The sequence below is a fragment of the Pongo abelii genome, chromosome 16 (genome assembly GCF_028885655.2).
Source record: "Pongo abelii isolate AG06213 chromosome 16, NHGRI_mPonAbe1-v2.0_pri, whole genome shotgun sequence".
Taxonomy (NCBI): domain Eukaryota; kingdom Metazoa; phylum Chordata; class Mammalia; order Primates; family Hominidae; genus Pongo; species Pongo abelii.
The window spans coordinates 26392111-26680468 of NC_072001.2; the positions used below are offsets into that span (position 1 = coordinate 26392111).

At 41.1% G+C, this 288358-nt stretch overlaps 1 protein-coding gene and 2 long non-coding RNA genes across 5 annotated transcripts; 2 read left to right on the top strand and 1 right to left on the bottom strand.

The window, feature by feature from the left end:
* The first annotated feature begins 3171 nt into the window (after nucleotides 1-3171).
* On the top strand, nucleotides 3172-228949 carry GABRB3 (gamma-aminobutyric acid type A receptor subunit beta3). 3 transcript variants are annotated; one of them, NM_001131305.1, is given in 9 exon segments: nucleotides 3172-3283; nucleotides 4150-4241; nucleotides 4453-4520; nucleotides 154860-155080; nucleotides 190247-190329; nucleotides 193216-193353; nucleotides 205943-206095; nucleotides 212509-212753; nucleotides 225589-228949. In NM_001131305.1, coding segments are annotated over 9 exon segments (1422 nt in total). In that variant the 5' UTR covers nucleotides 3172-3203; the 3' UTR covers nucleotides 225931-228949.
* Nucleotides 39367-40107, bottom strand: LOC134760202 (uncharacterized). Its single transcript, XR_010137121.1, has 2 exons — nucleotides 39938-40107; nucleotides 39367-39840 (listed from the first exon to the last, which is right to left on the bottom strand). It is a non-coding gene; the product is annotated as an uncharacterized LOC134760202 (long non-coding RNA).
* Nucleotides 117037-120751, top strand: LOC129050070 (uncharacterized). The gene is made up of 3 exons (XR_008513500.2): nucleotides 117037-118073; nucleotides 119159-119474; nucleotides 120298-120751. It is a non-coding gene; the product is annotated as an uncharacterized LOC129050070 (long non-coding RNA).
* Nucleotides 228950-288358: the final 59409 nt, after the last annotated feature.

The following is a 288358-nucleotide window of genomic DNA, read 5'->3' on the forward strand; positions in this document are numbered from 1 at the left end:
GAAATATGCTTACTTATATATCACCAGGGAAATGCAAATTAAGACCACAATGGGTTGCCACTATACACCCAACAAGATGAACCCAGAGGATGTGGAGCAGCTGTATTTCTCTTGCATTGTGGGTGAGATGCAAAATCCTCCAAGTGCTTTGGAATATTTTGGCAGTTCCTTATAAAACTAAACATACACTCACCACATGATTTAGCCATTTTACTCCTAGGTATTTGTCCAAGAGAAATGAAACCTCATGTCCCTATAAAAACCTGTATATGAATCTTTATTCATAATCACTAAAATTAGAAAGACCCATCAACAGGTGAATGGAATACTACTTGGCAATACAAAGGAACAAACTATGGATCTGCAACAACATGAATAGATCTCAGAAACATTACACCCAGTGAAAGAGGCCAGACATGAAACAACATATAGTACATCATTCTACTTATATAGAATGCCTAGAACAGGCAAGAAAAAAAGTAACAAGTGTAATGACAGAATGTATGTCGGTCAGAGCTTGTCTGGAACCCTCAGTGGCAGATGGGTCAAAGGGTCACAAGAGAACTTTGGGAATGATGAAAATGTACACTAGTTTATACATTTGTTGAGACTCAGCTAACTATACATGCAACATTTTATTTCATGTGCTATGAGTTGTTTTTTTGAAGAGCATTAAAATGTAGTGCCAGAAAATTTTGATACTGTTTAAAAAAACAAGTTTTCTATAAGAAAGAAGAGTGACTGCACAAAACAGTTTGGGTAAAAGGCATTTGGGGCAATGAAAATGCACAAACACGGATGAGGTAACGTGATCACCTGATGCCTCCCAGCTATCTGCTTCCCTTCCTTCTTTTTATCTTGAGAGTCTCCAAATATTCTTCTAGACCATTTAAAACCACCTTCTCATGAACAAAACACCATTCACCTCCTTTTCCTTCTGCCATGAAAAATTACCCTCTGTGGGACTCCTGGAGCCTTTTTTTCTTCCATTCTAAAATGAATGCAAGTAAGAACTGAATTAATAATTTTCTGCTGATTTGGCTAATACGTAATTACTATCTAAGCAAGAGAGCACAAGGATGTGGGTGCTGGTGTTAAGTGCTTATCCACCCCTCCCAGATGGCTGCCTATGTTGGAGGGAGCTGAGAAAGGAGGAAGGGCGGCAGGCTGCATGTCCACCCTTTGTTGCGGATGTAGGTGCAAGTTGGGCAGCAACTGTGATCTGCAGTAGTGTGTGGGTGTGTAAGGACCTTATAGACCATGCATCCTGATCACACCTTTGCAGTCTTTCTCTTTGATTTTGCCTTTTGAAAGAGACTGTGTTTTAGGTGACACTTCTAGTGACTTGCCAACTAATTCACAACTCAGCCTAGGTTCCCCAGAAAACATATCCTGAGGCAAAATTTAGGTGGTGATATGTTACTAGGATGTTTGATTCCAATGAAAACAGGAGCAAAGGAAAAGGGAATTGTGGCGTGGAAAGAGAGGGAGCAGATAGGAGGGTTCATTACCAGGCAGACCACCCACTGTTGAGTATGAAGTACAAAAGATGGATCCATCTCACAAGATCATCTTTGAGAGGCCAACAGCGACTGCATCTCAGGACATTTCTTAGGAGGCAATAAAGGGAGACTCTTTGATCCATGGATATGTGTCCGTTAGACAAAAGTCTGCCCCACAGACTTTTAACTTGCCTGAAATTTCAGATTGCATATATGTGAGTAATGAGCAAATCCCGTGGCATCTTAGACCTTGTGGATATGAGGTGAGCATATCCCATGTGGGCTTGTTCCCATGTAAAGCTGATGAGACCTCTTGCAGAACTGGGTGCTGAGGCAGCAGCTGGGGTGATAAAGCCAAAAGCTCCAGAGAAGGTGAAGCCAAGAAAGTCTGATGTGATGCACGGTTGTATAATGTTTGTAATGTGGTTTTGCAAGTCTTAGAACATATAAACTGGTAGTAAGGGGGCTAATTCTTGCTATGTTGTTGGTTTTATTCAAACAACTTCTTTTCATTGTTTACTTTTTATAGCCACGATCCCCAGCAGGGCATTTCTCCAAAAGAATTGCATGCAAATAGGAGAAATAAACTGAAATATGAATGTGTGTGTGACAGAACAGATATAATTTTCCAGATAATTCCATTGTGCATTAACAGAACACTGAATGCAAAGCAGTGGTGAATAGACTTTTCCAGAAAATAATTAGGGTGCTATATTTATCTCTGAATCTTTCAGGTACTGCGGTCACATTTTCTGTTCCAAAAATAAAATAGCTGATTTTTAGAAAAGGCAGTTATATTTAAAATTAATGCACAGAAACATGCCAGCGTGAGATTTAGGATCTAGATTTACATATTTACTAATATAAAGTCTCAACGATGTTAAAGAAAAGCTGAAGCTTCATGGAAAAAAAAATGAGTCAATACAGGAAAGTAGTTATCTATTATTAACCATTCATTAAGTCCTGGAATAATCTGAAGAAGTCTACAGAACACAAAAACGAGCTTGATGTGTAGGTTTTGTTAGTTGGCTACAAGTAGGATTGTGTAACCATCTTCTTCAATATTAGAAGTCCGAGGTACAGATAAATTTTACTGGGGCTCATTCACTAAAATATAAAACCTGTGGCCGTAGGTGAGTGGCCCCTTAGGTGTGCGGTGGTGGTCCAGAGGGCGGGGTGCATCCGGTGTGCACTGGTACACCAGGGTCCTTGCGCCAGTGCGCCAGTAGCCTTCTAATGACAGCCGAAGGAGGCCTGTTGCAGGGAAGCAAGGACCCTTGCCTTATATTAAGGACCACGGATAGCTCTGGGCGGCACCAAAAAAGGCACGTATTTTACCTGGAATGACAATCCAGTCTCCAAGTCTGGCTGGGATTCCAGTTTGCTGATAAAACACATATTCAGGCCTCACTTAACCATCCATTATATCTGTATATATGTGAGAAGAAAGGGCTCAGTGCTTCCAAGAAATGTTCAGGAGTGAGGGTAAGAGGTGCAGTTTAAGGAGCAGCTGTTAAAAAAATGGTCCAATTTTATAAATGAAAAATCGGGCCGCCACGCCAGGGGCTGGAAGACGGGTCAGGCGGGAAAGCCTGGGGGTGGGGGTGGGGGTAGGGGCGGGGATCCCCGCGTCGCCGTTTGAATGCTCGGAGACTAGTGGGGAGAGCGGATCCCAGCAGGTTAGGCCGGAGGAACAGCGCCATGTGCTCCGGGCTCCTGGAGCTCCTGCTGCCCATCTGGCTCTCCTGGACCCTGGGGACCCGAGGCTCTGAGCCCCGCAGGTGAGGCGGGGGCTTCCCGGCGTTCTGCAGGCACCGTCGGGAGGCGGCGGCACGCAGTCCGGCGGGCAGAGGCGCGGCACCCGGGGGCTCTCGGGCTGCGCTGCAGCGGGCGGTGGTCGTCGTGCGGGGCCAACTTCTGGGGCCGGGGTAGGCGGGCAGCGTTTCCGCCGCCGCTTATGCCAGCGCCGAGGCTGGCGACATTCCCCGCACTCGCCCGGCCGCCGAGAGCCCAGAGAAGCCGGCTCAGTGGCCGACCCCCCGCCCCTCCCGACTCCGCGCAGCCGCGGCTCTGCTCGCAGCGTCCGGCCCGGGTCGCCCCCGCACTCCGCGGTCCCAGAGGTCCGAGTCCCGTGCGGCGGCCGCCGAGGCGGGAGGGGAGCGCCCAGGGCCTCGGACTCGGGCCGCGGCGAGCGTGGGGGAGGGCAGGGTGCGCGGAGCGGCGGCTCCGCCTCCGACTCTCCGGCCTCCTCCCCCGCCCCGCGCCCGCGCGCGCTCCTCCCTCCCCGCTCCTCCCTCCTCTCCCAGCGCCCGCTCCTCCCCCTCCTCCCCTCCCCCTCCGCCCTCCTCCGCTCCGGGCCAGCGCGGCGGCGGCGGCGGCAGCAGCAGGAGCAGCCCCGGCTGCGGGTCGCGACGGCGGCGGGGCGCCCCCTCCCCCGTGCCGGGGCGCGGCGGAGGGATGTGGGGCCTTGCGGGAGGAAGGCTTTTCGGCATCTTCTCGGCCCCGGTGCTGGTGGCTGTGGTGTGCTGCGCCCAGAGGTAGGGTCGCGGGTGGGCCGGCGGGCGGCGGGCAGGGCGCGGAGTGCGCGGGGCGCTGGCGGCTGAGCCGCCCCTGACCCTGCTCTCTGTGCTCCGCGTTCCTCCCCCAGTGTAAACGATCCCGGGAACATGTCCTTTGTGAAGGAGACGGTGGACAAGCTGTTGAAAGGCTACGACATTCGCCTGAGACCCGACTTCGGGGGTAAGTGGGCTGCGCGTGGCCGCTGCGGGAAGCGCGACCCACGGCGGCGGCGGCCTGGGCGGAGGGAGGCGGGGGCCGCATCAGCGGAGCCGCGGCGGGTGGGGGTGGGGGCCCGTCGCCCGCGCCCCTCCCGGGATAGCCCCCAGTCCTCAGAGCCGCCCGCGCCCCGCCTCGGAGCTGGGCTGATCGCCGTGTCCTGCGCTTCCCGCAGGTCCCCCGGTCTGCGTGGGGATGAACATCGACATCGCCAGCATCGACATGGTTTCCGAAGTCAACATGGTGAGTGCCCGCCCTCCCAGGGCGGTCCCTGAGCCCCCGGCCCGCTGTCTGGGATCACAGGCGTCCACAGTGCTGGGCCGGAGGCCTCTTCGGCCGGGGCCGAGTTTTCCCGGCCCGCAGAGGGAGCCGCGCTCCCGGGCGCCGGCCCCTCGCTTGCCCGGCTCCCTGCACCCGCCCCGGGCGCTCGGGGGCCGGGCTGGCGTCGGAGACGCGAGGGCGCACCCTTCCTGCGGAGGGGTCCTGGCCGGCCTAGTGCACCCGTCTGCCGCTGCCAGTGGGCTCTCAGCTCCTCCAGCGCTCTGTCGTCTGGTCCCGAGGTTTCCCGAGCGCTGTCTCGCCTCCTTAGCAACAGGCGCTGGGGAACCGGGAGAGGCGAGATGTGGGGGTGGCTCCTATAGTCTAGGTAAGAGGTACTTAAGGTTTCCTTTGCTGTCGTTTGGAAAGAGATGCTGGCTGCAGGAAAGGGGAACGAAGACGGTGGTCTGTGCGTTCCAGGGGTGTCTCTGCGGTTTTTCCAAGGCTGTCTCCTGGACTGGGAGACCCGGGCCCGGCACAGCCAGTCTCTGTCCGAGGTGCTGACAGGCTTCCGCTGCTTCAGAGAGCGGGAGGCCGCGCCTAGGCGGGCTCTCAGAGGAGCCGCTCTGCCGGGAGAGTCGGAGGCTGGTGACCCAGTGTCACTTGGGTCTTCTGTGAATGCAGACTGGATTCAATATTCTGACCTGTGGGAAGCGGAGGTCAGTACCCCGAGGTGCGAAGCGGGCTTTTGCCAGGAGCGCTTTAGGACGCCAGGGAATCAGGAGAAGGATGGCTCTTTCATTTGTTAATTGAGCTGAAACGCCGTGGGATTTGAAAACTAGTTTAGTTTTCTGCTGAGGGACACTGTAGGAGGAGCATTTGTAAACAATATATTTTTTTTTGGAAGAAATCTTTTGGCAACTTTTCTTTCGGACATACAACATTGAGAATACAGTGAGACATGGTTTTAGATCCACTCGGTAGGCTTCTTAACTCTCGTGTACGTCGGAATCACGTGGGCAAACTTGCTTTAAATGCACGCCTGCTAGTTCCTCACTCCAAGGGATTCTGATCAAGATAGGCGGAGTCTTGGGGTCTCTGCATTTAAAACTACTTCTTCAAATATTTTGAAGCGGGTATTTTGTGGACAATATTTTAAGGAACTTTGCAGTAAGTCACAGATATATGAATATATACAAATAAAGTAAAACTATTTTTAAAAATAGACGTTAGTGAGATACTTTTAAAATACCTACCACTAAGGATGTTGTAGGAAGAAACTTTTGACCACGCCAAGCTGTTCTCATTAATTTTTCACTGTTAATCTAAAGCTTTTAAATTTACAATCCCATGTATTTAAAAATGTACTTTTTTCCAAAGTATATCACTTAGGACATTTGTAAGTCAAATATTGTATCAGTAAAAGTGTTAGCAAGAAACACAGAAGGAATGTAACTGCATAAATTATCTTACAATAAAAATTAACATTATGTCTATTTTACTTTTTATGTAATACTATAAAAATAATTTTACTCAAAATGTTTGTTTTATGTTTTTAAGGAAACAAGTTAATACATTTAAGATCCACACTCTGTGATCTGTGATTTTCTCAACTGGGGACTGCACATTCTCTAGAGAAGACAATTTAGTACAGAAGTTAATTGATTACTTAGTGGATTATTATGTCAAAAATAATTATGTCGGAGGATGGCAGGTGGAAGAGAAAATGTATTGATTTGGCCCTTTAAGAACTCTACACAATAGTAGAATAATTCGGGGAGTGAGGAGAGTGTGCTGTTACACATCATCACATATTTGTTTGAGTTATTTTTTAAACTTAGTTTTCCAGTTGTTCTGGCATCATGCTGACAGTTGGTACGTTTAAAAACTTCATCAATGTTTGCGTAATTTGTAGTCTATGATTTGAAGTGTCTCAATTTTCTCTGAACCCAGTAACAGAAAGACAAATGGAAGATACAAGCCATTGTATTGAACAATCTTTAAGTGTATATTCCATAACCACTAGGTATGCATAGCATGCCAAAATATACTTGTATGCATTTTTTTTGCATTCTTATGACAATAATATTTCTGGCTCTGTAAACACACACCTATTATAAACAAATATTGAGGATCCCAGTAGGATTGGAGACTGAAGGCTATTGGGCAGATGTGAATGTCAGCCATTTAAAATATCTTCCTCCCACAAGCAGATTGGTCACATCATGTTTTAGAAAAATCTGATTTTCCTTAAAATATTTGTGCATGATAATAGCTGTGGTATTTCACCTGTTCCTAAAGGAACCTCAAATAGAGCAATGGTTAAATATCATTTAGGGACTCACGTTTTACAGGGAAAGAATAGAAAATATATGAGCATAGGATTAGAGCTGCCACTCAGTCAATGTTGTTTGAAAACAGTAAAATCTATTCATGAGCTTTATTAATCACCTTACTGGTCACACAAAACTAAGTGTGGTAAGTTATGAAACTCAATAAGAAATGGTCTCACTTTAAGTGTGTTGTGACTCTTAGAGCAGATATGACAAACGCTTGTTCACAGGTAGGATGTGGCAAGTCCCATTAGAGGAACAAGTGACAGAGGCACACAGAAGAGAGAGGGAGGGAGGAGAAGGGATGAGAGAAGCTGGCTGGGAGGAAGGAGGTATTTGATGTGGAAACTTTCATGAAATAAATTATGTTTAAATTGTGTGAGGGGTATGAATAGAATTCTGACTGGCTTACTTGAAGGAGGATATTCTGGGTTAGGAAAGAAAATGGCAGAGTTACGAAGGGGTGGATGAGCAAGATCAGAGATTTAGAAGGGGAGATTCCAGAGACGAAGTTGGGAAAGCAAGACAAACCCATGTGCACCTAGGCCGTTCTGCAGGAGGCCAAGGACTTCACATGATAATTTCAGGAAATAAGGAGCCTATAAATGGTAAAGGTTTTAAAGCAGGTAATTGACATGATTTGAGATATGGCATAAGATGACTATTTTGGCCAAAATGTTAATTTAGAGAGAGGATTAGTGATGGTGAGGTAGAATGAATGAGGGATAAATGATCTTGGAAGATTCTTTCTTGAAATTTTCCCCTCAGGTTTTGATAGATGCATTTTTGAAAACGTGTATTTAGTGAAATAAATACAAATTCACCAAAGTTCAAAACAAGGACTTTGAAAACCACGTGTATCTCAAAATGGGGAGAGATGTGTATGCATTTGTTCATGAGTTTTTTGAGGGTGATTGCAGAGAACAGTAACGGTACTACACAAGAATGATGCTGTTGTTGCTTTTTGCTTTAAACAATTGTAGACTCCAGTCGTTATCTACTGGTAGCGTGTGTAGATGATGCCTCCAAAAAATGTCTCCGATCTCAAATAAACACATATATAGATCAGTTATGCATGTAAATGCATATCTCATCATTCATTTTGGTGTTTTGTGGAAACAATCTAGGAAGGGATTTGAATGTTTTAATATTTAGTATTGGTTTTGCCATAGCTTGCTTCATGGATAGTGGAGTTATAAATTTCCATTTTTTTCTGAATCTTTTAATGTTTCTTTTCATACATTCTTTTTTTTAAATTAGCTGACCAGATACTTGTCAAAGAACATTTTGTTTTGTGTAACTTCCCTCTTGTTTCTCTTAGAGCCTATTTAAAATTTTAGATAATCTATAAAAATTATACATGGCTAGATAATTATTGAGATTTAGTTTGTATATTTCTTTAAGTGAGGTTGCATGTGTCCAAGAACACTGTCTGCTGAAAATTACTGTGTGTTATAATTTTGGTGCTTACCAGTGGTTCTAGTGAACAATAAATGTGTTGAGTAGATAGATGAAGAGATCAACAAATGGAAAAACTATTGCAAGTATAGGAAACATAAAATATTGAAAAATAAAACAATTAGGGATTTTTAACTTAAAAACAGTATTTTAAAATATGAGTTTTAAAAAATTTATTAAAATGAGCCATTGTTTGATCTGTTAATTTGGAGAAGTTACATGTACTTACTTTTTACTTCATTAACTATCTGGCATTAGGGACATAAAACTAGATTCAGACTCTAGTGATAGTAATGATAATTCCTGTGATTTAACTTGCACTTTGCTATTACTTCATACTTAATTAATCCATTAAAATTAACTCAATCCTAATGAAAGTGTAACTACAGGACTTTTTTTCCTCATTTCATGTGTATAAATAATAAATTATTGTTTTTTGTTTTTAAAAATTAGGGTTCCTTTTGGGTAACATACAATGTGTATTTTTAGTTATCATGAAACATACTCATCCATTATGCTTGCTGTTTTGTGTTCACTTCTCACTTGTTGCATTTTCTTCTCATAAAATCCATTTTTTAATGTCTAAGTGTGAAATAAGTGTGCATATGAACATAATTTTAGCACATTTCAAGAAGCAGCTTTGGAGCTGTATCACTACTAAATGGATACAGTCATACCCATGTACAAAAATCACACACACACACACACATTTGCACTATTATTTTATGTTTTTCTTTCTTTTTGGAAGAGGGGCAAAGAGGAGAGGCAGATTCAGGCTAGAGTGAGCTAGGATTAGAGGTTTGGAAAATGCAGCTTTTAGACATCTTTTGACGAAATTTGTGTTAATTAGTCCTCCTTCCCCCTACTTCAGGGTCTAGAAGCTGCTTTGCCATCGGTGAGTGCTGAATGAACACAGGACATCCAGTCCCTGGCTAGGTTCTCAGGCAGGAGGAGCTGAATCCCAGGGGTCCATGTAGTGTGTTTAAAAAAAGCCTTATAGTATTGGGAGCTATGGGTTCTGTTTCCAAGTCCGTGGGAACATCTAGCCTCAGGCAAGTCACTTAATCCTCAGGAATTCAGTCGGAGGTTTCCAGATGCTCATTGTGTGGGGACACAATTGATACCAAAGTGATATCATAAGAGGCTGAGCTCTACAGAGAAAATCTCAGTGAGGACACCCACACTATCACATGTTAGCAGGCTGTCCTTTACTGATTGCTTCTGGAGAGGCCTGGGCCATATTCAGAGTTTGCATATGAATTGCTATTAGCAGTTTAAAGGTAGGAAATGCGCTAATGTTCTTATTACAAAGCACGCTGGGGGGATGACTCAGCAGAAAGGAAGTTTCCCTGACCCAGTTGGGGTTGGAAAACTGCTTACATGGAAGGCACTTCAGGGGTAAGGTCCAGGGTGTGTGTCTGTGCTTGGCTCTAGGTTGCTCCATTTGGGAGGTAAGGGTGTTTATTGAGCACATTACTTTTCACTGACAGTATGTTTCATGCATAAGTTATGATCATAACATCAATGCTGGGGCACTGATAAGAAAGCATATAATGAACTTCAGAGATGGATGACAATAATACCTTATATAATATGCTCTTTAGTAAGAGAGGCTTGTGTTTAATGTTAGAACATATGGTATAGAGAGCAAAAAGAGAATGCTTTTTGCCTTTCCCCTCAGGGAGGTTGTAAAGCTTATGTTACATCTCTTAAAAAAATGGATCTTACATGCATGGTCCTGTTGTGGATGGCCTCTTGCTTGAGCCTGTGCTGGGCTCTAGGATCTTATGGCATGTTGTCTTTAGTTTGAAGTGATGGGGCAAATCTGCTTATTTACATGTAGTTAAAGAATTAACTACATGTAAATAAGTTAAATAAGTCTGGTAAATTGCAGTTGGAATTGCAGTTGCCAAATTATGACTGGTGTCTGTCTTTGACTCCAACATTTGTTTTTTCCAAAGATAAAATATTCTGCTTATATTTCCATGGATAGTGGTAAATAAAATGAGTTCAAAAAGATAGCTGTTGCTTCTTGGGCTACTTGCCAAATGAAGGTATCTTGTAGATTTGATCTTCATTTAAATGAAGAATGGAGTAGATGTTAATGAGGAGGGCAGTGTTCTTTTAATGAAATGCATGAAGGAACAAAAGAAATGGAGAAGTGTCAATAGCAGGTGTAGAGTTCTCCTAGGGTGTCACATCTCTTGGAAAGAAAGGCTCATGTTTGGGACTGCAGACTTCTTGATTTTCACAAGGAAAACCATCTGAATTCATCAACTGACTTTTCAGAATCTAATATGAGTGCAGCTCTTCTTTTTCTTCTATGGGTAACTGAACCTTTCTTACTCATAGCAGTCTGTGTCTTATGCATGCTGATCATTGCATTTTGATGACTACCAAACATTTGGAATAAATAAATGAAGCCCATCAAACATTTGAAATCTTTTGTCATTCGTATTGAGGTGTGACCTAGGGAGTTGGTAACTGACAGTTTTACACCATTCTGCGGTTTATAAAATGCTTCAGGTATTATGTCACATTTGATTATCAAACTTGATCCATCAGCTGGTGATGTAGGTAACAGAGGTGTTAACCTCATCTCCATTTTTTAGATGAGGAAATAGGCTCGGAAATAGCACCGACTTTCTCACTCTTACTGCACGACAAAGCTGGGACCTGGTTCTGCTTCTTTGATCTTTCTACCTTGTCATGCTACAGGACAACAAAAGATGCTCCATTAAGGGCTCACGGGAGTTTATCTTCTTCCATGACCTTCGTTGCTGTCTAAATTAGACATTTCCCTTTCTGCGTTTCTGTGAAAACTTATTCTTTCCTGCAAAACTTATTATAGTGTTAAATGTTCTTTGGGTGTGGTTGTTTGTTTAGCCTTTCTTCTCCATCTCTCTCCATTAGAGCATACACTCCGTGAGGCAGGGCTGTTTCTATGAGCGGTTCTTTGCATAGGATCCAATATTTGATAGGTACCTTTTCAATATTTGTGGAAAGGAACGTATGAATGAAGAATAAACAAATGAATAAATATATAAGTGCATGAAGAAAGTGATATGTAAATTTTCAATGAAATACTTTTATATCTCGGAATTTGGGCTCAGGACAGAGAAGAATCTTACAGGCTAAATGTGATGTATACAGTGTTTACTTTAGAGGACATAATTCAACCATAATTTGTGTGATTGCACCCAATTATAATACCACCAACCAAAGATCACAAAGTCTGTAAAGTATTCTGTAGCTGGTACCTCTTTCACTGGGGAACTTTTATGCTAATTTCAAAGCAGAAAGAAGAGTAAAGGATTGCAGTGTTCTCTCAAAATTTAGCCTATGTAAGTGCTGGTGAGGATATTCTAAGCACCAATCGCTGGTTCCTTTGTACACTGAAAGTTTTGTATCTCCTTAGAAAATATATGAGGGTGGAGCTTTCGTATATTATAGGCAAGTTTTGACTTTTTTTTTTTTTGAGACGGAGTCTTGCTCTGTCACCCCGGCTGGAGTGCAGTGGTGCGATCTTGGCTCACTGCAAGCTCCGCCTCCCGGGTTCACGCCATTCTCCTGCCTCAGCCTCCCGAGTAGCTGGGACTACAGGTGCCCGCCACCATGCCCAGCTAACTTTTTGTGGTTTTAGTAGAGACGGGGTTTCACCGTGTCAGCCAGGATGGTCTCGATTTCCTGACCTCGTGATCCACCCGCCTCGGCCTCCCAAAGTGCTGGGATTACAGGTGTGAGCCACCGTGCCTGGCCTTGACGTTCTTTTTATACAGGGATTCTTTGGGCTTTGTCTTCCCTTCCCCCTGCCCACTCAGCAGTGCAGTGGAGCAGAGGTGGTTTTCATTTGTTTGCAAGTTTCTGGTGCAACTTACTTCTGGGCCATTTATGCTAGCCTTTAAGAGGATTGTCTAGCTGCAAAATTTGGAAGAAGAGGACTAAGATAGGTCTCTTGGCGATTTGCTCAGTGCCATTCAATCAAGATAGAGTGAGTCTCTTGATCTCTGTAGCTGGAAATGTAGATTGCCCCTCATTCCTTTGTAGTCAGGAGACCACATCCAGAATTAGAAGCCATATGTAAACGTTAACTAATGTATCTCTTTTTGCATTTTTCTGCTGAACTTAAACATCACACAGAAGCATTTACTACAGATATCAAAAACTTTGGCATGTGCGGTACTAACATTTCACATGAATAAGAATAAGATTAAAATCTGAGAACATCGCAGTTCTTTAAGTGTCCTAATTTGTTTTTAAAAGCGGATATGAATTCTATTGATTACATCATCATCATGTTTTACCCCAGTTCTACAATAAAAGATTCCTTTTATGTAACTGCTGAATCCACATGCCATGATTCATGACACTATATATATTATATTTTTATATATATATATATATTTTTTTTTTTTTTTTGAGACCGAGTCTCTCACTGTCGCCCAGGCTGGAGTGCAATGGTGCAATCTCAGCTCACTGCAACCACCGCCTCCTGGGTTCAAGCAATTCTCTTGCCTCAGCCTCTCCAGTAGCTGGGATTACAGGCGCATGCCACCATGCCCGGCTAATTTTTTAATTTTTATTTTTAGTAGAGACGGGGTTTCACCATGTTGGCCAGGCTGGTCTTGAACTCCTAACCTCAGGTGATCCACCTGCCTCAGCCTCCCAAAGTGCTGGGATGACAGGTGTGAGCCACCGTGCCCGGCCCATTTGTTTTGTTTTATTTTGTATTAACTTTAAAAATTACAAAATCTGCTAGCTTAAAATGATATAACCCTGACTGTGTTTGCCATATATGTATAAAATATTTGTCAGTTAGCTCAACATCACATCACTGTTCTTTTCAATTTTATTTGTTTGAATAAGACTTTACAATAATTAGTTTTAATGAGCAGCAGGAACAAGTTTTCTGGGTCATCCATTATTCCATGGTGTGTGTGTGTGTGTGTGTGTGTGTGTATCTATGCAGACCAAAAATGTTTGTGAAAGAACAAAACCAATTTGGATAATTTATTGTAATATTGTTAATTTTTGCCGATTATGCTGACTGTAATTCTCTATGTGAGAGACAAATCCATATGTCAGGTCAAAAGTATACTAGAATGGCCACAGAGCACAGTTCTTGCCATGTAGGTTATACTTGGTAAATATTTGTTGAGTGAATTCTTGGAGTCAATGGCCCTTGCAGTAAAGGTGTATCTTTGGAACTGTTTTTTTGCAGAGATTCTCTTTTTTGGGTGTTTAGCCCATAAAATTAACCGTAACTTTAAACATGAAGATCCCTGTGAACTTGTCCCAGAAAAAATATCTGAGTTGTGGAAAACAGTGCCATCCCTATGGCCCAGACCAGTGGTTCCAAAGCTATGGGCCAAGAACCCTTGGGAGGCGTTGGAGTTACTGCCAGGTGCCCTCCAAGTATAATTTCTCACCACTGATACACGCTGAAGGCGCAGAGTCCACAATTAGGGCAGGGCCTGCAAAATGCCTTGCCTTTCCAAGGCAGTATGCATGCTAGAAAGGGGGCGGGGATACCTGTCTGAAGACCTGGATTGATTGTGCGATATTCTTTGTTGAGGCTGTTAAACATTCTGCAGTTAACTCATTGGTATGAGGGTATATTGGACTGTGCCATTGAATGAGTTTTCATTTCTGAATCTTTCTTTTGATTTGGCCCTGGGCAGTAAAATTCCCTGTGAGGTGTCATTCCTTGTGGCATGGACTAAAACAATGGTTGCTTGGAGAACACCGTCCTATAGAATGTTAATGTGTGTCCTGTAATCATTCCCTGTGAGATGTCATTCCTTGTGGCATGGACTAAAACAATGTTGCTTAGAGAACACCGTCCTATAGAACGTTAATGTGTGTCCTGTAATCTAAGTGTTTCTGCTCAAATAATATTGGAAATTATGGCCAACACATAAAATAGGTTTCTTTGCTGCAGGAATTGTCAGGTTCTTTAATACATTAATGATTTTGTAAATCTTCATGAGTGGGTGAAGAATTCAACGTTTTCCAGATGTATTTGACTGGAAATTTTTTTTCTTTGTGAAGGGGTGAGGGGCCCTTAATTAGCACTTCTTCACGAAGGTTTTGGTAGAATACAGTTTAAGAAATATGGGCCTAAAGGACTGTACAGAATGGTCTTCCATATTAATGACAATAGCAGAGAAGAGTACTGTATTAGCAAAGCCACTTTGACTGACAGTGCCCACATCGTTGAAGGCAAAATTTTGACAAATAATCTACCCGTTTACAAGGAGATGAATGATATTTTCCAGAAATGAAGATTAAAGCACTTGTTATAATTAATTGATTTTAAAAAATAAGATATTTTTTGTTTTACAGTAACAGTCTCTGTGACATTGAGGGGAGGTTTGTATGTATTAAGCCTTCTGATGTTCTTGTACCTATTATAAGAGTAAATGATAAAGAGGGCTGGGTGTGGGGTTTTATGCCCGTAATCCCAGCACTTTGGGAGGCCAAGGTGGATGGATTACCTGAACTCAGAAGTTCAAGACCAGCCTGGTCAACATGGCAAAACCCCATTTCTGCTAAAAATACAAAAATTAGCTGGGCATGATTGCGCTCTCCTGTAATCCCAGCTGCTCAGGAGGCTGAGTCACAAGAATCTTGAACCCGGGAGGCAGAGGCTGCAGTGAACTGAGATCGCACCACTGCACTCCAGCCTGGGCGACAGAGAGAAACTCTGTCTCTAACTAACTAACTAACTAACTAACTAACTAACTAACTAACTAAATAAGAGGGATAGAGGTGTGTGTTGAAGAGGAGAAAGTGCAAGAGGCGTCAATAATAGTAGCTTAATTTGGAGAACAAAATACGGCTCCCTGAAGCTACTGGGTGTGGCCGTGGTTGGTAGCCTTGGATACCTGGAGATTCCTCCTGGGGGCTGTAGCAGCAGGGGAAACAGGCAGTGCTCAGACACTGCCTCCCACTAGGGAGAGTCCCCTTCCATCTTTGAATATATTCTATTATATACACAGGTATGGTGACATGTAATTTATATTATATACAGTGAGAATATATAGTATAGTATATAATTTTTATATCAGTTATATTTACATATAAAATGAAATTCTGTTTGGATGAAAGATTCTAGTGATGAAAGTATTTGGCCTCCTCTGGAGGAAGTCATCTCTAAAATTTCTCTTATGACTAATATTGTATTTTTTTTTCTTTTTTTGAGATGGAGTCTTGCTGTGTCACCCAGGCTGGAGTGCAATGGCATGGTCTTGACTCACTGCAACTTCAGACTCCCGGGTTCAAGTGACTCCCCTGCCTCAGTCTCTCAAGTAGCTGGGTCTACGGGCATGTGCCACCACACCTGGCTAATTTTTTTGTATTTTTAGTAGAGACGAGCTTTCACTGTGTTGGCCAGGCTGGTCTCTAACTTCTGACCTGGTGATCCGCCCCACCTTGGCCTCCCAAAATGCTGGGATTATAGGCGTGAGCCACCGCGCCTGGCCTAATTTTGTATAATTCTATGAAGAGTGTATACCTGTTCAGGAATAGTCACTAACAGTAGCTCGGGGGCAGATGCATTTTCTGGACTGTTCTGTAAAGCACAGTACTCTCATAAGAGGACAATATTGATTAACCACCACTGCAGAGGCCTCTCTGGGACCTGGCCTGTACTTGGCTTAGGGATTGTAAAAGGCTGGTGATCATGGGTGAGTAAATGAAAGCAGATCCAGAAATTCAAAGAGATTAAAAAATGTTAATTAATTGTGGTGGGTTTTTGTTTGTTTGCTTGTGTGTGTGTGTGCGTGTGTGTGTGTTGGCATTTAGAAGCAGAGAAAACCAGTTTTTAAAAGAAGCATTCTTATTTTGGAAATACAGTGCTTATCTATGTATATCTATATCTATATCAATCAATCAATCAATCAATTATCCATTCATCTTTCTTTTTCTCCTTATGCCTGGAGAACCACTTTTCAATCATAAAATAAAGATAAAGTTTGAAGCAATACTAAATATGCTAAATAAAACATGGTTCTCCAGGCTTAAGATTTTACTTTATTATCATAAACTGTTTGGAATGTTAATTATCTAGGCAATTTCCTCCATACTTTAGGGTATTTTGCCTTTAGAGAACATAGAGGGTTTAGCTTTCAAGCTCGCCCTCTGCAGTGGAAAATCTGAGGTGTAAGAACGTTTAGATCCCAAGGAAGGGTTTGTGTGAACTCTGGCAAGTCATTCAGACTCAGTTTGATCATCTTTCTAACGAGGGTGCTGGAATGGATGCTCTCTGAGTTGCCTTGCAGCTCTGATTTCCATGTTTCTTAGAGTCCGTGAGCTGTTTGAAACATAAGGAGACCTTCTATTTGCTTTACACAGACCGCAGCTTCTTGTCATTTGATACTGCATGTGGTTTAATTGGTTGTCCACGTGGTGGTCAGTGGCACTGAGCCCATCTCCTCTGGCAGCTTGCAGTTGTGTTGTCAAAGCATGGTGGGTGTAGAACCCGGGAACTCTTATTTCAGGTTCCCTTTGCTGTGTGCTATGAGCCTCAGCTACTTTGTACATAAACAACTGGGATTTAACATCCGGATCCATGCTCAGTAATTTTCAGGTCTCAAACATAGTTGCATTAGTTTTTTTTGGTCTGAATTTAGAATTATTAGTTTGTGAATAAAACCTCCAGTGAGCTATTAAAATGTTTCTCTTGTATCCAAAGCATAACATTTCCCTTATTACCTAAGAAGAACCATCCAGTAGAGAAGTACCTTAGTTTTTGTTGTTGGGTTCCAAATTGTCCATATTCAGGTTTTTTAGAACATTTTACATACATTTAATTCATGCACCATTTTTTAATCTTTTTTGGTATTTTAGTAACAATCTTAACATTCTTTGACTTCGTAATCCAGACCAAAAGGAAGAGGACAGGGGTGTGGTCAGTATCGTCTGCAGTGCTGCACTCGGCCAGTGTGGGGCGAGGAGCCAGCATTTAATGCAGATAATTTTAAGCTTGGACCTCAATTATGGCATCTCTACAAAAAATAATGTTTTGGCTGGGCATGGTGGCTCACGCCTGTAATCCCAGCACTTTGGGAGGCCGAGGCGGGTGGATCACGAGGTCAAGAGTTCAAGACCAGTCTGGCCAACATGGTGAAACCCCGTCTCTACTAAAAATACAAAAATTAGCTGCGCCTGGTGGTGCTTGCCTGTAATCCCAGCTACTCAGGGGGCTGAGGCAGGAGAATTGCTTGAACTGGCACCCGGGAGGCGGAGGTTGCAGTGAGCCAAGATTGCGCCACTGTACTCCAGCCCGGGCTACAGAGCGAGACTCCATCTCAAAAAAAAAAAATAAATAAATAAAATAAAATTTGCTATATTCTATTTTTTTTGATTCCTAGTCTTATTAATAAAAACATTTTATATACATAAAGTCCGAGCAAGTAAACCGCTGCAGGTGTAGAGATGAAGACTTTGGTCTGCCTGTACCAGAGATGTGCAAAAAGACCAGGAAAATTGCTTGATTTTATTCTGTCAAAGGAAAAAGGTGGATGTGCCAATTATTAAGTTTTAGGAAACTACCCAGTCAGGATTAGGATTATATAGATCCAAATGTGGAGCGTGTACCAAACTTGGAAGTAGCCAGTGACCCCCACAAGCAATTTCCAGGTGTTTAACTTAGGTTTTTCCACTGTAGATGAAATCCTGTTGGTAATGGATTTAGTGTTTGTGTGGAGGAAATTACAATGTAAAGAGAGTAAATAAGTGATTTGCGCTAATTTACCACCTTGACATAATTTGTCTACAATGGTGGTGTCACATATGTTACTTAAGATTTTTTTTTTCTTTTTTCTTTTTTTCTTTTTCTCTTTCAGAAGTATGGCTGCTTCTTGCAAAGTTCAGATGCTTACAAGGGGGATGCACTTTGTTCCAAATGTAACTGCATTAGCACACCTGGGGTAGAATCAGCTCTTGAGAATTGGTGGGTGGGTACAGATTGTGGGCATTGGTTGGTTTGTTGAGATTAAGAAGAAAAGGTCAATTAATGGGGCAGATTGTCCCGCACTGGTTCTCAGCTGCCTGCCTGAATGACATTTACCTCTCCTTAGGAGATAAGCAGTGATGGCTTTACCTGCTGGTTTCTCTCTCCAAGTTTGGATACCTCATGAGTCTGTTTGGCTCAGTATTTTTTCTCTTTTTATCGCATCTCTGAGTTTCTAAAATAATTAAGGAAAATTCTCTTCTCCAACATCCTTCAGAGGAAAGCAGATGGAATTTGTTAAACAAAGGCTGACAGGAAAGCAAGCCTCTGTTAATTGACATCTAATTTCCTGATATGGCAACCTTTGCCCAAGACTATATTTGATTATGCAATAATGTGCAAACAGAAAAATCAGAACCTGCTTATGCTGCCATATTAATAGGAACCGTCAGTCAGCCAGAGAGGGACTCACACATCAGACTTACATATTACTAAACTATTTTCTGTGTATTATCACAAAAGCGTGAATGTTTCTAGATTGCAGCTCTATGGTTTTTTTTTTTTTCTGTATGGCTACTTGCATTATAAAGGAAACTGTGAAAACAACAACAATCAGAACAAAACCCTGAAATGTAAAACAAAACATGTTAGAATTCCATTATACTGATAGTGGAGCCTGTTGAGATGGTAGAGAAGAGGGCTTGTAAGGGACTGGTTTTGTGAATATGTATGGCAAAACACTAGTTTTGATGCTTCACAGTGAAGTGCTGTTAACTAATTTACACTTACTCTAACAGGTTAGTGCAAAGTGAGCTATATAGAGATTTTTAAAATTCTAGGCTTATCAAAGCACTTTGCATTTTGTAGGTTGACAGTGGGAACTAGCTGGAAGGAGGCAAAACAGTGAACTTTGCCATTTTTAATTTTCAAAATACATAATGTCACTGAATAATTACCTCTTGTATTCTCTGCTATGACTTGACTTTTTAGTTCAATTGCTCCGTGTTGATTAGTGTATTCTTGTACTGTCTCTTTCCTTCTAAATACTTAAGCTTTAAGAGGCACTCTATTATAACCGCTCTTGTAACTAAATGAAATGTCCAGCGACATAAATCTAAATGATGATAGTTTGGGATTTTCCACTTTTTTAGTGCCCCCGTTCAAGCTTTGCAAGTTTTTGTGACACTCATAAGTCCTCAAGGCCACATTAAAGTTACTGAAGAAACTCATGAAGAGAATGTTTGGTTTGAGCCCAGGAGTGAGTGAGCGAGCAATTGAGCGTGCCAGGCAAGGAATGTGTGAAGAATGAATAATTACAGCCCCTAGGGACACTGTTGGGCCGTGGTTGCAGGGCAGGAGTGAAGAAAGGGATGAGTTTCTGGGCACTTGGCCTGGGGAGCTGACACTTAGTCCACAGCAGACTAGAAGGCATGGAAAGACCCAAGGGAACCATGGTGGGATACGAATAGCAAAAAATGGTAAAATTGGTATAAGAAACAGGAGTTTTCTTTCTTTAAATACTTGGGACACTGGGATATCTTGCTATGTTTCATCAGAAGGTAGATATATACCAGTTGCTACTGTGCCCAAAATTAAATTCTATTTAGCTCTTAGTATGTTTATCCCTGACACAAGTGAAACCGCTGAGGGTTTTGACTACCTGAAATGTTTCTACCATCATCCTTCTGGTGGCAACCACGTTGGGTACATAGTTTCTAAGAGGGTTACAACCTGCAAGGAGCTGGTGCAGAAGAATCTCCAGGGGTTTTCAGAGCTGCAAACTTATGGGATGCTTAGACACCTGCTCTGTTCAGATGTGATGAAAGGGAGGAAAGCAGGTAGGAGAATGGTTAAGTAGAAAGAAGTGAGGCAGACATTCTCCTTTACTTAGCTGTGAACTCTATACATGATCTGTACACCCATGGGTTTTTATACATAGCACATATGTGACTTTATATATAACACATATGTGAGATTACATTTTTATATTTTTTTAACATTGTGTCAGGTGCGGGAACTTTTTACCTGTGTGGAGTGTTCTATACTTTAAAAATATTTTTTTTTGTGACAGGATCTCGCTCTGTCGCCCAGACTGTAGTGCAGTGGTGTGATCTTGGCTCACTGCAACCTCTGCCTCCTGTGCGCAAGTGACCCTCCCACCTCAGGCTCCCGAGTAGCTGGGACTACAGGTGTGCACCACTACACCTGGCTAATTTTTCTTTTTTCTTTTTTTTTTTTTAGTAGAGAGGGGGTTTCACCATGTTGCCTGGGGTGGTCTCGAACTCCTGGGCTCGTGATCCACCCACCTCGGTTTCCCCAAGTGCTGGGATTGCAGGTGTGAGCCACCATGCCCAGCCTGTTCTGTATATTTAAATTGTGAAATGAAGACCCATCTGGAGTCCATAAGATCATTATTTAGGAAATTTGATACTCATTACACTTTGACTGCTTCTACAAAGTAATGTCTATTCTTTTCCAAAATTAAAAAAAGTCCTCATGAAGAAAATTTTATAATATGTGAATACATTTGGATGTATTTCTTTTAGTTTTTCATGCACATTTAATATGTATGCACTATTATTTACACACTGTACATACAAGTTACTATCATACTTTTATATGTAACTTTATATTATAGATACTCTTGTGCTATTAAATATGTTTTACATTTATTTTAAGGGCTGTATAGTATTCCCTTGACTGGCCAAATAATGTATTTTACTTAGTAGTTTTCTATCATTGGACATTTAGATTACTTGCTCTGATTTGGTTGACTAAATAATGTTTTGATGAATATCTTTATGCCTAAGTTACTGTATGTGTTATGGATTATTTCTTTGAGATATATTTCATTAAATAAGATTACTGAGTCAAATGGTATGAATATTGTTTTAAGGTTTTTAATCCATGTAACCAAGTAGCCTTCAAGAAAAGATCTTTCACTTTGGGCTCCCATTGGAATGTCCAAGAATGTTCTATATCTATACTTCTAGAATCAATTTCTATTAGTAAATGGGAAGACAACTGTAGCCCACAAAATATTAGAATGCAAAGTAAAATTGAGTTAAATCCCCAGATATTCTGAATATTGCCATTATTCCAACATGATCTCATATAACAGTAAAAAATAACACATACTTTGGTTTTACATTAAAATTGACTTTAATTTAATTATATATTTGATATTCTGATAGGTGAGCAATAGAATACACATGTTCAAGTCATTGTTTTGTTTTAGTCATTAAGATTAATTCTAATTTCCACAGTATATCTTACACAAGAAAAGAAAAAGTTTCTCAGAAGTCAGCCCTAAGAAGTTGGGAAAAAAATTGTTAGGGGTGGCCGGGTGTGGTGGCTCACACTTGTAATCCCAGCACTTTGGGAGGCTGAGGCAGGCGGATCACGAGGTCAGGTGATGGAGACCATCCTGGCCAACATGGTGAAACCCCATCTCTACTAAAAATACAAAAAAAATTAGCCAGGCATAGTGACCTGCACCTGTAATCCCAGCTACTTGGGAGGCTGAGGCAGGCGAATCGCTTGAACCAGGGAGTTGGAGGTTGCAGTGAGCTGAGATTGCAGCACTGCACTCCAGCCTGGTGACAAAGCGAGACTCTGTCTCCAAAAAAAAAAAAAAAATTGTTAGAGGCTCTAACCGTTTTTATCTGGAGTTCCATATGGTCAGATTCCACCAAGGGATTTAAATCTGTGTTTAATCCTGTGTTTTATCTCCACGACTGAGCCGAGCCTCGACCCCTTGGGTGTTTGAGTGCATGACACAGTGGTGAAATAAAGTGTGGGTAAACTGAGGTCTCAGGCCTGGCACTGGGAGGAGCCCATCATCACTGCACACACCTCTGGGGTAAGGGGTCCACCTCCGTGTCGTTGCCTTGATCTTTGTTGGAGTGCAGTGAGGGTGTGCCAAGTGAGCACCGATTCATTGGAGGTGCTGTTTAGTGAACCATTAGTTTACTTCGCCTACATGGGTAATATTTTCGGGGACTGTTTTCCATGTAGTTAATAAGAAAAAAAAAGTCAGACGTCGTTTAATATGATTCAAAGTTTGGTCTACTGATGCAGAGACAAAATGTTAAGTGGCTATTAACATGTAATTGGGAAGGGCATTTGGACTAATTTGGATTTTTCCACATTGATTGTGAAATGAGTCAGTAACTGTTTTTCCTCCCTACCCTAATTCTTACTCCTTCCAGCATTGCCCAGAAAAGCAGCACCTTGGTGAAATCTACTCAGAAGGGACTTCACATTTCTCCAAGTCTCTCAACTACTTCTGATCTCTCTCTGTCTCTCTCTTTTCTTGTTTTACATTGTTAAGCATTTGGGCAAAGGTGCTCTTCTGCTTTTGAGAAGACCCTTGTTGCTGGTCATCTTGTCTCCCTCTCTCCCATTCTTACTCTTCCTTCTGCTCTGTCAGAAATTTTAGTTTGACTCGTCCTTAGTTGCCTGGTTCCGCCTCCCATCTTAGGCAGCAAAGAAATCTGTTTCAAGTCTCTCTATCCCCTTTAAATCATGGGTTTATATTGCTTTTTTCCAGCCTTCAAAAAGATGCTGGGGAAAATGTCCGAAGCAAGCCCACCTACTGGAGAAAATGGTCTCTGATGACAAAGTGTCTCCTAGTAAATACATTTATTATTTTATCTTCATTGTCTTCACCACCCAGAACATTCTCTGTCCTCAAGGCCTTCATCCTAACATCCCATCTTTGCTGATAGTTATGGAACTCAAGTTTTGTTTCCATCAGAAGACCAACAGCATTGGTTGCCTATAGCCTGCCCTCGCCCCAGACCAGTGTATTTCTCGCAGAGATGCTGCTCCCCGCGGAATTCACCTCTCTACCCATGCTCTATATTTGGCTTTTCCTGTACCCACATTCACTGTCTCCTTTCTAAAATGATAGCTTCCTCTCCATCAGGTTCTTTCCATTAATCTTCATATAAGAAATAGAAAGTATCTGTATTTAAAAGAGACTGGCCAATCCCTTTGCTTGGCTGCACTGCCTCTAACAGTTGAGTTCTTTTTTACAACCACCTCCCACCATGTATTTCTGGACAGTTTCTGGGACCAAAGTCAACCTATATCCTTGCCCATGCCCTAGTTATTGGCCAGGTCTCCTGAATTGTGCTTCACTTGTCACTCAGTCCCAAAGATCATCTTCATCTCTTTTTTCTTTCTCCAATATGTAATTATTCACCCAGTCTTGCCCAGTAATTTTGGTAATATAGTGAAGACCGCTCCTTTTTTCCCAGTGCCTTAGTGTGGAGCCCTCAACTGCAGTGGTCTCTGATCTGTCTTTCATCTGTGAATCTCCTGTGGTCCGGTTCCTCTTACACAGTATTATTAGTCGGTTCTTCCTGCCACTCCCAGCATAGGTAGCCCTCACGGCTCTAGAATGCCCGCTTGATGTGTGTAGTGAAGGGGTAACTGGAGCCAGTGTCTGCAGTGACGGGACACTAAGAATAAGGACCAGCTCCACCATCTGGGGAAAGTGCCTGTGGACATCCAGGCAGCCCTCAGTGCCTGGGGCAGCTCAGAAGTTAGGGAGTTCTGAGGCTCTCAAGAGGTATCAGAGCCTGCAGCGCCATTTGGTCAGTACAAGAAGCAAGATTTAGCTTTCTTTCTGAGAAAATGCTAAAACAATAGAAGAACAATAGACACCTCAAGCACGTATACTGGTAGTGATGCTATTTTGATTGAGGTGACCAGAGGCAGAAGAGGACCTAATCTTCAAGGAAAGCATTGCCCAGAGAAAGAGTGCAGCGGGGCAGACAGAGCCAGATGTTGTCCTGGCGTGCAGTGTCTCTTGGAAGGAGGATGCTCTGGGGAGCTACTATACAGCGTGCCGACTGTAGTTAATAATAACGGACATGTGAAAATTGCCAAGAGGGGATTTTAAATATTCTCACCACAAAAAATGCTAAGGATGTGAGGTGATGGATATATTCATTCGCTTGGTTGAACCATTCCACAGCATGTACACACATCAGGGCCTAATGTGGTACATCATAAATATGTACAGTTTTTATTCATAAATTAAGAATACACATGAAAAAACGCTTATTAAAGAGAGGGGTCGGGCGCGGTGGCTCACACCTGTAATCCCAGCACTTTGGGAGGCTAAGGCGAGCAGATCACGAGGTCAGGAGATCAAGACCATCCTGGCTAACATGGTGAAACCCCATCTCTACTAAATATACAAAAAATTAGCTGGGCGTGGTGGGGAGCACCTGTAGTCCCAGCTACTCGGGAGGCTGAGGCAGGAGAATCTCTTGAATCCGGGAGGTGGAGGTTGCAGTCAGCTGAAATTGCATCATTGCACTCCAGCCTGGGCGACACAGTGAGACTCCATCTCAAAATAAATAAATAAATAAATAAAATAAAGAGAGCAAGCGATCAATTCTGAAATTTTGAGAGTCTGCAGGAAGTCTGTCCATGGCTGCTAATTGCTAATCACCCTTCCCTTAGGTACTATGCTTACAAGGAGAACCAGAAAGGAAAGACAGAAAGAAGGTGTGCATGAGGAGGCTCTTGGTGTGCTAGTTAAATAACAATAGGTTGTTGATTTTTAAAAAATGTTTTAAAGCATGCTGTTTTTTATATAGAACAATTCATTTCTTGGAAGAGGCAGACATGCCACCTCAGATACATTTATATTTTTCGTTTATTAGCCTATGTTTCCTCCTTGCCAAGCACCCATTGAAAGCCATGTTACATAGTTTGTCTGAAAATCAGCAATGCATGTAAGGTTTCTAGTTTACTAGTGTGGTGCAAGAACGTGGCTTTTATTCCCAAAAAATAAAAATCTGAAATTAGCTAGGAAAGGAACAAATTTGACTGTATGAAATCTAGAGAAATGAAGGCATGATTTATGCTTGGACCAAAATTTATTTACTGGAATGCTGAATCAACAATAACATAAAGGAACCCCTTATGAGGGGTCCCCCAACATAAGGGACCCCTCATTACCAAAAATACTAATGAGTTAGATATACTATTGATTTTTTTAAGGGTGCTTTGGAAATAATAGGCTATAATGAAAATTAGGAGTCTAACGTCAAATTCTGAATCAGGAGAAGGCAGTGGAGGTGGTTACTTTCAGATTCTTTATCTCATGATCTTCTGTGTCTAGAGAGCCCTTTTTTAACGGAAGGAAATCTGATCACTGCTCTGTTATTACTGTTGGGCTGTGTTCCAGGAGTCGGAAATCGTAGCCTTTGGAACAATGCAGCTTTCCCTCTGCAATTGTTCTGGACACATTCCTGAGCATCTCTGGTTTGAATTTCCACAATGTAATTGTTGCCAGTTGATGTTTAAAAGGTTATTATTTTAAATATTTGATTAACATGAATAGTAAAACGTGCTTTGTTAAAGAAAGGAAGGAATCCTGTGAATTCTAGATAGCCTTATCATCAGAAACCATTTTTTTCCCCAAGTTGACTAAAATGGAAAATATCAGATTTTGAAGAACTTTTGTAAAAACGCATCACATATGTTTCAACATTAGCAGTTCTTCAATCTTTTGTTATCTGGAAAGATTATAAAAATCTAGAGATTTCACTATTCCTAAATGTGAATTGTATTTTATAATACAGAATTTTAGAGAAAAAAAAGGGCCAAATACTGACTTATTACTTGAGGGACTTAAGAATAAACACATCTGATTATATCATAATGAAATCTGAAAATAAATAAGTTAGGCAAAATGTCTGTAATTCATGATATTTCTGAGTTTCATTAAGTAATTAGCAAAAAAAATGTACTTTTCTTATTCATTCAATATAAGAGCTTTGCCTTGACTTCCTCACTTTCTAGCCTGCCTCACAGGTTTTTACAGGCTTTCAGATCTCTGGCAGTTTTCTACTATTTATGAGTTGAGCATTTTATGAAATTCTATTTTTTTCAATTTAATAATAAAGCCATTTTACTCTAAAGCAGCTTCTTGCATTAACTTTTCTCTTCATAATCAGCTTAAATTTAATGTAAACACACATTTTAGTTAATATTAATTCACTTGTCTCTGTGTATTGTGCCTGATTCTTATTATTTAACTGAGCATGCCTCAAAGCTAGGTACCATGTCAGCTGGTCCCTTTGCTTGACACACAGCAAAGAAAATTTTTAAAGCATAATTTATGCTTTCCTAACAAAAAAGTTGACATGTCCATTATATCATACAGTTTCTCAGTTTGAGTGGGGAATACTTTATCCTCTGAGCAGTTCATCTAGAAAGCAGCGGAAGGGCAGTATCTTGGTAGTGAATGGGGTCTAAGCCCTAGTATTCCACTACTGCTAATTGAGGGCTTGGGTTGAATGGATAATTAACACTCACAGTTTATTGGAAACCTCATTTTAGTAAGTAGTTTTAACTTCTTCCTTCACTGAACCTCTCCTAGAGTTGTTAATTAGTAGCAACATGGACTGATTTGAATTCCAACTCCTTTAATTTCCCAGCCTTCTTTCTGTTGGAGGTGCTTAGAAGCAGGGATACAATCAAAAGGCGTGAAGACACAGGAGAAGAAGAAATGGAAGAGAGAATAGAAACAGTTAAAAATTTTTTCTAAACCGATTTCCAATTCTGGTCAAGATGGAATAGTGTCATTCCTCCCAGGTCCTTCCTCCTGGAGCACAAAACTCTGGCCATAACACAACAAATAAACGCAGGAAGAATCTGAAGGTTGAAAGAGGAAGGCAGCTTGCCTGAGAACCTCAGGACTTGAGGAATGATGCTGCGTTGAGTTCCTTAGGTTTTCTTTTTGCCTTTCATATATCCCAGATACTGCTCTGGGAAGTCTGCAACCTGACACTGCTGACAAGCAGACAGACACACAAACAAACACCAACAAAAAAGCCCCTGCCAAAGGACCAGGAAAAAGATGGTCTAAGAGCACAAAAAACTTTTTGATAATGCCTACCCTACTCCAGCCAAACACCAACCAAAAGCTGCATGCACTTCCTCCTCGTGGTTTCAGCAGTCAAGCTGGGAGCTAATCTTTCACCCACCGCTGAGTAGAAACAGGAGGATGTGCTCCCAACATACAGAAGAACCAAAGGACACCATCAGTCAACAGGATTTGATTGACACTTATAGAACATTTTACACAACAAAAGCAGAATAAACATTCTTTTCATCTGCCCAGAGAGCATTTCAGAAGATAAACCATACCACGAGTCTTAAACAAACTCTAGTACATTTAAAATATTAGTATTATACAGTTTGTTTTCTAAGCATAGTGAAATCAAAGTAGAAATCAGTGACAGAAAGATAACACTAAATCACTAAGCACTTGGAAGTTAAATAGTAAACTTTTAAGTAATCCATAAGTCAAAGAGAAAGTCTCAAAGAAAATAAAATGATACATAGTACTGAACGAAAATGAAAATGCAGCATATCAAAATTTGGAGTGCACAGTTAAGCCAGTGCTGATGGTGAAATTGTAGCACTGAACGATTAAAAAAAAAAGAAAGAAAAAACCTCTCAAATTTAAGTCCTCAAAAACTAGTAAAGGAAGATCAAAACAAACCCAAACCAAGCAGATGATTTTGTCTTATTTTTATTTGTTTATTTATGTATTTTGAGATGGAGTCTCACTCTGTTGCTCAGGCTGGAGTGCAGTATTGCTATCTCTGCTCATTCACCCTCCACCACCTTGGTTCAAGTGATTCTCCTGCCTCAGCCTCCCAAGTAGCTGGGACTCCAGGTGCACACCACCACGCCTGGCTAAATTTTGTATTTTTAGCAGAGACCAGGTTTCACCATGTTGGCAAGGCTGGTCTCAAACTCCTGGTCTCAAGTGATCTGCCCACCTTGGCCTCCCAAAGTACTGGGATTACAGGCATGAGCCACTCTACCTAGCCCAAACCAGGCAGATGTAAGAACATTATAAAGATAAAAGAAGAAATAAATGAAATTGAAAACAAAAACCAACAGAGAAAGTTAATCAAATAAAAATTTTTATCTTGCTCCCCCAAATCAATTAATTTGATAAACCTTGGACAAAAATAAAAAGAGAAAGACATCAATGTCAGGAATGAAACAGAAGCTATCACCACATATCCCACATACACTTAAAAGAAAATAAGGGAATACCATGAACAATTTTATACATATAAATTCGACACTTCAGAAAAAATAGACCAATTCCTTAAAAAACACAAGTTACTAAAATGTACCCAAGATGAAGTAGAGAATCTGAGTAGTCCATTAATGACTAAAGAAATTGAATTTGTAATTAGAAGTTCCCAAAAAAGAAATCTCTGGGCCCAGATAATTTCACTGGAGAATTCTATGGTATGTTTAAAGAAGAATTATTACTAGCTGTATGCAGTCTCCTCTAGAAAATAGAAGAGGAGGGAACCATTCCCAACTAATTTTATGAAACCAGTATGACACTGATACACGGAAGAAAGACAGTGTACTAAAGGAAATCAGGGAACAAAATCTCTCAAGAACAATGGCATAAAAATTCTGAACAAAATATGGGCAAATCAAAGCCAGCAATATCTTAAAGGAATTATATGCCATGACCAAGTGTGATTTATTCCAGGTGTGCAAGGCTGGTTGAAGAGTTGAAAATCAACCAGTGTATCTACAGTATTCATAGGCTAAAGAAAAAAAATTGTAGACAAAAAAAAGCATTTGAAAAATGCAGTACCCATTCATGATAAAAATTTTTAGCAAATTAAGAATAGAGGACAATTTGCTTAATTTATAAAGAGCATCTACAAAAATCCTACAGCTGTCATTATAGTTAAAGGTGAATGACTGAATGCTTTCCCCCGATTGTGAACAAGCCAAAGATGTCCACTTCCACCTATCTTATTTTAGCTACTTCAGTAAAGCACAGACAATAAATAGAAAACATACAGATCGGGAAGGAAGAAATACAACAGTCTCTGACTGACATGGTTATCTACATAAAAAATCCCAAAGAATTTATATAGAAACTTCTGCAACTGATAAGTGAATTAAACAAGATTACAGGATACAGGATCAACACAAAAATCAATCACATCTATATGCTAACAACAAATATGTGGGAACTGAGATTAAAATAAAGACATAACATTCAGAATCACTCTAAGAAAATGAAGTACTTAGGTATAAACTTAATAAAACAAGTGTAGAAACTGTGTGCTGAAAAAATGCTGTTAAAAGAAATGAAAGAAGACCTAACTAAATGGAGAAACTTCCCGTTTTCATGAATTGGAAGAGTTACCATAGCAAAATGTCAATTCTCCTCAAATCAATCTATAGCTTTTATGCAATCCCTATCAAAGTCCCAGCAAGGATTTTTGTACACACAGACAAACATACTCTAAAATTTAGATTGAAGTCTGGGAGAAGGGGATTTATACTGAAGTCTGAAGACAGGGATTGCATAAAAGCTATAGGCTGATGTGAGGAGAATCCCAGTCTGGGAGGACACTGTGGGGGAACATTCTGCACAATGGTTACGCTTGCTATGTTACCACAGTAGTCAATGGAATAGAATAGTCAACTCAGAAATAGACCCACACAAATATGCCCAACTGATTCTTTATTTGTTTATTTATTTATTTTGAGACGGAGTCTCGCTCTGTCGCCCAGGCTGGAGTGCAGTAGTGTGGTCTCTGCTCCCTGCAAGTTCCACCTCCCGGGTTCACGCCATTCTCCTGCCTCAGCCTCCTGAGTTGAGTTAGCTGGACTACAGGTGCCCGCCACCATGCCCGGCTAATTTTTTGCATTTTTAGTAGAGACAGGGTTTCACTGTGTTAGCCAGGATGGTCTCGATCTCCTGACCTTGTGATCTGCCCGTCTCGGCCTCCCAAAGTGCTGGGAATACAGGTGTGAGCCACCACGCCTGGCCATCCAACTGATTTTTAACAAAGGTTCCAAAGCAATTCAGCAGAGTGCCTTTATAACAGTGGTGATGGGCAAATGACTTTGACCTAAACCTCAGACTTACACAAAATCCACACAAAAAACGGACTTAAATGTAAAATGTAAAACTTTGGAAAAAAACATAAAAACATCTTTAGGACATAGGGCTAGAAAAAGAATTCTTAAATTTAACACCAAAAGCATGATTCATAAAAGGAAAAGTTGGTAGACTGGACCTCATCAAATTAAAACATTTGTTCTGCAAAAGACTCTGAAGACTCTGTACACTTAGAAAAATATCTCCAAACCATGCATTTGACAAAGAACTTGGAGTATATAAAGAATTCTCAAAATTCAGCAGTAACAAACAATCCAGTCAGAAAATGGGCAAAATATATGTGCTGACATTTCAGGAAAGAGTATATATAGATGGCCAATAAGCACATGCAAAAATGCCCAACATCATTAGCCATTAGCAAAATGCAAAAAAAAGCCACAGTGAGATATTCCTAAACACCTATCAGAATGGCTGTAAGAATAATAAAAAAAAGTGACACTGTTTAATACTGGCTAGAACGCAGAGAAACTGGATCGATCACTCCTACATTGCTGGTGGAAATTAGAAAATCGTACAGCCACTCTGGAAAATAAGTTGGCAGTTTCTTATAAAATTAAATATGCAGTTACCTTACAACCCAGCAATTGCACTCTGTGGCATTTATCCCAGAGGAATGAAAACCAATAGTCACACAAAAGCCTATAAACAAATGTTCACAGCATCTTTATTTTTAATAGCCCGAAACTGGAAACAAACTAAGATTGTGAATCATTAAACAAACTATGGTGCATTCACACCATGGAATTCTATTCAGCAACAAAAAGAAACTATTAATACAGGCACCAACTTGGATGGCGCTCATGGAACTATGCTTATTAAGCATAAAGGTTACACTATATTTTATTTACATAATTATTATGAAATAATAAAATTACAGAGAAAGAGGACACATTAGTGGTTGCCAGTGATTAGAGATGGCGGAGGCCAGTGGAGGAGGGGTGTAGGTAAAGAAGGTGGCACCCGGAGCCTTGTGGTGTGAGAAAAAAACTGAGCCCAGGAGGTTGAGGCTGCAGGGAGTCTATGCCTATGATAAAATTGCATAGACCTATAGCTATTCCTGCCCACATATGAATACACACACACACGAGTGCATGAAATACTGGTGAAATCTGAATGAGGTCGTGGATTGTACCATATCACTTTCCTGGTTTTGGTATTGTACTATAGTTACACAAGATGTAAACACTGAGAAAACTGGGTATGGAACCTCCCAGTACAATTTTTTTTTTACAACTTCTTATGAATTTATTTTTCTTTCAAAATTAAAAAAAAAATGTTAAACTTTTTGAAAACCTATTGATATAGTTTGAATATATGTTTCTGCCAAATCTCATGTTGAACTCTAATCCCCAGTGTTGAGGTGGGGCCTGGTGGGAGGCCTTTGGGTCTTGGGGACGAATTCCCTCATGGCTTGGTGCTGTCCTCATGGTTGTTAGTGAGTGAGTTCTCACGAGATCTGGTTGCTTACATGAAGCATGTGGCACCTCCCCCTGCCACTCACTGTCTTGCTCCTGTTCTCGCTAAGCGATGTGCTGCTCCCACTTCACCATCCACCATGAGTAAAAGTTCCCCGAGGCCTCTCTAGCACCACGCTTCCTGCATAGACTGTGGAACTGTGAGCCTAATGCTTCTTTTCCTTATAAATTAGCCAGTTTTAGGTATTTCTTTATAGCAATGCAAGAATGGTCTAATAAATAAACACACACGTATACACTTACATAAATAAATGTCAATAAATAAAAATTTTCTTGAGGATATAACTTGAAAATTGAAAATATGATTTTTGATGTCATGAATTTGATACTGATTATTCAAGTTTTAATGAAAGTTTCTGTTATTGGCCGGGCACAGTGGCTCATGCCTGTAGTCCCAGCACTTTGGGAGGCCGAGGTGGGCAGATCACCTGAGGTCAGGAGTTCGAGACCAGCCTGGCCAGCATGGTGAAACCTCGTCTGTACTAAAAATACAAAAATTAGCCAGGCATGGTGGCAGGCACCTGTAATCCCAGCTACTTGGGAAGCTGAAGCAGGAGAATTTCTTGAACCCAGGAGGCAGAGGTTGCAGTGAGCTGAGATGGCACCATTGCCTGGGCAACAGAGCAAGACTGTCTCAAAAAAAGAAAAAGTTTCTGTTATTGTTGATGAGTTAAGTTGAAAACGATTTCCACTGTAGTTATTAACTCTTTATTTCAATAAAGAAGCATAGTTTAAATTTTAAAAAATTACGAAACCAAAAGGCATGGGAGTTACAAAATTAGCTAAATGTTTATACAGCCTATCTAATTTTTTAAGTGAAATATCTGAGAATTTTCATGCTTGATTTTAATATCAAATGCAATTACTCAACTGCTGTGTCCTGAACCATGCCGAATTGCATGGATAAGAGCACGTAGATTGTGCTATTTTTATATGCCTCACTCAGAAAACCTTGCCCTGTGTAAAATTCCTGCTCTTTAGTTTGTGTGAAGCTTGGCTGGTGTTTTAGTGGGAGACACGATGTTGGTCACACTGGGAGGGGAATTAAGTACATAAGACTTTGTTTTGGGGTGGCTGGTCTCATTCTTTTTCCCTAGTTTCCTTCCCCATCAGTAAATGCATTCTCTTTCCTACTTAGCGGGGAGAGTTGAGAAAGAAATTTGTTTTAAAGAAATCTGAAATGAGCTTCTTAGAGACGAGTGCTCAAAGCATACAAATTGCTGTTGATATTTGTGTGCATCTGCATTCATCTCTGGTGACCAATCTATTCACAGCTTGGAGTCAGTTGCTTGGTAGGAATGCAACTGGTGCAAGGTAAGTGTTCATAAAGAGAGGTGATCAGCAGATGGGGAAGACAGTCACTGTAATGACAGAAAATGGCCTTTTCCTATTAAGGCTGTCGTATTACATTTTGCTGAGTAACAAAACATACAGAAAAACTAATGATGTTCATCTTTCCCACAATGTTGGATTTTCTTCACTCTGGCATAGACTGTCCATTGATCTAATGAAACCTTTATGTGATGAACACTTAGCTATACTCTGGCATCATTCTGACTTGAAAAATATTTACAGTAATACATACCAGTAGCCAAACGCCTACAATTTAGGGCAAGTAAGAGATTATATGGTTAAATAACAACAGCCATCTGTCACAGTAGAACACTCAAAGAGACTAAGTAAATTGCTCCAAAGCATGTAGCCTTTGTGGAACTGGGATTCAACTCCTACCTGAAATCTTTCTCCTGCAGAGCTGAGGGGTGTGTTAGGGGCTGTGGGAAGAGTAGAGATGGGAGGCAGAAGAAAAGAATATTGTCTATTTCATGTGTGCCATTTTCAAGGAGAAAATAAACTGCAGCTGGGCTTGGCTCACGCCTGTAATCCCAGCACTTTGGGAGGCCGAGGTGGGCAGATCATGAGGTCAGGAGTTTGAGACCAGCCTGACCAACATGGTGAAACACCATCTCTACTAAAAATACAAAAATTAGCCCGGCGTGTTGGTACGCACCTGTAATCCCAGCTACTCAGGAGGCTGAGGCAAGAGAATTGCTTGAACCTGGGAGATGGAGGTTGCAGTGTGCTGAGATCCTACCACTGCATTCCCGCCTGGGCGCCATAGCGAGACTCTGTCTCAAAAAAAAAAAAAACAGAATCTCTAATGGCTAATGATGAGGTGAGGAGGCTTGTTGTGTAGATACTAATCATTCCCAAATTAACATGTAAGATAAAATTCTAATTGGAATTATAACTGTTGGCAAGAACTTGATAAATTGATAAAGTTCATGTGACAGAATACGTGGGTGAGAATAACAAAGTTTGGGAGAAAAAGATGAATTACAGGACTTTCCTTAAGCATTTAAAAAGCAGTTGGAAACGAGGGCAGGTCAGTCACAGCAGGATGATGTAGTGAATCAGTGGAAGAGAAAAGACAGCTCTGTAGCAGACACATTCATACATGGGAATTTAGACAGGTAATAAAGATGGTGCTTCAAGCCTTGGCAAAGGGATAGTCTACTTAAAGTGTTGGGTGAAAACATTAGACACAGTTTTCTATCTCATGCCATGTATGAAATATCTGATGGAGCAAAAGCTTGCACATTTTAAAAGGACTTGGGAGAAAACATAAAGGAGTATTCGGACTACATCTTGAATATAAGTTATAATCCTAGAGTAGGAGAGGCTTTTTTTTTTTTTTCAATACATCATAGACCAGAAACTAAGGAAGAACAGAGTTTAAACTAAAAATTGGGTAAAGAATGGATGGGACAATATTCACGCCAAAGGATAAAGATCCAATGCAGTAAAAGGACTCCCAGGCTTCAAAGACATCAGAGAGCCAGTCCTGGGAAGGACCCAAGAGGCAAACTCTAAGAGATACATGGATAGTGGTAATGGGGAGGCAGTCAGTATCGATGATATGCTTAGAGAGACATAAGGATAAGTCACTTTTCACCCAGCATTACTAAGGATATGGGAAAATGTGCTTCTGAAAAATGTCATGTAGGATTGCATAAGGGGCCAGAATAAAAAAACCGCATACTTTTAACCCAGAAATTGCATTGTGAGGATTTTCCTCCGAAAATATTTACATGATTGTTACAGAGATTCTAATTGCATCCTTTAGAACTGCAAATACTCATAGTAGGAAAGGCTGGTTAAATTAGCATACATACTGTCAGACAATTGGGTAAAACTCTCCAAAGAGTGAGGAGGGCCAAGGCAGGAGCATCTCTTGAGACCAGGAGTTTGAGACCAGCCAGGGCAACATAGCGAGACCCACATCTCTACAAAAAATTAAAAAGATTAGCAGACATAGTGGTGCATGCCTGTAGGCTCACCTACTTGGGAGGCTGAGGCAGGAGGATCGTGTGAGCCCAGGAGTTTGAGACTGCAGTGAGCTAGGATCCTGCCAGGGCACTCCAGCCTGGGGGACAGAGTGAGACCCTATCTCCAAAAAACAGACAAACAAAAATGAGGTGTATACACTCACATGATGCTGCAGTCATAAATATTTGCAAAACCAGCATACGTAGGATGGACATGAATTTATAAATAAATGTATATAAACCGGAAATGGCCAAGAAGGATTATGTATTTAGCTCTTTTAGGAGGTGTCGGGGAGATGAAGTTATAGGTTGCTTACATGTATATATGTGTAAGATTCTCTTTTTAATGGAGATGGAGATACTGGACAGCAGACTGTGATGACTGATGGTCTCGTGTGTCAGTGTCTGGTAATGGCACTGTGTGCAATGGAAAGGCTACTATGTTTATTTTCCTTTTCTTCTTCTCTGTGAAGAATATGTAGAAATCGCTGAAAGCAACTATTCATCATATGATGGGGAACTCAATTCATATAAGGCTTCTGCATTTTCCACTCTAACCCTAAGCTTGGTACTTCAAGGGATGAAAGATTAAAAAGAAAAGGAAATAACATGAGATAAAGTCCATATAGGAATTTTTTTGCTATGTGCTTGTATAAAGTACTGGTGTACACACACACACACACACACACACACACACACACACACTCACACACTCTCATTCCTCCCTCGCCCACCCTGCCATTCTGCAGGTGAGGAAATCGAGGCATTCTGTGAGTTCTCCTGGCCCGTCTGAAATTCTGACTCAGAGTCGGCTCTGTAACTTGGCTGTGTGCCGCTCCCACCATCTCCCCCTCCAAGTACTTCCAGGAGTGCTTGTGTGTATTGGGGAACCTGGGAGGAGTCTTATGGATATTGTGCACACCAGCAGACTCTGAGAGTGAAAGAGTACTTTCTTAGTACTCTGCTGGGACAAGCAGGAGTGGCCAAGGCTGTCCTGGACAACGTGGGGCCACCAAAACTGACCGTCACGTTAGATGTGGCTCCTATTGCCTGATACTGTGAATGTGCTTCACAGCACAGATTAGGAAAAGTCCTGTGAGGATTCCAAGGAGGGAGAGCCAAGCCCCAGCTGTGGAGACAGAGAGGCTTCCTGGGGTGCCCACGGGATGGAGGGTGGTTGTCCTGGTCGCTTGGGTGCTCCAGAGGAGGAGGAGGAGAAGACAGACCCAGTGAGTGGACCAGGTGCTTTCGGGCCGCCGTGGATGTCAGATGCAGGTGCTCCTTCAGCCATTTCTCCTGCGAGGAACACAACCCAGTCCCCAGGTCCTCACTGCAGCGTCCTTGTCATCTGCTTGGCGGTATCCTTTGATCCTTGAAGAGCCAGCCTGTCTTCCCCCTCATAGTGAACCCCCTCTCCCCTTCAGCCAGGGTGAATTGATCACTACTTCTACCCCGTTGGGCCCCTGAGCCCTGCATTCACTTCAGCTGCACTTTTCACATTATCCTGAGTGTTGGTTCATTGGAGTGTGTCCCCTGTGGGCTTCCCATTCCTGCAGAACAGAGGCCCCAGCCTAGCTCCCCTGCCTGCTTGCCAAGCCTAGCACCTGGCACACCGTGAGGATGGGGATGGTGGGGGGATCTCGAGTCACTTGGTCAGCGCTGGGAAGCTGCCGATTGTTGTTTCAGCAAGATAGTGATGATACCCACACTGGCTTGGAGGAAGATTATTTTGTTGACAAGTTGTTTAAAAGCAAGGGAGTCTTGGAGGCAGAGACAAATGAGCGGCTCGTGCAGGTGTCACAGCAGGCAGTGGAAAGGTCTCTGTTAAGAGGCTGGCTCCAGCAAATCGCTTGTGTGCAGCCCCTTTCGTTTTCTGAAGATAAGAATGGATTTTGTCTTAACCCCATTATCCTGTTTTCTATTTTATAAATTCTTTTCCTAGCATAAAGGAAAGATAAACGATGGATAGTCCAATTAAGAAAAGTGATGGATATTCCAATTATGCTGATTTGATCTGTACACATTATGTGAACATAACAAAATATCACATATACCCCCCAAATATACACATCTATTATGTACCAATAAAAATCTTTTTCTAATAAATTTTCAAACTTCATTTTTCCAGATTTATAGTCTAGACACACCTTGTATTTGTTATTTAGAAATACCTGGTCAATGAGGAAAGGAACGCTCATCCTGCCTGCCACATCGGCCCCTCCTTGCATCGTGAATATTTGGTACAGAAAGGTGGGTTAATTAATGCATTAATTCACTCAGCAAATATTTACTGAACACCTGCTGATCCCTTCATAGATTTCTATTTCCCAGCAACCATATCGGACCAACCATAGGCTATAAACAAGTAATTTTTGTCAATAAGGATAAAGCTGTCTGGATTTTTAGGGAAGTTAACTATCCCTTCTACTCGGCACTTCTGACACAAGCAGAGACGAGAATAAGCTGCACAGAGTGGTATCTACTTGGCCAAGCGTCGCTGTTGTTTGAGAACAAGCTGGTGTGGGTTTCTGTAGACACTGACCTTACTGAGTGTGATGTAGGACGGCCAAGTGGAGCAGACAGGGCTGGGCTGGGCGAGGCTGGACAGAGGTGCCCTATCCGCCTCCCAGCGTCAACTATGCTAGGACTCCATGGAGCATCAGCACCAGGCAGTGAAGAGCTGGGTCGCTGTGGGCCACGGTGTCCCTTCTCTAAGCCCATATTTGAGCTCCTATCTTTGCAATTTATCTATCAAGGTTGTTGTTGGAATTAAATTAGACATATTGTTAGGAAAGAAAACTGCACGTGCTGAATACATCCTAGGTCCTTCTTCCCCTTTTTTTCTGTTTACCTCATCAAATGTGAAAAACCCACTTTCTCTTCCTCTGTTACGTAATTGTTTCTGTTTTATTAAGCTATATGGCTAATTTCTCATGGATAAATGCATCTAACCCTCAGGCTGAGATAGCTCAGGGAGCCAGGAAGTGTGGACGGAGAGTAAGCCTTGGTCCTCCTGGAAAGTGAGACTGAGCCTCTCTCCTGATTGCAGCAAAGTTACACATTATCTGGGAGGGAATTCCAAGGTAGGATGGGAGGTGGTAACAACAGGTGCAGTTACAGAGGGAAGATAAATACAAAGAAGGGGGTGAATAGTCAAGGGCGCCGTGAGAGTCAGTCCTTGCGGTTTGCAGTCTCAGTGTGTGAGAGTATTCACCACAAGCTTAGCTTTCCCTGCCAATGTTTTGTATTGTTTATTGAGGTCCCTTTAAATAGTTTCAGCCAAAAAAGGAATTATAATTCTCATTGAAGACAAGGAGACAGGGACAAAGGTTCTCTCAGGTGCGGCTGGTAGAAAGAGAAATCCGTCCTTTTTGTCAATAAGCCCAAGACTGGACGGGTGTTGTGGCTCATGCCTGTAATCCCAGCATTTTGGGAGGCCGAGGCGGGTGGATCAACTGAGGTCAGGAGTTCTAGACCAGCCTGGCCAACATTGTGAAACCCTGTCTCTACTAAAAATACAAAAATTAGCCAGGCATGGTGGCGGGTGCCTGTAATCCCAGCTACTCGGGAGGCTGAGGCAGGAGAATTGCTGGAACCCAGGAGGTGGAGGTTGCAGTGAGCCAAGATCATACCATTGCACTCCAGCCCAGGCGACAACTCCATCTCAAAAAACAAAACAAGAAGAAGAAGAAGAACTACAACAAAAAAAACAAAACATAAGCCGAAGACTCTTCAAAAAGTCGATAACTTTTGCCTAGTAATTTCTCTTCCAGCAATCAACCACACAGAAACATTCAGGAACTTAGACAAAGACTCGTGCCGTATTGTAGTTTTAGTAGCAAGAAAGGAGAAACAAACTCAGTGTCCGGTGAGTAATTGTATATTGAAACGATAGAATATTACACAGCAATAAAAATTCATGTCTTCAGAACTATTTCCTTATGGGAGAATGTTTATATAACATTAAGCAAAAAAGTATGATATGAAAGTGTATGAACAGAATGATCCCCTAGTGTGTGTTTATATAAGAACTGGGCTGGACAGTGGTACCCTGTCCACATCCCAGGGTCAGCTCTTGTATATATAAAAGAGTTGATTTTATTTTAACCCCATTATCTCCTTTTGTACACACACACACACTCACACACACACACACACACACACATTGTAGTAAATTAAAATATTGACTTTCCACCTGGATAGATTACAGGAAGTTCTTTTGGTTTATTCTGTGTACTTCTTTATTATTTTTCAAATGTTCTATCTTCTACCCTCTGTTTTTCCCACCCCTGTCCTAAAGACATTCATTGAGCACACACACATAGCAGGGGCCTGAGGACTGACCGGAAGAGTCTCTTTCCATTGTCCTGCAACATTCATCTTTAGTTTCAGTTTTTATCTTGGTGAAAATGTTTTCATTTATATAGTCAAAGAAACAAAACGCACCTGATTTCAAATCACTTTGGTGGTTGACTGTGCAGTCCCCTTGTTTTCCATGCTCAGTCTTGTTTTGCACAGTGAATTCTTCCTTCCCTGGGCTATCGAGTCATTGCTGCTTTTGAGATCTCAGCCTTTTGAAGCATGCACCGGAATCACACAGACAGGGACCGCTTTTCCAGTCAGATATCTCACTAACAAATCACAGAGGGGGCAAGCTCCAGTGGCCTCAGCCGTGTTCTCTGGAACAGACCTAGAGAGTTTCTCTCATTGCCACAGCACTTTAGAGAGCGGTGGTGTCCCTGGAGGCCTGGTGGTGCCACAGGAGGCTAAGAGGGAAAATCAAGGACGTTAAACCCAAAGGGACGAGGCTGTGCTTTGCCAGCCGCCCTCCTTATTGGAAAATGCACTCTTTGCAGACCTAACCTGGGAAGTGCCGGTGACTTTTGCATCAAAGTCAAAGGATGTTCTCATTCACCCAGCAACTTTGGACCCCTTTGGCCCTCTCCCTGTCCAGGCCTGTGGCCATTGAGTTATGGATTCATTCAGTCAGTGTTCCTTGAGGACTTGCTACCTGCTCATCCTCACAAGAACCCCCATTATGTGATGTGGAAATGGAACACATTCTAGTAAATTCCTTTCTTAGGTCACAAAGCTACCCTATGCTCCAGATCCACAGCCCTGCAGCGCCCCACACCATGGAAGTTGGAATGCCGGCCTCTCCTGCGGGAGCTGGGCCTCCTCCCCGCTGCCTCGGCTTACTGTGCCGAGGGGCGGCTCACAGAGTGACATTGCAATATGCTTTCCTCAAACTCTGGATTGAAGTTGCTCGATACAAACATTTAGCTAACAATTTCAGAAGGAGTACTCCTCAAGACAGCAATTTCTGTCATGTTTTATTATTTCCTTCTCTGTAAACTGTTAACCATTTACCTCAGGTTAAAATGAAGCACAAGTTATGCCTTATAATTTTATCATGTTATTGAATAGTGTATTTCTTGTCTGCTTTATACTAATGGGAAAGTAACTTTATGTGATTCTGCCAATGATAGTGCCTTATGTAAGTAGCTTATTTAAAAAATTATTATCTATTTTTATTGAGGTAAAATACATAAAATTTACCATCTTGACCATTTTAAAGTGCACAGTTTAGTTGCATTAAATGCATTTGCACTTTTGTGCAATAATTGCCACTATCCTTCTCCATAATGCTTTTCACTTGTAAAACTGAAACTGTATACATTAAATAGTAACTCCGCACACCTCTCCCCTCAGTCCCTAGCAGCCATCACCTTACTTTCTGTCTTTGTGATTTTTACTGTCTAGGATCTCATATAAATGGAATTATATAGGATATGTCTTTTTAGAACTGGCTTTTTTTTTGAAGACAAGGTCTCTCTCTGTTGCCCAGGCTGGAGTGCTGTGGTATGGTCATAGCTCACTGCAGCCTCAACCTCCTGGGCTCAAGTGATCCTCTTGCTTCAGCCTCCGAAGTAGCTGGGACCACAGTCATGAGCCACCATCCCCCACTAATTTTTTATTTTTATTTTTTTGTGGAAATGAGTCTTCCTATATTGCCCAGGCTGGTCTCAAACTTTTGGGCTCAAGCGATCCTTTTGCCTTGACCTCCCAAAGTGCTGAGGTTACAGACTTGAGCCACTGGGCCTAGCATGACTGGTTTCTTTCACTTAGAATAATGGCCTCAAGGTTTATACACATTGTAGCTTGTGCCAGAATTTCCTTCCAGCTTAAGGCTGACTAATATTCCCTTCCATAGATATACCACAATTTGTTTATCCATTCGTCTGTGGATGGATTCCTGGGTCACTTCTACATTTTAGCTATTGTAAATAATGCTGCTATGAACATGGGTGTACAACTATCTTTTTGCAACTTTGCTTCCAATTCTTTTGGGTGAGATTCCCAGAAGTGGAGTTGCTGGAATTTTATCCAGAAGTGGAACTGCTACCTCATATGGTAATTCTATTTTTAATTTCTTTATAAAGGCCACACTGTTTTCCATATTGGCTGTACCATTTTACATTCCCATCAACAGTGCATAAGCATTCCAATTTCTTCACATCCTGATCAACACTTTTTATTTTCTCTTTGTTTGTTAGTAGTCCATTCTGTTGGGTGTGAGGTAGTATTTCATTGTGGTTTTGATTTGTAGTCCCCTAATGATGAATGACGTTGGCATCTTTTCATGTGTTTTTTGGCCATTTGTGTATCTTCTTTGGGAAAATGCTTGTTTATGTCTGTTGTTCATTTTTGAAATGGGTTGTTTGTTTTTTGTCGTTGAATTTTAAGAGTTTTCTCTATATTCTGGATATCAATCCTTTATCAGGCATATGACTTGCAAACATTTTCTCCCATTTTGTGGGTTGCCTGTTTACTCTACTGATAGGTTTTTTTTTGTTTGTTTGTTTTTTAAGACAGGTTCTTGCTGTGTTGTACAGGCTGAAGTGCAGTGGCACAATCACAGCTCACTGCAGCCTCAACCTCCCAGGCTCAAGCCATCCTCCCATGTAGCTGGGACCACAGGTACACACCACCACTCCTAGACAAATTTTTGTAGAGATGGGGTCTTGCTGTGTTGCCCAGGCTGGTTTTGAATTCCTGGATTCAAGAAATCCTCCTCCCTTGACTTCCCAAAGTGTTGGGATTACTGGTATGAGCCACTACACCAGGGTTTTTTTTTTTTTTTTTTTTTTTTTTGAGACTCACTCTGTTGCCCAGGCTGGAGTGCAGTGGTGTGGCCATTGTTCATTGTATCCTTAAACTCCTAGGCTCAGGTGGTCCTCCAGCCCCAGCCTCCCAAAATCCTGAGATTGCAGGCATGAGCCACCTCACCCAGCCAGATAGGGTTTTCTGACGTGCAATGTTTTAAAATTTTGATTACATTCAGTTCATCTGTTTTTTTCTTTTGTTGCCTGTGCCTTTGATGTCATATCCAGGAAGTCACTGCTAAATACAATGTTGTGAAGATTTTGCCCTGTGTTTTCTTCTAAGAGTCCTATAGTTTTGTCCAGGCATGGTGGCTCATGCCTGTAATCCCAGCACTTTGGGAGGCTGAGGCAGGCAGATCACCTGAGGACAGGAGTTTGAGACCAGCCTGACCAACGTGGAGAAACCCCATCTGTACTAAAAACAAAAACTTAGCTGGGTGTGGTGGTGCATGCCTGTAAACCCAGCTACTTGAGATGCTGAGATAGGAGAATTGCTTGAACCCGGGAGGCGGAGGTTGTGTTGAGCTGAGATCACGCCATTGCACTCCAGCCTGGGCAACAAGAGCGAAACTCTGTCTCAAAAAAAAAAAAAAAAAAAAAAGAGTACTATAATTTTAGGGCTTACATTCAGGTTTTTTCTATTTTGAGTTAATTTTTGTATATGGTGTTAGATAAAGGTCCACCTTCATTCTTTTGCATGTGGGTATCCGGCTTATCCAGTACCATTTGTTCAAAAGACTGTCGTTTCCCTATTGAACAGTCTTGACTCCCTTGTCAAAAGTCATTTGTTCATATATTCCAGCATTTATTTCTGAGGTCACTGTTCTATTCCACTGGTCTGTGTGTCTGTGTTTACATCAATGCCATATTGTTTTGATTACTGTTGCTTTGTAGTAAGTTTTGAAATCAGGAAGTGTGAGTGCTCCAGCTTTGTTCTTTTTCAAGATTGTTTTGGCTATTAGGGGTTCCATATGAATTTTATGATGGGCCTTTCTTTTTCTGCATAAAACATCATTGGGATTTAGAATTGTATTTAATCTGTAGATCACTTTGTAGTATTGTCATCTTAACAATGTTAAGTCTTCAAATTCATGGACTTTGTTTTTATTTATTTATGTCTTTATAGTCTTTCAGCAGTAGTTCATAGTTTTTATTGTACATGTCTTTCACCTTCTTGGTTAATGCCTAAGTATTCTTTTTTTATTGTATCATAAATAAAATTATTTTTGTAATTTTCTTTTCAGGTTGCTCATTGTTACAATATAGAAATGAAGGTAATTTTTGTGTGTTAACTTTGTATCCTGCTACTTGGCTTATTTATATGTATTAGCTGTAACAATTTGTGTGTGTGTGTGTGTGTGTGTGTGTATGTGTGTATAGTAAGTGTTTTCTACATAAAATATCGTATCATCCATAAAGGGAGAGAATTTTACTTCTTTCTTTCCAATTTGAATGCCCTTTATTTATTTTTCTTGCCTAATTGCTGTGGCTAGAACTTCCAGTACTATGTTGAATAGAAGTGGCAACAGCAGGCCTTCTTGCCTCGTTCCTGATCTTAGAAGAAAAATTCAATTTTTCAGCATTGAGTGTGATGTTCACTGTGAGTTTTTCATATATGGCTTTTTTTTTTTCTATCAGAGACAGGGTCTTACTCTGTCACTCAGGCTGGAGTGCAGTGGCACAATCATAGCTCACTGAAGCCTCAAACTCCTGGGCTCAGGGAATCCTCCTATCTTAGCCTCCAGAGTAGCTGGGATGACAGGCACATACCATCACTCCCAGCTAATTAAAAAAAAGAATTGTATTTTAGTAGAGACAGGGTTTCATCATTTTGGCCAGGATGGTCTTGATCTTCTGACCTTGTGATCCACCTGCCTCGGCCTCCCAAAGTGCCGGGATTACAGCTGGCCATGGTAGCGCGTGCCTGTTGTCCCAGCTACTCAGGGGGCTGAGGCAGGGGAATTGCTTGAACCCGGGAGGTGGAGGTTGCAGTGAGCCAAGATTGTGCCACTGCACCCCAGCCTGGCAACAGAGTCCCCTTTTTTTGGTAGAAAGGGGTCTCACTATGTTGTTCAGGCTGGTCTTGAAATCCTGTTCTCAAACAATTTTCCCATCTCTGCCTCCCAAAATGTTGTTCCATGCCCATATATGGTGTTTATTATTAGGTAGCTTCTGTTTTTTAAGAATCTTTAAACATGATGGAAGTCTTTGTGTTAATGGATAATCATACTGGAAATTGGACTATAAGAAGAAGTGTGATTCATAAATGTGCTGTTTATTTATCTCTTTATCTACTCATCCATCCATCCATCCACCCATCCATCCATCCATCCATCCATCCATCCATACATACATACATACATTTATCCACCCATCCATTGATCCATCCATCCATCCATCCATCCGTCTGTCTGTCCGTACCCATCCATTCATCCGTCATCTATCCATCCATCCACCCATCCACCCATCTGTCCACCTGTCCATCCATTCATCCACCCGTCCATCCATCCATCCACCCATCTGTCCATCTGTCCACCCGTCCATCTGTCTATCCATCTGTCTATCATCAGTTGACCTATCTGTGAGAAGCTGGTCTTATCTAACCAAATTTTATACTGAATTTGTTACCAGGAAATAAACATAATCGGTACCCAAATATCATTAAATCTTCATTTTAGCCACATTTACCTTGTTGCAGAGGTAAAGGTTGTTTTGTTATCTTTTTAAAAACACCACTAAATGGTATGCAGGATCTACTTTTTCGTGTTCACAACTCTGCTGTGCATCTCTGCTATGTTTGTTTGTTTACTGAATTTTGGCATAAACCATTTGCAGTTAGTATCAGTGTGTGCAACATTACATGCAGAAATAAAAATGCAGAGTGTGAGAATATGAATATGGCGGGGAGGGAAGGCCATTATCTTATAAACTCTAATCTCCTGGTTGAGCTGAATTTCAAAGGAGGGAGCAAAAATAGGTCTCCTGCTGGCCTGCATCCCCCACTGGCATATCTGTTTGGGTGTATGTCTACTCTGCTTTCCATGTGGGTACCAGAAAGAACCACTGAGGTGCAACCTCCTCTGTATCGACTCCAAAGTGAGGTCCATGGAGATGGCAAAGCCTCAAAAAGATTTTATTCAACTCAAGAATTCAACAAGGATATGATTCTGGCAAGAATTGTATACAATGAAAAGTAACTGCCTCCCTGGTGGGAAGCAGTCTTTTGAAAACTTCAGTTAAAATGCTCATTGTAGTATGTATGTATGTCTGCTGGTTTTCTTCATGATGTTTATTTTTGTCATACTGTTGTTTGGTGATTTCCTTCATTATTTTATTTAATAGGTCACATGTGTTCTATAAAATGATCTCGTTTTTAAAACAGAACTGTGAGATCAATGTCAATTATAATCTTTGTATGAAAATAGTCATTGATTTGTTGAAAAGATTAATAGAGAGAGAGAGAGAGAGAGCGAGTGAGAGAGCCTGCATCATTAATACTGGTGTTGCTGAAAATAAGACTTCGCAGCAGTGGCTGAAAAGATCACACCTGTAAGGTTAAATGTTGAACCCAAATTGTATTCATTATTGCTTGATAAAAGTAATCTGTTAGCTTCTATTATAAGTGCTGCATATGTGTGAGTTCATTTGCTGCTTACAATGCTCCTATGAGAAAAGTATTTCACTCTTAACCCTGTTTTACATATGAGGAAACTGAAGTGTATTTGGATTGAGCAATTCGTGTGATATGGCATAACCAGCAAAAAACAGATGGAGGATTTAAGCTTGGACATCTGGTACTGACTTGCATTCTTATCTTCTCTATTATACTACTTTTCATTAGGTCATTCATTAATATATATACCAAACCTAGAAAAAAATCCAAAATGACTTTAAGATGTAAAGGAAGAATAATGGTCCTAAGGACCCAGCCCCACCCTGGCCATTCGCTCCGTGGCCCTGGGCTGAGGGCTCTGGCCTCTTCAGCTCCTCTTCTTTCTCTCCACAGTGGGATGTGGCCGCATTCATCTGCACGGGGTGTGGTGAGGTGCCTGTGCACTGGGAAACTGTTGTTTCATCCTGTAAGTCTTATTGCCCTGGTCTTATTCAATTAATCCAGGGGCAACAGGGCTTCAGGAAATGGGATACAACCAACAGAAGAATGATACATTTTCTCCACTTGGACTGTAAAAACAAATATTTGCTAGATGTCTCAGGAATTTAGAATATTGGAAAGCCAGGTTTCTTCTAAATTTCTTTTGTGTATATTGGTGTTCTTCCTATAAGTATAGAGACGATACTGCTTCTGCCTGACATGGCCAGGCCATTTATGAGTTCAGCATTCATTTGACAATATTTAATGCATATCTCTTATGCACCTAACTTGGTTCTAGGTACTGAGGTTACATCAGGGAATAGAATGAAGCCTCTGCCATGCTGGGGCAGATGTTCTGTAGAGAGAGACAGACTACAAACAAACATGCAAGTAAACATCTATTGTGTTGGATGGTAGAGTATGCAGGTAGGGAGTGCAGGGAAGGCCCTGCTGCTTGGGTGGAATCTGAGCGTGCACCTGGAGGAAGTGAAGGAGCCTGCTGGGGGCATAGGGAACAGATGGTGTGAACCTTTCTGCCCTGAAAAAGTAAAGCATGAACTGATCTATTTTTGGCTCAAGAGGTTATAGGCAGAAGTGAGATTTTGTTCCCCACCCTCCACATCCGCAGAGAATTTGGGGGCCTGATCCATGGAGGCTTTAGAAACACCCAGATTAACTTAAAGGCTTCTTCTGCAGGGGTTGTGTGCAAAGTCTTCAGGCCTACTAAAAGGCTAGCCATTAGCTTGGCACTTTTGTCCAGTGTGCTGTGCAGAGGATGATGGAGAGGTGGCAATCAGTGGCTGGATCAATAAAGGCACCACAGTCCTCCCCAGCCTTCTTGGGTTCATGAGCCTCTGAGGAGGGGGAAGGTGGAGGGGACAGCTTCTGGGGAGGGATGGTGGGTTAGTCTGCCAGACTAAAGCTGTAGGTTTGTTACCTACATGTCAGTCACTCCTGAGGGCCAGTCGGAGGCAGTGTTGCTCAGTGGTCTCCAGGGCGGGGAGCTGAGCAGTCTGAATACACTGTGCAGCCAGGACCACTGAGAACACAGAGGCCCCCGGCCCCTTGCCCAGACCTCTTTCCTGCTGCAAGATCAGCAGATGCCAACTTTCAGAGGCGTGGGGGAAAGCAGGTGAGATCCGAATGATAAATATATTTTTAAAACAGTTTAAGTGTCTTTCTTATAAGTTACTAAGTCAGACTGGACTCACGTATACTTAGTATAGGGGTGTTTCTGTTATACCACCAAAACCTGGACCTTCTTGAGGAAAATTGCATCAGGAAGCTACATTTTCATTGCACATTTTAGTGTTGTGTGAGCGAATTTATGTAACCATATGCATTTAAATTGCTTAGCACAAAGCCTTGCCTATATAAGGGATGAAATGAAAGCCAGCTGTTGGTATATGAGCTGATAAATCTAGACAGGACCAGAGATCTTTTGGAAAATAACATACAGGTAACAACATGAGAGTCCTTTGAGTTTGAAAGTCTGAGGAAAGTCCTAGAGCAAATATGTCATGAAAGATGAAATATGTTAATGATGACTGCGTAGAATACCACTACCAGAGCTTTTTGAAAAGGCACTTTAAGTGTATCTCTCCATTATGAATATTCTGTGTTGGCAGCGTGTGCCGTGTGGCCTGCTCACCGTATCTATGGTATCTTCTCCCTTGGGCCTGGAGCCAGCCCACCCTTCCCAGTCTCTATTGTAGTTAGATGAGACCTCGGGCTTGAATTTCAGCAGAAGTTATATGCATTCTTACAGTCACTGCCTCCACTCCAGCACGCAGTGCATGCTGGAGTGGAGGCAGTCCCTGGGCCAACCATGGAGGGCAGGTGCTGAAGATGACAGAGTCTCCATATGTGTGGGAACCAGAATACATGGAGGGGACACTTTGCTCATTTGTTTCCTCTATCTAGTGCTGTTACAGAGGGAAGATTTAAACTTTGATGGTGTTTGGGGTTTTGGTCTCATTGATACAGTTGTGAACCTCACCTAGTAGAGTGAGGTATCATAAGCCATTTGACAGAGAATCCCTCAGTTGTTCCCCTGGAGGAATGTCTCGCTTCCTATTTAAATGTTACCTTTAGATGCAGTGTATCTGGACGGGCTGGGATGGGCAGAATCAAGAATCAATGTAGGTGACTTTGAAAAACAGTCTTTTGACCATTGACTAGAAGGGAATAACAACTCCTCTCAAGTATTGTATTCTAGTTAGTAAGGATTTTAGTTTCTCTCAGGGGTACATGATAGAATTTCTGAAATTATCTGTATTCTAGATGTGAGCAAATAAGTGAGTATATTTAATAATAAAAGCAAGTTTCTCATTGTCTAAGAAAAGAGTGATAAACAAGGAAACAAGTAAGGCTCGTATGAACCTTGTGATGTTGAATTGGAATCAGTGGTATTGGTATGAACACATGAGGTCATGATATATATGCAGAGAGAGATAGAGAAATGGATGTGGCTGTGTGTAAATGGACTCAGAGGTCCCAGCTCTGGCTACAGCGATGGCTGAGAAGCAGTGTCATTTGAGCACACCTGGCTTCTGATCTTGGTTTCTAATATCCTCCAATAAAATGAATCAGGGCTTCTAGGAGCAATCCCTGATTTCAAGGCTGGGGTAGGGAAAGTGCTAGGTAAGCTTAGACGAGCCTTTAGTATCAGAAAGTAAGAAAATGCTTACAAATGTTGGGAGTCTATTGAAACAGCATAGAACAGAATTGAAGGGTCTCCTGATGGCCAAATCTGGGGCAATTTGAGCAACAAAATAATGACATCGTTTTGTACTAAAACCTATAGAATAAAAGTATCCCATAGAATAAACTATCCATGAGTCCACACTGATACAATACATAATTAAATAGATATATATATAAGTAAATACCTAAGGAAGGAGGGACATCTCTTCCTTACTGTAGAGGATGATGGAATTAGAAAGTCATCATTTGACAGGAATCATAATAACCAAAATTTCAGGTGAGAGTCATTAGTATATGCTAAAACTGGTGAGTGATTTTTTTTTTTTCCTGAGACGGAGTCTTGTTCTGTTGCCCAGGCTGGAGTGCAGTGGCATGATCTCAACTCACTGCAACCTCCACCTCCTAGGTTCAAACAATTCTCCTGCCTCAGCCTCCCTAGTAGCTGGAATTACAGGCGCATGTGACCACACCCAGCTAATATTTGTATTTTTAGTAAAGATGAGGTTTCACCATGTTGGTCAGGCTGGTCTCGAACTCCTGACCTCATGATCCGCCTGCCTCGGTCTCCCAAAGTGCTGGGACTACAGGTGTGAGCCACTGCTCCCGGGTGTGAAATTTTAATGAGAAATAAAATATTTGCACATTCTCAAGGTGTCTCCCCACATGATGCCTCTTAATTGCGAAAGGAAAAGCAAAATAGTGACTTTGCAGTGTAGAAACCCAGCAGATGCCAGCTTGACCAAGTGGTAAAAGTTAACCTTGCTGACAGTGGCACAAAGAGACATCGTGTCCCTCCTTGTATGATCACCAAGAAGGGCACAGCATCACCTCTATGACATATTTGCCAAAAATATGTAACTTGAATTTGGTCACCAGGAAACATCAGGCTATCCTAAATTGCAGACATTTTGTAGGATACCTTGTCAGAACTCCTCAATGGTGTCAAGATCATGAAAGACAAAGACAGATTGAGGAAGTGTCCAAACTTTGAGAAGACTGCTAAATGCAATGTCCGTCCTTGTTTGGAACCTGGTTCAGAAAGGAACTAATATGGAACTATCAGTGACATTCAAATAAGACTTGTGAATTAGTTAATATGAGACCATTGTTGATGTCCTAGTTTTGATCATTTTACTGCAGTTATGTAAGATGTTAACATTTGAAGAAGCTAGACTAATGGTATATGGGATATCTTTACACAGGTTGAGCATCCCTAATCCAAAAATCCAAAATTTAAAATGTTCCAAAATCTCAAACATTTTTAGTGCTGACATGATACCAACAAGTGGAAAATTTCACATCTGACCTCATGTGATGGGCTGCAGTCAAAATGCAGGCACACAACATACAGTTCATTCAGTATCCCCAAGGGAAAAAATGACCCTCCCAGCTCCCTCCAGCTGTGATATGTCTTTTCTGCACATGCCCAGCACACCCAGATTTCCCCCATACTAGCACACCCACAATGAGGAGTAAAATGACACATGTGCAGGCTGGACATGCCAAAGCAGGTTCCCACATGGGACCAAGACTCATGAGCATTACTCACTGTGTTTTTTGGTGGTGATGCCGAACAACCACAGATTGTCTACATGGGTGGCTGAGATAGTGACACCTTTGATTTTTGATGGTTCAGCATATGCAAACTTTGTTTCATGCACAAAATTATTAAAAATGTTATACACAATTGCGTTCAGGCGATGTGTAAAAGTTGTATATGAAACATAAATGAATTTCATGCTTAGACTTGGGTCCCATCCCCACGATATCTCATTATATACTTGCAGATATCCTCAAATATGAAAAAACTCCAAATCTGAAACTCTTATGGTCTCAAGCATTTTGAATAAGGGATAGTCAACTTGTTCTAGATTTGCAACATTTTCAAAAGTTTGAAATCATTTCAAAGTGCAGAATTAAAAATTAAACAATTTAGAAGTAATTTGCATGTAAGCATCATTACCAGCTACTTACTATGAGGTCAAGGTTCATAGCAAGTAACATTGGCGCTTTTGTCCAATGTGGTGTGTGGAGGATGATGCAGAGGTGGCAGTCAGTGGGTGGATCAATAAGGGCACCACAGTCCTCCCCAGCCTTCTTCGATCATGTGCCTCTGAGGAGGGGAAGGTGGAGGGGACAGCTTCTGGGGAGGGATGGTGGAATTATAAACTTATTTTAAGACTGTGCATCAGCCTGAAAAGACAGCTGAAGTTACAGCTACTTAGTACCTTCCCAGAAAAATATTCAGTCAGTTGAAACTCCTCACAAGGCTATGAAAATCCAGACCGTTGTGTGTATGTTTGAGGGAATAGGGCACCTTTTCCTAAGAAACAATTCATTCTACAGATACCTGTAGCATGCACTATGTACAAGGAGGGGCACTGTGATGGAGGGACAGCAGTTAATTAGAAATGGCATTGTCTTCAAGAAAGTGACACTATACCAATTGACTTTGACAAGTCATGGCCAACATTCACATAGTGCATTGTGAGCTCCATGGGCTGTGTCAACTGAAGAATGTCAAGGGTCATACATTTGGAAAGGGGAGCTTTATTTCTCATAAACGGTTGCAGCCTGCATGGCCATTCTGATAGGCTGGGAAGTGTAGCCTCCCATTAGAAGCTGGAAACAGACACTTTGAGGGAGGGGCAAAGGGAACAAGAATTTATGCAGACTGGGGTGGCTAAATATGCATATTTAATACACTGTAGGAGGAGTCATGAATATTTATGAAAGAAGAAAGGAGAACTGTGCACATGTGCAGTTAGCCTCATGCCTCTCCATGGGACCTATGTTTAACAATCTGTGGTGTTATCATCATCTGAGGGTGGAGTTTTCAGCCCTCTGACATCAAAAGGTGAAGCAGAGGATGCAATACCCCTCACTGTACATCTGCTGTAGACTGGCGCCAACCACTCCATGGTTGGTGGTCTCTTATCAGGAAAGAATGCCGGTTGGTTGTTTTGCTGAAATTGTACAAGCAAGAGGCAGCCTCAGACAGTTGGTTGCTATCGGTGGAGTCTTTCGAAAGGGCTGGTTTCTGTTTAGACCCTGGGAAGAAAGGTGGTTAGCAAGGGAAAGGATATATAATGAGGCATTTCTGACCTTGCATCCCATAATGGCCAAGAACTCAGCTTCCAAAATTTCCCTAGGGAATTCTTGGCCAAGAGGGGGTTCATTCAACTGGTTGGGGGTTTTAGGGTTTCATTTTTATTTCTCAGCTGTGATGGCCCACGAGGAGAGAGGATCCACTGATACTGTTAGATTTATGTGACATGGAGGAGAAAAGAAGAGTTTCAGAACAAGTGACATTTCTAGAAGATGGGCAGAATGTTCCCTGGCAGAAGAGTGTTGTGGGTGAAGAGCTCTGCATAAGGAACAAAAAATGAATATGAAAAGCTTAGCTTGTGAACCAGGAGAGCAGAGTGATGTACACGTGGACTGTAGCAGCCAATGAAATGTAGGAAACAACACCAAAAAGGAATCTGTCCACATTGTGAGGTTCCCTGCTCAGGAATGTGCCCATTCCTTGGGGCTAACCATTTATCATTCTTGTTTATGACATTTTTTTTTCTCACAGAAAAGGAATTCAGGGAACACTGGTACAATTGGTTTACATCACGTGTCTGATAAGTTTTTCTTTGTGAAAAAACAGTGGAGCATAGGAATCGTGGCCTTGGTTTGCCTCATGGATAATCAGAGAGAGATGTGGTAGGCAGTGATATCCTCATTCACAAAACAAGCATTTCTGTTTACCTGTGTGTTCCTCACGTTCCTGGTGACCTGTATTATTTTCTGAGTTAAAACATACAGGTTTCCAGCTGACAGAGTCAGTGAACTAGAACTTCTAGGAGAATTCATCGGGACAACAACCATGGCTGGGAGGTCAGATGTGTCCCCTCCAGAGGCTGCACTTCCCACCCATGGGTGCTCAACTCGGTGTCTGCAGGCAAAGGCACATTCTATCTTCATATCTGTGAAGATAATTATTTGCTTAAATTAAATGTGGGTGGTTCATTCTTTGCAAAATTATGGCTGATGAATGCCAAAATGTAGGATTTCTTAGCGTGAAAATAACTACCCTAGGTAGGGAGGGGTTATATTCCAAGATAGTTCCACACTTATCAGGATGTGGAATAGAAAGAATGCCTTCAGCAAAGCAGAATACAACATTCAAAAGACTCAAATTATTTTCACATAGGAAAAGTTAAAAGATGTGTGTAACTTGTTCAAAGCACGCATAATTTTATATTGTGACCTTGTAAAGACTCTAATGATAAAATTAGTTTGACAGATATCTTCTGCAAATTGAGTGGAATTTTTCTATGATTTTTTTCCTCTGATTTGTGTAAACTTCAGGACCTCTACCCTTACCCCTTTATTAATATGCTTACCATGATTGCAGAACTTGGAATCTTCTCAATGGAAGAAAAGAGGCCCTTTTGAGTGACATTTTGGAAGCTACTCTAAATGTCTGAAGGTTGAGAGCTTTCGTATTATTATTAAAATGAAGTCACTCTCCTGGGAAATGAATGATACAATCTAACATAGTGTGAAGCTGATAGGTCCCTGAGGCAAAGCAGTGGGCAGGGCCTAGAGGCAGTCACAGTTGCAGCTGAGCGGAGGCACGCAGGAGGAGAGCAGGGCTTGGCTATGGCACGGGGAACCAGAACAAGGAAGCCCAGCCCTCGGATCCAGTGACTCACATCTGAAGGAACAGAAAGAGTGTTATGGGAGGAGTCAGAAACCCTGATTTCTGTGACTGCTTCCCCGGCCAGCGATGGTATTCCTGAATGAATGCCTTTGCCTTGGGCCTTGGTTTCCCTATCTATAAAGTCAAAAGTGTTGCGAAGAAGATACTTAAAGACGACAGTGCTGCCAAGGTTGAAATTCTGTCAGATTACGAGGACTGAATATTAACGTAAAGTTCAGTGAATAAATTGCCTTAGAATTTCCCCCTTCAACTGCAGCCACAAAGAAGAAATGAAGGTGAGAAGCCAGTTTTGATTTTCACAGCACGTCATGTGGTTTGTTTTCCATCTGAGTGCCTATGTCGCCAAGACCCGAATTGGCCCAGAAGAATAACCAACTGGAGGGCCTCAGTGAGGCCCAGAAGAATAACCAACTGGAGGGCCTTTGTGAGATGGTTTAGTCCTGCATTCTCAAATTCTCTCTCTTATAAACAAGCAACCCAAACAGCCATCCAGAGATCTTGGTGATTTGCTGCTCAGGTCTCCCTTTCGTGAGATAGTTTGGCAATTCCCCAAACCATCTTACAATGAATCCTGATAACCCATGCTCCACCCCAGCCCAACTGAAGCTCTCCAGGTTGTTCTCATGAGCAACCCTGGTTGAGGACCTAGATGGGGCAAACTATAACTGAGCAAAGAGAAAAGAAGGAAATTAGGTGAGGTAAGCCAAGATTTATTGCATGGAACCCGCATATACTGGGGCTCATTAAAAAAAAATGGATTGCATTTCAATTTACAGAATGTAAAAGTTTTTTCTTAGCAATATTGAGTAGGTGGAAAACTGAGCTTGGTGTGGAACTACTGTTAGAAAAGTAGCCTGTGACCACATCAGGAAGCTTTAATTGAACTGTCATGGACAGTGGTCTTTCTCTGATGTTCTCAGATGCCACTACATCCTCTGGGAGCAATGAAGGTGCAGCTGAAATCTGCTAGTCCTGGCTCTTTCTTGGTGTCTCCACTGACTCACCAGGCAGGCTTGTCTCATCAGATTTATGATGCCTGTCGGGGAGCACTGTGGACATTTGAGGTGGGCTCTATATTTTGTGGTGCAGGCTCTTTCCCTTAGGTAGGAGTGCAGGAGTGGACAAATAATTTCCCCTCTACCCTTTACAGTTCTTAGTTGAGACGGAGCTCTGTAATAAAAGACAGATCAACAAGAGAAAAACAAGCAGAAGATTAATGCATGCCCATGTGCAGCTGTGGGATACCCAGAGAAATGAATACATCTCAAAGAGGTGGCTTTGAATTCAGGTTAACTATCATCCTCTGCTGAAAGGAAGAAGGGAGTGGGGAGGCCTGGCTTGGGGAGGTGACCCGGAGGAGCAAGAATAAGGCTTGTTATGCAGATTTCAGCAGGCGCCTCTCAATTGATGAGTGATTTAGAGTCCTCTTCTTCCTGGTACCCAGAGGAAGACACCCTTACAAATGGAGATTTCCTTCTTAGATGCAAGTTTCCCTTCCAAAGGGCCACTTCTGCTCTGTTTCCAGAGCTTCTCCTGCCTGCAGTTTCTCAAAATTACCAGCTTAAAATCATCATTATGCCAAAGAAGCATATTTTGGGGTGGCATATTCTGGACTCCTACAGGAGGTTCAGCTTCTCTGTCCCTACCTACTGCACCTAGCAGCACTCCCTGCATTCCCACAGCTGGAGCATCCACACATTTTCAGTTCCCCTCAGGAGAGCTTGTGGGGACCCCTGGGTGGATGGAGGAGGGTGAAAGCCTTGCAGAATGAAGTGTTTACTGACATTTGAAATGTTGGGGCGGTCTCCCCCCTACACACACCTCTGCAGGATCTTGTTTGTGTCCCCTTTGAGTGCCTTATTTGGGCCAATGATAATATTAACATTTTTTTTTAACACTTTCTGATAAAATAAACAGAATCTTGGGAATATCCGCACAATGCACTTCACTAGAATATAGGTTCCATGTTGCAGAAGTAAGGTGTTCCTGTTGCTTAGCAGTTCGTCCTTCAACCTCGATTTCAGGTTCCCTTGTGAGGAATCTTCCTCCCTTTTGAAGTAGCTAGAAAATCCTCAAGGATTGCATATGTGTAAAGGCCCTGTACATGTATAAAGAAGGTTTAAAGAGAAAGAATGTAACAGTTCATGAATCAGAGTCTCTTGGTATTCCTAAGAGAAGGTATTTGTGGTCTAAATAAAATCTAATTCCTTTTGGTGGGGAGAGGGGAAGAGATTGTACAGTTGCCAATTTTTAAAAACCCGACTGTCTGGGTCCCTGGATACTCTGAAATGATGCGTGTTTGCTCCAGTCTGGTCTTCCTAAGTCACGGCACCTTTGAATCTTCAACACATGGATATTTCAGACACTTAAGTTATACAATGCTGTGTGATTGAGCTAGGGATCAGAGAGCCAGGAGAAAAATAATGACTGACAGCAGCTGATAGAGGTGACAGGTAAGATTCACTCGCGTCCATGTGAAGAGGCCACCAAACAGGCTTTGTGTGAGCAATAAAGGTTTTTATTCATCTGGGTGCAGGCGGGCTGAGTCTGAAAAGAGAGTCAGTGAAGGGAGATAGGGGTGGGGCTGTTTTATAGGATTTGGGTAGGTAAAGGAAAATTACAGTCAAAGGGGGGTTCTCTGGCAGGCAAGCGTGGGGGTCATGAGGTGCTCAGTAGGGGAGCTTTTTGAGCCAGGTCGAGCCAGAAGGAGTTTCACAAGGTAATGTCATCAGTTAAGGCAACGACTGGCCATTTTCACTTCTTTTGTGGTGGAATGTCATCAGTTAAGGCAGGAACAGGCCATTTAAATTTCACTTCTTTTGTGATTCTTCAGTGACTTCAGGCCATCTGAATGTATATGTGCAGGTCACAGGGGATATGATGGCTTAGCTTGGGCTCAGAGGCCTGACAGTAAGACAGGTTTCAATGACCAGTCAGGTTTGGGAATTGCCGGTTTTGGGTTATGATATCAGTTATTGGGTGAATTTTTGGATTTAACTGTTTCTTATCTTTCTCTTATTGTCCTAATTTCTTCAACTGGCTTGTGAAGTTAATATTCAGAGCTGACCATCCTTAGCATAGCTGTGTCCAAACTGATGATCTGACCTATTTCATGACAGAAACAGTGGTCAATATAGGACGATAAGCTACAATGCAGGGATCAATGTGTTCACACCTCGAGGCATTTTAAAACACTGTGCTTGAATGATAATAAATATCTGCTAAGTAGTGTTGTCAGTCATTCAAAGCTGAATATTTAAAACTTAGCTTTTACCTATGGATATTGCAAAATTGAGCCTATTAAAGTGTGAATAAAATTTGAATAATAACAATTTTAGGAACGATTGACAATTGTTTGAATCATTGTGCCATGGATTTTCATATAATGATTTTATGCCTGATTTGAAGTGTGAAATTGAAACCAAGCACATTCCATTTGTAGAGGGTGCCAACCTGAGTTCCTGGAAAGAAAGACATACCTGTCAGTGCGTGTGCGGAGTCCTGCAACAGTCCGTACTGAGCAGGGTCGTTCCTTCACTCTTTAGTTGGTCCCACATCTGTGGAGCAAACACTCATGGGCACCTGCCATGTGCCTAGCGCTATGCCAAATGCTTCGCATGCAGAGCAAAGACCAGGAGCTTGCTGTGCTGTTGTGGACATGGCAGGAATAATTACAATTCAGACCGATGTGCATGTGCCCGCCCAGAGGTCAGTGTGGTGCATGCAGGCAACCTGTAGGAAGCCCCACTTGCCAGGTGGCGGTGGGGACCACGAGGAGATGCACAGAGGGGCCTGGTGAAGGGCAGTGGAGGAAGCATTGCAGCAGAGGAAGAGCTTGTTCAGGCCACCAGAGGGTGAAGTGGCCCCACAGCATGTCAGCAGCAAGTGTGGGGAAAGGCAGGCTGAAGAGGGGGTCGGATCTGATCACATCAGGCTTGCGAGCTGAGCCCAAGAGGGCCACACTTCAGCAGTGTGGGAGCACGGAGGTGTACAGCTTCAGGAGTAACAGGATTAAGTTGGCATTTTTGAAAAATCATCCTGGCCACCTTGTGGAGGATGATGGATGGTGGGTGGTGTTCTGAATATCTGAGATAGCTACAGCCATCCAAAGCCCGCTGCTAAGGAGGAAAGGTGGATTATCTGGATCAGCTGGGGAATAACTACAGATGAGAGTACTAATAAGAAAAAAAACACATTGAGCATCATATTAATCTTGAGATCGTATGCAAAATGTTTTGCAGTGTTAGTATGGATTCTTTATAAGTATTAATAGAAATAAGCTATTAAGGCTGGGTGCGGTGGCTCATGCCTATAATCCCAGCACTTTGGGAGGCTGAGGTGGGCGGATCACCTGAGGTCGGGAGTTCGAGACCAGCCTGACCCACATGGAGAAACCCCATCTCTATTAAAAGTGCAAAATTAGCCGGGCTTGGTGGCGCATGCCTATAATCCCAGCTACTGGGAAGGCTGAGGCAGGAAAATCGCTTGAACCTGGGAGGCGGAGGTTGCGGTGAGCCGAGATCGTGCCATTGCACTCCAGCCTGGGTAACAAGAGCAAAACTCTGCCTCAAAAACAAAAACAAAACAAACAAAAAAAAGAAATAAGAAATAAGCTATTAAATTGCACAGGTTGTCCTTTGCCAATTCTGGCCTTTGACTAGACCTTTGGGGAAGTTTCTTTTTTGTTTTCAGGTGTGTGCAGGACCAACAGCTTCCAGAAAAGAACACTAAACACAGTGCTGCCATAGATAGGTTATTGTATGACATTTTTTTTGGTTGTTTTTCTTTTCCAAAGTGGGCAAAAGAGAAAGAATGAGACAGAATGAGAGATAAACTGATAGTGGAAATACTTGCAGAAGTGAGAACTCTTCTGCCTTTAAAATGTTTATCAGAGGATAATATCATTTACAAGGATCAAGGGATCTCTACCTCTGGCCTAAGAGGCAAATGGCTTTGGAATGCTTGGATTTGTTACAGCTGTTGAGTTCTGTTGGTTAACGCCAAATACCAGACTGACAAGACGAAGATCCAGCTCAGCTTGTAAAGAGGTGTGTGTTCCAATGGGAGAGAAGAAAAATATGGAGCAAGGGAAAACAAAATCACTACCCCTAAGAGAAGCATGAAGCGTTACGTGTGATGGGTGAGGGAGGGAGCCGGGGGAGAGAGAGATTCCATCCAATTATCAGATCTGAAGGGCTGTCTTTAAAAAATGTGGAGTTCTAGTTCTGGATGAGCCTTGTTGGGAAGGCATGATTTGGACAAGGGGAGAATTCAGGGTAGCATCTTCCCTGGAACCCACAGCATGTTACTGTTTTGGTGATGGATAAGTAATCAAAGTGCTAGGATGTGTGGTCTTAGCATTACACGTGGTCCACATTATCCAGTCCCTGGGAGCTTCAGAGCTGGAGAGCAATGTCATTAGAACTGGGCTGTTGTTGGGTGGATATTAGAGCTGGGCTGTCACTGGGTGGAGGTCCCCAGAGCTGGGCTGTCATAGGGTGGAGGTCCCCAGAGCTGGGCTGTCATCAGCTGGAGGTCCCCAGAGCTGGGCTGTCATCGGGTGGAGGTCCCCAGAGCTGGGCTGTCATCGGGTGGATGTCCCCAGAGCTGGGCTGTCATCGGGTGGATGTCCCCAGAGCTGGGCTGTCATCAGGTGGAGGTCCCCAGAACTAGGTTGTCATTGAGTGGAGGTCCTCAGAGCTGGGCTGTCATAGGGTGGAGGTCCCCAGAGCTGGGCTGTCATTGGGTGGAGGTCCTCAGAGCTGGGCTGTCATTGGGTGGATGTCCCCAGAGCTGGGCTGTCATTGAGTGGATGTCCCCAGAGCTGGGCTGTCATCAGGTGGAGGTCCCCAGAGCTGGGCTGTTGTTGGGTGGATGTCCACAGAGCTGGGCTGTCATCAGAGGGAGGTTCCCAGAGCTGGACTGTCATTGGGTGGAGGTCCCAAGAGCTGGGCTGTCTCTCATTGGGTGGATGTCCCCAGAGCTGGGCTGTCGTTGGGTGGAGGTCCTCAGAGCTGGGATGTCATTGGGTGGAGGTCCCCAGAGCTAGGCTGTGGTTGGGTGGAGGTCCCCAGAGCTGGGCTGTGGTTGGGTGGATGTCATCAGAGCTGGGCTGTCATTTGGTGGAGGTCCTCAGAGCTGGGCTGTTACTGGATATATGCCATGTGAGCTGGATGGACTGTGAAAGAGATAGGCAGTTGGTGATAAAAATAATTGGATGATTCTTAAAGAAATAGAAGAGACTTGCTGTTGGCAGTGAGAACCCACAGGAGGCCTCTAAGGAGATGTAAGTGGGATACGCAAGTTGATGTGAGGCAGGCTGTGAGAAGTTGGTAAAGATGGTTTATGGGTTTGACCTGCTTGGGGGACTTGCACACATTGCTCAAACCCCCTGAGCATCATTTCTTCATGGCAATTGTGAAGATGGGTTAGGTACAGAGGGGAGCTCTTAGCTCTGAGGGACTTGAATGTGCTGTGGTATGACACAAAGGGCTGAGATAGGGGTTTTAGGAGCCTGTGGTTCTCTATAAATATGAATGCAGCATCATCAGCTACATCGGGATCATTATCCTACCTCTTTGTTGGATGTGCTTCCACCTCCACTCCCAGCACACACCCGTCACACACACAGCCACGTTCAGTGGGAAGAGGATCAGCATGTAGCATTCAGTTGCTGAGAGCTGTTTTGCAGTTTGTACCCTCTGGGCCTTTAGGAGAAAAAAATCAATACAATCTTACATTTTGAAGATGAGACTTTTCTGTTTCTTTCCCTTGAGTCAGGATATTGATCAGCTCATGTATAGCTTGAGTTGGATGCACTTGCTTTAGAAGGTGTGGGGAATTCCTGCATGGCTCAGCTTTCCATTCTAATTGAAAACCAGCACTGTGTTCACAACAGTGTGTGTTCTTACCATGGCTTGTTCTCTGTGTATTTTGCTTCTGGTGTCTGGAAGATGTAGCAAGTCTGGAAATCTTAGAGCAAACTATGGAGTGTTGAGGTCATATTCTGTACATTATAAATGAGTTGCAATAAAGAAGGCCCATAAATGCCAGACCATGGATGTTTTTAATAGTTTACTAATAAAAGAATGGATTTTGCACACAAGACAACAGATGATTCAGGCACTGGATGCATGAAAGTAATCTACTTATCATTAGTATATTACATATCACAATGCAACGAACCCCATGCACCTTAACAACATTTTCTAGCATTTCATTATCTATATTTTTATCTGAAAACATATTCTATGTGCTCAGGACTAGTAAGAGAATCAGTTTATAAATAGTTATTATTTCATAATTTGCTCAACATAATTACCAAATGCTAAGTCATGTCCTTCTTGTTCCTGCCTCGGCACTTAAGGACTTATTGTCATAATTTGGCATTTTTGTGCAAGTCTTATTACATCGTGTGGGTTTTCTCTCCTCTCTCTTCTGGGATGTAGCACATCCCACACACAGCTGCAGGGAAAAATTCTCTGTCACCATCATATCTGTTGCTCTGTTTCCTGCTCAGTTCTTAGAGAGGCTTCTGAGGACCCTCAAAACCCAAAGTTAACTTTGCTGGCTGGAAATGGCAGCTTCGAATAATTGGTTTTATGCTGTTTCTCAGATTTTTCTGACCTCTTCAATCACCAGCCCAAGTCTCCCATGTGTGTTCCTGCCTTGTTCCAAGGCTGGGATGGTTAGAAAAGCTCGCTGGTCCTGGTGAGAGAGACTCTCTCCTTGCTCACACCTGTCTCCTGCTTCAAGCTCAGACCCCCAGGTCCTCAAGGAGCTGCCCATGAACCCCTCTTGCCCTCTTGTCTGCATGCGCTCAGCATGGATATATTTACCTGGCACCTTGTTTTTTGTGCCTAACTGCTATGTGGCTTTGTAATTTTTTTGCACGTGGCTTTTTTGGGATGTGCTTTATCTGCCCTTGAGGCAGGGGATGGTTGTTTCTCTGTTTTTGGTGTGTCCTCTGAGAACTTAGTGTTCTCCACAGACTTCAGATTTGTCTTTCACTCCTATTTCCTGAACTCCTCCTGCTCACTGAGACAGTCCTGAGTGATTTCCTATGCACCTTTAATAATTACTAACAGTGATAATGAAAATAATAATAGATAGTGTGAAAGGAAAATAAATCTTGGGACCTCTAAATCACTAAGCTAAAGAGAAAAAGTCGAGCTTGGAACTTCTTAGGGCCAACTTGCCTCCCATTCTATTCAAAGTCGCCCCTCTTCTCACTGAGATAAATGCATATCTGTTTGCCTCCTTTGGAAAGGCTAGTCAGAAACTCAAAATAACTTGACCATTTTTCTCTTATCTACCTATGACCTGGAAGCCCCGCCCCACTCCCAGTCTTTCTGCCTTTGCTTTGAGTTGCTCGGCCTTTCCAGACTGAACCAATGCTCATCTTACATATGGTGATTGATGTCTCGTGTCTCCCTAGAATGTATAAAACCAAACTGTGTTCTGACCACCTTCGGCACATGTCATCAGGACCTCCTGAGGCTGTGTCATGGACGTGCAGCCTCAACCTTGGCGAAATAAACTTTCTAAATTAACTGAAACCTGTCTCAGATTTTTGGGGTTCACAGTAGTTATGGGGGCATTGTTATATTTCAGGCACTGTGTGAAGCAGTTTCCATGTATCATCTCACTACATCCTCACACCGACCCCAATGCAGGGACACTTATGAAGCTCTTTTTACAAGGGAAGAAACTGAGGCTTAGGGAAACTAGGTGAATTGTCATAGCTCAGATGTCTAAATATTCTGCACACCTTCCTCGGCTGTTTTCCGTGTGTTTGAATGCAGTGACAAACATATTCTCCTTATTATTGTTCTTGTTGCTGGCATGTGTTAGAGTTTCCTTCTGGGTCAGAGTCTCTGCCGGGGTGGTCACCTCAGCCCTGCCATGGCAAGTGTGCCTGGGGAAGGCACTTTGGACACTCACAACATGTGGCCGTTCAACCTCCACCAGCCGTCTCTGATCCCTGGTTCCTCTGCCAGGTTCGCTTCCTTCTTGGGTCTCCTCCCCTGAGGGTGTGTGGTTTGCTGAGGTACAGCACACCTGCAGTAAGGAGGCAGAAGTGGGCACAGGAGTGTGCTGCCTGATGAATGCTCACTTGCACATAAGCTCATGCAACCAGTGCCCAGATGGAAACGGGGAGCATGCTGTCTCCCACCCACGACATCTTATGGAAACAGCATGTCGCGGCCGCCAGTTCTCACTCCTTCCTGTGCCAGCATTGCCTGTCCACAGCATTCATTCTTCCCACCCTGTTGGGCCCTCTTGGAGAATCTTTTTGATGCATATCTCTGATGTTTTTCCAGCCTCTACCCTGCAGAACTCCAGGCTGGATCATCCTGGTGGCCTCTTCCTCTCTCCTTGCTCCTGAACCCAGCACTGCGTTCCAGGGCACACAGAGATGACTGATGGCACCAGGCGACTGAGCTGCCAGTGTTGCTGATCGGTCCTGGGTCTCCTCTCTCCTGTGCGTCCACTCTCTGCCTGTCCATCCTCTGCCTCTGCTACCATTCCTTCTGCCCACCACATTCTCAGCAGATGGCCTCACGCCGTGAAAAAATAATAAAAAGGTTATCAAGAGGAAATTCCTTTGGCTGTCCTGCCTCTCCCACTGCCCCTTCCCCTACAGTCACGGCCTGCTGTGATACCTTTCCCACTGCTGCACCCTGCCTCAGCCGCTCTCAGGAGCTGAGCGCCGCCTGGTTGCCCAAACCAGAGTCAGGAGGACCCCGACCCTTTCCTCATCCTTCCCCTCATGGGCACCTTGACCAGCAGAGCCTGGTTCTCCCACTTCTTAAAAAGCTGTCCTTTCTTCTACCCCTACCTGACCCTGGAACTCCCCCATGGTGGCATGCTGCTTCTGGCCAGCAACCTCGCCCCTCCGTCTGCCTTCGCTGTGCAGCCAGCATGATGTGGAGTTTCCGAAGCCTGCAGCCCAGTGTGCTGCCTCCTGTGGCTGGCTTTGGGTTTCCCAGCCCGCGGGGTTCCTTGAATCTTCCCTGCACATCTCCTCAGCCTCTGCTCCGGCCACGATATCTGCTCTGTGCCTCCCAGCTGTTTGCTGTGGTCTCCTCGGCGGCATGTCATCCCCACCTTCCCGAGGTGGCCGTGGGCACAGGGCCCTGGCTTCTTCTTTCTCTCCCCCTCCTCGCCTTTCCAGTGCCATCCACACATTGCAGCAGCACTGACATGTAATACAAGCTGTCACTTCTCCCAAGGGCCAGACTCACATCCTAAATGACCACTTGGAGGTTTCAGCACCGCAGATATCAAATGTCCATAATAGGATTCTGGAGTCACGGGCTCTCGGCTTCCCCACACTCTAGTCCTTGTTCGTCAGAGAATCCTGTAGCATGCTGCCTGCAACAGCTGCATAGATTGAACCCCCCTCTCACCACTCCTGCCCACCCCTGCTTTCCCACAGCGTCAGCATCTCCATCTGGACACGTCTCCCTGCCTCCTTGATGCTCTTCTGGTTCCCCTGCTTCTTACATAGTAGCCAGAGTAACCAGAGAAAACCACATTTATTCCCTTAAACAACCCACTGATATGGGCAGGCGTGGTGGCTCATGTCTGTAATCCCAGCATTTTGGAAGACTGAGGTGAGAGAATTGCGTGAGGCCAGGAGTTCAAGACCAGCCTGGGCAACATAATGAGATGTTGTCTGTATAACAAAAAAAAAAAAAAAAAAAAAAAAAAAAGAAAAGTCCACTGATGTGAGCATTCTCCTTCTCCTTCACATCCTCCCCAGTCTTCCCTCTGTCCACCTCCCTGGCCTCCCACTTAGGCCCTGTGCTCCAACCTGCTATCTCACCAGTGCATGACGTCTGTGCCCACCCAGGGTCCTTGCCCTTGCATCTCAGCTGCTCAGCCTGCTCTGCTCGTGATCTGCACCAAGCTCTCTTCTTCTCAGTACTCAGATCGATACTAAAATGCCTCCTCCTCAAAGAGCCCTTCCTGTTTCCAAAGCAGCTTCTCCTCTCCATGCAGTCCCTCTCTCTCTCCTTACTTGTTTTACTTTTCTCGAATTGACAAGTATTAAGATTGCAATGTTAAATCATTAGTTTATTTCATTATGTTCGCTACTTCATTACAATACCAAGACAGGTGGTTTATGCTGCTTGCTGCCGCTGTAAGAAAGGAAAGGCTTCTTCTATGCTAGCTGCAGCCAGAGCCATTCCAGGGAGGAGCTCAGGTTGGTTCCCCACATTTTCGGGCTCACTCTGATGTGTCCTGCTGTGATCATGGGCTTTGTACGCTAAGGCTCAGAAGAATGGGAGATGGGGAGCCTGGGGCGGGGGAGGTAGTGTTGACAAATCTAGACAAGTGCCAGTCAAAATCACTCTCGTGCAAACACAATAGAATACATTCATAAAATGAATATGAAGCAGATGGAAAAGTGAGGCTGAGTGAAGCAGTGGATTTAGAATATGCCACATCCATCACGAAGCTGTAATATGTGAGATCCACAAATTATCATCCAAGGGGGTCAGAGGGCCAGTTTCCCAGAAGGAGAAACTTACTGTTATGTGGTGGTGTCTACAGGGGAATCAAACCTATTGCTTAGGAAAATACAGTCATTTCTGTCTTCAAGACCAGCCAACATCGTCATAGAAAAGGAAGAGTTCTTTGCCATATGAGCAATGTCCTCAAAAAATCTCTAAAATAAACACAGTGATATATTTTGCTGGCCTTTCCTCATTAATATAGGCCAATGATATCATTCCAAAGGGAAGATGGTGGAATCCATTTGCCAGATGAATTGGCTGTAGAATGATCTATCTAGATTTGTTTTGGAATAGATGGTGTTGAACTTGATAGAAAGCACCAAAAAATTATAAGGTATTTTCAGACTATTTCCAGAGCTCATGAGGCATAGTACGTGCTTAGATTAAAGGAGATGTCAAAAACAGTCTCCCAGGAGAAGTCAAAAACAGTCTCCCAGGAGAACTGAGAGATGAAAAAAAAAAAAAAAAGATCAAAGTGTTATTCATTAAGAAAATGAAAAGACAACCCACTAACTAGGAGAAAATATTTTTAAAGTACGTATCTGTCCAGTATATAGAAAAAACATTTATAGCTCAATAGTAAGAAGACACAACCCAGTTGAAAAATGGGCACACTCTTTGTATCAATATTTCCCTTGAAGATTGACAGTACTAAGTATTAGGAAGCATTTGGAGATATTGGAGTCTTTATACATTGCTGGTGGGAATATAAAATGATAGACACTCTGGAAAACTTTGAAGGTTTCTTAAGAACTTAAACACAGAGTTACCATATGACCCAGCAATTCTACTTCTTAAGTATCTGCCCAAGAGAAATGAAAATATAGGCCATCCCAGCACTTTGGGAGGCCAAGGTGGGCGGATCACTTGAGGTTAGGAGTTCGAGACCAGCCTGGCCAACATGGAGAAACCCCATCTCTACTAAAAATACAAAAATTAGCTGGGCATGGTGGCAGGTGCCCGTAATCCCAGCTACTGGAGAGGCTGAGGCAGGAGAATCATTTGAACCTGGGAGGCGGAGGTTGCAGTGAGCTGAGATTGTGCCACTGTACTCCAGCTTGAGCAACAAGAGTGACACTCTGTCTCAAACAAAACAAAACAAAACAAAAAAACAAAGAAATTATATGCCACACAACTTCTGTGCAGGGTATTCAAAACAGCCCTAAACTAAAAACAACCCCAGTGTTCAACTGTTGAATGAATAAACAAAATATGGCCTATCTGTACCATGTAATACTATTTGGCAATAAAGAGAAGGTACATGCAACCACATTGATGAACCTTAAGGAACATTATGCTAAGTGAAATAAGCCAGACACCAAAGACTACATAGCCTATGATTCCATTTATATAAGAAAGGCAAACCTATATTTAGAGAGAGTAGATCAGTACTTGCCTGGGGGTGAAAGTAGAGAATGACTGCAAAAATGCACGAGGAAACTTCTTGGGGTGATGGAAATTTTCTAAAACTGGATTGTGGTTGCCTTAGTCTGTTTGTGTTGCTATAAAGGAATACTGGAGGCTGGGTAATTTATAAAGAAAAGAGGTTTATGACTGGGTGCGGTGGCTCACGCCTGTAATCCCAGCACTTTGGGAAGCCAAGGTGGGCAGATCACAAGGTCAGGAGATTGAGACCATCCTGGCTAACAGGGTGAAACCCTGTCTCTACTAGAAATACAAAAAATTAGCTGGGCGTGGTGGCGGGCACCTGGAGTCCCAGCTACTCGGGAGGCTGAGGCAGGAGAATGGCATGAACCCAAAAGGCAGAGCTTGCAGTGAGCTGAGATGGCGCCACTGCACTCCAGCCTGGGCGATAGAGCAAGACTGTCTCAAAAAAGAAAGAAAGAAAAAAAAGAAAAGAGGTTTACGTGGCTCATGGTTCTGCAGGCTGTGCAAGAAGCATGGCACCATCAGCATCTTGTGAAGGCCTCAGGAAGCTTCCGCTCATGGCAGAAGTAGAAGGAGGGTCAGCATGTCCTATGGAGAGAGAGGGAACAAGAGAGGGGAGGTAGGGGGTACGGGCCTTTTAACAACTCTCCTGTGAACAAATAGAGTGAAAACTCACTCTTTGCCCAGAGGCGAGCACCAAGCCATTCCTGAGGTCTCCACCTGCATGACCCAGACAGCTTCCACCTCCAACATTAAGAATCAAAGTTCAACATAAGAGTTGGAGTGGACACATATCCAAACTGTGTCAGTGGTGATGATTGCTTGACTATAAAACATTTGCTAAAAATTATTGAGCAGTACTCTTAGAACAGATGATTGTTTTATCTATAAACTATACCTCAATAAGTTGCTTTATGAAAGTAAAAAATATATCCATATGATCTTTTAGCAGAAAAGATAATAATCAATATTTAAATTTTCTTAGAAACATAGTACAAAATAAGATATGCAATACTAATAGTAATAGCTAACACATACCAGTTATGTGCTTCTGTATGATAGCTCTCTGGATCCTTCCAAACAGCCTGCATAAAGGTCCTGTACTGATCCTCATTTTACAGACAAGGGAGCTGAGGAAGGGAAAAGCTGGTTATATATACCTTGCCTAAGATCACACAACTTTTAACTGGTGGAACCAGGATTGAAACTCTGATAGCTTTGGAGTTTGGCTAGCAATCACGGACAAGCTGATGCCCATGGATGGGGCGTGCTGTCTTCCATTTCAGGTCTTTTGCACATGCTGATTCCTCTGCAGAAACACTCTTGAACCTTCTCTTCCCTGTGATGACTCCTACTGTTTTTGGAGTTGAGCTTCATCGCCTATTCCCTGGAGATATTTTTTCACCCCCTCCCATATAGCTCCTCTCCTCATGCAGTGCCCTAGTACCGAGGACTCTCCTTGTGGAAGCAGCAGTCACTTTTGCCTATGCCCTCATTCCCTCATTGACTGCCTGTCCCTGGAGTGTACTGCCTAGTACAGTGCCTGCACCTGGTAGCTGCCCATTTCTTGGCACTATCTGATCTGCACCTGTATTGAGCAGGAGTTAGTCAACAAATGAGCTGAATAGTAGTTGGTAAATGCCATCTGTGGATCTGTTCTCACTTTCTGCTTCATCATTTCTTAGGGAGCCAACTGGGACATAGCACACATTTCTTGAGGGCGACTGTCATGTAGAACAATCAATTGTACTAGTCCTTTTAAAGATTCAAACTCTAGAACAACATGAACATTTTTATTTCTCATAGAACATCTCTAGGAAAACTAGTATTTCCAGAATTTTCTTGGAAGTTCTGACCTGGTCATGTATTATAGGCTGAGTATTTTTAATCTGAAAGCCTGAAATCTGAAATGCTCCAAAATCTGAAATTTTTTCTGTGCTGACATGATGCTCAAAGGAAATGCTCACTGGAGCATTTAAGATTTTGAATTTTGGGGTTGGGGATGATCAACTGGTATAATGCAAATATTCTAAAATCCAAAAATTTGGAATCTGAACACTTCTGGTCCCAAGTATTTCTGATAAGAGATCTTCACCTATGTATCATTTTGAGGGACATTCTTTTCCTCCTCTCCTCTGCAGTCTTCCCATTTCATGTAACTTCTGCCCCATCATTATGCTGAAACACCTCATGTTTAAAAGGCCTATGCCCACCTACTTGCCAAGTCTAAGTGACACTGTTCACACTTATAAGATTGGGTCCTCTTGCAGCATTTGACAACTTAGCCTGGGACCGTGAACCCTAATTACCTCTGCAGCTAGGAAACGTGTCTTGCTCCGTGTGGCAATGCCTTCCACATCTCAAATGCACCATTGCCAATAATGAATGCATCCTCTTCTTCCTGGACCATATTCTCTCTTTTTCCATGACCTATGGCGGAAACTCAGGCTCACACGTGACCATTTCTTGCCCTAAGCCTGCACTTCTAATTAGACATTCACTCTGAGTGACTCTATCCTAGATATTTTTCAAGTCTCTGCCGTCTTTTCCATCCTAAACGCCGCAGTTTTCATTCAACATCTTGCCATTTCTTGCCTGGACTTTGTAGTCATTTCCCAACTGGTTCCCCTGCCGCTGGTCTTGCTCTCCATCCCCTGTGCTAACACGATATTCCTTTAATATCGGTCTTACCTCACAACTTCCATACAAAAGAGTTCCTGGGAACATGCCTGTCCTGGTCTTCTCACTGGGAACCTTATCCACAGTGCTCAGTGCAATTCTTCCTTCTCCGTGAAGCCTTTCTAGCCTCCAAAGATACTTTCTCTTTTATGATCCTGTGGCATCTGGTGCATTTTGTTAAAATATTTATCATGTGTTTGCAATCGTGTATTTCCCTGATTCTTTCCCATTGATTGTGTGAGTGCCTCCAAGGTGGAAACCACAGTCTCATTCTTCCTGGCACTCCGACACCTAGCACCTTGGCCAGCACAGAGTTGCAGCTTCAGCACTGCTTCTCAAATACAAACCCTCCTTCCTATCCAAACTTCCATCTCCACCTTTACTCCTCACAGAAGGACTGAGGGTAAAGGAAGATGGCTGGGAGACTGAGACTCCTTTTTATTTTCATGCAGAATATCTGTGTACAGATTTAGGGCATAATGGCTTAAAGAATTTTTGTTGAATGAATGAATACATGAACACATGGAGAAATGAATGAAAAAACACACCCTTCCTCCCAGAAAACCCTTGTTGATGACTCTGCTTCACTCATTCCTCTTTTACTTTGAGGTCCTTTTTACTCTATTCATGCATTTACCCCTATTTTCTCATTTTTTAAACCTAAGTTATTTTAAAACAAATTAATGCAGATTTTATCAGAAAGGGAAACAAACCTTCTTTCTCCTTAACTGCAGTTAGTCCATTTCTTTGTGTTCATTAGGTGCTAAATAAATGTTTCATGAAGCAATGAATATATTAACAAACCATAACATGCCATAAAATGAAAAGGAACAGAAAAGAAAAACAAACCCAATTTGATTCCAAAGCCCTAAGTGACTATTACCTAGGTTTTTGAAAATAACAGCTAAGTGTGAATTTCCAAGGAAGGATTTCTAGGCTCCTGTAACACTTCTGTATGAACTCTTTTGTATGAAGATTTTATGGATAAGTGTATTTGTCATGCCTGGTTGTTTCGATGCATGAGGCGGGTATTGCCTCAGGCACTGTGCCAGGTTCAATTTTTGTGCTGGGACCCCATGAGTTTCCAAGGTGGGTAGAGCCTGAAGCATCTTCTGATTGAAGTGAATGAACATTGAGTGAAGTGGGATAGTCTTTGTTTTGTTTAGTTTTTTGAGGCATAATCAACATCCATGTACTGCACATATTTATTTATCTATTTATTGTTTTTTAATTTTAACTTTGGAGTCAGGGGAAACGTGCAGATTTGTTACAAGGGTATATTGCATGAGGCTGAGGTTGGGGCTTCAGTGGATCCTGGAATCCAGATAGTGAACATGGTACCAATAGGAAGCTTTTCAGCCCTTGCCTGCCTCCTTATCTCCCTCCTTTTGGAGTTTCTGGTACCTATTGTTCCCATCTTTATGTCCATGAACTGCACGTATTTAAATGATACCCTGTGGTGAACTGTGAAAACCCAGGAAACTATCACCATGATCAAGGGAATGAGCATATTCATCTACGCCCAAATGTTTCCTGCTGCTCCTTCATAATTTCTTCCTCTCTCGTGTCCACCCTCATCTTTTGTCTGCACTGATTGGTGTCTCCTAGAATGTTCTATACATATAATTGTATAGAATGTACTCTTGTTTGTCTGGGTTTTTTGTTTGTTTTGTTTTGCTTTTTGCTTAGCATAGGTTTTTGAGATTTATCCATGTTTGAGTTGTGTCAACACTTCATCTTGTTTTATTGGTGAACAGAGTTTCATTATATATATATGCTGGAGTTTGTTATCATTCATCTGTTGATGGACATTTGGGCTGGACTATGTTTATGTCTCCCAAAATTTATATGTTGAAATCCTAACCCCCAATATGATGGTGCTGTGTTTTGAATGTTTCCTTTTCAAAATTCAGATGTGCCAATGTGATAGTATTAAGAGGTGTAGCCTTTAAGAGGTGGTGAGGCTTCTTCCCTGTGAATGAGATCAGATGTCTTTATAAAGGCGCTTGATAAAGGGAGTTGGTTCCCTCTTACCCTTCTGCCTTTTGCAATGTGAGGACACAGCAGGAAAGCCCTTACCAGATGCCGGCACCTTGATCTTGCACTTTCCAGCTTCCAGAAATGTGAAGGAATACATTTCTGTTCTTTATAAATCATCTAGTCTCAGGCATTCTGTTATAGCAGCACAACTGGACTAGGGCAGGACTTGATAGGGTAAGTCAGAGGAGGAGAGTGTTGCTATAACAAATACCAAAAAATGTAGAAGTGGGATTTGAACTGGGCAGTGGTTAGTGCTTGGGACAGTTCTGAAGTGAATGCTGGAAAAAAGCCTATATTGCAGTGAATGAAGCATTAAGAGTGATTCTGGTGAGAGCTCAGAAGAAGAGAGGTGCAGGGAAAGCCTCATTCTCCTTAGAGATTACCTAAGTGGTCTTGGCAGTGATGATTATTTTGATGAAGTCTCAGAGGGAAATGAGGGACAAGGTATTGAAAACTGGAGGAAAGGTCACCCTTGTTATAAGGTGGCTAAGAATTATATACATGCTGTAGGACTTTCTGGAAGGCAGAAATTAAAAGCAATGGCTAGGATATTTAGCAGATGAAATCTCAAAGCAGCAAGGTGTTCAGGATCCTTCGTGGCTTCTCTTACATGCTTACAGTAAAATATGAGAAGAGAGAAATATTTAAAGATGATTTATAATTAAAAGGGAAGGAAAATGTAAAGATTTGCAAAATTCTCAGCCTGGCCATTTAAAGACTAAAAAAATGTGTTTAGGAGAGAAAACCAAGGGTGTGGCCAAATGACTGTTTGGTAAGGAGATTAGTATGGATAAAAGGAAGCCAGGGGCTATATACATCAAGACAATGGGAGAATGAACGCAAAGACACTTCAGAGAGGTTCAAGGCCTTCCCATCGCAGACTCGAAATGCTACAACCTTGAAGGCAGAATGGATGCAGGGCACCTGTGGGACCTCAGGACTTACTTCCCAAGGCTACTTTAAGTCTTTTCCCCACATTCTGGCACAGCACTTCCCAAACACCCTGGCTGTTGCTGAAGCAGGCTGAACTGTGGCTCCGGCAGTGGCTCTAGGCCTTGGCAGTGTACCCTTAGTACTGATTCTGTGGGTGCACAGAATGCAAGAGCTGTGGTGGCATGCCTTCCTCCTCCCAGATGTCAAAGCTTGTCTCAGAGAAGGCCCATGTGGAGAACTGCCACAGGGGTGGAGCATTCACAGACAGCCTCCATAACACATTACCTAGTGGAGTCTTGGGGCCTGGCTGCCCCCAAGACCCCAGAATGTAGAGCCATCAATATGCAACGCCAGCCTGGCAGAGCCACAGCACGTGACTTGAATGTATGAGAGCTAAGGTGTGGGTCCCGCAAAGCCAGCAAAGTGGGGGTTCATCCTCTACCCCAGTATGTCCAGGAGGTGGTACATAGAGTCAAAGATTGTTCTTCAGTCTTAAGATGTAATGCTTGCCCCCTTTGGGTTTTGGACTTACTTGGGACCTGTTACCCTGTTCTTTCCTCTCTCTCTTTCGGCACTATCCTATGCCTGGCCCTCCATTGTCTTTTGAAAGTATATAACTTGTTTGATTTCGCAGACTCACAGCTGGAGGGAAATTTGTCTTGGGATGAATTATACCTTGAATGTCACTCATGCAATGTTTGGATGAGATTTTGGACTTTAGACTTTAAAGTTGATGCTGAGATGAGTTAATACTTTTGGGCTATTGGCATGGAGTGAATGTATTCCGGATGTGAAAAGGACAGAGTTTGGGGGGCCAGAATCAGATTGTTGTGGTTTGAATGCGTCCTCAGGTGCTACCAATGGATAGGATTAAGAGGTGGAGCATTTAAGGGATAATTCGGCCATGAGGGCTCCTCCCTTGCAAATGGGATCAGGTGTCCTTGCAAAGGGCCTTGACTGAGGGATTGGTTTTCTCTTGCCTTTCTGCCTTCCACTGTGTGAAGATGCAGCAAAAAGGCCCCCACCAGGTGCCGGTGCCTGAATCTTGGAATTTCCAGCCTCTAGAACTGTGAGGAAATTAATTTCTGTTCTTTATAAATTCCCCAGTCTTAGGCATTCTGTTATGGCAGTACAAAATGGAGTAAAATGATGCTTATTAGGAGGTGGGGCATTTGGGAGGTGATTAGATCCTGACGTCAGAGCCTTCCTGAATGGGATTAATGTCCTTATGGAACAGACTGGAGAAAGATTTCTTGCCTCTTGCACCACGTGAGATTAAAGCAAAAAGGCCATTTATGAACCAGGAAGAGGGCCCTTAACCAGACACCAGATTTGCTGGAGACTTGATTTTGGACTTTCCAGCCTCCAAAAGGCTGTAAACAACAGAAATGTATTCCTCACATCTATTCGAGAGATGGTATTTATGGTATTTTGTTGCAGCTATTTCGTTATAACTGCCTGAATGGATTAAGACAGGCTGTCTCCAGGTTTGACTATTAAATTAAAAAGGCTGCTATGAACATTCATGTACAAGTCTTTGTGTAGACATATGCTTTCATTTCTCTTGGGTAAATACTCAGGGATGTATTGGCTGGATCATATGTAAGTGTTCATTTAATGTTTTCTGAAATAACCCACAAATTTTCCACTGTGATAGTATCATTTTATGTTCTCATCAGCAGTGGGTGAGTGTTTCAGGTTCTCCTTATTTCTGGCAACACTTGGTATGGTCAGTCTCTTTAAAATTAGCCACTCTAGTAGATGTGCAGTGCTCCTGATTTGTATGTCCCTAAGGACAAGTGATGTTGAACACCTGTTCGTGTGATTAGTTGCTGAATATTTTCTTAGGCAGAGTGGCTGTTCCACTCTTTTACCCATTATCTTATGGAGTTGTTTATTTCCTTATTGTTGAATTTTGACAGTTCCTTACATATTTGGATATAAGCTCTTTATCAGATATATGCTATACAAATATTGTTTCCCAGTCTGTCTTTTCATCCTCTTTTAACAGTGTACTGTATGTTTCAAAAGACAAAAGTTTTTCAGTGTAGTGAAGTGTTTTTTCCAAATTGTGCTTTTGGTATTGAATCAAAGAAATCCTTTCCCAATATAAGATCATAAAGGTTTCCTCCTGTGTTTATTTCCAGAAGTTTATAGTTTTAGGTTTTACATTTAGGTCTCTGATTCTTTTCCACTTGATTTTTATGTATAGTAGAAGGTACGGGTTGAAGTTTTTTTTTGGGTATGGATGTTTTCGCCTATGGATATATAGATGTCAAATTAGTCTAGCAGTATTTATTGATGTTTCTTTTTCATTGAACCAACTACCTTTGTCGAAATCTGTTGTTCAGATATGTTTCAGTCTATTTCTGGACACTATATTCTGTTTCATTGATCTCTCCAGGTATAGTTATACCAATACCACACTATCATAATTACTGTAGCTTTAAAATAACTCATGAAATAAGGTGGTGTTAGTTGTATGACTTTATCCTTTTTGAAAATGTTGTTTTGGCTATGCTATGTTCTTTGCATTTGCATGTGAATTTTGCAATGTTTGTCAATTTCTGCATTAAAAAGCCTGTTAAGTTTCGATTAAAATTGATTTGAATATACGTTAACTTGGGGGAGAATTGACACCTTAGCAATATGAGTTTTCTAACCTGTGAACATGGCATACCTCTCCATTTATTTAGGTCTACTAAAATTTCTCTGAAATATTTGCTGGTTTCCATTGTACAGGTCATTCACGTCTTTTGTCATTTTCATCTCTTTTTCTTATTTTTGTAGGCTATCATATAAGGAGTATTTTTAATGTAAATTTTCAATTGTTTATTGCTAGTATACAGAAATAAAATTGTTTTCGTGCATTGACTTGATATCCCACAGTCTTGTTAAACTTGTTTATTAATTCCAGTAGCTTTTCTGTAGATCCCATTGGATTTTCATGTCATTTGTGAATAAAGACAGTGTTGCCTCATCCTTTCCAATCTAGATGGCTTTTATCTCTATTTTTTTCCCCCCAACTTATCACACTGGCTGGATCTCTCAAGTGTTGAAAAGAAGTGGCAAGAGCAATATCCTTGTCTTGTTCCTGGTTTAGAAGGAAAGCAGTCAGTCTTTTTACTGTTAAGTATGTTTGTAATAGTTGTTTCATAGATGCTTTTTCTCAAGTTGAGAAAGTCCTCTTCTCTTCCTAGTTTGCAGAGTTTTTTTCTCTTTTCTCTTTTTTTTTTTTTTTTGAGATGAGTCCCACTCTGTCACCCAGGCTGGAGTACAGTGGCACCATCTCGGCTCACTGCAAGCTCCGCCTCCCGAGTTCCCGCCATTTTCCTGCCTCAGCCTCCCAAGTAGCTGGGACTACAGGCGCCCGCCACCACGCCTGGCTAATTTTTTGTATTTTTAGTAGAGACGGGGTTTCACCGTGTTAGCCAGGATGGTCTTGATCTCCTGACCTCGTGATCTGCCTGCCTCAGCTTCCCAAAGTGCTGGGATTACAGATGTGAGCCACTGCACCCAGCCCAGAGTTTTGTAAAACAAGGAAAGGATGTTGACTTTCGTCAAATGTTTTTCCCATGTCTATTGGGATAAACCAATTTTTTTCTTAGTATGTTGAATTACGTTGATTGACTTAAAAAAGTTAAACTTTCCTTGAATTGTTGGAAACTTGGTCAAGATATATTATCCTTTTATATGTAGTTAGATTTGATTTACAAAATTCTATTGAAAACTTCTGCCAAAATGTTCATGAGGGATACTGATCTGCAGTTTTCCTCCCTTGAAATTTACTTGTGATTCAGGGGTCATGGTAATTTTAACCTGAGAATAAACTGGGAGGTGTTCTCTACTTGTCAGTATTCTGGAAGAGTTTACATAGAATTGATATTAATTCTTCCTTATATGCTTGGTGGAATTTATCTTTGAAATCATGTTTGTGGGAAAGTTTTTATCTAAAAATTAAATTTCTTTGATAGATATAGGGTTATTCATGTTATCTATTGTTTCTTGAGTTTGCTTCAGTAGTTCGTCTTTGAAGAATTTGTTGCATCTGCATTGTAGAATGTATCAGCATAAAGTTGTTCATAACATTCCCTTAGTTTTCTTTTTGATATCTGTAGGCCCTGAAATGATGTCTCTTCTTTTATTCCCAGTGTTAGTAATTTTGTTTGTTCTCTGTTTTGTTTGTTTTTTTCCTTATCAGTCTGGTAAAGGTTATTGATTTTTTTGAAGAACTTTTTGTTTCATTGATTTTTCTGTATTGTTTTTGTTTTCTGTCTTATTTACTTCTAATCTGATCTTTATTATTTTCTTTCCTCTACTAACTTTGGGTTTAATATTTAATTTTTCCAGTTTTATAAAGTGGAAGCTAAGGATATTGATTTGAAACTTTTTTTAAAAAAAAATAGACTTTCAGTGGTTGTAAATTTTCTTAAATATTTCTTATTTAAGCAGCCCACAATGTTATGTTTCCATTTTTATTCAATTCAAAAATCTCACTTATGCTCTTTTATTTTTTCTTTCCTTTGCTCTCTATATTTTATTTTGAGTTGTTTCTAATGCAATGTCCTCAAATACACTCACCTTTTCTCCTGCAAGTTCTAGTGTATAGCTACTTCCATCTGTGTATTTTCATCTCAAATATTATTGATTTTCTAGAAGCTCAATCTTAGTCTTTTATGTTATCTTTCATGGATCTAGTTAACTTTTTGAGTATTGAGAATAGACTTATAATAACTTTTAAAATGTCTTTGCTAATCCTGACATTTAAAAAAGTTTTGAGTTTTTTTTTTTTAATTCATCTACGTACTTTCATATTATGGGTTATATTTTCATGCTTCCTTACATGTCTGGTAATTTCTGTTTGGATGCCAGACATTGTGAATTTTAACTTGCTGAGTACTGGATATGTTTGCCTTCCTAGAAATATTCTTGTGCTTTGTTTTTTGACACAGTTAAGTTACTTGGAAACATTTTATCCTTTTGGATCTTGCTAATATTGGTTAAGCAATACTGGAGCATTGCCTAGTCTAGATTTAATCATTACTATTACTGAGGCAAGACCTTCTGTGTACTCCATCTCATGCCCTATGAATGCTGTTCTTGTGGGAACAGATACTGTTCCCAGTTCTGGAAACTTCTTCTTAAACTCTGACGAATTTTCCTCTAATATTTATATTCCTGCTTCTCAATGCACTTTTGTGTCTGTTTTTCCTTTTTTCACTGTTCTCATAACATTAACTTAATGTAAAATCAAACATTCATCACACTATATGAAGAATGATGTTTCTTTTTCTCTTAGTTTTATTAAAATTTTAAGTATTTAATCTAAAATGGGCAATTATGTCACTATTGTAGAGGTTCAACATAGCTCACTCAAAAATAAATGTTATGTTTTTGTCATTGTTTTAGTTGATGAATTAGATTTACTATATCGGCTTTCTTTTTCACAGTCTTTGAAGCTAACATTTTAACAGATGAAGTTTCTGACAGCTGAGTGCAGGGAGAATAAACATGCATCTGTGAACACAAGCCAGGCGGGAGCCTTTGGGGAGCGACAGGGGAAAGGCAATAATGAGCCCGAAAGAGGGAAGATTAGCCCCATAAATATCGCTTGTCTCCCATCAGACCCTCTCCTAACATTGCCCCTTCCCTCCCTCTTCATTCTATTTTATCATTTGTTTTCTCTCTTGGATGTATACTTTTTGTCATTAAAATTTTTTCTCTTTTCTATTTTTATCCTTTTGAACATTTAAAGACTCTCTTCCTTTTTTCTTGTTGCAGGTCCCTTGTCACAATGTTGTTTATGTTTGCAGAGCAGTACCCTATAAATGTGTATATAATTGTGATTCCCTGAATGTGGTCACAAGATGATCCATTGAATTCTAATAGATTTCACTTTGGAATTCATAGCCAGTTCACAAAAGAAATGGAAGAATATGTAATAAAGAGTAAATACATCTTTTAGCAAGAAACAAGCCAAAATATTACCCGACCCTAACGTGGAGTCTATGGGTAAACACTTTTGCATTTTCTCCCTGTTTCTAATTCTCAGAGGCAAAGAGGCTAATGACGTTATTCATGTCAATCCATCTGTCCCCTTTCCTCCTGGGGTATAATCAGTTGACATTTCTTTGGCAGTCTGGAAGGCTAACCTGGCAGCTTCCTTTGCATCTGTCTTTTGTGCAGATTGCACGGGGGCTGTTGTGTCTCTTTTGCTGGGCATGATTCACGGAGGCTTGCTTAGTTGATGAGCTGGGACTCCTTTGACCAGCTCTAAGGTGATGAGGGAGGTGGGGTAAGTTGAAATGCCAGATGAGTTCTAAATTATTTCATAGATCTGTAATTCAATGGAAAAATAAAAGTATTTGGTGGCATCTCTTTTGATAAGAGCCCTGAGTTCTGCTGGGAGAAACAGTGAATGTGGAGAAACAAATGAGAGCAGAGCATGGTTGCCTGGTCCTCAAGAAGCTTGTATTTAAGACCAATTTTCTTCAGTGAGGGCTTGCAGGATTTACCAGCTCAGTGACCTCAAAAATGTTTGGATTGGAGGAGGGGGATATAAAGAGATATTGTAGTCCCTTTTTTCAACCCCAGGGGACAGGAGACAGATTGGACTTTTTGCACACCCTCTCTGAAGCCGTGGGCTGAGAATTGAAAAGCAGCATTTAAGGGTGAATGTGGGTATGGATTGGCATATGTGCTCCCTCTTCCTGCATTATCTGAGGTCCTGCTTCCCTGGAGGACTTGAGAAGGACCTGAGAGAGTGTGCCAGGGTGGAGGGAAGGAGAGAGGCCACTCTCAGCAGGGTTAGGAGGCTTACCCTTGGTGGTCAGGGATTGAGACATTGATTCATTGATCATTGAACAGATTGTGCTGATAGACTTTGCTTCTCTCCAGAAAATGTTCTTTCTCAAGCAGAAATCTAGTAATTTACTTTTTTAAAGAAAAGCACATATAGGTTATGTTTATTTCCAAGGCATTCAAAAGAAAATCACATTATTTTAATAATAAGGAAAAGCTTACACTTTGAGAATAAATCATTACTTAGGGAATGTGTTTCTTAAGAAACACTTTTCATAATCTTGTGCTTAAAAATAATTGAAATCTTAGAATTACACTTTCCATACATTTAACACTCTAAGGAATCTGTGGGGATCTGAAATTGCAAGGCCACAAGTAGGTGGAAGTAGCCAGAAGAGACTTGTATATTGCAAGGATTCTTAACAACTGTGTGGGTTTGGATATAAATGTGTTTAAAGCACAAGTTTTGATGTATCATTTCTTTTAAAAAATTCCCTAAATTTGATTTTATCTTTTGTTGACATTCCCTCAAATTCACTGCATGTTGACCATTGTCGGGGTGCAATATTGCAATGTCAGAAGTAGCCCAGTGTTGCAGTGCCAGGGGTCACAGAGCACACATGCTTCATATGCGAGTTTTTTGTGGGAGCATTTTGACATCAAAGTCTCCCACCTGCATTGGTGTTCAGGTACTCTCAATTGTACTGTGGGTCCCTGAGACCCTCTGCAGGTTCCAGCCTAAGTGTGGTGAATGGGTCGACATGGCAAAAGGCAGTGTGGCTGCTGGTTGCTGAGGAGACAAGAGTCAGATTGCCTGGGACCCTGAGAAGAGAAACCCCTGTCTAGATTCAGGTAACTGTTGATCCAGTGTCAAGCTAAGAGTGTATGCAGGTTTGCTGTATTGAAAATCCATTCTGACTGAGTACATGGGGTTATACCAGGCATAGTATATCTCTATCCCCAGGAAAAGGTGATTATCTGTATATGGGAGGTAAGATTGCAGGTCCCAGAGTTTGGAGTGCAATCCTGCACCTTTCTGCTCTACGTCATTGGGCCTCAGTTTATTCATTGTTTGAATGATAATAATAATGACAGTAATTATAATAGTAATAGCAGTAGTACCTATCTTAAAAAGGTGTGTGTGGTTTCGATGGGAAAATGTATATACAAAATGCTAAACACCATGCCTAGTCACAGGAGGCACTAAACACAGGTGACTATTATTATAATAAAAAAAAATAAAGTATGTGACAGAGTGACAGAGACTGCACTGTTTACTTTATCAGTATGTGTGCACCTGTGGAAATAAGCTGGAGGAGGAAGGATGTTTATAACCTAGGTTCCTGTAAGTCCAGTATGGGAAGAGACCTCAAAGAGTGTAAAATGTCCATCTTAGAGAGAAATAATTTCAGCTTCCAAACACTGTTGCTTTTTGTTTCCGGTTTTGCTTTGTATTGTTTCATGGTTCCCCATGTAGAATTTACTTACTAATTTCTTACTTAAACCTACCATGGAAGAAAAGACTTTTGGGAGTTTTCATAGGCAGAAAGAAAAGACAAATTGCCTCTCCATGCCTGAAGATACAGTTTCCTTGGATTTACCATCTCAGTATCAAGGAAAAGCCTCACTGCTCTCTGTTTCGGCTTCTAGGATCTGGGAAGAACTTCCAGGATATTTTGCTTATTTCACCTATCCAGAAACTGTAGTTACCAAACCCATTGTTGCTATTATCATTTTGAACAGTTATTTGTTAGATCAATTAAGAATTAGGAAAATAAAATATTTTATTTTACCATCACTTATTTTTTTCTTTAATGCTTTCCCTTTCTTTATACAGATCTGAGTTCCTGACCTATATAAATTTTTTTCTCTCTGAAGAACTTCTTTTAACAATTTCTTGCAAAGCAGAACTACTGTCAACAAATTTCCTCAATTTCTGTTTGTCTGGGAAACTATTTCTCCTTTGCATTGCAGGGATAATTTTGCTGAATAAAAAATTCCAGGTTGTTAGTTATCGTCTTTCAACAATTGAACTACGTTACTCTACTGTATGTTTTCATGGTTTCTGAAAGAAAATTTGATGTAGTTCTTATCCTTTTTCCTCTGACTTTCTTCCAGCTCTTCACTCTACTGTATGTTCTCATGGTTTCTGGAAGCAAGTCCGGTATAAATCTTATCCTTGTTCTTCTATAGACAAGGTGTTTTTTCCTTCTGACTTTCTTGAAGATCTTCTCTCAGTCCTTGGTTTTCTGCAGTTTGAATATGATATGCCTAAGTGTACGTTTTTTGGGGGTCATTTATTCTATTTAGTCTGTCATTAATTTTGGAAAATTCTTAGCCATTGTTACATTGACTATTTCTTAAGTTCCTGTCTTTCTTCTATTCTTACCATTACATATATGTTTGTTATACCTTTTATAATTGCCCCATGGTTCTTGGATATTCTGTCAATGTCTTTGTTCTCTTTATTTTTCAGTTGGAAAAGTCTCTATTGACATATTTGTTAGCTCGCTGATTCTTTCCCCAGCTATGTCTGATCTACTGATGGGCCCATCAAAGGCATTCTTCTTTGCTGTTACAGTGTTTTTGGTTTCTAGCATTTTCTTTCAATCCTTATTTAGTGTTTTTATCCCTCTGCTTACATAACCCATCTGTTCTTGCATACTGTGCACATTTTTTCTATTAGAGCCCTAAGCATATTAGTCATAGCTATTTTTTATTTTTTGTCTGATAATTACAAAATCTCTGCTGTATCTAAATCTGACTCTGATGCTGGCTCTGTCTCCAGACTGTGTTTTTTGCCTTTTAGTGTCTCTTGTAATTTTTTGTTGAAAACCAGACATGATGCATTGGATAAGGAAAACTAAGTTAAATCAGTCTTTAGAGTGAGGCTTTATATTTATCTGGCTAGGAGTTCGAATGTATTTACTCTTTGCTGTAGCTGTAGATGTTAGAGGTTAAAGTTTCATCTAGTGTTCTTGTTTTCGTCTTCTCTTTTGTCTTTGGGTTTCTCTAGACATTCCTTCTTAAATAGAATCTGAGCCTTTCAGTTCTTCAGTGGTGATTCCTTGTTATTATATGAGAGCCCTGTTGGGGTCATGGTAAGGTATCAGAGAGAAGTATTTTATATTTCTGTGATTAGGTCACAGTTTTTAGTAAGTCTGTGCCCCTGGCCTGTGACCTTCACAAGTGCTTCTCAGCTCTTTTTCTCCCCCACTTAAGTGAGACAAGAAGAATAGATTTGTCTGGAATCAGGTACTTTCCTTCCCCCATATTGGTTAGGCTCTAGTAAAGTAGTTATCCTTGCAGATAGGCCTTTGTTAAGGGAAGAAGGCTCTATGGGTGGATTTTAAGATGATTTCTTTTATAAAAATTTTTTTAAGAGACAAGATCTTACTATGTTGCCCAGGCTGTTCTCAAACTCCTGGCCTCAAGTGATCCTCCTACCTCAGCTTCCTGAGTAGCTGGGAAAACAGGTGTGAGCCACTGAGCCCAGTGGAAGATGATTTCTTTTCCCCTCTTCCTGCTGGAAGGACAAGGGGATTTTTCTGTATTCTTCATCTGAGAACTTGATGGGCCTATTGGTGGGAAAAACTCTCAAAAGTATGGGGGCTCTCCTAAGACTGGGCCCCCAGGAATTTTTAACTCTCAAGGTAGGCTATGCTCCATCTACAATCTCAGCAAGTATGTTTTCCCAACAGTTGCTGGCTACAGCAGCAGTTTCCCCTCTTAGTGAGCTATGATTCTTTGTATCTATCTGTTTCTCTCTCTCTCCAGTTTTCAGGGCTTTGTCCTATGGATTCAGTTTTTGGATGGATCTAATAAGAGTTGTTTTGTTTGTTCAGCTTTTTTTTCTTGTTGTGAGAACAGGAGTGATGAACTTCAGGCTCTTTACATGTTGGAGTGGGAAGCAGAAATCTGCCAGAGGTTTCAATATCACCTCCTCTGGGAGTGTGAAGTGTAGCTCTCATGTGGTGGAAATACCGCTCTGGTGGAACTCCTCATACCAGGCCAACAAGGGCACATGAAGTGCCTGTGTATTTAGCATGATCTCATAGGGGAAATTCCTTTCCATTTCCTCTCTTATGTTTCCTCTTGCTGTTTCATTTTTCTGGAAACATTTGGAGACTGTACTAGGAACACTGAGCCAGCTTGGGGCTCTGCCATTAATCAGCTGAGTGAATTCAGGCAACTCAATAATCTCTCTGTGCTTTGGATTTTCTCACCTGTGAAAACGTTTACTGATACGTGTATTCTTCACCTGATTCTTGTCAGTGTCAAGTAAAACAATGTACAAAGCCTCTTTAGAATGAGAAATCCCTGTTCATAGATTATTGGTGTGGGTTTATTTTGGCCAGCTGGAACTGTTGTGACATTAGATCCTTAACATTTGAAAGACGTCTGAGCCTGGGAGCGGGAGAGATCTTCCTGTGAGGTTCTGGTTTTCGTGGACTCCAGTTTTTGCATATATTCCCCCTCAATCCTTTGTGTAACCAATAGTTTTCTTAAAGTTCGGATCTAAATCCTTTGCTCTTTAGGGAAAATTTTTGTCCAATAGAAAAGAAATGAACTTTACTCAAAATTGGAAACATTAGAACTAGGCTAAGTAAAACGAGATTTCTTGGTCTGATTGTGTGTAGTTCTGATTCACAAAGCATCCTAGTGTACATGCATTTATACTATACCATTATCAAAGCAGTATAAATAATACGAAAAAGATTTTTTTCTCTGCCTTCATTGCAAAAGCTATTGGGATTATCACATGTAGAATTGTGACTAAAGTAAATATGCATGTATCCTTATCAGCTACCTCCAAATAGTAGTCAGCCATGCATGATGCAGAACATAAGCATTTGAGGGCAAAACTTAGGGAATTAATAATCACAATTTAATGCCATCTCTAGCTTCCAAGCTAGAGTCAAAATACTTGCTTTTTTGAGTTGATTACAGTCTTGGAGGGATAGAAAATTACTTTTGGACTATAACTGATTGTTTACCAAATACTATTATCTAAAGATTTCACAGAAATATAAAGGAGATCTTTGTGATGTTCAAACATGGGAACTTTTGTATCTGAAAAGGTTTCTGCTCCACCAAGAAAAGGTAATTTAGCTGTAACTACCTTCCTCCTGCATGCAGTCTGTTTGGCCTCTTATTTCTGTGTGATGTTAAAGTGTATTTCAGTTGGATACCCTCTCTCTTAGACTACCACAAACCAGAAAAGGGATTGTTTCTAAGAAGAGAAAGATCACCTCCATGAGATTAATTCATGTTTGGATGGCAGAAAAGACACTTGGCTTGAAGCCAGTCAGTATTGAGTTGATCAATGCGGGAAGTATTCAAGCAGAGGTTGATATGTTCTTCTGGGTTATTTTCAATTCTAATTTTTTTATAATTATGTTCTCTTTAGTCTAATTTACTATAGACTGATTTGTGGCAAGCTACTGAGAAGAATCAGTAAATTCTAATCACAGCCACTTAAACCAACACATGACCCTGGTGTAAGGCTCCAGTGAGCAGGTTAGTTATAATAGATACAATATAAATAATACATTTTGATTAAGGATGCTAAAACTGGAAGATACACCAATATATTTGTAAGATCCATGAGCTGCACATAAGGAATGGGTTGTGGGGCAGATTATTGAGTCACTAGCAAGGACTTTCTTTCTTTCTTTGTTTTCTCAACTTGTTGAGAATTTTTGAAATGACCTAAAAATTGGGTCTTGATATCAGTAGGTAGGAAATTAATTAAATATAGAAGAACCCCAAGGGAAGGAACAGATAAGTAACCTTATTTCTTGTAATTCCTTTTTCATGAGATTAGGTCATTAAACAAATTGTGATTCAATTTTTTTTCTTCCTTCCCTTCCCCGAAGAACCTGCTTGCAAATTCCCTTCGCCATGGGTCATTTACTTCCTATCTATCCTCCTTACTCTGAGAGGCTGCTAGCTCAGCTGAGGTAGCTGCCTGGAAGCAGAGTGGATGTAATGAATGGAAGAGATGCTAATAGGGCCAGAGGCTCCCTGGGGTGGCCTTTTTGGGATTCACCCATGTGAAGTCCCCTAATCCTTTTTACTTTGTATTGTTCAGGCTTCTTTTTTCTTCCCCTGTCTTTGCATCTTGATGGTTCTTTCCTTCCGTACTAGGAAATTTATAAAGAAATCATTTTTTTGCTTCATGTTACCATAGAAACTCATATACAAAACTCATATATTAAAAAGGGAAAAAGAGGGAAAAAACAAGAGGAACCTAAGGGATGTCTGAGAAGGTAGAAATGAAAACAGAGCAGGGAGAGTAAGACTGGGCCTCAGTGTCTCAGTACCAGCTGAGAAGGTATTTGCTGTCCAACCTGTGCTAAAAGAATCCTGAAGAAAAAAGAAGGGGAGGGAGAGGAGGGAATAAGGACCAGGAATGGGAAGATGCATTGCCAACAGGAGGAGGAGTGAGTGGGGAGGGGAGAAGAGGACTGGATCATGCTGGGGTTTGAGAGAGATCTGTAGAACAAATGCGATTGGCCAGAACTCTTGCATCACCACTGATGTAATCATGCATCTAATGATGACAGGTTTTGCATAATTCCTTGCACCAGAGATCAAACAGAGCAAGAATTTTGATCTCTGGTGCAAGGAATTATGCAAAACCTGTCATTAATTACCATAAACATGGCATGATTTGGAGTCAATGACAAGTATATCCAAAACCTTTTTCTCCCTCCAGGTCCTGGTTACTGGATGGACGACTGTGCTGGGCACAGCACAAACACTAAGTGGGAACATCAGACCCACAATCACTGGGACAGGATGAGCAAATGCCAGCCATGTGCCCTGGAATGACCAGAGTGTGCCCACTACCCATTACCAGCTCTATGACCCCACCTGATCTACGTTTTGTCCTAATGTTCATGCCGACACCAACAGGCCAGGGCTGAGTGATAATTTGACTTGGCTCAGGATTAATCTTATTGATAGTCAAGAAACCATTTCTTTCTTATTTGCCTAGAATGAAACGGTTAGTGCCTTCAGTGTATTTGTCCCCAAGTCTTTGTAACTGCTTTTGTACAAGAATTTCAGGCCTGGCATGGTGGCTTATGTCTGTAATCCCAGCACGTTGGGAGGCCTAGGTGGGAGGATCACTTGAGGCCAGGAGTACAAGACCAGTCTGGGCAACATAGTGAGACCCTGTCACTACAAAAAGTTAAAAAAAAGTAGCTGGGTGTCATGCCATGCACCTGTATTCCCAGTTACTCAGAATGCTGTGGCAGGAGGATCACTGAGCTATGATGGCACCACTACACTCCAGCCTGGGTGACAGAGTGAGACCTTGTCTCAAAAAACATCCATGTACCTTTTCATTCTCCAGATTGGTAAAAAAAAAAAAAAAGAGCTGCATCTAGTGGGGTATGGCTAATACTCTATTTTAGACGTATTTTAGAGCTGTTAGTTTAGGTTAGAGAAATAAAAATGAAATCCTAAGCCCTCCAGCTGACTGAATGGACACCCTCTTGGCCGAGGGCACCCTAGAGCAATCTTGAAAACTTTCCCAGCCATGGCAGGAGGGGAGATCAGGCACGCCTCGTTATCATCCCTCCCTTGCTAACCATGATTAGGCTTCTTTCTTAAGAATTAAACAGACCAGCCCTTTGGAAAGGCTGGCTTCACCACTGATGGCAGACAGCCTCCCCAGGCGGCCTCTCCCTTGTAATTTCAGCACAACAACCGGCCAGCATTCCTTCCTGCTTGGGGACCACCCAGCACAGAGTGGTTCTGGTTGGTTGACACGGATGCACAGTGAGGGGTTTCGTGTCCTCTGCCTCACCTGTTGATGTCAGAGGGCTGAAAACTCCACTCTCGGATCAGGCTAACACCACCATTTTTTGAACATGGGTCCCAAGAAGAGGCATGATGTGTAATGAGGCATGAAGTGTAATGTTTCTCCTTGCATAAATATTCGTGACTCCTCATAGCTTAATAAACATGTTTACTCCACCACCTCACTCTGCATAAATTCCACTTCCCTTTGCCCCTTCCTGGAAGTGTCTGTTTCCAGCCTCTGGTGGGTAGTCAAGCTTCCCAGCCTGTCAGAATGGCCATGCAGGCTGCGACCCTTTATGAGAAATAAAGCTCTCTTTTTCAGGTTTATGAACCTCGTCATTCTCCAGGTGACAGGTGTGATTGAGTGCGCGTTTGTTCTCCCTTTTCCTGTGGTGTGTGTAGAAGCATCTGAGTCACCAGGGCAAGTCTGTGATGGAGGTTGCAGGAAGCCAGGTGCAGGAGACCAAGACTGTCCCAGGCGGGGCACTGGGGGACCTGGGACTAACCCCGGCCATCCTGGGTCAGTCCTGAAATTACAAACCACTGAACTCACTTCATAAAGAGGCCTTGTGATTCCACCAACCTATCTCTATTCTGCAGGAATGTGGTGAGGACAAATATGAGTTGAAATCTCTGTGAACCTTTTAAAAGAGAGGCAATTCCAGGAGTGTTATTCCTGTTTTAGGATCTGCATAAGAAAATGGGGCTTAAAGAAACCAGAGTAAAGAGGAGCTGAAGTTTTATTACAGATTTGTGCTTTACAGTCCTGTCAACAGCTTAGCCACTCCTAAGACAGCTGAAATCATCTATGGAAACCTTTGTAGGATTCTTTGAATATTACAGTGTTCAGCCTGGGTAGCCAGCTGTCAGTGGCTAGCTTTATGTAGCATCAGAATTTCTCAGCCACTCCTCAAAAGTGACTTCTGTGATTCCTGTCCCATAGAACCAATGCAGTGAATGTGGATCACAGTAGCCTTTATCCAGTATGGTTGAACTCTAGATGGACGTAAGCAATAACTTAGGAGATGGATCACAGAAACTCCACAAATAGCATCGGTGACACACCTATGGCTCTCATTTTTATTGATTCCTTCAGAGCATGTTTGAAGAGTCCTCTGCTTCTCTGAATTCCTTATGCCCCACCCCGAAAGAAACACAAAACAAACAACCACAAAACCAGTATTGGCATAGAGTCCTAGAAGCTTACTCCATGGACAGTTAACTGTAAAGTGCTGGTTCAGCCTCAAGTCAGCCATCGCCCTTGCTGAGGTTTAGAGTGGGAAGGGCTGGCTGGGGTCATAGAGCTGGTGATGGGTAGTGGGCACCCTCTGGTCATTCCAGGGCACACAGCTGGCATTTGCTCATCCTGTCCCATTGATCACGGGGCTGATGTTCCCATTTAGTGTTTGTGCTGTGCCCAGCACAGTCGTCCATCCAGTAACCAGGACTTGGAGGGAGAAAAAGGTATTGGATGTACTTGCCATTGACTCCAAACTATGCCATCTTTATGGTAATTAATGACAGATTTTGAGCTTTCCACTCAAATGACCAGTCTTGTGGTCATTATGAAATGGAGAAAACTTTCTAATTTTAGTTTCTTACACTTTTTGGCTGAAGGTGATATGTCATAAAGTCAGAGCGTCTTCCTTAGTAATAGGTTGTCCACTGGACTCAAAAAGCGTGCTCTGGAAAAGATGAAAGTTACTAAGATTCAGTAATTGTAACCTACTAAAAATTAAAATAGTAGGTGTTTATTCTAGGTAATTATTTGGTTTGAAGCTGGGCTTCTTTTTAAATACACATTTTCTAATGATGTGAAAAGAACATTCATCACAGAAGTACTTATTAAAACTTTCAGTCAGCAGGTGTAATTAACAGCGCCAGATATGCTACAGGGCAGCAGAAGCAATCAGTATGGAAAATGCAAGACCTGCCCCATTTTGCTCTTGTCAGTCAAACTTTTCTCAATTAAGTTGTTTTGAAAAACAAAACAAAGGATGTGATGGTTCTAAATATTTTTATTATACTATTTTTCATCATTCTGAGAAATGATTGAGAAGGAAGGAAGGGAGAGAGGGAAAAGGGAAGAGAGGAAGGAATGAAGCAAAGAGAGAAGGGAGGGATGGGAGAGGTAGGCAGGTGGAGGAAAAGAGGAAGAGAAAGAGAAGCATGATGTCAAGATGTGTCAGGTCACGCTGACTTAGGGCATTACATGGAAACGTATCCTGTTAGCGTCGCCTCCTCTTTTGTATCTAGGCAGTTGCGTCTGTATGCAGTTACTTATATGAGTGAACATATGATTTAATAAAGCTCTGTGAAATTTTAAAATCTTCACCAGATTCTAAATCTCACATACACATATATAATTTTGGTCTTTGAAAAGGTGGCATTGATAAATTTCTTGTGAAATATCCTTAAAATAAATTATGAAACTGCATGAGAAAGCTGAATATGTAAGTGTTCAATCTAGCCCCCTGGAGCACAGTGGAGAGTCATCTGACAGTAGGATGAGGAGGAAGACACAAGTCAGAACACCCAGAGACTCCTCCCTGCACCCTCACTTTCCAGAGTGGCAGGGGAAGGCCCTAGGTCCCAGAGCCAGCTCACTGTCCCTGTGCGCCTCTTGGCATGGAGCCCCATGGTGCACCAGAGCTGGCGGGTGGCAGCGTGGTCATCTAGCTTATGCCTGTTTTGCTGAGCTTGTCAGTTTCACCTTGGCACTTTCCCAGATGCGGCTACTATTGATACAAGAACTTCCATTTTGTGGAGAACCATCACACTCTAGGTAGAGCTTCTGTTAAATTTATTCCTTCCAAAGCAGACTTTGTGCAAGTTGGCCATTCACAGCGACTCCTGGATGGCATCCCACGCCGGGTGCCCTGTGGCCTGGTAGCGTCACTGTGCCAGCACGCTGAGGAGGCTGTGCTCATGCTGTCTCAGCACTTCCCTGGGACTCTGTCAGGGCAAGGCAAGGCAACACTGCTGGCCTGTTACCTTAACTTCGTGAAAACCCTTTGATCTGGGGTATATTTCCATGAGCTATGACACTATTATCAAATTAATTGTTAAAGCCACACAGTATGACCATCAAAATGTCTCTGAGTTGTCAACACCTATTCTTGCCTTCTGATAGGAGTTGCATGATTTTTAGAGCTTTGTGTATAGTAATGGATCCCATACTGTTATTTATCAGTATCACTTAGTTATTTATCAGTATCACTTTGTGAGGGTACTGAATATTCTCAACCACAGCAAAGAGGTGAGAATACCCCCTGAAAACTTCAATGACATCTCATCTTCATTTGTTGAAAATCTATTTTTATATCCAGTCCTTTTTCAAAATAGTTGGTGGTCATTTTTATAACAGTCATTCATATTTTAGGAACATAAGAACCACCTTAGAGCTGGGGCAGTGGCTTACGCCTGTAATCCCAGCAAGTTGAGAGGTGGAGGCAGGAAGATCCCTTGAGGCCAGGAGTTTAAGACCAGCCTAGGCAACATAGCAAGACCCCATGTTTCTACAAAAAATAAAAAAATTAGTCAGGTGTGGTGGCACACACTTATAGTCCCAGCTACTCAGGAGGCTGAGGGAAGATAGCCTGAGGCCAGGAATTTGAGACCAGCCTGAGCAACATAGTGAGATCCCACTCTACAAAAAATTATATTAAAAAAATTAACCAGGCATGGTGGTGAACACCTTTTATCCTAGCTACTTGGGAAGCTGAAGTGGGAGGAACGCCTGAACCCTGGAGTCTGAGGCTGCAGTGAGCTATGGTTGCACCACTGTACTCCAGCCTGGGTCACAGAGTGAGACCTCGTCTCTAGGAAAAAAAAAAAAAAAAAAAAAAGACCACCTTACTACTGAGATCAGTCCAATATTCCTGCCATCGGCTGTCCATTTGCGGGTCTTTCCTAGCCATCATTTTGACAAGTTAGAGGCCCACTCCTACTATCACTAGATCCCTTTAATAATTTATTTTGAATAAACCGTTTCATAATTGTATTGAAAGTATTCTTGAATCTAATGATTTCTTTCATCCTGCATTACTTTTTGAGATAATCTCATCTGCTTGTTGCCTAAAACTATATCTGTTTTTTCTACATTATTTTTTTTATACTCTTATATGGGGTAACACATAACACAAATGCTTGGTGAAGTATTTTCAGAAATATAGAAAACAAATCCAAATTCTCTTTTCTCTTGGAAATTGTGCTGTTATAGACTTGGATCCTATCTTTACGTCTTCCCATTCTAATCATCAGCCATTAATGCCTCCATTCCTGTATCATCAGCTCCATCTCATAGGGGGATGCATTAGCCTCTGTGCTGCAAGATTCCTCAGCTCTGCTATAAATTGCCTTAGTTGGCTCCCCTGTAAGCAGACCCTGAGAAGACGAGTTGAGAGGAAGGGGCTTCATCTGAGAGGGTTGTGAATGCTGGCGGAGAAGTAGGGCAGTGACCCAGGTGGGAAGGCAGCCAACAAAGCCCCGTGGTTAATTCACTTGTCACCGCCTGGAGCTTCATCCCATGGGACCTGCAGGAAAAGGCCATGATGCTTCAGTGTCATCTGACCTCTGAGAAAAGGAGGAGGCACAGTGCAGGCACATCTAACTTTATCACACTTTGCTTTAGATACTGTGTTTTTTACAAACTGAGGGTTTGTGGCAACCCTGCATCGAGCAAGTCTATTGGCGCCAGATTTTCAATAGCATGTGCGCATTGAGTGTCTTCAAGTTACGTTTTGGTAATTCTTTCAATATTTGAAACTTTTCTGTTATCATTCTGTCTGTCATGGTGACCTGTGATCAGCGATCCTTGATCTTACCACTGTAATTGTTTTGGGGCACCATGAACAGCACCCATAGAAGACGGCAAGCTGAATCGATCAGTGTTGTGTGTGTTCTGACTGCTCCACCAACTATCTCTCTCTTTCTCTCTCTCTTGTTTTTGGGCTTCCCTTTCCTATCCCCTGAGACCTAGCAGTATTGGAAATAGGCCAGTTAATAACCCTACCATGGCCTGTAAGTGTTCAAGTGCAAGGAGGAGTTGCACGTCCGTCACTGTAAATCAGAAGCTAGAAATGATTAAGCTTAGTGAGAAGGGCACGCCGAAAGCCAAAACAGGCCGAAAGCTAGGCTTCTTGCACCAAACAGCCAAGTTGTGAGTGCAAAGGAAACATTATTGAAAGAAATTGCAAATGCTACACACTGGTGCACTCTGGTGCGTTTTTCTTCCCATATGTGAACATTTCTCTCGTACTCCCCATCATTTGTTCTCCTCACCTAGACTGACCACCTTCAGCTGCATTTCCGTGTCCCTGCCTGTGGCCACCAGACCTCCACCCTGCATCCAGGAATAGGGGGCAATGTGGGGGTGTAACTATTGTCTCTTCATTGTCAATTTCCATCCTCCTGTGTGGATCCAGCCTTGTGTGTAAGTTTCGGACTAAAGAAAACGTTAGGGTCTTCAGGGGACATCCTGAGCGTATTCCTCACCACCCCCTTCCTAGGTTGCAAAATGAGAGTGTGGAGCTGTTCATTTGGTAAGTCAGTCTATTAACCTAACCATGCACACCCTGAAGTGCCACCTGCTGTCACTCTTATGGCTAAATCTCACTCTCAAAACTACTTCTGTGGTTTTTCCCATTCCTTGGATGAAGGGAACCTATTATACTCCTTATAATAACTCAGCAGCATCTGAAAATCTGGAGGTGGATTTGTGCCCTCCTCCTTCTAGGTCAGTTATGGAAATGTCACAGTGATCTCCACACCTCCCTAGAGAGGTCTCCAGTCCTCTGATTGGAGACATTCTTCATGCCATTCTTTCCTTTTCCACAAGCCAGGTCCCCACTCATGAGTGTATAAGAGTGTATAATCCTATATAGTTTTAGAGTGGCTAACAGGTTGTTTGTGTTTTGTTCCCCCACCCCCCACCCCACCATAGCATTTGGTGGAAAAGCCATGAAAGTGTTTTTCGGGTCTAAATTCATGATCTGTATTGGATTTCCTCCTGTCTTCCAGCTCCAGGAGATGAGGGTGGCAGAACATCTCACATAGATCAGGTTCACGTATGTCTTCTTTGCTACGACTATCATATCTGCACCCAGAGGACAATGGAAAGGTGTCAATCTTGTCCATTGATTCATTCATCAACCCTTTAAAGCATTTACCATATATCAGGAACTGGGCTAGGGGCTGGTGATGGAGCAAAGAACAGACCAATTGGGTAGCCCTTATTCCCCACCCCACCCAGCAATGAGCTGTTTCCTACCAGGAAACTCAGTGATGGGGGAGCTCTGAAACTCCAGGTGGGTGCCTAGTCTTGAATTAAAATCGACCCTCAGATACCTACAGGAAGAAATTCCAGCTCCCATATGCTGTTTTTATTATTTTGTAATAATATAATTTATTAATTTTATCAATTCTCTTTAACATTTATTATAAATGTTTTTATGATTTTATAATAGAGGCCTGACAAAAGAGTGTTTAGAATCTGTATCACACCAACATCCAGCATTGGCAGCCAGGAGCCTTGCTGATGGAAGAGTTTTTTGTGAGCAGCTCTCACCTGGCTGGCCCGGGGAGTCTGTTTTGACGCAGAGGCAGAAGTGCAGGCCCTGAGTTTGTTCCTAGAACCCAGTGAGCCCGCTGCTGGGGGCAGTGGTGGGGGCAGCACTCTCTAGTGGCCAACAGCCATTCAGGCCACAGCTGCAGGAGCTCCTGGCACTGAGAGGAGCTGCTCTTTGGACTCTAGGCTGAGTGGCCGGCCGTGTCCCCAGCTTGCTGAGTGTTCTGGGAGGCTGATGGGTATATTTGCAGGGTAGTGATGGCCCTGAACTGAGGGGCAATGCCCCCTATGCATGGAGGACAAGGGATGTCTTTTCAGAGCCTCAAGTCCTCCCACCTCATTGTCTAACAATACTGGGCCTCCAGGCATGAAGGAGTGTAATCCCTGAGTTGGTACAAATCCATCATTATGTCAAAGGACATTAAGGTGCAAGGGATGTGACCTACTCCAAGTCACCCTGCTAGTTAGGGGCAAAGCTGGGACTCAGAACTCCAAACTCCCTTCCAGCATCAGGCTCCTACCAGCACAAGAGTGAGTTTTCTATAACATTGTGTTGATGCTCTTTCATTTAAGTAAGCTCGGGGGCTGTCCCGTGCCGGGCTCCGTGTCTGTGCATCCTGCATGGGGTTAGGTCAGTACTGGTCTTTTCATGGGCCCTGCTCAGATTTCATTTTGCTCCATGATAAGGCTTTATGTGCTCTGTGCCAGCAAATAATGGGGAAGCTTATGGAAACCCGCCCGGGCATTTTCCTTCAGTATAACAGTAAAAAGGGCCAGTTGCACAGGGAGTGGGAGAGGGAGGAAGGTAGTGAAGCGCTCATTCCAGGATTTCATGCAGCCTTTGTTGAGGACGTTGTGAACGTGAAGGTGAAAGTAGACTTGCCTGTGCTGTGGATGAGTCACCACTGCCTTCGCAGCACCGGTGAGAAATGCAAGAAACTGACGGTCAGACATTAGCACCAGGACTTATAAGGACAAACCTAAGGGTAAATCATTTGAGTCAAAGATTTAGTAATCTTCTTCCAAAAAAAAAAAAAAAAAAAATTAAAAGACCCAGAAAATATTCAGGGTAAACAGAAGCAAGTAGTTAGCAATGCTGTGATAATTTTATGAAATAATAATTTTTTTTTTTGAGACAGGGTCCCACTCTGTCACCCAGGCTGGAGTGCAGTGGCTCAGTCATAGCCCACTGCATCCTCAAGTGATCCTTCCACCTCCACCTCCCAAATAGCTGGGACTAGAGGCACGTGCCACCATGCCTGGCTAATTTTTCTTATAAAACATTTTCTTTGTAGAGTCAGGATCTTACTATGTTTCCCAGGCTAGTCTCAAACTCCTGGCCTCAAGCGATTCACCCACCTTGGCCTTCTGGAGTGCTGGGATTACAAGCATGAGCCACTGTCTCTGCCCGAAAACATTCTTTTACGTCATCGGAAATACATTTCCAAGCTGCAAGGCCTAGGAGTGCCTAGCATTAATTAGAAGCAAGATAAATTAACAGTTTCTGTTTTGTAACATGGAAAATTACATATATCTCAACTCTTGAAAACGTAGAGAAGGACAGGAATCCATAGCCCGTTGGAGGAGGGACAAAGGGACTTTTCCTGGGTGTTCTGACTTTGCATACCTTAGCACAGACACAACCTGAAGCGGAACCATATCATGGTCAGGTGTAGCACCTGGGTTCTGACAGTATCCCCTTTCCCATACTGGGGGGCAGAATATCAGTTTGGATATTATTTATGTTTTTAATAATCTGATTTTGAGGGAAAGTAATAGGCATTTAGAAACTTGCATTGATTTTCTCCCTGAGGAAGGAAATGGAAGGCAAATTATATCATCCCTTCACCTTGTCATTTTGAGTCTAAGTTCTGAATGAAATGAGGAAGGAATCCAGGATGATCACATCCATTTCTAATATTAGAAATGCCGCTGGTTGGTTGGTTTGTTTATTTCGCATCACATCCAAAAGATTGAAGGCAGCTTACAAAAATACATAATGAGCAATACGATTTTTAAAAGGAAGAGATTTGAAATCAGGCCTAAAGGAAAACAAGGTTTAGAATGAAGTAATATAAAGCCATAAGGAGGGTTAATCTTACAAAATGCATGCGTTCATGGCTGCTACAGTTGCAAGAGGAAGGACACAAGTTTGCTTCCTTTTTTCTAGCAAGCAGCATAAAGGAGACAGGATAGTTATTCAATAAGAACGTGGTGTTCCTTGACCTGAGTTTGACAACAAACCCCTCTCTGGGGCCTAAGAAAGGGAGCAAGCTGCATTCTCCACTCACTGCTGCCACCATTTAAAGTAGTATATCTCTTAATGATGATGTTGAATAATCATGCCTACTTATTGGATATTTCTCATATCCAGTTCTATGGAGTCAGTGGCTAAAAAAGTTTAGCTGCCTAGTAAATGCTTAACATTGCAGTCAATCTGACCACCACACCTTTGCTTTTAATCATGCGGTAAATGAAGAGAAGAACAAGTTTAGGAATTTTTACTCTGAAAGGTAAGCATCATCTATGCCAGAAGACATATTGAACAGTGTTCCCATGTGTCATTTTTGGCTACAATAGAACTTGACTGTTACACCAAGAAGAGTCAATTTCATAACAAGGCTGTAGGGTGCCCATAGGGTAGGATATTGGGTGTGAGCAAGGGAGGACTAGAAGGCCAGTTCTTCCAAGGCGGGGATTCATTTCACTTGCAGTGTTAGGAAGGGAGCAAGAGTGATAAAGTGCCTGTCAGCCTTCTCCAGAGAAAGAGAACCAATAGGATGTGTATAGAGAGATACTCATTTTAACCAGTTGGCTCACACAATTGGGAAGCCTGGCAATTCTGAAATCTGCTGTGCAGGCTGGCAGGCTAGAGACACTGGAAAGAGCTGATGCTGCAGCCTTAGTTTACAGGTAGTCTTCCTCCTGGGAGGACCTCAGGCTTCTTCAGGACCTTCGACTGATTGGATGAGGCCCACCTTCATCATGGAGGGGAACCTGCCTTACTCAAAATCGATTGATTTAACTGTTAATCCCATCTGAAAAATAGCTCCATAGCAACATCTAGACTTGTGTTTGAACAGACATCTGGGCACCATAGCCTACCCAACAAAATGAATGACACGTGAAATTAACTACCACACCAGATTATGAAAGAAATAGAGGGAAGATGCTAATAAGAAAGTTAATCTGTAGAGTAATCTGGCCACAGATCAAGGCTCAGTCTCTCCACATATGATTGACAAATGCCTTAGAGAGTGAGGAGTTAGATTTATGCTGTGGATCCAGTGGGTCCCAGCCCCGGGATGCAGCTTTTCGTCTGATGCAGGGAAGAGCAAGTTGCCCTGCTCACTGGGACAGGCTGATTCCCCCATCTCCAGAAGCTTTCTGGAAGCAGTGAGATTGGCTCTGGGCTTTTGTGGAGGGAACTGTTTCTGGCTCTGGGTGGTCCTAGATTCAGTTCTAATATTCTCTACTGTTCTCTATTAGAGAATATTTAACTTAAGATATTGTGATCATCAAAAATGATTTCCTTTCCAAAATAAATGGTCAACCTGACCTTGAAAGTAGGGAGGTGGGGTGAGGTGGGGACAAGCATCTAGGTTTGTGATGTGAATGTATAATAGACACCACATCATAGAGCAATGCGTGTGACCGGATCAGAGTGAAATGCTAGTAAGTATGTGCGACTTCTCAAGAGCAGGTGAGTGTGATTCTCACTGTTTTATTCTGAAAGTTCAGGGAGGATATTTTAGAAAGGTAGATGCCAGCCTGTGCTTACCCTAAGGAGGTCAGAAACAGATTTCAGTGGACAGTGTAGCCACATTGCTCAGTGAGTGAGGGGCTAAGAAGCAAGTACCAGAGGGCAGAGGGACTTTCCCATCAAAAGAGTTAATGTTTTCATTTTGATTTTACACATTCAAATAAGACAACAACCCACACCTCATGTCCCATAAGGTATGACTGAAGTGTTGGTTTCATTGCCAATGATATAGACCTTGTTGGTGCCCCCAGGGCGGATGCTGGAGGTCTTTCTGCAGGTTCTGGGCCTCCTGTTCCATAGAGACCTGCCTAGAGGGACCCTGCCCTGTGGGTCTTCGCAGAGAACAGCCTCCCTTGAGCTATCCCACTCTTTCTGTATAGTTGAGGTTTGCCTCATTCTTCACAGAAACTCACACTAACATATCATGGGTTCCCATTTAATGGAAATTTTACAATCACTGGGCTCCTCTGGTTCTTGAACTGAACTCAGCCTCAGTGAGGTACACTTTCATCTGGGACAGAGAAACACCAGCCACCAATTGCCTTTTTGCTCCCAGCAACCAGGGCTCCAGAAAAGCAGCTTCCCAGTGTATACCTGGCTGTCCTTCAGAACTCACCTTCCTGGGTGGGTTGAGAGCCATGGCCACCTCAGAGTCGATCCATCCATATTTCCTTTAGAATCTCTCTTACTGTTTCTCTTGCTCTGGCTTTCTCTCTGTTTTTCTTCCTCTCTGTGTCTCTCTCCCCCTCTCTTTGCCTCTCTCTCTCACTTTCATTCTCTCTCTCTCCCTGTGTTGCTCTCTTTCTCCCTCTGGCTTTCTTTCTCTTTCTTTCTCGTGCTTTCTCATGCAATAAGGTTCACAGAGAAGCATGGAAGAGCACGGGGCCTGGGCAGGCTGTTGCCAGGATCTTCCCCGCACTCTGCAGTCAGGTGCGTTAGCAACACCGTGCTCGCTGAAGGCCGGGAAAACAACATTGTCGGGAGCCTGAAGGAGGCACTGGAATGTGTACCAATCAATTTAGAAGAAGAAATTGTCAGCAGCCTAAGCATAGAAGTCCACAGGGCCAGCTCATTCTCTCCCTGCAGTCAGCCTCCTGAGAGGCCAAATCGTAATGAGAATGTTGCTGTGGTCGGTGAAGATAAAAATCACAAAGGATTGAGTGGGTCTTATGAAGATGTCTCAAGAGCGTTTGGGGGCAGCCCTATCCTAGCCCTCGCATAGTTCTGCTCTCACTCTTGTTTTGGGCTTTCCTTTCTTTGGTGTGACACCCACTCTGTTTTTTTCTTTGGATTTGTTACTGGCACTAGTCAAATTGCTAAAATGCCCACACAGCGTAGTTTTAGTTAGAGCTGGCCCCCAGTGCCTAATTGGAAAATAAATTCCTGACCTCTCTTTCACAGATGTAGTGGAGGCTGCTTCATGTGTTTCTGGATGCCCTCGTTGCCCTCCTGTGTGCTGATCTCTGGGTGAAATTGGGAGGACAGTTTTAGTTCCCTGATTTACAAATTCTTATGGGAACTTCATGACAGCCCTTAAACATGAACAAAACAGGAGCCCAAACTATTAAATATTAAAGCATTTTCATGAGTCAACTTCAAAGTAAATAACCAAGAAGTCAGAGCAAAGAGATAGTAACAAGTAATCTGATCCTGCATATCACAATGTAGTATTGTAATTTTGGTTCCCTTTACCGTAAATTGTCTTTCTTTCCCCTTTCTTGGAATGGGTAAGGAAAGCTGTTCTACCTTTGCTTCATTCTTCTGGATCCCCAGAAATTGGGTGGGTGGTATTTTCTTCAAGCTTGAGCCCTAGAATTCTGTAAAGTGCATATGTGGTGTCTCCCGGGTGCAGAAGGATGGCCAAGAGGAGGCCAGAGCCCTTGGCTTCCTGTATTTTCTCTCCCCCAAACCAGCTTTTAGGAAAGGCTGTGATAAACTCAATCTCTAAGATGTCCATGAATGAGAGGACTTTAAAAGTTATCACTGCAAATGAATGAACAAGATTTGTATGATCTCTTCTATGGATATTTGCATTTAAACAGTCCATGTTTGAAATCAGTGAAGGGAAAGGTGTTCTAACTGGGAATTGGGGCACCTTTCATCTAACAGGGAACGTATTTGGGGGGCAGAACAGCCTTCCTACCTCTGAAATCACAGCTGTTTTCGGTCCTGCCCTTTTGATCTAAAGGACTTAAATTTCAGATGTTTTAGATGAGGCCAAAGAATAAAAGTAATATAGAGGTCAAAAGAGGCAACTGGGATCCAACTTATGAATGTTATTCCATGTGCGACCATTTCAATCATGGAAGAGTTCTTCCCAGCACAGGTCCCAGGCCTGTCATACCCAGCTCACTCAAAAGACAAGCCAAAAATGAGCAGGCATGAGCCACTTCTCTAGTTAATATTATTGCTAAAATAGATTTTTAAACCAAAGTCACTGTATAAATTTTTAAAAATCTAAGGGAGAAAAAATTCATAGACAAAATATATATAATATCTGGTATCATGTGGAAATCGTAATCATTTATTTTATCTTGAAAGTATTATTTGATTAACATCATTCATGCTTAGGTCTGTTAGTGGGGGAATGTAATGTAAATGATGGAATTAACAAGATTTATTTAAGACTGATCTATTTTAAGCCTGATGGAGATGTTTAAGCATGGAGAATTTAGGAGTGTATGTATGCCTAAGAAACTGAAATCTAAGATAGCAAGATAGAATAGCTCACTAAGTTCTTTTCTTCTTGTGTTAGTAGCTTGAACTTAAGAGCCATTTCTGATAAGAAATTGAACACTTATAAAGAAATGGCAGTTCTGCCCCTGTGCACGTGTGTGTGTATGTGTGTGCACACACAAGTGCGGTGCCTTGAGCCTCTGTGGTCTTCCCAAGTGGTAGTTTTAGTCCTACCGGGTTCTGTTTCATGTCTGGGAGCCTGTCCACTCCTTGTTGGTCCACTCTCATCTCACAGATTGATGGACGATGCCCTGAGCCAGCCTTCCACCCGGAGGGACTTGGCAGGACCACAGTCAGAAATGAAAAGAGAAGAGGAAAAACCCTGGGGGGAGCTGCAGAAATTTGATTTTGTGTAACTTAATCAAGTGCTAGTCACAAAGAGAAGTCTGCTTAAACAAAATAAACAGTTGCAAGCAGGTGCTGAAGAATTTATTGCTTAACAGCTCAGGTACTTTGAAAGGTGTGCTCTGTGCTTATGGATGCAAAAAGATAGAGAGAGGGTCTAGTGGTGACTCTTTAAGCACTGTAATTAATTAGCTCAATTCCTTTCTTAAGGACACTTGCATACTGCATAAGGTCTGATGACAAAGAGTCTCTCCTTGACCAAACTCTAATCAGGCCTTTCTGAACTCACTTCTCAACTGGGCCCTGACCTTTGGGTGTCAGTGTTCATCTCTGTATTGGAAACTTTTAGCAGGAACCCTGTGAAGTCATTTCGACCAGAACCCCCAACCCTGGATATCTGACTGTCCTCAGTATCTGTTCAGTTTCCTCATTTACCATCTGCCTGGTGATGTTTGATCACCCTGGCCTGTCTTTAGCAAAAACAAAGTTAGGTCAGTTTTTCCAGGATCCTCCCTTACCCGTGATGTTACCTTCTAGTAATTTTGCTATTGACTGACCTCCCCCCACCTCCAACATAAACACACTCTGCTCTTTTGCCATAATTTCCCACCTTTCCTTGTTGTATTGGGAAGTGAGCCTGACCTTCCTCCCCAACTGTGGGATCCACTGCAGTGGTTCCTATACCTATCTCAGTAGCCCTTATACCTATCTCAATGGTTCTGAATAAAGTCTGCCTTATTTTCTTGAACAAATGTCATGAGTAATTTTTAACACTGCTTACCTCTACTCCCAACACGCACACACACTCACACACACGCTCACGCACACACACAGACACACAAGATAGGGGGTGTTCAGAGTCATCCAGTCTTTAAACGGGTTCCTGCTTGGGTTAGGTCCTCTTGGAAGGGCCCGAGTGTGGAAGTGGAATGAACAGAAGGTGGTAGAGCTCCCTCTTTTGAGCCAGTGCTCCACTCTTCAGTAGAACAAGGCACTGATTCCAAATCAAATCTTTGGTTTTATAAGCTGCAAAAGATCTTTAACATATTTTGTTGTTGTTCAGAAAATTGAGAAAAAGAAATAGCAGTGCTATGAGAAATCAGCTCCACAATCTCAACTGGAACCAGAGCTCTCGAGTGTAATTTAACATTCAGTTCCTCATTAAGAAACCCAGGGACTCCTGAGACTTCTGAAACCACAAGTGGTTATTTCATAGGAAGGCCCACTAGCTTGATCACTTTGATCCTACCTTCTCAGGGAGAAGGAGGGCAGATGCTTGGATTATATAAGGTTAACTCTTTGTGGCAACTTGGTTGTATTAGATATGTTATTCCTTTGACCTCAAGGAGAAAACAGTACATCTAAAATGAAGCCATCCCTTTCCATTTATGCAGGAGTGTCCTGTTGATCCTGTAAGCATTGCCCTTCTCAAAACTGGTGATCTTCTGTTGAAATCCTTTCCCATAATTTTGCAGCCACTCTTACTGGTTCTAATTTCACGATTTCAGATCTGCATTTGGGCACATGTCCTCAGGTCTCTGCTCAAAATCATTCCCCAGAGAGGCCTTGCGGCATCCCTGCCTGCCCCTTCTCATGGCTGTGTTTTTCCTCATAGATCTTATCAGTCTCCCTCATTTCATTAAATGTATATGGATTTGTTTGTTATTTTTTTTCCAGAATTTCAATGCCGCAAGTACAGGGTCTTATATTCCTCTCTGCTTTGTGCATAGTTTCTTTTTTTTCCTTTTCCTTTTCTTTCTTTCTTTCTTTTTTTTTTTTTTTTTTTGAATCTGAGTCTCGCTCTGTCACCCAGGCTGGAGTGCAGTGGTGTGATCTCGGCTCACTGCAGCCTTCGCCTCCTGGGTTCAAGTGATTCTTCTGCCTCAGCCTCCCAGGAAGCTGGGATTACAGGGACCTGCCACCATGCCAGGCAAATTTTGTATTTTTAGTAGAGACAGTGTTTCACCATGTGAGCCAGGCTGGTCTCAAACCACTGACCTCAGGTGATCCGCCCACCTCGGCCTCCCAAAGTGCTGGGATTACAGGTGTGAGCCACTGCGCCCTGCCAGCTCTGCCCATAGTTTCTAAAACACCATCTCAGGAAATACTAAAAAAAAAAAAAAGGGGGGGTTGAATAAGTGATTGATTGATTGAATTAATACATTAATCTACCCACTCCTGAAACAGTTTGGCTTTGCTGCCAGATAACACGTTTTATAGATTAACAATGTTAGGCGTATATATCTTTAAGAGAGGAATTACATAACAATACTGCTAAGGTAAAAGATATAAATAGAAACAGAAATCTGCTTTAATGTGGAGTTTTCCCCATAATGGGTCGTTAATTAACTTGTCACATTCTAGCTCTATTCCATTCCAAGAATAAAAGCTTTGGACAAAGTTTTTAACACTCTGATGCATTTCTAGATTTATGCATGGTGGGCATCTGCCATGAGGAGTGGCATTTGGGGCTGGCTTCTCCTTCCTGCCTGGGACCTTTGTCTTGTGATGCATGTAGTTGTCTGATTTGCTCTGAATGAGGGAGCTTCTGGTGGCTTTCACAGTCACTGCTTTCACAGGCATGCTGGATAGGGTCTTTGCTCCATGTCTAAGAATGGAAGAGTAATTTGTATCATCAGTGTCATTGTATGGCCAGGATTTTGAGGTTACCGTTCTATCTTACCATACTCCAAGTACCTTAGGGGATGAAGCGAAATTTTAGGTGAACAGTACAGCTGCTGACATTGTCCGGTAAGTAATAGAGGTAAATGCAGTAGCCACAAGAACTCATTTTCCAGAGAGAATGTGAAGAACATGAATAGGCTGAAGTCTGAACTCAGCTATTCAGTATTCAGTCATCTATGGTTTAAAACAATGTGTTAAAATAAGCCTTGTTACTAAGTCGCCTGCATCCACCCTCTAAGAAAGAAGGAAGGAAGGAGGAAGGAAAGGAAGGAAAAAAGGAAGGAAAGAAGGAAGGAAGGAAGTTACAATTGCAACTTTTTTCTAGCAGAATTAATGAATGTTGAGTTTCAAGAGTTACTTGAGTTTTAAGAAATGCCCACTTTCTGTGCCCGGCTTGTTTGGAATTTAGTCCCAGAAAGAGTGACTCCAGAAAAACACGATAGGAGGTCAGTTTGTAGCTCCATTGTGATATACTCTGATTTTTGCTTAAACTGCAAGTTTTTCCATTTTGTGCATTGGCTTTTGATAGGTAAATATGACATGTGCTTGTAATGTTTTTATGAAATAGAGTTTAAGACTCCATGAAATAAGGAGTTATTCAACCCCAACAGGCCTACATTTTCTTTTGCTGTCTCCTTTCTCTTGGTGTTTTTCTCTCTTTAATGGCATTTTATCATTCTTCCTCCATCACATATTTTTCATCAGTCCTTATGAACATCGCGCATCTGCTCTGATCATGATGTTTGAAGCCCACAGACTTTCCCATCATCAAAACTTTAATTTGTGTGTGTATATGGAGAATTATGCCAAGAAAAGAAATCAATGGTATTGGACAGTGTAGGGAAGAAAAATTTTTTTCTCCACTCTCTTAGGTTCAAGGGCTGGGGGTGGAAGGCTACGAATTTAAAGCAAAGTCAGACAGGTGAACAGAAGAAAAGGCCTACTAACTTATTACTGCTAAATTTTATGTGCATAGGGGCATCATGTAAAGAAGTGAATACGCAAAGGAGAGGTGAGATTTGAGAGCTGATACCAATCTTCATAGGGGAAAGAGAGAGGGAAAAACGCCACTTACGGAAGAGCAGATGATCTTTAGGAACTATAAGTGGGTCTTAGGAGGACAGATGGGCCATGTGGTGGCTTGTGATGATGCCTGGGTGTGGCACTGACTTCTCTGCTCTCTTGCGATAAGAGTGAATCTTCCCTGGTTATGAAACGCCTGGAGGTGGGATTTATGACAGTTGAACTCTTTTTGAAGTGTCCCTTTTTTGGGCAAAAAATGAGAATTTAGAGAAAGTTTCTTCCTGCGTTCCTTGATTCTCAAATGTCTTCAGCTCAAAATAATCCTATGTCACTGTGGCATGTTCTGGATCTTCCAACAGTTTGTAAAGTTCTAAGCATGCAAAGAAAAGGAGGGAGGGAAAAGAAAACTATAGGAAAAGAGAAAAACATTAAGAAAAAACAAAAAGGATACAGGGTAATTATTCCAAATTTTTTTGGGTATGACCCATTGTTTCTATAGTGAAACTATTTGTTGATATATATCAAAGTGAATTAGCAAACTTATAGATGTGAAAATAACAAGTAACTTTTTCCCTGGGATCAAATGAGCTCAAACTCTTTGAGACAGTGACTAGGAGAGAAAACAGAATTCCCTGCGTGTGGTCTGCTCAGCAGGCTTGGAGCCCTCACCACCTCGTCCCCGTGGCACTGGGGAGGGGAGGAAAGGCTTGATTATGCACTTCCAAAACTCATTTCAGCTTCTTAATAGTACAAAGTAAATTGAAAACATGTCAACCATAAAATTGATGAAGCACAATAAAACCAGTCTGAGATTCTAGCAGGAAAGCCTACCCCAACTAATCAAATAAGAAATTTATAATTCTTTAATACGACTCATCCATAAAGCACCCCCGGCATTTATAAAGCACACGACTCTCTTATAGATTCTGTTGGTCTCTTGATGAATGTTTAAAGCACTCTCGAAACGGGAAGCCCCCACCCAGAGATTCTCTTTTCAGTGGCACTGGTTTCATCTGGGAACTTGGAGGAATGTGTCCCTGCTCCAACCTTAGCTGGTCTTGTTGTCCTTCCGGCACAACTGTGGTACAACTAAGGCCATCTCTGGCACGTCTTCTTAGACATATTTGAAAAATGAATTTGGAGTTTGCTACAAATTTGCCAGATACTTGAGTAGCATAATGAATTCTGTTTATTTCAAATCACTTAGTGATGGAAGTTTCTCCTAATTTATTTTATTATGGAAAAAATTTTAAATCAATCAAGAACCTGAAAGGAAAATGACCAGTTATTCAGATTCTGTTTTGAGGACATTTTTGGAAATAAAAGGCCTTATTTCTCTTCTTGATTGGCACAGCGTTGTCGTTTCTTTACACAACACAATATTTCTTCCTTAAGTGACCTAGGGCTTATTCCTCAGCAGTCAACTATCTCATAGATTAGCCAGGCATGGTGGTGCACACCTGTGATCCCAGCTACTTGGGAGGCTGAGGCAGGAGGATCGCTTGAGCCCGGGAGGTTGATGCCATAATTGTGCCATTGCACTCCAACTGAGCGACGTTTCTCTGAAATAAAATAAAATAAAATAAAACTATTTAAAAAGTAAATATCTCATAGAGTAGCTGTGTGATAAGGATGTTTAGCTGTGAATGGTCTTTGGAAAAGGCAAGGGCTTAAAAGAAAGAAAGAAAGAGGCATAGGAAAAGCGAGTTTTAAATTTTTTACAAGTCGTAGCTTGTGTCTTGTGTATGCATATATGAATCTGATCAAATTGCTCAAAGTACAGTTAACACTTCATAATTTTCTCAGTGTCAGTAGTATCATCCTCCCAAATCCCAGAATTGTAATTTTCCTATCTCAATATTTATGGGAAAAGCTGTAGCCGGGGTATGGAAAGCCCAGTGGGAGTGGGCTCCTGTGACGGCCGCGCGGCTGGAGAGCTGGCGTGGAGCTGCGGCGGGCACGGGCCTGGGCACCTCTTCTCCTCCCTTCCTCCCTTCCCAGGCCGTGCTCTGAAGCCGCGCCTTGGCGGCCAACTCTGCGCCCAGCCTCCCACGTCCCTCCGCAGCCAGCCATGACCCTGCTGTCGTCAGACCTGCACTGCCACCTCCCGGAGCCCATGCTGCCGTGCCTGGACCGGGTCTGTCCAGTGCGCCCTGCCCTGCCCTGCTGCTGCAGACTGTGTCCCGGGCCCCTCTTCCCGCCTACCCTTACCTCTCCCGCCCCTCCATGCCCACCTGGAGTGTCCTGGACATCTCTGCCTGGCCTCCCTCCCGCTCGCCGCCCCGCCCCGCCCCGCTTACCCGCTGGGCTAGAGCCTGGGTTGGTGCGGTCTCCGTGTTCAGCCCTGTAGGCTCCCGCATCGGGAGACTTCTTGCTTCCCCTCCCAGGTGAGGTTCCAGGGCGCTGGAGCAGCTCCCTTCACGTGGCTCTGTGCCCGTGACCATGACTGTGGACTGTGGCCTCCTGCACAGCATGAGGGGTGCATTGGAAGATGGACAGGGCCTCTCTGGAAGTGACACTGGATTCAGACACACACACTGCAGGTGCAGTGCACGGCATCAGGAGAATGCCCAAAAGGCAGTGGCACCCAATCCTGAGAAAGGGAATCACAGGAAAGGTTAACTTGACCCGAAAGAGAGAAAGGATCAGGATCAAAAGGAGAATCGTGAAACAACTCAGAGCTCTTACAGGGAGTGGGTGATGGTGGTTGTAGAAGATGGAAAGAAAAGGTAGCAAAGGAAAGACAGCAGAAATAGAAAGGAAGTCTTGGACCAGTATTTAAGTAGCCAAGAGAAAAGGTCAAAGAAAGGGACATTTTTATGTCAGAATAGGAGGACTATTGAGGGAGTGCAAGTTAAAGGAGAGGGGTGAGGAGAGAGAGAGAGAGAGAGAGAGAGTGAGTCTTGGAAAGAGGCCGTGGGTGATGAGAACATCACAAGATTACAGGCCACCACCTTCTTGGAGGGAAAAGCAGGTTGTGGTGTGAACTATCAATAATTAAAGAAGTGAAATGATAATATTAACATGTTGAACACCTACCCCATGGCAGACAATGTGCTAGGTGCTTTGGACAGATTATATGATTCACTGCTCACAGCACATCAACGAGGAAGATACCAGCATAATCCCCAATAAGCAAATGAGGAAAATGCAGCTTTGGGATGCCACACACTTAGCGAACATGCAGCCAGGACTTAATCCAAGCTGTCTAAATTTTGGAGATACTTCCCTAAGTAGGAAGGACATCACTGAAACGAAAGAGAGAAAATTCCTGTGGTAAGGAAAGGGCAGGATTCTGTGGGGGTCACAGAGCAGATACACCAGGGGTTTGAGAGATGGGAAAAGAGATAAACCAGGAAAGGAGACAGAACAAGAAGAGGGAAACAGACAGATAGACAGAGCGTGGGGCTGTTTATGGAAGAGCAGTGAGCCTTACTCTGGGGAATCAGATAGTTTGACACCAGGACTTTCCAGCTGCCATCACGGAGGGGCAGGTACAATAGTTATCTGGATGCATAGTCATCCTCATTGTGTGCGATATGGTGTGATTAATCTTAGCCTCGCTTTTCACCCAAGGGTACCCTGCAGGGAATATGTTCATTTATGAATCAATCACCCATGCATTCGTTTAAACTTTGTTTATGCTTTTTAAATCATAGTCCTCTACAGCCTTGGGGAGTATGGGACTTGATATTTTGAGGGCCTAATGTGTACAGTTTTTGCATAGAGAGGTTTTGCTGCTCACTTCTTCAGATGTTACGGTCATACAATTTACTCCCCTTGATTAGGGAACTCTATTTACACATGATTTAATCTTAGCTATGTATTATTTTGTCAAGTACACATTAATTCTTCAACACCACTGATTAAATAACTTTCTCAAGAAAAGGTAGAAAAGAGGGAGTATTTAGGGACTACATGCTCTTAGTAAGAGCTGACAGGCCAGTTGACCAAAAAAAACACATAAATGACATCCAAGGTATAGGGAAAACTGTATGTATGAGGCTGAGGGTTCTCAAAAGAAGAGTGAGCCTTGGTGTGACTGAGTCAGTTCGGCCCTAGGCAGGGGCTGCAGGCATTCCCAGCCTCATGTAGTAAGAACTTATACAAATGATAGTCATAGAATATTTGCTTTCTGCCAATCATAGTATCAAATCTTATTTTCATATTTTTAATAGCACATTAGACACTATAATAGCGAACACTATTTACCTTAAAATATCTTAATTCCAATTTACTTTGCTAAGTTAAGTAAATTGCATTCATTTTGAGTAGGCATATTCCTTATTTCCTTGCTTGCAAAGAAACCTGTGAGGTAGGTCCTGTTACTTTTCCCTTCTACAGGGAAGATAATCAAGGTTCATGGAGAATGGCCTGCATTATAAGGAAGTAGCAAAGCTGAGACCCTGACTCTTGCCTGGGTGACTCCAGCAACTGTGGTCTTAAAACCACTGTTACGCAGGGTGTTACGCAGGGAATCTTGTTTCCTATTTCTGGAATTATCTTCCTCAAACCTTGTTTTGATTGTTTTATTTCTCTGGCCAACCTTACTACAGTGCATTAAATGCAAGTCCTTGGCCTGCTGCTCTGAGCTTGCATCTGGACTTCCTACTTCATACGGGATTTGCAGACCCAAGGTTCTCATGCTTGAGCATGCCTCTGAGTCACGTGGAGGGCTTGTTTCGACACAGCTGGCTGCATCCCACCCCCAGAGTTTCTGAATAAACTGGTCTGGGATGAGGCCCAAGAATGTGCATTTCTAACAAGGGCCCCGGTGACGCTGATACTGCCGGTCTGGAGATCCTACTCTGGGAATGAGTGCCTGAGATCATAGCAGAATGAGTTACCATTAGATTGTTTTAACTCAATGATTAATGGAGGTCACCTTTTAATACCAAAGAGAACATATTATGAATTTAAGAATTTAAAATAAACCTGATTAAACCACACCTTTTGTAGAGGGCTGATGCATTTTAAAACAGCCAGAGCTAGCACCCTGCCTTTGGAGTTCCCATGCTCCAGGTGGAACTGTGTCACACAAGAGTTTACCATCCTGAACTGGTTCTTCTGGTGCGCTCCATCCGGTGGCCGCATTAGTCAGAGCAGTTAAGATGAAAGGGGGTGGGTGAAAATGTCCCAGACTGTGTCACCCCCAGATCCTACTAGAAATAAGAAAACTCCACTGCCAACATCTATGGTCCCCACAAGTCCTGGGAGGCTCTGCTGCTTGGCGGTTCACTCCTCGGGCTCTGGCATTGGAGGCTTTGGCTGGAATCGTGGCTGCACCCTAATCCAGCTGTGAAACCTGCAACCATGACCCTCTGTTTTCCTTCACTGTAGAACAGAGACAGTTATACAGGATGCGTTCAGGACCGAAGTGAGGTGATATTCATGTGTTATGGAGCGGTGTGCTCTCAATCAATCCATGTCCTGTTATTTTCACACCAAAAGCACCTAACCCCTGCAATTGGTGTGCACTGGGGTGGGCACCAGTTCTTGTGCTGGCTGAGGTCATTTTCAGAAGGGATGGATAACCCCTTGCCTCCCTGGGAAGAAGGCAGAGATGAGTGTTCAGATCTAGAGGTGGCTGTAGTGGAAATAGAGAGCCCTGATCCTTCTTGCTCAACGCTTCCTGGGCCGTGAAGTGACTGGCTTCATGTTTCTTCTTCCTGACACGTCTTCCCTTTGAGAGCAACTCTGGCTGTCTAAATGTGTCCTAGGACCATGGAACATTGCTTCTGCACAAATCCTTCCTCTTTCAAGGCAGGGGGCACCCAGGCCTCCATTCCCGTAGATATCCTGAGTTCTGCAGGTGACATAGGAATTCCTGAAGAGGCAAGAGGTGCTAGATTGCCTCCCTAGTTCCTGCCCTGCCCTGCATTTGACATGCACTGATGATTAATCATACAAGTAACGACTCTCAGGCTCTCAGTGGCTTGCAGACCATTTCGTATCCTTCCATGTTCGCCTGTGGTTTCTGAACTGCTTCATGTAGAGCAGCCAATGGCTCATGACAAGCCTGGTAGGGTCACTGCAGCCCTCGGCCTCCCCCTACTTCACCACGCTGAGTGACTTCGGTGCGTACAAGAAGCCGGGTATGCTGCTGGTGAGTGGAAAGTACATTACCTCTGACAAATTACTTTTCAGAAAGAGTCACAATAAAAATATCCTGTTCTTGCTTCCCATCTGCCAAGCAATAGAAATACACTACTCAGTTGGTGCCTTAAAAATTGTTTGACCATAAGTAATATGGTACTTGGGTAGAATGAAGGAGTAATGCTTTCATCTGAACAATTCATTTCCCCTGAAACCCAAAAATAGCATCACACTTGGCTGGATTATTGAGGAGTTTCACAGAGGCCATTTTTCAGTGCTGGTGTACTTATGTAAGCATGCTTTCCTTTAGACAGTGGCTTCAGGCTAAAAAGCTGGTCTGTGTGTGCATGTTTGTGCGTGTGCTTGGTAAAATAACAGTCTAAGGTCAGGGGGTTTCTACTTTGAATTATCTGAGGTTGAGAGAGGTTTTATACTTGTAAACCTACTTGTCTCAGTGACTTACCACACGTGCCATTTCAACACAAATGCACGCTTTTTATTGTTATCATCCACTATAAATAGCCAGGTTTATACTTTTTCTTCTGTACAACTTTATAGTTTTTCCTATTGCTGTCATATGAAGTAGCTCATTAGCGCCTTTAAAAGAAAAGAAAAAAAACAACAACACATAAGCCTGTATGGCAGTTAGATGAGGTTTTATCATTTCCATTTTGAAGATTAGGAAATGGTGCCCCAGAAAGATGAAATGACTTGTTGGGAGTGCCTAGCCCTTCCAACATGAGTGCCCACATGAGCATTTGTAATCTCCTTTTACCTGACACCAGCTCCTTCTTCTCCCTTATTTCCTATTCCTCCTCTTGCCATGCATGGGAAATGGAATGTCACTTTAGGTGGAACAGAGGGTAAATATCAAAAAGAAAATGTTCATTTGCTATTATTACTGTCATTACTACAGCTGTTTAAAAGATACTTTTAGTTTTTAAATCTTGGTTCTTTAATTTTATGTTTACATCCAGCCTTACAAATAACAGTTTGGTAATCTCTGCTACCTTTGCAATTTTGCATGATGATTCTGTTTTGCATTTGTTAAATGAGAGTATTTAATTCTATGATCTTGAAGATTTCTTCCCCCGAAATTGAACTCATGGAGAGAGAGTAGAATGATGAGGCTGGGAAGAGTGGCAGAGAGTGACGGATAAAGTGGTCATGGTTAACAGGTAGAAACATACAGATGGATACAATGAATAAGATCTAGTGATAGGTGGCATGGTAGGGTGACTATAGTTAAAAATAATATATTTTGTATTTTAACATTTTAAATACTTTCATTTTAAAATGCTAAAATAATATGTTATATATAAAATATACATTAAAATGTTAAAAAAAATAACTAAAACAGTAGAATCGGAATGTTCCTAGTGTTCTTAACACAAGGAAATGATAAGGGCGTTCACGCCTGTAATCCCAGCACTTTGGGAGGCCAAGGTGGGTGGATCACCTGAGGTCGGGAGTTTGAGACCAGCCTGACCAACATGGAGAAACCCTGTCTGTACTAAAAATACAAAATTAACTGGGCGTGGTGTTACATGCCTGTAACCCCAGCTACTTGGGAGGCTGAGCTTGAACCCAGGAGGCGGTGGTGCAGAGGTTGCAGTGAGCTGAGATTGCACCGTTGCACTCCAGCCTGGGCAACAAGAGCGAAACTCCACCAAAAAAAAAAAAAAAAAAAAAAAAAAAGAAATGATAAGGGCTTGAGGTGATGGGTACCCCATTACCCTGGTTTGATCATTACACACTGTATGACTATATCAGAACATCACATGTACCCCATAAATATATACAACTATGGGGTACCCATAATAATTAAAAATCAATCAATCAATCAATTTTAATATGCAAAAAAATGATTTCTTCCCACCATGAAACATACACAATCAAGATGGAATGAAGTTATAAGTGAAGGTGAGGCTTATAATTCTGGCCAACATGGCGTATCCCTCTTCTTCCCATCCCTGTCCACAACTAAAACACCCTGAACATGGTATGAGTAAATGAGTGATAAATACAATTGGCTGCCCCTCTCATGAGTTTTTTTTAAATTATGTTTGAAGATTGAAACAAAAATTAACGTTACTATCTGATGTAGTGCTCAGTGAATGTAGAGGAGGCCTGGGCAACATAGCAAGACCCCATCTCAACAAAAAATTTAAAAAACAATTAGCTGGATATGGTGGCACATGCCTGTAGTCCCAGCTACTCAGGAGGCTGAGGTGATGGTTGCTTGAGTCCAGGAGTCCGAGGTTATAGGGAGCTATGATCACCACTGCATTCCCACCTGGGCAATAAAGTGAGACCCTGTCTCTATTTAAAAAATGTAGAGGAAATTCTTAAGACATTTCTATTTTAAAAGATGGGAGAATAAAAGGACTTAATAGAGGACAAGTTTTTAAATTTTGCTTAAAGTGTTAAAATGCTGATACCAGTAGGCTCTGATGTGTGACTTACATATATGTTAAAACTTAATCACTAAAAATTATACAAAAATATATAATGGAAAGCACTATAGATAAATTAAAATGGACTTCCAAAAGATGTTCATGTGATGTATAAGAATGCAAGAGGAAAAGCAAACAGAGGTATAGAAAACAGAACAAACAGAAAACAAGAAATAAATCGGCAGGCTTTAGCCTTGACCTATCAAGGCTATTAAAATATCTATTTTAAATATAAAAGGTCTAAACATAGCAATTTAAAGACAGGGATTTTCAGAATGAATAAAAACTAGGATGCAAATTCAGTGCATGCTTTCCGATAAACTCATATCAAACATGACAGCACAGGTAAGTTGAAAGTCAGGTGATGAAAAAAGATATATTATACAGGCACTAACTTTTAAAAAAGCAGGCATGACTATGTCAGATAATGTAGATTAAAGAGCAATGACAAGAAGGACATCATATCACAATTTAAAACATCAATGTAGCAGTTAGACATAGCAGTCCCAAATATGCATGCATCAAAACCATGAAGCTCGTGATACCAAAACTAATAGCTTAAAGGAGAAACAGACAAATTCACAATTATAGCTGGAGATTTCAGCACCCCACTTTTAGTAATTTGTAGAGCTATTAGATAGAAAATCATATAATGTTCCTAAAAATAACAAAATTGAAAAGTTGAATACATCAGTCATTGACAGGGTTGGGATTAGAGAGGAGGGAGGCTGATGTGGCTTTGAAGGGGGTCACGAGGGAGACCTGTCACAATGAACGGTTCTGATTGGTTCTGTATCTCAATTGTAGTGGTTGCACAAACCTATACATGTGATGAGATTGCACAGAACTACACACAGAGACACACACACATGTTTACATGTAAAGCTGCTGAAATCTGAATGTGATCTGTGGAATGTACCAGTGTCTATTTCCTAGTTTTTGATATTGTGCTAGAATTATGCCCGATGACACTGGGCATGGGGTATGTGGAACCATCCTGGGCTTTTAAACATTTGCAACATCTTGTAAAGCTATAATTACTTTAAAATGACTGTAAAGCAAATGAAGAATGCTAACACTAAAAGATGTGTTGGGTCTGTTGGAGTTGCCTCTGTGTTCCTGGTAATGCTTTTCCTATCTGATTTGGGTTGGTATTGTAATGACACTGCCCTGAAAGGTACTCCTGTGCACTGTGCATTAGAAGTGAGGGCCTTTCTCTTGTGATTGCTGGGGCGAGCTGTGCGTGCGAGGACCAGGGTTGTGGGCATCTTTTTTCTAAGGCCAAGCCTCTCCCTGTTCATCTGTGCAGAGGCACTGTGGCATGGAGCTGCACACAGTAATGAGGCCTAATTATTGTGGGGTTTTATGCAAACCACTGAAAGCTAAAAATAAGGCCGTTTGTTTCCTGATGCAGGTTTAACAGCTGTGGAAATGCCCCTGGCTGTGAACTGGGCAGCGTAATCCAGTGAGGCAGTCGTGGTTGGATGTGTCTATGGAAGGGAGGGAGGATGGCTGAGCTTACCCCCTTGGATAAACCTTCTTTTCTGCCCAACCCAATAGAGAGTTAACCCTTTATATCCTGTCAGGGTTCTTTTAGAGCTATCTTTGAAAGCATAGAATCTTTGAAAATTGTAGCATTCATGCTTTTCTATGGTAACAGCAATGCCTATTTTCTTTGTATGAAATGTGGATAAAGATGAAAGAGGATAAGTATAGATCAGCTGGGAAGATATATTTCTGGTAAACATACTTCCTTTGTATTCACTGCACAGGTTGTACAGCCTCCGTTCATTCAAAGGGATTGTGTTTTGATGATTATTAAAGATGGCATCTGAGGAAAGTTAGGAAGTACAGTGGAGATGAGTCATCCGTGGGTTATATTTTAATTTGACTATCTCGGCTGCATTTAATTGAATACTCAGTGTCTGTTATATAATACAACATTTTTTTTTTTCATGTGGTTTGTGGCAGTCAGAGCTACACGTCAGGCATAACAACCATATTAGGAGCTCAGCACTCACATAGCCAAATTCCTTCCTAGGCAGTACTTCGGCCTGAGGACTGGGAGGATGCTGTTCCATGTGGGTCCAGGTTCACATCCTGGCTTGCTTTCCCCCTGCTTAGCTGGGCTCTTTCCGGTGGGATGAGCTCCTGCATCTCCTTGGGTGTCCCCTCTCTTCATTGCAAGACCTCTTCTGATCCCCACTCTCGTCTTCTCCGCATCCCATATGCATTTTCCTCACCATACCTGAAACCCCTTCTTGCTCTTGTGTGTGTAAGCCTTTCCCTGCATGCTACTGTGCCTCACTCCAGAGTTCAGAGGTGCTGCTTTTGTCTGTGTTCCCCAAGCACCTTGTAAATGTTCCCTGGTTGACGAGTGAATATGATGAAAAGGGATGCCCCGTGTAGACATCTAGCAGGGTCTGGCATACAGGTGCTCAGAATTAAAGGAAACTTTAATTTGACTTGGCTCTTAGATACCAAGTGTGTTAGATACTTAAGAGTCTGCAAATAAGGGGAGGCAAAGAATTATGTGCGTGTGTGTGCGTGTACATGTGCTTTGTGTGTGGGTGTGTATGCATGTGTGTATGTGCATGTATGTGGGTATGTCATAGTTTTCTCTTGAGCGTATCAGTGTTGAGAATTCAGTTGAGAATTCAGCTGGTGATTAGGAATCATCAGTCTCCTTCACTGTGACTATCTCAAACTACTCAATTTGCCTGTTTTTACCTACACTAATTGTCAGTGAGGAAATATTTCTTTTAATTTTTTTTTTTTATTCTTGGCTGGGCACAGTGCCTCAAACCTGTCATCCCAGCATTTTGGGAGACCAAAGTGGGAGGATCACTTGAGTCCAGGAGTTCGGGACCAGCCTGGGCAACATAAGGAGACCCCCACACCTCTACAAATAATTTAAAAAATTAGCCAGATATAATGGTGCATACCTGTGGTCCCAGCTACTTGGGAATCTGAGGTAGGAGGATCATTTGAGCCCAGGAGGTTGACGATACAGTGAGCCATGCGTGCACGCTACTGCACTTCAGCCCGCGCAACACAGCGAGACCTTGTCTCAAAACGCCTTGCCCCCCCAAACCAAACAAATATTTTTATAATTCATTATAATTTCCGGATGTGGGCACTTGGCATTTCACTTAAACATCATAACAGATCTTTGTGGTGTACCTAGCAGGTTCTGTCTCACTTTGCAGGTGGGGAAACTGAGGCTCACAAGAGTTGTGACCAGAAAAGGCAAAACTAGATCTACAATCCAAGTTGTCTGTATCCTGGGTGTTTTCCCCAAAATATCCCACAGAATCTGGCTGCTGTGTCGTGATGGTTCTCTCTGTATGATAAACAGGCCTGGACTTTCGCCAGATTTTGGGAATAGTCTTTACTGTCAAAGCATTTTGGGCAGTTGCCAGTTGCTTTTCATTCTAAATTAGGCAACTATTAACTCTGATGTATTTATCCTCTATATATAGAAGCTTAGAGGAGAGAAACGAGGAAATTGACTTGGGATTTCAAAAATCCCTCACCATCTGAGATCCTGTGGTTTTAACTACAATGTAACAAAACTGTTTATTACACACATTTGGTTGCTATGGAAATAGCCATAGTTCTCGTAATCAACTGAATATCTAGAGGATCCTAGTGTCGCCACATTTACATGTATATTTTCCCTTCTTTTTTTTTTCTTTTCGAGATGGAGTCTTGCTCTGTCATCCAGGCTGGAGTGCAGTGGCATGATCTCGACTCACCACAAACTCCACCTCCCGGGTTCAAGCAATTCTCCTGCCTCAGCCTCCTGAGTAGCTGGGATTACAGGGGCACGCCACCATGCCTGGCTAATTTTTGTATTTTTAGTAGAGACCAGGTTTCACCGTGTTGGCCAGGTTGGTCTCAAACTCCTGATATTGTGATCCGCCCGCCTCAGCCTCCCAAAGTGCTGGGATTACAGGTGTGAGCCACCATGCCCAGCCCCATTTTCCCTTCTGATGGTCAGGCCTTCTGTTAGTTGCCGCTCCCTGAAGTGTGCCTTTTAAAGGGATTCGTCCATGATTCCTGACAATACTGGCAACAAGGTGCTTTTACAATGTAACTTTCTGTGTGTGCCTCCCCATGGGTGGCCCAGTGCAGGCTGGTGCCCATGGTGGATGGTGTTTTCTCTCCAGGAAGGCGCTGGATTATGCTAATAACTACTCCTTTCTTGACAAAGAACATGTATTTCTTCCTCATTTCCATCTTCCTCTTTCTACTCTCTGTTCAGACTACCAGGTGAACCTGTTTGGAAAACGGGATATTTCAGTCAAGTTTGTTGAAAATAGTCTCAAGATTTTCAGCTTTCCATTTGCATCATCATGATACTCAACCTGTTTTTTTTTTTTTTTTTTTGAGACAGAGTCTCTGTCGCCTAGGCTGGAGTGCAGTGGCACGATCTTGGCTCATTGTAACCTCCGCCTCCTGGATTTAAGCAATTCTCCTGACTCAGCCTCCCAAGTGGCTGGGATTAAAGGCGTTCCCCACTATGCCTGGCTAATTTTTGTATTTTAATAGGGATGGAGTTTCACCACCTTGGCAAGGCTGGTCTTGAACTCCTGACCTCAAGTGATCCACCTGCCTCGGTCTCCCAAAGTGCTGAGATTACAGGCATGAGCCACTGCGTCCGGCCTTAACTTGTTTTAAATAAGTTATTGGTTTCATTTTTCAAACAGAAAATGAAACTTCAACAAGCTAAAGAATAGTGCATGACTTGTACCATTGACAGTGGTTCCATGGCTGCCTCCAACAGCCTCCCAGGCCCCCTCCCCAGCCATTGCAGGTATCTGAAGCCACAATCTTCACCCCTCGATCTCAAGAGCAAAATAGAGTGGACGTAGCCTCTGTATTCATGTGGCTGAATAGGAAAGTGAAAACAAATTCCAGGGACTGAAATGGAATTGCTTGTAGGAAAAATTTGATCAATTTATATTAGTGTAGTGATTCTCACCTATGACCTATCATCTAAATGGGTATCCTGTGACTTCCTTTGTTGTTGAATAATGGTTTTGAGTGTTCCGTTTCAATTGGCAACATAGCAATTCCAGAATGTTTGCAATCAAAATGGCCAATTTCCATTCAATTGTCAATCACTATGGGTGAGGAAATCAGCATTACGTCACAAATGTGTGAGCACCTACACAAAGCCTGCAAATGCTGGACAAGGAACCTCATGCAAATAATATGGCGGTATTGGCAGGAATGATGGAGGAATCCCTTTAAAATGTACACTTCAGGCAGCAGCAGCTAACAGAAGGCCTGACCATCAGAAGGGAAAATGTACATGCAGATGAATGTGTGGCAGCACTGGGATCCTCCACATATCCAGCTGATTACGAGAACTATGACTACCTCCATAGTCAGAGTCATTCTTTAGAATCAGACAGATGTGTATGGGCTGGAGTATGTACATATTAGGGCCATAACAGTGTAAGTGCCCATCGAGTTCTTGACTGCTGCCTAGATAGAGCTGATTTATTGAGATACAGGAATTGCAGTAGAGAAAGAATTTAATGCACACAGAGCCTGCTAGACAGGAGACAGGAGTTTTATTATTTCCTCAAATCAGCCTCCCCCCAAAATTAAAAAATTAGAAGGCTGGGGTTTTTTAGAGATTGTTTGGTGGGTAAGGGGCTGGGGAATGCTGACTGGTCAAGTCGGGGAAGAAATCATAGGGACCAAAACTGTCTTCTTGTTTTTCATTCCTAAGTGGGATCACATAAATAGTTGAGCCAGTTTACTGGTCTGGGTGGCACCAGCTGGTCCATCACAATGCACAGTCTGAAAAATACCACAAACATCAGTTTTAGGTGTTACAATGGTACTAGTTATCCATAGGAGCAACTGGGCAAGTTTGGAACCTTGTGGCCTCTGGCTGCATGACTCCCTAGCCATAAATTCTAATCTTGTGGCTAATTTGTTAGTTTAACGAAGGCAGTCTAGTCTCCAAGTGAGGACGGGGTTTGTTTTGGGGAGGGGCTATTATCTTCTTTGTTTCAAAGTTGAACTGTAAGCTGAATTCCTCCCAAAGTTAGTTAGGCTGGGCCCGGGAATGAACCAAGGGCAACTTAGAGCTTAGAAACAAAATGGAGTCAGTTAGGTCAGATTTCTTTCACTGTCATAATTTTCCTATGTCAGACTTTTCTGTCATAATTTTTGCAAAGGTGGTTTCATTAAGTGAATAAAACTCTTTGAAATTCAGTTATCTATGAACTAGAGATGATACTTCTGCTTCTCATGTTTGCTGTGAGAATTCAACAAGGCCATATATATAAAGCACCTAACACAGTGTCTGAGACATACCATGCATTCCCTTTTCTGGTCTTCAGCTCACAGTGTTTAGAAAATAAACACAATTTTACCCACACTTGAGCATATTGGGTGGCTAGCTTGTCACCTAACATCCATCCATAGATTTAGACCGTACAGGTCTCTGTTACTAAACTAGGATAAGTGAGTATTAATGTGTTAATGTTTCATTGTCGGAATAACTTTGGATTGCATTTGGCAATTAGGATTCAAGTCAGAGAATTATCAACCATTGATCACCAGTTTTCTGTGAAATAGTCTGAAAACTGGTGAAGAGAAGCCACTCACCATTTGATACTAACAGCTCAAAGGTGAAGAATATTCCATTAAATAAAGCACTAAAGGAGATAAGCCTCTCCTCAAGAGACAAAGGGCCAACCCCAAATGAAGTCAACGCTGCGGGTCTTAAGGTCATCTCCTGCTCATGAGAAACTGGTCACTTCTGGTGTGAGTTAAGATGAATGGAGAGAGAATTGGTTTCCAGAGACCACAGTGAAAAAGCTTAAGAACATAATAAAGACTGTAAGTTCCCCAAATAGTGAATTGTGTTTCCCTTCTTCCTGAATACAGGAAGGAAGGGTGCTACTTTCCACTCTGAGACAGATGGAGCTACTAGGTAAAGCATCATTATTGCTGTTTCAGTCTCTATTTGAAACATCATTTCCTGGGACTTAGATCAACAAGGATCTCAAAATTCAGACAAGAATTTTTTATTTTAATCCTGCATTTTAGGACAGGGTCCCCAACCTTTTTGGCACCAGGGATCTGTTTCCTGGAAGACAATTTTTTCCACAGATGGGCGACTGGGGGAGGGGTATGGTTTTGGGATGAAACTGTTCCACCTCAGATCATCAGGCATTCGACTCTCATAAGGAGTGTGCAACCTAGATCCCTCACATGCGCAGTTCACAATAGGATTTGCGCTCCTATGAGAATCTAATGCTGCCACTGATCTGACAGGAGGCCAAGCTCAGGCAGTCAAGCTCTCTCACCTGCAGCTCTCCTGCTGCTGTGTGGCCGAGTTCCTAACAGGCCACGGACTGGTCTCAGACCACAGCCCAGGGATTGATGACTCCTGTTCTAGGATAGGCAAAGTAAAATGAACAAATGTTAGCCATGTGTAAGGTACTTAGGGAAAAATCGTAAGTTTGCAGCAAACAAATCATGCCCCTCAGGTTGTCTGAGAGACTCTGATTTTGTGTCACCTAATCCTTATTGGCAACATTTGCTATTTATGAAGTTTAGGAAGGATGAACTGAGTTTGCCTTGCACTGAGTCACTAGACAGTTTATCTTTCCGGAGCTGGAAGGAAATGAGAGACGACAACTGGCTCCCTTTTTTACAGGTGCGGAGGCTGAAGCCCAGGCAGGTGAGTTCTGCTGAGAGTGACAAAGCTCAGCTCGGGGCTGTCCCCTGTACCATGTGGCCTGACAGAGGAGGCAAGCGCTATCTGACTGCTGTGAAAATATGCATCTGTATCTGATGGCTGTTAAAACGTGCACATCCCAAAGTAACTAAGAGATGAGAGGCAAATAACAGAAAGGAAAACTAACTTGCCAAAATACGTTAGTCAGAGGTTTAATAACCATAATATAAAAAGAATGCTATGATAAGAATAACTCCATCCCTCAAAAAAACAGTGATGCAGATTACTTGTGCTTGGAAATAAAAAATGTAAATGAAAACAATAATGAGCTTTCTCTTTGGTCTGTCTAATGAGCTGACTAGCAGGTGCCTGAGTTGTGAGGCCATTCAGGTATACAGGCACCAACAGGTACAAGTACACAGGTATGCAGAAATCGAGGGTTTTTTTTTTTTTTTTTTTTTTTTTGAGACGGAGTCTCGCTCTGTCGCCCAGGCTGGAGTGCAGTGGCACGATCTTGGCTGACTGCAAACTCCATCTCCCGGGTTCACGTCATTCTCCTGCCTCAGCCTCCCGAGTAGCCTGGACTACAGGCTCCCGCCACCACGCCTGGCTAATTTTTTGTATTTTTAGTAGAGACACGGTTTCACCATGTTAGCCAGGATGGTCTCGATCTCCTGACCTCGTGATCCGCCTGCCTCGGCCTCCCAAAGTGCTGGGATTACAGGCGTGAACCACTGCGCCTGGCCTAAACCAAGGGTTTTTCCATGTGATCATAGCCATAAAATGTGCATTCACCCCCAGTGTGCATCCTACAAAATAATAATGTGGAAGCTTGCCTTTATGGCTATGGAGGTGTTCATCATTATGTTATTTACAACAGTTAAAAGGGAGATGGGTTAAATAAATTATGATATATCAGACAGTAGATTTTCACATAATAAAGTGATTATTAAAGGATTTTGAATGTGGAAAGATGTTCAGCATGAAATTTTACATAATGTGAAGCATGCAGCACAAAATTCAATATAAGCATGATCGCTACTATATTAAATTAGCCCATATGTGCAACACAAACTTGTAAATCAATTCATCAAAATATTCACAATACTTATCTCAAGATAGTGAGGGTTTTGTTTGCTTTACTTTTTATAAACATTCTACAATAAGCAGAAATTATTTTATAATCAGAGAAAGGAATATACTTATTTAAAAATAATTGCTAAGCAGGGCATAGTGACAGTCTTAGCTACTTGGGAGAGTGAGGTGGGAGGATAACCTAACCCCAAGAAATCAAGGCTGCAGTGAGCCGTGATCGTGCCGTTGTACTCCCGCATGGGCAACAGAAGTGAGACCCTGTCTCCAAAAAAGGCAAAACTAAAACCAAAAACAAAAACAAACAAAAAAAAATTTACAAAGATAAATTAAATTGAACCTCCCTCCCCTTTTTTTGAGACAAGGTCTCACTGTGTCACCCAGGCTGGAGTGCAGTGGCACAGTCACAGGTCACTGCAGCCTTGAATTCCTGGTCTCACATGCTCCTCTTAAGTCAGCCTACCCAGGAGCTGGGACTACAGGTGTGTGCCACCTCGGCTGGCTAATTTTTTTAAATTTATTTTTTGGAGAGACGGGGTCTCACTATGTTGCTCAGAATGGTCACAAACTCCTGGCCTCAAGCAGTCCTCCTGCCTCGGCCTCCCAAAGTGCTGGGATTACAGGTGTGAGCTACAGCACTTGGCCAAACCCATTTTTAAGAGCACCTTTATTGGCCAGGCGCGGTGGCTCACACCTGTAATCTCAGCACTTTGGGAGGCCAAGGCAGGCACATCACAAGGTCAGGAGATCGAGACCATCCTGGCTAACACGGTGAAACTCTGTCTCTACTAAAAAATACAAAAAATTAGCCAGGCGTGGTGGCGGGCGCCTGTAGTCCCAGCTACTCGGGAGGCTGAGGCAGGAGAATGGCATGAACTCAGGAGGAGGAGCTTGCAGTGAGCTGAGATCACACCACTGTGCTCCAGCCTGGGCAACAGAGCAAGACTCCATCTCAAAAAACAAACAACAACAACAACAAAACACCTTTATTTACCACAAATTAAAAAATTTGAAGTCATCAAACTTTATATATTTATAGTGCATCTTCTGTAGATTGCAAGAAATAGCTATTGCCAACCTCATAATGGTATTATTTCCTGGTGTTCTTTGCATTTGGGATTTATTGTTTTAACATTCAAGCAGTTTATTAGTCCGAATAAACATTATAGTCATGATCTGATTGAGTACTTTTCCAGGCTGCTTCCCAAATTTTCCATGAGCCTTGAAAAAAAGGAACTTATCTAAATATTCAAACACTGCAGTTTATTCCTTCTTAGTTTCTACATGCTTCCTGTTTTTAAAATATTTAAGCCAACATTTATTTGATGTATTGAGAACTTTACATGCGTAGTTCTGAAACTGCCTTTGCAAAAATTATGACACTAAGAAAATTATGACAGTGAAAAAGATCTGACCTAACTGTAACCACCCAATAGGTTCATTTTGCCTGCTGCCCAGATACAGCCAATATATCGAGATAGAGGAACAGCAATAGAGAAAGAGTTTAACTCATGCAGAGCCAGCTAAATGGGAGACTTGAGTTTTATTACTCAAATCAGTCTCCCTGAAAATTCAGAGTCTGGAGTGTTGAAAGGATTAATTTGGCAGTTAGGGGACCAGAGAGTGGGGAGTGCTGATTGGTCAGCTTGGAGATGAGATCATAGGTGATTGAAGTGGATTCTTCTTGCTGTCTTCTGTTCCTGGGTGGGATTGCTGAACTGGTTGAGTCAGTTTACTGGTATGGTTGGTGCCACCTGATGCATTAGAATGCAGGGTTTGAAAAATATCTTGGACACCAATCTTAGGTTTTACAATAGTGATGTTATCCGTGAGAGCAATTGGGGAGGTTCAGAATCTTTTGGCCTCTTTCTGCATGACTCCTAAACCCTAATTTCTAATCTTGTGGTGAATTTGTTGGTTTTACAAAGGCAGTCTTGTCCCCAGGTAAGAAGGGGATTTGTTTTGGGAAAGGTCTGTTATCTGTCTTATTTTAAAGTTAAACTATAAAACTAAGTTTCTCCCTAAGTTAGTTCTGCCTACTCCCAGGAATGAAGAAGGCAGGTTGGAGGTTGGAAGCAAGATGGAGTTGGTTAGGTCAGAACTCTTTCACTGTCATAATTTTTCTCCCTGTTGCAATTTTTGCAAAGGCCGTTTCAGTTTTACTTGGTACTCAAAACAATCCACTAAGGTGTGTACTCATGTTATCCTTATTTTAAAGAGGAGGAAAGCAGGACTTAAACTTTAGGCTGTCAGACTCTCCCTTTCCTGTCCCACATCATTCATTTTCAATTTCCTATATTCTAGAGATAGAATAAATCAGCGTGAATAAACATTTTCATTGTTGCAGTACAAAAATATAGATTTACCCTCCTTTTAGGGTACAACTCAGTGGTCTAGGAAACTGCAAATCTTCCCTTGGTTTTTGAAGCCATAAATTGGAAAGGATTAAGGGTTTCATCTAGGCTAATGCTTAACTTGCTGTTGACTATTTCCAGGAAAGGTTTATGGCCTCTATTTATACTTCTACATATGTATTTATATTTTTAATATATTTTTATTAAGGACACATTTATGTTTTGATGGAATTATGGCCCCAACTGTTTCTATTGCATCATGCAGTTAAAATTCATGTGATTTTTCTTTGGTTGTATTTGTCATCTTTGTTCCTGGTAAGATGTTAGCCTCATGATTGTAAGAAAACTAAATTCTGCCAAAATACATTTAAAGAGGTTTATTCTTAGCCAATAGGAGTGACCATGGTGCCGAGTAAGAGCGCCTGAGGCCTTTAAGTTACAGTTTGGTTTTACAGTTTGGTTCAATATATGAATTGCAGATAAAATCGTCAGTACCTGGAAGGTATACATTGGTTCTGCCAGAAAAGGAGGAACATCTTGAAGCCATGGGGCTTGCAAGTCATAGGTGGGTTTTAGAGATTTCTTAGTTGACAGCTGGTTGAGAGTTAAGCTATTATCTAAAGACTTGAAGTTGGTGGAAAAGAATGCCTGAGTTAAGATAAGGGGGTTGTAGGGCTAAGGCTCTTGTTATGTAGAGGAAGGCTCCTAGGTGGCAGCCCTCAGAGAGAATAGATGGTGAATGTCTCTTCTCAGACCTTAAACATGTCAGGCTCTCAGTTAATCTCTCCTAGATCCGGGAAAAGCCTAGAAAGGGAAGACCTGGCTGCATGAATGGAGATGCACTACAGATGAAAATTTTCCCCACAGAAGATGGCTTTGTGGGGGATATTCCAATCTGTTAGTCCTGTGGCAGTCATTTCAAAATATGTCAAAGAAATATATTTTGGGATAACATGGTTTGATTTCCTTCAGGGCCTCCTGTCTGCCATGTGATGCTGTACCAGAGTGAGGTTGGAGAGCAAGGCACATCATATCGGGTTAAGAAAAAAGCCCATCAAAATGAGATGTTATGGTTTGTAGGGTGTGGCTCCCCAAGTGCCTTAGATATGTATTTTGGCAAGAGAAAAAAGGTCAGAGTTTAGTTCTCACTTGAAAGCAGTAACCATGTATAAGAATTATTTCCCTTTCTGATCTTCTTAGCATTATCTTAGCATTTAGGAATGGGGTCTAACCACGGATTTTTCCTCAGTCAGAAACTACTAATATAAGGGATATTTACACCTGATTTTTATAGCTCTGAACATACTTGAATGTTCCCACAAGTCAGTACACCCTCTGGTTTTTATCAGCAAGTAGCTGAATGCAGAAGGAGGATACTAAGGCTGAAGTTAAATTGATGCAGTATTCTTCTTGGCCCCTTTGCTGGACACACCACAGGGGTGCCCTGTTTATTCAGTCCATGCGCTCAACCCCTTGTGGGAGGGAGTGAGTGAACAAGCGGGTGAGGGATCCAGTCAGCTGCTCTGGACGCCAGCAGGGGCAAGCTCTGTGTGGGGCCTGCAGTGGTGCCCAGGTGGGGTGTTCCGGTGCTGTCCTAGCTCCACTGTCTGCAGATGGCAGTGTGTTTGCAGCTCAGTTGGCCCCTTGTGGCAGTGCCCGGAGCAGTTGCCCTCTGTCAGTGAGGGCAAAGGGCCTGTGTAACAGCCTTTTTGGGTACCCATACTCAGTGGGTCCCTAGCCCTTGTCTGGCATCCAAGAAGAATGAGGTCGGGTTGGTCGCACAGACAATTGAAGGATGGTGAAGCCGGACAATTTTCTTAAGGGATGAACATGGCTCTCAGTAGAGAGTGGAGCTGGAGAGGGGACAGGAAGGGCAGGCCATCTTTCCTGAAGTCTGATCGCCTCTTCTCTGAAGTCCGTCCCCTCAAAGTCCGACCGTCTCCCCATCTACCAACTGAGTCTGGGGTCTTTATAGGCACAGGATGGGAAGTGCATGCTGATTGGTTTGTGAGCACGCAAAATAGGTTAAAGTGAAGACACCACTCAAAGGTGGGCACAACAGTGTGGAGAACCAATTAGGAAAGGGTAGGTATATGTAAGATAGGTGAAGGGTGGGGATCAATCAGAAGGAAGGCAAGTTCTCAATCCAGTCTGAGGATTTAACTTAAATTTGGCTTTCAGGCTTTAAATTGTCTTCAGCTTGGAGGTGGGGCTTCACTGGGTACCCGCCCCATCTGTCTAGGCATTTGGCTGCCTCCTGTTGCTATCAAAAGAAACTATTTCCATTTACTTCTGAAGTCAGAGGGATCCTTTGAAAATCTGCATCTCTTTTGGCCCTACTGGGTCTTCAGCCTGACCTCTCCTCATAGGTTAAGTCCCTCTCTCAGCATCACCCACTCCAGCCTAGTTACCCAGGTCTGAGTCCTTCACTGCTCAGATGGGGCTCAGGGTATGCGTGGGGCTGGGTTGAGGCCAACTTAACTCCACTTTTGAACTGCTGTGAAATCCCAAGGGAGTTCATTAACCCAATACTCATCTTTCTCACCTGAGAATTGGTGTGATAACAATGTGAGCCTTGGAAGGTGGTGGGGTGATGTACATGAAGCACGTTACAGGGCTCTGGACAGGAACTGAGTGTTTCAGAGATGCACAGCCTTGGCGTGGTGATTATTCCAAGCTCATTGTTGCTGGGCTGCTGAGGGTAGCTGAACAAGGCTGCATAAACTTGCTGGCTGGCTCCACTACAAATGCACAGTTTCAGTCTCTGTTGGACACTCAGAACTGTTCAGAATTTTGTTTGGGTTTTGTGCCCAATTATCTCTAAACATAGAATTGGACTTTTTTATCTCACTAATAAAATATCCCCTTTGTAGGAGATTCGGAAATTACAAAACATTATTAAAGACTGAAATTAAAAACTCATGATCCCACCCCTCAGAGACAGCTATGATTCCATATTTCCATATTTTAGTGTATTTTCATGTTGTCTCCATAGCTACCATCTATCTGTGCATCCATCCATCCATTCTTTTATCAACTTATCTTCTCTCTCTCTCTCTCCCTGTCCTCTCTAATTTCACACACACACACACACACACACAGACACACACACACACAGCCTTGGCTCTGTCCTGCTTTCTTCTATGGGCTCAGCACATTTTCCTTTCTCCTTATCAGCTCACTTTCCCTGTAGTGGCTGTTACAAGAACCTGACCTGTCTCTTTACGCTACCTCCGGTCATGCCTGTCTTAGTCCATTCCTGCTGCTATAACAGAATACCACAGACCAGGCAATTTATGAACAATAGAAATGTATTTCTTACAGTTCTGGAGACTAGGAAGTCCAAGAGCAAGGTGGCAGCAGGTTTAGTGTCTGGTGAGGACTACGGTCTGCTTTTAAGGTGCTGCCTTGTTTCTGGGTCATCACATGGTGGAGGGAGAAGAGAGAGAGGAATGCTGTGTCTTTATATGGAAGAAGAGACAGAAGGGCATCTCATGTCCCTCTAGCCCTTTTACAAGGGCACTAATCCCTTTTGTGAGGGCAGAGCCCTCATGACCTAATCACTTTGAAAGGCCCCACTTCATGACTATCACCAAGGTGATTAGGCTTCAGCATATGAATTTTGCAGAGATGCATACATGCATATCATAGCAATGCTTCTCACCGTAGCAAATGACCCAGCTTCTGGATCCACCAAGGAAACGGCGCGAGAGAAGTAGATGGTTCTGCTGCCTCCCTGCTCACCCAGACCCTTTGTACCTTCTCACCTCTTAGCTCTTTGCTGTTTCCACACCTACATCTCTGCTTACCTCCTCCATGACTCAGCTCCTCCTGCCGCCCGCTCTGCAGGCACCCCACAAGCTCCAGCCCCTCCCTGGAACCCCACCAGTCATCCACATTCTGAAGGCACCCCCTTCTGTCCACCCACCTGCTGCTCAAAATCCCAGCCGCTGTCAGTTCTTTCCTCCCCCATCAGAGAGGAACCATGGTCTCCACACTAGTGATTCTGTCTCCTGCCTCGCCCTGCTGAGGCACCCTTGGGCTTTTGCCTGTGGTTTTATAGACAGTGTTTCTCTCCTGTGACCTCCTGGGTCCCCAAGACCTTGGCCTCTTCTGTACGCCTTGTCTCAAATTTTTTGCCACATTATTCTTGGCTACCTGGATTCCCACTGCCTGGTTCTCCTGCTGCTCCCTCACTGTTCCTCCTCAGTATTTTTAATTGATGGCCCTTTCTCTGCCCCTTTCTTCGGGATCATAAGGTTCTCACTGTACACCCTCTCCATGGTTATTTCATCCATGCCAAAACCTCCACTTATTTTAAATTTAGAGCTTTAGCACTTCTCTTCCACATGCACAGTGATTGCTTCTCCCTAGTTTGCCCCACAGGCACCTCCAAATTACTCTGTGCAAACAGAACATTCTTAAAATAAATTATTGTTGAGCCTTGAAAAGGAAGAAAAGTCTGAGACATGGTTCCACGTGGATGAACCTTAAGGATATTATGCTAAGTGAAAAAAGCAGTCACAAAGGACAAACGCTATGTGACTCCACTCATATGAGGTCCTCAGAGCAGTAAATTCAGAGACAGAAAGGGGAATGGAGGTGGCCAGGGGCTGAGGCTAGGGGCAGGGGAGTTGGTGTTTAATGGGCACAGAGTTCCAGTTGGGGTGATGGAGAGTTCTGCAGATGGATGGTCATGACAGTAGCACAACAGTAGGAATGTACTTAATGCTGCTGAACTAAACACTTACAGATGGTTAGGCTGGTAAATCTTGTTAGATGTGTTTTACCACAATTGGATTAAAAAAATAAGTTTTTCCCCTTCTCTTCTGTCCACTTGCTAACCAGGGTAACCCCGTTTTGAGAAGGCTGTGGGCCACTGCTTTTCCTCCTTGACTAACAGTGGGAGAGGCTTCAAATTGTCCCTAGTGCTGTCCCTGGATCCTTCAAATTGTCCCTAGTGCTGGCCAGGCAGCCCCGCTCTGGGATCCTGCCTTATCCTGCCTTTTCTAACAGTCCCACAGCTCCTGCTGTGGCCTGGGTTTGGTTTCATCTCTTGAGAATGTCTGGCACTTCTGTTGAGTCTACAGACTGCATTCCAAACTGTCTTTTTTCAAATTGAAAAAAAAATCAAATTTTACCCCATTCTGTAGAATGCCTGGCCTTGGCACCTGCTCTCTCTTTACCAGGCCTGAGTGCACTGTCTCCTTTCTATGACAAACAAATTTGCAGACCAATGATCTGCACACAGAAACTTAAAATGCATCCTCCACCTGAATGTAAGATCTGAAACCATAAAACATTTAGAGAAAAAAACCTTAGTACTAAATCTTCCTGATCTTGGGCTCAGCAAAGACTTCTTAGACATGACTTCAAAAGCCCAAGTGATTAAAGGAAACATTGATAATTTGGACTTCATCAAAATTTAAAACTTCAGCTCTTTGAAATACTGTTAAGAGACTGAAAAACAATTCACAGCCAGGAATAAAATATTTGCAAAGCATATAACTGACAAGGAACATGTATTCAGACTATATAAATAACTCTCACAACTTAACAATAAGAAAAACAAATTCTAACATATATGGGCAAAGAATCTGAATAGATATTTCTCCAAAGAAGTTATATGAGGCTGGGTGCGGTGGCTCATGCCTGTAATCCCAGCACTTTGAGAGACTGAGGCGGGCGGATCACGAGGTCAAGAGATCGAGACCATCCTGGCTAACAAGGGGAAACCCCGTCTATACTAAAAATACAAAAAATTAGGCAGGCGTGGTGGCAGGTGCCTGTAGTCCCAGTTACTCGGGAGACTGAGGCAGGAGAATGGCGTGAGCCCAGGAGGCGGAGCCTGCAGTGAGCCGAGATCACACCGCTGCACTCCAGCCTGGGCGACAGAGTGAGACTCCATCTCAAAAAAAAAAAAAAAAAGAAGAAGTTATATGAATGGCTGATAGGGAAAAGACAGTTAACATCATTAGTCACTAGGGAAATGCAAATTAGAACCGCAATGAGATACCACTTAATACCAGCTAGGATGACCATAATTTTAAAAAACAGAAAATAGTAAGTGTTGATGAGAATGTGTAGAAATTGGAAACTTCATATATTGCTGGGGTGAAGGTGAAATAATGCAGCTACTTTGGAAAACATTTTGGCGGTTTCTTATGTTATTTACCATATGACCCAGAAATTCCACTTCTAGGTATATACCCAAGCAGAATGAGAGCACTGTCCCACACAAAGACTCATACATGGATGAGTTTAGCAGCACTATTCACAATTTCCCCAAAGTGGAAATAACCCACATGCTCACTAACTGGTAAATGCATGAACCAATTAGTTTATTCATACTGTTTAATCATGTTTGGCAATAAAAAGAAATGAAACACTGATACATGCTACCATATAGATGTGCCTCAAAAGTATGATGCTAAGTGAAAGAAGCCAGGCACCAAATACCATGTAGTATATGATTCCGTTTATCTGAAATGTCCAGGATAGGCAAATCCATAGAGCCAGAAAGTGGCTTAGGGGTTGCCTGGGGTGATGGAATGTGAAGGGAGAGTCACTGCAAATGGGCACTGGGTTCATTTCTGGGGTGAGGGATATGTTCTAAAATTAGACTGCAGTCATGGATGCATGACTGTCAGTTTACTAAAATAAATGATTTGATTGTACCCTTAAAAACAACTGAAATGTTTGGTGTGTAAATTATACCTCACTAAAGCTGTTAAAAAATAGGTCCCATTATTTGGTAAAATATAACTGAAATGTGGAAAATGATTTTTCATATTTTTTTTTTGGATTGCAAAAATTTATTAAAATCGGAGACATTGTTTTAATCTTCTTGTGCCACGAGACTCCATCAGGCAGTCTACAAAGACCACTGGGAGGCTGAGGATCACTTGAGCCCAGAAGTTTGAGGCTGTAGTAAGCTTCAAAGGCCACTGCACTCCAGTTTGGGTGAGGCAAGACCCTTTCAAGCGGTAAGCTGCATGCTTGCTTGCTGTGGTCATTAAAAACCCTAGTTTAGGATAGCACGTCTGCCTGCATTTCTTCAAGCATGAATTCTGAGTCCTTTAAAAGGTCTCCAAACATCTGCACCCAAGCAAGCCATCCACGGACAAAAATGTTACCAGGAGTAGAACCATTAAGCTGGTCTGGACAAGTTGGACTCCACCATTTCAACTTCCAGCTTTCTGTCTAATGCCTGTGTGCCAATGGCTTGAGTTAGGGTTGCTCTTTAGGACTTCAGTAGCTATTCTCATCCCTCCTTTGGGGACACAACTGTCCATAAGGTGCTATCGAGAGCCACGTTGCATCTGCACCCATCACCATACCTCACAGGAGTCGACGCCTACCTCGAAAGGCTATATTCTTAATATGAGGCATGTAAAGATAGTTCCATTTCTGTTAACAAGTCACTATCTTTGGATACACACATCCAGATATGCACTGTCACTGTCACACAGAAAATGACCAAAAGAGTTCACCAGAGCAGGAACAAGTGGCTTTTTTTTTTTTTTTTTTGGAGGGGGAGACATGGTCTCACTCCTTCACCTAGGCTGTAGTGCATCGTGCAATCATAGCTCAGTGTGACCTGGAATTCCTGGGCTCAAGCACCCTTCTCGCCTCAGCCTCCAGATTGCTGGGACTACAGGTGCACACCACCAGGCCTACATTTTTGTAGACATTTTTGTTTCCCAGGCTGGTCTCAAATGCCTCAAGCAATCCTTCCTTCTCAGCCTCTTACAAAAAGTGTTGAAATTACAGGCATGAGCCACTAAGTGTAGCTTTGTATTGGAGACATTGGAAATGTTTTTCATTTTCTCCTTTTAGCTCATTTCAAAATTTTACTACAAACCTATCAAGTTTTCTGTGAGTCTCTATCACATGCTGATGTGTCCCTGAGTGGAACTGTTCTCATGTGGACCCACCTTGGACTTGCTTCTGCTTCTCAGGCTATGGACAAATCATCAGGAAGGCCCTGTTGTTTGGCAGCTTAAATTTCTTCCCAACACAGCCATGTCTGACTGTCGCTGTCACCACGCCTCATGGGCTGCAGCAGTGTATCCGTCTGCTAGGGCTGCCATGGCAACGTAGCACACACTGTGGTCTTCAACAACAGAAGTTCATTCCCTCACAGTTCCGGAGGCTGGAAGCCCCAGATCAAGGTGCCAGCAGGGTTGGCTCCTTCTGAGGACCTGGAGGAGAATCTGCCCCAGGCCTGTCCCCTCCTTGTGGTGGTGGCTGGCCATCTTTTGCATTGCTTGGCTTGTACAAACATCACCCTGATCTCTGCCTCCTCCTTCACGAGATCTTCTCTCTGTGTGCGTGTCTGTCTCCAAATCTCCTCTTTGTATCAGCACACCAGTCATGTGGGATAAGGGCTCACCCTAGCAACCTCATTTTAATTTAATCATCTCTGTAAACACTTCGTCTCCAAATAAGGTCACATTCTTGAGATAGCAGGGCTCAGAACCCCAACATATGAATTTGTAGAGAAGACAGTTTTCCATGTAGCAGCAAGACTGAGATTTTTAGTGCAAACCCAAAAATGTGCAATATCTTCTCAGTGCTTTCCAAACAAAACTAAAAATCTGTACCAGAGCCTCTAATCTTGGAGTGACTAATCCTGTCCTCTGCTTCTGGTCTGAATGTCCATCCCTGCAACCGCTGATGGGCCCGTCAGCCTGGAATTCCTTCCCTCACCTCCTGCCCTGGGTACCCTCAGTCAGCGCTGCCCAACTCCCTGTCACTTCTCACGGTGTAATATTTCTGTGGATGTTTGTCAGTGTCTGCCTCTCATTGAATTCCACGAAGCCCCACTAAGGCAGACAGTGTCTGCAACATAGGAAGTGCTAAACAAGTACTTGTTGAGTGAATGGAAAAGGGAAGGATCCGCAGTTTTGGTCTTTGCTAGCCTATGAGCAAGATCCTGACAGTGTCTTATTGTCTCCCCTATGACGGCAGGTGGTGGGTCACCAGTAGTGTTTGTTGGATGAATAAATGAAAAAGTAACAGAAGAGGAGGAAAGTTTGCACTTCGGAGGTCAGACTGAGGTCACCTAGGGGACTTCCCGTGTGTCAGAACCAGTAGGGTGAACCCCCCCCACACACACGCATGCGTGCGCGCGCACACACACACACACAAGTGTCATGAAAGCTGGGGTGCATGTTGGTTCTATTACGTTCTCCTTGTTCAAAGAGAATGCTGATGATAGGAGCGTTGACCTCTGTATCATGGGAGGGAGACTGAAGACACCACAACATGAACATTGCTCCTGCCTGAAGTCGAAAACTACCCTTTGGCTGGTACCCTTAGCTGTTGTTTTCAGAGTTTGCTGTATGGAGTGACTCTGATCTTGAGGGTTTAAGGTTGCCTGGTGGATGTACTCAAAATGGGCTGTGCCATCTCTGACGTCTCCTCGTCTCTTTGCATGGCTTGCTCTTCTGCTTTCTGGCATCCCATCATTCTGAGACTGTGTTCCACCATGACTGCAGTCAGGCATCTGGCCCCCAGGATGGGGGCATGGGGCAGTGCACGAGACCAGGGGAGAACAGCTCCTCGGTGAACTGTTATATAGGGCCTGTGATGTTGTGGAGAAACATAAAATCTTCGCATGGACAGGATCTTGCTGGCCATCAAGGATAACCTTCTTATGTTAGATGAGCAACAGACAGAGTGCAGAATGGAGGAGACAGTCTAAGAAGGTCAGGGTGGAGGTGTCAGCTGAGGGTTCTCTGGTGAGATGGGACAGATGGGAAAGACTTGTGAGATGGTGAAAACAGAGGAGGGCCACGTGAGGAGAGTAGCAGGGAAGCCCCAAGGGACTGAGACAGACTGGCGATACCGGTGTAGTAGCGAAATCAACCCCAAAGCTGTGGACTGAGTCCATGACATATTTCTTTTATAAACTTGGTGAGGCAAATGTAATGAATAAATGAATAGAAAATGATGAATGGATAAACACAATAACTGAGTTCATAAATAAATGAATTTATTTAATAAATGCTCATCTGTTGAGTGATAATCTTTCTTGCAAATAACTCACAATATTTAAAACTTGTGTATCAGTGCAGCTGTCTATTGCTGCTTTGGTATGTGTTTGCGGGGGGGTACACTTACATATATGCTTATATATGCAGGTAGACAGAGAGGAGGGGGGATTATGTGTAGGATAGCAGTTAGACTATTTTTAGCATGAGAACAGTAATTCAAAGTGTCCTTCATGTTTCCCATTTCTTTGCAGGCTATGCAGGAACTATAAGCCACTGTGCAACTAACGTGGCTTATAGATTCATTTTTTCCTTTCCGGGAGTTTGGAATTGAAAATGTATGTATACATATATATACACAGTTGCCCCTCAGTATATTCAGGGGATTGGTTCCAGGACCACCCCCATACCTCCAAGTACACCAAAATCCACACATATTCAAGTCCCATAGTCAGTCCCGTGGAACCCATGTATACCATATACGAAAAGTTGATCCTCTATTTTTGACTCACATTTGGCTGCAGATTCAGAACCGGTGGATATGGAGGTCCAACTATATTTATTGAAAAAAATCTGGGGGGAAGGGTTGGTGGCTTATGCCTGTAATCCCAGTGCTTTGGGAGGCCGAGGCAGAAGGATTGCTTGCGGCCAGGAGTTCAAGACTGGCCTGGGCAACATGATGAGACCCTGTCTCGCAAAAGTTCTTTAACAAATTAACTGGGCATGGAGGTGAGGGCCTGTAGTCCCAGCTACTTGAGAGGCTGAGTTGGGAGGATTGCTTGAACCCAGGAGTTTGAGGCTTCAGTGAGCTATGATCGAGTCACTGCACTCTAGCTTGGGTGACAGAGTGAGACCTTGTCTCTAAAAAAAAAAAAAAAGAAGAAAGAGAAGAAAAAGTAAAACGATCTGTGTATAAGTGAGCCCCTACAGTTCAAACCTGTGTTGTTCAAGGGTCAGCTGTCTATTTTCCCTGTTCTTTATTCCTGATGCTACTTCATTAATGCAGGACATCAGTATGGGTCTTGCTGTCAGCTGTCCTCTGTCCCAGCCAGGGAAGCCAAGGGGCATCTGGCCACGGCCCAGACATGAACTGGTAGAGTAATGTCGGCATGGTGAGTGTGGCCCACAGGCAGTGCTGATGGAAATGACCAGAGGCAGATGTGATCTACCTGTCAGGTCCAAAGGCTTCAATCAAGGACAGTTGAGGGGCAAAAATAGAATGCTGGAAACCTTCATTCTAACCAAGAGTTTGTATTCCATAGGAATGCTGGCTCCTGCACTTCAGCGCCCTTCTCCTTTAGTGTCAGTTTTGAACCTCGGCTATACCAGTCAATTCACTTTCCTCTCCCTTCAGTGTCTTGCCTTCCTCTGGCCAGTGCCAGAGGGAGGGCATCCCAGAGAGGTGAAGGGAAAATGCCAGCTGGCTGAAGCAAGCCTTCTCCCAACGTGGCTCCAGCTCTGGGAAGTCGTAGCATGCAGCGAGCAAGTTCTAGGTGTTATTTCTCCACCTCATGCCCTGAGTCAGAAGGCGATCTGATCGTTGCAGGCTGTCATTCATAAAGGTGTACTTGATAATGGGCTGTAGTGCTATAGAGGCTGAGATGGGAGTCTACGGATCTTCATAGATGTTCGCCACTCCTTATACTGTTCTGTTTAACCTTGCTCCTGGACAAGGTTAGAAGAGGGTGTTGGATTTTGAGCCAGGGCATAGCAGGAGACAGTCAAAAGGATTGCAGCTTTTGTGACATCACATCCCATACATTTTAAGCGACAACAGTTTCACAGTTTTAAAGGTGAATGTAAAGCAAGTGAATCATGACTGATTAAATTACCATCTGTTAATTATATTGCCAGTTATAAATTATAAACCCTAATTCTGATTAACACAGCAGCTAATGAATTGACATCTCTGGTTATGTTACAACTGAATCTGGCATGCACAATTCCAAACTCATGGGAGGTTTGGACAGTGTATCTCTAAGCTGTGTAATCATCTCCGCAGTGGCTGAATCCTGGCTGTGCAAGGCCTGCAAAGGAATGAGAAACATAAAGGACACTTTGAATTATTGTTCTCACAGTAAAAATCGTCTGGCTGCTATCCAACTTGAGGCAACTCTCACATATGGAAAACCTATATATTAATATCCAACCTTACTCACAAAATCAGGAAAATGTACAATTAACTTGATAGTTGATGCTTTAATCAGTGCCATGGTGAATAGAGACCTTTTGCTACTTTTTTTTTTTTTTTTTTCTGAGACAGAGTCTCACTCTGTCGCCCAGGCTGGAGTGCAGTGGCATGATCTCGGCTCACTGCAAGCTCTGTCTCCCAGGTTCACGCCATTCTCCTGCCCCAGCCTCCCGAGTAGCTGGGACTACAGGTGCCTGCCACCACGCCCAGCTAATTTTTTATATTTTTAGTATAGACGGGGTTTCACTGTGTTAGCCACCATGGTCTTGATCTCCTGAGCTCGTGATCTGCCCGCCTCAGCCTCCCAAAGTGCTGGTATTACAGGTATGAGCCGCTGCGCCCGGCCAACCTTTTGATACTTTAAATCACCATCTGGATGCTACAGGAAAGTTTGCATTCAGTGGCCTCAAGTTGGCTTGGCTGGTCCATACCTCTGTCATAACTCCCTCGAGCTCATTTGAATATGAATAGTGTGAGATGTTATGCTAAAGTTTAACAGGACTACAGCTTGTAGCTGAGGGAGTGCCTTGCTTTATTAAAACAATGCTCTCCGTTTTGAGTAATTTAATAGTTCTTGTTTACCAACTTTCAAACCAAAATATGGCGATTTTTACAATGAAAATCATCCATTCACAACTCTTGTTGGCATCATAGACATTTCACCTTCTCTTTGTGAAACCTAAATCTTCCATCTGCCTGCCTGATATGTGTGCGTCATCACTAAAAGGAAATAATTAGAAACATCTGTTTACATTTACCAGGAGCAGATATTAGAGGAATTAAAACAAACACAATCATTACCCAACAGCTTAAAGAAATCGAATGTACTGGCATGTCTGAATTTCGTAAGAGCAAGGGATTTCTATATGAATACACTATGTGAATACACTGTAGGATACGCAAGTATCCTTTACATAATGATAGGAACCAGCAAGCAAAGTTAACAGGTACTGGATATGTACAGTTTTCCCTCCATATCCTTGAAGGGTTGGTTCCAGGACCCCTTGAGCATACTAAAACCCACAGATGCTCAAGTCCTTGATATAAAGTGATGTAGTGTTTGCATATATCCTACACACATCCTCTTGTATGCATTAAATCATCTCTATTCTCATAATTCCTAATAAAATGTAAATGCCATGTAAATAGTTGTGATACTGTATTGTTTAGGGAATAATTACAAGAAAAAAGTATACATGTTTGGTACAGACATAACCATCCTTTTTTTTTTGTTTTTCAAATATTTTCCATCCGAGCTTGGTTTGACTCCACAGATGAGAATTCACAGATACAGGGGGTCTACTGTATTCTGAAGTATTCATTTCTGTTCTTAATTTTACTGAAACACCTAGTCATTTTGGAATTAACAACGGGCATTGGGTTGATGACCATGATTATTATAGCATCCGGCCCTGGACGAAGGCAGGTCCTCATGCTGAGGCCATCCTCAGACACCTGTGCTGCAGTGAGAACCATCTGAACACCGGTGATGCAAGAGCCATGACCTGTGTCTTCTTGCTGTCATGTCAGGTGTTGACATGGCATTGATGGCTTTTTGGAGACCCGCTTGAAACGGTTTGCAGCAAGACCATATTGACATCCACTAGAATCCCAGAAGCGAGTGGAAGACTGTGTTCTTGCACCTCACCGGAACAGACTCTTCCTAGTTCCCGGCGGAGCGTGGTGGGGGCTGTTCCTCTGCCAGTGGCTCAGCACACATGTGCATGTTTCTAAATATAGACTGTTGATTTTAGGAAATAGAATTTTCTGATTTGAGTGAAGTTGAAAGGTTTAAATCAAAATAGTGACCAGAATATGTATTAATGTCGTAAAGACTGATTACATGCAAAAATAAGAATTCCAAATGGAGCTTTTAAAAAAATACCAGCCTTGGGCTTTACCTCCTGGGATTCTGACTCAAGGCAACTGGGGTGGGTCTTGGAACTGGATTAGGAAACAAGGAAAGAGAAGGAATAAAGATGACAAAGAGAAGAAGTGCTGTCAGAAGAGCAGCTGGATAAGGGATTGGCACTCAGAGTGGTCTCCGGCCTTCAGCCAGAAATGTGCGTCATCAGCTATGGTTTTTGTCAAATATCTTAGGAATGATTGAGATCACCTTGGAAGAGAGGAAGGAAGGAGCAGGGCTCAACTGAGGTAATCTAACCTTTAGACCTAGAACAGAGGTGCCATCTATCCTGGGAGCCCTGAGCAGAGCAGCCAGCCAGTGAAGTAAAAAGGCAAGAGGAGCGGGTATCACAGAGACTGGGCAGACAGGCATAAAGAGAACAAGCTCTCAGCCCTGCTGCATCTGCCTAGATATTGAGTAGGATGAGGACAAAAGAGTGCCCTTTGGGGGTCATTGTGTGACCTTGCTCTGACCAGGCTTGGACCAGGTTCAGAACCCTGGTGGGCTGATGAGGGATGGGGACTTCAGTGTCCAGAAATATGATTGACTACCAATTCTAAAGAACTCTCCATATAAAGACACTAGAAATGGCAGATAAATTATAATCACATTATTTAAATATATTACTTAATTCATAAGAAAATAATAGGAAGTCCCAGCTAAGAGTGAAAGCACTTGGAAGATGGAAAGCCTGAGGTCTTTTGCCCTTGGTAACCAAGTGGCTTGGTGTCAGTGGCTAGGCAGAAACAGGAGGCTAGGGACTAGGCAAGTCCTCCAAGCAGAGGGCTGAAATGGAGTCCTCATAGAGCTGGTGCAATCAAAGGGGTACACAGTAAAAGGGTGTTCTAGAACAATGGTTGCCAACTATCAAACAAGGAAATGTGTCTGTCTTGCTGATGCTTCAGGTGGCCAAGACAATGTCTGCCCTAAGAATTTGTATCCCATGCCTGTGCTAATCTGGATTTGGGGTTTAACTTTAAGCTGCAGAGAAATTTTCACTGGAAGTAATCCAGGGCTATCAACCAATCTGGAACACCTCTGAAAAAACATACAGATCTTTTCTGAAGGGACACACCAACAACCAGGTTATACAGAACTTCCACACACTTGTTCAGTAGATTTTTATGCAATGCCTAATTTGTGCTCAGCACCATCCTAGATGCTGCAGATACATCTACGAACCAAAAAGACAGAATTTCCTGCACGCATGCAGCTGATGTTCTAGCGGGGGGAAAAAGGAAAGAAACATAATAAATAAGTGCAATAAATAAATCTATCATTTAGAGTATGATTAGGATTAAGAGGATGGGAGCGTGTAGAGGGTGCAGGTTGCCACTGTCAGGAGGGTGAATCTGAGCAGACTTGACTAAGGTAAGGAAGTCAGGAGAAGGTTGTTAGGGGAAAGAGAGTTCAAAGCAGAAGGAACAGTGAATGCAAAGTGGAAGGATGCCTGGGTTGTTTGAGGAGCAACATAGAGGGTGTTGTTGCCAGAACTAAGCTAGCAAAGGTGACAATAATGAGAGGTGAGGTTAGAGAGATGCTAAGTGGGCCAAAGCATGTTGACTTAGGCTTTACTTAGGCAAGGAGCCACTGTAGGGTTTTGAACAGGAGAGCAAATGATCTGACTTCAGTTGTTCATTAATCATTCTGGTTGCTCCAAATGAGAACAAGACCATGAGAGAGAAGAGTACAAGGACCAAGTTAGAACACCCCTAGACTAGGAATGGGGAGAGATGGTGTGTTTGACAAGGGTGGTAGCAACAGTGGTGATAAGGTATGGTGGAACCTGTGTCTGTGTTTAACATGGAGTCAAAAGAATTTCAGACAGATTGATGAAGAATGTGAGAGAAGAGATGAGTGAAAAATGACTCCAGAAATGTTGGCTTGAATAACTGCAAGGAGAGAATGCTGTTGTGTGAACTGGGAAGACCACAAGTGGATTGGTTTTGAGAGTAAGATCAATAATTCCATTTGAATGTGTTGAGTTGATTCTGGAGTTTGATTTAAAAATTTGGTTGGAGACAACATTTAGGAATTCTAAGCATATAGATGGAATGATCAGGATCAGCCATGCAGCTAGAGGCAATCACTTAAGGAAGGGAGTGCAGATAGAGAAGAGACCAAGGTCTGGTGGAAAGAGTGGGTGGATGGTGGCATAAAAAGAGGAGCCCTGGGGCCCTCTAGCATTAAAAAGAAGAGGCAGAATTGGAGGGAGTAGCAAAGAAGATGAGCCATTTAGGTCGGAGGAAAGGCAGGAGAACGTGTGTCCAGAATGGTGGAGAGTCTATTTTGCCCTAATTACAAGCTAGCAAGTTGATGCCATGGATGCTGGAGGAAGACATGGATCTCAATGGTCAGAGACAAAGGACAAGGTTAGTTTACTAATCACAAGCAGGGCCAGCTACGTAATTTGAGGGGCCTAGTGCAAAATGAAAGTACAAGGTCCTTTGTTCAAAAAGTAGAAATAAGGTGCTGTTATTCTCCAATCTAAAGGTTAACACTTGTGTTTTCCCTCCTTTGGCACTGTGCTTGATTGGATGGATGAAACCTGCATTGTAGTTCCTTTCTGGCTACCTGGGCTTTGATTACAGTATTCCAGAGGAAAGGGCTGCTTTATGCAATGCCTTGCAGAGATGTCCATCCAAATGTTTCTCCAATTAATAGCAATTCAGAAAAGACAACTATCAAACTAATATTTCTCAGCTATATCAAGTGCAGTACTGTTGATATTGTGATTTATCTAACAGCAATAATCTAATAAGTTCTGCACAGAAACTAGAAATAGGCATGATCTCAGAAATGAATAGACTTGCTCTCTAAAAATAGCACATCTCAGACATTGAAAGAACTCTAAAATGTGTGGCATCACTAATCCACATGATTTGTCTTTGAGGTGAGGAAATCCATTGATAAATCCTGATCTAGATGCATATATATGAAATCAAAGGGCAATTGAATTTTCACAGTGTAAGGGTATGGGAGCGGTCTTAAGACAGAAATACTCATTCTGTAAATGAAAGGGAGTAAAAAACCCATTAAGAAAGGTTGACTGGTACGGTTCTGGCATTCACTTGTGCCAAATGTCAGAAATCATTCCTCCTGATAAATAAATGTCCTTCTTTCTGTTTAAGCATTTTTTTTGCCTTGTCTGCTCTCTTGAAGGGATTCAGAGAAGTAATTTTAAATGATACTCAGTTTAGCAAATCTAATAACACAAACTCTATAAATCATGCGACCCAATAGAGGACCATCACTATTTAAGAATATAGAATTCTTAACCTTATGGTCATCTGCAGGAGCTATGTTTAAGCAGGGGAAGAGCACAGAGGCATGGGTCATCCAGCCTGATACACGTCGCACGGTCAGAATGGGGATGAATCACTCGCCAGTCTCCAGGGGTAATGTTCACCCAGTTCAAGTACCTTTGAAATATGGAGATTGAGGGTGCCTTGTTCAAGCAATATGGATGTTTTTCACAGCCAGTTCTCAGAGCATCTTTGGAAGAATGATATCACTGGAGTCACTGCATTCCCTTTTGGAATTCTCTTAATTAAAGATAGTTGCCAGAAAATAAAACTATGGCTTTGATTAGTACACATATGTTTCAACATATAAAGTCTCTCTCTCTTCCTCTCTAAATATATATATATATTTAGAGATATATCTCTTACTTGGGAAAGTTATCTAATCTTTAGAGATTATCTAATATTTAGATATATATATAATTTTTAAAGTTTTTTCTCTCTATAAATATGTGTGTATATATGTGTGTATATATAGATACACACACAAACACATATATACACAAGTATTTAGTGAGTATTGTTCAGATAAATACCTGTTTTAAATAAAGGAGAGTATGCAATGACTCTGCAGTTTACCAGCACATTCCAGAAGTTCATTCATATAATATTGTGTTGAGTTGGAACATCTGCCCCCATGTAGAGTGTGAGGCATCTGATCATTCCCTATATTATTCTATTTAACCCATAACATGTCTGAGGTTTGGTATTTGGCCTCCGTACTCTAGACACCATGGGTAAGCATGCTTCTGGGATGCAATTTGTGAGTCTAGGCACTCATCCTCTAATCTGTTGCCATGGCGACATCAGTGGAAACACTCCAGCCCTCAGCACTGCAGCTGACCTCATGATCCCATTCTAGAGATGAAAGATTTTTAGGAAATAGTATCAACAGAACATAGTGGCTGAATGATTGTTGGAGGTTAGGGTGAGAATGAAAGAGGCTGGTATATTGCTTCTGGTTTGGATTGGGTTGCGTGAGTGGGTGGGTGGGTGAACACATTTGAGATACGAAGACGGTTAATTTTGGACGTGATGATCTTGGGTTGCATGTGGGTCATCTGGATGGAAAGGTTCAGAAGGCAGTGGGATCAATGCATCCAAATCCCAGGAAAGTAGAATGGGCCAGAGACAGCAGTGGAAGAACGAAGACCCAGAGGCTGATCAGGAGTGGAAAAGGGGGGTGCCCCTCTCCCTTAGCTCTTTGGTGCCCAGTTTGAGAGAAGAAGCAACCTCTCCAAAACAAGGCTACAGTAGGTCACCAACTTACAACTAAAGGAGGCTGCAGAGGGAATGCTTATTGAAAATGTTCCTTATATGGAGAGTCACTTTGTTGTACCTGAGTGAGTTAGAGAAAACGCCACACTTTGAGACGAATTAAGAGTCCGTTTATTTAGCCGGCGGCCAAGAGACGGCTAATGCTCAAAGTTCTTTCGGCCCCGAAGAAGGGGCTAGATTTTCTTTTATACTTTGGTTTAGAAAGGGGAAGGGGGTCTAGTTAAAACAATTTTACAGAAATAAAGTAGGCAAAAAAGTTAGAAGGATAAATGGTTACAGGAAAGTAAACAGTTCCAGGTGCAGGGGCTTTAAGACTATTACAAGGTGATAGATGCGGGGCTTTGGGCGTTATCAATCAGACGAATTCCTGGGAACTGCGGATATTGCTCGCCACAGTATCTTATCAGTTAATTGCATTCTTGGATGTGCTGGGAGTCAGCTTGCACAAGTTAAGTCCTTGAGGAAGGGGCTGCCGGTGAAAGAGCCAAGATAGAGTCTGTCTGGCTGTCTTAGCTAAGGGAGAGTCAATTCAGGTGGAAACAAGGCTAGGTGATTAAAGGAAAGAGGAGAATTTAAAAACAGGGTTAGTAAAAACAGGTTGGGCATTACACTTGACTATAGAATGGGGTTTTCTAAAGGTACAGGGAAGAGAGAGTGGGTGGGAGGTGAGCCCTGGAGCACTGGAAGGGTGGCTGTCAGGGTCAGCTGCAGTAGGATGGCTGGTGGTGGTTTCATTTTGATTAGCACTGTAGCTCTTTTACAAATTTGTGTTTAATTTTAATTTATAATTTCAAGGTAATTCACAGCAGAAAAAATGTTTTATGAAAAAAAGCTAGTGACCTGATACATTTCAGGAAACAAGCTTGTATTACATTTGGATATTGAGTAGACAATGAAACTTGGGATTTGAGAGCAAAAGGTGAAGCCTGCTCCAGAGAATTTTGGGAATTCTACACCATTGGGCTGAGATTTCTTCATCTGCATCTCAGGAAAACACAGCACATTTTCCTTTGTGGTTTGGTGTGTACTTGCTGTAGAATAGTGGGGCTGGGGGCAGCTAATAAAGAGGGTCCTTTTTCATTCGGTTCTGCAGGGTTTTCTTTCAGGGGTGACTGGCCCTGCTCTTGAGACAAGAGCAAGTAGAATTTTCCAAAGGCCTGTTATGAATCCAGCACTGTGTTAAGCGTTGTTAGATCAATTAATGGCTACAGCACTTTTGCAAAATGAGCATTTTTAGTTTCATTATTACACAAGAGGTTGCTAAGGCTCAGAATATTAGATAACTTTCCCAAGTAAGGCACATGGCAAGGGTGTCACCCAGTGAGTCTGACACATTTTGCTCCAGCACACTCAACACCATCGGCAAACAAGCACCTGCATGAACAGTTTATTTAGTGAAGGGCATCTCTCTTACATTTTTCCCTGGTTCTCATTGGCTTAGGTTGAATTCTCCAGATTTCTTCTCACAATACAATTTATTTGTCCTCTGAATGTAGGTCAGTGCAATCATTTTGGTTTTCAAACTTACTTGACTCCAGAAAAGTATCTTTTTAGACTTATAAATAAAAACATCTTCAAAATAATTCCTATCCTATGCCAGCTTTTCAGATGGCTTTAGGGGCCTGGGAGACTTATATCTCTTTTCACCAGCCCTTTCAGATTTCATACAGAGGTGACTACTTCATCTTCTGACTACATTTAGCATTTAGATGGATGAATAAATGCACACTCGGCCTTTCGGCAGGTATAAAGGCTGAAAAGCCTCAGTAACTGGACTCCTCTCCTGCCAGCCCTAGGCTGAGTGAGAGGACCCTTACATATATACTTCTTTTGCATTGCTGTACACTTAACTCAGCACACCATGTCCTCCCCATGCTAAGGACTTCAGAATGCATGGCAGGCAGTCTTCACAGATCCAGTGACAGGCATAAGACAGTGAGGTCGCCTGTCATTTGCTGGGCCAGTAGGAGGCCAACTTGAGACTTGGGCACGTTTGCTTCCAAAGCTGCTTCTCCTAATCACTCTAATTGTACTTGGATCCATTTTTCTTTCTCCCCACTAGATTGTGAGCTTTTTAAAGGTACCAATTCTGTCTTCCTTATCTCTGGATCCCTAACACTAAGTATGGTTCTTGGCCTATGGTAGATAATCAATGCTGAAAGCAAGATGGAGGGAGGCAGAGAAGGAAGCTGTTTTATTATTAAACATCAAATAGAGCCAACAAATGGAAAGCTAGATACCATCGAAGTCTGTTGTGGGAGGATAGTTGGTTGTAATGTTAGATATTTAGTTTTTGGTCAAATGGAATGGATTGGAATTTCCAAAATAAATTTTGTTAATAAAAGTGCCGATTCCCTCAGCCTAACCTTCCTTGTAGGAATGACTGCAAAGGAAGTCACCACCACCTAGGGCTTATGTAAGCTTCTCAAAACAATTTTCCATCTTCCCTGACCTGAGAACAACTTACCTGCAAGGTTTTGTATCATAAACTTGCTGAACCAGATGCAAATGCAGGTGTCCTGTGGTTTTCACAGCTGCAGTTAAATATTTAAATTTGGTTTAGAAATTGCATTTCTTTCTCAGGGATAGTAGATTTTTTCTTCATTTCCTGTGCTAAGGAATGTAGTCAATTACTTAATTGCAGAATAATGAGCAATATTTCCACTTTCAAATGTGTATTCTTGTCATTTTAATGTCATAAATGCCAAGAGATTTGCAAAAGCAGGAAGAAACTTTGTTGTTTATATGTCTTACTGCAATTCATCTGAGCTGCCTGAATTATACACCTAAAGATGAGCTGAGGTTTCATTTTGTTTTGTTGTTGCTGCTGCTTGTATATTCTCAGGAGAGAATGTATGTATAAATGCTTCACTTGTGGGTGGCTCATATTCCAGAATGCCTGCTCCCGGCACTCAGGGCTTCCTCTACACCTTCTAGGTCCAGCAATACTTTCCTCGCCTCCCAGCGGCACTGTGGCTCCAAAACAGGGAGCCTGGGCTAGTCCTCGTGTCTCACCAGGAACCGTGGCTTCTTACCTTTGCATGAAATTGTTTGATAATCTGGAGTGAAACCTAACAACCCTTTTTGTCATATTTTTTTCTATAGGAAAACACTGCAGACATCCTAAACAAATGATGTACAAATTTGTGGAACTCCACCCACTAGTATTGAAAGCAATTTGAGCTTGTAAAACACGCATCCCATGAACTTCAGGGTTTTGTGCTAACTGATTGATACACACACCGATACTGAGAGAGATTGTATTTTCTGTGGAGAGGGCCCCCGATTTCATTAGATTATCAAAGGGCTTTATGATCCCCAAAATAAGCCAAGATGAATAAATGACTTTTTAGTTCAAGTGATTTTGTTTGCAAAGTTTTTAAGCAAGACCCTTTTTTTAAGAAAGACCCTTTGTTTTGAATGCAACTCTTACTCGAATATTTCTTCAAGCTGATTCTAAGTTCTTCAGAAGGCTTTTATAAGAGAAAGGTATTGATTCAAGACATCTTATCTAATGATTTTGATAAACTACAATAGTTCAAACCACTATAATTCAGCAAAACAACTCACATACTCCAGAGAGCATACTCCAGAGAGTTCCAGTTCCCAGTGGACTGGAGAATTCCCTTGTGTTTTCCTCCTCACTGCCTGAGCACTCTCCATTAAATCCCATATCCCAGGGCTGCAATATTCACAGGAACCTGTCACGGTATAACCAGAGGTGCTGGCAGCTTTCCCTTCTGTGGACAGCTGTTTCAGGTACAGAGGGACTGGGTAGAGCAGGGGCCCAGAGGGTCTATGCAGGTGCCCTGGGCTCCTGCCCACCCAGAGGAAAGAGCCTCACCTCCGCGAGCCTGGCCGAGGAATGCAGGAGTCCAAGGGTAATTGCTCCACAAGGGCTTCCCCAGCGGCCTTCCCTGGTGAGGGTTTGGGGTTGAACCGCTGAGTAAATGGGGTGGCAGAGGTCGTGGAGGGTTGCGGGGTGCCAGGACCTCTCATTGCCTTTACCTACAGCCTTTTAAGTACTGTATCCATCCAGGGCCAGCCCCATGTCAGGATTGGCGCTGCACCTTAACCAGAAGCCAAACGTTCTCAGGGTGCCCAGGGCTATGGAGACACGTGCTAACAAAATAAGTTTGAGTCAGTATTGGTGAATACACATTCAGTGTGTCAGTTAATTAATTTCTAGGAGGGATATTTTATAAATGCTTGAATGGCTATAAATCTCAACTCCCACTAAGAGTGTAGTTTTCTAAAGTCAGGTTACATCTAATTATAACCAGAAGGGGCTTGGTGAACTTAGAAGCTGCACCAGGGCTGAAGAGTTTGGTGATGTGAGAAGTGGAGTGTTACCACTTTCGGTTTGTGAGGCTCACCCACAGCCGAGGACGAGGACACTTCTGCATCCCCTGGACACGGGGCTGTGTCTCCGCAGCCCCACTGGAAGCTACTATTTTCGCAAGCTCTGACCTCTCCACCAATACCCCCTCCTCCTCCTGCCAACACATTCGGTCTAGATGTGCTGATAAGGCTGGTTGTGCCACAGCCAAGAGCCAGTGCCAGGAGACAGCCTGTCTCTTCCCGGTGTGTGCTAATCTAATCAGATCCACCCTCCCTGGGGGAGGTTCCCCCGCTGCATAGCGCCGCGCACAGGGAGGAGCTCGCCCGCCAGGCTCCTGAGCTGGGCCACGCCTTTTCCGCTACGGGCCATGCCCCTCGATCCACAGGCCACGCCTCCTCCCGCCCGGGGCCAAGCTTCCGTGCTGCGCTCCTCCCCAGGCCCCGCCCCTGATTGCCTCTGCTTCGCAAAGTCCTGCGTCTCCCGGGAGCTGCTTCTCTCCACACTCCACCCCTGCGCCTCCGCGAGCTTCAGCCTCTCCTGTAAAAGAGCAGAGATGGAGAGGAAGCCGCAGTCACAACTTCCGGTTAGCTTGGCGGAGGCTCTTGGAGTCTTTGGGACCTCAGCACCAGGATACCGGGAGACTCCCTCGTGTCCCCATGTGGGCCACGTACCAGACAGAAGAGGTAAAAGTCGGGGACGCGGGCTCTCGGCAGTCACAAGTAGTGGAGGCGCTCTTGCACCTGACTTCCCCACACCTCCCAGCTCTGATTTCCAAGGCCTGAGAGCCTCTGTTTGAGGACTGCCGTTTCAGGCCTCTGCTGGCCCCCTTTCGTCTCTCTAGGGCTCCCGCAGCTACCCTAGGGGGATCACCAACCTAGGTAGAATGTGAGGTCCACCCTGTGGAGCCATCTCCTCTGCCTCGCCCTGTGGCACTGTTTTTTTTTTTTTTTTTTTTGCGAAAATAGCTGTGTAGGGTCAGTTGATAACAGGAGCTGCTTCCTTCAGATGTCCATACCCAAGACTGGCCCTCCAGGGGCAGCCGCCCTGCCCTTCACATAGCTGAATCTTTTACTTCTAGGTTTAGATCAGATGGTTGTTTTTCCAAGAATTCACCTGTAGTCATCCTTCCCAGAAGTGGCTTCTTTTTCTGATTGCCATATCCCTTCGTGTTTAGTATAGCACTTAACCTAGATTGCTTTTGAATTCTTGGAACCTGCAATTATTGTCTCTGCCACATGGGCAGCCCCTTAGGGCTCATAGTGCCTCAGGTTCATCTTCGCCTCCCCCAAGTTGCCTAGCAGGCGGTAAGCACTCAATAAACATTTGCTGAATAACTGAGTAAATACAGGCACACCCTCGGAGATACTGCAGATTCTGTTCCAGACCATTGCTGTAAAGCAAATATCACGAAGTGAGTCACAAATTTTTGTTTTCCCAAGATATATAAAAGTTATATTTACACTATATTGTAGTCTATTAATTGTCCAATAACATTATGTCTATAAAATATACATACCTTAATTTAAAATACTGTATTGCTAAAAGTGCTAAAAATCATCTGAGCCTTCAGTGAGTCATGATCTTTTTGCTGGTGGAGGGTCTTGCCTCAGTGTTGATGGCTGCTGACTGATCAGGGTGGTGGTTGCTGAAAGGTGTGGCAGTTTAAGACAACAATGAAATTTATTACTTTGACTATTCCTTTCATGAAAGATTTCTCTGTAGCATTGGATGCTCTTTGATAGCATTTTACCCAGAGTAGAACTTCTTTCAAAATTGAAGTCAATCATCTCAAACCCTGCCACTGCTTTATCAACTAAGTTTATGTAACCTTCTAAATCCTTTGTTGTCATTACAACAATGTTCACAACATCGTCACCAGGAGTAGATTCCATCTCAAGAAACTACTCTTTGCTCATCCATAGGAAGCAACTCCTCATTCATTCAAGTTTAATCATGAGATTCCAGAAATTCAGGGAAATCTTCAAGTCTTACTTCTAGTTCTGTTGCTATTCCCACCACATCTGCAATGACTTGAACCCCTCAAAGTCATCCATGAGGGCTGGAATCCACATCTTCCAAACTCCTCTTGGTGTTGATATTTTGACCTCCTCCTATAAATCATGAATGTTCTTACTGACATCTAGAATGGTGAGTCCTTTCCAGAACGTTTTCAGTTTACTTTGCCCAGATCCGTAAAAAGAATCACTGTCTGTGGCAGCTACAGCCTTGTGAAATGTATTTCTTAAATAATAAAACTTGAAAGTCAGTTTCTTCTTGATCTATGGGCTGCAGAATGGATGTTGTGTTAGCAGACATGTAAACAACATTCATCTCTTTGTACATATCCATTAGAGCTCTTGAGTGACCAGGTGCATTGAAAATGAGCAGTAACATTTTGAAAGGAATGTTTTTTCTGAGCAGAAGGTCTCAACTGTGGGTTAAAAATATTCAGTTTTATAAACACGTGTTGACACCCAGGTTTTATTGTTGCATTTTTTGAGCATTGGCGGAGTAGATTAGCAGAATTCTTAAGGGCCCTGGGATTTTCAAAATGGTCGGTGAGCATTGGCTTCAACTTAAAGTCAGCAGCTGCAATTAGCCCCTGACAAGAGAGTCAGCCTGTCCTTTGAAGCTCTGAAGCCAGACATTGACTTCTTCTCTCTTGCTATGAAAGTCCTACATGGCCTCTTCTTCCATTAGAAAAGACTTCTTCCAAAGTCTACACTGAAAACCTGTTGTTTAGTGTAACCACCTTCAACAATGATCTTAGCAGGATCTTCTGGATAACTTGCTGCAGCTTCTCCATCAGCACTTGCTGCTTCACCTTGCACTTTTATGTTATGGAAATGGCTTCGTTGCTTAAACCTCATGAACCAATCTCTCCTATCTTCTAACTTTTCTTCTGCTATGCTGCCCTACCTCTTTCAGCCTTCACAGAATTGAAGAGAGTTAGGATTTTACTCTAGATTAAACTTTTACTTAAGGGAATGTTATGGCTGGTTTGATATTCTATCTATATCAGCAGTAACACTGGACTTTCTTATCATTCCCCAGAGTAGCACTTTTAATTTCCTACTAAAACTTTTTCTTTGCATTCACAATTGGGCTAACTGGTAGAAAAGGCCTAACTTTAGGCCTATAAAAATCTTTTGCACATCAATCATTTGACCTGCCTCCCTCACTAAGCTTAATCATTTCTGGTTTTTCATTTACCATGAGAGATGGGTGACACTTCCTTTCACTTGAACCGTTAGAGGCCATTGGAGGGTTACTAACTGGCCTAATTTTGATATTGTTGTGTCTCAGGGAATAGGGAGGCCCAAGGAGAGGGAGAGATACTGGGTTAAGGGTCAGTTGGTAGATCAGTCAGAGGACACACAACATTTGTACGATAAGTTTGCCATCTTATATGGGTGCTATTCCTGGTGCCCCAGAGCGATAATAATAGTAATATCAAATATCACTGATTATAGGTCACCATAACCAATATAAAAATAATGAAATGCTAAGACTGAAATCTTGTGAAAATTACCAAAATATGACCCAGAGACATGAAGTGAGCATATGCTGTTGGAAAAACAGTGTTGATCGACTTACATGCTCAGTGCTGGGTTGCCACAAACCTTCAATTTGTTAAAAATGCAGTATCTGTGAAGCACAGTAAAGTAAGGCATGCCTGTAGCTAATGATACAGATAGTTTCTTATTCAGCCTGGGGGTCTGGCAACAGAGGGAACGTTAGCAACTCAGTTGGTCGAGGACGTGGGCTGCTTCTGTAAACGATATCAACTGTCTCATTTGGTATCCACTGCTACCTCTCCAACCCCTTGTCAGCCAGCGGGAACCATAGCAACAGGGGTCCACCCTGCCCCAGAGTGGCCAGCTTGGCTGTTCTTTGAGAAGCTCCACCCTTCCCAGTCATTTCTTATTTTTGTACCCAGACATCACCTGAGTCCACCTCGAGCGTTAAGGTTAAAGAACAAAGGCTTAATTTCCATTTCATGTTCTGTGAGGAATCCAGTGTCCCCTCTGCTCCCCACAGCCAATATTCCTTTAATCCTTGGAGCTTTTAAAGTCTCAAAGTATCTTCTGTTTCTGCAGACAGGCTTGGAATTCAAAACTCTGACAGACTCTCCATCCCATGCAAATTCCATCTCTTCGTGACTGTGCTCTTCTCTTTGGTTCATGCCACATCATTGCAAATGTAAAAATTGGTGACTTCCCTGGGATGTATGGGATGCATTGAAGAAAAGGATACTTTTACAAAGCAGCTTTCTATAGCAGCTGTGCTAAATGTTTGGCGATGGTTTGGGCGTGGAAGGAGGAGTTGGTGGTGCCGGAGTTCTGATTACTGCCCTGAAGAACCCCCACATGACCTGACTTTCCATGCTCAGAGACATCCTTTCAAAGCCCCACCCTGCCAAGCTCACTCCACTTTATTGTGAGGAACTGTTTAGCTCCCATCCCTTGGAGCTTCCACATTGAGAGCCAGGCCCTGAAAGGAGGTGGCCCGAACTTCAAGTTCCACTATTCCGGGTTACTTGTGTTTGAGGGAGTGGGGGGAGCAGATGAGGAGCGAGTTACTTCAGCTCTTCAATTTTTGTTACTTCATCGATATAGGATAATAATTATAATACCTGCCTCGTAGTTAAATGAGGTACTAGGTAGCACGGGGCCTGGAGTTTGCTGAAGGATCACGCACACAAGCGGCTGCCCGCTGTTCCTGTCTCAGTGCTCACCACTGCACGTCACAAGGGGCGGCACCATGGCTCCCATAACAGGAAAACCCTGCATTTGCTACTCCCAGCTGCATGAGAGTGGAAGGAGGCTTGGACCTTTCCACCATCCCCTTCCCTTTCTTGCCAGCTATTAAGTATCCCAGAAAACAAGGAGGACACTGATTTGTACCCCCACTGATGTGACAGTCCTTGCCATACATGGCTGATCACATGCAGCGGGTTTGGATTTTCATACTATTTTTTCCCTCTTGCTGTTACCTAAGCTCTTACCCCCTAGTCCACTCAAGTCACCTCAGCAAACACCCAAGACCCAAACTGAGAGGCGCTGCCGGTGGTGCGGAGAGTGACACAGTCCAAAATAAGACGCGGAGCCCTAGCTGTCAGGCTGTGAGTGACAGCCGGGTTCCCAGGGCTGACTGACAAGTTCTCTCCCTTCTTGTGGCAAGCCATGTGCAAGCCCATCCGGAGGGACTGTGAGAAGGGCGCTAGACATCGCGACTCAGGCGTAAGCATGTGGGGTTAGGAGTAAAGAAAGAAACAAGTGAAACTTCTATTTCAACATGAACGTAACATGGAGGGTGATAGTAGAGAAACTCTGTGGTCGCCACCGCTAACACATCCTCCTTTTGTCGTGAAACCACAGCTTTGCACGCCTCAGTTCCAGCGCGCCGCCCACACCAGCGAAAGGTAATGGTGATGAAGGGGCAGAATATGCCCTGTGAAGGTGCATTCTCATCCTGATGTTCTGCATCAGCCCAGTGTCCGAGAACCTTTCAGGCCTTTGCTTTACCCACCACTCAGCACTGTCCACTCCTCGGAGGCCTCTGCACACCATCCCTTCTACCCGTTGAACTCACCATTGCTACACTAGTTTTCCTCACAGGCAGCTTTGTGTTTCAAACTGGAGGTTTTATTATTATTTAGGTCAGGCAAGGCCGACAGATCAGGAGACAACTGCTATTGAGAGGAGAGTGTGTTCCTTCCAGTTCCAGAGCAGCAGGGAGCCACACCATGCCATGGGGGCTGCTCAGGGAGTGCCAGGGTGGGTCAGGCAGCAGAGGGAGGGGAAATGCCTTCATTGTCGTTGCTGGGAAGGAATGGGTGACACGGGGTGTGCAGGCTCAGAATTGGCTGGTTTAAATAGTTTCAGGCCCATGGGGCACAGGGGCTGTCTTTAGTTGTCCAGTACCTGGACCTGGGGCAGTTTAGGCGGGTGATAGGGACCCCAGAATGTGCAAGCTCAGTAAAAGAGGTGGTTGGAGTCTAAGCCGCTAAAATCTATGCCCTATGAATTTATGGCGTAATAGGTATAAAAAATAAAAGACCTCTGGCCTGTAAAGACAAATAAACAAAAGAGATGGTTGGGGTGTGGGTTCTGGATTGGTTGGTTTGCATGTGAAAAGTACACTCCTAGGAGAGTTGCTTGTCATCTCTAGGAATTAGCCAGCCCTGGAAGGGGCCCTCCCTCCAAGGTCCACAGGGTCGCAGATCAAAGCATCAGAATACAGAAATAAAAGACACGGTTAATACTCTTGGTCATGGCCCTCTGCTCCATGGAAACTATCAGTGGCTTTCATTGACTGCGAAGGTGGCATTCTAGTTTCCACCTTGTGGTCACTGCCCTGGGGTCTAGCCTGACCCATCGCTCTGCTCTCTTTTCCCCATAAACCCAGCATTCCAGCAAAACTGCACTCCACAGGCTTTTCCATCAGGCCCTTAAAAGCAACACCCCATGTGTTTTTTATTGTGCCGTACCTGCTGTCTACCTAGCCGAGGCTTATCTTTAGTGCCACCTGCTCTGTGAGAATCTTTAATTGGTGGTGGTGGTGAGGGCCCCCATAGGTTATTACTAGGCACAGAGCTGTGCCCACAAAAGTGTCTGGGGAAAAAAAATGCCTACTTCTTTTCATCTGCTTAAATGCTGCCTCTCCTTTAAGTTGAAGATAAGGCCTCTCTAAAGACTGTCCAGCCCATTTGGACTTTCTTGCCTTTCCTTCTACTCTTAATTTTTATGGGACTCAAAGCTTAAAAACGTATTTTGTTTACAGTGATATAGTACAGGCTGGTTTTGTTTCCCCTTCTTGTGGCAAGCACCTGAAGACAAATCGATGTCCTCTATCAGTCCCTAAGCCTCTGTATTCCAACACTATTGAGAGCAGCAATAAACAGCCATCAGGTTAGCAACACCGTGAATTGCCCTGCAAGAAGCAAAAAGAATACTGGAGGGGTTATCAGGAGGCCTGTGTCGAGGCTGGATTCTTCAACCGATTTGCTCTCCATCTCTCGCTGTCCACAAGTGAGGATGTTTGCGGACATGATCTTAAAAGCTGCTTGTGTAGAATGGCAGGGATTTTTTCCCCTCCGTGGTTGGAGAATTTACCTCCTAACCTTTAATGTTTTCAGCTTGTATCTTTCCACAGAAGGGTGCAAAATGTCCTGTGAGTATCACCAGATTTTTAGACTTGGTCATTCTAGAACTGAATAGTGATTGCCCCCAACAAAAAGAGAATTTCTTTTGTTCCCCCATGTCTAGCCTCTGATTTGTCTTTTTTTCCACTTTGTTCTCACTGAACTAACTGCTTTGGCAAAACAAAAGCAGAACCGTCACATAGGTATTTGGTAATTTTGTGGGCAAGCCTGTGGACAACACCATGGCCCTGTCTGTCTCCCGTCTCCCACATCCTGCTTTGACCTCAGGTTCCCATTTTCCCCAGGTGAATATGTCATCATCTCCAGGTGATTTTATGGTCCACTTAATGTAGAAATGGCCATGGCAAGCTGGAGGAAAAAGGAAATACAATAGGTAGGGCATGGAGACCTCCCACAGGCCCTTGCGTCTCCAGAGGGTGTTTATGGAAGGTGTGTATTTATAGCCCTCATGGAGGGCAGAACCAGAGGAAAGTGGCTCAAATTGCAGAGAGAGAGTTTGTAGATAGAGTTCATCTGTCGTAGGTGGTTAAAGCACCTGTCTGCCTGGTGGGAGAGAGAACATCCATGGGAACAATCTAGTTCCCCGCCAGCAACCTGATTTTACGATGACTTTTTCCCCTTTATTTCTATGCTGTTATCTGTTAAATGCCAATTTGTCTAGTCTGCTTCTTAACCTAAGTAAAACAGAGGACATCTACACTTGACACACACAGATTCATGTACCTATTAAAGCTGGTATTTGCATTCACAAGAAAGCAGCCATTGCTTCCCATCCTGCATAAAAATGGCATCCATTTCTCCTGGTTATTCACTGTAGAGCCTAGATTGCAACCTGAATTTGGCTGGTCGTGGAGGAAATACACCTGTGGCTGAGTACAAACTAACTTTCTTTCTTTTCTTTTCCCCCCAGGATTATACTTTAACCATGTATTTTCAACAATATTGGAGAGATAAAAGGCTCGCCTATTCTGGGATCCCTCTCAACCTCACGCTTGACAATCGAGTGGCTGACCAGCTATGGGTGCCCGACACATATTTCTTAAATGACAAAAAGTCATTTGTGCATGGAGTGACAGTGAAAAACCGCATGATCCGCCTTCACCCTGATGGGACAGTGCTGTATGGGCTCAGGTCTGTGTGCCTCTTCAGGGCCAATTTTGCTGTTGCATGGTGCATGGGTGTTGAATATCTCACTTGAGATAATTATCATAAGTGAGGCAATGACCTCAGATAAATTAGGAAGCATCTATGAAGCACTAAAGCTTTGCAGAAAAAAAATCTCATAACCATAAAATTTGGGGCATTACTGTTACTATAAATAGTCATCAAGCAGTTGAAAAACAGCCACCTTTGGATCAATTGTGTATAATTGGATTGCCATGTCTAAGAACACAGATTCCCTCAGGATGGATTTTCCATATCATAGCCACAGAGGCCTGTAATTAATATCGCCCTTACACTGCAGTGGCTTCAGTGAAGTTTTTTTCAAAGCTGTCTGCACAGTTGAAAAAAAATGTCTGTTGCGCAGATTGTAGGGTTTACTCTCTACGGAGCTTTATTGAGGTAGTGCCACGAATATTTATGGGAATGACTAAGTGAGAGGTTTCCTGATGAGAAACATCTCTCTCCAGCTCTCATAATATAATCACTCAAATCAGGAAACCAGGCTGCCTTCCTGAGTCCCAGTGAGGAGGCCCTGGGCTTCCCTGGTTGCCCTGGAAACCGCCAGGCCTTTCCATAGGGCTCCATCCCAGCTGGTGGTCAATTATTTTGAATATCACCTTGCTAAATGGTGCTCTTAAAAACCTGTCTCTTGCATAGATTTTTGCCTGATTTTTGGGTTGTTTTATTTTAGGACAGTATTTTGTGTGTATGTGTGTCTGTTTCTTGATCTCCTGGCCTAAAAGTGCCCTTGAGACCCTCTAGCAGTGGCTCTCAGTGTTGAGTGGGACACATGTGGATAACTTGGAGAAAAGATGTATCTGAAAGTGTTGTGAGCCCAGAGCCTTTGAACTAGGACTTTAACAGCTGTAAGCAAAATCATAACAGTATATATTTAAATCCACATCCCTGTGACTTTCATGCCTCAAGACGGGTAGAGTGAATGATTTAACATAGCCTCAAATAGAACATGTGAGTGACTTTCTCAGAATCACAGTATAGAGAGCAGAATTTGGGATTTTAGCAAAATCAGATGTTTTTAATGGTAAGTGGCACATGTCAACCAAGCCATGGTGTTCCTTTAAAAAGAGTCTAGCCTGGAGTTTCTTTGGGAGGTTTTCAGCATTTTATGTTTTTGCCTGAAAATGAGACCAGTGGTTGTAAAGCTCTGGAGGTTCAGGTTCTGATAAGTGCATCAGCTATACAAAAGACTATTCAGAAGTCTTGGGAACGTAGAATGAGGAACCATTTACCTGTCCCCACACCCCAAAAAACTGAAGTGAAAGAAGCTGATATGTGTGTGTAAATGCGTGTGAGTTTGTGTGTGTGGGTGTGTGTTGAGTTTTGTGTGTGTGGTATGTGATGTGTATGGTGTGTACTTGCGTGTGTGTGGTGTGTGTTGGGTTTGTGTGTATGGTATGTGTTGTGTTGGTGTGCATTGTGCATGTGTGTGTGGTGTGTGTTTTGTGTGGTAATTGTGTTGTATGTGTGCACGTGTGTGTGTGATGGGGAAGAGCAAAAAGAAGCAAATATCAACAAAAATTAATCTAGGAATTTTTGGCTTTTTAAACAAAACATGCTATTTTGGTTTTCTCCACTTTTATTTTTGCATTTTTTTTTTTTTACCAGAAGTAGAGTATGTCAGTCTGTCTCTGTATGTCTTTGTTAAAAGCAAAGAGCTTTAACTCTGTTAAAATAGAATTATATAATACATATAAAAGCTCTGTAATAAATTCCACAACTCTTTGAAAATGTTGGATTTTAGGTAAGAGTAAGATAAACCAAGAAAACAAAAATTGCTTGGCCTGTAAGTTCATATGTAAATGTTAAATAATAATGTAATAATAAGCCATGGGAAACCTTTAGGAGTAAACTTTGTATAATAACCTAAAAAAGCCTTAGTCAAATTTATATCCATTATGCCTCTCAAACAGCCTCTTAAATCAATAAATGGATTTTTAAGTAAGTAGCTGGGTTTTTTTTCAAGTGTAGTATAGGTATACTCCTTAGCTCTTTATTTAGAACATCATATTTTTGAAACAGTTCTTCAGAGTTATATGGACCTGGATAAGCTGTCATAAAGAAAATCTCCAAAGTGCAGACTGACCACCACATTCTTCATGTGTTTAGCAGCTAAACGTATGTCATCTGCTCATTAGAAATTGGCTATTCTAGAAATTTCTGCCTTGATATTTAAAAAACACATAGCTGTAGAGATTGATTTGAACTTCTGGACAAAAGAGCAAATTAATAAGTCTCAACACTGATCATTAAACTCATATACACATATTCTTTGCTATCCTATGTAAACTTCAGTACCATTTATATATTTTACATGTGACCTTTGATTAAAAAAACAAGATGTGAGTGCTCACATGGATCAGCCACCCTCCATCCTCTCCTTGGCCCCAAGGCCCACCTTCCCTCCCCTGTCTTTTTACTGTTGCACTGGCTGGATGGTGACATGGCAGGCCTGGAGTGGGCCAGTGTGTGTAACCCAACAATGCATTGCATCCTTTTGGTAAATAGGTACTATGGCCCTGGCCTGGAGGAGGTCTGGCACAGCTGAGAACACTGAAGTTAAATTCCCCATGGTGGAAGGTTTGCAGAGAGCTGGGGTTGTTCCTGCTGTTCCTGCTTGTAATGTACTGCTGGGGAAGGTTCTGCCCAACAGAGATTGCTTTCCTACTGATTATGTGCTTGAAATACTGGTTGGACTGGCTGTAACACTGAGACTTTCAGACTGAATTTCTCTCACCCCTGGACACTGGGATTGGCTCTCACCTTGTCTATCTAGCAGTAGCCTACACTGGTAGGTCAGTCGCCACTTAGCTCTTCTAGGCTTCTTTTGTTATTCATGCCCGGCCATTATGGGAACAGCATCAGTGGGCTTTTGCTTTATCTAGGCTAGATGAAGACCTTTGGCTGTAGATGAGCTGTCCATGACGTAGGTTTGTACGTCAACTCAGCCTTATTCTGGGAAGTCATTAATCCTTAACTCTGATGACTCTGCAAAAGTAGTCACTGACCCCTCATGCAGATGCTTGAGAGTGATCACGTTCTTGTAGTGATAAAAGGTTGTTTTAAATCATGAGCCATTTTTCCCATGACTCTTGTAGCCCCTTGAGCTTGAAACTTGGGCTAACACTAGCTTGCTCTTCTTACCAGCTTGAGCTCAGCTGAATACGACTGTGAACTGAGATCCCTGCACCAGCTTAAGTCAGCATGTGATGGGAGAGAATGCTCTGGACAGGGTATGCATGCCATCCTAAAATAAAACATAAGTCCTTGACAATTTCCTTTGGACAGTCAAACCTTTTAAGAAACTAGGAAGATCTTGGCTGAATAAGAGACTAATGGTCCTTTGTCCTGTCCCAGTCACAGCTTTTCTGTTTTCTTTGATGCTGCACTGAAGTTTTATTCTATTTGTAAAAAGGCAGAGTTATCATCCCTTTTCCTAACTTTCTTTTTCAGTCTCTTGGCCCTCGGATGTCATTGAATGTCTCACCTTGCATCATTAAGCATACTTTGTAATGTGGTCTTTTCTTCATGCCATACATGTTGTATCTTCCTATCATTTCTCTGATGCTATGAGTTGGCAAGGGGGGTTCACAAAATAGTACTCAGTTTGCTCCAAAAAGCACCTGGGACTCTGAGGCTGAGTCATCAAAGCAACATAATCCATATTTTGCCTGAGAAGTGTATTGCAAAATCTGTTGGACAGTACATTATAAAGTTCCCACTTGTGGCTAAAAATTGCTTTAAGTTGGCAAAATTGCCATTTCTATACTTAAAGATTGAAAGCAATATTAAAATGAAGCCAGAACTTATATCAGAAGATTCAAATTAAGTCATCAAATTCGTTTGACTAGCATCTTATTCTGAAACTATTTTATACGGTGGTTCTGTTAAAATACTTTTCTCCTCAGAAAAGATATCAACTCACAGAGGTATTAGGTCTCGTGTGATTTTTATGCAGCCATCCCTAACTCCCAAACCCTTGTTTTGTCACCATCTCCCAAATTATGCAACTAAAAAGCATATTGATAAATTTCTTACCAGATGGGATTATGCCAATTTACACTCCCACCAGCAATAAAGTATATATTAGCTTTAGGATTGTGATGCCTGCTTTGGAATTTATTATTACTCAGGCTACTGCAAGTAATCTATCCATTTTCTTCATCTCTCAAGGCTGGTGAAGATTGCCTGACTCACTTTAAATTCTGGCTCATACACTTCTCTGCTCCCCACCCCCAGCATGTTTTATTCTTCCCCTCCTTATAAGGACTCTTCTCACCTTCTCTGCAAACTCTCCCCTCACTTGGATTTAATGAGGTTACTTCACACTTTAGTTGGAAACACAGAAACTTCATCTTTGCATTACAAAGAGCCCACCTGAGCTATCTGTTGGCTCACTCTTTGCCTCCCCTATCAAAATGGGGAGCAGCTCGGCATCTTGACCATTTCCAAAATGAGCTTCACCTTGGCACCCTGTCACTACTGGAAGACTTGGCTCCTGCAGTCCTGACCTCGCCCTTTCTGCTACTCTCCTCCTCCCTCATCATGCTTCCAGTACACACACTTTCATTCTGCTCTTCAAAAACATCAGACATGCCCCTGTCCTAGGGCCTTTGCACATGCCCTTGCTGTATATGGCTACACTGTGTCTAGATGGTTATGTGTTGAGCATCATTAGAAGGTAATTAGGTAACTAAGGATTGCTCAGCTGTCACACTCACAGGGAGAGCCCTTCTCTGATCATTCATTCACTTTCTATTACATTACCTTTCTGGGTTGTTATCATAGCACTTATCCAGAGCTGACATTATCTTGTCAGTTTATTGCATTTCTTACTTATTGACTCACTATTCCCATCCATGATGACGGGCAAGACACTATGAGAATATAAACTCTTTGAGAAAAGAATGGTTTCTGTCTTGTTCATTATTCCATCCCCAAATTCTAGAGTAGTGCTTCATGGAAAAAAAAAGTATGGCATGAGAGTTAACTATGAATTCCATTTAGCCTTTCCGTAGTACTTATATTTTCATATTTTCCATTTAGGCGTTCAATCCCTTGGAATTTATCTTGGTGTAGGATGTGATGTAGCTATCCACATTTTTGTTTCCTTCCTTCCTTCCTTCCTTCTTTCTTTTTCTTTCTTTCCTTCTTCCTTTCTTTTGAGATGGAGTCTCACTCTGTTGCCCAGGCTGGAGTACAGTGGCGTGATCTCAGCTCATCACAACCTCCACCTCCCAGGTTCGAGTGATTCTCCTGCCTCAGCCTCCCGAGTAGCTGGGACTACAGGTGTGCGCTACCATGTCTGACTAATTTTTGTATTTTTAGTAGAGATGGGGTTTCACTATGTTGACCAGGCTGCTCTCGAACTCCTGACCTCGTGATCTGCCCGCCTCGGCCTCCCAAAGTGCTGGGATTACAGGCATGAGCCACTGCGCCCAGCCTGTTTGTTTCTTTTGAGACAGGGTCTTGCTCTGTTGCTCAGGCTGGAGTACAGTGGCAAAATCATGGTTCATTGATACTTCCAACTCCCAGGCTCTAATGATCCTCCTGCCTCAGCCTCCTGAGTAGCTGTGACCGAAGGTGCAGGCCACCACAACCAGCTATTTTTTTTTTCTTTTTTTTGTAAAGATGGGGTTTTATTATGTTGCCCAGACTGGTCTCAAACTTCTAGCTTCAAGCAGTCCTCCAGCCTTGGCCTCCCAAAATGCTGGGATTATAGGCATGAGCCACCATGCCATGTCCAATTTTTTGTTCTTAAATGCTTAGCTATTTGTGCTAATAGTTACCAGTTTAGTCTTCCACATTAACTTTAGAATCATTTATTTTATCAAATTCCTAAAAGTATAGCTTGTGTTGTTTGTTGAAATTATGCACATGTAGCACTACTTTGGCAAGAGCAAAAGATATACTATATTCAGTGTTTCCTGCATGAACATGGCATGTCTGCATTCTTGTCTTTGTTTATGGCTTTTAGTAAAGTTTTCATTTACTCCACTGACTGCTAAACTTTCCATTTTTAACTTAACATTTCTTGCTAAACTTACTCCACTTTTTGAAAGTGTGATGCTCTTAGAGGTGGAATCATTGCTCCATTATTTTTCTAGCTGGCTTTCCCTGGTATGTGGGAAGGCTCATGGTCAATTTGTATATAACTACCTTTAAGTATGCATCTATCAAAAATTATATCTAGTCAGTCTGATGTTTCATTATTTTCAACAGTTTAGTTAATCCTGATTATTTTAGTCTTACAGTCATATTGCTTATAATGATGATTTTTAATCTTCATTTTCAATTGTTTTTATTCTTATTTCTGTTTTATTGTATTTCCACCTTCCAGAACAATGATAACCAGTGATAACAGTGTTAATATCAGCACATTTTTCATTGTAATGGGTGCTTCTTGTGGCCCACCATGAAGGATGAGCTGCACTTTTAGTTTAATATAACTATTCCTTATTCTTTTACTTCCATTGTTTTTTGTTCCTGATATATAAATTAATATCCTTAAGTCCACCGGGACCAGTATGCATTTTGTGCAATTTTAGAAATTACTTCAGGCATGTGACCAGTAAGCATGTTAGTGCTAATGCTGTCTATGCAGAGGAGCAAGTACAGTGTGAAATAAAGCAATGCCAACATTTATGTGAAATGGGTATTCATGCTAAATCTGTCTTTAGGCTTAACTCTATTAAAAAGGAATTGTCAAACTGCCAATGTATTTCATTACAATATTTCTTATTTACTTTCATCAATGCTAAGGGCTTTAACCATGACCAATGTTAATTAAACCAACTTCTCCAATTTTCTATCTCATTGTAAAACAATTATTATCTAAACTTTTTCAACTTTCTAGTTCCTCTGCATGTGCATGAAGATAGACATACAGAGAAACAAAAAAAAAATTACGTATGCCTTACACAGACATGCTTGGACTTTCTGTTTTTTCATACATTTTCTGTTTTTTAAGTAACCAGTCATTTTACTTTAGGACGAAAATTTAGCATAGGCCATAATTTGAAACAACTTTGAGATCAAATCTGAATTAGACAAAAGTTATTCTTTTATTCAATAAGTACACATCTTCTTTGGCGTATTTTATATACAAAATTATTCACTGCAGTTCTTATTCTTAATAATATTAAATTTTGTGAAAACCTAAGAAGCAAGAAATCCTGAACTGCCTATCAGATGTTAGCATTTTATATATGAGAACCATTCTATAATTTATAGAAATGTTTCCTCATAATTTTTATTTGACTAGAAATGACCCAGACATCCAATGAACATGAAAAGAATTTTAAGGTTTTAAATTACACAAAAAGTTCACCTACAAGAATTTATTCTATTTACATTTACTCAAGCCTTTCATTTTTTAAAGAGTTTATCTAGATTAATTCTGAGAACTGAGATATTATACAAAACTAGTTATCATTTCCAGTTACTTTCTTGTTCGCCATTTTTTAAAAATAGTCTGTGAATATCAGGTGTTCACCTATGTAAGAACCTTAAGGTTAGATACGTGGGTATTTTTCCAATAACTCAGAAGATTCGGCTGTTTTCATTAAATCAACAACCCTAAATTAGTCATTTCTCAAACAATGTCACATAAACAAAGATCATTTTGTTTTGGCTGAGTTATAATTTTATAACCTTCTGTGCTAAATCCTGACACCTCAAAATATCTAGCAGAGACAAATATAAAACCCAGACAAAAATGTATGCTGACAATTCTGAAGACATTGTTATTTTCATCTTTTACTTTGGAACTCTAGCAATGAGATAGCAATAAAAACCCACGAGTTTACAAACAGGTTTACATGCTTAAAATTTGTTCTGATAGGTAATCCAGTGAAGGCTGTGAACCACAGTTTTAGGTAAAGCAGTTTCCAGTTAGGCTCCAGAGATCACTGGGGCCAAACAGTACTACAGAAGATCATCACATAACTCTATCCCACTTTCCCATTTAACAGCAAAATGAGGTCCATAGGGAGCCCAAACTTCTCCAGATTCTAAAGAATACTGGGGTCAAACAGTATTATAAAAGAATAGCAGCTTATCAAATTCTGATTTCCCATTACTATGTTGATACATACACAGTCAACCACCAAAACACAATCCACCTGCTGCAATAACCAACACATTTATGATCACGGAACCAAAATCTGTTACTGAAATACCAGGGGTTTGGTCTAGGTCTGGCTACAAGCCACACAGAAAGCCAATCACTGAGATGAGTGTTGCCAAGGAAGAAGGCTTTCTCTGGGTGCTTCAGCTGAGGACATGGGAGATCAGTCTCAAATCCATCTCTTCAACCAACAAAAATTAGGGGTTTATATGCAGTTTTTGCTATTACTTTTAATGGCAAAAACCACAATTACTTTTGCACCAACCAAATATATTAGCAGGGAAAAAAAATCTATATATGGGAAAACAAGAATTAGGGAGGGATAAAGAAGAGGAATTGGTCAACAGGAAGCAGATCAGGCAATCACGATGTGTGAGGGGTCTGGCCTCTCATTGTCCAGATGTGGTGAGCCAGTATGTTTCAGTTCCTTGATACCGTCTGCAGGACCTGATGGTTGGTTTACAGAGAAAAGAACTCAGGTAAGACAAATGTAAGTTTTTCGAGTTTGAAGATGGGGAGGGTCAATTTCTATGGTTACTCAAAAGAAACTGTAAACAACAGTTCTATGGGACAATTGGGTCAGTTTCAGAATAATTAAATCAAGTGAGTTAACGTTTTTAGCTAGCTAGCTAGTATTTGAACTAAACTTTTTTTATGGTAAGCACATTTCAAATTTATTCTCTCAGCAACTTTGAAATGTATAAAACTCTATTATTAACTATATTCACCATGCTCTTCAATAGAACTTAAAAAGAACGTATTCTTCCTGCCTAACAGATTTTTTAAAAATAATATGGGAAGTCCTTTATTTTATTATGTGACACTATATAGCAGCTGCCTAACCACACAATGTAGACATGAATAGGGAAGATGGCTCAGAAGTAGCAGTACTAGTGACTCAAGCAGTTAGCTTTATACAATAAAAGGAATGAGTTTTGACTGATTTATGAGAGTTTTAAAATGCATTTTATATTGAGTAGATTTTTTTCATGTTTTCTTAAAGGAATTATTGTATTGAACCAAAAATAAACTAGATATAGTTTGTTCACATAATAAATCTACGTTCAAAGACATGCTTACAGATTGCCATTTGATAATCATTGCCCCATTCCCCCCATCCTCCATTCTCTGTAACCACTGTTCTGTTCTCTGCTTATATGAGTTCAACTGTAGATCCCACAAACAAGTGAGAATATGTGGTATTTCTTTGTGTAACTGGCATAATTCACTTAGTATAATGTTCTCCAATTCCATCAGTGTTGTCCCAACTGACAAAATTTTTTTCTTTATTAATACTGAGTAGTATTCCATTGTGTGTGTGTGTGTGTGTGTGTGTGTGTGTGTGTATCATTAATAAAATCAATTTATCTGTTGATGGACACTTAGGTTGATTCCATAACTTGGCTACTGTTAATAGTGCTTCAGTGAACTTGGGAGTGCTGACATCCCTTCAGCAAATTTATTTCAAATCTTTTGGGTAAATACCCAGGAGTGGGATTGCTGTAGCATATGGTAATTCTATTTTAAGTTTTTTGAGTTTTCCATAATGTTTTCCATAATGACTGCACTAATTTGCATTCCTACCAACAGTGTACAAGGGTTCCCTATTTTCCACATCCTTGCCAACACTTATCTTTCATCTTTTTGATACTAGTCATTCTGACAGGTATTAGATGTTATCTCATTGTAGTTTCAATTTGTGTTTCCCTAATGATTAGTGATGTTGAACTTCTTTTCATATGTCTTGTTGGCCATTTGCATGTCTTCTTTTGAGAAATGTCTCTTTAGGTCCCTTCTCCATTTTTTAAATTGAGGTTTTTTTGTTTTCTTGCTGTTGAGTTGTTTGACTTCCTTAAATATTTTGGATATTAACCCCTTAATGCCATTAGATGGATTGCTTGCACATATGTCTTCCAATCTGTTGGTTGTCTTTGTATAGTATTCATTGTTTTTGGTGCAGAAGCTTTTTAGTTTGATGTAGTCTCATTTGTCTTATTTTTGCATTTGTTGCATCAAATCAAATTTTAAAAATCATTACCCAGCCTAATGTCATGTAGTTTTCTCCCATGTTTTCTTTTAGTAGTTTAACAGTTCCTAGTTACATTTAAGTTTTAATCAATTTTGAGTTGATTTCTGTATATGGTGTGAGATAAGGGTCCAATTTCATTCTTCTGAATGTGGATATTTAGTTTTCCCAACATCATTTATGGAAGAGATTATTCTTTTCCCATTGCATATTCTTGGCACTTTTGTCAAAAATCAAGTGAAAGTACATGAATGGGTTTATTCTGGGCTCTCTAGTCTATTTCATTGGCCGTTGTGTCTTTTTTTTTTTTTTTTTTTTTTTTTGCCAGTACCATGCTGTTTTAATTACTATAGCTTTGTAGTATAGTTTGAAATAAGGTAGTGTGATACCTCCAGCTTTACTCCTTTTGCTATGATTGCTTTAGCTATTTTGGGTTTTTTTTTTTTTGTTCCATAAGAATTTTATAATTTTTGTTTCTATTTCTATGGAAAACTACATCAGAATTTTGATAGGGGTTACAATGAATCTATAGATCATTTTGAGTAATGTGGACATTTTAACCATAGTAATCCTTCTAACACAGATATATTTCATTTGTATCTTTTTTTTTATGAATGTTATAGTTTGCAATGTACAGGTCTTTCCTTTCCTTGGTTAAATTTATTCCTAAGTATTTTATTTTATTTTATTTGAAACTATTGTAAATGGGATTGTTCCCTTGATTATTTTTTTCAGATAGTTTAGTGTTAATTTATAGAAACACTACTATTAATGTTTTTTGTAAGTTGTTTTTATATCCCGTAACTTAACTGTTTTGTTTTGTTTTTTTGTTTGGTGAGTATTTTTTTTAGACAGGGTCTCCCTTTGTCACCCAGGCTGGAATGCAGTGGGGCAATTATAGTTTACTATAACCTCAAACTCCTGGGCACACAGGATCTGCCCACCTCAGGTTCCATAGTAGCTGTCACTAAAGGTGTGTGCCACCACACTTGGCTAACTTAAAAAGACTTTTTGTAGAGATGGGCCTTGTTATGTTGCTCAGGTTACTCTAGAATTTCTGGCCTTTAACAATCCTCTTGCCACATTGATTTTACTTTTAAATTAGTTATATCAGTTCTTTGGTGGAGTCTGTAGATATACATAGATAAAAGAAAAACTTAAGCTGAATTAAATGTAAGAGAGTTTAATTGAGCAATGAACAATTTGTGAATCAGGCAGCCCCTAGAATCATAGTAGATTCACAGAGACTCCAGGGGTGCCTCGTGGTCAGAACAAATTTATAGACAAAAAAGGTAAAGTGAGGTACGGGAATCAGAAGTGAGGTACAGAAACAGTGAGATTGGTTACAGCTCGGCGTTTGCCTTTTTTGAATGCAGTTTGAACATTCAGTAGTCTTTGAGGGGTTGAAGTATGGCACTCCGCGGGGATTGGCCAACACTCAGCCATTGTTAGAGGGGCATACTATTAAGTTAGGTTTTCAATTTTGTCTGACTATTAAGCTAGGTTACAGTTCATCCAGAAGGACTCAAATATAGAAGTGTAGAGTCCTTCTCAGGCCATATTTAGTTTGCTTTAACCATATATATCTATATATATATATCTATATGTATCTATATAGATATATTTATAGATATATATGATTACATTGACAATTTACCTCTTCTTACTTGTTCTTTTCCGATTTGCATGCCTTTTCTTTCTTTTGCCTAGTTGCTCTAGCAAGGACTTCTATTATTATGTTGAATTAAAGTGGTAAAAGTAGGCATAGCTTTCTTGCTCAATATCTTAGAGAAAAGGTTTCAACATTTTACCATTGAGTATAATGTTAACTGTGGGCTTATCATACAGCTTTATCATGTTAGAGTGTATTTCTTCTATTCCTAATTTGTTGAGAATGTTTTTTCAATTTTTTCAATGTTTAATTTTTGTGGGTACATAGTAGATGTCTATATTTATGGGATACATGAGATATTTTGGTCCAGGCATGCAGTACATACTAATCACATCATGGAATATTGGGTATGCATTCCCCTGAGCATTTACTCTTTGTGTTACAAACAATCCAATAATACTCTTTTAGTTATGTTTAAATGTACAATTCAATTATCCTTGACTATAGTCCCCCTGTTGTGCTGTCAAATACTGTCTTATTCTATTTTTTTGTACCCATTAACCATCCCCCACCTAATATGGTTTTGATCTGTGTCCCTGTCCACATCTCATGTTGAATTGTAATCTCCAGTGTTGGAGGAGGGGGCCTGGTGGGAGGTGATTGGATTGCCGGGGCTGATTTCCCCCTTGCTGTTCTCCTGATAGTGAGTTCTCAAGAGACCTGGTTGTTTAAAAGTGTGTGGGACCTTCTCATTTGCTCTCTCTTCCCCATGTTCTGACCATGTAAGACGTGCCTCCTTCCTCTTCGACTTCCGCTGTGTTGTATGTTTCCTGAGACCTCCCTAGCAATATTTCCTGTACAGCCTATGGAACTGTGTGCCAATTAAACCTCTTTTCTTTATAAATTACCCAGTCTCAGGTAGTTCTTTATAGCAATGCAAGAACTGACTAATACACCACCTGTTCTCTGTCTCCCTGTACCCCCACTACACTTACCATCCTTCTAGTCTCTATCTCCATGAGTTCAATTGTTTTGATATTTAGATCTCACAAATAAGTGAGAACATGTGATGTTTGTCTTTCTATGCCTGGCTTATTTCAGTTAACATGATGACCTCCAGTTTCATCCATGTTGTTGCAAATGACAGAATCTCATTCATTTTTATGACTTGGACTTATACACAAGTACTCCATTTTGTGTAAGTACAACATTTTCTTTATCCATTCATCTGTTGATGAAAACTTAGGTTGCCTCCAAATCTTGGCTGTTGTGAACTGGGTTTCAACAAACATGGAAATGCAGATAATTCTTCAATACATTGATTTTTCACCTGTTGGGTATATACCCAGCAGTGGGATTGCTGGATCATATAGTAGATCTATTTTTAGTTTTTTGAGGCACTTCCAAATTTTTCTCCATGGTGGTTGTACTAACATACATCCCCACCAGTAGTATCCGAGGTTCCTTTTTCTCTACATCCTTGCCAGCAGTTGTTATTGAATGACTTTTGGATAAAAGTTATTTTAACTGAGGTGAGGTAGTATCTCATTGTAGTTTTGATTTGCATTTCTCTGATGATCAATGATGTTGAGATTCCTTTTGTATACTTGTTTGCCATTTGAATGTCTTCTTTTGAGAAATGTCTATTCAACTCTTTGTCATGTTTTAATTAATGACACTTTGTTCTGTAGAGTTGTTTGAGCACCTTATACATGCTGGTTATTATTCTCTTATCAAATGGGTAGTTTGCAAATACTTTCTCCCATTTTCTGGCTTATTCCATTACTTTGTTCATTGTTTCCTTTGCTGTGCAAAAGTTTTTTAACTTGATGCGATCCCATTTGTCCATTTTTGCTTTGTTTGCCTGGCTTGTGGGGTGTCACTCAATATTTTATTTTTCCCAGACCAATGTCCTGGAGGGTTTCTCCAATGTTGTCCTGTAGCAGTTTCATAGTATCAGGTCTTCTATTTAAGTTTTTAATCCATTTTGATTTGATTTTTGTATAAGGTGCGAGATAGGGGTCAAGTTTCATTCTTCTGCATCTGGTTATCCAGTTTTCCCAGGACCATACATTGAAGAGACTGCCTCTTTTCCAGTGTGTATCATGGCAGCTTTGTCAAAAATGAGTTTACTGTAGATGTATAATTTATTTCTGGGTTCTGTATTCTATTCTGTTGGTCTGTGTGTCTGTTTTTATGCCAGTGCTATTCTGTTTTGATTACTCTAGCTCTATATTATACTTTAAAGTCAGGTAATGTGATTTCTCCAATTTTGTTCCTTTTGCTTAGGATAGCTTGGGCTATTCTGAGCTTCTTGTGATTCCATATAAATTTTAGGATTGTTTTTTCTATTTCTGTGAAGAATGTCATTGGTATTTCAATAGAGATTACATTGAATCTGTAGATTTCTTTGGGTAATATGGACATTTTAACAATAATGATTCTTCCAATCCATGAACATGGAATAACTTTTCATTTTTTTGTGTCCTCTTCAATTTATTTTATCAATGTTTTATAATTTTCATTGTGGAGATCTTTCTTTTTTTGATTAAGGTAATTCATAGGTATTTAATTTTATTTGTGGCTATTGTTAATGGGATTTTTTCAATTTGTTTTTTAGATTGTTCACTGTTGCCATATAGAAGTGCTACTTGTTTAGTATGTTGATTTTGTATCCTGCAACTTTACTGAATTTAGCAGTAAACAAATAGTTTTTTCATGGAGTCTCAAGGTTTTCTAATTATAAGATTATATCATCTGCAAACAAGGATAATTTGACTTCTTCCTTTCTAATTTGGATGTCTTTTATTTTTCTCTTGTTTGATTTCTGTAGCTAGGACTTAGAGTACTATGTTGAACACCAGTGGTGAAAGTGAGATTCCTTATCATGTTCCAGATCTAAGAGGAGAGGCTTTCAGTCTTTCCCCATTCAGTATGATACTAACTTAGGGCTTGATATATCAGGCTTTTATTGTGTTCAGGCATGTTCCTTCTTAGTTTTTTTAGTGCTTTTTTATCATGAAGGGATGTTGAATTTTATGCAATGATTTTTTAGCATCAGTGGAAATGATGATATAGTTTTTGTCCTTCATTCTGTTGACACAGTGTATCACATTGATTAATTTGCATATGTTGAACCATCCTTGCCTCTCTGGAATAAATACCATTTGGTCTTGATAAATGATTGTTTTAACATATTCTTGAATTTTGTTTCCTAGTATTTTGTTGAATATTTTTGCATCAATATTCATTAGGAATATTGGCCTGTAGTTATTTTTTGTTTGTTTTATTTTTTGTTTTTGTATATATTTTTCTGGTTTTGGTATCAGGGTGATACTGGCTTCAGAGAATGAGTTTGGAAGTATTTCCTTCTTTATTTTTTGGAACAGTTTGAGTGGGATTTGCATTAGTTCTTCTTTAAATGTTTGGTAGAATTCAGCAGTGAAGCCATTGGGTCCCAGGCTTTTCTTTACTGAGTGACTTTTTATTGTGACTTCAGTCTTGTTACCTGTTATTCATCTGTTAGGTTTTGGATTTCCTCGTGGTTCAATCTTGGTAGGTTGTGTCTAGAAATTTATCAATTTCTTTTAGATTTTTCAGTTTATTGGTAAATAGTTGCTTATAGTAGCCACTGATGATCCTTTGAATTTCTGCAGCATCAGTTGTAATGTCTCCTTTTTCATCTCTGATTTTATTTATTTTCATCTTCCCTCTCTTTTTTTGTAGTTAGTCTGGCTAAAGATTTGTCAATTTTCTCTTTTAAAAAAAACTTTTAGTTTCATTGAGTTTTGTATTGCTTTCTTCATTTCAAATTCATTTAGTTCTGCTCTGATCTTTATTATTTCTTTTCTTCTATTAATTTGGGGTTTTGTTTGCTCTTGCTTTTCTAGTAAAGATACATCAGTGGAAATGGTTATTTAGTTGAAGTTTTTCTTTTTTGATGTAGACACTTACAGCTATAAATTTCCCTTTTAGTACTTACTGCTTTTGCCGTATACCATAGGTTTTGGTATGTTGTGTTCCCATTATTATTTGTTTCAAGACATTTTTCAGTTTCTTTCTTAATTTCTTCATTGACCCGCTGGTCATTCAGGAACATATTGTTCAACTTCTATGTGCTTATACAGTTTCCAAAATTCCTCTTATTATTGATTCATAGTTTTATTCTATTGTGGTCACAGAAGATGCTTGGTATTATTTCAGTTTCTTTCAATGTTTTAAACTTGGTTTGTGACCCTAACATGTGGTCGGTCTATTCCTGAGAATGATCCATGTGCTGAGAAGAAAAATGTGTATTCTGTAGTCATTGAATGAAATATTCTATAAATATTTATTAAATCCATTTGTGTTCTATAGTGCAGATTAAGTCTTGTGTTTCTTTGTTGATCTTCTATCGGGGAGATTCGTCCAATGCTGAACATGGCTTGTTGAAGTCTTTAGTCATTTTTGTACAGACGCCTGTCTCTCTCTTTGGCTCTTATAATATTTGCTTATGCATCTGGATGCTCCAGTATTGGGTTCATATATGTTTGCAATCATTAGTTTCTCTTGATAAGTTGACCCCTTTATTATTATATAGTGACCTTCTTTGTCTCTTTTATATATTTTGTCTAGAAATATAATTTGTCTGATATATGTACAGGTACTCTTGCTCTTATTTAGTTTGCACTGGCATGGAGTATCTTCTTCCATTCCTTTATTTTCGGTCTGTATGTGTCTTTATAGTAAAGTGTATTTCTTGCAGGCAATAGATCATTAGGTCTTGTGTTCTCAACCATTCAGCCACTCTATGTATTTTGATTACATCATTTATTCCCTTTACCTTCAGTGTTATTATTGATTAATATGGACTTACTCTTGCCATTTTGTTGTTTTCTGGTTCTTTTGGAGTCTTCTCTTCCTTCCTGTCTTCCTTTTTGTGAAGGTAATTTGCTCTAGTAGTATGATTTAGTTTCTTGATTTTTATTTTTTATGTATCATTGTATATTTTTTGATTTGAGTTTGCTATGAAGCTTGCAAATACTGTCTTATAACTCATTATTTTAAGCGGATGACAACTTAACACTGATTGCATAAACAAACAAAACAGTTGAAAAGAAAACTAATAAAGTCTACACTTTAACTTTGTCTCCACTTGGTAACTTTTTGTTATTTCTCTTTTTTTTGAATAGTTAATCCATTTATATTTGAGATAATTATTGATAGGTAAGATCTTACTACCATCATCATGTTAGGTATTTTCTGCTTATTTTGTAGATACTTTGTTTCTTTCTTCCTCTTTCGTTGTCCTCCTTTGTGGTGGCTTTCTGTAGTAGTATGCCTTGAATCCTTTCCATTCTTTTTTTTCTTTGAGATGGAGTTTCGCTCTGTCACCCAGGCTGGAGTGCAGTGGCGCAATCTCAGCTCATTGCCACCTCCACCTCCCGGGTTCAAGCAATTCTTCTGCCTCAGACTCCCGAGTAGCTAGGATTACAGGTGCCCGGCTAAGTTTTGTATTTTTAGTGGGGACGGGGTTTTGCCATGTTGGCCGGGCTGGTTTCAAACTCTTGACCTCAGGTGATCTGCCCGCCTTGGCCTCCCGAAATGCTGGGATTACAGGTGTGAGCCACTGCACCTGGCTGAATCCTTTCTATTTTTATTTTGAGCTTCTTCTAAAGATTTTTGCTTTGTGCTTATCATGAGCCTTACATAGAACATCTTATACTTACAGCATCTCATTTCAAGCTGATAACAGCTAGTTTTGATTACATACAACAACTGTACGCTTTTACCCCCCCACACACACACACATTTTATACTTTGATGTCAGAATTTACCTCATTTTGTGATGTGTTTTCCCTGACAATTTATGGTAGCTGTAGTTGTTGTTAATAGTTTTGTTATTTAACCCTCATACTAGAGATAACATTATCTTACACATCATCATTACTAACCTAGAGTATTCTGAATTTGATACTGTTTTACTTATATCATTGAGTTTTATTCCTTCATATGTTGCATATTATTAATTTTTGGCTTTTTGTTTCAGTTTAAAGAATTCCCTGTAGCAATTCCTGTAAGGCAGAGCTAGGGGACAGTGATGTCTTTTACATTTGTTTGTCTGGGAAAGTTTTTATTTCTTTGTCGTTTCTAAATGACAGCTTAACTGGATAAATATTCTTGGTTGATAGTTTTCTTCCTCTATCATTTTGAATATATCATACCACTCTTTCTTAGAATGCAGGGTTTCTGTTGATAAGTCTGCTGATAGTCGTATTGGCACCTCTTATATGTGATATGTTTCTTATCTCTGGATGCTTTTCTTCTTTTTCTTTGTTTTTGATAATTGGTAGTTTGATTATTATATGTCTTAGTGTACTTTATTTGGGGTTGAATTTGATTGGTGACTTCTGTGTTTCCTTAACTGGATGTTGGTATCTATTACTAGATTAAGAACGTTTTCAGCCACCATTTTTTAAAATATGCTTTCTGGCTTTTTTTTCTCTTCTACTTCTGCAAATCCTATTATGTGACTGTTTAGTGTCTTGATGATGTTCTATGATACCCACAAGCTTTCTTCATTCTTTTTAAATCTTTTGTTGTTCTTGTTTATCTGACTGGATAATTTCAAATATTTTATCTTCCAGCGCACTGATCCTTTCTTCTGCTTGGTAGAGTCTGCTGTTGAAATTTTCTATTAAATTTTTTAGTTCAATCATTGTAGTCTTTATCTTACAGATTTATATCTGGTTCTTTTCTATTCATTCTATTTCTTTGTCAATGTTTTGCTTTGAGTATTGTTTTTCATATTGTATTAAATTTTATCTCTATATTGTTTTAGTTCACTGAACTTCTTTCTGAATATTATTCTTAATACTTTACTAGTCATTTTATAATCTCCATTTCTTGAGGGTTCATTGTTGGAGCTTTATTAGTTCTTTTAGAGGTGTCATGATTTCTTGATTCTTTTTAATTGTTGTGTCCTTCCATTGTCGTCTGCACATTTGAGGAGATAGCTCCTCTTCTGGCCTTTACAGGTGTTTTTGTTTTTGTTGTTGTTTTGTTTGTTTTTCTGTTTGGCAGTGATAGACCTTCACTATCTCATTCTCTCTGCCTTCTAGCCTGTGATTCTGAAAGGCCAGCTCATGACAACCTTGCATAGGCAGAGCTTTTCAATTCTGTGGTTGATGGGTCACTGCCTTTGCTTTGATGTTGAATGAAGCTGCTGACTGTGCTCTACTCTCTGGTGAGGCTACTGGCTGGACTCTGCTTTCAGGCAGAGCTGCTGGCTGGTTACTGTGATGGTTCCTGGTCAGGCTGGTTATGGACTGTATTCCCTGGCTGGGCACTTTTGCTATTTGGGATCTGTAGTTGAGCAGGGCTGCAGGCCAGGCCCTGAGGTTAGGTGGGGTCACTGTTTAGGATGGGTGGAGCCCATCCTGATGTGGAATCACCTTTTTGTTGAGTTCAGTATCTGTTTGACCTCCCAGCTTAAGCAGGTCTAGCCCCTTTCCATCTCTGGAATGTGCAAAGATAGAAGTTTCCTTACCGGATGGAGTCATTGAGTGGACTTTTGGCTAAATGGAACACTGCTTGACTTTCTGGTTTAAGCTAGTCTAGCCCCTTCACTTTTCTAAAGTGCATAGAAGTGGGAGTCTCCCTTCCTGGGCAAGGTCATTGCGCAGGCTTTTTGGCTGAGTGGAATCATCTTGACTTCCTGGGTCAAGCTGGTCTAGCTTCCACACTTCTCCAAAATGTGCAGAGGTGGGAGTCTCCCTGCCTGGGCAGTGTCGTTGGGTAGGCCCTGAGGCTGAGCATGTTGACTAGCCATCTAGAAACTCGAGCTAGGTTAAACTTCCCACTCTGTTTCTGAAGGCAACCAAATCAGCTTTGTGGCTGGTTTATGAGGTGTGGTTTGGTGCCACAGCTGGGAGAAACAGAAGTACCACCCAGATTTGTTTGCTGGTGACTATGACCTCTGCCTCTTTTCTTTGTTTCTATCTAACCCTGGGCAGTCTAGCCATGTTATTTCCCCCTAATGTTCTTTGTGAGGTGAAACTAGGGTGATCTTCCTGGGAAGCCTTTCCAAATGCTTGGAAAATGGGATGACTGCCTCCAATTTTCTTTTCCCCATGTAGAATATGTGTGCCCATAGAAATCCTTTTTCATCTGGCATCCTGCTGACTTGGGGAAGGGGAGTGCAGTCAAAGTAAGACCTTTCTTTTTACTCTTCTAATTTGAATTTCAATCAGTTCTGCAGACCAAATGGATGTCTCAGGCTTGTTTCAATATTGAAATTTTCAAAAGGATGTTCTGGTCTGTAGACAGTGGCTATTTGATCTTTCTTTGTGGGGTGGAGGGGTGAAGGTGGAGTCTGACATCCTATTCCACCACCTTGGTGACATCACTTCCCCCACCCAATCCATTCAATTTCTGGGATAAATCCTATTTTATGATGATGGGTAATCCTCTTACAAAAACTTAATTTCACTTTGCTCTTGGTTAATTTACCATTTTTTTTTTTTGCTTAAAAATTCTTATTCAACCAGTTTATTGATTAAAAAAAAAACTTGTGATCTAGTCATAATGCAGTTATACCCTACTATTAAACTTTGTTCAGGGAGGTATAAAATTTCTCTACCTTGGTGAAATTTGGGCAGATCTCATGGTTTTCTGCCAGTGTTTTAGTAAAAGTTGTTTTCTATCTTTATGTTACACAGGTATTCTCAGTTCAGTGTTTAATACTAAATTCAGATTTAGAATTAACATTTTCCCTTTCCACAGCCCATTTGTACTTCAGGCTGGAAGCCTGCAGTGGCAAAGAGCAGGGACTTGGGGCTTCTCAACCTCTCTGCCTTCTACTTTCTCTTTTCCCTACCCCTACCCAGTATGATAAATTACATATGACTTCCCTGATTTTAAAGATTTAAGTTTGAGGGTGGAGAAAAAAATGGATAAGAAGTTTTACATTAACTGATACTGTTTTCTGGTGGCTTCATACTCTGACCTGGAAAATACTGAAAATTAACTCTTCTCAGAGCTTTCCAGCAAATTCCTTGACTGAAATTGGGTATTGGTGGTGGAGCCAGTAGGCAGGTTTTCTATTCCACGGAATTTCTTGGGACTTTTGTTAGCTCTAAGAATGTGTCCTTCATGGTCATCTTCCATTTCTCTACTCATCTAGGCAGCTCTATTGTCGAGGATCTATGATAAATCCAGGATCTCCATTTCATCCATGTAGCTCATGTGTGTGCAACAGGAAATATGCCTGCATTCTTCGTAATCTGAAAGGCCAATTCCTATTCAGTCTCCTCTATCTTGTCACCTTAACAACACTTTTCTCAGGTGTAAAGTAGGCACCATTACTCCTTGTATGCCACTTGGAAGGTGCCAACCTTCCTTCAAGATGTGTGTAAACTCTCCCAAGAAATCTATTTCCAAGTTCCCTCTTTCTCATCTAACATCATGGCTTGGCTGAAGTTTCTAAGAGACATGAGCCAATTTATTGAAATTTCCTAGATAAACTATCCAATGTAGAGTTGGTGGTAGGAAGTCCTGCAATGGTTTGAATGTCCCCTCCAAAACTCCTTGAACTCCAAAACTCACTGAATCCCCAATGTGGTAGCATGGAGAGGTGGGGCCTTTAAGAGGTGATTGGGTCATGATGGCTCTGTCCTCATGAATGGATTAATCCATTTATAGATTAATGGATAATGGGTATTCATGGGAGAGGAACTGGTGGCTTTATAAGAAGAGGAAGGGAAATCTGAACTAGCACATGAGCTTGCTCAGCCCACTTGCCGTATTATACACTACACTGCCTCGAGACTCTTCAGAGAGTTCTCTCTTGCAACAAGGTTCTCACTTTCTTCAGATGCACCTTCTCTACCTTGGACTTACCAACCTCCATCACTGTAAGAAAGAAATTTCATTTCTTATAAATTACCCAATTTCATGTATTCTGTTACAAGCAACAGAAAATGGACTAATGAAGGTTGTCTCGCACATTTATCTGTGATATATACCATATACAGTATCTTAAATATAGTAACAGATTATATATGTCTTCTTTTTTTGTGTGTTTTGTCCCAACTTGAATCAAGCAGATTCCTCTCTTTTTTTATGTTCTGCAGTGGATTATATTATATGGGAAGTTTCTATACCTGAAAGGGTTGATGTTCCTTTAAGTATTTAAAGGTTTATCCATAAATGTATAATTTATATGAAATATTTTTGGGGGGAATGTTTTATAAATGCATGCTACTTTGTAAAGGATCTTGAATAACATTTTCCACCCTGACACACAGGGCTTCAGTTTCTGCAATACTTATGGGTCTCTAGGTTTTCTGCTTGCATTAACTGTGAGAATTCATGTTTTTCAGGAAGGTGTTATTTTTATTCGGCCTTTCTAATCATTAGCATGCACATGTACATTGCTTTTTCTTATGTTTTAAGCATCTTAGAACATACTGTTATATTCCCTTTTTCATTTATAACTGTGTTTGTTCGTATCAAGAAATATCTTTTATTTATATTTTTTAAAGAACTAGGCTTTGACTTTATATCATAATTCTATTCACTAAATTCCTATCTATCTTTGTAAACACCCTCCTTCTCTTGCCTGTAAAGGCCCTTCTCTTGCTTTGGAAACACCCTCCCTCTCTTGCCGTGATCAACCCCTATGTTGGGTTGTTCTGCAGTGGGCAGGTCTGTGCACGCCTACCCCCAAAGGCTGAGGAAGCTGAGAGGCTAAAGAAAGAGGGTGACAAATCCAGTTTCTTAGAAGGACACATTTAATGAGAACTTATGAACAGGGGCCATGTCTTTGTCTCAGGCAGCAGTAAGACAAGATGGTGGATCCTCACACCATTACCCTCAAGATCCAGGGCTTATATACCATAGGGAGGGAATGCATAGGACAATCGAAGTTGACCTCTCAGGGAGAGGCAAGAATGCTGTGTGAATCTGCTTAAGGGCAGGATTTATGGTCCAGGCTCTTTTGACCTAAAGTCAAGATTTATGGTAACAGTAGAAAAAGTAGAAATCTTAGAGGCATTCTTGGAACAGGGGTTAATCAGAAGTCAGAATGGCAGATTACCATCCAAAATGGGGTTGCTTTAGGCTCCACTTGGATGGTAACATCAGCAAAGTGGCAGACTAAAAAGCTCCAAGCTCTTGTCCCCTCACAAAAACATCAAAATAAAACAAAACAAAAACTAGAAGCTATCTGAACCAGCCTTGTAGAAGCTCTGGAAACCAGTTTAAGGCCCACAGTAACCAGTCAAATGCCCAATCAAGAAAAAAGCTATATTAAAAACAATAGGAAAGTTTTGTGGCATTTTTCACTTGCCATTTCCCCCACCCACATCCTAGGGCAGGGATTGTTTTGGTTTTGAGCAGGCAGCAGCCTAGTTCCCAGTTCTCCGAGCAGAGCAGATCTTATTTGCAAATTATTGTGTACATATGTTCTAAACTGTCTGGAGGATGCCTGAAGGACTGAAGCAAGATGTTCATCTCAGCTTTGCCTAACTCAGAATGCAAGTAAGAGAAGGGGCAGGCAGTGCTCATTAAGGCTACAGGGTGAAGACAAACCTAAAGATGCCTGGGTTGAGAGATTTTGGATGGAAGCATAAAATAGACCATCTAAGGCTCAAAAGAGAAGCTGGGATGAGACTCTTACAGAAATTAGGTCATGCAAAAGCAGCCACATACGTAGAAGTACTTAAAAATCCATGCACATGCCTAGACAAGAAATATGCTCAGAAAAGTCCTAAGCAACCTCCAATTTTTGCTTTTGGCCAATCCCTAGGCTTAGAGGAAAGTGTGTCCCAGCACATAGGCAGTCTGCAAAGACTGAGAAAGAATGCTGTTCTCTTTTTTGTTTGTGTGTTTTTTGTTTGTTTGTTTCAGCTCTTGGCACTTAAAGAAATTCTTGTTAAAACATTTTCTAGGCATGGTGGCTCATGCTTGTAATCTTAGTGCTTTAGGAGGCTGAGGTGGGAGTATCAGTTGAGATCGCGAGTTTTAGGCCAGCCTGGGCAATGTAACAAGACCCCATCTCTACCAAATAAATAAGTAAATAATAATAATGAAAAAATCTAGCCAGGCATGTTGGTGCAGGACTGTAGTCCCAGCTACTTGGGAGGCTGACACAGGAAGGTCACTTGAGCCCAGGTGTTTGAAGCTACAGTGAGCAGTGGTCATGCCACTACACTCAGCCTAGGCAATAGAGTGGGATCCCATCTCTGACAAATAAATACATAGATAAATAAATTTAAAACATTCTCTAAACATGAGCTAAAGCAACAGAGACTTCACTGATTAAACTTGACAAGAAATAATCTTTTCAAAAAAAGTTTTGAAATGATTCAAAACAAATGGACTCATAAAGTTAAAAGCAGCAAATCCTGGGCAAAGGGAAGAATCTGATTTTCAGAGTGACCGCATTATAATGATGAAATGCCCAAGTTTCAGGGGAAAAAAATCACAAGGCATACAAAGAAAGAGGAAAACATGGCTTAGTCAAAGGAACAAAATAAATTGGCAGAAATTTAATTATTGGACTTATTGATAAAGACTAAATAATCTCTTTATTCAAAGAGGTAAGGGAAAACATGGACAAAGAACTAAAGGAAATAGGAAAAAAGACAATAGCCATCCTAATGTGTTGTGATATAGTACTTCATTGTGGTTTTGACTTGCATTTCCTTAAACCACAATGAGATACTACATCACACACATTAGGATGGCTATTATATATATATATTTTTTTTAAAATGAAAAGAACAAATGTTGTCAAAATCAAGAAAAAATAGGAACTTAGGGATTGTTGATGGGAATTTAAAATGATTCAGTCACTGTGGAAAGCAGTATGGTGGTTCCTCAAAATTTAAACATAAAATTAACATATGATCCACAATTCCACTTCTAGGTATATACAAAAGAAGTGACCCAAACAGATATTTTTACGCCAATGTTTATAGTGGGATTATTCATAGTAGCCAAAAGGTAGAAACAACCCAAATGTCTGCCAACAGATGAATGGATAAACAAAATATGGTATATCCATATAATGGAATATTTTTCAGTTTTAAAATTGTATGAAATTCTTGTACATGCTACACCATGGGTGAACCTTGAAAAAAATATAGTAATTGAACTAAACTAGGCAGAAGAAGACAAATATTTCATTTATATGATTTCACTTATGTGTGGTGACCCATAGAATAGGTCAATTCATAGAGACAGTATGTGAACTAGAGATTACTGGGCCTGGGGTTAGGGTAATCGATGTTATGTTTAAAAGGTACAGAGTTTCTGTTTGAGATGATGAAAAAGTTCTGGAAATGGATAGTAGTGTTGGTCGCACACCAATGTGAATGCACTGAATTACATACTTAAAAATCACTAAAATGGTACATTTTATATTGTGTATATTTTAATTAAAATTTTTTTGATTGTTTCATGTTTAAGTTTAATTTGCTAATTTGGATGCTGTTTGGTCTTGCTCTAATAAATCTCAGTTACATATCCATTTTATCCCCTCAGTATCTATCATCTCGTCTGTTTTCAAAGCTTCTGCCTTTGAGTAGGTTTTACTAGTACTCAAAATAGGGTCATCCAACCAGCATCAGCATCACCTGGGAATGTTATCTGGGAATTTCGAATGAAAGACCCACCCACTTCCAGAATCTGAATTTTTTTTGTTTTTTCTTTTTGACGGAGTCTCACTCTGTTGCCCAGGCTGGAGTGCAGTGGTGTGATCTTGGCTCACTGTAAGCTCCACCTCCCAGGTTCAAGCAATTCTCCTGCCTCAGCCTCCCAAGTAGCTGGGACTACAGGCATGTGCCACCACGCCCAGCTAATTTTTTGTATTTTTAGTAGAGATGGGGTTTCACCGTGTTAGCCAGGATGGTCTCAAACTCCTGACCTTGTGATCCACCCGCCTTGGCCTCCCAAAGTGCTTGGACAGAATCTGGATTTTAATAAGGTCCTTTAATAACGTATGTGCCCATTAAAATGTAAGAAGCTTTCCATGCCATTAAAGGATTTTCAGCCATGTTAATTCTATTCCCTTGTCTTCAGTACAGATTTCAATTTGGCATTTGTGGCTAGGATTTCTTGCATTCATCTCTCAGTGTTGCAGCTTCTTCTCTCTATGTCTTCATTTCAGAATGTTCTTTTGCCTCCTTGTTCTTCTTGAAAAGAGGCCGTATCCACTCTTACATTTAGTAACCAGACACAGGTCATCTAAATTTTTCAACTTTAGCTTTTTTTATGCTTCCATTGCTTTTCATAGAACATCTTTTCTTTTATTCAGAAAGTTTATGCTTTGGTGGGACAGATTCATAGAAACAAAGTGACTTTCTAGTGCCAATATGGATATGGTGATCTTGACTTCAGTTTCACTCTCATATTGGAGGCTGTAGCCTCTAGGATATAAATGTGAAGATCAGGTTAAGGTGATCCATTTGTTACGCCTAATTGTCACTTAATTAGGGTAGGTCTTTCTGTCTGGCTGCTGAGTTATAACTAAACCATGAAATCAGACACACTTTGGGTAGAGTCTTGAGTGACATTTTCTACCCCAGCATGCAGGGCTTCCTCCAGCTGTGACAGCTTACGTTCAAGCCTCTGGGTTCCATGCATTTGACCATATCCCCCCAACTACATTCATCCAGGGAGTCATGTTCTCTGAGGCTAGAGACACAGATAGCAAGCTATTATTTTTATGCTGTCTGATGGAGCTTTCTGTGGTAATGGGGGTAGTCCATAATCTGCATAGTACAGTAGCTACCAGCCAGTCACAGAGGGCTGTTGAGCACTTGATATGTGACTAGAACATCGGAGGAGCTACATTTTTAATATTATTTCATTTAAATTAATTTAAAATAATTAATTCTAAATGTAGATATAAATAGTCACACATAGTTGGTGGTTACTGTTTTGGACAATGCAACTCTAGATTGTGAAACCCCCAAGTGCCATAATTAGATCCAGATAGTTGGAGTGACTCAAAGTACTTTAGTGATTCTTTCAAGCTGTTTTCTCTCTTCCTCTTCAGAGGGTTGAACCTGTGGTGTAGTCCTTAAGAACTTCTCATTCCACCCTCTGGGAAGTTCCTTTCTTTCAAGTATTCTAGAATCTGGCATACCCCTTTCATTCTGGCTTGAGCACTATTGCCAGTTTGTGGCTTTGTGTAGCGTGTTGCCAAATTCTTTGAAAATCAAGAGGAGGTACATTGGGCCTGTCTCATTTGCCTGATGGGACTACTCATTCACCAAAATTAGGATTCCTAAATGGTAGTGGAGTTATGCTTCAATATAGAAACAGATGTCCCTATTTTAGAAAAATGCTGTTTGCTAAGGGTTTTGCTATCTTATGACATTCCTCAGAAGTATCAGGTTGTGATCCCTATGTAGTGTAGCGATAAGAGAATTTATGCTTTTGTATGTTTGCAGTTACTTGTGTTGACTATTGTATCAGTTATCTATTGCCACAAGAGTGCTGTGTAACAATCAGCTAGAAAGCCTCGATGCATACAGTAACCCCAAAGTGCTCATTGCTTGTGTGTCTGGGTTGTTAATGAGCATCTCTGCTGATTCTGGCTGGCTCTCTCACAGGCTGGGTATGGGAGACCCAGTAGCTTATCCAGGGTAGTCTCTGAAAAGATGAATGGTCACCTCAGTCCTGCTGTCTGTGTTCATTCTCCTGAAACCAGCAGACTCTTCTGGGCATGGCTTTCTCACAGCAGAGGAAGAAGCAGAAAAGCCTAGAAAAAGAACACGTCTTAGGGCCTAAGCATGGGGCTGGCACGTGGTCACTTCCAGCCATTATATTAGATAAAGCAAGTCACAAAGTCTGCGCACATTCAAGAGGTAGCCAAACAGCCAGCTCCTCTTTGGTGAGAAGAGTTGTAATGACATGGCTGGGCGAGTGGACTCTGGAAAGAGGAAAGGAATTGGCTGCTGACATAGTCAACTTACCACAATAATTTTCCCAGCAACATCTCCAAGGAGTTCCCATAGCAAAAGCCTTTGGACAGTTCTATGAATGTGTTTTCTTATGTCTTTTGTAAAGTAAAACAAAAATCGGGATAGCCGAAACATTGGCCTATGTCGTGTGACTTCTTCACATTGAATAACAAGCATTTGCTCAAGGAAAATGCTTGGTCTGAATTATTTGACTTAGGTCCAACATCCTAGCATCTGAGTTCCTTTTCTTGGTAAAATGATAGCTGCCTCCACCAGCCAGTGCATCCTGCATCAGAGGAACGACGAATGAAGATGAGAGTGAGTTGCCGTAGGGTGACTGCAAAGGGCCAAATGGTTACCTGTGAAGCAATGCCTTGGCTGTGGTGCTAACCTGTGGCCATAAATACAACTCTTGCCCAGATTTCTGGAACATTTGGGCATTTCGAGTGCAAACCAGAAGTCACACCAAAGGAGCTACTAACTTGCTTCCAGGTCCTGCTAGCTTAACAAGATTGTGATCAGAGATCCAGGACTCCCCTGAAGGCAGCATTTCATTGTGGTCTTCACTGCAGCTGAAGCCATAAAGCTCTCAGACACTGATGTTGGATTCAGTTCTGCAGGATTGAATTCTGCAGGTAAGAATTGAATTCTGCAACATAAGGATTCGCGGAGACCACTTGACCATAAAAATAGGGGATCCTTATCCAAGCCTCTTGACCAGTGACCCCATGGAGGTTCTCAGAGTCCATAACCATGCACAGCCAAGACTCATGCTGGGAGTGCTTGTTAGCGGGAATGTGTCCCCGCTGACTCTTACATTTGAGACATTAAAGCCAAGAAGGACTAAACCAACTCTTTCTCTTTCCACATTTTGCTCGAGTCCCACACTTCAGCTTATGCCTGGTCCTCTTATCTTGAAAGTCATTTGTTCTGAGAATATTTACAGGATACTTTACTCTGCATGTGTGGTTGGGGTTGCTGCTGTTCTAGGTACTGGGGAGAGAACCGTGGACAGGAGCAATAAAGTCCTGCTCTTGTGGGCTCACCTGGGGGTGAGTGAGGGGCCAGCAAGCTAACAAATAATGGACATTCTGATTTGTAGGTGTAATGAAATGTAATGAAAACATTCAAAAGGAGGAAGCTGAGGAGAGATAGAAACCAAGATTGTTTAGTTCCAGAAGCTTCTCTGAGAAAGCTGGTCCAGGACCTTGGCATACAGTGATCAGCCAGGGACATCAGAATCAGTGCTTGCAATGGACATTTTAATCTGTTCTCTCCAGTGTTTACAGTGAATCAAAACTCTTCATACAAATGGGGGAAGACATTGTGTGCATTGCTGGATTCACTCTAAGCATGAATCCCAGACTCTGACCATATCCAGCCTTTCCCAGCAACACTGACAAGGAGCACTTCTATACCTAAGTCAACAGGTAGATGTTTCAGACAAATGTTTGCAGAAGTGAGCAAGTCCCTGACCATCAGGCAGCGACATTTACACAGCGGTCCTTTTGCAGAGAAGTTTGTATTTATGCAATTCATGAAGAGTTTGCATCTGCCCTTATTATGATTTATCAATGTGTGAATATTTTAAAAATGGAAATGCTAATGCCAGAAAGTATTTCACAAGCTTAATACAACTGAGACAAAATGAAAACCCTTCAATACACTGACATCTGTGGATCTTGACCTCCTTGACTCAGGCTTCCTCACTCAGGTGTGCAGGGAACAGTCTCTAAGGGTAGTTGAAGACAGCGTCCAAAGACAGTGCGTCACCAGAATCTCAAAATATGATTTTACACTTACTAGAGATAGTGCTCTCCTTACAACTTCAAGTTTATTTCTTACATGTTAATACTTTTAATTCTTAATCATATCTTTAGACATGTATTATTTGTAAAAGCAGGAATGATCTAATAAATGACCCTATTCCACAATGGGGGGGAAGCTGTTGGATTAAATGTCACTATAGTTGCTGCAGGAATAGCATGTAGAACATTTATTTTCTGCATTTACTCATTATATTTCCAATTTGACATATCTAATGAGAATATTATGAATGATATATATGCCTATAATATGTGTGAGTATCAATATTTATATCTCTGTGTACATAAACTTATCAACCTTATTGCTCTTCATTCAAAACAAGATTCTCATTTCCTGAGTAGGCCTTTAAAAGTTGAATATATTTTGTATGTTTAAGGTAAAAGAGGTAATATAGATGTAGCAGAGCATAGCGTTCAAACTGCCTGGATCTGAATGCCGCATCTGCCTTCCAGTGGCATTGGAAACGTGGTCAAGCTGCTTACTATTTCCAAACCTTGGTTCACTCATCTGCACAATGGACATAATAATAACAATACCTCTATAATATGGTTGTTGTGAGAGTAAACACGTGTGTATTAAAGTACTTGGCACAGAACTGGGCACTGAGCAACTGCTCAACTGGTGTTCCATAAAGTACAGATATGACTGGTGGTTGTCCTGGGCACTGAGATGATGAATTAGCACCATCCCTGTAACGTTGTCCAGTTCTCTAGTCCTCAGTCCTCTGTCTCTTTGTCGACTTTTTTGTTTGTTTTTTCTCTCTACTTTCAGCATTCTCAAAGTATGACGTAAAGAAAGGATATATTGGACACAGGCATGTCTTCTGTCACTTGACCATTATCTTCCTCTGCTTCTCTATCAGAAACATACCTTGTAGTCGCAGAGACCCTAAGCACTGCTGTCTCTCAATCAGAAAACAAAAAATAAACAACCGAAAGAAAAAAAAGGAACCTACTGAAGAGTAATACTGAGAGAGCCTCACCCAGTCCTATTGGATTCCGATTGCTGAGCTTCACCACTATTCATTAGGAATAACAGTGGAATTCTCAGATCACAGAGGGCTGGAGAAGGTGGCACTAGATGTTGGTTAAATTATTCTGTCAGAATGAAAAATATATATATTTATTAGGGAAAATATAAAACCATGTGTGTGAGTGTTGGGGATTACACAAGTGGAGCCCAGATGTCACTGTGGCCTATCTGCCCTTGTTGATCTCCGTGCACTAGGCTTGAACTCTCAGTTCTACCATCTGTGAAATGCCTCAACCCTTCTGTAACCCTTCTCAACCTTAACGCAACTCCTGCACAAGCTTTGAGAAGCTGCTCCCTGGAGAGGTGGAGCACACATTCGATGATTTCTGCAACGTCCCAGGGTCGATTCACTCAAAAGGCCCACTCTCCCAGCCTGTGATGAGTTTAGCCAACTTGGATGAGGATTTTGTGGCTCAGGGAGGGGCATGCTCCTGCTCCACAGCCTACTTCATCGCTCTGTTCCCCACCTCTACTCTCTCTCTTTTTGCCTTTTTATCCCAGCTGTTCAGCTATTTCTTCTATCTTGATGGTTACCTTTTGTAGCATGAGCAAGAGCAAGCTCATGTGCCTCACTCTTCACTCTGAGAGGGTTTTCTGAGTATTTCTTCCAAATAAAGAAAAGTAGTGAGTAGATGTGTCTACCTTATTCCTCACATAAAAAGAAAAAAGTGGCTCCATTTTTTTTATTGTAAATTGACAATGTATAATTGTATAGATTGATGGGTTCTGTGAAGAGGGAGTTGTGTGGCAGAAAAATGTATGGGGCACAAAATGATGTTACGATTTGTGAATCTAATGTGAAATAATTAAATCAAGCTAGTTAACATATCCATCACCTCAAATTATTAACATTTTTTTGTGACAAGAACATTTGAAGTTTACTTAGCAATTTGAAATGTACAACACTCTACTGCTAATTATATTCACCATGTTGTGCAATAGAACACACAAAAAGAGAAAACATATTCTCCCTGTTTGAAATTGTCTACCCTTTGCTCATCACCTCCCCATTTTCCCTCCTCCAGCTTCTGCCACCACCATTCTACTCTCTACCTACTTCTGTAAGTTCATTGTTTTAATTCCACAAATAAGTGAAAACGTGATATTTGTCTTTCTGGGCCTGACTTATTTCACTTAGCATAATGTTCTCCAATTCCATCAATGTTGTCACAAATTTCAGAATTTCCTTCTTCTCTCTCTCTCTCTCTCTGGTTTTTTTTTTTTTTTTTTGGAGATGGAGTCTCACTCACTTTGTCTCCCAGGCTGGAGTGCAGTGGTCCCATCTCAGCTCACTGAAATGGGGCTACATTTTATAGCCAGCATTATAACAGAATGAGAAAACCTGGACAGCTACTGTACTTGGATTACTTGGTGGGAAAAGGGCATGCTGTCACCAATTCGTCTAGCCTCAGGTTCCCCTTCTCCCTCCAATAATGTGACCACTGCACATGGTGTCCCCGGACAATTTGGGCATGTTTATGTGTGTGTATGCTTGTGTGTCTGTGTGTGTGTGTGTGTGTTAGGGGTGGTTTGAAAAGTGAGTAAGAAAACAGTAAAAAACAGTAATTTTAATCATTGACTCAGTTCAAGTGAATAGGTACCAAAATATATAAGAAAATTAAGCCAGGTGCGGTGGCTCACGCCTGTAATCCCAGCACTTTGGGGGACCAAGGCGGGTGGATCGGGGTCAGGAGATCGAGACCATCCTGGCTAACATGGTGAAACCCCGTCTCTACTAAAAATGCAAAAAAATTAGCTGGGCGTGGTGGCAGGCGCCGGGCGTGGTGGCAGGCGCCTGTAGTCCCACCTACTTGGGAGGCTGAGGCAGGAGAATGGTGTGAATCCGGGAGATGGAGCTTGCAGTGAGCCAAGATTGCGCCACTGCACTCAAGCCTGGGCGACAGAGCAAGACTCCGTATCAAAAAAAAAACCAAAAAAAACCCACAAAATTTAAAAATTTGAACATTGTCAGTGAAGGTTCTTTTCTTCTTCATAAAGATTCATAATTTTAGCAGAACTCTATTCTAATTTTGCATTATAGGCATCTTGTGTGGATATTGGGTTGTCAATCTGCCATAACACATGCCAGAGTTCAAAGGTGTGAGTCTGGAACTTCAGTTGGCTAGAATGTTAAATGCTGTAGAAAAATATGCCAAAGAGCTATGTGTTGATTTGGGATCACAGAATGTAATGCACTCCTTGACTCCAAGGATAAGGGGAAGTGTTATGACATTTGGAAGGAACACACTTTCACCATTGGTATGGATTTTATTGATGATGTCTGCATGGTGCATGCATGCCATTTGCATAAAAAATTAAGCATTGACCTGTTTGCTAAATATGTTGGCATTATCCCTCACTGCTTCTCTCAATCACTGGAAAGTAGAATGTTGCTCAACCTGCTTCTTTAACCAGATGCTAATAGAAGGACATACTTTACTCCATTATTTCCTTATCACCTGCGTTTAGGGTAAATGACACAAGTCCATCAGTATTGGCACATGTCTAGTGTTTTACAGATGTTTGGGTTAGGATCTGTTGGTAAGAGTCGGGCTTGCTCATTACCTGCAACATTAGTAGGTTTGTTGTGACTATTCATAATGAAGATCATTCAGAAAAAGCTCAACATTGGGCTTCAAGAAAGATGAAACCTGAAGGACAGCTGGGGATTGAAGGTGACTCTAGGGATCTCAGGAGAAAGCATTCTCACATTTTCATTCTTACTCCCCATCACTGAATGGGCATAGCCAGGACTGCCAGTTACACAACTCCTGCACAGGCTTTCAGAAGCTGCTCCCTGGAGAGGTGGAGCACACATTCAGCAAGGCCACCCGCTGTGGCCTGGGGCACAGCTACGACTGCATCCTTTACTCGCTGCACCTTCTCTCCATCTATGATGCTTTCTCATCCTTTGCTTTCCAGTTTGAAAACAGCTTCACAAGCCTGTAAACCATGGCCTTGCAGATGCACTTCCACTCTTATCTTTACTGTTCAATTCATTCCTATGGAAGAGAGTCTCTTTAGCTCCACTCTGCCTTTCAACTCAGGCCATGTCATGTATCTCTCACCCGCTAATGGCTTGCTGTCTTTGACTCAGGGACCCACCCCAGTCCAGTCGCCTTTGACAGTGGTGGGGAAAGGGTGGTGTTCTAGAGATATATAGTGTAAAATATAATGACCCTAATAGTTGCGTTTTCAAAGAAGCAGCTGTGAGTAAGTTGGTCTCCCTAAGAGAAGGCTGCAGGCAGAGTAGGAGATGGACTTGACATTTCTAGAAGTATTGTTTCTCAGTGTAGGGTTGGCTTAACCATTGCGTGGTGGAGCCTTAACTGCTTTTGGGAAGTAATTATTTCCATGGCTTTAGCTGGCCCCAAGAGAACTTAACCCACCCAATTTTGGTTCATAATTGATAAAATAGGAGCCAAATATTCATTTTGAAAAGATAGATGATCACACAGTAAAAAAATTTCTGTAATAGCAGAATCCAGCCCAACAGACAACTATAATAAAATAGAAAGAAGCAGAGGTGAGGTTTAGAGTTCCAAAGTGCATCTGTAGCTACTTTACCACTTCCCGTGGAAAGTCAAAGACCTCAGTCTTAATCTAATTGGTGGTGTCCCACACATAGGCTCTGTCTGTACTACAGAGGCTAGAGAGCCTATAGATAAGAAGAGAAACAAAAATTGAAGGTAAGAACTTCCTTGGAAACCCCTTTCTCTGCCACTGATTATCCAAAGTCAATAAGACATAGTAAGGTTTTTGGTACAATATGGTGACTATAGCTAATAACAAAGTGCTGTATACTCAAAAATTGCAAGAGGGTAGATTTTGCCTTTTCGTCACACACAAAAAGAGCTAAATAGGTGATACAGGCCAGGCGCGGTGGCTCACGCCTGTAATCCCAGCACTTTGGGAGGCCGAGACAGGCGGATCATGAGGTCAGGAGATCGAGACCATCCTGGCTAACACGGTGAAACCCCGTCTCTACTAAAAAATACAAAAAAATTAGCTGGGCGTGGTGGCGGGTGCCTGTAGTCCCAGCTACTCGGGAGTCTGAGGCAGAAGAATGGTGTGAACCCAGGAGGTGGAGCTTGCAGTGATCTGAGATCACACCACTGCACTCCAGCCTGGGCGACAGAGCAAGACTCCGATCAAAAAAAAAAAACAATAGGTGATACAATACATTTGTTAATTACCTGAATTTAACTATTTCACAGCGTATACATATTTCAAAACATCATGCTGTATATTACAAATATATACAATTTTTATGTCAATCAAAAAATAAATGATTAAAAATATATAATAAAATAAAGTTTTGTATTTTTTTTTCTTAATAAATCTGGTCTATATTATGCTGAAAAGAGTTTCTTATTTACTCAAGTTTCTCTCTATATATAGTGAACAATGTTTAGCTAGGTGTACTTTGGGCAGGATTCCCATGGGGGGCTTACTCTAAGTTGTTTATCTAGGAGCAGTCTCCCTGATACATTTCTCAGCCCTTCTTTAATATCTTCCCTCACCCTGTGTATTTCAGAATCACCACGACAGCAGCATGCATGATGGACCTCAGGAGATACCCCCTGGACGAGCAGAACTGCACTCTGGAAATTGAAAGCTGTGTGTATCCGTATCTGTGTTTCTTTCTCCTCCTATTTGTACTTTTGATCCTTTTGTCATTATTTAGCATCTTTTTTCAAGGCATCCATAATTTTTTTGACATAGAAAGAGGGGAAGACACAGAGAGAGAAAGACAGAGAGAGAGAGACTCAGTATAAAAGAGTTCTTCATTCTAATCTGATTAAGAGAGTCTGTTTGCTGTGCTGAAATAGAAGAAAACAAATGCCCCTCATTTCGGTCCATTCAGTGAGAGGAGAGCAAACACCGAGATGCTATTTTCCTACAATATGCTTCATCATGCATGAGTGGCTGCACTGCTGGGACCCTGGGCGGTCAGAGTAAAACTCATTTCCCATCAGGAACTCGGCTTTACAAGCAGGCTATTTCTGCATCTCGGCAATTTTCTTCAATTTGAGTAGTATTCAGATGCTTTATTGATAATTCAGCATTGAGTACTCCTATATGAGAGATGAGAGCTGCAACCATAACATCTAACAATGTCCCTCCTGCTACCTAAACTACACCTCCTGGCATATCAGGATATGGTTTTTGTTGTTGCTTATCTTGGCCTATTATGAACTGGTTTGTAACTAGTCTCAATTGGATTTAGGCTTGTCAATATTTATACTGAATTTTAGGGGGATAAATGACTTTGACTTTGCAGTCCCACTTGATACAATTGTGGTAAGAAGCGAATGTCTTTGTGAATGAACATATTGAGAAACTGCACTGGTGGTAGGCTAGTGTAGATCCTGGGTGGGGCTGGCCCCACGGTGCCCCTCACTTCCACCCTACATCACTGTTGTGTTTTCCGAGAGCTGTGCTTTTACAGAAGAAGAAAGACATAAAGCCATGTCAAGTGATGCATAGTTGAATTCTCTGGGGATGTTTACCTTAGAGGACAGAAGGCTCAGGGGAAAGATGATTTCCCAGTATTTGAAGGATGATCTTAAGAAGTTAACTGGCTTCAGTGTGGCCAGAGAGCACAACTCCGGTGAGGGCACAACTCCAGTGGAGGAAGTTTCAGGAAGGCCAATTTGGAATCTAAGTAAGGCAGCAGCTCCTATTTCAACTGTCAGCTCACACAGTGCATGACTCCTGAGAGAGAGGACTCTGCCGCTGTGGTGTATGGGCAGTGGTGTATGATGAGCAGGAAGATCTGCTGTAGAAGAGGTTCTTTCCATGTGTGAGGTCCCTTCTCTGCAGAGAATCATGGTTTAATCATTTGAGTAGAAGAAGGGATTCTCCTGATTTTCTTCTGGTCTGACTACACATGTCTCCATATTGGGAATAGATAAAAGAAAAATGGTGTCTTTATTTCCACACTTGAGGGCAAATTCGTCAACCCAAAGTTTATCCAACAAATACTTACTGGACATTAACTCTATGTAGGCACGGTTGTAAGCACAGGGATATTTAGAGATGACAGACAAAACACCTGCCTTTGTGGAGCTTGTAATCCACAAAAGACGGGAAACCATTAGACCAAAATCAAATAGTGGTAGTGCTTTGAAGAAAGTAAAGTCTGATAAAAGCATAGTGAGTGATTGCGAGGTTGCCTGTGAGATGGAATGCCAGGAAAGGCTTCTGCAAAAGGTTTTATTTCAGCCAAGATGCAAATGTGGGAAAGAATGAGCTGTGTGAAGATCTGGAGGTGTGTCTCTGCACAGGACCCAGGAGCCCTGGGCAGAGCACGCTGGTCTGAGCTGCAATAAGAGACCAGCGAGGCCTGGCTGGGTGAATGAGAAAGGAGGGCTGAAGGCCCAGGGGTCAGGCCTGTAGGTTCTTGAGGTTCTTGTAAGGAGTTTGTACTTGTTTTGCTATTAATAATTTCACTAGGAAGCATTTGCAGGTTTTAAGCAGAGTCTGCCACTTACCATGTGGAAAGATGCATGTTTTATTAAAGAGAGGACAGTAGGTAGGACCAGGAAGGTGGCATTAGCTGTGGGGAGCGACTCTTCCCCACCCTACAGCTTTGGTCCATTTGTTTGACTAACATTAAATATTGAGTGAATATTTTTTCTTATATTTCATGTTCAAATTAAAAAGTCTTTTATATTGAGATAATATTGTTCTCCCAATCTCTGCTTTAAATGATCTTATTGACAAAGTTGACCTAATGTTTTAGGAGACTCCTGGGTGTTACAAGTAAGAATGGACTTATTGCCCCACTTACTCATTCTCAAGAAGCCATGATTAATCACCCTGTAAATATGAGCACTGTGCTAAAGCTGGATTTGGAGCTATAATCCAGCTAACGACCACTGTTCTTTCTGATGAGACCACCTGTGCCCATCTCTAAGGGTCACGAATATCCCAAGAACAGGCATTTCTAAGCTTGGCAAACTTCGTGGCCAGGAAGAACTGATAAAACCATCCAAATATGCCAAGGAGAACATTCCTTTTGCTCTGAGCTTACCTCATGTAATCAACCACTGATTGGTGAAATTCACCTTCAGTATTTGAGCTTTGAACTCTCTCAAAAGCTCTTGAGAGGAGTATGCCTTTCTGGAATTCTTCATACTTCAATTCTCATTCTCTTAAAACTATCTTATTCATTGCAGTTGAGATACATTTTAAATTCATCTCTGTGTGGTGTCTGGGTCAGCTCTGAAGTTACAGTTCGCAAATAGAACTCTGGTCAGAGCACCCATTCTCCCCAGCTTCTCGACTCTTCAATACCAGCCTGGTACAAATAAAATGGTGGCGGCAACATGAGAATATTGGAAAGTTAGTTCTTTGATGACAGTTCCCCTAGACAAGCACATTAAGCAAATCTACTCAAAATATAGCAGAGCTGCAACCTCCATGTTAATGATAGTTTATTTAGCCGTGCATTTATACGAAGTGGTGATGTTTGCTGTCTCCCTGCTTCTCTCTTGGCAGATGGCTACACCACGGATGACATTGAATTTTACTGGCGAGGCGGGGACAAGGCTGTTACCGGAGTGGAAAGGATTGAGCTCCCGCAGTTCTCCATCGTGGAGCACCGTCTGGTCTCGAGGAATGTTGTCTTCGCCACAGGTGAGTCCTGCATCCACTTATAGTCTCTTCAGGGGCACTGGCTCCATGGGTGTGACTAGAGTGACAAAATATGCTGCCACAGACTCACAGCACAGGATCATCCGAAGGAGTGCTGTTATCATTCACACACCACACACACACCCCTCCTCTCTGTATCTAAAGGAGAGTGATAGGCTTTGATGGGGAGGAAGGCTCACCTGAGAAGAAGATGCTCTCTGGGACTGGTTATTGAAAAGACTGAGGATGAATTTCACCAATCAATGTTTGATAACATAAGAATCTCCCATCCTTGGGCAGACAACAGGTCATTGATGACCTTGGAGGCAGGAAGGAAGAGGAAGGAAAGAGGATGACCAGAAGAGGTAGGTGCTGTTCTCCTCCCAAGAGTAAGCTGCCTTCGCTCCACTGGGGTTAGCAGCCAGCCTTGGTGGTCCAGGAACTTGTGCCAACTCCATTCCGCTTTGCCCCATTAGACGTGGTCATCTTCTCCTGATGTTACCTGATGAAGGTTGCCTTAGCCTGGGTTTCCTTGTCATCTTTATATCAACTGCCCAAAGATTGAGACGGCGTCTTCTGCTCCTCAGTCTGTTCTTGCACAGGTTTTACTAAATTACCAAATGTATATTTTGCAGTATGCAGTGCTGACTGTGCTTTCTGAATGCTGTGCATTGTAATTGGTATAATAAATGAAAGTGCTTTGTGAAATGTAAAGCATTACAGAGACCACCAACTCTGGGTTGAAATGCTAAGTGAAGGCAGAGCTGTCCATGTAGCTTGAACAAAGAGTGCATAAAAATTGACCCCAGTCCTGTGATGACAACCATGAAGCCAGTGAATCGGTTGAATGCTCCTGACCCATGGCCACCAGCTTCGCTTTCATGTGGCTAGCTCCGACTCATTCTTAGGCTTCATCTGATGCTACTTCCTCTGGGAAGCCTTTTCAACCTGCTTGACCCCTCACAGCCCCCCAGGCTGGAGTAAGTGGCTGGGGTGCATCTCCACAGGGCAGTACTGACCACCTTCCCGCTCTGCTCACAGCTCACGGCGCCTGCATCTGCAAGGGCACACCTCCCTGAGGAGGAACCTGCGTCAGTCATGCATGGTTCATCCTCTCCCCAACCCCATCTTGAGTAGTGCCCAATGTGTCCTGGGTGTGTGGCAGTTGTCACTGAGTAAGTAATTGATCAGTCAAGGTCACCAGCAATGTTCCCTCCTCTCCACCCCAGCCCCTAAGAGCCAAAGTACATGATAAGTAGATGTAAAAGCCTGAATTTTTAAGACACCAATCAGGTCCTTTTTTAATGCAGTGCTACTTTATCCTCCGCCTCAAGAGGTCTTGCAGATGTCCCTGCATTCTCCGGAGAAGACGCACTGAGAGGTTTACCTCAGGGAGAAATGAGGGCCAGCAGGAACATGGGCTTATCATTAAGAAATAGTATCCACAACCAAGAATGTTGGCCTGTGAGGCATTGAAAAAAATGATATATTACTTCTAAAACTGGGTTTCAAAGTGTTCCCTGCCCTGAGTGGTATGAGCTAAAGGTCTGCTCAGAACAGAGGCTAGTATACTCAGTGTGGAGTAATCCTGCCCATGCAGCCTTTGCCTAGAAAGTTGCAGAGATGGCCATGAGGGTGCTGCTATGAGGATTTCTTACTGCATTTTCATGCAGTCTCATTAGAAAGCCGGGTGAAGTGTTTGTAGAGGGTATGCTGCTTCCATGGGGGACCACAGCCACTTAGAATGACTTCCTGAATCCACTAACTTGAAAGCACTTAGAACCACCTTTTTCCAGGTGCAATCCCTGTCTTTCTTTTCAGTCTGTATGTGGTAGAACATATCCTAAAAATGTCTGGAGAAAATAGGCACTACAGGTATGTGGCAGAACACTTAAACTATTCACAGACCCATGGGGCTATCAGAATGCAGTATCATGTCTTCCTTCCAGCACATACCGAGTCCTGCATTTACTGGGTGTAGCGCAAGAGCTCCGCATCAGTCAGTTACAAAACCTCCCAACTTTCAAAAGCTTGCACTTTAAAGTTATTCTAATTCACCTATGCATGAAGAAATGGCATAAGTTGCAGTGTTCTAAAGATATTTTAATATTAAATGTTTTCCTAATTTATTTTCGTTTCCACAAGTATTCTGAATTAATAAGGATGTGACTAGTAAAGAAGATTGAAGGACTTTCTAGCCTGAGAGAATATTCCCGAAAAAAGGGATTAGAGGCTGGGCACAGTGATTCACACCTGTAATCCCAACGCTTTGGGAGATCAAGGCAAGAGGGTCACTTGAGGCCAAGGGTTCCTGCCCAGCCTGTGAAACACAGTGAGACCTCATCACTATAAAAAATAAAAGATGTAGTCAGGCCACGGTGGCAGCATCTGTGGTCCCAGCTATTCAGGAGGCTGAAGTGGGAGGATTGCTTGAACCCAGGAGTTTGAGGCTGCAGTGAGCTATGATTGTACCTCTGCAGTCCAGCCTGCAAGATGCTGTCTCCCCAGAAAAAGGGTGTGGGGGGAGCTAGAAAAGAACAAACACTCTGGAAGTTTATTAGGACCAGACTGTGATGTCACCAGGCGGTAGAAATTTTTCAGCTCCCCTATAATCTTATGGGACCCTGTCCATTGACCTACAGGTCATTGTGAGGGGCACGACTGTAACTTGTTTTTCTCCCCCTGCAGATGACTTTGTGATTTTTCTCTTTGTTTTTGGTTTTCATGGGCATTATTATGATGTACCAAGTTGCAGCTTTCTCTGTGATTATTCTTCTGGAGTTTTTTTGCTTGTTTTGTTTTTTTGTTTGTTTGTTTTTTTCAGACAAAGTCTCACTCCATCACACAGGCTGGAGTGCAGTGGCATGATCTCCTCTCACAGCAACCTCTGCCTCCTGGGTTCAAGCAATTCTCCTGCCTCAGCCTCCCTAGTAGCTGGAATTGCAAGCACATGCCACCACGCCTGGCTAAATTTTGTATTTTTAATAGAGACGGGGTTTCGCCGTGTTGGCCAGGCTGGTCTCCAACTCCTGACCTCAAGTGATCTGCCTGCCTCAGCCTCCCAAAGTGCTGGGATTGCAGTTGTGAGTCACTGCACCTGGCCCTTCTTAGAGTTTATGGACCTTCTTGAGTCTCTGGTTGGATGTGTGTCAGAGCTTGGAGCATCACTGGCCATCATCTCTTTAAGGGCTGCCTCTGCCCCATTTTCTCTTCTTCTAGAACCCCAATTACACACGTATCCGATCTTATCATCATATCCTGTCTATCTTGCTCATTTCTTTCTGTATGCTGCATTTCATTTTATTCTCAAGCTTCATGCTGGAAATGCTCTTTTGGTGTATCTTTTAGAGAGGATCTATGCTTGCTTCTACTAGACAGCTGGAGGCATTAGCAATCTAGGATAAGCTTCATCTACTTTCTAGGGTATGAGTAATTCTGAGTTCAGGCTCAGTCTTTGAACATGCATAAGTCTGTCTGGTTTATCTGTACATCTTGAGCAAAACTCTCTGTGTAAGTATAACCAACCCAAGCTGTAGGAGGTTTAACGTGGCCCTCTTCTTGATGGCCTCTGTGTCCAGTGCCTGCCCCCTTAGACCCCTGAGTCTTGGATGTTCTAATTGGGTTCTCATCTTTCCCTTATGAAAACTGCAGGTATATGAAACATGGAGCTCTTCCCTCTGTTTTCTTTCTCTCCCACATCTTGATACAGATTTTTTACTGGCTTTTTATCTCTCCATTTAAATCTCTCCAGATTTAAATAAATCCTCAAGCAGATTTATTTAAATTCTGTCCATTTTTTCCAGTCATTTTCAGTAGATTCTATAATACCCGAACCCATGTTTTATTTTTCACTCCTCTTTATATTTTTCAGAAAAGTTTCCAGTTGTTTCGATATGTAATTCTTATTTAGTTTGTACTACTAATACATGAGTGTAAAAAAGAAGAAAATTTAGGAAACCTTTTTTAAAATTTCATTTCAGGAAATTCTGTATTTTTCTGAAAACATTATAAAGAGGAAACATTTATCCAGAATACTCTGTTGTTGAAGAAAGCACTATAAAGCTCAGTCAGGATATTTGAGCCTTTGGCTGTAACAGTTACAAGCTGTGAAAACGTGAGCAAAGCACTTGCATAACAGACAGATACAGGATCAGGTTAAAAGAAATACTGAATTAAATTTATTTCAACAAACATTCAGCTAAAAATCAAAGAGCTCCTCAAATATCACTGTGAACACACTGATCAACAGTTTGAAACTTCAGCTTTGTACTGGCCTTGAAAATGTGTCCCGCTCACCAGCAAAATGTGGGATATACAGTTTTTGCCAAATCTGAAATTTACTCGTAACTTCAGAGTTGTCTTTGAACGGAAAGATTGAGATTTTCGCAAGATATGTGGAGAACAGATGATTTAATATGCTTCTTTAATTTTGTGATGTTTGTCTTTCTCTTCCTTTTTTTCTTTGGTACATTTGGACAGTGATATATTCTGACTTTATTTCAAAATACTTTGGCTGAGATTGGAAGAAAAAGAGAAGGATGCAAAATGAATAATGATGAGACATTTCAGTTAAGATATGTGAATTTTCTTTTTTTCAAATATCAGTTTTCAAAATACTGCTTTATTTTCTTATTAATGATCATGACAAATTATAAATTTTTTTAAAAGTCCACCTGTCACACTGTTTGTAAATACATGCACTCAGCTTTCTCTTTAAGAGTCCATTTGTGAACTCCAGGCTTTAGTCTGCTTAACTAAAGCCTGGGATCCAATTATTGCCCATTCAGTCTATAAATACTATCTACTAGAGGTATAGAAAAGATAGATGAAACATTAAAAGGAAGAATTACCATCTGTCTTTTATTTGTAATTTCATTTGACCTTAAATTCCAGAGAAAAATTTCTATTTCTTTTCTCCCCATTGACTTTTGTTACAGGGATACTTAGAGACAATTCACCTGTGCTTCCTAGCCAGTTACAATCCCTAATCTCTCAGTCCAAAATGCTGGACCAGAGCGTGCTCACTCCCAGGGCCAAGGCAGCGCTTAACTGATTCTCTTTTTGCTGTGACGTCACTTTTTATAAGGGCTCCTGACATATGAAACATGTCTCATTACAGAAGACAGACTTCTTCAGAAATTCATTGCTTTAATCTTTTTTGCAAAAAGAGTTTTTAACTACCTTCATCCTTTTGAATTGCCTTTAAGACCTCCAGCAAAAATTTAAAACTCTGCTTAATGGTGAAAGCCCTGATTACAGAATCATGAACGGAGAAGGCACCAAAGTAGGAGAAAAAGAAAAGAAAGAAGCAACTTGTATTTATTGAGTGTGTACTTTGGGTCAGATAGCGTGTCTTATAGTTGATGTGAATTTGGTTGCCAGTAAAAATACATGTAGTAAACATTTTTTTTTCCTTATAATGGATCTATTGAGATACAATTCACATACCATACAATTCACCCATTTAAAGGGCACAGTCAGTGGTGTTTAGTATATTTGCAGAGTTGTCCAACCATGACCAAAATCGATTTTAGAATATTTTTATCACCCCAAAAAGAAGCCCTGTATCCATTAGCAGTCTCTTCCCATTTCTCCCAACCCTAGACAACCACTAATCTAGTTTCTGCTTCTATGGATTTGTCTCTTCAGTACATTTCATATCAGTGGAATCATTTGTGTGGTCTTTCGTGTCTGATCTTTCACTTGCATGATGTTTTCAAGGTTCATCCATGTTGTGCCATGAGTCAGTACTTCATTCCTTTTTATTGCCAAAGGAATGTACTGCATTTTCTTTATCTGTTCATCAGCTGATGAACATTTGGCTTGTCTCCCCTTTGGGCTACTAGCTATAAGGCTATGAACATTCAAGTATAAGTTTTAGTGTAGATATATGTTTTAATTTCTTTTAGGAAATTAACTCATATACTTAGGAGTGGAATTCCTGGGTCATACAGGGTAACATCCTTTTGAGGAACTATCAGACTATTTTCTAAAGTGATGGCCTGATAATATTCCTACCGGAAGTATAGGAGGGTTCCAATTTCTCCATATTCTCACCAACACTAGTTATTTTCTGTCTTTTTTATTGTGGCCATAGGGTATGGTGTGGTATCTCATTGTGGTCTTGACATGCATTTCCCTAATGACTAAATGATGTTGACCATCTTTTCATACGCTGTTTTGGCTGTTTCTCTATCTTTGGAAAAATATCTATTCAAAGCCTCTTCCCAGTTAAACAAATTCAGTTATTTGTCTTTTTTGTAAGCATTCTTTTCTTTGAGACAGGGTCTTAGTCTGTCGCCCAGGCTGGAGTGCAGTGGCACAGTCTTGGCTCACTGCAGCCTCAATCTCCTGGGCTCATGCGATCCTCTCATCTCAAACTCCTAAGTACCTAGGACTATAGGCGTGTACCACCATGCCCAGCTAATTTTTGTATTTTTTTGTAAAGATGGAGTCTCACTATTTTGCCCAGGCTGGTCTTGAACTCCTGGGTTTAAGCAATCCTCCCGCCCTGGCCTCCCAAAGTGCTGAGATTGCAGGCATGAGCCACCCAACCGGCCACATACTTTATGTATTTTGGATATAAGTTCCTTATCAGATATATGATTTGCAAATATTTTCTCCCATTCTGTAGGTTGTCTTAACGGTACGCTTTGGAGCATAACTGTTTTTAATTTTTATGAAATATAATGTAATGTTTTGCCACTTATGGTATTCTTGCCTTGATTTTACACACAAGGAAAGAGAGGATAGTAACCTTCTCAAAAAGCAGTATCCCAAATAACGGAGAGGCTGGATTTTTCAAACAAACATCCGTGTTCTTTGCTGCACTGTTATATGGTTCAATGCTGGTTTTTCTGTGGAGGATTAGAAAGGACTCGTTGTCTGGTTGAGACAATATTTGAAACAATTTTTTTTAAAACCCCAATCCCATTTTTCTTCTCTCTCTTTTCTCTTTCACATATTTCCTTTTCTTAATGGGGTTTTTCAACATATAATAAGGTGACTAGTAATGCGAGTAAGAATTAGAAACACTATTTTTAATTTTAGGCTGCATTATAAAGTAAAAGCTAGATAATAAATGAATCATATAGCATGATAATGGGCCCAGAACGGCTCTAAGTGAGAGCTCACAAAGCTTCCCAGGCTGCAGTGGGAGTGCCCCACCATGGCAGCTTGATGGGAAGAGGAGCATGTGATAAGTGAGCTCTGCTGCAGTTGCTGAAATACCAGCTTATTAGTTCACAGATGCATTTGAGTGGCTCTTAGCACTCTACAAAGCTGGCATGACCTTCTGTGTTCACATTTTTAATGAGTTCTTCAAAAATATTAATGCCTAGAGAATGATATAAATTCAGGCTGAATTAGAGATCCAGAGCTGTGTTTTTGGCATAATGGTAACTGCATCTGGGGAGAAAGGGCTGGGATCAGCATCTTCACTAGGTAGTTTTGCCAAGGAATCCCTGCCTTGGAACAATGCACTTGTGCCCAGGGACTGTGCCTCTATCTGTTGGCTCAGCATCTGCCTGGGGACCTGACCACATCTGCATTGGCACACAGATATTAGGGCTTTGGCGCATTTCAGCTGTAAATTCAAGCTTCTGTTTCATTTTAAAGGGGATGTCTTAGTGCAGCTGACTGATTACTTCTCAACTTTAAATTATTAGCCACTAGCTGTGATCACTTGGGAGTTTTCCACATAGATACCGCATATTTCGTGGCATTCCATCCTGCCAGTGTAAGGACCTTGTCTACCGGAGCTACAAAAATACTTTTATGTACTCTTTAAGATACACATCAAATGGGAAAAGCCTTTGCCTAGCAGAATAGATCTACCATGTCAGATAATTCTTGGGTTGACTAACATTCTGAGGTCTCTGTCTCATGGCATCTTGAATAGCTCTGCTGGGTCCGTTACCTTGAAAGCTCTCCTTCATCCCTGCCTGAAGGAATCCTATTCAACCATGAATGTCTCATACACCAGAGGTGCATACAACGTGAAACCTCTCCTAAATCACTTCGCCATGTGCCCTAGCATATTTTTATACCTCCAGGATAGTGCATGCCACAGCTTTATGGAGGCCAGTTCTGAATGAATCTGTCTGACATGGGTCAGGAGCTATAAATAGTTGGGAAGGTAAACTGTGCTCTTATTCACCTTCGTTGTTTGCCCCACTTACTGTTTCCACCTCAGAGACTAGGATGTGTGCGCCATGCGCCGAATACTGGAACATTTTGCTGATTGGAAATGGCATTTTCCTTTTTTTTTTTTGAGATGGAGTCTCGCTCTGTCGCCAGGCTGGAGTGCAGTAGCTCAATTTTGGCTCACTGCAACCTCCTCCTCCCAGGTTGAAGCGATCTCCTGCCTCAGCCTCTTGAGTGCTGGGATTACAGGCACATGCCACCACGCCCAGCTAATTTTTGTATTTTTAGTAGAGCCAGGGTTTCACCATGTTGGCCAGGATGGTCTCGATCTCCTGACCTCGTGATTCACCTGCCTTGACCTCCCAAAGGCATTCTACTTTTAACAAATAGAATGTGTTTGCTAAACAAATGCAAAAGAAAATGGTATATTTTCTTACTTCCAAATTCTGTGTCAATGAGTATCTTGGCGAATTTCCAGAGATTAATGTGTTTTTTAAATCAGTTTCGTATTCTCTTCTTCAAGATCCCTAATGATCGTCCAAGTGTTTGTTTGACTGTACAGTCATGGCATTGCATGGGTGTCAGTAGTGGTTTCTGCCCACAGTTTCCCTGAAGATGTATTTTGGAAAATGTTTAAGAAAGTTGACTTGGCAAATGGAAAGTTGGAGGATATAGTAAATTGCATTATCATTCAAAAATATTTGCTGCTCTTCTCTGGGAGACGATTAAACATTCCTATTCTCCTGACATAAAAGTTGGCAATGAGACTTGCTTTGGCCACAGAAATATGATGGGAAGTATGTATAGCTCTTCTACCAGAGGCCAACAGTGTTGCAGACAGAGGGAGCTAAGTGGATATATTTTTTATAAGAAAAATTTTTGTTACAAAATACTGAGATTTGGGAGCTGTTTGTTATTGTAGCATAAGCCAACATGTCCTGACTGATGCAGAGACTGTTCCATGTATGGTGGATTATAGTAAGATTTACCTGAAGCAAAGAGAAGCAAATAAGTGCTAAGAAAGGTCTTAGGTTGCCATGAAATTGCAAATTAAGAGCCAATATTGAAGTTACTTCAGTAAAGATATTGAAGTTGCCATGGGATTTCAAGCTACAATTCAATAAGGATGTTGAGCATTTTGTGTATTAAGCTCAACTAAAGAGTCACATAAAGAAACTAAATACTCCTATTTTCATTCATTCAGCATTCAGAAGTATTTATTCATAACCTATGATGGTTTTGACATTTACCTAGGCATTGTAGTATATAAAAAAAATTACCTCACAAATTCTTCCCTGGGGACTGTATAGCTTATTAAGGAAGATCTTACCTTGGTAAATGTTTATAATTATAATAATATGAGTGAGAAAAAAATTCAAGAGGGTGATTACTTACATTTGGAAGGAGGAAAAAGAAAGGATTCATGGAAGATGGGGCTTTGACCAAGACCTTGAGGTATGGATAAGGAAAGGCAAGTCTTCAAAACTGGGATGTGAGTCAGCAGAGGCAGGAAATAGAGATGAGTATTTCGAGGCAGTGAGAACCTCTTTGACTAAAAAATGTTATGCTTAATGCAGAAACATGGTGGAAAATAAAACTGAAGTTAATTTGGGAAAAGATGGAGAAACTGAAATTCCTGGATGCGTGTTTTGATGTTTGTGGGAAGCAATGAGCCGTAGAAGATTTTGAGTGTGGCATGACAGTGAGCATCATTTCCATGTTTCCTGAATGTGCCCAAGTCGCGCAAGGCCCAGAGCCAGGAGGGCGAGGCCCGTGAGGAGGGTCTGGCCCCCGTGCATGGTGCGTCAGGCCCATGATCCACATTTACAAGAAACGGAGTCTAAAAACAACAGAACTGCGTGAAATGTATATGAAGGGAAGCCTCATTCTACTGATGGTGTTGGAGAAACCGGTTTGCTGTTTGTAGAACCAAAATCCACGTATGTTTTCACCTCATGTCAAACACTGAAATAATTGCCAACCCTCAAAATAGGCTTGCAGGTAGATCTGTATTGTGAACTTACCTAAGGCTAAACACAAGTTTTAACAATCACAAGGGAAAAAGTGAAATGGATAGAAGTAATTGCATACAAAAAGTTAGGGAGCTGTATGTCCTCCACTCAAAGCCATTACAAGGTTTACAACAGCAACTGGGAAAATGCTTGCAGAGAATACAAGCAAGGATTAGCATATAAAGTCTTTCAATGAAAAGGTAAAAACCATCAGAGGAAACAAATGAGAAAAATAAATGAGTAATCAGATAACTTATAAGATTAAATACAGAGAACAAACAAACATTTAGGAAGTATTCAATTTTTAAAAAAGTAATTGAAAGGACAAGGTTTTCCCAAGGGATTTAGCAAAAACTATTTATAAGAGATAATGTATAATATTGTCATATTTGCAAGGTGCGCTAGGCACTTTTATTAATCTGCTGATAGTGGCAGTGGCATACATTGGTTTGATACATTTGCAAAGTAATTTGACAATATTTATCAAAAGCTTTAACCCTTGGCCTAACAATCCCTCCTTTGGCATATTCATCCTCAAGAAATAAGTCTAAATATGGAAAACCGGCTCTGCACAAATATATCCTTAGGAGTACTATTTATAGTTTTATAAAAATTGAAAACACCTAAATCTACAGCATTCAGGAATTTGTATTTATAGAGTCATTGTGTTGATATTTGATGGATCATTAAGAAGAATCAAAAATTGTGTTTACAAATAATTTGTAGCAACTCTAAAAATTATTATGCTATGATGACATGTGATGTATGCATTTGATCAGAGCTGTGTGAGAGAAATTCTATATAGACGCACACAAAGACTGGAGGAAATTTCTGAGTCTGTCAGCCTTGAAGTGCTGGGTATGTTTGGTGATTTCTTTTCTCTTTTATATAATCCTGGCTGCAAATGTGGTTGATGCTAAGGTAGGAGGCCTAGAGATAAAATCGTTCATCTCCTGCATAATGGTAGTAGTCATACGAGTGAATCAGACTGCCAAAGAGAAGAATCTAGGGACAGACACAGAAAGGGATGTGGAATAAAGCCTGAAGAATGCATATATTTAGGGGCAGGAGGAGAATAGGAGCCTTCCAGGCTTGGAGTAGGAGAAGATGAGGAAAGGTGAGGCCTCTTGGAGTTTAGGGTGTGGGCAGCTTCAGAAAGAAGGCACCTGCTAGTGTGGGGGAGCAATCAGAGGAGCTGATTAGAGAGGGTAACTGGGTTCTCACTGGCTGGCCCTCAGGCAGCTCCATCAGAATCCAGAAAACAAGGAGTGGGAGGATTGGAACTGAGAAAGTGGCCTATTGAAACAAACAGGGGGAAACAAAGGCCACACTTGCCTTGCTCTAAGAAAAACAAAATAGGTCGGGTGCAGTGGCTCACGCCTGTAATCCCAGCACTTTGGGAGGCCGAGGTGGGTGGATCACAAGGTCAGGAGTTCAAGACCAGTCTGGCCAATATGGTGAAACCCTGTCTCTACTAAAAATACAAAAAAAAAAAAAAACTAACTGGGTGTAGTGGCGCACACCTGTAGTCCCAGCTACTCGGGAGGCTGAGGCAAGAGAATCGCCTGAACCAGGGAGGTGGAGGTTGCAGTGAGCCAAGATCGTGCCACTGCCCTCCAGCCTAGGGACAGAGCGAGACTCCATCTCAAAAAAAAAAAAAAAAAAAAAGAAAGGAAAACAAAATAAGACAGAAAAGGCAAATATAGCGCTGAATGTGGCATGATAAATGGCATATTTTCTCACTCTGTCGTGGTGGTGGTGGTAGGACTCCAAAATGTGTTGAGTGGAATGTTCATATCCGAGAATTAACACTGGGACTCGTGGGCAAGAAAGCAGACTGGTGCTCCTTTGAGGCTCTCATTAATGCCTCTTCTGTGGCCGAAGCAGAAGCCCTCAGTGTGTACCGCTGCTTTCTCCGGGACTGGACTTGCTTCTCTGCCTCTCTCATTCTTAGGGTGCCCCTGAGCTAGCCCAGTCACTCTAGAGGCAATGCCTCCAACATCTGTGTTCAGGGCTGGACTCCAGGTGGGCTGAAAAGACAACTGGTAAAAGCCTTTCTTGCCTAGTAAAGCCTTGAGCCACATCTCCCCTGTCTATAAGGAAGAAGGGGATAATCATTCATTAAAGAATAAACAAGGTATTTGGCATTTTTCTGGATTCTAAGCTAAAAACTAATACGTTTTTCCAAGTTCTCAACTGAGCGTTTAGCCTTAGAAGAGCATCCTCATCACTATCTTATAAATAGACTGAAAAGCACCCCCCTCCTCATTCTTCTATAAATACCGCTAGCAGACAGAAGCAAACTGCTTGGTGGTGGGTCACCCCTTTATTCACAGACTTTTCCATTGCATGTTGTTGAACTATGGAAGTCAAAGCAAACTCTTTAGTCTGCCGTGTTGTTTCTCCAGTGTAATATCCTTGTCTGTTTCCCTTAGGTGCCTATCCTCGACTGTCACTGAGTTTTCGGTTGAAGAGGAACATTGGATACTTCATTCTTCAGACTTATATGCCCTCTATACTGATAACGATTCTGTCGTGGGTGTCCTTCTGGATCAATTATGATGCATCTGCTGCTAGAGTTGCCCTTGGTATGTGCTATTTTTAAGTGATATTTAAATGTAAAGTAACCGTATCATTACAGTATTCAGAGAGTTCAAAGGCTGTAGTTCAACTACCATTTTTTGACAGCGTGACGCAAGCATTGCCCGTATAGTCACTTTTTATTTTGAAACACTAATTTCACGCACGATTCCCTTGATGTGTTAATTTAATTATAAGGCTCAAATGTGAATTTTCATGTCCATGAAAGGGAAAATATGCTTGCAGAATATTTGCATGATAAAACTATTTTTGACACTAATTTTAAAGCAAGGATTAACATCTCCTGTTCAAAATTATTCCATGGCCCAGAAAGAAGACTTGAGTAATTGTGCATTCTTCTTTTTTAAGTCAGAAAAATGGTCAAATATTACATCATAGAATTGGAATTACACAATTTAATGAGCATTAAAATATGGAATTCAATTCTGAATGATTCCCAAAGGCTCTAGTGATCTTTTCTGACCATTGGTTATTTGACAATTGGATTATTAGCTGATGTACAATATGTATTATAGGTTCCAATATTATTTTTAGCATTTTGATTATTAAGGGAAGGCTTATATTTTCAGAAACATTATTCTCTATTCAGCTGATTAATATGAAACTGCATAGAAAAAATAATTATTTAAATACATTTACATAAGTACAGAGCTGATGCAATCTGCAATCCATCCCTTTGGATAGGGTTGAATTTATTTCCTGAAAGTGAAAGTGTCAATAGTGCTTATGAAAATTGATGGAAAAGAATTATCAACACATTATCTGGCAAAGTACCTTACAAAAAAATATTAGAATTCAGGGTTCCAGTTATCCCTTCTTTCCTGTTTTTTTGTTTTTTTTTTGAGACAGAGTCTCAGTCTGTCACCCAAGCTGGAGTACAGTGGCACAATTACGATTATGGTTCACTGCAGCCTCAACCTCCTGAACTCAAGTGATCCTCTCAACTCTACCTCCTGGATAGTGGGGACAACAGGCACACACCACCACACTTGGCTAATTTTTAAATTTTTTGTAGAGATGGGGTTTCGCCATGCTTCCCAGACTGGTCTTGAACTCTTGGCCTCAAGCGATCTGCCCACCTCAGCCTCCCAGAGTGCTAGGAGTATAGGCATAAGCCACCACACCCAGCCCTTTTTCTGTTTACCAACTTTTCCCAGGACTTTAAATTGAATGACATGTTTTCTTTTCTAATAAAATGTAAGTACATGTGTGTATCTGGATGACAAACATGTGACTTGCATAGTTGTAATCAAGATCAGATTTATTTCCCAGGAAATAACACATAATTATGACTTGAGAAAATCAGGTAGCTATTCCTAAGGGTGTTAAGTGGATAAGAAAAGCACTCTATGAAGAGTAAAGCTGCAAAAAACTGAAAGTGCTGGTTTAATTGTTAGTATTTCTAATAGATATCATAAGCACAGTTCTCTAAAATAAAAAAATCTCCAGGACTTTTCTACAGCCTGCGGATCTTCCCCAGTAATGTCAGTCTTTATGTAGCTTTTACTTTAAAAATATGTATATTACTAGATTACTCTTTGTTAAACTCTTTTTTTCACTTGGAAAATTTAGAGATACATTTGTAGGGGCAGATCTAAATTATGCAGAGCTGTTAGCTTATACAATTTCAAGCACCCCCTTTTAAGAAAAATAATATGAAATATACAAACACAAAGTTGCTGGGACCCCTCCCCAAGCCTAGAAGAGGCCTATGAAAGTGGAGACCGACCTGAAGCATCTGCTACAGAGAATTTGCCGTCACTGCCATAATTAGTGAAATATGAGTACCAAGGAATCATGATTATCTGATATCACAAGGGGTGGGGTGTACTGAAAATGTGCATATCTGAATTTTCCAGCCATTACATTCTGTCCCTCCCTAATTGTAAAGTATTGCCTTCTATAGTATTAAATCGTTAATACCCCAGAAGTGAGTTAATTCAACCCAATTTCATTAAGGTATATGAAAGTAGATTCCACTTTTTCTTCATGACAGCATTATTAATATAAACAAACCATGCGTCTGTGGCTTTGCTGGGATGAAGGCATGGGCTGGCTAGGGTTGCTGAGGCTTCAACATTGGAGGATTGATGCTTGTGCTCTGGGAGGCAAGCATGAGAGCCAGAGTGAAGGGGATATTCACTAGAGTTAGGATGACCCCTAGGTCAAGAGGGCAGCTGTGATCTTAGGGTTGTGGGTCTGGCCAGACAAGAACCCAACAGATCCAGCTCTCAGAGTGTGACACCTGCACATGCATTCCCTCTGTCCCTCCTGCCAATACAAGACTGAGTCTAGATCTACAGTCACTGGGAAATGTCAGTTGGTGAATTCAGAAAAAGTATGACGCAGTGTCAGGAGCACTGAGTGTCATCATCATCATCATCATCATCATCATCACCATCAGTGCAACAGCCAGGATTAATAAAGGCTGAAAATTATCACATAGTTAGGTGCCACATTTTCTGCTAAAGCCATTCATGTAGTTTTCTGTTCTGGAGAAGATTCACAGCACAGTACAAAGTATTATTGCTCCAGTTTTACAGAGCACAAAAATGAAATACGGAGAAGCTAAGTAACTGGTACGAAGTCATATAATTACCAAGTTTCAGAAGAAAGATTTCAATCCAGTTAGTCTAACTTCCAGACCTTCTCCCTTAACTACTGCATATAATTCCTAAAGTGTCAGTAAAACTACAGTAAAGAGTTATTTGGTCTACTATGTTGTAAAAGCCATGGATTTTTTTAAGAAAAGAAAAAAGCTAACCAAACATTATTATGAACTCTTATTATTGAGGAATCCCTCATAACCATTAAGATGCTACTGAGCTCCATAGGATACAGCTATAGTTTGGAGGGCTTTCATTGGAGAAATCCCCCTTCCTGCCACCCCTTCCCAAGCACCTAGTCTTGTAGCACAGCTTTGAAATGCTCACAGTGCTTTTTGCATTCATCCTAAGGGACTGCATTGTGATCAATACACATTGCTTCTAAATGCATGATAAAAGGTGCTGCCTCTGCACAGGCAGGGCGGGTGGGGCTCGGCAGAGGCCTCTATTGAGGGCTCACCGTTGGGCTCTGGGCGCTGTTGGACCTGGACTCAACGTGGGAGGACTCAGGGCCTGTTCTGCTGGCTCTTCAGACAGCCGTGCTCCTCGGCTGCTCTGTGGGCTTCAGCATGATATGCTTCTGCTGCCCAGGGTCTGACCATCAGATACATTGAACTGTTAGCGTTAACGACCACCAAACTTTAAAGTGGGAAGTTGTAATTAGATGGCCTCCCTCAAAACCCTCAGTGAATACAGGTTGGGTGTCCCTTATCCAAAATGCCTGGGACCAGAAGTGTTTTGAAAATCAGATTTTTTTCTAATTTTGGAGTATCTGCATTATACTTACAGTTTGAGCATCCCTAATCCAAAAATCCAAAATCTGAAATGCTCCAATTAGCATTTCCTTTGAGCACCATGCAGGCGCTCAAAACTTTCCAGATTTTGGAACATTTCAGATTTTGGATTTTTAGGTTAGAGATGCTCAATCTGCAAAAGTACTGATACTTCTAAAGGTAAAAATGTATACTGATAAAATTTAGGCCAGATTATTTTTATCATGAGGAGGAGAAACAAAATATTTTGACTAAATAATGCAAAGAAATTATATTTTTACTTTATATTCATTTTTATAAATACAGCTTTCAAATACAATATTTCATACATAATCTAAATGACAAATAAGTTGAGGCTAGCAATTTACAGAAAGACTTACAAGCCTGGTGAACGTACAAAAAAACACGAAAGCCACCACCCAGCCATTTCCTGTACTGCAGTTGGATGATTTCCCTTTAGAGAGCAGAAGGTCAAGGCAAGGCCAGGAAGCCTAGAGGCTACCGAAGAATGATTTTTCTGTAATGATGATAGTCATATGATTATTTGTTGTTAGTGTTAACATTGCCAGTTACTATTTATTGGCACATCAGAGCTTTTCAGACATTGCCATTAGATTTCCAACAGCTTGAAATGATGGCTACAGACCCATAGAGGCAGAGCTGGGCTTTGGGTCTGGGCCATGTGGCTCCCCTTTACAGGCTGTGGACCACCACAATACAGCACCATCCACAGTATCCCACATAGCAGGTAAAGCAATAGAAGGAGTTAGTAAATGCATTGGCCTCTTAAGCTAAGAACTCATGTGGCATGTGGGTCCAAACTAGAAAGACCTGAAGCACTTACTGTGAAATCTTATTGTTAGGGATTCCTGAGCCTGTGCCAATCAGCCTGGATCCAGGGTGCTAGCCCAGGTCCCTCTGGGGTTCATTTACCAGGCTGAGTGCCTGTGAGATGTGCTGGCTGTACCTATTCCTGTGTGCCTTCAGCCCATTGTCTGGGACATCTGCTGAGGCCTGTGTCATACATGTCCATTCAAAATAGCCAGCAGGAGAGGCAAAGCCGTGACTGAAGCAAAGCGCTTGGTCTTCCCAAATCCACGTTGAAGGGGGAAAAACGGTAGTGGCAACAACATTACAAACTTTTTGAATAATGGTGAGAATGCCTAATTTTGTAGCATTTGCATGGTGTTTTCACATTTATTTGTAAACAGTAATTATCCCATTGCCATTTTCAAATTTAAAAAGTCCCCAGGTGCACATGAATGTGATGTTAAAAGAGAATCTTAAAATATTCTGACATCTTGGATTTCCATACATTCCGTCAGCAACCATGGTTTGCAGTTCTACATAAAAAGAGTTTCTCAAGTCTTCAATTCTCTTCTTAGCTTTTAGTAGCAGTTCAGAGCTCAGTGGAGGGAGCGCTTGTGTTGGAGATGGAAGACTGGGCTGTCTAGCCTGCTCTCCAGCTGATTCCCAGGCCAGCTGAGCTCTGCAGTCTCGAGGTCCTCCCTGTGGGACACAGAGGATGAGGATGCTGCCTCCCAGGATAGGACGGGAAATCAGAGGGGATGAAATTGGAATGCTTAGTAAATTCAAACTCTGCCCTGGAGGGCTGGGCTGGGACCATGTGCAGAATGGCCTGGGCTGCGTCCCAGAGTACATATCGGGACAGTGCTGAACTGTAGGGCTGGCACTACCTCTTGGCCTCAGTGATGTCATGTGGGTTTTGGGTTACTGAGGATGAAGGATTATGGTTAGGCTCTCTCCTTTGAAAGTCTCCTTTTTGAGGGAAGCCTGACAAAGCAATGCAGAGGAACCTATTCTCTTTATTGGGTCCTGAAACCCACATCTTCACATTCACTGGCATCAGTGGCATAGCTAGAAAAGAGCTCAGCCCTCAAAGCTGTCTTGCTTCCTTGAGACGTATTAATATTTCAAAAATACGGTCTCCAAGAGAGCATGTCAGCTGCAGTACTACCATCCCACCCTACCACAAGGGAGTGATCCGTGCCTTTCCTGTAAGCACAGCTTAACTTAACTCAACAAGCTCTGGGCATGTCACTGACTTGCCTCCTGGTGTCTATGATCTCAGATGATTTAGTGCAGAATCTTGCGTCTATTGCTATGGGAGGGAGAATTGCAATACATGGTCCTTACATGGTTTTAGACTCAATTGAGCTCTATTTGGGAAACAATGAGATCATCCATACAATACTATGTAAAGAATTCAACATAACGACATTTAAAAAAAAGGATCTGACGAGTTGCCCCAGAGTATGGTGGGATTCTATAAGATGAATGAAATCATTAACCCTTAACTTGAGCAAACATTTCCTAAGCAGCTTATGTACAGATTCTTTCTTAGTTGAGGAGGGAAGTCGCTCTGTGAGATCATCTTCCCTCAGAAGCTTCACTCAGCTATTTCTTTCTCTTTGAGCTCAGGACTGGATCTCATGGCTAATAATTTTAAAAATCATTGCCTCATTCCTCTTGCTTCCAATAAGCATTGTAGTAGGAATTATTTTCTTCTCACAGGCTGCCTCACTGAACTCTCGCTCATAGCCTTGCCTCTGCAGCCACAGACACCTCAAATTCATTCTTTTTCCTGGAGGTTTCTCATCTAGACACATTGTGCTTTATGCTAAATTCTGGGCTTATTTTTATTTTTTCCAGCATTCATAAAAACCACATTCTTTTTTCCTCCTCTACATATCTCTTCTTCTACTCTCAAAATTGCATCCTCTGTGATAGCAAGGTGTAGTGGGCAGGGGGACAGGTGGGGGAGGGAGATGCCCTGCACGGCTTCACTTCCCCAGGGTACAGGTGTCAGCTTGCTGTTCTGAGTGGTGACATGCGATCCAAATGACAAGATGTATGCTCTGTTGCATTCCAGTCACCCCGCAGTATTCAACCCATTATCTCCGACTACTTAAAGCTGTTTGAGGAAACATGAAAGGAAAGTGAAAAGTGAAGACCAGTGTGGCAAAGCTTCAGCCTCTCACCACTTTGTTTCTTTTCTAGGGATCACAACTGTGCTGACAATGACAACCATCAACACCCACCTTCGGGAGACCTTGCCCAAAATCCCCTACGTCAAAGCCATTGACATGTACCTTATGGGCTGCTTCGTCTTTGTGTTCCTGGCCCTTCTGGAGTATGCCTTTGTCAACTACATTTTCTTTGGAAGAGGCCCTCAAAGGCAGAAGAAGCTTGCAGAAAAGACAGCCAAGGCAAAGAATGACCGTTCAAAGAGCGAAAGCAACCGGGTAGGCTCTCCACCGCCTTGACCCCACCTGGCCCCTGCAGCTCAGCAGCTACTGCATTTACTCGCATGATCTTTCTTTGTTTTTTCCCCAGTAGTGTATGTCAAGCCACACACCCTTCTTGTACATGTGATATAGCCCTTATGACATGGCACCCAGGTGTTTTTTATTCAGGGGTTGCTCAAACCAGTCCAGTGGAGTCCTGGCCATCTAGCTAGGACTGGCCAGAGTTCACTGAAACCAGTGGTTGTAGGCTTACACAAAAAGGACTATTGGATTGGACAACAAAATTGACTTTTGACATTTCTGTGCACATTGACCCTGGCCCGGTTGCTTTTTGCCCAGGTAAAGCATTCCCCAACAATTGCTTTCATTACTCCAGTCTACCCGCAGGGCACAGACCTAGGCTTTCTTCCTCTCACCATTAAGCTCCTTAAAACAGTGACTATCTGGATGGGCAGCCTATTGAGAAGTGGAGCGCATTCTTGAATTTGGGTGAGGGCATTTGGACTGGGGCTGGTTAATCTCTGGCCTGGTGTTGAACACAAGGGAGAGGGTCAACATGGAGCTGGCAATGAAAGACTCCCTTGCCCTTTCTGAATTCTCCACTTACAGAAGTGAGTAACAGGGCCTAATGGTTTTTAAATATACTTGCATCAGCTTTGTGTAGGACTTGGGCAGGCTTGATGATCATAATCTGAAATATTTCCTCGTGCATGTCACAGGGTTTCCTATAAAACCAGCATTAGTGTTGATGCTGCAGAAGCCAAAATCATCTATAGTTTCCTACAAAGAGAACAAAACCTGTGGGTCTGGAAAGAATGAAACGTTGGGGTGGAGAGTGTGAATTTGTTCTACGGAAGCATTTTTCCAAAATGTGTCAATATTCCTTTAGTTGTAAAATTATCAATTTGATGATCCAGCATGCTGCCATTCTTTGCACTGGAGCAGGCACACCATCTCTTGTCCACCTGCCCAGTGGCCACAGTCCTCTAGAGAAAAAGCAAAGTCCAAAAGGAATGCACAAGGCAGGAGCAGTGCTCTCTCTGGAAGCTCTCATAGATCTGCCGTGGCCCCGGCCCCTCCCAGTTGTGTTCTGCAAAAAGCCAGGGTTGGGCAGACCTAGACAGTTTGTTTTATGAAGTCCATGAATTTTCTAAAGCCCTTGCACACCCTCCTCCAGCCCAGCCCAACTCAGCAATGCTGTTACATCCTTCCAACCACAAAGCCACTTTATCTTTAGATGTCATTTCGGCTTATATAAAAGCAGTATGTTATTTTGATTATAAACAACATTTGAATGAAAGCACATTATAGTTCCAGTATAATTTTTAAAATTTATCCTTCCACCTCTTCTATCCCTTCAAATCCTCAAGGATATATTTCTACCTATTTACATGTTGGGTTTCTTCCCACTTTTTTTTTTAATTCTTCGTGTTAAACTTACTGTTAGGCCATTCTTCTGTTGCTATAAAGGAATACCTGAGACTGGGAAATTTACAAAGAAAAGAGGTTTAATTGGTTCATAGTTCTGCAGATTTTACAGGAAGCATGGCAATAATGTCTGCCCAGCTTCTGAGGTGGTTTCAGGAAGCTCACAATCATGGTGGAAGTCAAAGTGGGAGCTGCAGGCACGTTACATGGCAAAAGTGGGAACAAGGAGGAGGGGAAGATGCCACATACTTTAAAACAGCCAGATCATCTCATGAGAAGTCACTGACTATCACAGACAGCACCAAAGGGATGGTGCTAAACAATTCTTGAGGAATCTGTGTCCCCACTCAAATCTCACGTCAAATTGTAATCCTCAGTGTTGGAGGTGGGGCCTGGTGGGAGATGATTGGATCACAAGGGCGGTTTATCATGAATGGTTTAATACCACAATACCACCCTGCTTGGTGCTGTCCTCGTGAGATGTGCCTGCTCCCCCTTTACTTTCTGCCATGATTATAAGTTTCCTGGGGCTTCTGCAGAAACCGAGAGGTGCCAGCACCATGCTTCCTGTACAGCTTGCAGAACTGTGAGCCAGTTAAACCTCTTTCTTTATAAATTACCCAGTCTCAGGTATTTCTTTCTTTCTTTCTTTCTTTTTTGAGATGGAGTTTCACTCTTGTTGCCCAGGCTGGAGTGTGATGGCGTGATCTTGGCTCACAGGCACCTGCCACCATGCCCAGCTAATTTTTATATTTTTAGTAAAGACAGGGTTTTGCCATGTTGGCCAGGCTGGTCTCGAACTCCTGACCACAGATGATCCACCTGCCTTGGCCTCCCAAAGTGCTGGGATTACAGGCGTGAGCCACTATGCCGGCCCAGTCTCAGGTATTTCTTTATAGCAATGAGAGAATGGCCTAATACACCTACCACCAGGCCCCACCTCCAGTACTGGGGATTACAGTTCAACATGAGATTTGGGCAGGGACACAGATCCAAACCGTATCACATACTTATTTCTCAAGCCTGTGGAGATTTTCTTGCTCTATCCTGTGCCCTCCATGCCTTTAATGGGTCCACACCTCCCAGCGAACACAGTAGCTCCTTGGAGGACTGCCTGTGCCCATAGGCCTGGCAGAGGCCCACGAACATTCATGAACCCATGGAAGCACATTAAGTGAATGTAAATGGCTCCTTCCTTTCAGCACAGCATAAAAAGAGTTGGTCAGAAAACTGAGGATCTGTGAATAAAACCAGATTTTTCACAGGCAAAACTATCTTGAATTTCTTAGTGGAAAATATACTTAGTATCATACTGTTATGTTTCTAAATAGGTCCTCATCCTACTAGGAACACACAATACGCTTTGGTCATGCTGTTTCCAAGGAAACTAGAATTCATCACATCATTATTGTTTCCATCACAGAGGCGCACATATCCACACATACACATACAATGCTGTCTTTCCAAATTTCCTCTTAATTTAAACAGATTATAAATTTTTTTCTTCTAAATGTGACTGTTTAAAACAGTCAAATTGTGGTGCTGCAGAAATACCTTTCTGGGTACGAGGCTTAAAATCTAAGATAAAAACAAAAAGACAAAAAAACTCTAGCATCCATAGAGAAAATTAGCAGGATGTAGAAAAAGTATATTATAAATTAAATGCAAAAGAAATTTTTCGTTGATTCATGAGTCCATGTTTATTGTTTGGTTTTTCAAAAATCTGTTTCTCTGTTTTCTCGGCAATCTTAGTAAGGCCTTTATATATTTACATGGTTAAGAATCTGTATTGTAGATCGGTACTTAAGGTTTGAAGTCAACATATGATTATATGTATGCTAATTCTAAATGCATATTTGATGCTCCTAAAGATAAACATTAAAAATTGTTCCTGAGTACACCTAAGACTTTAGTGATAATTTTTAAGTAGAAATGTAACTCCCAAAAAGTTTATATCAAGTAATGTGGATGAATGAAAGGAACATGAGAAAAGAATCAAATTTTACGTGAAACAGAAGTGGTACTGTATACACAACCTAACAGCTTCTACAGTCCTTTGTTTCTTTTTTTAACTATCATTTTAGCTTCAAGGGTACATGTGCAGGTTTGTTATATGGCTAAAGTGCATGTCACAAGGGTTTGGTGTACGGATTATTTCCTCACCCAGGTAATGAGCGTAGTGCCCAAAAGGTAGTTTTTTGATCCTCTTCGTCCTCTCACCCTTCACACTCAAGGGGTCCCTGGTGTCTGCTGTTTCTTTTTTTTCGTCCATTCATACTCGGTGTTTAGCTCCCACTTATAAGTGAGAACGTGCAGTATTTGTTTTTCTGCTCCTGTGTTAGTTACCTTAGGATAATGTCCTCCAGCTCCATCAATATTGTTGCAGAGGACATGATCTTCTTTTTATGGCTGCATAGTATTCCATGCTGTATATGTACCCCACTTTCTGTATCCGGTCCACTGTGCATGGGCGTTTAGATTGATGCTCTGTCTTTACTATTGTGAATAATGCTGTGATGTGTCAGGGATGGCACCTGGGATTGCGTGTCAGTGTGGTCAGCAACACCCCTGCAGCTTTCCCCTGACTGACAGCTGCTGGCTCCACAGCAGGGACTTGGCTTGCCATTGTCTTTCTTGAGACCACTTTCTGTGTCATGTAAGACATCTCAAGAGAAAACAGTACCCTTATGGACACTGTAGGCCACCAGTAACTGCCTCTTGGTACTATGGTTTTAGTGACCCTACTGTAAAATATGAGTAGATTTTCCTTATATTTAGTATTTATGCCATATTTTAACCTAGTAATTGATTCATGAATGCTTAAGACATTCACATATTCACTTAGTATCTCCCCAGACTAGTGGTACCATGTAAGCCTTGACCTTAATTTATTTGTGCATACCATCTGTTTGTTCCTGAGTTGTTTCTATACCCAAGAGTTCATCTTTGGTTGTAATTCATGCATTATGGTACAAGCCTTGCGATATTTTACAAGTTTACCAATTAGTATTTGAATTTCATGAGGTGGTAGAGAGTCATAATTCTTGGCAAGGAATCAGAGCTGCAGACTCAACATCATTCTTACTAAAGAGCAAGATTTCATTCTTCACGTGGCAAGTCCTTTCTCATTCTTCTAAAACGACAGTATTTTACTTAACTAGAAGCTGGAAGAAAATTAGAGAATGAGATATCAACTGTGTGCCAATCTGATGACATATTTTAGGAAAAAACAAAAAATCTCTCTGTGCTATATTCTGAATGAGATGTTTTTAGTCTTTGAATGTTTGCACCTGTCAAGGTTATAGAGCAGGAAGAAAAACTTCATTGAAATCAATGGTTCTAATTATAGTAGATATGAGATGAACCCTTCAAAATAAAGAGTATTCATGAAATGGTTTAAAAATTGCAAGTCATCTGTCATTCTATGAAGGGCATTTCAGCCTTGTATTTCACCCACAATCTCTTCTTTCTACTTTAAGACTTAAATTCTAGATAATAGAAATGGAAATATTTAAGTTATTTGGTTCCTAAGATTTAACAGATTTTTAATAACCCTTTAGTTCTTTCAGAAAAAAAAAATCCATGAGTAATTTTGGTGGAAATTTTCTACATACTGGTTCATGCTTAAATGAAAACCATACAAATGTAAAACCATAAATAAAGCAGCCAAACTATTTCACACTAAGATCTTATTAATTCAATATATATTCAGGTTCCTTTTCACACTAGAATGAGAGTTACCTGCACTGTTGTTTCCATTACAAGTGTTCACCCACTCTGAAATAAGAATAATGTAAACTTGTGTTGGTTCTTGAGTTCTTTCTCACATGTGCTATGTCCTAAGACAGCTACCAGCTAGTCATACATGTCCAAAGCCCCCAAGAGCACTGTAGTTTTGTAAATTATTAACAACATAGGTGGGGAGGTGGGTTTGACTTCCCGCAGTCTAAGTTTTCTTCACTAGAGTTCAAGGGCACAGCCTTAGAGACCCACCTTCGTGAGGTCGTTTCCCAAACACAGCACTGGCCACAGCGCTGGGGAAGACAGGACATGATTCATACAGACTTGTATCTAAATCTTGAAAACTCAAGTCAACATTTATTTTACCCGATGTCTTGTGTCTTCACTCTCCCTGTGCAGTTCCTGAAGTCCCCACCTACGTGATGACCCATTCCCCTTCCATTGTCCTGTCCTCTCTACCTAGAATGCCTTTCTTCTTGGTCCACATTTTCCCTCCAAGATCTAAGCCAGATGTTTTCTCCATGACATTTTCCTTGGTTGTTTTTTGTTTTTTTGTTTGTTTGTTTGTTTGTTTTTGTTTTTGTGACAGAGTCTCGCTCCATCGCCCAGGCTGGAGTGCAGTGGCGTGATCTCAGCTCACTGCAACCTCTGCCTCCTGGGTTCAAGTGATTCTCCTGCCTCAGCCTCCCAAGTAGCTGGGACTACAGGTGCCTGCCACCACACCAAGCTAATTTTTATATATATATATATATTTTTAGTAGAGACAGGGTTTCACCATGTTGGCCAGGATGATCTTGATCTCCTGACCTCGTGATCCGCCCACCTCGGCCTCCCAAAGTGCTGGGAATTACAGGCGTGAGCCACTGCACCCAGCCAACATTTTCCTTGATATTTTGCCTACCACTTGTCTGCATCCTGCCCCCATCACTCCCTGCTCTAAGCAGTTGGTTTTATTTCTGTTCTCCCAACTTATGGGGCACATGCTTTATACTTGTGAAAATGGCAGATCACTCACATCCCATGTGCCCAGCAAGCTTTGCCTCCTAGACAGCATCTGACTCTCTGGATCTTCCAAAATATGCACACCCATGACGCGGACGTGGTACACGTGCTCTTGTAACATGTGTCCATGAATGAGTGCTATTTGTCATGGATTTGGTCACACTGGAAAGGTATGTTTTTTCCACTTTCCTAGTGGGAAGAGAGGACAAGGCTTATAAATGTCATCTTTATAAAGCCGGGTAAAACTGAGTCATTAGAATCGTCAAAGTTCATCTGACTAAACAGATTGCAAAATACTCCCCTTTTTTCCTTTAAGAAAAGACATTCCTCTCCTTGGTATTTCACTCCACGAATTTGTTAATTCTGGTCTACTAGATTTTGATAAAAGGAGCTTTTTATATGTTATTTTATCACTAGAAAAGAGATGGTATTTAAAAGTGTGTTTAGGCCAGGTGCGGTGGCTCAAGCCTGTAATCCCAGCACTTTGGGAGTTGGAGGCGGGAGGATCACTTGAGCCTGGGAATTCCAGATCAGCCCGGACAACAAAGAGAGACCTTGTTTCTACTATGTATATATGTGTGTGTGTATGTATATATATACACTTTATATATATACACACTTTATATATACACACTTTATATATATATACACTTTATATATATACACACTTTATATATATACACTATATATATACACTATATATATAAATAAATATATAAATATATATAAATAAATATATATAAATATATATATATAAATAAATATATATGTATAAAATAGCCAGGTGTCAGCTACTTGGGAGGCTGAGGCAAGAGGATCACTTGAGCCCAGGTATTTGGGGCTGCAGTGAGCTGTGGTCACGCCACTGGACTCAAGCCTAGGCAACAGAGCAAGACCCTGTCTCTAAAAAGTAATAATTGTCAATGTGTTTAAAAGGCAACATGCAGTATTTTTTCAAATGCACTTGTTGATTATTTCAGGTCTCATCAGTTAGACCCCTTGAGGGTGAGGACCTTCTTGTGTTCACTTTGTGCTCCTGACTAAGGACAGGGCAAGATGGTGACATGTAGCAGCCGCATGGTAATGTTTTAATGAATGGTCTTGAACAATCCCAGCCCCTTCGTGGAAGTGCATTCTCCAGTGAGGCATCCCACGTCCTGAAGTGGACGACTGGGCTTTTCTTCATCTCACAGTTTTGTTATTTAAAACATTGCATTGTCTGTAGAGAACATTTTTCTCAAGCTAAATAATGCTTTGTTTTTTTCTGTCTTCAGGAAAACGTTTTCACTTTTCTGATATTGTAATTCCCAAACCATTTAGTATTATTGAAAAGAACAAATTCTGCGTTACTACGCAGTGGCTCACGCCTGTGATCCCAGCACTTTGGGAGGCTGAGGTGGGAGGATCACAAGCTCAGGAGATGGAGACCATCCTGGCTAACATGGTGAAACCCCGTCTCTACTAAAAATACAAAAAATTAGCCGGGCGTGGTGGTGGGCGCCTGTAGTCCCAGCTACTTGGGAGGCTGAGGCAGGAGAATGGTATGAACCCGGGAGGCAGAGCTTGCAGTGAGCCGAGATTGCGCCACTGCACTCCAGCCTGGGTGACAGAGCGAGACTCTGTCTCAAAAAAAACAAAACAAAACAAAAAACACCTACAAGCATCTTCCACCTTTAATTATCTTCTGACTCAACATCAGATAAATTTTAAACATAGAAGCTTACCATTTAAGTAGAACTGTTTAAAATGCTGGATATTCTAATACAATCGAATTGAGCTTATTTGATAAATGACCTCAATTTATCAAATCCCTTTTCATGGTAACCAAATATGCTTTCTCTCATGTTTCAAAATCAGACATATTTGGTGGGGTACCAAGCATATTCGTTGCAGTAAATGGAATGAATGGAACACCCCAAATGAACAGGAACACATTGGTTGACCCCCCCCTCCCAGGCCCTCTCCATAACAAGATTCCCAGTGTGAGCCAGGCAGCTCATTCTCTCCACCCACTTCTTTCCTTTGTGGCACAAGGTACGGTAGAAGATGCTGGAAGGAGATAAAGACCAGTGGACAAGCTTCTCTCCTGGAGAATCTTGTTGTGAATCATTCTTATTGCAAAGACCAGCTGGGCTGCCCAGTCAAGCTCTCCTCCCTGCAGCACGCAGGGCAGGTTCAGGTTACCCCTTCTTAGGGATAGTGAATGACTACTCTTGCCCAGGAAGATGTGGCCCTAGCAATCCCACAGCTAGCCCTAGGTGGCCTGCACAAGGGACATGCTACTGCCATGGTACCTGTTTCAGCCACACCTGAATTTAACTGTTGGGCTTCTCTTGCCATATCCTCTTGGTACAATGAGAAACTCTGTCTCCCAAACCAAGGAATGCTTCCATTGTCTTAAAGACATGCAGACACACTTTGTCATTTAAAGAGTTTTGCTGCTAATCATCCCATGGAAAGAAAACAGAAAGGACAGATATGTAACAGAAGGCCGGGTGTGGTGGCTCACACCTGTAATCCCAGCACTTTGGGAGGCCAAGGTGGGAGGATCACCTGAGGTCGGGAGTTTGAGACCAGCCTGACCAACATGGAGAAACCCCATTTCTACTAAAAATACAAAATTAGCTGGGCGTGGTGGCACATGCCTGTAATCCCAGCTACTCGGGAGGCTGAGGCAAGGAGAATCGCTTGAACCCAGGAGGAAGAGGTTGCGGTGAGCTGTGATTGCTCCACCGTACTCCTGCCTGAGCAACAAGAGTGAAACTCTATCTCAAAAAAAAAAAAGTCAACATTTTACCAAGGTCTAACATTCCAGGTGCTTTTAAGATACAAGCTCCATTAGAATTTTCCTTCTGCTGGATAAAAAATATAAGAAAATGCCCTCCTCACCTCCCCACATCATGTGTCTCCATGAAGGGCCTTCTTCCAGCACAGGTGGTGTGATCTCGGTCCATTCCCATCTCCAAGCACTCAGCCTGGCCATCCTCCATTCTAAGAAGACTACTCCGTCCAGTGGAGGACAGATGAGGTCACTATCTGATGACTTCTAAACCAATGCTGCCTGTAAACTATAAGGAAGACCCCATGGTGACACTCTTCATCCTATAACTGTAGGATGTAGCATTGGTTTAGAAGCACTGGCCCCACCTGGGCTCATGGCACACTTGCTGCAGTGTGGACGCTCCTGCTAGGAGCTCACAGGGGACAGGAGTGCATGGGCCGGGGTGGGATTGGAGTGCTGAGTGACTTTCCACTACTTCCCCAGCCCCTGAGCTGCGGAGATTCAGCACTGGGCAGGCAGAGGCCCAGTGTTGCTGCTGTGGGCATGCCGTGTGTGTCTCGAGGCTTAGGGAAAACCCGGAGATGTGTTGCAGTAGCCAGGGGAGCAGTTATTCACGGGCTTCAGGCATTTCCATTGCAGACTCCACTAAAGGAAACAGAAACCATTGCAGGGCGCTCTCCCTGGGGCCCCTCGCTGCACTCTCTTCTCAAATTCAATTTCTTATAGCTTGAGTTGCACTTCAGAAATCTATGACTTTCTACCTACTAATTACTCTTCCTTCCTGTTCCCTAGAGAGTTAAATTGAAATTCTTTCACATGACATACAAAAAACAAAAACCTCACTGGCCTGAATCTAATCTGTGTTTCCACCCAGCACTAGGTGTACTTTTCTATTGTGATAAGAGGATACGAAAGTGATAATGGCAGTGATGATGGTAGTGACCTCATCTGTCTCAGGCTTAGTATGTGCTGGGAACGGTGTTTGCCTTTCTCAAAATATTTCAGGTGCTCTTCAAGCCTTTGCTTGTGATGTTTTTGCTGCATTTTGTCTGAAAAATTTCTACTCGTTCTTTGAGGCACAATGCAAATATATCTTCCCTCTCACCTCCTATAGTAGTTTTGATTGCCACTGTAACAGATTACGACAAATTTAGTAGCTTCAAATGACACCGTGTTTTATCTCATGATTCTGTTAGGCCACACGTGCAGGTACAGTGAGACTTGGCTGGGTCCTTCCCTTAGGGTGTCAGGAGGCTGAAATTAAAGTAGTGGCAATCTGTGCTCCTTTCCTTTCTGCAAGCTCTGGGGTTAACTGTGCTTCCAGAATCATTCAGGTGCTTGGTCAAATACAGCTCCCTGTGGTTGTAAATTGAGATCCCCATTGCCTTGGCTGGATCTTATGGTAGTTCTATTTTTAGTTATTTGAGAAACCTCCATACTGTTTTCCATAATGGCTGTACTAATTTATATTCCCACCAACGGTGTTTAAGAGATCCTATTTCTTGGCTGTCTTGCCAGCACCTGTTATTTTTGTCTTTTTGATAGTAGCCATTCTAACTGGGGTGAGATGATATCTCATGTGGCTTTGATTTGCGTTTTCCTGATTAGTGATGTTGAGCATTTTTTTCTTGTGCCTGTTGGCCATTTGTATGTCTTCCTTTAAGACATGTCTATTCAGATCCTCTGTCCATTTTTTAATGAGATTATTTGATTTTGGGCTGTCAGCTGGAGCCCATCTTTGCTCCTATCAGCTGCCTTGTTCCTTCTTATGTTTTCCCTACAGCCTTTCCATCAAGGGTGACTCAAGTCCTCAGGTTTTGAGTTCCTCTGCTTTTATCTCTCTGACTTTTTCTCTTGCTTCCTGTTGGAGAAAGTTCTCTACTTTTGAAGGTGTGATGAGATTGAACCCACCTGGACAATCCAGGGTCATCTTCCTGTCTTAGAGTATGTGCCCTTAATGACATGCACAAAGTCACTTTTGCTTAGGGTTACATACTCACAGAATCTGGTGAGTATGGCGAGCTTGGTACTGAGCAATGAATGGGCTCACTGCCTGATGTGCTGGAAACCAATATGATGGCACCAGATTTTGAGTAAATAAAAGTTTTATTTCAAGTCAGCTGGCAAGGAGATAGGAGGAAATGCTCAAATCTGTTTCCTGGAACTGGGGTTTGGGGCAGGTTTTATAGGCAGAGGGTAATGAGGCGTGTTCTGATTGGATCTTGCAGTGAGGTGATGCTGGGAGGTATGGTCTGACTGCATCCTGCCATGGGTCCGATCTGATTGGATGCTGGATCCTGCCATGTGGTGGTTGCTTCTTAACTCTTCAGTCTGAGCACTTAGGTTCCACCCATGGTTTTATGCTTGGTTCATCTGGCCATGCTTAGGTTACATGAGTTTCAACCTGGGGGTTCATGGCAACTGAAAATAACTCACCATGTTATTATACAAGGTTGAACCAGATTGGGTTGATCCTGTGGTTACAACCTCCCTGGTGGCCATTACCCTGATGACCACCTCACTTTCCCCAAGCATAATGAAGTGACCCAGAGTGGTAATACCAAACCTGTAGACATCTGAGAGTCCTCTTTGGTGCTTTTCCACCACAGTCTGTGAGTAGTCCCTGGATGTGTGCAGCCCTTCCTGTGTCACAGCCCCCTTGAAGTCTGAGGCCATCCCACCAGCGGTCTTATCCCTACTTGGAACTCCATACAGGCCCAGCGCCTTCTCAGGCAGGACTTCTCTCACCACCTCACCTCCTGCTCATCTAGCTGGATGCCACTGATGAAATTAAAGTGTATACGGAAGGCGGGAAGACACAAATTAATACGGCAATAAATTATTCCTACACAAAATAACTGTGTTTTGTGAAAGATTCGTGGAGGAAGCCACAGATACTTAATCTATTACTGGAACACGGGGTAGGCTTTCCACAGCCTAAAATAGGACAAAGAAAATGGCCCTCCAAGCAAAGAAAGGGAAGAGAGATAGGGAAGTGTGGGGCTTGCTGGAGTGAAAGCCCAGGGGACTGTGGAATGGTCCTTGGGTCTGTGGCAGGGATGGGTACTGCTCAGAAAGCAGATGCTACTAGTTCATTTCAGAAAGGACTCCACTGGGGCCCCCAGCCCCAGGATGTTCTGTGAAAGGTTGAAAGTTCCAGTGAAGACCACCCCACAAACAGAATGGACCTTTGGCATCATCATGAAATGTCTGAAGCTATATTTGGCACAGAATAAAATGCTATCATTGTAAAGTTTGGCTCCATTGTGGGAAGGGAATTTCATCTATTTTATATATAGCCCTTCAAAAAGAAGTCTCCTACCAGAACCAGTATTGGGCAAGGAGAGCCTACCTGAGTTGGGGTGGGGGGTGTCTGTATCTACTCCACGGAAGTCATCAGGAGTGCCCTTCAATCACAGGACTATTCATGTGTTTCTCTGTAGTAATTTGGGTGTGTTATATCATCAGAAAAGGGAACAAGATGACTTCCAAAGACAAATGGGAGAATATAGTTATTATTCAAAGTATAGTTGTGAAAATGGTTAGAGCACCTAAGTTAACATCTTGAAAATCATTTGTACTTTAATTTTTTCAGTAAGGATTTGTATCCATAATGTGAAATTGCAATTTGAAAAAGCCCCTCCCTCTTATTTCATCTAATCTCTTACATGAGCATTTTTAGATCAAGGAAATAAAAATCTCTCAGCTGCAATTAACCTCCAAAATGACATTTTCCAATAAAACGGAGTGCTGGATTTGACAGATGTACAGTTTCTCGTGAAACATGCAACGTGATGGCATGACATCATTCTGTCCGGGATCTGCATAGGGAAATTATGCTGCTGGCTGTCTAACCATGTGCATTTTCCTTCCAATTAGGTGGATGCTCATGGAAATATTCTGTTGACATCGCTCGAAGTTCACAATGAAATGAATGAGGTCGCAGGTGGTGTTGGCGATACCAGGAATTCAGCAATATCCTTTGACAACTCAGGAATCCAGTACAGGAAACAGAGCATGCCTCGAGAAGGGCATGGGCGATTCCTGGGGGACAGAAGCCTCCCGCACAAGAAGACCCATCTACGGAGGAGGTCTTCGCAGCTCAAAATTAAAATACCTGATCTAACCGATGTGAATGCCATAGACAGATGGTCCAGGATCGTGTTTCCATTCACTTTTTCTCTTTTCAACTTAGTTTACTGGCTGTACTATGTTAACTGAGTGACTGTACTTGATTTTTCAAAGACTTCATTTAACACTGAGTGAAATATTACTCTGCCTGTCAAGTTTTTATACCTGTACACACACACACACACACACACACAAGCAGACACACATATATACATACGCAATTGTATATATATGTGAACTTTCTCAGCATATATATAAAATACACGTGTATATGAGGATGTATGTGTATATGTTTATACACACAGGAGTCAGTGCCCATGTGTATGGAAGACAAATACACATACATATATACATTTTGCAGCTATGGACAATTTACCACAGGATGCATATTAAAGAAAGTCATAGTTTTTTTCTTTTTTAATTGAAAGGGACAAGTATCATCTAAATATTATGCCTTGAGAATGAGGGCGTGAAACACAATATCATCCCCAAATGTGTCTTCTATTATCATAAGTTAGATGTTTTAGTTTAAAAATCAGAAAGACATTCTTAGTTAATCTTTGAAAACTCATACAGTGGTATTGCTAGTTTAAAACGAGTCACTTACTTCATATCCTCTCGTTCAGTTTAGTAAGCGAAGGCTTCTTGGCTTCTCTGGTGATGGGGTTTGTTTTCATCGGGCATATGTTTTCTGTAATGGTTTAGTGGCTGGGGTGAGCCACTGGCAGTGTGCTTACCTGTTGTCTTAAACATAGATAGATCCCACGTTGATGTCTGAACGACCGTCTTTTGAAAAACCATCGGGAGTGAATGGCATCTCATTGTAAGTACTCTAATATACAGTGTGTAGTTTGTTTCTGTTGTTCACTTGGAGTGGATCCAGCTTCACTGTCGTGTGCGAACACAGTGGCACATTTGGCCAATGACATTTCAATCACTGAAAATGTGCTCTACATCTCATATGGATTTCTAGGCCTGATATCCAACAGAAAGCATAGACGTCTCAGGTTATTCGTTACTCTAAGGTAAAACCATCTAGGATGATTTTCCCCCTTGCAGTTATGTTATCATTCTTATAACATTGTATGTTAATAGAAAATATATTTGCATAATATGCATATATATGTATATTTACCAAGATTTTGTTTCTTACGCTTGCTATCATGGCAGCATGCGATGTCATATTTTCCTTTATGTGATGTAACTACTTTCTGTTATCTAGAAATTAAGATTGAAGCTAAAACACTTCTACTGTTCAATTTCAGAAACTAAGAATCATCCATCCTCATGCCTTTATTTCTGTATCTGACATATTTCATAAGCACATCCAACTACTCCTAGACTGACTAGGATTCTGCAGGAACACGACCCGTACACACCACGCGTCACCCAATGACCCATGACCGTTCTCTGAGGCAAAGAAGGGCAACCTGACAGCAAACACGGTCACTGTTGGTTCCTTCTGATCCACAGCCTCATCAGTATTTGGACTTTTTAAAGCTCGTAGAAACAAGACAAGGTGCACCGGTTTCATAGACGCAACCTTAACTTACTATTTAGATGAGATCTTTCTAAAGAAAAAAAAAAGAGATGATATATTTTTTGTAAACAATATTTCTATCACAGGCATCCATAAACTGAAATGACTACAGTTGTGCAAACAGGTGTCACAGTGAAGTTGAGCATTTGGAGAAAAAAATAAAAAGCAAAATTTGCAGGAAGAACTGCTAAATTAATACTTTATCCCAAAATGCCACGTATGCCTCACCCTCTCTGTTCTATCCAAAACCAAGGACCAGAGTGCTCCAATGGTTGGCCCCAGTTGTCTTGATGTAGGTAGAGGCACCACCCTTCCCGAGGATGCGTGTGGTGTGTGGACTATCCCCATGAGCTGACCACTACTTGATTTTTCTTTGGTGGCCGTAACAACCTTTAATTTGTGGGCATCTGCAACAGTTCAAAACCCACCATCGGATAAAACATAATCCACAAAATCTCACGCTAGAGGCAATTACCTACTTTTAGACCCTTTTCCCTCTTTCATTCCTATCTTTTTCCTCCTAATCACTGCTCTCTGGTTTTATTTTCATCTGGAGACTAGCCAGGGATTTCTTTGGCTTTGGCTTTTCTCTGACAATTTTTTCCACGGGTAACAATGGGGGATCCTAAAAGTTAAACAGATTGGGAAAACCTTGTAAGTGGCCTTATCATTATTATCATGTTAAAGAAAAAAAATACATTTGCAAAGACCTTATCCCTTTCAATACTTCAGGTATCTTTTTCTGTATCCAGTAATTAAAGATGTGAGGTCCACATGCAGAAGAGGGACCCCAAAATGTAAATGGATGTGGACAAAAACAGTCAATGGTCTATTTAAGTGTATAATTTATACTATTCAGAACTGTGACATTAATTCTTTCTGGGAGAAAAGTGATTTAAAACTTTTTTGATGCATAGTTGAGGTACCCAAATATCAAAGGCAGAGACCCCATGGGACTCCAAAGAGCTGCAGTCTCCTTCCCAAGGTTTTCTGGATATAAATTTGCATGGTATAGTCATAATAGCTTTTGAGCTTTTTATATGCATTTGGCACCAAGACTGGGATCCACAACTTTGTAGACACTGCGATGAAGTTAACATATTAGCTATACTATAAATAGTGTTTGTAACTACACACACACACACACACACACATACACAAATACATACATATATTCTGTAAAAACAAAAAAAACTTTTTAAGATCCTTGGGTATGTGTTTGCTTTACTCCATTTCAGAAGAAAATTACTTTTCTTCTAACAAAATTATTTTATAGCTTCTCCATTTTTAAAACTTGTGAGAGCATTGAGAAGAGAACTCTGACTGTGTTAACAGAAGAGAGTTGAATTGGAGTCTCTGTTGTGTTAAAATGACCTCTTGTTACTCCACAGTAGTTATTTGAGCCAGTGACTGAGTCGCGTTGAGGAATTCTGAACCTGGACCTCTGACATTGTTGGGAGGTGGCTGTTACCCACACCCAGACCTCTTGAGTAAAGAGAGAAACGTTATCATTGGGGATATAATGAGATTTCTTTCTTAACAATTGAAAGTAATAAAAAGTTAATTTTCTAAGTAGTCTTGTCTTTCCAAAATGCGCCACAGGGGCTCAAGATCTACAGAAGAATCTTGTTATGACAGTTTGTTATTACCCATATTCAGATATCCTTGAGATAATGGAAGAGCCCTGCTACATAACTCCCTACAGAGAAAGACTGATAGACTTGAGTAGTCCTTAAAACAAGTGTTACTCCTGTTCACCAACCCCGGGACTGTGGAGGGGTTTCACTGTCTATACCATGCGACATCCATTTCCCCCTGAATCTCAGACGAACTAGAAAGTATGTCATGATAACATTTCCATTAGATTTGGAAGCTACTTGTACATCTGCAATATCAGGTGTTTTTAACGCCAGCCCCCAGAACTTTGACATGTTCAGTCACTCCCTGAAAGGCACTTCTCTCTTGTCCAAACACAGCATTGACATTTTTACCGAGATCATCTCAAAGGTGATGCCAAACAAGTCTGGGGCTGGTTTTAAGGGGACAGGCACATTGCAGTTGTAGGTGTTCATTTTCAGCATCTAGTAGATAATCCATTGGTGTTTGTCCCACCATGGTGTGTTCTAACAAGAATGTGTCCAACTTTGAATCTCCTGGCTTGAAAGTATAAACCATCACTTAATGCTTATTTTAACTCTCCACCTGAAACCCAGTTCATATTTCTGGCCATTTTATGTAAGCAAAACTGAACAATTGGTGAAACATTTTGTTACTCTTGGAATTGACTCTAGCTGTCAGTGTGAGCCATTAGAGTAACATCGAATCTTGGGGCAAAGAGCTGCCCAGGTGAATTAAATTTTTCCAGGACACTAGCTAGTGTGCCTTGGATGGATTACCTCTTCTACTGCATTGAAAAGTGCCATGTTTTCCTGAAATACTAAATTCCCAACACCTGGGTAAACAATGACCTCCCAGAGAGTGGCTCCCGTATGCCTCTCCCTAGGACCAACCCCGTGAACATGTTTTGTCACGCTTGTCTCATGTTTCTACTTCACAAGTCAGTGAGTGTGTTTAAGGTAAGTACAGGATTATTCTAGTAGGAATAGGCGATTGCTGTCATAATCAATTCTCATGTTGATTTCATTTTATTGTAAAGATAAATTTAAACCCAGTTTTGCTTAAGCACATTGATGTAATTTTTTGGTATTATTTGACATGAAAAAACAGCAAAATTGAGTGATAGATACAATATGAAACTTGTTGATGAATGAATTCAAATTTATTAAAAAAGGACTAACTGACCTAAATGTGAAGACTGATTTTTTTTTTCTTCCTTGGCTATCTTGTGAAGATGGTGTGGTTATTTTAATTCTAGTCATTCTTGCACATGCCCTTTTGGGTTATGCTGAAAGTAAAAAAAAATAAGCCCGAAATTGACTGCATGTGAGATCAATTGAACTATGACTTAAAAAAATGAAAATCACAATTTATCCTCAACTTCAAAGGACAACTAGACACACAGAGATCTAACTTGTCCCTGTCTTCAAATAGGTATTTTAAGCAAGTAATATTTTTATATTAAAAGTCAGAGAGCCAACCTACCTATAAGCTCTGGCCAAGATGGTATTGATCCTTATCTTGAGTTCTTCAGGCAATTTCTTTGTTTTTTTTCTCCAGTGAGAAAGTACCAAGCAATGTCTCAGAACTAATTAATTAATTAATTCAGATCCTTGGACACTTTAGATAGAACTTTTATTGAGAAATATATCTCTAGGCCTCCAGAGAAGCTGTTGGTTCACCTGCAAACACCTTAAAAGGAAGGTTCCCCAATGGTGGTTTAAGTCTCACAAAATGCCCTCAGGCTTACCTCCAAATTTCCTTACTCTTAAGCAAAATAATGCAGATTCTTTGGGAATTCATTACAGGTCCTGTTTTCATTCTTTTTTTCCATTGTTTGGACAAGTTTTTTACATTCCTGGTTTACTTGCGGACCCCAACTTGGACATATTCCACACTAATTCTTCGTCTAAGGCTGGAACATCATGAATGGGGACAGTGCTCACCCATTTCACTAGGTTAAAACCTTATCCATCCCGGGGGACAATCTTAAATTACCATAACCACAGAAGAAAGGATTTTCAAATACTGACTGGATTTCTTAAAGCTTTTTCTTTAAAGAGTATTCTGCTTTTAATTGGTGGAGGAAGCCTCCCTGCATGTGGGGTCCAGTGATACCCAGACCATCTCTGCACAGCCTCCTCACTCCTGTCTCATCGCTGCTCTGCCCACACCCACATGTGACACCATCTTACAATTTCTGCTCTAACTTCCTTTTTACCAGCTTCTAAAGGATAGGGATTATGAACCCTCCTATGAATGGGAACATTATTCTTCAAAGAAGACAGACTCTTTGGAACCTGTGATACCATTTTTAAGGTAGGACATGCAGCTCCATGTTGCTAGACCAGCAATGGTTATTGATTGAGGTACTCCTGGCATTAGAGGGACTTGTGCTTCATGGCCCTTGGTTTTTATAGAAACAAGTTCCAGTTAGAATCAACAGGCAAGCAATGTAGAGGGTACTTGTAAGTAAAATGCAATTCACTGAAGTGGCATGTTGGGTGTGGGTGTGGGTCTGTGCATCTTGAAACCAAATAGGAAACTAGTTAGTAGCTCTCACAGCCAGGTGGTTTTAGGAAAATGTCTTCACAACTTACATCTCCATTTCTTATTTCACTAGATATGGGCATTTGTCTCTTGACTTCCCATTTTTTTAGATAAAGATACAACGCCCCCATCCTTCCATGTGTTTCTCTTTCTCCTTTTCCACCTTCCATCTTCTGTTTGCTGTAACTATAATTTTACATTATCAAGGTGGAAAGCATTTACACTGAGATCATAAAATTATATTTCAGTATTTAATATTATGTTTACAAATTGATCCTAAAAGTTGAAAACTAACAACAACCCACATTATTGAGCTGTACTATGTAAGCACAGTTCAAGGTTTAGTATTTTGTTTGAACGTATAAAGATAAACATTAGAAGAAGAAGAATAACAGAAATACTGTAGTGCTTTTAGCCTGGAAAGTGGAATTTGTTGATGGCATGTGAGAAAAGAGATGTTCTGTCAGCTGTTACTTCGTTGTCAAGATCCAGAACTTTTACATTTGGCACTCCAACTATACCTCAGCCTTGAGGGGTTTATTTATAAATAAATTCTAAAAGTTACAAACAAATTAACAACTGTGATGTTATTAAGATTATATAAATATTATTGAATGCAGAGCTAAGCAGTTTGCTTGGGTTTCTTTCTCACCTTTAGAAGTCCAATGTCTCAACTTTGAGCTGTTTCAAGGAGAATATTCCTAAGATTCAAGTCAAATGAATTATTTTTCTTACATTCCTTCAATTGCTCCAAACCACATGACATTTATGTTTGCATCAAGACCTTCTTAGGTTCCATTTCACTCTGTCACCCACAAATATCTATTCTGGGGTTTCTAATTTGCATTCTTTTTTAATGAAGAAAGACGTATGTGCTTTCTTGACTGTGTGCATAATATTACCACCACTTCAGTCATTAAATTTATTATTGGGAATCTTTTCCATTTTCCTTCATGAAAATATTCTTCTTGGCATTGACTAACTTCCCGTACAAATTAAGATTGTTGCAAACTAATTCCTCATTATAAATCTCACCCTGTGATTTATTTTCACTAAACTCCTATATTCCATAATTTTTAAATATCGTTCATGTTTTTCCTTTTTTCTGGTTTTGTCCCCATTTTGCCTAAGTTCATCTTCAGTTAATGTCTCAGGAAGAGCATAGGTGACCGGAGGTTTCAAGGCTTCATGCATCTTTTGACTCTTCCTTTGGTCCTTCATGTTTAATTGGTAGTTAGCTAGATATTGTCTTGTGTGTTGGAAAGTAATCTCCCTAGAACTTTGAAATCCTTGTACCATTGTATTTTATCATTCAATGATGCTGATAACAGGCTTGATGTCAGATGATCTTATTTGCTTATAGGTGACTCACCCCCAACTTCTCACTTCCTCACTATCCCCACCCAACCAACCCTGGCCGAGTGAGTTTTTTCTGGTATTTCATAAAGGTGAATTTAGTATGAATCTTTTGTTCATGGTGTTGGATCCTGGGCGAAACTCTCATCCTAAAGATCTGCATCTCTTAGCTCTAAACATTTTTCTTCTGTTACTTTTTAGAAAATTTCTTCTTCCTCTTACTAGTCTGATTTTGCACTTAATGGTTTGATTCTTAATATATAGTCTTTCTGTCCTGTTCTAGATATTTTTTTTTGTCTGTTAGCTATGTTTTCTGGGAAATTGTTTTTATCTTTCAAGAATTCTATTTTATTTTCTAAATGGCATTTTTAAATTATAAATGACACACAAAAACCACACATATTTAAAGTGTGTAATTTAATAAACTTTGACATCATGAAACAATCTTCACAATCAAAATAGAAAACATTTGTCCCCACCAAAATTTTACTAGCATCACTTTATAATATCTCCACCCCACTCTAAGCCTCCCAATCCTGTCTCCAAGCAACAACAAATGTGCTTTCAACAATTGATACACTAGGGATAAGTTTGCATTTTCTAAAATCTTATATAAATGAAATCAAATAGTACACACTCTTTTTTCTCTACCCTTTGACTCAGCATAGCTATATAAGATTCATCCATGTTGTTGTGTGATCAGCAGCTCAGTTTTATCGCCGAGTTGTATGCATTGTATGACTACACAACAATTTGTTATCCATTCACCTGTTGATAGACATTTGGGTTGTTTCTACTTTTTGACTCTTGAATATAAAGCTGCTATGAACATCCATGCACAAGTCTTTGCGTACTTCTATGCTTTCATTTTTCACTTGATCTTAGCTAAAAGGCCGAGAAGTGAAATGCTTTCATTTTTCTTGGGTAAAGACATAAGAAAGGATCTTATGGTGGTATATGTTTAACTTTTTATGAAACTACCAAACTGTTTTTCAAACTAGTTTCACCATTGTACATTTTACCATTTGTGTATGAGAATTTCAATTCCTCCACATATTCTCCAATACTTGGTGTGGTCAGTCTTTCAAATTTTAGCCATTCTAAGAGTTGTGTAGTGGTATTTCTTTTAGTTGCAATTGGTATTTTACTATTAATTAATGATATTAAGCATCTTTCCTTATGTTTACTTGCCTGTTTACATCTTCTATCCATTTTAATTGGTTTGTTTCTTATTGTGTTTTGAGAGTTCTTTACATATTTTGGATACAAATCCATTATAAGATACATGCTTTGCTTTGTAACTTTTCCCTCCTATTCCTTGGCTTCTCTTTTTATTCTCTCAACAGTTTTTCAGAGAGTATAAGTTTTAATTTTGATGAAGCCCAAATTATTTTTCTCTTAAGGGTTATGCATTTGGTATTGTATTTAAGAAATCTTTTCCTGACCAAAGGTCCCCAAGAATTTTCCTTATGTTTTTTTTCTAGAAGCTTTATAGTTTTAGGTATCACATTTAGACTTATGATACGTTTTGAGTTAACATTTGCATATACTGTGAGATATAAATGAAAGTTCATTTTCTACATATGCATACCCAATTGTTAAGCACCATTTGTTAAAAAAGAAAAAACTATCCTTTCCCTACTGAATTGACTTTGCATCCTTGCTGAAAATCAATTGTCCATATGTATATGTTGGTTCATATCTAGATTCTCCTGTTCCACATGGCTATGTTGCAGTCAATATCACACTGTCTTAACCTCTGTGGTTTTATAATAAGGCTTAAAGTCATGTAGTGTTAGTTTATCAAATTTGTTATTCTTTTTCAAACGGGTTTCAGCTATTTTAGGACCTTTTCATTTCCATATGAAGTTTAGAACTGGCTTGGTAATATACACACATTAAAAAAAAGGGAAGTTGATTGGAACTGCATTGAATTTATAGATTTGTGGAGAACTGCCACCCTAACAATGTTAAGTCTTCTGGCCCATAAACACTGTTTACCTCTCCACTGTGCATCATGCCAGGGTTTCTCAGCCTTCGCACATTGACATTTTGGACTGAGTAACTTTTTGTTGTGGGGAACTGTTCAGCAGCATCCCTGGCCTCTACTCATTAGATTCCAGTTGCATGACTTGTTTTCCTCAACCCCAGGTGTGACAACCAAAAATGTTTCCAGACATTGCCAAATGTCCCCTGAAGCAAAGAAAAAAAAAACTGACTGAAAACCACTAGTTTAAGTCTTTTAACATTTCTCTCAGCAGTAGTTTTCGGGTTTGTTTTTTTTTTTGGATGGAGTTTTGCTCTTGTTGCCCAGGCTGGAGTGCAATGGCGTGATCTCGGCTCACTGCAACTCCTGCCTCCTGGGTTCAAGTGATTCTCCTGCCTCAGCCTCCCAAGTAGTTGGGATTACAGGCATGCACCACCACACCCAGCTAATTTTGTATTTTTAGTAGAGACAGGGTTTCTCGATGTTGGTCAGGCTAGTCTCGAACTCCCGACCTCAGGTGATCTGCCCGCCTTGGCCTCCCAAAGTGCTGGGATTACAGGCGTGAGCCACTGCACCCTGCCAGTTTTCAGTTTCCAATGTAGAGACCTTGTATACCTTTTGTCAGATTTATTCCTATTATTTTATATTTAGGGGTGTTACTGTAAATGCTAATTTTAAAATTTCAATTTCTCATTGTTGCTGGTATGTAGAAATGCAGTTGACTTTTGTATATTGGCCTGTATTTTGAAATATTACTAAACCCACTAATCAGTTCTAGTAGCTCTTTAAAGTGACTCCCTCAGGTTTTTTACACAGACAGTATTGTTGTCTCTAAATAAAGAGAATTTTACTTTTTTCTTGCCAGTCTGGATGCCTTTTGTTTCTGTTTCTTGCTTTATTTCATCAGCAAGAACCTCCAGTACGATGCTGAATAGAAATGGCAATAATGTTCTGGCCTGGTTTCTGACCTGATGGAGAAAGCATTTAGTCTCCCACAATTAAGTTAGTGTTTGCTGTAGGTTTTTCACACACGCCCTTCATCAGATGGACAAAGATACCTTCTTGTCTTAGTTTTCTGAGTGCATTTCATCAGGAATGCATATTAGATTTTTTCAAATGCTTCTACTCCTAATGAGCTGATGGCAAAGCTGTTTTTCTTTTTTTCATATGATGAATTATATTGATTGGTTTTTGAATGTATACATACATATATACATACATACATACATATACCTATACTTTAAGTTCTGGAATACACGTGCAGTGCATGCAGGTTTGTTACATAGGTACACACGTGCCATGGTGGTTTGCTGCACCCATCAACCCATCATCTACGTTAGATATTTCTCTTAATGCTATCCCTCCACTAGCCCCCCACCCCCTGACAGGCCCCGGTGTGTGATGTTCTCCTCCCTGTGTCCATGTGTTCTTGTTGTTCAACTCCCACTTATGAGTGACAACATGCAGTGTTTCGTTTTCTGTTCCCGTGTTAGTTTGCTGAGAATGATGGTTTCCAGCTTCATCCATGTCCCTGAAAAGGACATGAACTCATGTTTTTTACGGCTACATGGTATTCCATGGTGCATATGTGCCACATTTTCTTTACCCAGTCTAACAATAAAGGGCATCCGGGTTGGTTCCAAGTCTTTGCTATTGTGAATTGTGCTGCAATAAACATACATGTACATGTGTCTTTATAGTAGAATGATTTATAATCCTTTGGGTATATACCCAGTAATGGGATTGCTGGGTCAAATGGTATTTCTAGTTCTAGATCCTTGAGGAATCACCACACTGTCTTCCACAATGGTTGAACTAATTTACACTCCCACCAACAGAGTAAAAGCTTTCCTGTTTCTCCACATCCTCTCCAGCATCTGTTGTTTCCTGACTTTTTGATGATCACCATTCTAACTGGCATGAGATGGTATCTCATTTTGGTTTTGATTTGCATTTCTCTAATGACCAGTGATGATGAGCTTTTTCTCATATGTTTATTGGCCGCACAAATGTCTTCTTTTGAAAAGTGTCTGTTCATATCCTTCGCCCACTTTTTGATGGAGTTCTTTGTTTTTTCTTGTAAATTTCTTTAAGTTCCTTGTAGATTCTGGATATTAGCCCTTTGTCAGATGGATAGATTGCAAAAATTTTCTCCCAATTCTATAGGTTGCCTGTTCACTCTGATGATAGTTTATTTTGCTGGGCAGAAGCTCTTTATTTAGATTCCACTTGTCAATTTTGGCTTTTGTTGCCATTGTTCTAAATTCATTGTTTAAGTCATGAATTCTTTGCCCATGCCTATGTCCTAAATGGTACTGCCTAGGTTTTCTTCTAGGGTTTTTATGGTTTTAGGTCTTACATTTAAATCTTCAATCTATCTTGAGTTAATTTTTGTTTAAGGTGTAAGGAAGGAGTCCAGTTTCAGTTTTCTGCATATGGCCAGCCAGTTTTCCCAACACCATTTATTAAACAGGGAATTCTTTCTCCATTGCTTGTTTTTGTCAGGTATGCCAAAGATCAGATGGTTGTAGATGTGTGGTGTTATTTCTGAGGTCTCTGTTCTATTCCATTGGTCTATATATCTGTTTTGGTACCAGTACCATGCTGTTTTGGTTACTGTAGCCTTGTAGTATAGTTTGAAGTCAGGTAGCCTGATGTCTCCAGCTTTGTTCTTTTTCCTTAAGATTGTCTTGGCTATAGGGCTCTTTTTTGGTTCCATATGAAATTTAAAGTAGTTTTTTCTAATTCTGTGGAGAAAGTTAATGATAGCTTGATGGGAATAGCATTGAATCTATAAATTACTTTGGGCAGTATGGCCATTTTCACGATATTGATTCTTCCTGTCCATGAGCATGGAATGTTTTTCCATTTGTTTGTGTCCTCTCTTATTTCCTTGAGCAGTGGTTTGTAGTTCTCCTTGAAGAGGTCCTTCACATCCCTCGTAAGTTGTATTTTTAGGTATTTTATTCCCTTTGTAGCAATTGTGAATGGGAGGTTGCTCATGATTTGGCTCTCTGTTTGTCTATTATTGATGTACAGGAATGCTTGTGATTTTTGCATATTGATTTTGTATCCAGAGACTTTGCCAAAGTTGCTTATCAACTTAAGGAAAGTTTTGGGGCTGAGACGATGGGATTTTCTAAATATACAATCATGTCATCTGCAAACAGAGATAATTTGACTTCCTCTCTTCCTACTTGAATATGCTTTATTTCTTTCTCTTGACTGAATGCCCCGGCCAGAACGTCCAATACTATGTTGAATAGGAGTGGTGAGAGAGGGCATCCTTGTCTTGCGCCGGTTTTCAAAGGGAATGCATCCAGCTTTTGTCCATTAAGTATGATATTGAATGTGGGTTTGTCATAAATAGCTCTTATTATTTTGAGATATATTCCATCAATATCTAGTTTATTGAGTGTTTTCAGCATGAAGGGGTGTTGAATTTTATCAAATGCCTTTTCTGCATCTGTTGAAATAATCATGTGGTTTTTGTCACTGGTTCTGTTTATGTGATGAATTACATTTATTGATTTGCATATGTTGAACCAGCCTTGCATCCTAGGGATGAAGCTAACTTGATTGGGATAGATAAACTTTTTGATGTGCTGCTGGATTTTGTTTGCCAGTATTTCATTGAGGATTTTCACATCAAAGTTCATCAGGGATGTTGGCCTGAAATTTTCTTTTTGTGTGTGTGTCTCTGCCAGGTTTTGGTATCAGGATGATGCTGGCCTCATAAAATGAGTTAGGGAGGAGTCTCTCTTATTCTGTTGTTTGGAATAGTTTCAGAAGGAATGATACCATCTCCTTTTTGTACCTCTGGTAGAATTTGGCTGTGAATCTGTGTGGTCCTGGGCTTTTTTTGGTTGCTAGGCTATTAATTACTGCCTCAATTTCACTTGTTATTGGTCTATTCAGGGATTTGACTTCTTCCTGGTTTAGTCTTGGGAGGATGTATGTGTCCAGGAATTTATCCATTTCTTTGAGATTTTCTACTTTATTTATGTAGAGGTGTTTACAGTATTCTCTGATGGCAGTTTGTATTTCTGTGGGATCAGTGGTGATCTCCCGTTTATCACTTTTTATTGTGTCTGTTTGATTCTTCTCTCTTTTCTTCTCTTTTTTTTTCTTCTCTTCTTTTCATCTTTTTCTCTCTTTTCTCTGGCTAGTGGTCTATCTATTTTGTTAATCTTTTCAAAAAACCAGCTCCTGGATTCATTGATTTTTTAAAGGGTTTTTCGTATCTCTAACTCCTTCAGTTCTGCTCTGATCTTAGTTATTTCTTGTCTTCTGCTAGCTTTTGAATTTGTTTGCTCTTGCTTCTTTAGTTCTTTTAATTGTGATGTTAAGGTGTTGATTTTAGATCTTTGCCGCTTTCTCCTGTGGGCATTTAGTGCTATAAATTTCCCTCTAAACACTGCTTTAGCTGTGCCCCAGAGTTTCTGGTACATTGTGTCTTTGTTCTCATTGATTTCAAATAACTTATTTATCTCTGCCTTGATTTCGTTATTTACCCATTAGTCATTCAGGAACAGGTTGTTCAGTTTCCATGTACTCGTGCAGTTTTGAGTGAGTTTCTTATTCCTGAGTTCTAATTTGATTGCACTGTGGTCCAAGAGACTGTTTGTTATGATTTCTGTTTTATTGCATTTGCTGAGAAGTGTTTTACTTCCAATTACATGGTCGATTTTAGAATAAGTGCTATGTGGTGCTGAGAAGAATGTATATTCTGTTGACTTGGGGTGGAGAGTTCTGTAGATGTCTATTAGGTCCGCTTGGTCCAGAGCTGAGTTCAAGTCCTGAATATCCTTGCTAATTTTCTGTCTCATTGATCTAATATTGACAGTGGGGTGTTAAAGTCTCCCACTATTATTGTGTGGGAGTCTAAGTTTCTTTGTAGGTTTCTACAAACTTGTTTTATGAATCTGGATGCTCCTGTATTGGGTGCATATATATTTAGGATAGTTAGCTCTTGTTGTTGCATTGATTGCTTTACCATTATGTAATGGCCTTCTTTGTCTCTTTTGATCTTTGTTGGTTTAAAGTCTGTTTTATCAGAGACTAAGATTGCAACCTCTGCTTTTTTTTTGCTTTCCATTTGCTTGGTAAATCTTCCTCCACTTCTTTATTTTGAGCCTGTGTGTGTCTTTGCATGTGAGATGGGTCTCCTGAATACAGCACACTGATGGGTCTTGACTCTTTATCCAATTTGCCAATCTGTGCCTTTTAATTGGGGCATTTAGTCTGTTTCCATTTAAGGTTAATATTGTTATGTGTGAATTCCATCCTGTCATTATGATGCTAGCTGGTTATTTTGCTCATTAGTTGATACAGTTTCTTCATAGTGTTGATGGCTTTTACATTTTGGTTTGTTTTGCAGTGGCTGGTACTGGTTTTTCCCTTCCGTATTTAGTGCTTCCTTCAGGAGCTCTTGTAAGGCAGGCTGCCTGGTGGTTACAAAATGCCTCAGTATTTGCTTGTCTGTAAAGGATTTTATTTCTCCTTCACTTATGAAGCTTAGTTTGGCTGGATATGAAATTCTGGGTTGAAAATTCTTTTCTTTAAGAATGTTGAATATTGGTCCCCACTCTCTTCTGGCTTGTAGGGTTTCTGCCGAGAGATCCACTGTTAGTCTTACAGGCTTCCCTTTGTGGCTAACCTGATCTTTGTCTCTCTGGTTGCTCTTAATATTTTTTCCTTCATTTCAACCTTGGTGAATCAGATGATTATGTGTCTTGGGGTTGCTCTTCTCAAGGAGTATCTTTGTGGTGTTCTCCATATTTCCTGAATTTGGATGTTGGCCTGTCTTGCTAGGTTGGGGAAGTTCTCCTGGATAGTGTCCTGAAGTGTGTTTTCCAACTTGGTTCCATTCTCCCCGTCAGTTTCAGGTACACAATCAAATGTAGGTTTGGTCTTTTCACATCGTTCCATATTTCTTGGAGGCTTTGTTCATTCCTTTTCATTCTTTTTTTCTCTAATCTTGTCTTCATGCTTTACTTCATTAAGTTGATTTTCAATCTCTGATATCCTTTCTTCTGCTTGATCAATTTGGCTATTGATACTTGTATATGCTTCACAAAGTTCTTGTGCTGTATTTTTCAGCTCCATCAGGTCATTTATGTTCTCTAAACTGCTTATTCTAGTTAGCAATTCGTCTAACCTTTTATCAACGTCCTTAGCTTCCTTGCATTGGGTTAGAATATGCTCCTTTAGCTCAGAGGAGTTTGTTATTACCAACCTTCAGAAGCCTACTTATGTCAATTCATCAAACTCATTCTCTGTCCAGTTTTGTTCCCTTGCTGGTGTGGAGTTGTGATCCTTTGGAGAAGAGGCATTCTGGTTTTGGAATTTTCAGCCTTTTTGCACTGGTTTTTCCTCATCTTCGTGGATTTATCTACCTTTGGTCTTTTCTGTTGGTGATCTTTGGATGGAGTTTTTGCATGGTTGTCCTTTTTTTTGATGTTGATGTTGCCGTTTGTTAGTTTTCCTTCTAACAGTCAGGCCCCTCTTCTGCAGTTCTGCTGAAGTTTGCTGGGGGTCCACTCCAGACCCTGTTTGCCTTGCTATCACCAGCAGAGACTGCAGAACAGCAAAGATTGCTGCCTGTTCCTTCCTCTGGAAGCTTTATCCCAGAAGGGAAGCCTCCAGATGCCCGCCAGAGTTGTCCTGTGTGAGGTGTCTGTCAACCCCTGCTGGGAGGTGTCTCCCCGTCAGGAGGCACAGGGGTCAGCAACCCACTTGAGGAGGCAGTCTGTTCCTTAGCAGAGCTCCAGCACTGTGCTGGCAGATCTGCTGCTCTCTTCAGAGCTAGCAGGCAGGAACGTTTAAGTCTGCTGAAGCTGTGCCCACAGCCACCCCTTCCCTCAGGTGCTCTGTCCCAGGGAGATGGGAGTTTTATCTATAAGCCCCTGACTGGGGCTGCTGCCCTTCTTTCAGAGATGCCGTGCCCAGAGAGGAGGAATCTATAGAGGCAGTCTGACTACAGCAGCTTTGAGGCACTGTGGTGGGCTCTGCCCAGTCCAGACTGCCCAGCGGCTTTGTTTACACTGTAAGGGGAAAACGGCCTACTCAAGCCTCAGTAATGGCAGATGCCCCTCCCCCCACCAAACTGGAGCATCCTAGGTCAACTTCAGAGTGCTGTGCTAGCAGCGAGAATTTCAAGCCAGTGGATCTTAGCTTGCTGGGCTCCTTGGGGGTGGGATCTGCTGAGCAAAACCACTTGGCTCCCTGGCTTCAGCCTGCTTTCCAGGGGAGTGAACCGTTCTGTCTCACTGGTGTTCCAGGTGCCACTGGGGTATGAAAATAAACTCCTGCAGCTAGCTTGGTGTCTGCCCAAACAGCTGCCCAGTTTTGTGCTTGACACCCTGGGCCCTGGTGGTGTAAGCACCAGAGGGTATCTCCTGGTCTGTGGGTTGCGAAGACTGTGGGAAAAGCATAGTATCTGGGCCAGATAGCACCATCCTTCATGGCAGGCATGGTCCCTCATGGCTTCCCTTGTCTAGGGGAGAAAGTTCCCGGACCCCTTGCACTTCCCGGGTAAGGTGACGCCCCACCCTGCTTCTGCTTGCCCTGTGTGGACTGCACCCACTGTCTAACCAGTCCCAATGAGATGAACCAGGTACCTCAGTTGGAAATGCAGAAATCACCCGCTTTCTGCATTGGTCTCGCCAGGAGCTGCAGACCAGAGCTGTTTCTGTTCAGGCATCTTGCCCGGGAATCAAAACTCAAGATTTTTAAACAGCTAAAAGACTACTTAAGTAATCTGTTTCTTCTTGAATAAGCTTTGCTAGTTTGTAGTTCTCAGGGAATCTTTCCATTTAATTGAAGTTGTTGAATTTATTGGTGTGAAGTTGTTCGTAAGATTCCCTGATTATCCTTTAAGTATCTATAAAATATGTAATGATATTACTACTTTCATTCTTGATGTTGTGATCTGTATCTTATCTCTTTTTATTCTGATTAATCTGGCTAGAGGTTTAGCATTTTACTTATTTTTTCAAAAAAAGATTTTGGTTTTATTGATTTTTCTATTTTTTGTATTCTATTTCATTAAGTTGTTTCCTTTCTTTTAAATTTGAGTTTATTTTGCTCTTCTTTTTCTAGTTTCTTAAGGTATAAGCAGAGGACATTGATTTGGGACTTCTCTCCCTTTTTAATATAGATATTTAGGACTATAAATACCACCTAAGAACTACTTTAGTGGCATCCCACACATTTTTGTTTGTTGTATCGTCATTTTTATGCTGTTCAAAATATTTCCCAATTCACCTTTTGAAATCTTCATTGATCTACCAGTTATTTTGAATTGGTTTTAAGTAATTAACAAATATTTGGTCATTTTCCAGATCTTTCTAATTTGGTTCCATCTTTGTCAGAGAACATACATACAGGATCAAGGTTTGTCTTGTGGCTCAGAATATGGTCTATCTTGGTCATGATTCATGAGCCCTTGAGAAGAATGTATATTCTGTTGTTGGATGGAGTGTTCTATAAATGTCAATTTGGTCACCTTAGGTGATAGTATTGCTCAAGTTTTCTATATCCTTATTGATTTTCTGTCAACTTATCTTTGTGATTATTGAGAGGGTTGTATTGAAATCTCTGCCTATAATTGTTCATTTGGCTATTTCTTATTGCATTTCTATTAGGTTTTGTTTCATGTATTTTGCAGTCCTATTACCAGGTGCTTTACATTTAGGATTATTATATCCTCTTAATGACTTATTTAATATTACAAAATGCCCTTCTTTATCTTTGCCAATTTTCTTTGCTCTGAATTGTACAATGTCTAATATTGATATGACCACTTCAGCTCTCCTTTGCTTAGTGTTAGTATGATATATATTTTTCCATCCATTCCTTTTTTTTTTTTTTTTGAGACAGAGCCTCATTCTGTCACCCAGACTGGAGTGCAGTAGTGCGATCTCAACTCACTGCATCCTTCGCCTCCTGGGTTCGAGCGCTTCTCCTGCCTCAGCCTCCCAAGTAGCTGGGACTACAGGCGTGTGCCACCATGCCCAGCTAATTTTTATATTTTTAGTAGAGACAGTGTTTCACCATGTTGGCCAGATTGGTCTCGAGCTCCTGACCTCAGGTGATCTGCCTGCCTCAGCCTCCCAAAGTGCTGGAATTACAGGCATGAGCCACTATACCAGCCTCTATCCGTTTACTAAGAAGCTATATGTGTCTTTATTTTAGAGTACATTTCCTGTAGGCACATACAATTGGGTCTCATAGGTACATACAGCTGCTTTTTTTAATCCAATGTGATAATATTTGCCTTTTAATTGGTATGTGTAGATCATTTACATTTAAAGCTGATATGGTCAGGTAATTATTTTTCTGATTATCCTGTTGTTATATCATCCTATCCTTTGTGGCCCTTTGTGGGTTTTTGTTTGTTTGCTTTTTTTATGGAGGCAGTGTCTCACTCTGTTGTCCTGGCTGGAGTACAGTGGCATGACCAGACCTCACTGTCTAACCTCAAACTCCTGGGCTCAAGTGACTTTCCCACTTAAGCCTCCTGAGTAGCTGAGATGACAGGGGTGTGCCACAATGCCTGGCTAATTTTTTTTTTTTTTTTTTTTTTGCAGAAATGGGGTCTTGCTATATTGCTCAGGCTGGTCTCAAACTCCTAGTCTCAAGTGATCTTCCTTTCTTGGCCTCCTAAAGTGATGTCATCCTATTCTTGATTTATATAGTCTATATTTCCTTACCTCTCTCCAAGAATAGTAATGATTTTTTTATCCACAAAGTATTTATTTTTAATGCTATTTTTTCTCTTTTATTTAATTTACTGTGGTCTTTTATTCCCCTCCTGTGAGTGGTTTTCATTCTAAGACTGAATGATGACCTTTTGTGATCCATTCATATTTTAAAGTGCATACTGGTTTGAATTTTTGTGGTAGTTTTCTCATATGTTTTGTTAGCACATGTAGTTATCTTTATCATATCTCATGTGGTTATCTTTTACAATTTACGAAGAGTAAATAAAAGGTCTGGATATGTTTTTGGGACTTCAGCAGACGTGTTTTATTTTAAGGTTAGTAAACAGGAAGCTGACCCAAGTGGTGGGGCCCCCCCATCTCAGAATAAAAAAGGCCTTTCTTTTCTGGGCTCCTTAAGCCCTCTTTAGAAGGCTAGTTCTTCATTGGTAATTATATTTAAATGTCTTTATTAAAAATGTCTGAAGATTTTGTTGTTATTGTTGTTGTTGTTTATCTATTTGTTTGCTTCTTTCATCCCGACAATAAAATACATCATGCATGGGTTGGAGGGAAGAGGACAGTATGGTGGTGAGTTTGGAGACCCAATGGGACTGATAGTTCCAAACAAAGTTCTCCAATTGCTTCTCAGCTTTTTGGACACCTCTTTCTCATTCTGCTGACATTCTTTACGTTCATACTTGGACTGAATCAGTTTTATTCTTGGCTGCAATGCTCTGTTTTATGTTCTGGGAGTATTTTATTCATGTTAGTCATCAACAGGTTACCATCCACTTTTCTACTCTAAAGGTTTAGTGGAAATCAGTTGGCCACTGATGGTTAACTTCACTGTGATGTGCATATTCCTTTTAATAATCTCAGTTTAATGAGGTATTATGAAGGAGGGGACCCAAGTACTTGTGCTGGGTCTGCCAAATTGATTTGAGACTTTTGGAAAACATAATTCAAGGGTAGAGAATGAAATTATTAATTTTACATGTTTGTTTGGGGTTGTTTTAGATATATTTTTTAGGAAATTAGAAAGAGACATCTTCTGAGGATAAGCCAGAAGGCTTATTGATACGTTTATGTTGGTTGTATATTTCTATAAATCAGGGTTTGGCAAACTACAGCCAGCGAGCCAAGTCCAGCAGTATCAGTTTTTGAAAATAAAGTTTTATTGGAACACAGCCCTACTCACTTATTTATGTATTTGTCTATAGCTGCCTTTATGCTATAATGGCAAAATTGAGTACTTGTTACAGAGATTGTGTGGCCTGTAAAACCTAAAATATTCACATTCTGGCATTTATAGAAAAAAATTTTCAGATCCTATATTTAGATGAACCTGTAATCAGAAGCAAATGGTTCAGAACCTAGCTTTTTAGGTAAAATCACATTCCAGTCTTAAGTCCCAAAAGGATTTTCTCTTCGAATAATTATTATTATTTTCACTACTGTGGACTGAGCACAGTAAAATTTTCCTCCATACCACATTGAGTTAGAATGGTCTTTTTCCATCAAATCTGTATCTGGCCGTAGTTTTACTCAACTAAAGCTGGTAGCTCCTTTAGGGCAGTCAAAAGTTCCTTTAGAAGATAAGCTTCAAAGCAAGATTTAGAATCAAAATTCCAATTTTACATTTTAAAATAACCCAAGTCAAAACAATTTAGTATCAGTGCTTTGGAAATGAAATTATCTTACTGACCTGAAAGAGCAAGAGTCAGTGCTGGACCCATTCCTTTGGTAATCCCTCACTCACAAAAGAATAAACTTCACAATGGCAAGAGAAAAAAAAAAGCTGTTTTTGTAGGATCTACTCTGTTGAGTGATTTACAAGCCTTATATACATTACCTTCACATAAAAAAATGGTATTATTTCTCCAAATAATAAGTAAACATGAACTAAAGAGAAACAAACTTTAGAGCCTTGCATCTTTGATAGACAAAGTCCTGCTTCCTGCCCCATCCATTAAAGACACAAATGGTTATTTGTGGAGATAGCTAACAGAGCATCAGATTTCACTCTGAGTATGTCTCTTGCAATTACAAATAATTAAATGAAACTGATTGTCTCTACTAGTAATAATTAAGTTTGAATGTGGGAAATCGATGGAACCAAAAAGTGGTCCATGAGAAGATCAACAAAATTGACACAACTTTAGAAAAATTTATCAAGAAAAAAAGAGAGACTAGTTAAACGACTAGAATCAGAAATGAATAGGAGATGTTACTATTTATTTTTCAGAAATAAAAGAATTATAAAGGAAAACCATGAATAATTGCATACTAAAAAATGAGATAACTTAGATGAAATGGACAAATTGTTACAAGCAAACTGCCAAAAGTGACTCAAGAAGAAACAGACAATCTGAATAAACCTATAACAAGCAAAGAGATTGTATTATTAATTTTAAAACTTACCCACAAAAAGTCCCAGGCCCAGATGGTATATCATTGCTGAATTCTACCAAACATTTAAAGAAAAAGTAACATAAAAATTTCACCAACATTTCCAAAAAGTAGGAGAAAATCTTCCCAAATCATTGTGTGATTTCAGTATTACCCTGATACCAAAATGAAAAATATTATGAGAACAAAACTATAGACCAATATATTCTATGAATATAGATTCAAAATTCCTCAACAAAATTTTAACGAACCAAGCCAAACAACATATTAAAAAAATATGCACCATGACCAAGTGGGATTTATCTCAGAAATCAAAGGTTGGTTTAACACCCACAAATAAATTAATGCAATAGATTATATCAATATAATAAAAAAATCACATGATTATCTCAAATGCATAAAAAGCATTTGACAAAATCCAACACTTATTCATGATATTAAAAAAACTCAATAAACTGAAAAAGAAGGAAAATCCCTCAACCTGACAAACGATATCTACAAAATCCCACAGCTAACATTAGACTAAATGATAAAAGAGCAGGTGCTTTTCCCTTAATATCAAGAGTAATTTTATGATGTCTTCTTTTGCTACATATATTCAACACTGTAAAGGAGGTTTTAGCCAGGACAATTAGCCAAGTGAAGAATAAAAGGCATCCAGCTTGGAAAAAGAAGAAGCAAAGCAACTTTATTTGCAGATGGCATGATCATATGCCCAGAATCCTAATGAATTCACTAAAAAATTAATAGAACTAGTAATTAGTTCAGCAGGGTTATAGGATACAAGATCAACACATAAAAATTAATTCAATTTCTCTACATATGCAACAAACAATTCAGAAAATAAAATTAGAAAAATTAGAATGGTCTTTTCAGTAAGTGGTGTGAGAACAGTTGAATTGTCATGAAAAAGAATGAAAATGGACCCTGACCTCACACCATGTGCCAAAATTAACCAAAAATAGATCAAAGATCTAAACATAAGAGTTAAAGCTGTAAAATTCTTAGCAGAAACATAGGATAAATATTTACAACCTTGTATTTGAAGGATTTTTAGATATGACACCAAAAGCACAAACAACAAATTAGATAGATTGCAGTATTAAAGTTTAAAACTCTTGTGACTCAAAGGACATCAGCAAGAAAGTGAATAGACAACCCACAGAATGGAAGAAAACATTTGCAAATACTGTATCTAAAAGGACTCATATCCAGAATATATAAAGAATTGTCATAACTCCATAATAAAAACACAAATGAACTAATTTAAAAATGGGCAAAGGATTTCAATAGACTCTTCTACCAAGAGAAATACAAATGGCCAATAAGCACTTGAAAAGATGCTCAATATCATTAATCATTGGAGAAATGCAAACTAAAACCACGATGAAATACCACTTCATATGCACTAGGATAGTTAGAACCAAAAAGTCAGCTAGCAAGTGCTGACAAGGATGTGGGGAAATCGGAACCCATATACACTACCGGTAGGAATGTAAAATGGTGCAGCCACTTTGGAAAGCAGTCTGGCAGTTTCTCAAGTGGTTAAACAGAGAATTAAAATTTGATGCAGCAATTCTACACATAGGTATATGCCCAAGAAATATGAAAACGTGGGCCAGGCTTGGTGGCTCACGCCTGTAATCCCAGCACTTTGGGAGGCCAAGGTGGGTGGATCACGAGGTCAGGAGATCAAGACCATCCTGGCTAACATGGTGAAACCCTGTCTCTACTAAAAATACAAAAAATTAGCTGGGCTTGGTGGCGGGCGCCTGTAGTCCCAGCTACTCGGGAGGCTGAAGCAGAAGAATGGCGTGAACCCGGGAGGCAGAACTTGCAGTGAGCCGAGATTGTGCCACTGCAGTCTGGCCTGGGCAAAAGAGCGAGACTCTGTCTCAAAAAAAAAAAAAGAAAGAAATATGAAAACATTTGCCCACACAAAAACTTGTACGTAAATATGTATAGCAGCATTAGTCATTAATAGACCAAAGGTGAAAATAACCCAAATGTCCATCAATGAATGGATAAAAGGAATATAGCCATAGAAAGGAATATTATTTGGCCATAAAAAGGAGTGAAGTACTGATACATGCTTCAACACGAATGAACTAGAAAACATGACAAGTGAAAGAAGCCAGATACAAAAGACCACATAGTATATGATTACATTCATTTGGAAGTCCAGAATGGGGAAATCTGTAGAGAAAGAAAGTAGATTGATTAATGGTTCCTCAGGGCTGACTGTTGTTATGGTTGCATATATTTGTGAATATATTTTAAAAGTTGAAATGTACACATTAAATTGATGAATTTTATGATATATTAATTATATCTTAACAAAGCTGTTAAAAATTGAGTTTGGTTGGTAGGAAAAAAATTAAAACAATGGTTTTAATAAGATACATTTAATTTTTCTCACATTCAGAAGGTCTGGAAATAGCCAGCCTCTGGCAAATATGGCAGTCCAAAGTTTCAGGGACTTTGGCTTCCTCTGTTTTATTGTTCTCAAGGTACCTCATGGTCTAAATGGCTTCTGGGGTGCCAGCCATAAACCTGACTTTTAAACAACAGGAAAAAGTAAGAGGGGAGAAAGTTAAACAACTCCCCTTTTAATGACACGTCCAAGAATTACATGTATCATAATTGGCCACAATCTGGTCACATGTTTGTACCTGTATGAAAATGAAGGTGGTAAATATAATCTTTTAATTTTATTATTGTTATTATTTTTGAGACGGAGTCTCTCTCTGTCACCCATGCTGGAGTGCAGTGGCACAATCTCAGCTCACTGCAACCTCTGCCTCACAGGTTCAAGTGATTCTTCTGCCTCAGCCTCCTGAGTAGTTGGGACTACAGGCACGCACCACCACGCCTGGCTAATTTTTGTATTTTTAGTAGAACTGGGTTTCACCATATTGGCTAGGCTGGTCTCGAACTCCTAACCTCATGATCTGCCCGCCTCTGCATCCTAAAGTGCTGGGATTACAGGCTTGAGCCACTGCACTTCGCCAGTAAATATAATCTTTATTCCAGTAGTATTATTGCTATCAAACAAAAGAGGAACATTTGTAAGTGGACATCAGCAATCTTTGCAATGTTAACAAAATAAATATTTTATCAACGTTGCTATAAAAATGCAATGCTCAATGAAAATCTAAAATGACTTAATTCTGAGCATAGAGTGAAGGAAGGAGAGGAGAGAGAGAGAATATTTAATTAAAAATACAAAAATAATATCAAAATTCTATATTAAGGGTTTTGAGTGGCAATGTAATCATTATAACCAAATATCAAATATAAAGGTTGCATCAACTACAGAGAACAAAGCATAAGCTTCAAGAAAGCACCTGATTTAAGGCAGCACTGAAGAAATAGGAAGATAGATGAAGTTTGGCTTCTCTGTGAAAGACAAGACAAGTTACTGAAGTGTCAATATCAAAAAGCAAGTAAAGAAAAGCATATGCAGATCAATTAAAAGTTCAAGGATGGTCTCCTTTTAATATCTTGTCTTGTTATTATGAAATAGAAACGGATATTAAGGAAAGTTTTGATGAGTGATGATATTTGGGAGTAAAATCTCTTTATTACAAGAGCATGAGAGGCAAAACAGTGCAGTTAGCAAGGTAATTTAATCTGCAGCACATACGATTGCCTGATTTTGAATATTAGCACAATTGATGGTGTGTTGAGGAAATTTAGCAGCCAGAGGTGTTTACTTCAGCTTCAATTCATAGTTCACTTGGCGGGGTTGGCAGTGCCCTCAACTTCTGTCAAGAAATGTAAATAGTACATGAGGAACTATTTAGTAGCCAGAGGAGGTGTTGATATTTAATGTTGTTACATTTTAAATTGTGCACTACACCGAGTAAACCAATACATTTGTATCCTCAAACTTATAAATGTAAAATAACTATTATAATTTAAATAATTATAAACATTGTAAATAATAGCTTACAATAACATTCTTGGAAATTGAAGGAACTTATTCATGGGTAGAACTCATCTGCAAGTGTATTGGAAAAGAAGATGAACAATGTGTGTATATAAAAACGAAGAACCAAATTTGCCCAACTTTTCTTAAGAAGATGTTACTAAAATTACATTTAAGAACCTTTGATGAACCCTAAGAAAACTGGGTTTAATATCACTTCCTAGGTATGTTGCCCTGGGTAAGTTAATTAGCCTTACTGAGCTTCAGTTGCCTCTGGTACAGAATGGTAATACCCGCCTCATATCAAGAGGAGATCACTGAAGTGCTTGGACTATATTAGGTACTAGATATTCCCTACCCCACCCTTCCTCTTTCCTCCTTTATGGAAATGCATCAAGATCATCATTAGACTATAAAGCGTGGGGCAGTGGAAAAATGGGAAGGCCCAATTATACAGGCCATTGACATTTATTTTTTTCCATAATTAGTTCCCAAATTGGTATTTAGGTTACAATTGGTTGAAGACAACAGCTGATGTAAGATGATCAACGTGGGCTTTCAGCTGACACTGATCCTAGAGTGTTGGCCCTATCCATCACAGGTTGTTTCATTTCACATCGTTTTGCCCAGTCCTGAGTGCACGCACATCTTCTAATCGGTTTCTGGAAGCTTGTGGTGAATAGACTGCGTTAGGAGCTCAGGAGTCAGACTTCCTTCCTCTCCTGCCCATTGGCTGAGTGAGCTTCACAAGAGTCTTTCTATCCACCTTTTCTCTCTCTACATGGCGCTAAGTACTGCCATGGGACTAATAAGCACATGCAGATGAATGACTAATAATCTCTCTACCATCAGCTCTCATTTATCACAGCCAGATAATTTGAATTTCAAATTATCTCCAGAAAGCCTCTCTTTTGAATATTTATTGACATTTCAACAACTCTTCTTAATTAAGTAGTTTATTGGAATGAACAAGATCTTTGTTTACTCTAGTTCAGCAGAAGCGTGAAGAGTCAAAATAACAGCATTCCTGCTCTGCAGAAGACATCAAGGAGAACTTTGCCAAGAAATCTTTGTTCAGCTGTAGGTTTGTTATTCATTTCTCCAGCTGTCAGTGAGTGCCTGTATACAACAGACATGCTGCTGGGCACATGTAAATGAAAAAATACATTTGTTGACCTTAGAAAGCCCAGAATCTCCCTAGGAAAAGAGACATGCAAAACATGATAATATAGAAAGAAATGTCTCTCGTGGGAAGTGCAGTAGAGAACAGGAGGAGACGTCTAAATCAGCATTACAGAATCCGAGACTGAACAGAGGAGAGGATGGTACTTGGGCTTGGCCTGGAGGCGGGGGTCCGAGTGTGTGCAGCCGACTACCTGGGAGGGTGGCTCTGTAGTGGCACTGCAGCGGTCACACAGAGGCAAGGGCAGTCCTTGGCTTCTGATGTCAGTTTTCTGAGTGGTGCTGTAATCTATTTCCAGCAGAGGGTGGATTACAGAAGCCAAATGCCCGTGGTGGTTTCCCTCTTTAAAGTAACATGTCATGTGCGCTCAGAATATCAGGGGCTCCCGATTTCACACTCTGATGTTAAATAAATCAAGATCATTGACTTGTATCTGCATGATTTATTATTTCAGGCATTTCACACTTCTAGGGAAAGGTTCTATTTGGATTGTTACACGGTACAACTCTTATCCCAGGAGGAAAGATATACATTGCTACTTTGGTTGCCATCTAAGCAACCCTACAAAGGGATAATAAAGGGCTCTGTGTATTGAGTTTTCATATTAAACAACATATATTAATAATTATTTTTATTTATGGTTGTTTAAAAATATCTGTAAATCTCCTTGTTAGAAAAGAATTTAGCTGCTTTTCTTAATGCAAACTCTAGTTTTTAAACAAAAATAATTACCTTTTAATTGAACCAATACTAATTCTCTTCAGGTTTTGTATGATCTATAAATATGTCATTAATTAAAAAAATTTCCTTGGCATTTTTTTACCATCATATTAAACACCTCATGTTTATTTCATGTTTTCAATGAATAATTAATGAAATTTCTATTTAATAATTTTTTTAATGACTACAGAAAATGACTAAGAATAAACATGTATGAGAGGTAACCATTTAGAGAGGCATAAATACATTGTCTAGATACAATTATTGGAGTCAGAGCATCTTTGAGTGGTAAGAGAATTGTGGTTTTTTTTTAGACGGAGTTTCACTCTGTCGCCCAGGCTGGAGTTCAGTGGCGTGATCTCAGCTCCCTGCAACCTCCACCTCCCAGGTTCAAGGGATTCTTCTGCCTCAGCCTCTTGAGTAGCTGGGATTACAGGCACATGCCCTGCTAATTTGTGGTATTTTCTGTAGAAACGAGGTTTCACCATGTTGGCCAGGCTGGTCTCGAACTCCTGACCTTGGGTGACCCGCCCCCCTCAACCTCCCAAAGTGCTGGGATTACAGGCGTGTCACCACGCCCAGCCAGGGAATTTAGAGGTCATCTTTCCCTGCACCTATCCAGCGCCTGTGTGAATCTACAACCCTTTTATTCCCCACCTGACCTTACCATTCAGAATTTTTTTATAAAAGCAAGTCATTTTTTAAGCTTTGAACAAAAGAGTAGAAAAAAAGAAAAACCCCCACTTAGGGAAAAGGGGGAAAGCTGGTAAGGTGGGTGGTGGTGTGTGGAGTCATGCCTAAACTGGTGTCTTCAGTCACCTGTGGATGTTTTCCCTTGCCTTTGTCTGGTCTCCCTTCCGATTTATTTCTCTGAATATGGAATTGTAAGTGGGAAGAGGAATGTGTACATATCACCATGGCCTGGATATATGAATGGCTCTGTGTCCTCATTACCTTCTGACTGACAGATGTCAGGTTCTTCTCACTGCTGTTGGTAATTGGATAATGGGTGAATTACTTAATGTATTTCTTCAAGACAAATATTAACATTGGGGTTTTCCATTATAGAAATGAAATCTTTCAAACCAGAATATAAGGTCAAACCATGCCATCTGAAATAGTTTGATGCAATATTTTTCCCTTGCTTTAACGTTTAAGATGTTACTGTTGTGTAAGTATAATGTGATACATGCATCTCATTTTAATTTGACTTACACATGATTATCTAGTGTGGATGACTTTTTTCAAACAGAATGTCATTACATCAGTGCTGTGTTAACAGGAAAGTATATTAGCTTCTTTTTGTCAGTGAATATTAAAGGCTAGGAATATAATTTTTGAAACAATGGCACAGTGCTGCTGAAAATCACAGACTTTATTTTCCAGTTGCCCACATTGCAGAATTAGTTAACATGAATCAGAAAAACAGCCACAAAACAAATGAAACAAAATCTCATAACACATCCAGATTGCTTTCCTTTAAAAATAATCTTGCCCTTGTCTTGAGGTAGGTGCCCTAGAAGCAGATCCTGAAGCAGGTATTCAGGTTCAACCGATTTAGTGGGGATGTTCTCAGGTAAAGGGGAATGGGGGTGGTCTACGCTCAAACTGGCTTCTGTCGAGTCCCATGGGAGCCATGTGAAGGACCCTGCTGGGGTAGCTTCTGCACCCACGTCAGTCACTGGCCCTGGTCAGAGAGGACACAGCTCCTGTTTGGAAGTCAGCAGTTCTCTGGAGAGGAAAGGGCAGTGAGGTGGCATTGCCTGGCCACAGTGTGCCCCATGATACTCAGCCTCCCAAAGACAGCTCGGGCTGTCACCCTGGCTGTGAGAAGTGAGCAGAATTCAAGCAGTAGCTCTAGCTGGCAATCATCTTCAAAGATGGTGCGAAATTGAGAGGTGAAGCCAGCTGGATTTCTGGGCCAGGTGGGGACTTGGAGACCTTTTCTGTCTTAAAAGAGGATTGTAAAATGCACTAATCAGCACTCTGTAGCTAGGATTGTAAAAAGCACCAATCAGTGCTCTGTGGCTAGCTGGAGGTTTGTAAAATGTGCCAATCAGCACTCTGTAAAAACACACCAATCAGCTCTCTGTGGCTAGCTAGAGGCTTGTAAAATGGACCAGTCAGTGCTCTGTAAAATGGACCAATCAGCACACTGTAAAATGGACCAATCAGTGCTCTGTAAAATGGACCAATTGGCACTCTGTAAAATGGACCAATCAGCAGGATATGGGCGGGGACCAATAAGGGAATAAAAGCTGGCCACCTCCAGCTAGGAACAGCAACCTGTTCAGATTGCCTTTTGTGCTGTCGAAGGTTTCTTGTTTTACTCTTGGGTCCATGGTGTCTTTAAGAGCTGTAACACTCACCCTGAGAGTCCAAACTTTCATTCTTCAAGTCAGCCCGACCAAGAACCCCTGCAAGGAACCAACTCCAAATATCGTCAGTGGTGGTAGGTGGAAAAGAGTTTCCTGGGGTTTCTTTCATAAGAATGGTAATGCTATGCAGGTGGGATCCACCCTCATGACCTAATCACCTCCTAAAAGCCCAACCTTCTAAAATTATCACTTGGGGATGAAGATGTAAACATGATCAACGTGTGGTGACGCAAAGAGTTCAGCTGAGAGTGGCATTCTTAAAAAGACTCCGCCTTCGCCTGTGCCGTTAGGGGCGGGAACACCAGTTCTGTGAGAAAAGCCACTGGAAACTCGAGCCTGCCAGTTTATTGTATGATTACACCAGGGAAAAAATTAAGATTATGGGGAAAAGGAGAGTGACAACAATGGGCAGGAATTGCTTAACACTAAAGAGGAAAGGTGACTCAGTCCTCTGCGTCTCAGAAAGCTTGCCTTATTTGCTGAGGAACAGTTCCTCAGCTGTGGTGCTGACGCACACCTGAGCTTACTTTTCTGGGGTTGGAAGAAAGCAGAGCCTCACTGCCCTGACTCCGCCGCCTGGAAGGCCCAAGGGGGTTTCCCTCCACAGTTGTTGGGGCCTGGTCGTATTATCACCTGGTGGAGGGACTGTGGAACCAGAATTCCAGGTGGGCGGTGCGGGGGGCGTTCCGCGCTGCACTCTTGCGTCCCGTATTTCCAAATTAGGGATTTGCCGGAAAACGTGCATTTAAAAAGTTACCGGGTATTTGACGCATTCACTTAAAACTGCATCTGCTCTTTAGAAAGTGTGCGTGTGGTCAAATATTGATGTCCATTCAGCCTTCAGCGGTCACTGGCTGGGCCCGGCACTGCTGGTTTTGTGAGGCAGAGATGGCAGTGCTGGTGTCCCTTGCTGGGGTCTCAGCACCACAGAAAAGGAGTTTCCTAGGGGGATCAGCCCGTTCTGCTGCTGCTATAAAGAAATACCTGATTGGGAGGCCAAGGTGGGCGGATCATGAGGTCAGGAGAGCAAGACCATCCTGGCTAACACAGTGAAACCCCGTCTGTACTAAAAATACAAAAAATTTAGCCAGGCATGGTGGCGGGTGCTTGTAGTCCCAGCTACCAGGGAGGGTGAGGCAGGAGAATGGCATGAACCCGGGAGGTGGAGCTTCTAGTGAGCGGAGATCGTGCCATTGCACTCCAGTCTGGGTAACAGAGCGAGACTCTCTCTCAAAAACTTAAAAAAAAAAAAAAAAAAAAAAAAAATCCGTGAGACTGGGTAATGTACAAAGAAAAGTTTAATCGGCTCACGGTTCTACAGGCTGTGCAGGAAGCATGGCAGCATCTGCTTTTGGAGAGGCCTCAGGGAGTTTCCGCTTACAGCCCAAGGCAAAGCGGGAGCAGGCCTCTCACACAGCAGGAGCTGGAGAAGAGAGATTGAGGCGGGAGGTACCACAGACTTTAAAACCACCAGATCTCGTGAACACTGTACCACAGCACTAAGGGAATGGTATGAAACAGTGAGAAACCACCCCCATGATCCATTCACCTCCCACCATTGGGAATTACAATTCACCATGAGAGCTGGGCAGGGACACAGATCCAAACCACATCGCTAGGTGATGGGGAGCTAGTGATATGGAGGGTGTTTCTGATAGGCCCCCCTCAGTGCACAGTGCTGTGGAGCCTGGCAGGTCCGGCAGGAAGTATTGCAAGGATGCTTGCGGTGGTAGTGGCGGGGCAGGAGCAGCCAGACCTTGGCTTCTCACAGATGCTGACCTCATTTGGTGTGGATTCGCATCCGTTTCTCTCCTTATCGGGTGAGAAGTGCCAAGGTGCTCCCTGAGTCCTTCATTGGCGGCCTGCCCTCCAGGGGAGAGCTGGGGTATGTGGCCCATCATTCGAAAACAGCAGGCACTAAATAAAGGTTGGTGTTGGAGGTGATGTAACCTCTCCTAGGAATAGATTAGCATTGAAGAAATACAAAGCTTTAAAAAATCAAAGGGGTTATCTTTACAAAGTGGCTGCCTTCAGTGCTGACCAGGGAGCCTCATGCTTTCTCTGGCAACCCCTACCGGTGTGTGGAGAGCCACAACTCGAACATCCACAGATGCTGCCTCTCCAGGAGCCTCCTGTTTTGCCAGTGCTCTGCAAGGGGCCAGGGGATCCCACAGTGGGATGTGGGTAACTGCTCCCAGAGGCTCTGGCTTCACTCTCACTAGCCAGTGCAGCAACCAGGCACTTCTCGGCCTCAGATGTAGTTTCCAATTCAGTTGCAAAAGGTCAAAAAGCAATTTTGAAAATAATCACTTTTGTAGCCTGGATGCTGTGCTGGGTACTTTTTTTTTTTTTTTTGAGACGGAGTCTCACTCTGTTGCCCAGACTAGAGTGCAGTGGCGCGATCTCGGCTCACTGCAAGCTCCGCCTCCCGGGTTCACGCCATTCTTCTGCCTCAGCCTCCCGAGTAGCTGGGACTACTGGCGCCCGCCACCAAGCCTGGCTAATTTTTTGTGTTTTTTAGTAGAGACTGGATTTCACCGTGTTAGCCAGGATGGTCTCGATCTCCTGACCTTGTGATCCGCCCGCCTAGGCCTCCCAAAGTGCTGGGATTACAGGCGTGAGCCACCGCGCCCGGCCTGTGCTGGGTACTTTTATAAGCATTTTTATTGTTTCCTCAAATCCTTAAGACAATTAGAGAAAGCGTTATTAGCTCCTGTTGACAAAGGAGAAACCTGCAGCTGCTTTGTCAGTTATGTAGTAAGTGGCAGAGCTCAGGGAACTGTGGGTTTAATTTGAATCAGCTGGTGCTGGGGGCGGCTAGAGGTGGTTTATAGACTAACCACTGATTTGTTCATATGTAATTGGAAAGTTAGACATTACGGGAACACAGATGAGGGACACCTAAGGCAGCGTCCAGGAGACAAGGAAAACTTCCTAGTTTGTATTTCTTTATGTGTTGCTAAGACCACAGTAATGAATTGTCTTGTTATATAAGAGGTTTAATATCCAAATACTTCTGAAGAGTAGTGCTTTTGTAGTTAAAGGACTAAGTTTATCTGAATGTTTGAAACGTCTTTAGCTCACAGTCGGTAGTGCCTTCACCTCAAAGCAGCAATGACTGGAAAAAAAAAAAAAACAGAGAAGTCAAAGCTTCGTGTGCACAGTTTCTCTTGCCGTCTATCTTGAGGGCAATGCGGGGTGGTTCAGGGGGATGTTGCACACTCGGTGGGTCTGTGTCACAGCTAAGCAAATCTGAGCTTAGGAAACCTCAGTCTTATAAGGGGGTTCCAAGGGAACTTACTATATGTTATCTTGACAGGAAACAAATATGTCCTCTGGCCTGAAGGGAGACACCATCTCTGTCAAGGCTATTTGCTATAACATCACCCTTGAAAAGACAGCTTAGGAGGAAGGCTGCCACAAGACACAGAAACACTGTGGAAAGTTGCCTCCAAAAGGCATGATCTGCAGCCTCTTAGGCAAACTCCAAGCCCCACCTAGACTTACTGAATAGGGCTCTCTGGGGATGGGTTTAACAAACTATCAGATGGTTCTTCGTGAAACATGGAGTCTACCTTAGGAATCCTTGGTTTCTGATTAATTAAGTTACCCACAGCTGTGCTGGCTGGCCAGGTGCTTTCAATGCAGTGACCTAGATCATTGTATGTGTAAATTGGAGCTGTCCTCAAATTTACCCACATATCCTGGATTGCAAGGACTTTGTCTCCACTACATAGTCATTGAGATAAATTTATAATGATGATTTTATTGATGTGCAACCTCTTTTTCTTTTAATCTTATACAATTATAACATTGAAATGCAGATGACAGTTTTGACATTCGAAAAAAATGTAATTTTAATTAGTATGTTGATTACTTGATCTGAGAAGCCAGATGCCTGAATATCATGAAAGGTCACAAGAACAAATTTTCAGTTTTCATCTTTTGATATTCTAATTTTATTGAATTAGAAGTAATTTAATTTAGTTGCATTAGAAGATGATTTTTTTTTTGCTCCCCATCCCCCCTTTTTTTTATTCTTTAGGATAAGTACAGAAATTCAAATCTCATAAAAGGAAAAAAATAAGGTTACCCAAGCCCTACCCATATAAATTTTCTTTCCTTTTTTTTCCGTAGTTGTGAACATTGATAATAAAAGTTCAGTGACTTCCCTTCTGAATAGCAACTTTGTAACAATAGCAATATAAGGAAAAACCCTTTGCTGGGTGCAAATAACTAGAAAGACAAATATGAAGAGACCTCCATTTGTAAAGTGGTTTTAACAAAACTATTCTTTCTCTATTGTGTTCTCAGTGTTTCATAAGTTCCCTGTTAGATTTCCAACTAGGTAAAAGAACCATGTCCAGTTAGGTGAACTTTCCACAATCTAATTTGAAGTTAAAATATTGTCAACACTCCCTGTACTTCAAATCAAGTAGTTTGCCAATGGAATTAATCACATGGTTCTTATTCTTGGGTAAATCTAATCTAAGGTATAACAAAACTGAGTTCATTAAACACTTCCTCATCTGCTCCATGCTGGAAAAAGAAAACTAATAATGGGGCAATTACGTGAAATTTGAAATTCAACCCAAATTCATACTAGAACAATTTCCAATCTTGTTGTGTGGAGTTATCCTAGTTCTATTAATTACAGAATCTCCCATCTCTTCGAATCCTAAGGATTTGAGCATCTTGTAACCTCTTTTATTTGCCTAGACCTTGCAGTGCTTTAGTAGTAATTTGTCTTCCTTTCTGTTTCAACTTGAATTAATAAGTGAAATTATAAGTTTCTTTTATTGGATTTTTATCTCCTTAATACAATATAAGAACACCCAGTTAAAAAAAAACTAGGATTTTAACCATGTAATGAATTATTATAACCTTCTATAATGTAAATTATTGCCTACTTTTTGAAGTGTGATTTTATATGTTTTGATTAATATGCACAGTTAGACCCACCTACCTTAGTATTCCTGCCTCATGGGCTGTGCTCTGACAAAGCAAAACTACTTGATGTTGTCTGTCCAGAATCCCACATCGGCATGGGCAAGAACCGAGCCTCAGCCTTTCATTCTCAAGCCAGCATTTGATGAACTAGACCATTCTGGGATTTCTAGTTTTATGCAAAGATCTTGGAAGTTATAACTCACATACTTAAGAAAAAGCTGACAAACTGAAATCCAATGACATGTCCTGCACATAACCGAAAACTGAGATCACAAGTCAAACTACAATTCCACAATCTGGAGAGCCCGGTGAATACAGAGAGTCACAGCAATGATCTTCTTACCTAAAGCAGAAGCCACTGGAGCCATAAACTGGTATGGACACTTAAGTGGTAATTTTGATAAATTGAATAAGACTGAGTATGGACCAGCCCAATAATGAGAAACTCTGGGAAATGTAGTCTTAGAGGAACCACCATAGGAATGCTGCCAGGTATGGTGACGATCTGAGAAAGACCCTCTCATGGCTTTGTCATGGAAAGAGGAAGAGGAGTCACTGGGTTATATGCCCAGATCCTTCTCCATGACACTTGCTCTCCAGAAAGAAGCAGTGATAAGCCAGGGGAAAGAAATGCCAGGAGAAAGGCATTTATCTCAATTCAGATGCCCCTGACTCTCCTGTTTCACCTGCAGGTTGGAGCAGGGAAAGGTAGAACTATAGTCAACACTACAAAGAAACAGATGGTGAACACTGCAGCCAGGAAGGGAAGTAACCCAGGACGGAAAAGCTGTAGCACAAGAGAAACACTTGGGAAAGTCACAGCCCAGAGACAGTCTCCCTAAAAGACTGAGATTTAATCGTAAAATTATGGAATCCTTTCCCTGTTCATTCCCTATCACCACACCAAAAGTGTTCCAGTATAATAATAACAGTGGGTGATAGCTGAAAGATCTGCAAGACACAGACTCTTTCTAGGAAGAATACTTAGGAATAAGTCTAAAGTCAATAGGAAAGACAAAAACTGTTAAGGACATTTGAGGAATGATTGGGGCAATCTGAGTATGAACAATATTGAATTAATGTTGGTTTTTTTTAGTTGTAGCAAATACTTGTTTGAGAAGATGCATGTCATACTGAAGTATTTAGAGGTAAAATATGATTTCTGTAATCTATCTTCAATTGTTTAGCAAAAGAAAAATGTGTCTGAATGGCATTACCAATAAAAGACAGATTACTTGAGAAAAAATAAAATAACAAAAAACAAGGATACTTTAGCAACTGTGTCCTATAGGTAACCAAACATTAAACATAGCCCAACTCCTAGTCCAGGTAACATAAATATTTACACTAAAAGCTGATTTACTTCAGTTTCTAGCACATGATACATGTTCAGCTTTCTCAAAAAAAAAAATTTAAGGCATGCAAAAAGATTTTTAAAATAGCCATCATAAGAACCAGACTCAGATATGACACAGATGTTGGGATTATCAGGCAGGAACTTCAAATAATTAACATAAAGGTTGTAATGGAAAAAGTAGACACCATGCCAGAATGGATGCATAATGAAAGCACAGATGAAAGTAAATGCTAGAAATCAAAACACACTAAGAGAAATAAAGAATGCTTTTGATGGGCCCATCAGTAGACTGGACACAGCCGAGGATAGAATCAATAAGCTTGATAATTAGTCAACAGTTACTTCCTAAACTGAAAAGCAAAGAGAAAAAAATGAAAAAAAGAATCCCACCATAGACCATCCAAGAACTGTGTGAAAAATTTAAGAGGTGCAACACATACATAATTGGAATCCATAAAGAGAAAAATAGAGAATGTAGTAGACGAAATATTTAAAGTAATAATGGCTGAAAACTTTCTAAAATTAATGACAGAAACCAAATCACAGTGCCAGAGAGCACTGAGATATACCAGGCAGGACAAATACCTTAGGAAAACCACACCAGGGAATATTGTCATATGAAAACCACAGAAAAGCAAAGAGAAAAATCTTGAAAGATGCCACGGGGGAAAAAAAAATCACTTTACATATAGAAGAACAAGAATTAGAATTACAACAAACATATCAGAAACCAAGCAAACCAGAGGAAAGTGGAGTGAAACTTGATATTGAAGGAATAAAAAGACCAATTTGTAACTATATCCAGAGAACTGGTTCTTCAAAATGAAGAAGAAACAAAGACTTTTTTTTATACAAAACCTAACGGAATTCATCACCAGCAGACCTTCTCTGTAATAAATGTTAAAATTTCTCCATGCAGAAGGAAAATAAGTCATAAATTTAGATCTATGTAAATAAAGGAAGTATGTCATAGGTAGAATAAATGTAGATAAAATAGTTTTCAAGTTTTCTATTATCTAAAAGATAACTGTTAAATAATAGTACAATGCATTGAGTGTAGCACTTGGATGAATGAATGACAGCAATGTCACAAGAAATGAGAAGAATTGGGAATACTTTTCCATAAGAGACTTGTACTACACATGAAGGTAGTGCAAGTATCCTATGTTATTTAAAGTATGTTATGCAAGTGTCTTATGTTATTTAAAGCTAGACTTAAATTAGTTAAAATGTATACCGTAAACTCTAGAGCAACAATTATTTTTAAATGAAGCACAATGAATTATTTTGATGAAATGAAATCATATGACATGCTCAGTTAAATCAGAGAAGGCAGAAAAAGGGAAAAAGTAAATTCAGTGAGTAGAGAACAATTAGAAGCATGGTAGAATTTAATTCATTCACATAAATAAGTGCTTAAAATATGAATGGTCTAAATACAGTAATTAGAATATATATTTATATATACATATTTGTGTGTATATATTTGTGTGTGTGTATATATATACACACACACATATGTAAAGAAGTCCAATACCCAGCTGTATGTTGTCTACAAGAAACTCACTTCCAATATAAAAACAGCTAGGTTAAAAATAAAGGAACGAATAAAGGTATACTATAGTAACTCTAATCAAAAGAAGACTGGAATGTCTATATTAATTTCAGAAAAAATACACTTTAGAACAAAGAAACTCATCAATAGTAAAGAAAGGTACTGTCTAATGTTGAAACGGTCAGTACTTCAAGAATACAAAGCAATCCTGTGTATGCACCTGATAACAGCAATAAAATACATGAGGCAGAAATTAATAGAACTAAAAGGAGACATAAATAAATCCACTATAATAGTTGGAAACTTTAGTATACCTCTGTCAGTAATTTGATACACCCAGTAGGTAGAAAATCAGTAAAGATGACCTGAAAAACACTAACAATCAATTTAATAAATTGATATTTATAAAATACTCTGCCCAACAAAACTAGATTACTCATTGTTCTTAGGCCCATTCTTTTCCATAACTACATTCAGTTGTCACAGAAACATTTGTCAAAAAGACTATTTTTTCTCCCTTTGAGTTGCGTTGGCCTCTTTGTTGAAAAGCAGTTAGCCATAAATGTTAAGAGGTTATTTCTGGACTCTCAATTCTGTTTCATTAATCTGTACAAATTGGCTTGATTGCTACATTTTATAGTAAGTTTTGAAATCAATGTGTGAATCTATTAACTTTTTGATGATTGTTTTGGCTGTTCTGTGTTCCTTGCATTTCTATATGAATGCATGGATCAAAGTGTATTCACTGGGATTTTTCTCTACACAAGATTATTTAATCTATGAATAAAGAAAAATTTAGGCTGGTTGAGGTGGCTCACACCTGTAATCCCAGCACTTTGGAGGTCAAGGTGGGCAGATCACCTGGTCAGGAGTTCAAGACCAGCCTGGTCAACATGGTGAAACCTCATCTCTACTAAAAATACAAAAATTAGCCAGGCGTGGTGGTAGACACCTGTAATCCCAGCTCCTCAGGAGGCTGAGGCAGGAGAATCACTTGAACCCAGGATGCAGAGTTGCAGTGAGCCGAGATAGTGCCACTGCACTCCAGTCTGAGCGACAGAGTGAGACTCCATCTCGATTAAAAAAAAAATTACTTTCTTCCTAATCTAAATTCCTTTTATTTATTTATTTTTTACCCAGTTGATCTTATTAAAATGTCCAGTACAGTGTTGAATGGAAGAGGAAAGAGATATCCTTGTTGTGTTTCCTCCATTGGGGGAAGGCATTCAGAACTTTACTGTTTAGTATGATGTTAGCTGTGGGCTTTTCACTGATACTGTTCGTTGGGTTTAGATTCCCCTCTAGTCCTAGTTCATAGGGTAGGTTTTAATCATGAAAGAGTGTTGGATGTAGTCTAATTGTTTTTGTTCATCTATTTAAATAATCATGTTTTTTGTCCTTTATTCTATTAATAAGCATATAGTACATTGATTTTGGATGTTAAACCAATCTTCTGTTCCTTGGTGAATCCTACCTAGTCATGTTGTGTATCTCTTTTTATATGTTACTAGATTTGGTTTGCTAGTATTTTATTGAGGATTTTTTGCATCTATAGTCCTAAAAGATGTGGCTTTATAGTTTTTAAAATATATATATTTTTGGTTTTGCTATTATGATAATACTGATCTCAAAGAACAAGTAGGAAAGTGTTTCCTTTATTTTCTGGAAAAGTTAGTAAAGGGTTGGTGTTCTTTAAATGTTTCGTAGCATTCACCACTAAAGCCATCTGCATCTGAGCTTTTTTTTAATGAGAAGTTTTAAAACTTCTTTTCTATTTCTTTGCTTGTTCATTGGTCTATTTCTATTTTACATTTCTTCTTAAGTCAGTTTCAGTAATTTGATCTTTCTAGGATTTTTTCATTTTATCTCTGTTATCTACTTTGCAGCATACAGTCATTCATATTATTCCCTTATAATTATTTATATTTCCATAAGGTCAGTAGTGATACTTTTTGTCAACTTAAATCTACTGTTGAGTCCTTCTAGTAAAATTTATATCTTAGTTATTGTGTTTTTCGATCCCAGAATTTATGTTTGGTTATTTTTAGAATTTTTATATCTTTATTGACATTATTTGTTGAATTATTGTTCTCATATCTATATGTGACTTTATAAATATAATTTTCTTTTGTTGTTTTTAGGTGTCTGTGTATTAAATTCAATATCTTGCCCCTGGTAAGATATTGGTAATTGTGTTTCCTACATTAGGGGGAAAGTATTCAGAACTTTACTGTAATTTCTAGTGGCTATTTTATTTCCTATGAATGGCCTACACTTTCCTAGTTCTTTGCATGTCTCATACTTTTTGGTTAAAAACTGGAAATTTTAGATAATATATTGTAGCAATTTTGGATAAGGACATACACCCTCCTTCTGGGGTTTTTAGGTTTTGTTGTTCAATCACTGTGTTTACTGATTTGGTTGGACCAACTCTTTGATGTCTGCACAGTATGCAGCAATCTGATGTCATTGCTCAGGACTTTTTATTTTTAGCCTGGCTTTTTTTTTTTTTTTCTTTTCCTAGCACAGAGTCTTACTCTGTCACCCAAGTTATAGTGCAGTGGCAGAATCTCTGCTCACTGCAACCTCTACCTCCCTGATTCAAGCAATTCCCCTGCCTCAGTCTCCTGAGTAGCTGGGACATGGGCATACACCATCACACTCATATTTTTAGCCTGGCTTTCTTTTTTTTTTTTTTTTTCTCATTAAACTTTTTTAATGGGTCTCAAAATTCTGTGACAAATTTTTGGTCAAGTTGTTTCCATTAAAAAGTACTGATTTTAAAAACTAATAACTTAAAACTGCCACACGCAAAAAAGAAAACCAAAGTGGTCCACAAAACATTCTCCTTTCCTTCTGAAGGTTTTACGATGCATTGTTATCATTAACCAGTCTTTTACTACTAAACTTAAATGGCCAATTGAAACAAACAGTTCTGAGACCGTTCTTCCACCACTGATTAAGAGTGGGGTGGCAGGTATTAGGGATAATATTCATTTAGCCTTCTGAGCTTTCTGGGCAGACTTGGTGACCTTGCCAGCTCCAGCAGCCGGCTTTCTAAGGGTCATACTTGGAGTCTGCATTGACTGCATTTTGGTCAAAAGTTGTGCTTAACTCCCTTTAATCAGTTACATTTTCACCCGTTGCTGTTGGTAATCAGTGCAGCTTGGAGGCTGCTTTCTCTGCTTGGGAAATTTACAATTTTTGTCTTCTCCTACCTCAGTGATCATCCAGAGACACGTTCTGAGGCTATGTCTCCAGGGACACCCGGGAGAGCACAGCCTTAGGTCTGTGTACAGTTGTTCTGATGACCAAGGATGAGTGAGATTTCATTTTAAGCTTGTCTTCCCATAAGCTTCCCCAGGTCTAAGTAGGTTATTTTTCTGCCAGTGTCTGGTCACAGATTGTTTTCAGGATCCTGGAGACTTTAGGGCTCAAAGTTTTTTTGTTGAGGGATCTGTGAATGGCGTGAGGTGATTTTTTCAAGCCTTTATCACACTGTGCTATGATTTTCCAGAGTGGGTACAAGATAGTGCCTGTGCACACTCTTATGGCCCCTCAAGGATGAGGGAGTCTCCAGATGAGTCTTCTTGGCTGTCCCTTTCCTTGTTTTCTTCTAATAAACCTCAAACTCAGTGTTTGTCAACAGGGGTTTTTAGATTTCCTTAAGGGCTCTTTGTCTATTTGCATACTGGTCTAATCCACATCAGATTTACCAGGAGGAGGACAAATTAGACAACATCTTGCTTGATTCCTAGTGTTTAGCAAGGTTTCTTTTCACACAGTTCTTCTGGTCAGCATTATATTTGCTCTCAGTTATTCTGAATAGAAGGATACACAATATATTGCCTCTAGCACTCTCCTCACCTTCACCCTTCCTACAGGAATCGTATTTGTGAAGATTATATTTTCTGGAGTATAATGCACTCTCACTTCTCCCCAGTCTCTGAATAATGCAGGTGGAAGGATGAGAATACTTTCCTGGCCAAAAAAAAAAAAAAAAAGAGTGGGAGAGAGAGAGATTTTATGATCAAATGGACAGCTGTATTAGTCTGTTCTTGCACCTCTATAAAGAACTACCTGAGACTAGGTAATTTATAAAGAAAACAGGTGTAATTGGCTCTCTGTTCTTCAGGCTGTGTAGGAAGCATGGCTGGGGAGGCCTCAGGAAACATACAATTATAGTGGAAGGCAAAGGGGGGAAGCAGGCTCATCTTACATAACTAGAGCAGGAGGAAAAGAGAAAAAGGGGAGGTGCGACACACTTTTAAACAATCAGCTCTCATGAGAACTAGTCACTATCAGGAGAACAACAAGGGGGAAATCTGCCCCCATAATCCAATCACCTTCCACCAGGCTCTTCTTCCACTATTGGGGATTATAATTCAACATGAGATTTGGGTAGGGACACAAATCTAAACCATATCAACAGCCATCTATTGTTCTATTGATATATAGACTCACAAGTTGGGTTTTCCGTAACACATCTAAGAGAATACTTTCTAAATACTTTCAGTAGGACTGGCAGACAGCATCTTAACAAGACCTGGCACATTTTACAGTTTTCAATTCCCCTTTCACTATAGTTTGAACATAAAGTTCTTGGAGATCTGACACTATTGTCAATCTTATTTTTCAACATTTTAGTAAGATTAATGTTTTATTAAACATCATTTTAGTAATGTTTTTGGGTATTCATAGGTATATTAGTGATAGACTGTGGTCAGGAATTCTCAGCTTTATGACATTTTAAATTGAAATCCCAATACATGCACTCTATCGTTAATGTATAAGCATAGACTGAGGATGAATTGACTAGTTAAGTTAGATCAGTATTTCTCACTATGAGCTCTATGTCTGAGAATAGAAAGATCCCATAAGTCCATAATTCTGTTCCTCAACCATTGGCAATAAAGAAACCACACTATCATATAAAGGCTGTGAGAAACCTTGTAGTGGGCAGACTTCTTGATTTTTTTGTATTTGGCACAGCAATATAGATCTGTATTTGGCAGAGCTACAATAGCTTAGGTGACAGTTTGGTTGTTTGACTTTGTTGTCACTTAAGTTAGTCCAAATAAAAAAGGACTGGGCGTGGTGGCTCATGCCTGTAATCCCAGCACTTTGGGAGGCCGAGGCGGGTGGATCATGAGGTCAGGAGATTGAGACCATCGTGGCTAACACGGTGAAACCCCGTCTCTACTAAATATACAAAAAATTAGCTGGGTGTGGTGGCTATTTTTTTTTTTTTTTTTTGAGACAGTCTCAAAAAAAAAAAGGATTGGGAAGATGTAAAAGGCAATATTACAAAAAACCCAAACTGTACGTAAGACTGGACAGAAAAGAAAAAACAAGCTCTTCCTTCCATCTCTGGTGGAGATGTCTTTTCCACATTGCTGGTCTGTTGTCTTCTCCTGTTCCTCATGCAGACAGGCTTTTTCTATTTACTCAGCTCATCTTGACTGAATTTTAGTTTGTTTTGGAAAGGAACAACTCCATCCCAGTATATATGCTGTCTTTTAGTTCCATCTCCTATCATAGTTTAACTGGCCTAGCCTCTCACTGTTTTAAGTAATCCAGAGACAGCAGATACCCAGCATAGATCAAAGTCTCCCCTTGATAGGTCTGGTGGAACGTGAGACTTTTCAGGGTTGTGGACAAGATCAGTTTTCAAAGATGGGAATTTTAAGCCAGGCATGGTGGCTTACACCTGTTATCCTAGCACTTTGGGAGGCCAGGACAGGAGGATTGCTTGATCCCAGGAGTTTAAAACCAGCCTGGGCAACACAGAGAGACCCTGTCTCTAAAGAAGAAAAAAAAAAAATGAAAATATGGGAATTGGAGTGTAGAGGAGGTGACTGACATCTCTATCTACTCTATTTACCATCATATCATAGTGTAAGCTTATTTGATAGCAAATGTTTCTTTGGCATGAATGACACCTGTTAACATTCATTACAGATGGAAAAGATTAGGGAACACTAGCATAGATGGTAATGTTAATGAAAGTGGTCTATGGAGGTAATTAAGATGACACAGTATTGGAAGTTCTAATGTGAGAGGGTTCTGCTGGACTGGGCTTGTTGAGAAAACTGAAAGATGCTTCCATGTAGCAAGAGATGTTGTATGTGTACTGAAAACTCGATGTGTTGGGAAATGGTATGGCTTAAAAAGGTACAAATATATTTAGGTAGGAGTCACTGCTTATTCCCTGGCTTCTTTGCTGAGGAAGTTGATGTAAAGAAAATGAAAAACTAGAAGGGAACCAAGGACAAACGTTATTAAAAATTGGGAAGGTGCCTGATATTCTTGGGTAAAAGCTGAATTTGTGTCTATGGTCTTAGGAAGCTTCAGTGAGATCTGCGATCTTTCTTTGTTCTCTGATCATTTTGTGCCTACCTCCCCAAGCACTCATTATATAAGATTGTAATCACTGCAATCTGAAGAAAGGCTAATCCAAAGTATACCCATAAGTGTCAACAAAGGAGTAGCAGCTATACAGCAGGAAAGAGTTTCTCCGGTGCTTAACAGCAAGCTAGCCTAGACCCCATAGCCTGTGTCCAAGCCTGTACCTGGCTGCCATGTGGAAAGAGAGAGAAAATGACTGGCTTGCTTTGCAAGAGCTTGTTACTGTTAGCACTGTCAAAACAGTGGAAGGCAGGGCAAGAGGACATATTCCATGTAAGCATGAAACTTCAACACATGATGATGTCACTCACCATGACTCATAACACAAGACACATGGCCCAGTGACTGGCATGCTTTAACAAAGCAAATTAGCTGCCCCCTATGCATGACATGTTTTAGTAACAGGCAGAAAGAAGAGCCAGGATTGTTTCCTCTGCCCCTTTTCCATTATGGGGAGAGCTTGGATAGAAATTTGGTCTTGCCTGGAGCAGAGGCAGAAACATGACGACAAAGGGACAGCTGTTCCTTCTTTGGCACTGTACTCTATCAGGTCCATCTAAGGGGGTAAAGAAGTCAGATACTCCTCTGTGGCCTGTTCTAGTTACTTGATCTCACTAATTTTCAGATTTCTTATCTGTAAAACAGGCATAATAATCCTACCTTCATTGAGTGGAATGTGAAAGCCTGAAGCAATAAAAGAGCTCAGTAAATATTAACAATTGTTATTATTAATATACCATATTTATAAAGATTAAGTGCTTCACTGTGTAAGTCAGTGCTTATGCATTCAATAAATTATGTGTCTTTGCTCATTCTACCGTAAAATAACTTAATAGATAAATTGAATAACGACAATCAAACTACTTGATTGGTTCACAAGGTGTGTGGACAGGTTTTAATGTATTTTCCAAAAGCGTAACATTTTAGCCAAAGATGGGAGTACTAAAATTTAGTAAGATTAGTCTTTGGAAAATCACCAGTTTCCATCGGACCTACTTTTAGTTTTTGAGTTCCTTTTTTTAAGAAGTTCAAACTATTTATAAGGATTTATATTTATAAAACTCTTATTCTTTCTTAGAAGTCTTCCAAAAATGAGTAATTTTACTTATTTTAAATAAAATCAAATGTATTTTATTTTATAATTATCATATGGGTCCATTGGACCTTTTAATAAATCTAAGATACAGTATGAGATCTTAGTGATGTTATTTCTGTATCTTGAAATATTTTTTATATTTAGCTGTCATAGAAATTATCTCATCATTGCCCATTAATTATTCCCAACTATGCTACAAAAGTTGTAGCATAAAAAGAAAGTAGAAGAATGACAGTGTGACAGGCAGAATGAGCCCTCAAAGATGTCCACACCCTAAATAAACCCTGGACCCTGTGAATATGTTACACTACATGGCAAAAGTGGTTACCAACTTTGATATGGAGATAATTTTGAATTATCCAAGTGGGCCCATCTAATCACTTGAGCCCTTAAAAGCAGAGAACCTTCTTTGGCTAGAGTCAGAGAGATGAAGCACGAGGAAAAGTTGGAAGATTTGTTTGTTTGCTTCTCCACTAAGTTTGAGTCACAATTGGTGTCGGCAGGGCTGCCTGGCCTTGTGGAAAGTACACATAAAAATCAGAAACTTGGATCCTACTCAGTTTCTCCACTTACTAGCTATATAATCTTATTAATCACTAAAGCGATGCATATTTCATAAACTTGTTATGGGTCATAATAAAATAAGAGGGTATACCTACTTTATAATGGAGAATACAATTACTAGATGGTAACATGACACTGAAAACTGTCAGCCCTGCTCATTCTTCTCATTTTTAGATTTATGCATTCTTAATTTTTTCTTCATGCATTTTCTAAGATTCCTGTTCACTGAAACATTTATATGATCTTCCTTTACTTTCCCATTTTTTCTATTTGTCAGATATCTTGGCACATAAAATCAGTAAAATCAAGCAAAATGCAAGTACTCTTCACTCAATCACGATGACTATTATAGAGTACTTTGTTAGAACATAATTGTGTCACAAAGTCAGAATTTCTGATATAAATACATAGGTTGACTTTTTTTCTAATTAATGATTTGAGCTCATATTTACCTATTGCCTGCCAACAAATAAAAATAAACAAGAAGAGGAAGGGGCAGAGCAAGATGGTGGAATAGAAGGCTCCACCAATTGTCCTCCCTGCAAAAACACGAATTTAACTGTCTATACAAAAACGTACCTTCATAAGAACCAAAAATCAGGTGAGCACTCACGGTACCTGTTTTTAACTTTATACTGCTAAAAGATGCACTGAAGAAGTAGAAAAAACAATCTTGAATCACCAGCGTCACCCCCTCCAAACCCCTATCCGCAGCAGTATGATGCAGAGAGCATTTTTGTGTGGTTGTGAGAGAGGGAGAGCACAGCAGTTGGGAGGCATTGAACTCAGTGCTGCCTTGTTACAGCAGAAAGTAAAACTGGACCAAACTCAGCTGTTGCCTGCCCAAGGAGGGAGCATTCAAATTAGCCCTAGTCAAAGGGGAGTTGTTGATCTCAGTGGTTGTAACTTCAGTTTGTACAAGCCTCATCACTGTGAGCTAAAGTGCTCTAGGGTGCTAAATAAACTGGAAAAGTAGACTAGGCCACAGGGACTAGGTGAGTCCTAGGGCTGAACCAGGCGCAGAGCTAGTGGAGGGGTGGGGGCATGCAACCTACTGAGACACCAGTCAGGGTAGCTAAGAGAGTGCTGGCATCACCCCTCCGCTAATCTCAGGCTGCACAGCTCACGGCTCCGAAAGAGACGCCTTGCTTCCACTTGAGAGGAGAAGGAAGACGGGAGGAGTTTGTCTTGCATCTTGGCTATCAGCTCAGCCACAGAATGATAGGGTACTGGTCAGAGTCATGAGGCAGGCCCCTGGTTCAGGTCCTAGCTCCCAGATGACATTTCTAGACTTATCCTGAGCCGGAGGGGAAACTGCTTCCTTGAAGGGAAGGACCCATTCCTAGCACGATTAATCACCTGCTAACTGAATAGTACCTGAGCCCTGAATAACCATCAGCAATATTCAGGTACTGTGTCAAGGGCCTTGGGTGAGCCTCTGACACTTGCTGGCTTCAGGTGAGACTCAATACATTACCAGCTGTGGTGGCTATGTGGCAAGAATCTTTCTGCTTGAGAAAAGTAGAGAGAAAAGTAAAAGAGACTTTGTCTTGCACTTTAGAAACCAGCATGGCCACATGGGGGTAGAGCAACAGGCAGGCTCTTGGGTCCCTGATTATAGGATGTGGCTCTTGAATGGCATTTCTGGGCCTGCGCTAGGCCAGAGAGGAGCCTTCTGCCCCAAAGGATGAGTCCCAGCCCAGACAGCATTCATCACAAGCTCACTTAAGAGACCTTGGGCCTTAAGGGAACACTAGCAGTAGTCTAGCAGTACTTCCTGTGGGCCTATAGTGGTGGCGGCCAGGAGGTAAGGCTCCTCTGCCTTTGGAAAGGGAAGGGAATAATGGAAAGGACAGCATCTTGTGGTTTGAGGGCTAGCTCAGCCTCAGCACGATAGAACACCATGAAGACTTCCAAAGTTTTTTACTCTGGTTCCTGGCTCCCAGATGGCATGTCTGGACCCACTCAGGACATGAGGAGTCTCACCACTCTGAAGGGAAGGACACAGGCCTGCCTGGCTTTGCCACCTGCTAAGTGTAGAGCCCCAGGGCTTTGAACAAACATAGGCAGTAGCCAGGGAGTGGTTATAGCAGGCCTTGGGTGAGACCCAGTGCTGTGCTGGCTACAGGTCTAACCCAGCACGGTCCCAGTGGTGGTGGCCACAGGAGTGCTTGTGTCACTCCATAGTGGTGGTGGCCACAGGAGTGCTTGTGTCACTCCATTCCCAGCTCCAAGTGGCTCAGAACAGAGAGAGAGAGAGAGAGAAAGGGAAGAGAACAGGCGTCTCTGCTTGGTAATCCAGAGAATTCTGGATCTTGTCTAAGACGATGAAGGCAGTACTTCTGTAAGTCTGCAAAAACCATAGCATTAGTGGGCTTTGGGTACCCCCTAAAGCAGATACAGCTTAGATCGCCACACCTAAGCCCTTTAGGATATCTGGAAAGACTTCCCAAGAAGGATGGGTACAAACAAGCCCAGACTGTGAAGACTAAAATAATTCTTCAATGCCCAGACACAGACAAACATCTACAAGTATCAAGACCACCCAGAAAAACATGACCTCACCAGATGCACTAAGTAAGTCACCAGGGACCAATCCTGGAGAAACAGTGATATGTGATCTTTCAGACAGAGTATTCAGAATAGCTGTTTTGAGGAAACTCAAAGAAACTCAAGATAACATAGAGAAAGAATTCAGAATTCTGTCAGGTCAATTTAACAAAAAGATTGAAATAATTAAAAAGAATCAAGCAAAAATTCTGGAGCTGAAAAATGTAGTTGTCATACTGAAGAATGTATCAGTCTTTAAATAGCAGAACTGATACAGCAAAAAAAAAAAGTGAATTTGAAGATAGACTCTGAAAATACACAGTCAGAGGAGACAGAAGAAAAAAGAATAAAAAACAATGAAGCATGCCTACAGGAGCTTAGAAAATAGCCTCAACAGAGCAAATCTAAAAGTTACTGGCCCTAAAGAAGAGGTAGAGAGGTAGAGAAAGATAGTGGTGGAAAGTTTATTCAAAGGGATAACATCCGAGAACTCCCCAAACCTAGAGAAAGATATCAACATTCGAGAAGGTTATAGAACACCAAGCAGACTTAACCCGAGAAGACTGCTGCAAAGTATTTAATAGTCAAACTCCCAAAGGTCAATGATAAAGAGAGGATTTTAAAAGCAGCAAGGAAAAAAAAAAGACGTATAAAGGAGCTCCAGTACATCTGGCAGCAGACTTTTTAGTGGAAACTTATGTGCCAGGAGAGAGTGGCATGACATATTTAAAATGCTCAAGGAAGAAACTTTTACTCTAAAATAGTATATCCAGCAAAAATATTCTTCAAACATGAAGGAAAAATAAAGACTTTTCCAGACAAACAAAAGCTGAGCAATTTCATGAACACCAGAACTGTCCTACAAGAAATGCTAAAGGAAGTTCTTCAGTCAGAAAGAAAAGAATGTTAATGAGCAAGAAGAAATAATCTAAGGAATAAAACTCACTAGTAATAGTAAATATACAGAGAAACACAGAATTTTATAACACTGTAACTATGGTTTATAAAGTACTCTTGACTTAAGTAGAAAGTAGTAAATGATAAACCAATAAAAATACAACTTCTCAAGACATAGTACAAGAATATTTGAATAGAAACAACAAAAAGTTAAAAAGTAGAGGGCTGAATTTAAGGCACAGAGGCTTTATTCGTTTTCTTTTTGCTGGTTTGTTTTTGCGAACAGTGTTGTTATGAGGTTAAAATGAGTTGTAGGATAAAATTTGCAAGCTTCATGGTAACCTCAAATCAAACAACATACAAAGGATACACAAAAAGATAAGAAGCAAGAGAATAAATCATGGCACCAGGCAAAATCACCTTCACTAAAGAAGACAGGAAAGGAATAAAGAAGGAAGAGAAGACCACAAAACAACAAGAAACCAAATAACAAGATGGCAAGAGTAAATCCTTACTGATGGATAATAACATTGAATGTAAATGGACTAAACTTTCCAATCAAAAGACATAGAGTGGCTAAATGGATTAAAAAAAAAAAGACTCAATGATTGGTTACCTGCAATAAATGAAATTCACCTAAAAAGACACACATAGAATGAAAATAAAAGGATGGACAAAGATATTCCATGCCAATGAAAACCATCAAAGAGCAGGAGTAGCTATACTTATATCAGACAAAATAGATTTCAAGACAAAACATGTAAGAAGAGGCAAAGAGTATCACTATAAAATAATGAAGGGGTCTATTCAACAAGAGGATATGAGAAGTTTAAATGCATATATACCCAACACTGGAGCACCCAGATATATTATAAAGGAAATATTATTAGAACTAAAGAGACAAATAGGACCCAGTACAATAATAGCTGGAGACATCATCAACACACCACTTTCAGCATTGGACAGGTCTTCCAGATAGAAAATCAACAAAGAAATATTGGACTTAATCTGCACCGCAGAACAAATGGACCTAATAGATATTTATGGAGCATTTCATCTAACAGCTGCAGAATACACCTTTTTCTCAGCATATGGATTGTTCTGCCATTCTCAAGGGATAGATCATATGTTAGGTCAGAAAACAAGTCTTAAAACATCTTAAAAATTTTATATGAGGCATCTTTGACCACAATGGAATAAAACTAGAAATCAATAAGAGAAATTTTGGAAACTATACAAATACATGGAAATAAAATAATATGCTCCTGAGTGACCCAGTGGGTCAATAAAGAAATTAAGAAAATTGAAAAACTTCTTGAAACAAATGATAATGGAAACACAACATACTAAAACCTATGGAATATAGCAAAATCAGTACTAAGAGGGAAGTTTGTAGCTATAAGCGCCTACTTAAAAAAAAGAATGACTTCAAATAAACAGCCTAATGACACATCTTAATGAACTAGAAAAGCAAGAGCAAACCAAACCCAAAATTAGTAGAATAAAAGAAATAATAATGATAAGAAATGAATGAAATTGAAATGAAGAGAACAATACAAAAGATCAATGAAACAAAAGTTGGTTTTCTGAAAAGTTAAACAAAATTGACAACCTTTAGCCAGACTAAGAAAAAAGAGAGAAGATCCAAATAAATAAAATCAGAGATGAAAAAGAGATATTACAACTGTTACTGCAAAAATTCAAAGGATCATTAGTGGCTACTCGGAGCAACTATATGCCAAAAAACTGGAAAACTTAGACTAAATGGACAAATTCCTAGACTCATACAACCTACCAAGATTGAACCATGAAGAAATCAAAAATCTGAATAGAATAGTAACAAGAAATGAGATTGAAGCTGTAATAAGTCTCCCAGTAAAGAAAATCCCAGGATCCAATGACTTTAACTGCTGAAATCTACAAAACATTTAAAGAAGAACTAATACCAATCCTACTCATACTATTTTTTAAAATAGAAGAGGATAGAATACTTCCAGAGTAATTCTATAAGGCCAGTGCTTTTGTGATACCAAAACCAGACAAAGACACATGAGAAAAAGAAAATTATAGGCCAATATCTCTGATGAATATTGATAACAAAAATTCTCAACAAAATACTAGCAAACTAAATTCAACAATACGTTAAAAAGATCATTCATCATGAACAAATGGGATTTATCTCTGGGATGCAAGAATGGTTCAGCATATGCAAATCAATCAATTTGATATATCAACAGGATGAAGGACAAAAACCATATTATCATTTCAATTGATGCTTAAAAAGCATTGAATAAAATTCAACATCCCTTCATGATAAAAACCCTCAAAAATTTGGGTATAGAAGGAACAAACCTCAATATAATAAAACCCATATATGACAGACAAACATTTAGTATCATACTGAATGGGGAAGCACTGAAAGCCTTTCCTCTAAGATCTGGAACACAACAAGGATTCCCACTTTCACCACTGTTACTCAACATAGTGCTGGAGGTCCTAGCTAGAGGAATCAAACAGAAAGAAATAAGGGGCATCCAAATTGGAAAGGAAGAAGTCAAATTATCCTTGTTAGCATGTGATATGATCTTATATCTGGAAAAACCTCAAGACTCCACACACACAAAAAATTAGAACTGATGAACAAATTCACTACAGTTTCAGGATACAAAATCAACATACGAAAAGTCAGTAGCATTTCTATATGCCAACAGTGAACAATCTGAAAAAGAAATTAAAAAGTAATTCCATTTACAATAGCCACAATTAAAAATACTCAGAATTAATCAAGGAAGTAAAAGATCTGTATAATGAAAACTATAAAACACTGAAAGAAATTGAAGAGGACACAAAAATGGAAAGCTATTCCATGTTCATGGATTGGAAGACTCAATATTGTTAAAATGTCCACACTACCAAACCAGTCTGCAGACTTGATGCAATCTCAATTGAAATACCAATGACATTCTTCACAGAAATAGAAAAAAAATCCTAAAATTTATATGGAATCATAAGAGACCCAAAATAGCCAAAGCTATCCTAAGCAAAAAGAACAAAATTGGAGAAATCATATTACCTGACTTCAAATTATACTATGGAGGTAGAGTAACCAAAACAGCATAGTACTGGCATAAAAACAGACAAATAGACAAATAGAATAGAATATAGAACCCAGAAATCCACACACCTACAGTGAACTCATTTTTGACAAAGGTGCCAAGAACATACACTGGAGAAAAGACAGTCTCTTCAGTAAATGATGCTGGGAAAACTGAACACTCACATGCAGAAGATTGAAACCAGATCCCTATTTCTCACCATATGCAAAATTAAATCAAAATAGATTGAAGACTTAAAGCCTCAAACTATGCAACTACTACAGGAAAACATTGGGGAAACTCTCCAGGATACTGATCTGGGAAATAATTTCTTGGGTAATGCCCCACAAGCCGGACAACTAAAGCAAAAATGGAGAAATGAGATCACATCAAATTTTAAAAGGCTTCTGCACAGCAAAGGATACAGTCAACAAGGTGACAACACAATTTATAGAATGGGAGAAAATATTTGCAAACCACTGTTCTGACAAGATATTAATGACCAGAATATATAAGGAACTCAAACAACTCTATAGAAAAAAAATTAATTAAAAAATAAAATATTTGAATAGACATTTTTCAAAAGACAAACAAATGGCAAACAGGCATATGAGGAGGTGCTCAACATCACTGATCATTAGAGAAATGCAAATCAAAACTACAATGAGATATGATTTCACCCCAGTTAAAATGGCTTATACCCAAAAGACAGGCAATAATAAAAGCTGGCAAGGATGTGGAGAAAAGGGAACCCTCATAGACTGTTTTTGGGAATGTAAATTAACACAACCACTATGGAGAACAGTTTGGATGTTTTTCAAAAAACTAAAAATAGAACTACCATATGATCCAGCAATTCCACCACTGCGTATATACTCAAAGGAAATCAGTATATAGAAGAGATAGCTGCACTCTCATGTTCACTGCAGCACTGTTTACAATATCCAAGATTTGGAACTAACCTGTGTTCATCAACAGATAAATGTATAAAGAAAATGTGGTACTAATACACAATGGGGTACTATTCAGCTGCAAAAATGAATGAGATTGTTATTTGCAACAACATTGATGGAAATGGAGGTCATTATGTTAAGTGAAATAAGCCATGCATAGAAGGGCAAATACCGCATGAATCTAGGATTGCTACCTTGTGCTGGGTACTGAACCTTTACGACCCCAGTTTCTTTATCTAAACAATGTTGTGAGGATAATAAGATTATGTATATCAAGTAGCTACTTTGGTGCACATAAGTAATAAATATATTTAAGAGTTGTTAATATTATATATACATACGTCTCATAGTGAAACCCCAATGTCTGTGAGCATCTGTAAAATGAAGAAGGGTTATATTTAGTTTTATGTTGTGAAAGATTGTGCTGTATTTGTCAAGATTACCTGTTTCAATATTATATAGCACAAGAGGTAAAATTTCAAAATTCTTCTTTACTAACTTTAATCACTTGAATGAGGAAAGTCATTTTAAGTTAGATAGTGTAGGTCAAGAATCCTCAGGAATTTGAGGATCCAGATTCACTGTGTACAGACATGAAGGATTTTTTTCCTGAGACGTCTTTAAGTTATCTCTTGGCCTCTCCTAACAAATTTCCCCATATGTTACTGAATTTATGTCTACTAGGCTATAAATTCTAACAAATGTAAAGGATTATACAAATAGAAAGGCCTACTTAGAATGGTAAGTGTGCTGAAACTTTGTGAAAATTCAAATTATCAAATATTTTGAGAAAAAGTAAAATAGAATTGGGAATTTCAATGGTTTTAACATCTTAAGGTTAAAAATGAAACATTTTCAACTTAATAGATTGTTCAACATTAAGCCCCCAAAGAAGCAAACATTTAGCAGATGTGTTACTGGCAATCTGGAGTATTCAAAAACAGTTGAGGCTTGTCAGAACAAAATGAACACCCACCATGCCATCTTCCCAAGCTGACTCTTGCTGCATGTGGAAAATATAGAAGAAACTCCTCCCATTCCACATCCTGACTCAAATCCAAAACACTGCAACTTTCAGAAGAGGAGTACATGCCATCTCTCCTCTTTCTCAACATATCTAGACCAGCTTCAGTTTTTACAAGTGAAAACTATGTGGTTTTTGTAGAATGCTATCATTAAGCAATTAAGTACTTCCAGAGCCACCAAGCTACACTTTTCTAGCTCTGAGATGATAATATGATTTTCAAAATGTTCCTATATTCATAATGTATGTTATTTCACTACCCAAGCATGTATTTTGTTAACTTTTGGCTAGCTATGGATTTATTCAATTTATTTGTCTTTTTACTGTCAAAGTAGCTGCTCATCTTAGATTAATCAATCAGAAATGCTGTCTACTATGTAAAATTATTTTGATAGACTGTCAATTACTGACTGTATTTTATACTGACAGTGCTTACTGAGTTTTCTCCAGACTGATTGATTCTCCTAATATTATTTTTGATAAAATAATAATGTTGTAATTTTTTCATGGATTTATTAAACATTTGAGAGATCTAAAATTCAACTTTTAAATTTTATAAATGAGAACATTCATTAACACATGCTTATTATGTACCTATTTTAAAAATATTTTTTTGAAATAGCTTTAGATTTACAGAAAGTTGCAAAGATAGTACAGCAAGTTCCTGTATACCTTTGCTCAGCTCTCCCAAATGTTATCGTAGGCGACCATGGTAAATCTACCAAAACTAACAGAGTACATCACGAATTACTAAACTCCATACTTTATTCACACCTTGCCAGCGTTGCATAATGTTCTTCTGTCCCAAGGTCCAACCAGGGCCTCATACTGCCTTTAGTTGTCTTGTCTCCTTGTCTCCTCCCATCTGGAATGGCTCCTCAGTCTTCCCTGGTCTCTCATGACTGATGACAATTTGACAATTTGGGTTTATTTATGTTTTCTCATGGCTGGATTGAGGTTGCCCCTTTTGGTTTGTTGAAGAATATGACAACTGTGTTGTGCTTTTCTCAGTGCATCATATCAGATAATCCATGTCTGATTATATCTTGCTCACTTGGCTAGGATGGTGTCTGGTAGGTTTCTTCACTATAAAATTACTATCTTTCTCTTTGTAATTAATAAATATTTTGGGAGAGATACTTTGAAACTATATGTAGTTTTTCCTTTTTTTCCATAGATTTTGGCGTCTGTTAGTGGATCTTGCTTACAATTTCACTGTTGTGTTTGCTTAATGATACTTTTGTGTCTTCCTCACTCTTTCTACATTTGTTAACTGGAATTCTGTAAGGAAAAGCTCTCTCTTCTTATTTATCCAATCTTTTTTGTATATCAGTATTAACTCAAGCATATTTCTTATTTTATCTTATGGCCTGCTATGGTTATTCGTTTTCTTGATCAGATTGTTTCAACTTTGGCCATTGGGAACGTTTGCAAGTTGGCCCCTCAGTCCTTTCAACATGCCGCCATCATTTTTTGAGCACTTCCTTCCTTTCTGGAACCACAAGGTCCTCCAAAGCTCATCTTGTATTTTTGCTGTCCCAGTCTTGGAATCAACTACTTCTCTAAGGAGCCCCAGTTTCTTCTGTTGGAGAATGGTATTAAAAACTTCAATATAGGTGCAGGTATTGAGCACTTAAGTGCTAGGCTCTTTTCTGGAAGTGTGGTGACTAATTGTGAGCAAACAGACCAATATCCAGTCACTTCTGGAGCTTGCATTCTAGTGTGGGAGCATAAACAGTATTATAATAAATAAGTAATGTCTCTACCTTGAAAGAAGGTGCAAAGTGCTATGAGTAAAATTCAGCAGGAAGAAAGGAAAAAGAAGTGCTGGAGACAATGCGAAGATTGATGGAGATCAAAATGCAAAATTAAATAGAGAGATTAAGATGAGTCTCATTGAAAAGGCAACATTTGAGCAAAGACTTGAGGGGGTAAAGAACTTGTCTTCATTGATTTGGGCCGCTATAACAAAATATCATAGGCTGGGTGGCTTAAATAACAGACATATGTTTCTTACAGTTCTGGAGGCTGGGAAGTCCAAGATCAATATGATGACTTATTTGGTTCTTGGTGAGGACCCACTCTTTGGCTTGCAGATGGTCACCAGGTCACTGTGTGCCCACATCGGGTTTCTTCATGTGAAGAGAGATCTGTCTTCTCCTTCTAATAAGGGCACCAATCTCATCATGAGTCCCATCATGGATTTAGGGCTTCAACATATGAATTTGGGGGGATAAAAACATTCAGTTTGTAACATAAGTTGGCTGCCAAACATCTGGATAAAGTGCATTCAAGGAAGAGAAAGTCTTTAGGCTTAAGAGAGACTGTGTGCTCCAGGACCATGACAAAGATCAATGTGACTAGAGGATAAGGTGCAGGAGATGAGGCCCAAGAGGCAGGATGAGAGACAGGACCACCTAAGGCCAAATAACTTAGGGCCCTACAGGTCATTGTAAACCCACAGGTTATGAGCAGAGGAATGGTCAGATCTGATGTAGGTTTTTAGGTATCACATTGGTTGCTGCGTTGAGAATGGACTGTATGGTGGCAAGGGTAAAGGTTGGTTGACCAGTTAGGGGACTGCAGCAACCCAGGCAAAAGATGAGGGGGCAGTTCAGGTTAAGGTGGCAGTGAAGGAGGTGATCACAGAGAGCTGGGTATTTTAGGTATTTTGATTTAGAGCCAGCAGTACCTCACTTCTTGCTGGGTGAGATGTGGGGCAAGAGAAGCATTGAATTGAGAATTTGGTTTGAGCAGCTGGAAATATGGAGTAGTCATCAACTGAAATGCAAAAGGCTTTATGTAGAGCAGGTTCTGGAAAAAGATCAGAGCCTTTGCTTTTTTATTTCCTAACAGTATTCATCTGATCATGATGCTCTTGTGATCAAATGTATCTAAGGCTCATAACAGCACCTGGCATCTAGTAAGAGCCAAACAGATTGTTATAGTTATATTCTTTGTGACAATGCCCATCATCATCATCATCATCATCTCTGACATATCCCAGAGTCTATAAGAGGAGAAGAGAGGTTGATAGAAAGAGCTGGATGTTTTTGCAAACCAGTGACTGGCTAGTTTAATCCCTTAATTTTGCAAAACAGACAATTCACAACTAAAGTAGTGAAAGAATATTTCATGATTCTCCAATTTCCCTGTTCCTTTAGAGGATACTTTGAGAGAAAAATGGATGTCTATGTGTTAAAGCAACCGAGAGTGTGAAATAGTTTGTTAGAGTAGTATAAGCTTAACCCTTTTGACTGACAACCACAGTAAGCCATTACAGAAGTTCATATTCTGATTTCTAGTTACACCTTCCACTATTCCATGATGATATATGATTGTGCATTAAAAATATCCCTTAAATTATAGTGAAAATGAATATGATGGTGTATATAAAGGAAGGCACTAGCTTGGGAGAAAAGGTGGTTGTCTTCATAAGGGGGTAAAGAATTTGTCTGTTGCAACCATCAATATGTTAACCATACACTGAGTATCTTTCTAGGAGTCAGGATTTGGTGTGGCATGAAAGAGGGAGAAAAGGCTGGGCGCAGTGTTTTATGCCTGTAATCCCAGCACTTTGGGAGGCCGAGGCGAGTGGGTCACCTGAGGCTGAGGCCAGGAGTTCGAGACCAGCCTGGCCAACGTGGTGAAACCCTGTCTCTACTAAAAATACAAAATTAGCTGGACGTGGTGGCATGCACCTGTAATCCCAGCTACTCTGAAGGCTGAGGCAGGAGAATCACTTAGAACCCAGGAGGCGGAAGTTACAGTGAGCCAAGATTGCACCACTGCACTCCAGCTTGGGTGACAGAGCAAAGACTGTCTCAAAAAAAAAAAAAAATTGAGGGAGAGAAAAAGCCTTAGTGCCCTCGCCTGGGCTCCAGATGGACTGTTTCTGGGAAAGATAACATCACCTTTTCTTTTGGAGGGCTGTGCAATTGCAGAGTGATGTGACCTCACTCAGGAACATTATCTAAGAAACACTGCAAGGCATTAGAAGTCTTTCTATTTTAGTTTTCACCTTCCTTCATGTAATGCATCTCAATACTTCAAAAGAATCAATTTTTCAAAGTTTATTATTGAAAAAGTACTCTCCAACACCTTCCCAAATCCTCTTCAACAGAGCCTTTGACATTTTGAAGTGTTTGTTTTGGTTTCTATTTTTATATTTCTAGATAGATAATCATATTGCCACTTCTTCATTTTTGCAGTTTTTGACATTATGAGAAGAGATTTTCTCTTGTTCCTGTTGCTTTCAATATACCACACACACACACACAAATTTCCACATCTTCAGTACTCTCAGTATAATTGTAACATATTTTAGTTTAAATCAGTATTTACTGTTTACATATTACTATTATGAAATGTTATTCAGAGCTGAATCTGCTAGCACAGTGCAATTACTTTTCCTTTTCGCTTTTATTTTTGTCTTGTTTTCATTTGCTTAGTTTTCTATGAACTTATCAGCATTCCCACCCCAAACTCTCCCCTAGATGTTTAAATCTCATTAAAATACATCAATTCTGTATTTTTAATTTTTTTTCATTTCTGCTTCTTCTGTACAACTCAGTAGTCTGAAAGAAAGCTCTGCAATGGACTTCAGATCTTCTCCAGGGCTCTCTGGGCCTCCCCAGCTGCCAGCCTGGAATGTCCCTCTTCCATGTGCTGAGGACGCCCTTTGGCTCTTTCTTGACATGGACCCCTTATATTCAGGATGCTTGGACCCCATCGCTGAATTACTCTTGTTTCCATACAGCTCCTCGTCAGGCAGCTTCCTGAGAAAAGGTAGAAGAGAGGCACATTTATACAGTCCTCACATTTAATAGAACTTTTTTCTAGGTTTAAGATTGGAAATAATTTCTCATCAGAACTTTAAAAGTTTTGTTTGATTGCTTCCAGCTTACAATTTTGCTACTGAGAAATACAAAGACATTTGAATCTCAATCTTTCATATCTGACAGTTTTTCTTCCTTTAAACCTTCAGATATACTTGTTCTCAGAATTGTGATATTTCACAATGTTAGGCTTGATTTTATTTAAAAAATGTATTGTGTTGGCTACTCTATCCACTTTTTAAATTTGAAATTTATGTCCTTCACTTTTGGAAAACTTCCTTGAAGATTTTAAAGATCATTTTTTACTCTCTTAATGTGTTTTGCTCTTTCTGAAAGTCTTTTTTGAGTTTTGAGTATTGGATTTCCTGAGCTGATTCTCTATTTTTTATATCTTTTCTTTCTTATTACTCATATATTTGACTTTTTGTTCTATGTTTGGGAACTTTTCTAATCTCATCTTCCAACATATTTACTGAATTTTGCACACATCTTATCTTAGTTTTTGTTTATCAGAACTTCTTCTTACCTTTTTTATTTCTTTTTTTTTTTTTTTTGAGATGGAGTCTCACTCTGTTGTGCCCAGGTTGGAGTGCAGTGTGGCACGATCTCGGCTCACTACAACCTCCACCTCCTGGGTTCAAGCGATTCTCCTACCTCAGCCTCCTGAGTAGTTGGGGTTACAGGCACCCACCACGCCTGGCTAATTTTTGTGTTTTTAGTAGAGACGGGTTTTTGCCCTGTTGACCAGGCTGGTCTCAAACTCCTGACCTCAAGTGATCCACCGGCCTCGTCCTCCCAAAGTGCTGGGATTACAGGTGTAAGCCACCATGCCCGGCCTTCCTTTATTTTTTTAGAGTGGTTTTAAGTTCATGGCAAAATTGAAGGTAAGGTACAGAGAGTTCACATATACCCTCTCTTCCCTCCACCAGCCTCCCTCACTATCAACATCCCCCAGCAAAGGGGTACATTTATTACAATTGATGAACCTACGTTGACACATCATAATCCATACAAGTCCATCATTTACATGGTTATCCATCAAAGTCCATAGTTTACTCAAGGGTTCAGTCTTGTACATTCTGTGGGTTTGGACAAATTATATGGACAAGTATCCATCATTACAGTATCGTGCAGAATATGGCACTGCCCTTACAATCCTCTGTGCTCCACCTATTCATCACTCATTCCCCACCAATCCCTGTCAAACACTGATCTTTTTACAGTCTCCATAGTTTTGCGTTCCCCACAATCTTATATAGTTGCCGTGATACAGTACGTGGCCTTTTCAAATTGGCTACTTTTACTTACAAATACGCATTTAAGTTTCCTCCTTGTTTTTCATAGCTTAGTTTTTAGTGCTGGATAATATTCCATTGTCTGAATGTTCCACACTTTTTTTAGTATTCAACTACTGAAGAACATATTGGTTGGCAATTATAAATAAAACCGCTATAGACATATGTACAGATTGTTTTTGTGGACATGTTTTAAGCTTCTTTGAGTAGATATGAAGGAAAATGATTGCTGGATTACATGGCAAGAGTATGTTTACTTTTTTAAGACAATATCAAATTGTCTTCCAAGGTGACTGTATCATTGTGCATTCACATTGGCAATTGCCTTTTTTAAATTAATAATTGTTTAAACAACATCCTGTTCTTATTTCCTGGATGCAGTATCTTCCCTTTCATTTTCTTTATAGGAATACTATAATAGTATAGTATGGAGATGCTGTAATGATAGCTTTATAATTATTAAAGTTTTATTTCCCTGCATACGTTCTCCTTTCTTCAAGTATCCTTTTCCACATTGGTAGGTTTTGCTCATTAACTTTGATAGAAGAGGCTTCCCTAAGATAATCTAGTCGTTCTTTCTGTGTGTTCTGATTTAAGGATGGGCCCCCAAGATAATGAGTGGGAGATCAGCACGTGGAATGCTCAGTGGTGGGCTTCACAAATTGCAAATGGGGTGGACAGTGCCATCAGGGAGCCCCTGATCTTATTGTAGGTTTTTCTTCTCAGTCTTTTCAGGATTTCTGCAGAAGTCCCTTCCCATCTCCTTCTTGGAGTTGTTAGAGTACCTTGTAGATTTCTGAGTATCAAGTTGGGGAAGAGGACTAGGGGATTCACATTCAGTACATAAATTTTCACTTAATATCCCTGTGTTTAAAATTATACCCATTTTCTCACTGCACCTCAGCTTTTCCAAGTGCCTGTGTCAAGTGACCTCTATGTTACTCTCTGGAGAGGATGAAACTGCAGGAGTTCTGCCGGGATCATGCAGCTCTCTCTCTCTCTCTCTCTGCCCGTGTGTGTGTGTGTGTGTGTGTGTGTGTGTGTGTATGTGTGTGTGTGTGTGTGTGTGATTTTGGTGGAGGAGGGATATCTGATAATGTAACAGTTTCTCAAATAACTTTTAACTAATCCTATTCATAATCTGCTTTCATTTCCAAAGCCATCTGGGTGCTTCTAATTCCTGAGATTTCTGGAAATTCTGAGCTGACACAAGGTTTTCTTCTTGGCTGTCATCACTGCAGGCTCAGGATTCAGTTTTCTTAGTTCTACAAATAAGTTTCCATTTTTTCTTTTGCAATTATATTAATATTGTCTCTTGTCCTATACCCTTCGTCCTAGTACCCACCTGTACCACTTAAAAAAGAGAAAAAAACCTTTTTTTCTCTTATTTCAGTGAAATTTTTCTGAAAAATGAAGCTACATGATGTGTCTAGTCAGCAACAGTTTGCAACTTAAATGTTACTTAACAGTTTGTTGTAATTATATAGCCTTTTCCATCTTGGTAGATTTGTTAAGGAACATCTTAAGGTTTTGCACAGAGGCCTTAAAGTTGAGTAATGCAGCCGGTCTTCATTGAGAATATTTTTTATTTCCAGTTTCCTGCATTTACTATATGCTATTATAGCATTTTCAATATAATTATACACACTGCAGCAAAAACAAAAATTAATTACATTCTTCTGCTGCAGAATCCCATCCAGGATACCACATTACATTAGTAATCATATCTCCTTAGGCTTCTGTAGACTGTGTCTCCCTTTCCTTATTATCAATGACTTTGAAAATTTTGAGGTGTACTGGGTTAACATTTTGCAGAATGTCCTTCAGTTTAGATTTGTCTGATGATTTTCTTACAACAGGATGACAGTATGGGTTTTTTGGAGGAAGACCAAAGAGGTGAAGTGCCATTTTCATCATATACCAAGACTGCAGACTAGTAACATGCCATGTTAACCTTGATCACATAACTGAGATTGGCCAGATTTCTCCACTGCTAAGTTACTTTCCTCCCTCCCATATTCTCTTCTTTGGAAGCAAGTCACTATGCACTGCCCATGCTAAAGAGTTGGGGAGTTCTGTTCCACCACCTTGATGGGGAAATACCTGCATAAATTATATGAAATTCTCTCTATGTGAGATTTGTTTTTCTCCCCTATTTATTTATTTATTCAATAGTTTATTTATCTCCGTATGGGCTCATACATTTTTAACTTATACTTTGGATTATAATCCAATACTACATTACTTATTTGGTCCAAATTGTCCAACCTTTGGCCACTGGGAGTCTTTCAGTCGACTCTAGTGTCCCTTTGACATGCCCCAATCTTTTTGTGTTTTGGGTACTTCTCTATTTCCTGGCACTACAAAGTCCTCCAGGCTTATATTGTATATTCCCTGTCCCAGTCCTAGAATGAGCCCTTATTCCTTTTTGTGGAGAGTAATACAAAAAAACTGAGATCTGCATACTGGTGCACTCATTAGTACTGGGATGTCCTTGCTTCTAGACCTTCTCAATGAACATAGCTAGGTGACATGTGTGTGCATACTAACTAACCCAT

Bases quoted from the DNA above. Each gene is read 5' to 3' on its own strand.
- GABRB3 (XM_009249619.3), top strand. From the start codon at position 3,960: ATGTGGGGCCTTGCGGGAGGAAGGCTTTTCGGCATCTTCTCGGCCCCG. The intron at 4,242-4,452 runs GTAAGTGGGCTG...CGCTTCCCGCAG, and splicing joins CCTGAGACCCGACTTCGGGG to GTCCCCCGGTCTGCGTGGGG. The intron at 193,354-205,942 runs GTGAGTCCTGCA...TGTTTCCCTTAG, and splicing joins GAATGTTGTCTTCGCCACAG to GTGCCTATCCTCGACTGTCA.